Source organism: Stegostoma tigrinum, chromosome 2 (assembly GCF_030684315.1).
Source record: "Stegostoma tigrinum isolate sSteTig4 chromosome 2, sSteTig4.hap1, whole genome shotgun sequence".
Classification (NCBI taxonomy): Eukaryota; Metazoa; Chordata; class Chondrichthyes; order Orectolobiformes; family Stegostomatidae; genus Stegostoma; species Stegostoma tigrinum.
Window position 1 is genome coordinate 10,689,316 of NC_081355.1, and position 288,358 is coordinate 10,977,673.

The following is a 288,358-nucleotide window of genomic DNA, read 5'->3' on the forward strand; positions in this document are numbered from 1 at the left end:
TATGGTGAATGGGAGGGAAAATGCAGATGAAGCAAAAGATCAGCCATCAATGTACTGAATGGCAGAACAGGTTCAACTGACTGTTTGGCCCTCTACCCTATTTCTATGTGCTTCATGTTAAATTCGCTTTAGTGAACTACTCTGATGGAACAAAGCAACCCAAAGGCATTTAGTCCCTAAAGTGTACAAATATTTTTAGGCTAGAGATTAAGAAGTGTTTGGGCTAACAATGCTGTTTCCCAAAGATAGTAATTTTGCCTAACCACAATCACAATTGCTTTTCAGTCTCTTGTTTCTATAAACAAATGTAGTTGCCTTTTAACCCCAACAATTCATTCTGCAATTTCTACCACCACCTAACAGGCATCTCAATGGTGATTAATCTGCTGGTTTAATGCCTCCAACAAAAAAAAATCAGTTTGGACTAACTAATTACCATCCAACTTTTGAGAATTATTGAGCTGGTTACATGCGACAACATCAGAAAGCCCAGCAGTACCTTTCATGCAGATGACGATAATACCCAGCTCTGTCTTATTGCAATCCTTCTTGACTGCCTCTCTGACCTTGTTCCTTATCTAGACCTATTGGGGCAGAAATTCATCCCACCTCAATACTGAGAAATCCAAAGCCAGTATCTTTGGTAATCAACACAATCTTTGTTTCCAAACCAGCAACTCCATTTTTCTGCTGGGTAACTATCTGAGGTTGGAAACTGACTGTTTGCAACCTTGGTGCTACATTTGATGAGCTTCCAAGCATGTATCCATGCCGACAATAAGACAGCCGATATCAGCTTCCACCATTTCACCAGAAAATACCCCTTGCTCATCTTGTCTGCGACTGCAACCTTTTTATGAATCCCACCATGACCAATCACCGCTTTCAAGTTCTCCTTCAACAACACTCCAATTTTGGTCGCTTGCACATTTCTGATTTTAATTTCTCTGACATTAACGTCCTCACCATTCAGCTCTAAACCCTAATATTCTCTTCCCAAACCTCTCCAACCTCAAGATCTTTCCTCTTTTATAACACTCCTTAAAACCTGCCTCTTTTGGCCAAGTTTTAGGTCTAATATCTCCTTGAGTGGTGTTGAATTTTTGTTTGGTGATGCTCTTGTGAAATGCCTTGGAACATGCTGCTATTTAAAGGCACAATGTAAGTGAAGTTTTTTTTGTCGTTGCTTTATCCCTCAGGATCACACACAGGCTCTTCAGATAAAATGTCACTGATCTGAAACATTAACTCTACTCTTTCCACCTCTGCCTGATCTGCTCGGTTTTGTACTTAATTCAGATTTCCAGCATCTGCTGTGTTTTTATACAAGCTCCCTGACTGAGGAACTCCATGTTCAAATGGTTATACAACTGTGAGGCGATACAAGAGAAAAATATATAGTTAGTGGCTAAACACTTAGAAGCATTGATATACAGAGGGATCTTGGAGTCCAAGTACATAGCTCCCTGAAAGTAGCAGTACAAGTTAATAGGGAGATAAAGAAGCTTATGCCATGCTTGCCTTCATTGATCAGGACATTGAGTGCAAATGTTAGCAGGTCATGTTGCAGTTGTATAAGACTAGTTCTATCTAGGCCACATTTGGAGCACTGGGTGCAGTTCTGGTCGCCACGCTATAGGAAGGATGCGAAAGAGGTTTGCCAGGATGGTGCCTGGTTAGGGATGTAGTAGCTAAAAGGGGAGGTTGGGCAAACTTCACTTGTTTTTGCTACAACATTGAGGCTGAGGGGTGACGAGATAAGAATATATAAAATTATGAGAGACGTGAATAGGGTGGATAGTCAGAGCCTTTATCCCAGTGTGGAAATGTCAAATACAAGCTGGCACAGGTTTAAGGTGAGAGAGGAAAAGTTGAAAGGAGGTGTGTGAGGCAAGTTTTTTTTACACAGCAGGCGGTAGGTACCTGGAATGTTCTGCCTGGGAAGGGGGTAGAAGCAGATACAATAGCAACATTTAAACGGTTGTTAGACAGATGCATTAACAGGTAGGGATAGAGGGAAATGGACCACATGCAGGTAGCTGGGATTAGTTTGGAATGGCCATATGGTGAGCACAGACATAGTGGGACAAAGGCCCTGTTCCTGTGCTGGGCTGCTCTATGTTCTATATTGGCAGGAGCGTTGGTCCTAACTCCTTGAGGTATCTCATTTAGAGGCTTTTCCAGGCCTGGAAAGCTTTCATTTATTTTTGGCTGCATTACTTCCTGTTTGTAAGGAAGGCAGAGCCATCGATTGTTTACAGACCAGCTTTCCGAATGTTTCCCACAAAGTGAAGCAGAGCTCAAGAAACTGGAGTAGCACTTACATTTAGATAGAGGTGACATCTTTACCATTGGTCTTAATCAACAGGAAACGGTGTGATATATTTAGATGCCAAGGAAAGTTTCTAAATTAGTGGCCTACGCTGCATGAGGAACTCCAAGAAATTTGTTATAACAGCAGGAATGTGTGGTTTCCTGAGCTAACAAATTCTCTTTTCGTCTAAAATGAACTCACTTCTGTAATGTTTCAAATCTGTTGCACAGTAGCAAATAGCGAGCATAAAATATTTAATGCTGTAAGAAGCTACATTTTAAAAAAATCACATTACTTGGTTATAATGGCCTGTGTGAAGTGTTTGAAGTGAACAAGCACGTAAATTTAAATCTCAAAGGTGATTCTGGTTGTTTGAAATATTCTTACCTGCTCTTACATTGACCTTTAATGGAGGAAGGCCTTATACTGGACCATAATGTGATTAAAATTGACACTGAATCAAAGGAAAAAGTATTAGGTCAGGTGACTAAACCTTCAGTCAAGAAGCTTAGTCCCAAGGAGATTCTTACAGGATGGGACATGAGGCAAAAGGATGCAGGAAGGGAATTTCAGAATGTCAGTTGGAGACGTCAATGCCAACAGCAAGGTGAAGGGAGTAGGGAATATCCAACTGTTCAGCGTTTAAGGAATGCAGAGTCCTTGGAGAGTTATGGGTGTTGAAGAGCTTGTAGAAATGGGGGAGCTGCAGAAACCCTCTTGAGAAATGGAGGTGAAGATGGCAGAAGGGGAAGATAAACAGGTGCCTTGGCTTTGGGAGATACCCATTGTGTTCGACAGGACTTCAACTTCACTGATAACTAATATTCTTAAGTGGTCAATTTGTGCATTTGTGAGGCCCTCTTGATGCTGCCATCATGATTAACTCCATTCCCAGGAGTAGGGATCCCTAGTCACCTCCCTGTTTGGTGAATTGGGACAGCCTGTATGTCAAATCATTGGGAGTGATGGAAGGTTTGTGAGGATAGTCGCTGAATGTCAACACCCTGACAATGCATCCATACCCCCAGACCTCCCCAATCTCCCTAAAGCCCTCGCCCACAATCCCAACACTTACCCCAAGCCCAAACGTTACTGTGCCCGCTGCCCTTGGACTTGCACATTCCTCTCATGCCAGTGGCCTTGGTCACTGAAGTCCCCAACGTCGCAAATCCCCATGTCTGCCAGCCTCTGAGTGATTCAGGATGAGGTATTGCTGTCCCAAGAAGAGATCCTGGTAAAAAAAATCAACCAGGCAATCACTCAAGTACCCGAAAGGCTAATGATCCAGTGGGTGATAACAAAGTGTGGTGCTGGATGAACACAGCAGGCCAAGCATCATCTCAGGAGCACAATTGCTCAGCCGGCTGTGTTCATCCAGCTCCACACTTTGTTGTCTCGGATTCTGCAGCATCTGCAGTTCCTATTATCTCTGATCCAGTGGGTGATCCTGTTTGCTGAGCTGCTGGTGGGGAGTGTCCATTTTTACACTCCCACCACACTCAGAAGGAAAATAAGAAGATTCCACCCAGGGAAAGGTGAGGCCTTTGGATGGACTTGAGGTCAAGGATGAGAGTTTTAATGTTGAGGCAGTGGTAGAAAGATAACCTCGTGAGCACAGAGGCAATGGGGATACAGTATAGGTTAGACTATGGTTTGCCAAGATGGGAGGCCCAGACATGGGAGCAATAGAGAAGCTACATAAGCCTGCAGCATGTAAGTGGAGTCATGGGCGAGTCAGTGATGTTATAGGCATGCAGGTAAGCGGCCAGATAGTCATAGAATCATACAGCACGGAAGCAGACCATTCAGTCCAACTCACGCTGACCAATTTTCCCAAACTAAACTAATCCCGTTTGCCTGTGCTTGGCCCCTATCCCTCTAAACCTTTCCTATTCTTGTACCTGTCCAAATGTCCTTTAAATGTTAAAACTGTCCCTGTATCTACCACTTCCTCTGGCAGTTCATTCCACATGCGAACACCTCTCCACGTGAAAAATTTGCCCCTCAGTTCCCTTTCTCCTCTCACCTAAAAAATATGCCCTTTAGTTTTGAGCTCCCCTACCCTAGGGAAACAATCTTTGCTATTCACCTTATCTATGCCCTTCAAGGTTTTATAAACCTCTACAAGGTCAACCCTCAGCCTCCTACACTCCAGTGAAAAAAAGTCCCAGCTAATCGAGCCTCTCCTTCCAGCTCAACCCCTCCAGACCCAGTAACATCCTGGTAAATCTTTTCTGTACCCTCTTCAATCTAATAATATCCTTCCTATAGCCTTCACGATGGAGATGATACGAAATTGATGGCTTAACCCAGATTAAGTAAGACCAAGATTTGCAAACTGCATGCTTCAACCAGAGATGATAACCTGGGAGAGGGGTGAGATCGCAGTGCAAGGAATGGCCAGGGAATAGAACAATGGTTTAGGCCCTTTTAGTGTTTATTTGCAGGAAACTTTAGCTCATACAGGACCAGAAGTGCGATGCAACAGTCTGTTAACATAGAAGCAATGCTGTCTTTGAATCAGTGTGAAATGTTATAGTTTTACCTGATGTTGAGAGTGACCTAAAGTTTCAAAGAATCGTGTTGTTGCATCCGGTGAAAGAAATCTTGCAATGAATCGAGAGGCTTGTCAACATGCTCTTGTGTTAAGCACACTAATATTTAGATTGCTACATTGTTTCTTCACAATTTGGTGCAGACAGAATGGAAAGAAAAAAATAACTTTACACTAATTGATGTAACCATGGTAGTATTAATATTCTGCCTTTTGATAAATGTTACGTACCATATGAATCGACTTCAAAGTACAACTGCTGTGATACATAGTCAGAGGGAACGCTGCCAGCTCTGACAGGGTGAAGTTTGGCAGTACTGAAGCTGAGAAGCATCACATTTGTCTAAAACTGTCAAAAACAGAGCACACCTTCAGTTGCAGTCAGCTCACATTAGTCGAAGGTGGACTGGAATGCACTTGTAAAATTTTCAACTCCTGTTTCCAATGGGCATCAGTTCATGGCTGCCTGTGATTCTGCTAATGAAGACAAGACAGGCGAATAAAGTACAAAGTACAGATTAGGGGAGGCATCAGGAAGAAAAGAAATAGAATGGAACAAAGGAGGTGCCTACCTTGCTTGCATTAAATGCTGGGTGGCCTGCTTTGCTGGAAGGAGTGCTGAAACATGACTAAGATAATGAACATCATGAGCAGGGTGCATGAGTGTGCACCAACAGTAGAGGATGACACATAAACTAGCAGTCAAAAAGAAATGAGTCTGGTGTGATCTGGTATCAGCTGTTCTTTTCTGGTTATGTCTTACACCTGTCATCTTAGCACTGACATGGCACATTCAAGGCTTCATCCATAATCCCATGAGGTGTAGCCACATCGTTACAGGGATGTCTCATTCACTGTTTAGTACAGCTGCAGTTAAATTCCCTTCTCACAAAAAAAATTATTTCCTAGTGTACTACTTTCAGCAATCTTTCCAGTCTCCTGCGTATACCTTTCCCCAATTGTCAGGCTCTCTTTGCGGCCTCACCGTGACAATATGGATAGGGTCACAGCTCTACTGTGTACAAATCTCATACCGACCAGTTCATCGCACAGCATGTTTTAGCAGTTTTTCGTATTGCTCACTTTGTTCTCATGTTTAGCTGTAAACCAGACACGATGAATGTGACTTACAGGGAACGTCATCTGCTGTTGTTATGGTTGAACCCATTCCAAAGAACTTGGATAAATGATGCCCTATTAAAATTAAAAGTAGTTTGGTTAATGCAGTTGATCCAAACTCAAATGTCACAGTTACAGGAATCATTTCCAGGACTGGCTTTAATTTTAAGTGGTTTTACTAATTTCAAAGTGCCTAAACCCATGCGTTCTGAAATTCTCTTGATAAACCTTTCTGCTGTTGTTACCTCTCTGTCCACCTTTAAGATGTTCCTTAATATTCAGCTCTTTGGCCAATGTTTAGGTCATCAGTTTTGATTTAGCTTCCATACCTCAGAGACATTTTTTTAAAATTGAAAATGCCCTTATTTAATGCTTTCAGACATACTTCTCCATTAAAACTGCTATTTGGATGCAAGTTCTTGTTTGACTTGGGAGCTATTTTCAGAGATAGATGTCTTGATTTGAACTTCATGACTGAGTATATAATTCCTGTCGATCACAAGGGACATTATGACTCCATGTTGAATGGTTGAACTAAGTTCACCCTGGTCTATGAACAGAGCAAACAAGCGTATGCCTGTTCATTGGGTTATTTGAAAGGAAAGTAACATTTTGCTGACACTCTGTGCTCTGGAATAAAGCTTGCACAAATATGAATTCAATGGCCACACTCTTAACTCCACAGAATCCCTCTGCTTTTAAATTGTCTTTCCTACTAATCGTTTTAAGAGGGATCAGTTTTATTAAGAGTGCTTTTGATGATAAATTTGTTTATTTGCAGCCCAAAACAGCACACAAAGGAAGCATGAATTGGAGATAGAAGGCAAGAATAGCAAAGTTCCAGTTCTCTCCACACATCTCAGTGTCACTCATTGTCTCTTGATTCAATTAGATTTCCTTTCAGAATCACCAAGTTTTGCCATGGGTTTTCACAAAGTCATGACCCATGGATCTTTGAACATATGAGGCTGAGCATCCCATGAGGGAATGAAATCCAGGGAGAAGAACTTTGTTTCTTTTTTCTCATTCTCTGCCGCTGCTTTGCCTCATCGTCAATATGTTTGGATTCAGAGCATGATGCTGGATGCCATTTTGAACGATGGGTCAAGAACGTCTTCCAGTAATCAGCATCAAAGCGTTGTGCTTGAAGGAGAGGTTCAGAGTGATTTTGTAGCATTTTCTTTCTCCACCCTTGGAGAATTGAGAAGATTAGACCTGGTGGGGGAGACGCATTTTAGTCATCCACACACACTGTGCAGTCTGTTGTTAGTGGTTTCACAGTTGTGACCAACTCAATGTCAGTGAGATCTCCAAGGTAACAAACCAAGGAACTTCTTTCATTCATAGAAAGTGGGCTTTGCTGGATGAGTCAGCATTTATTGCCCATTCAGAATTCTATTTGAGAAGGTGCTGCTGAGCTGCCCTCTTGGGCTGCAGTAAATTTGGTACATGTTGACCCTCAGCGTCATTTTAGGGAAGGTCTTCTGGTCTTTTGATCCAGTGACAGTGAAGGAACGGTGACATATTTCCAAGTCAGGTTGGTGAATGGCTTGGAGGGAGTATGCACGTGGAGGTGTTCCCATGTAAGTGCTGTCTTTGTTCTCTAGACATTAGTGGTCATGGATTGGGAAGTTCCTATCTAAGGAGTTTTGGTTTATTGTTACAGTCATTCTTGTAAATAGTATGCACTGCGGCTGCTGAGTGTTGATGGTGGACGGATTGGATGTTTGTTAATGTGGGCTGCTTTGTTCTGGATGGTGTCAAAGTTCTTGTGTATTTTTGGAACTGCACTCATCCAGGCAATTGGGGAGTATTCCATCACACACTTTGTGCCTTAATAGATGGTGGACAAGCTTTGGGGAGTCAAGAAATGATTCATTTGCTGCAGTATTCCTAGCCTCAGATGTACTCTTGTAGCCACAATATTTATATGGCTAATCCAGTGGAGTTTCTGGTCAATGGTAACTCCCAGAATATTGATAGCAGGGGTATCAGTGATGGCAATGCCAATGAATATCAAAGGGTTGTGATTTGATTATCTCTTATTGTAGATAGTCATTGCCTGGCATTTCAGTGGCCTGAATGTTACTTGACACTTTTCTTTCCAAAGATGGATATTGCCCAGTTGTTGCTGCATTTGGACATGGACTGCTTCAGTATCTGAGGAGTTGCGAATGGTGCTGAACATTATGTGAACGTCAGCAAAACTATCCAATTCTGACCTTATGATGGAGGAAAACTCACCAATGAAGCAGCTGAAGATGGTTGGGCCTAGGACACTGCCCTGAGGAAGTCCTGCAGAGATGTCCTCGAGCTGAGATGACTGACCTCCAACAATGACAACCAATTTCCTATCTGTCACGTGGGACTCCAACCAGCAGACAGTTTTCCCATAATGCCCACTGAATCCAGTTTTGCTCAGTATCACTTGATTCCTGATTAGGAAGTGTAACTGATGACTTGAGCAGCTCTTGTGAAGAACGTGTAAGTTCATAAAGTGAACAACTCTTTGTTTAAGCAGGATCATTGAATCACAGTGCCTGCTCCACTGTTCCACTGGGGGGTAAATTCTGTGGTACTCCTGGAAAACTGGTGAATTTTAGCTTGTTAGAGTCACGTGACAACAATACTAACATAACATAATATTTGAACAAGATTGTTTTGGGTCCTTTCCAGTCAGTGAGCCATTTGCTGTTGTCCCAGCAGTGGTCACCGCCTCATACCTGGTAGCCACAGAGTCATAGACTTATACAGCACAGAAACAGAGCCTCTGGTCCAACTCATCCCCGCTGACCAGACATCGCCAGCGTTTGACCTTTCTGATTCATATACCCGTCCAGACACTTCTTAAATGTTGTAATTGTACCAGCCTCCACCGCTTCCTCTGGCAGCTCACTCCATACACACACCACCCTCTGTGTGAAAAGATCACCCCTCAGGTCCATTTTAAATCTTTCCCCTCTCACCTTAAACCTATGCCCTCGAGTTTTGGGCTCCCCCCACCCTGGGGAAAGAGACCTTTGTCTATTCACCCTATTCCCTTACAGAGTATAACAATACTCAGGGTAAAAGGAGGGATTTCTGACGGGTGTCATTCAACCCCAGTCAGGGGTGGAAAACCGACTGGTTGTCCTTGCTTTATTCCAGTCCAGTACTATACTGGTTCTGGAATTATCCCAGGTTACAGACAGCAATATTAACATGTACTGAGCATCAACAATGGGATTACCTTATCTGTCTGTTGTAGTAAGCAGGGCAGTTACTGACAACATCACCATGAGGAGCTGGATTCAGAGACTAAAATAATGCAAAGAACTGTGGATGCTGGAGGTCAGAAACAGAACGTGCCGGACAAACTCAAAGAAAAAGAGAGTGAATGTTTCGAGGATTCTGAAAATGGGTCACTGGACTCGAAATGCTAACAGATGCTGTCAGACCTGCTGAGTTTCTGCAGCAATTTCTGTTTGAGCTTGTTTTTGGAATCAGGGAGTCAGTTTTGCAACATGAGTCATTGTCATCTGCTTGGTAGTTACTGAGGATCTAAAGCTTGACAGCATTCTCCCAGTGCATTATTAACAAGAGGCCCCTGTGGAATTGCTCCATTTCTTGATGCCCATCTGTCTGCACCTTGCACCTCCACACCACAAAGTCCCAGCTGTGGCACAGAGCTGGTGGCGTTTTGCTAGAAACAGGTCAGCAGATGGAAAGAACTCCGACAGTAATTCGAGTTGAAGGGCGGTTTTCCTTATTGGATTGGCTATGCTTTTGACGGAATTTCCTTGGCATGTCTTTCAGTGCCATTGACATCCTCTGCCTGAGGTTTGATGTTCTGAATGATTGCCTAGTCAGTGAGGATCATGTAATCCTCCTGTCTCAGTCAGGCACATGTTTCTCTAAGACTCATTTCTGGGAGACCCATAAATAGTTGCTCACTGCCCTGAGGCTAACCAACAGGATGGGGGGTGATGGCTTTAGCCCTATCCTGCTGAGGACGTTGGAAACCTCTTGAACAACTCTCCTGCTTTCCAGACTTTTTGGTTGATTGAAAACAGATGGCTTCCTAGCAACCTTGAGATGGAAGCTTGCTTTGCATCCTCTCCGTTCCTGTGCTTTGCCATGCATTCAGGTTATTGCATATGACCTCATTGCACTAAAATATCATGCAGCTGGCTGTAAAACCATTCATCAGCTCAGAACTCAACAGGGTTCCTTGTGGTTTCTATCTGCAAATGTGGATAATGATATGTAGCCATGTGCACTCTCCTGATAGCTTGTCATTATTTTTATATTTCCCTGAAAGTTCAAAATAGAAGTTAATGAGAAGGTGAAGTGGTAAGTAACAAAGGATGCATTCTACTTTCAGAGGATTTACATACTTTAAAATGGCCCTGAACACCTCTGGAGCAGGTGGGACCTGAATCCAAACACTTTCTGGGACAGAGGTGGTGCCACTAACCAAGTGCCACAAGATCACAACTTTTGACAAAGTTGTAATCTAAAGAGAAATTAGCTTCAGGAATTTGACATTTGGATATTAAATTAATGTACCATTAATAAATCACCCGTATTAGAGTCAGAGAGATCTGCAGCACAGAAAAATGTCCTTTGGCCCATCATGTCTGTGTCAGTCATAAACAAATCTCTAACTATTCTAATCCCATTTTTCAGCACTTGGCCCCTAGCCTAGTATGCTTTGGAATTGCAAGTGCACATCTAAATACTTCTTAAATGTTACGAACATTTATGCCTCAATCACATTTACAGGCAGTGAGTTCCAGATGCCTACCACTCTCTGGGTGAAAAAGATTTTCCTTGCATCACCTCTAAACCTTTATCCCCTTGTCTTAATCTATGCCGCTGGTCATTGATCCCTCCATCAAGGGGAAAGGTTTCTGTCTACCTAACCTATATCCTTTGTAATCTTCAATATTTCAATCAGGTCCTCTCTCAGTCTCCTCTGCCCTAAGGAAAACAACTCCAGTCTGTTCAATCTCTCTTCATAGCACAAACTCTCCAGGTCAGGCAACATCCTGGTAAATCTCCTCCACAAAGTCCCTAGTGCTGTCACATCCCTCCTATAGTGTGGACTCAAGAACTACACACAATACTCTAGTTATGTCCTAACCAACATTTTATACAATTCCAACATACCCTCCCTGCTCTTAAATTCCATGTCTTGACATGCAAGAAATGTTATCTTTGCCTGTGACACTCACCTTCAATGAAAGAATGAAACTGGGTCCTCAGTTTTGTAAGCTGGGGCCAGCTCCCCAGTTTGCAATGTAGCTGGTCCCAAATGGAAAGGACCAGTTTCTAAAAGACAGGGTTGATGCAGAATGGATGTTCCTGATGGCCAGAGAGTCCGGAAACACCAGTCACTGTCTAAGGATAAGGGTAAACCATTTAGAACTGAGATATGGGGGAATTTCTTCACCTGGAAAGCAGTCGAGGCCAAAACATTGTATGATTTCAAGAAGGAGTTGGATACGGGGCTTGGGGCTAAAGGGATCAAAGGCTATGGGAAGAAAGTGGGAACAGCAGCGTGAGTTAGATGATTAGGCATGATCAGAATGAATTGTGAAGCAGGTTTTAAGGGCTGAATGGCCTATGCCTCCTCATATTTTTCCAAGTTTCCATGATTATCAATGAAATTTAATGCCAGGCTTTTCCTGTCAGTGACAGATACATAAAACTAGGAACCTGAGTAAGCTACTGAGCCTGTCGAGCCCACTCTATCGTTCAACACAATCATGGTTGATACTCTATCTCAATGACATACTCAGCTTGATACCTGCAGCCTTGACCCATTTATTTCTTAAATATATTCATTGACTTAATGTCCATAGCCTTCTGAGGTGGAGAACTCCACTGGTTCGTCGCCCTCAGAAGGAAGAAATTTCGCTGCATTTCAGGTCCAAAGTAGCTCACTGCATATTCTGAGGGTATGACCCTTCATTCTTGACACCCTTCCCTCTCCCCATGTCCTGGTCTGGGGAATCTTCATCTCTGTACCATGCCTGTCCAGTCCTATTAGTGTTTAAATGTTTCAGTGTGATCCCCACTCATTCTTCTGGAGCACGGTGAATCCAGGCCAAGTTGAGCCAATCTGTCCTCATATGACAAAGCTGCCATCCCAGGAATCAGTCCAGTGAACGTCCATCGCTCTCCCTCTCTGGCAAGTGTATCTTTTCTTGGGTAAGGAAACCAAAGCTCCACACAATACTCTAGGCCTAGTCTCACCGAGGCCTTGTACAGCTGCTGGAAGATGCTCTTGCTCCTGTACTCAAACCCTCTTGCAATGAAGACCAAAGGGGGAGGCAGAACTTGTAACCCAGAATCCAAGGCTAGTGTTTGAATTCCATGATGGCAGCTAGTGGAGTTTTCCTTTCCAGGAAGGGAATCTGCCGTCCTTACCTGGTCTGGCCTACACATGACTCCAGACCCATTACAATGTCATAGAACCAGAACCTGCTCTAAAGGCAATTAAAAATCGGCAATTAATGCTTCCCTATGCAGCAATGTGTTTGACTTGTGAAAGAATAAGAAAAATATATACCATTTGTCTTCCTAACTGCTTGTTGTATCTGAGTGCTTGCTTTCAACGACCAGTGTACAAGGACACACAGACCCCATTGTACATCAATCTTTCCCAATATTTCAGCATTTAAATAATACTCTACCACTCTGAATTCCTTAACAGCATGGGTAACTTCACTTTAATCCACGTTATATTGCCGTGTATTTGCCCAATCACTCAACTTGTCTAAATTGCCCTGAAGCTCTTTTATGTTTTCCTCACCATACACAATCCTCCCTAGTTTTGTGTGTGTGTCATCAGTAACTTTGGAAATATTATCACAACTTTCATAACTGGCTCCAGCATTTTCCCTACCGCTGATGTTAAGCTAAGCAGTCTGTAATTTCTGAGGTTTTTCTTTCCCTCCACCTTTAAATAGTAGGATCACATTTGGCACTCTCCAATCTTCAAGGATTGCTCCAGAATGTATGGACTTTTGTGAAGGTGACAGCCAACACATCCATTACTTTCACGACCCACATCCTTTAATACCCTGGATCTGGATTACCACAGTTTGCAAATTTATCAGCTTTCATTCCCATTAATTATTCCCAAATTTTGTTTTACTGATATTAATTTCCTTCAATTCCTTCCTCCTGATAATCCCTGCCTTCTCTAATATTTTCAGGCAATCATTTGTCGTTGTTCTGTCAAGACAGAATTAAAGCAGATGTTTAATTATTCTGCCATTTCCTTGTTCCCCATTATTAATTCTCTTATTCTGGGCCTTAAAGGGCCCACATTTATCTGAGTCGCTCATTTTCTTGTTGCATACTTAAAGAAACTCTTAAAATCTGCTGTCACGTTCCATGCAAGTTTACACTCTTAATCAACCTTTGGCCCTCCTCTGCTGAATTCTAAATTGCTCTCAGTCCTCAGCTGGCTACTTTACCTGGCAACATTATATGACTTCTCTCAATATATCATATCACCAAGCACTGGAAAAAAATGTTGAACATTAATTTGTTATTTTCTCCCACAAAAAGAGGTTACGACTTGAAACAAAAATATGTCCTGCTTTAAACAGTGTTGATGGCTTTGAATGTTTACTCGTCACTTCCAAGAATAAGGTTTGTGTAGCATGCAATAATTATCTTTAAACGCTGTCAGTTGTTGTCATTGGAAAAGCGAGAGTGACTGCCCGATTACTTCTGTGTTTCTATTTATAACATAACTGTATCCAATTTGACTTCACTTTAGGACTGGACTGGAAACATTATGGCCAGAATTTTTGTTCACAATGTAACCAGATTCTGGTCAGCACTGATAAATATTCATATTTGTCATCACATCCTATCAGCTGTAACTGCCTTCCTTTTGACTTTGGTGTTTTAGCAGAAAGCTAATTTGAACTTGAATGTGTGGTTGAAGATCCTACTGCAGCTCAATGTCATGACAGGACTTTGATCTAACAGTTTGTACTTACCTTGTACTTTATGAGTCAGCCTTATGCTTTCTTCAGATGAGTCATTGCTGTTGCATCAAATCCTCAGAGCAGTTGTCCAGCTGAGTGCAATGTTAATGATGCAAATGCTGAAAGGGAGAAAGTCACTTTGAACATATTATTCATGATGAGCCTGAAACTTTTAGGGAGGGTTGCCAGGTCGAACACCATAATTAGTAAGCGTGACACTCATCAAATCAATGCATAACAATTTATAACCGAGAGGAAGTCATTTACCCACTTGAGGCCATCTACAATTCAATGAGATCATGAGTACTTTGCAAGTTAATGCCTCATATCTCACTTTTGCCCCACATCTCTTACCATATTTTGAGGTCAACTTTACAGCCCCCTCACTCCCCCACCCACGCCAGAGGCAACATGGTGTGGTGGGGGTGGAACAGGGTACCAGGGCACCGGTACTGCACCAGTCAACTACTTTATGCCCCCTAACTTGGCTATTTTACCCGTGGTAAGTGAAGTGGCCAACTTATGCATGTGCCAGAGATAATGGGAACTGCAGATGCTGGAGAATTCCAAGATAATAAAATGTGAGGCTGGATGAACACAGCAGGCCAAGCAGCATCTCAGGAGCACAAAAGCTGACATTTCGGGCCTAGACCCTCCATCAGAGAGGGGGATGGAGAGAGGGAGCTGGAATAAATAGGGAGAGAGGGGGAGGCGGACCGAAGATGGAGAGTAAAGAAGATAGGTGGAGAGAGTATAGGTGGGGAGGTAGGGAGGGGATACGTCAGTCCAGGGAAGACGGACAGGTCAAGGAGGTGGGATGAGGTTAGTAGGTAGATGGGGGTGCGGCTTGGGGTGGGAGGAAGGAATGGGTGAGAGGAAGAACAGGTTAGGGAGGCAGAGACAGGTTGGACTGGTTTTGGGATGCAGTGGGTGGAGGGGAAGAGCTGGGCTGGTTGTGTGGTGCAGTGGGGGGAGGGGACGAACTGGGCTGGTTTAGGGATGCAATTGGGGAAGGGGAGATTTTGAAACTGGTGAAGTCCACATTGATACCATTAGGCTGCAGGGTTCCCAGGCGGAATATGAGTTGCTGTTCCTGCAACCTTTGGGTGGCATCATTGTGGCAGTGCAGGAGGCCAATGATGGACATGTCATCTAAAGAATGGGAGGGGGAGTGGAAATGGTTTGCGACTGGGAGGTGCAGTTGTTTGTTGCGAACTGAGCAGAGGTGTTCTGCAAAGCGGTCTCCAAGCCTCCGCTTGGTTTCCCCAATGTAGAGGAAGCCACACCGGGTACAGTGGATGCAGTATACCACATTGGCAGATGTGCAGGTGAACCTCTGCTTAATGTGGAATGTCATCTTGGGGCCTGGGATAGGGGTGAGGGAGGAGGTGTGGGGGCAAGTGTAGCATTTCCTGCGTTTGCGGGGGAAGCAGACGGGGTGGGGATGGAAAAATGTCTTGGGTGGTGGGGTCGGATTGTAAATGGCGGAAGTGTCGGAGGATGATGCGTTGTATCCGGAGGTTGGTAGGGTGGTGTGTGAGAACGAGGGGGATCCTCTTTGGGCGGTTGTGGCGGGGGCGGGGTGTGAGGGATGTGTTGCGGGAAATACGGGAGACGCGGTCAAGGGCGTTCCCGATCACTGTGGGGGGAAAGTTGCGGTTCTTGAAGAACTTGGACATCTGGGATGTGCGGGAGTGGAATGTCTTATCGTGGGAGCAGATGCGGCGGAGGCGGAGGAATTGGGAATAGGGGATGGAATCTTCTCTTTTGACTCCTCCCACTTCCTACAGACTAAGGGGGTGGCCATGGGCACCGGCATGGGCCCCAGCTATGCCTGCCTCTTTGCAGGTTACGTGGAACAGTCCCTCTTCCGCACCTACACAGGCCCCAAACCCCATCTCTTCCTCCGGTACATTGATGACTGTATCGGCGCCGCCTCTTGCTCCCCAGAGGAGCTCGAACAGTTCATCTACTTCACCAACACCTTCCACCCCAACCTTCAGTTCACCTGGGCCATCTCCAGCACATCCCTCACCTTCCTGGACCTCTCAGTCTCCATCTCAGGCAACCAGCTTGTAACTGATGTCCATTTCAAGCCCACCGACTCCCACAGCTACCTAGAATACACCTCCTCCCACCCACCCTCCTGCAAAAATTCCATCCCCTATTCCCAATTCCTCCGCCTCCGCCGCATCTGCTCCCACGATAAGACATTCCACTCCCGCACATCCCAGATGTCCAAGTTCTTCAAGAACCGCAACTTTCCCCCCACAGTGATCGAGAACGCCCTTGACCGCGTCTCCCATATTTCCCGCAACACATCCCTCACACCCCGCCCCTGCCACAACCGCCCAAAGAGGATCCCCCTCGTTCTCACACACCACCCTACCAACCTCCGGATACAACGCATCATCCTCCGACACTTCCGCCATCTACAATCCGACCCCACCACCCAAGACATTTTTCCATCCCCGCCCCTGTCTGCTTTCCGGAGAGACCACTCTCTCCGTGACTCCCTTATTCGCTCCACACTGCCCTCCAACCCCACCACACCCGGCACCTTCCCCTGCAACCGCAGGAAATGCTACACTTGCCCCCACACCTCCTCCCTCACCCCTATCCCAGGCCCCAAGATGACATTCCACATTAAGCAGAGGTTCACCTGCACATCTGCCAATGTGGTATACTGCATCCACTGTACCCGGTGTGGCTTCCTCTACATTGGGGAAACCAAGTGGAGGCTTGGAGACCGCTTTGCAGAACACCTCCGCTCAGTTTGCAACAAACAACTGCACCTCCCAGTCGCAAACCATTTCCACTCCCCCTCCCATTCTTTAGATGACATGTCCATCATGGGCCTCCTGCAGTGCCACAATGATGCCACCCGAAGGTTGCAGGAACAGCAACACATATTCCGCCTGGGAACCCTGCAGCCTAATGGTATCAATGTGGACTTCACCAGTTTCAAAATCTCCCCTTCCCCAACTGCATCCCTAAACCAGCCCAGTTCGTCCCCTCCCCCCACTGCACTACACAACCAGCCCAGCTCTTCCCCCCCACCCACTGCATCCCAAAACCAGTCCAACCTGTCTCTGCCTCCCTAACCGGTTCTTCCTCTCACCCATCCCTTCCTCCCACCCCAAGCCGCACTCCCATCTACCTACTAACCTCATCCCACCTCCTTGACCAGTCCGTCTTCCCTGGACTGACGTATCCCCTCCCTACCTCCCCACCTATACTCTCTCCACCTATCTTCTTTACTCTCCATCTTCGGTCCGCCTCCCCCTCTCTCCCTATTTATTCCAGTTCCCTCACCCCATCCCCCTCTCTGATGAAGGGTCTAGGCCCGAAATGTCAGCTTTTGTGCTCCTGAGATGCTGCTTGGCCTGCTGTGTTCATCCAGCCTCACATTTTATTATTATGCATGTGCCAGTTGAGATTCTCAGATGATCAATTAATGCCTTCACTAGGAGTAAACTCCCAGTGGGAGAGGCCACAGAGTAAAATCTGGTGACTGGAGCAGGAAGAGTTGATGTGAAGGGTGCCCCCTGTAGGGGTACCCAAACAGTTGCCCACCAAACTCCACCTCCCCACCTCTATACATTTTCTCCTGCCCCGTCCATCAGTAATAAAAGTCCATCAATTTCCCAATTTATCTGGCATTCACTGTCTGCAGAATTGAGTTCAAAGGCCTCTCATAATTTGAATGTAGAAATATTTGTAGTTTCACTCCTCCTTGCCCAATCTGAATTTCTGAACCATGCCACTAATTATAGACTTTCTAACATCAACAGAAACAATTATGCCCTCTGTTCCGCTTAATATCTTGAAAACTTTGATCAAAATGTCTCTTAACTCTCTCAATTCTGGAGAACACAGCCCCGAATTCTATAATTTCTCCGCATAATTTCATTCCTTGAGGCCAGATCTCAATCTGGTGAATCACCACTGTGTATCCTTTAATGCCAATCTATCCTTCCTCAGCTGTGGTCCAACCAGGGCTTTGTGCAGCTTGATCATGGCATCAGCCCCCTTGTATCCTAGTCCTCTAGAAACAAAGGCCAGCATCATGACATTCATCTTTTTGAATACATTTTGAACTTGCCAATGATATTTTAATGCTGCATTCACCCAAGCCCCCAAAGTCCTTTTGAAACCCAACCGTTTCAACATTTCCCCAGAAGATCGCAAAACATAGGAGCAGAAGTAGGCCATTCAGCCCATCAAGTCAATAGCTGTGCCATTCAATGAGATCATGGGCGATCTGATAATCCTCAACTCCATGGCAGAGATAAAGCTGTGGGGGTACTGTGGAGAAAGCAATGCAGAAATTAATCGCGACATCTACAGGCAAAGCAACAGCATCTATTGAAGAATGAGAAGCATCAGGAGCTCTCATACCAAAGGATAGCTCTTGCATGAAACAGGATCTACAGTGATAAGTACAGTTACCTGCAAATGAGTGGAAACGAGTATAGGAGATGCCTCTGAATGCCCTGAATCATCATCTCATGCTAGCTGCTTGCAAACTGGAGAAGAGTCTGAAGGGGTGCCAATGGAAATACAAACTTTGTTTCACTCTCCATGGACGCTGGCAGACTGTTGACTTCCTCCTGCACTTTCTGCTTTTAAATCAGATGTCCAGCACCCTGCTGTGTTTGTCTTTAAGCCTGATCATGCTGGTCAGCACTAGGTAGGATTGCAATGACTAGTACATCTTAGTGCCAGCCCCTTTCAAAGGCTCTTGGGTCCTCCATGGATGGGTGCTGGGGAACGAGGGGTAACCCTGCCACAACATGATTGATGCCATTCCAATGAATTCCTCAGTTGGCAGCTGAGCAGTGACACAATGCGGCTGGCATTGCGGCCTGCTTCAACCAGGGTCAGTTTGGAAGACAGCTGAGGTCCCCCAAAGATTAAGTTTCTGGACTATTCAGGCAGTGAAACCCTATCACAGGCAGTGAGCAGTGTGCTATATCCTCCTTCTCATTCACCAAGAAAGCTGGATGTTGTTGTCTGGGCAGGCTGTGGGAGTGAGAGGGATCCCCTGAGCAGGAGGATGAAGGTGGACCATGACTATCTAAAAGGAAGTTTTGGCAACAATCAATGGAGCCAGGGAGACCAGAGACAACTTTATAGCTGCAGCCTCCAGGATGATGGAGTTGGTTGAGTTTTTTTATGTTGTTAATATTTCATTTGCACAGTGTGGCTGTCAGCCTTCTTACTGTGTGTCACACTCCTAAAGGATTGAGTAGTTTTTCTATTTGATTTATCAATGCAATAAAATATTGACTTTATCTCTTAAATGTGCTACTGAGCACTCAGAGGCATGGGTATTCAATCACTGGATATAATCTGCACTTCTACAAATAGAACTCTTCCACTTGCACTCTTCCAGGGTTTGTGGTCATCTCATTGACGCAATATGAGAAGCTTCTCCAAAGTGAAAGGTGTGGACCATCTTGAACCATAGAAAGGGTAGGCTGCATTTCTACCACGTACTTTGGGAACTGTTCTCATCATCGGCAAAGTGGGTGAATCGAGAGACCAGGCACTCAAACACCGATAAAACAGGGATTGCAGTCAAGGCACTTGAGATGATTCGGGGTTCACTTTAAGGCTCGGAGGAGGTGGGGTGAGGTGCAGTGCGGTTGTGAAGTCAGGGTTTGGGATGTTTAATTGCTGAACCCCTCTCTTGGTGGGAGTGGTGATAAAATTTGTCACATCTCTCCAGGCTCCAGGGAGCAAAGTTTCAAATACATGCCTGAGGAGTGGACAGAGATGATGGGAACGGCAGATGCTGGGAACAGCAGATGCTGGAGAATCCAAGATAAAAAGGTGGGTGATGAATGCTGATGAAGGGTCTAGGCCCGAAACATCAGCTTTTGTGCTCCTAAGATGCTGCTGGGCCTGCTGTGTTCATCCAGCTCCACACTTTGTCACCCGAGGAGTGGATGCTGGGTGGGTCTCAAAGTGGCATAATGACATTGAGGTCTGTGAGATGGATGGTGGCCAAATTGCATGTTAACTTACTGTAACTGCGCAGTGATCCATCCCCACTCATAGCCCAGAGGAGTCAATGGGGACGATTAGGCCTCGTAAGGATTCAGTGAGGGCTGATCACATTCTGCAGCACCACAGGGAGATTGAGGGTTTAGGCTACAGAATGAGTGGTCTCAGGATGTGGGACAACTCGGTAATATTCACCAGGGAGTGGGCTCCCTGGTGGGCCTCTCATGTTGCTGGCACAGGGATTGTTTCAGTGCAGATTTACAGGATGACAGGATGGTGATGGAATTGCTCACTGTATCCCAGCTGCTTTAGTGCTAGCACTGGGCCAGGGCGAGGAGTATGGGTGCACTGGGCCTTATACAAAGCTGAGGCTGTCTTTCTCCACCAGCTCTGGGAATGTATCAGTGATGTGTGCACCAGATTGTACCAATCCAGCTTGAGTACCTACAAAGGTCTCTACCTCTGAGCTGGTGGAGGCCCTCTAAGGCTTGTTCCTCAGAGTCGGCGCTGGCACACAGGGTATGCCCTCTTTCTCTGTATCTGGTGTTGGCTGGCACTTGTGGAAGAGAAGGAATTACTCAGTGAGGATGGAGAGACGTTTATGCAACACAAAGTGCTTGCCCTGGTGCTCATCTGAGGAGAACACAGTGTAGAGTTATTTACTGTTTGTGTCTGCACACCACAAAGAGAAGTCTCTAGATCTCACTGACCAGATCGATGGCCCTGTCCTGCACTGGGGGTGAGGGTCTTTATGCTCATCACCTCCCCTGCACGCGCCTGGCTCTTTTCCCATGGTTGGGTGCTTCTCCTGCAATGAGGTAAAAAGAAGGATGCGATGGGTGCTGGAGTGTACCCTCCCTGGGGGTGAACCAACCCCAGTCAGTGACTGGGATACACAATGCCCTGAGGAAGGGTCAGTAGCTTGAGACGGTGATGTAGCTGTGTGCTTTTGAGTGCCCATTATTTTTGGGCTCTTAGGCCATGCCTGGTTATGAGATAGATACCTGTGCAGTGGACATCAGGATGCCCGTGTGTGTGCGCTGGCAGAGGGAGGATGGTGCCAGTTATTTCTGTAGAGCAGAGGAGATCATTAATTCTCTCGCAGCATTGCTTGCGATGCCAATCACATGGGCTAGTGGCACTCACCCAAACTGGGTCCCAGGCAGGACAGGGTCTGATGGGATGGTCTCTTGGTACCATCTTCCAGGAATAGGATCAACCTTTGCTCGGTGACAACATCATTCAGTATTAACAAGGCAGCACCAGTAAACCCGAGGAACCATTCAGATTTCTTGGTAGGCATCACTGGATCCCTGGGGGGGCAGCCACCACATGTTAATGGGATGTTCCTGGCTTTCAGCAGATGAACTGGTGTCCAGCCAGCCTTTAAATATGGCGCCAGAAACTTTGTCAGGCATGAGAATGGACAGCCTGCTCCCCATACGTGGGAGACCGACCTTGCTGGCTTAGATAATGAGATGAGAAGCACAGGATGGCATGACAGAACTCGTCTCTGGCACTGGTGGGTATAATGCCGGCAAACACATGCTTGGCATTAACATCACCAAACGGGAAATCTCACCCCAGGATCTGTAGCGATGCATGAAAATTATTTGTTTATTGTCACATACATCTAGGGAATTCCAGGCCATTCTGACGTACAAGGAGAATAAAAGAAAGTACTTAACTAGAATTCATCTTCATCAGCTGGGGTTTCAGACATGGCTCCAGGACTTCTGCAAGGTCCCTGGTCCAGACCTAGCGCAGCCAGGAGCCCCTGCTCCGAGCCCAGCGCAGCCGGGAGCCCCTGCTACGGACCCGGAGCACCCAGGAGCCCCTGCTCCAGGCCCAGCGCAGCTGGGATCCCTGATTCTGCCATTGCAGCAGCCCACACCCTGCCGCCATTCCAGGACCCCACGCATCAGGCCTACGAAACCGAGAGTCCCCGCCAACACCACTCCAGCCTCCCTGAGCCGTCGGGATGGTGAAAGAAAAGTGAAGAAAAAGTAAAAAAGGTGAAAAGGAGAGTGAAAGAAAACAATTGTGGCTGTCCTGGAGCGAATAGGCTCAGCACAACACTACCTGTTCCTCGCGTGGCGATAGACCCTGTCCTGGGGTGGAACGAGCTAATCCTTCCGCTGCTGCTAGAGGCTTCCTCCTTCACCCACCACCCTCCAACCTTTAAAGAAAATGAAAGAAATAAAAAAGAAGGAAAAAAAACCTCACAGAAGTAAAAAGAAGAGAAGAAAAATGTGAAAGAAAGCAGATGGGAGTAGATGGGCCTCTTCTGGTCTGCTGTCTTGAAAATTTATCTCTGTAGGCCGATTGTACACCAGATTTACAAATCAGTGTAAAACAACTTGTACAAGACAAAAACTAGCCCACAATTAGAGCGCTCATTGTACTTATGGATACACTCTTCTACTAAGAAGGCTAAAACCATGGAGAGCATAGAACAAACTAGGACAAGAGACTGATAAGGGATAGCCAACATGGCTTTGTGAGTGGGACCATCATGTCTCACTAATTTGACTGAATGTTTGAAGAAGTAACAAGGAGGATTGATGAGGTCAAAGCAGTGAATGTGACCTACATGGACTTCAGTAAGGCCTTCGACAAGGTTCCTCTTGATACTCTGGCTAGCAAGGTTAGATCATACAGAGTACAGGGAGAACTAACCATTTGGATACAGGACTTGCTCGAATGCAGAAGACAGAGGGTGGTGAGTGGGGGTTGTTTTTCAGACTGGAAGCTCATGACCAGTAGTGCTCCACAAGGATTGGTGCTGGGTCTACTGCCTTTCATCATTTATATAAATGACTTGGTTGTGAACATAGGAGGTACGGTTAGTAAGTTTGCAGGTGACACTAAAATTGACAGTGTAGTGGACAGCAAAGAAGGTTACCTCTGAGTACAATGGATCTTGATCAAATGGGCCGAGGAGAGGCAGATGGAGTATAATTTAGATGAATGTGAGATGCTGCATTTTGGAAATGCAAATCAGGGCAGGGTTTATACACTTAATGATAAGGTCCTAGGGAGTTCTGCTGAACAAAGAGACCTTGGAGTGCATAGTTCCTTGAAAGTGGAGTGACAGGTAGATAGGATGGTGAAGAAGGTGTTTGGTATGCTTGCCTTTATTGGTCAGTGCATTGAGTACTGGAGTTGAGAAGTCATGTTGTGAATACCCTTAATATGTCATAATAGTATCAGCCTCTACCACTTCCACTGGCAGCTCATTCCTTACATGCACCACCCTCTGCATGAAAAGCTCTTAGGTCCCTTTTAGATCTTACCCCTCTCACTTTAAACCTATGCCCTCTAGTTTTGAACATGCCTACCTAGAATAAAGACCTTGGCTATTCACTCTATCCACACCCCTCATGATTTTATAAACCCTATAAGGTCACCCCTCAGCCTCTGACCCTCCGAGGAAAATAGCTCCAGCCTATTCAGCCTCTCCCTATAGCTTAACATCCTCTTTAATCTTTTCTGAACCCTTTCAAATGTTTGCAACATCTTTCCTAGAGCAGGGAGACCAGAATCAAATGCAGTATTCCAAAAGTGGCCGAACCAATGTTGTGCAGAAGGAGGATGTAGTTTCAGAGCAGCCAAAACTCAAATGACTACACGTACAGAGTTGAGAATGTGATAGAGCCAGCAGCATTGGAAAAGATACCCAATACACTCTCAAGGGAAATTGATGATTCAACCAACTTAAGTTTCATGGAAATTCATGAGATTAAAGGTCCCTCAGAAGATGTTCCAGGGCTACCACTTGAGTTTCTTTTTAAAAGGAAGTCACCCTTGCTAACTCGGGTAGCTGCCCCAGAATATTGTCTGAGCGACCCTTCATCTCATGAGCCTGGTAGTTCCTGCTTTTAGACTGCGTCCATGTATCAGTGGATGTTAATCCACAGGTTGGTGAATCTGTGCAACTCTTTGCCTCAGACGGCTGTGGAGGATATATCATTGAGCATATTTAAGGCAAAGATAGACAGGTTGTTGATTGGTTAGGGGGATCAAGGGTTACAGAGAGATGGTGGGAGAATAGGGTTGAGTAACATATCAGCCACATTTGAATTGTGGAGCAGACCTGATGAGCTGAATGGCCTAATTCTGCTCCTATGTCTTATGATGTTTGTCTGTTTTCCACGCAGCTCACCTTCATTTTGTGCAGTCAAATATTTATTCTCTCTCTGCGGATCAATCTTTGTCGAAGTGCGTTTACACACTTTTCAAAAGGTTGGGCGTCCATATTCCCCTTCGAAGGTGCAGCAGGCATTTTCCCAGCTTCACTCATAGTACTGGATAATTGCTGCATGTTTAGCATTACCTCTGTCACTGGTATTATTAATTTTGCTTTTGAAGACAAAGAATTGAAATGTTTCTCAGCCTTGTACTATCTTACCACCTGACATTAGATTCGATTCTGCTGTAACAATTTGCTCTGCAGATGGTTTTGCTGAATAACTTCATGTCAAGATTCTTGAATAAATGGGTTGTACTGGTCATCTTTGCTGTCAGTATTGATGTCCGCTTTGTCAATTTCTGTCAACGGAATGCCTTTCAATGATGATAGGACTGGAAAACATTTCCACCAGTCCTGTATAGTCATAGATTTCCTTCCTGTTGATAGTATGTGCCTTCTTTTTGGGTCCCACCACATGTCCAGGAAGCCCAGTGAAATCTTTTACTAGTTATAGAGTCATGGAGTCACAGACCCATACAGCACAGAAACATGCCCTTCATTGCAACACATCCACGCTGATCAGATATCCTTAACTGATCTACTCCCATTTGCCAGCATTTGCTCCATACCGCTCTAAACCCGCATTCATGTGCCCTTCCAGATGCCTTTTAAATGTTTTAATTGTACAGCCTCCCCCCAACCCCAATTCCTCTGGAAGTGCATTCTACATATACACCACCCTCTATGTGAAAAAGTTGCCCCTTCAGTCCCTTTTAAATTTCTCAAAATTTCACCTTAAACTTATGCCCCTTTTGTTCTAGGCTCCCCCACACTGGGAAAAAAGGATTTTGGCTATTCAACCTAACCATGCCCCTCATGATTTTATAAAATTCTTTAAGATCATCCCTCAGCCTCAATAGTCCATGGAAAAAAAACGTGGCGGTCTATTCAGCCTCTCCCTATAACTCAAACCCTCCAACCCTGGCAACGTCCTTGTAATTATTTTCTGAATCCTTTCAATTTTAACACTATCTTTCCTGCCGCAGGGAGACCAGAGCTGAACACAGTATTCAGTATAAAAGTTGCTTAAACAATGTCCTGCACAGCCGCAATATGGCCTCCAATTCCTATACTCAATGCACTGACCAATAAAGCCAAGCGTAGCAAACACCTTCTTCACTATCCTATTTACCTGAGGCCTCCCTTTCAAGGAAATATGAACCTGCACTCCAAGGTCTCTTTGTTCAGCCACACTCCCCAGGACCTTACCATTAAGTGTATAAGTTTCTGCCCTGATGTGCCTTACCAGAATGCAACACCTCATTGTTAGAAGATTGCAATTTTCTCTTGGATTAATTGTTCGCAGGCTGGTTTCTTCTCATATGTTGCAGGACATACGTACAGGCTGAATTTGAGAACTGCTCATTGTAAATTGCATAAACCATTCCCAGCTCTGTTGTGTTCTTTGTGCTGCAAAGTTGCTAGTAGCTTAAGAGTTATACCACTTGGACCATATGGTTTCATCTCTGATGGCTCTAACTTTTGTTTCTTCAACAATGGCATTTGATTTCAGAAGATATCCATTTTCTCATGCATCAAACAGATTCTGAACACGAACATGCTCTGAGTTGGTTGAATCACTATTTCCCTTAGTAATAAGTTGCTAGAGAATGTTGCTGAGCAAAGAGACCTTGGAATGCGGGTTCATAGTTCCTTGAAGGTGGAGTTGCAGGTAGACAGGATAGTGAAGAAGGTGTTTGGTATGCTTGCCTTTATTGGTCGGTGCATTGCGTAAAGGAGTTGGGAGGTTAAGTTGCAGGTGTCCAGGCCATTGGTTAGGCCACTATTGGAATACTGCATGCAATTTTGGTGTTCCTTCTATTGGAAGGATGTTGTGAAACTAGAAAGGGTTCAGAAAAGATTTACAAGGATGTGTTGTCAAGGTTGCATGGTTTGAGCTACAGGGAGAGGCTGAACAGGCTGGAGCTATTTTCCCTTGAGCACCAGAGGCTGGGATGTTCATAAAATCATGAGGAGCATGAATAGGGCAAATAGACAAGGTCTTTACCCTGGTGTGGAGGATCCAAAACTAGAGGGCATAGGAATAAAGTGAGAGGGGGAAGATATAAAAGGGTCTTAGGGCAACTTTTCACACAACAAGTAGTACATATATGAAACGAGCTGCCAGAGGAAATGGAGGAGGCTGGCGTAATTATAACATTTAAAAGGCATCTGCTTGGTTATATGAATATGAAAGCTTTACAGGGATATGGACCCAATGCTGACAAATGGGACTAGATTTATTAAAGATATCTGGTCAGCATGGATGTGTTGAACTGAAGAGGATGTTTCCATGCTGTACATCCCTCTGACTCTATGAAGGTACTGGGCATCTTTTCCAGTACTGCTGGCTGTATCACATTATCAACTTTATATATGTAGGCATTTGACTTTTGGCCAATCTGAAGCTGTATCATAATCCTGCACATCTTCAGGATGTGAGCTATAGTTTTACAGATGCAGCTCACTTTGTCATAGTTGGGCACTGCTAATAACCGTGAGGCCTTTTTGAATCATAGCACTTATACTGACTCTTGATATCTGCTGTTTGTCTGAATCTCTCAATTGGATTAACTTATGTCTTTAGACTTTAAATCTTACAATGTGGATGAATTCTGATACTGTCCTGTGATAAGATTGACCCTCACCTCTGAGGATTTGACTCCAATTATTTCTAGTTTCTGGTTCCAGCACAATTTATATACCTTTCTCTGAAATCAGATCTTCTTTGGGAAACTGTAATAAATGACAGAGACTCATCAACAACTCTGGCTCTTCTGAGTTACAATTATAAATCTCTATGGGCAGTTTTCTGCTATTTGCACAGACCATTAATGGAAGCATCGTAGATTCTCTTGAATGCTTAACACTTCTGCTATATCTTTTCTTTCAAGAATTTTAATTGTCAAAAGTTTATAGAACATTTTCCAAAAAAATATATTTCATATTTTGGTAATTTGCAACATATTCACCTGTGGATGCCACTAAATTTAATAGTGAATTTACTTGTTCAGTTTGTGATTTAATGTTTATATTTGAAGGAAGTGTTTGAAGGGAATGTTTTCTCCAAGATGTCCAACAATTTGGTCCAGTTGTTCAATCTCTGATGTTAAATCTTGGAGGCCAGATGTTTTCTCCGGCCATAACTTCCTAAAGTGATTACTTATTCTTCCCTAAGCTCTTATATTCTGCAATATTTTAATACTGTCATAATTTTGTTCCCTTAAAGATTTTTATTTCAATTAATTATAATGCTTTATTCATTTCCTTCTCTTAAGGCTCCTAATTCTATTAAATTGTCATGCTGTACGTTTGCTGGTGGGTTCCTTGCATTCTTGTGGTTAAAGTGGAGATATCCTACCCTCTGCATGCAAGATGGAGGATTCCTGATTTCTCCTGGGTCAAATGGACGATTTCCCACCCTTTATAACCTAATCAATGATGTGCATCACTCACCCTGACTTTATAAACAAAGTCTTGTGGCTGTGTTAATAAATTCTTCATGTTTGAATTTGGGTTTAAATGATGAATTTCACCCTCTTATCCATGGCATCAAAAATCTTCTGACCATCTTCTCCTGTTAGATGCTGCCAGTTTTAGCTTTCAAAGTGTTCCTTTTCTAACATTAATTCTGATTTATGACAATCTCAGTACTGCCACCTCATTATTGTGAACTGAAGTACCTTTGTTTTAATAACTTCCTGACTTCTCAACTTTGTAAAAAAAAGTTCAACTTAAGCAATTTCTTCTTGCCCAATGGGTATTTTTAGTTCAATACATTCAATTCCTTGTCAAAGCAAATGCTCTGACAGACACTTGCTTCTTAATGGAATCTCTAAGTATTAGATAGAACTGGTCTTTAAGCTCTCCATCGTCCAAACTGCTTTCATCTGTGCTTCCTTAGCAAGTCTGAAGGAAAAATTTTATCTTCAAATGTTGTTTCTTTCTGCTGGTTTTTTCATGAATTCCTGATGACTGCTTGCGTGTTCAAGTGCTCACAATTTTTAAATTCAATCATGAGATGTGGATGTCGCTGACTCAGCCTGCATTTATTGCGCATCCTTAGATAACCTTGAGAAGGTAATGTTCAGCTGCCGACTTAAAATACTGTAATCCTTGGGACATAGGCCACCTACAGCGTTACAAGGGAGTTCCAAAATTTTGACTCAGCAACAGTGAAGGAACAGTGATGTATATCTAAGTCAGGATGTGTGTGGCTTGGATAGGAACTTGCAGATGGCAATGTTCTCCTGTACCTGTTGCCCTGCCCTTGTAGGTGGTAGACCTTGTGGGTTTGGAAAGTGCTGTCTAAGGAGCCTTGGTGAGTTGCTGCTGTTTGTCTTGTGGATGGCACACACTGCTGCTACCCAGAGGAAAGAGTGAACATTGAAGGTGGTGGATGTGATGCCAATCAAGCAAAATGCATTGTCCTGGATGGTGCCAAGTTTCTTGAACGTTGTAAGGGCAGCACCTGCCCAGGCAGGAAGGAAGTATTCCTGATTTGTGCCTTGGCAATGTTGGATGGGCTTTGGGGAGACAGGAGGCAGGTTACTCACTGAATACTACCTCACCTCGGACATGCTCTTGTAGCCATAGTATTGTTATGGTAAGTGCAGTTCTGTTGCTGGTCAAGGGTAAACCCTAAGATGGTGGAGATTTGGTGATAGGAATGACATTGAACGTTATGGGATGGTGGTTAGATTGGCTCTTGCTGGAGATGGTCATTACCTGGCACTTGTATGGCACCAATACTGTTTAACTGAATGTTGTCCAGGTGTTGGATTGCTTCAGTATCTGAGGAAGGTCACAGAAAAGTACTACTGGAATATCTTTGAATCCAAGTAATCACTTTTCAATTTGTGGAAGTATATTGGGAGTTACAGATTTCTCAAAATGTACATTATCCAATATATAGTCATTAGGGGAAGCAATGGCCTAGTGGAATTATCAGTGGACCGTTAATCCATGCATCCAGGGGGCTAGGTTCACATCCTGCCATGGCAGATGGTGGAATTTGAATTCAATTTTAAAAAAAATCTGGAATTAAGTATCCAATGATGACCATGAATTCATTATCAATCGTCAGGAAAAACCTATCTGGCTCACCACTGTCCTTTGGGGAAGGAAACAGCTATCATTTCCTGGTCTGGCCTACATGTGACTCTAGAAATGTGGTTGACTCTTAACTGCCCTCTGGGAAATACATAATGGGCAATAAGTGCTGGCCTGGCCAGTGATGCCCTAATCTTGTAAATGCATTAAAAAAAACAATGCTTTGATGTAGTTTTTGTAATGAGTAGGGATTCCTGCGATGGGAAAAGGCACATACCACTGATGAAATAATGTTTAATGTCCAAGGCCAGTAAATGGACATTGTTGGTCAGATTGCCTGAAAGGCTACTAATGTTGTCTTGTGATCAGAGTCTCTTTTATTATGTGATGTTGACCTTTAACTTGGAGTGTTAAGCAAGGCGATTCAAGCCAAGTTAAAGAACTGCTTGGCTAATGAGTCAGTAGCGACCCTGTCGAACACAGTTTCAAAATGAACTAATAAGGTACTTATTTGAACAAATGGATAACAACATGTAAAAAGCAGCAAGGGAAAGGACAGGAAAAGATCTGGGCGTACATTTTAAATTGGGGCTTCCTGTAGAGCAGGTATTAACTGGTACTGTCTCAATGAAAGACCTTTAGTTAGAAACTTCACTGGGTACAGTGGCATGTGTATACTGCTGATTCAGGATGGTGCTAACACAGGGTGACTCTGTGAGCTCTCTACAGCAGATCTTAATCTCATATTTCTTACAATTGTTCTGCACATTTAAACCTCAATTCTAAGTCTGTAAAAATTACTGACAATATTACACCCTCTTTTGCTGCCATTACCTTGTATACCTCGCTCTGTTCAATTGCCCTACGATCTTTGTATCTTTCTAAGTAATGGTCTGACCGCACAGCACGCAAAACAAAACTTTTCACTGTACTTAAGTACATGTGACAATAATAAATCAAATCAACACAACAGAAGTGAGACCACTGGTACTGCAACACAGTAATAGGACCCGTCTATAGTTTCATTGTTTGAGGTCTTGGAAATGTGACAATGGGTAGGGGGAGGTCATGGTTCTGGGGTTGGGGGGGGGGGGGCAGTCTTTAAAGGCTATTTCCTTGTTTATCTGATTGCAGAACCCCTTCCCCTTCACCCCACCCCGATGTGGCCTGAAAGAAGCAATAGTGAGATACAGTAGCACCTCCACTATTTAACCTCAGCAGTAACATTACCCAAAGGATCCTAAGCACCACCAAAAAGCAGTGGCATCTGGGGTCCAGGGACAATGCGTTGGATGCTGCAAATCTGATACAGCGACAGAAAATGCTGAAAACACCCAGCGGCACGGGCAGCCTCTGTGGGAAGAGAATGGCCACATTCTCTCTGGGTTTTAAGGGGGAAACGTTCGCTGTTTCTGCTCTTGGGAACGCCAATAACTCGAGGATTGTGAGTAATAGCACAGACCGACCGTGCGCCCTTTCCTTCTCGCCAGATTTGTGAGGCGTGGCCACGATACTCTTTGCTCTTCTGAGTCGGAGTTGTTAACCACAGAACTGGGAATGCAAAAAAAAAGTTGCTCGCATTCCTTGCAAAGGCGAGCTGGCTTCTGGTAAGCTTTACAGAGCTGGTGCACTCAGGCGCCCTTAACTAGTGCTCTGTCTCCAGGCTGCTAGTCCTTCTCTCTCACCAGGTAAATGCTCTTTTTCATCTTTCACCTCGCTAATTGGGGCAATTTATTGCATTGAAGTTAGACGTTGTAACGAGGTTGTTAATTTTAATTTTTTTAAATCAATGCAGTGTTGACGTGAGGACATTGTCACTTGCAAGCTGGATGTTCCTGCTTTTAAAGTTACATTAATCGTTCCATGTCTGTAATGCATGCGAATTCTTCCCTATCACTCCTCAAACTGGAGGCTGTGGTCATTTCTCCATTAAATTCCGTGTTGGCCAAATAACATGATAGCATTTGAAACGTGAACAGTGCAAGTGCACTATGGTTATCCCACTGGTATTTCTGTAAATGTGCAATAAAACAGGAGCTGCAAGATTTTTTTGTGTTTTTAATTGGAGACAGTTTTATTTCCTTCTTCAATAAATGTAGCTAAATGTAACTAACGATTTGGTGGGGCTAGTTCCATCAAATAGTTGGGTTTGTTAGTTTGTGTTTCTGATTTTGACATTTTCATTGTAGTGCCTTCATTTATCTTCGTAACAATTCACCAACTTCGTTTCCATTTCCAAAGCTTGCGTTAGTTTTAATCAATTTCAGTCTTACTGACCCTGGAAAAAAATGTAACGGAAAGTTTGATCTCTCTCACAGACACAACGTTTGGAAAAGAAACTTCGAAATGTTTTGTGCATTTTTTTTCTCTCCTCTCTGACAGTGTTACAATTGTTTCTGACTGATTCAGTCCCGCAGAAAAGATTTTTCTGAATGCTTTGATGTTAGAGGTCATTCAAAACACATGTCTCCATCTGAGGAGTTTAGCGTGAGCTAAAACCAACAACAGCCTCATGCTTCCAAAACAATTTCTTCATGCCTTTGTGAGATTTCAGAAATGCAAGTGTCACCAGGAATTTTCCGTCTATTTCGATTTTAACTGCAGACACTTGAAAGCAACAGGTTAATTGCAAAAGCTTTGACGCAATCCGCTGATGTAGAAGGCGCTATATGAATGCAAGATATTTATTTTCAAGTACAATAACTTCTTTACACATAAACTTAGATTTTTTTAGAACACTGGCTTTGATTTGGACACATTAACACTCTTAAATTTCAGAACCAAGTGTAAAATGATAGTCTTGAACGCATCTGCCGTTAAGTATCTCCTTTTTGTGTAACTTTTGAAAAAAAATACGTAGAGACTCTGTTTGTTTAAATATGCCCATCAGTTGCAGACTGTTAGTAATTTCCTTTAGACAAACCCCTGGTGATCTGAGAATCCTGCTTTTTCTTTAACTGTTGGCAAGCTCTCCAATGACTGATCTTGTTAACTTTCTCTATCCCTGGAGGAATGCAGTAGCAGATGAAATAGTAAATCTCACCTCGGTCACTCTGTCACACTGGATTGGTATCGTTCCAATCAGAATGTGCTATCACCTATCACAAGGAGTAGCTGTGGTAGCCATCACGAGAACACAAGGTGAAGCTATCTTAACATATGATAGTAGAGGAGGAAGTGGAGGGGTATATTGCCGTTTTGAGACAAAGGTGGGTGGAGACACGTAAGAAATATCATGACAATGGACCTACTGGGCTGAATGGCGTGTTCTGAGATTTATAGACTTGATAGGAATCTATAAAATTATGAGATGCATAGATAGGGTTGACAGTCAGAATGTTTTTCGCAGAGTTGAAATGTCTAATACTAGGGGTCATGCGTCTAAGGTGAGAGAGGGAAAGTTCAAAGGAGACGTGAGGCAGAAATATTTTACACAGAGAGTGGCAGGAGTCTGGAACGCACTGCCAGGGATGGTAGTCGAGGCAGATATGGTAGGAGCATTTAAGGGATTTGTAGATAAGTGCATGAATATGCAAAGAATTGAGATATATGGACTATTGGCAGGCAGAATGGATTAGTTTCATTTGATGTCATGTTTGGCACAACATTGTGGGCCGAAGGGCCTGTTCTTGTGCTGTGCTGTTCTGTTCTGTGTTCCAGGAGTTGTGAGAATAATGCAGGAGTGGGCTTCACATCTCTTCATCAGTGGTTTAAAAAGTCTCACTTAAATGATATCTCAAAAGGACTGTCTGAAGCATTCACATTTGCACATGATGTATCTAAAACCTCCTTTAATGATCATGAAAACATCAAAGGTTTAATAAATAAATATATCTTAATATCGTGTCAAGTTAACTATCATCAAAATTTCTTTTTGGAAAGAACCCTCAAAGTAAGCTAACTCAAGGAAGTCCATAGAAGGTATAGATCATGTTACTGTACATGGTTTGATGCCAGCCTCAGTAAATTTGAAACCTTTGTAAAGATTGCTAGTAACACTAACAACAATAATCACAAATTTTTCCAAACCTCCATGTGCCCTCCGATTTCTCCATCTAACCTTCCCTTCTTCAACAGTTTATGTTGAGATGTAGATCATTGGATGATGCTGTTCCTTACCCAGTGGACAAGCTACAGATTTGAGGTTGACATGTGACTGTCAGTGTTAGCATTTGAACATAAGATCATGCACCAGTGTCCCGCATAGATGGGCTTACCTTCATGAATGCAAACTCAGGAAACTGGTTGGTTGATTAAGAGTTGACAAGAGTTAAGCTTCAATACTCTGGAAGAGAGGCACTGTACTGATGAAAAGGAATGGCACCTGAACTCACTGACCCAACCTCTTCTTTATGGGCACTATCTGACCTGTGGAGCACTTCCAACCATTTTCTGTTTTGCTTTCAACTTGCAGTATTTGTGCTACTGCTTTACAGTGTGAGTGCATTGGCAGCCACTCAAATGAATCAAATAATGTGATGGCCTAGTGGTATTATTGCTGGACCGTTAATCCAGACACCCAGGTAATGTTCTTGATGCCCAGGTTTGAATCCTGCTGTGACAAATGGTGGAATTTGAATTCAAAAATAATGTGGAATTAAGAGTCTAATGATAGCCATGAATTGGGGAAAACCCATCTGGTTCACTCATGTCTTTTAGGGCAACAAAACTGCCATCCTTACATGGCCTGGCCTATGTGTGACTTCAGACCTACTGCAATGTGGTTGACTCTTAACTGCCCTCTGGGCAATTAGGGATGGCCCTAATGCTGGCCCACTCAGCAATGCCCTCATTCATCCCATGAATGATTAACCTAAAAAAAAGTTGTGAAAGGGTTAAACTTTACAACAGAGAAGGGTTACGTATGTATTTGCTGGCAGTCTGCATGTCTGGCTGTAAGGTTATCTGTTTTGCTTTTTCCATCCAGCTGTTGAATGCTCATTCTTTGTAAGCTTCCTTCATTACTCTGACTCAACCTGTCTCATTTTGTTCTAGCACGTTTTCTGTTTCGAAATGTCTGAACCCACCTCTGGCGGCTCAAGCAGCAGGAGACCATTAGCTTCCTATGTTGGTCGGAGAATCACCCCTTCCAATAACTCCAATGCTGAGGAGAATGAGGTACTTGATTTTGAGTACTTCGGACTCAGTCCTAGAGGACCACCCAACCTGGAAGGTACTTGACAAACAACTTTCAAAGATTTCTGATTTACCATACAGCTGTGGGTATTACCAAAATGATTAATTCTTCTAACAGTTGGCAAAAAGCGATGAACGTTTATTAAGGGTTGGACTTTTTTGTGCAAGTTACGCGCATTTCCAAAATTCCTTATAGCGATGAAAAAGCAGAGGGAACCTATTGACATTGTGAAATGTCATTATATCAGGGCAGTCATTGATTAAATGGTCACCTCTTTGATATAATTAAGATAACAACAAGTTCATGTTCAGTTACAGTTATAGTGCAAATTGAAACTGTAGGTCTCCATATTTATGATTGATGGGTTTAGCAATTTGAAGAATCTCTTCTGCATCCAGCTATGAGCTGACCTGAAATCAATTTCAAACCTCTCATTGCAGATGTCATTCTGTTCACTCGAGATTTGCTATTTCCTGCTGCTGTGGAACTTAAGTCAGCACTTCAGAAAAAAAAACAAGGTTATTTATTCAATTCTCTGAAAGGCATTATCATCTTCACTTGTCTCTAGATTAAACAAGAAAAGATCAACAGCCTGGTTAACAATGAGTAAAATAATTCTGTTCAGTCATGAGTTGAGGGAGCATGCCATTTATGTCATTACTCTTAGCCTTGACATACTGCTGCAGGCTAAGTGGGTGTCATTATATTCCAAATGCTATGCAATCCTGATATTGTTCTTCCTTATAGATGTAATCAGTGAAGGATACAAAATATTAAAGAGTCCTTTTAGACTTATTCTGGGGTCATTAAGACCTGCTGTTCAACTGGGAGTTGCTAATGTACTATGCTTCAGCTGTGAAGTTAAGAAAAGTTGCATAAACAATCTTCCAGTGGTAGCTTGGTGATCTAATTAATCAAAAGATAGCATCACAGATGTTAATTTCGAGTGTGTTTTTCTTTGGAATTCAGTGCAATTAAAGGAGACAAAAGAAAGTCTATTCACCACTGGTGTTAAGGGCACACAAGTATGTTTTCCAGCTCTGGCTTCATGCCAGCTGTGGTCTGCAGACACTGCCATAATTCCATTCATCATGATGCCAAACAAATGAGAGACTACAAGAAGGATAGAGAATATCCCACATGTGAAGTCATCAAGCAATAGTAGATGTAATCCACATGAAGTAGTGGATATGTCAATAGCTCACACCGAAGAGGCTGAAATTTCTGCTCTTACAGGGACGTCTTGGCTGAGATGGGGAATGGGAGGGTATGAAATTGGGCCCAGTTTCCACATGCTTTCCCAACACCTAGCCCTCCCACTTTTGTCCTGTTGTAATTTTGAATGCATTGGGTTGAGGTGAGTACCAAGCATGAAGTCTCTTAGATTTCACTTTCTCGAGCTGCTGGTGGGCAAGGGGTTTGGGGTGGGTTGCATATCTCCTTCATAACCTCTCAAGATGAAATCCTGCCCAGACCTGGCCACATGTCCTGTTAACACTCCTCACCTGTATGTCATTGATACCTTCCCCACTATCCTGTTGTCAGGCTCTGTCAGTTGTCATTGGGGACTGGATGCAGTCCTTGCCATGACCACTGCTGAGGCTGGAATGCTGCTGACTGTTTGATTGGCTGGTTGCTCTTGGAGGCCGGATATCCTTCCCGATTCACTCCTAACCATAAGGAATTTGGTGCAGCATAGAATTCCACCCAGGCAATAACCCATTACAGAGATAATGGGAACTGCAGATGCTGGAGAATCCAAGATAACAAAGTGTGAAGCTGGATGAACACAGCAGGCCAAGCAGCATCTCAGGAGCACAAAAGCTGACGTTTCGGGCCTAGACCTTTCATCAGAACCCTCTGATGTCTAGGCCCGAAACGTCAGCTTTTGTGCTCCTGAGATGCTGCTTGGCCTGCTGTGTTCGTCCAGCTTCACACTTTATTATCTTGAATAACCCATTTCAGTTGTGTTCTGCTCTATTGTGAATTAAATGATGGAAACCATTCTTTTTCTTTGCATATAATTCTTATCTGTTAATAATTTGATATTACAAGCAATGACAGTGAGTTAGTTTGTACAGAAATAAGGTAAATTGTACATATCAGGTTTTAAGGTAGCCAACATTGTGACACATCGTGCAGTGAACACTTTAAGTTGGAACCTGGTTTTTGTCTGTTCTCTAAAACATTCTTGACTCACATTCACAATGTAGTATGGCCGTTAGATTTCCATGAGTTTAATTTCCTGAAATGCTCAATAAAAACTGCAGGAAATGCGGGTACTGTAAATCAGGAACAAAAACAAAGTTGCTGGAAAAGATCTGGCAGCATCTGTGATGGAAAAACAGAGTTAAAAATGTTTTGGGTCTGGTGACCCTTCCTAAAATGTTTGCCTGTGACAATCTGTTGCTTCCAGATAAGACTAATAATTTGATTTAGGTTGACACTCTTATACAGCTCAGAGGGATTGCTGCACTCTCGCGGTGCTGTCTTTCAGATGAGATGTTGAATGAAAATGCTGTTTACTCTCTGTTATATGAATGCTGTTTTGAAGAAGACCAAGTGAATTATCCCTGGATTCCTGCCCATTACTCACCTTTCAGTGAACCTCACGGAACACATTTGTAGTCACTGTTGCATTGCTGTTTGTGAGCGTTTGCTGTGTATTCAGTGGCTGTTGACTGCACTTATTCTAAAACATGCAAATAGTAGAATCATAGAATCTCCACAGTGTGGAAACAAGCCATTTGGCCCATCATGTCCAATCTGATCCTCCAAAGAGCATCCCACCTGGACCCATCCCCATAGCCACACCCTCTCCCTGTACCCCCGCATTTCCCATGACTAATTCATTTGCTTGCACAGCTGTAGACACGATGGGCATTTTAGCATCACCAATCCACCTAACCTGCACATAGAGTCATAGAGATGTATGGCACGGAAACAGATCCTTCAGCCCAACTCATCCATCCTGACCAGATATTCTAAATTAATCTATTCCCATTCGCCAGCATTTGGCCCATATCTGTCTAAACCCTTCCTACTCATCCACCCATCCAGAAGGCTTCTAAATATTGTAATTGTACCAAACTCCACCACTTCCTCTGGCAGCTCATTCCATACATACACCACCCTCTGTGTGAAAAAGTTGCCCCTTAGGTCCCTTTTAAATCTTTCCCCTCTCAACTTAAACCTACGCACCACTAGTTTTATACTCCTCCACCCTAGGAAAAAGATTTTGACTAATCACCCTATCCATACCCCTCATAGAATCCTTAAACTGTGGAAGCAGGCCATTTGGCCCATCAAATCCACACCAATCCTCTGAAGAGCATCCCACCCACCTATCCTATCCTTGTAACTCTGCATTTCCAATGGGCTATTTAGCCTGGCCAATCCACCTAACCTGCACATCTTTGAACTGTGAGAGGAAACCTGCACAGACACAGGGAGAGTGTAAAAACTCCACACTAACAGTCACCCAGGGGTAGGATCAAACTCAGGTCCCTGGTATTGTGAGGCAACATTGCTAGCCACTGAGCCATCCTGCTGCTAATCGTAAGGTAATTTGACACTCTCTTGAGTCTGTCTGATGCTTCACAAGATTATAAACTGCAAAGTCACTATATAGACTGTCTTTAGAGAGAAATGACTGGTAGGAGTTAAACCTGAGAGTCACCACATCTCAGGCAAGGGGGAAGGTTGAGAAGTAGGGCCCTTCATGGTAACCTCAGGAGTGTGGGAATTGAGCTCATACTGTGGGTGTTACTTTCCATTAGCAAACCAGCTAACCCGCCAACTGAGCTAACCCCCAATTCACAAGTTTATATTGGAAATCTGCAAATTGTTCACAATGAACCTATGTGTCACTTGCAGTTTGTCTCGGAGCAGAATTAAGTTACACTAGGCAGCTACAGGGCATTGTTTGAAATGGTGGAAGATATAAATAAATATTGCATTAATACGTCTTGCTCCTGCAAGCTTGCTTTGCCCATTTAGTTGCTATAAATGTGGATTTAAGCAGCTTCCATTACAATTTCTGTCAACTAGTACGCAGTGATAAACACCCTCCTTATCAGTAAAAGTATTCTATGGACAAGTATTCAAACTGTGATCTGTCAGCATGGGCAATTTGCATTATTATATGTATGTGGAAATTGACAATAGAGTCCCATGAAAGAGGCCAATCAGCCCATACCAACCCTCCAGGAGGCATCCCATCTGACCCTATCCCTGCATTTCCCATGGCTAACCGACCTAGCATTACATCACAGCCAATCTACTCATGTTTGGACAGCAGGAGAGAACCAGAGCACCTGGAGGAAACCTTCACAGAGGCAGGGAGAATGTGCAAACTACATATAGACAATTGCCTAAGATTGGAATTGAACCTGGGTCCCTGGTGCTGTGAGGCAGAAGTGCTAACCACTGTGCCACCAGCTTAGAATGGAAATATGAAGGATAGACAAATGCCTGACTGGTTTAATTATATCTGTGGAAACTAGTCTAATTATCACTGCAACTCTGCTTCACCTGAAAATTATTTGATTTTGCCTTCTTGTGAACACACAACAGGAGGTGCATTTCCATTATACAACTGGCACAAAAGTGGGAAAAAAACTGTGGATATTGGAAATTTAAAATACTGTAAATATTCAGCAAGTCTGGCAGCACCTTGTGGAGAGAGAACAAAGTTAGCCTTCCAGGTTTGTGACCTTTCATCAGAGCTGGGTTGAGCAGGTATAACAGAGCCCCATTCTAAAGGCAGCCTTTCGGATGAAAGGTCACAGACCTGCAACATTGGCTTTTACCAATTCGATAGAGGGTTTGACATCAGTGGGAGAAGCGAGCAGCCAGAGGCATGTGAAAGATAATGGGAACTGCAGATGCTGGAGATTCCAAGATAATAAAATGTGAGGCTGGATGAACACAGCAGGCCAAGCAGCATCTCAGGAGCACAAAAGCTGACGTTTCGGGCCTAGACCCTTCATCAGAGAGGGGGATGGGGGGAGGGAACTGGAATCTTCCCCCCCACCCACTGCATCCCAAACCAGTCCAACCTGTCTCTGCCTCCCTAACCGGTTCTTCCTCTCACCCATCCCTTCCTCCCACCCCAAGCCGCACCCCCAGCTACCTACTAACCTCATCCCACCTCCTTGACATGTCCGTCTTCCCTGGACTGACCTATCCCCTCCCTACCTCCCCACCTACACTCTCTCCACCTATCTTCTTTACTCTCCATCTTCGGTCCGCCTCCCCCTCTCTCCCTATTTATTCCAGTTCCCTCCCTCCATCCCCCTCTCTGATGAAGGGTCTAGGCCCGAAACGTCAGTTTTTGTGCTCCTGAGATGCTGCTTGGCCTGCTGTGTTCATCCAGCCTCACATTTTATTATCAGAGGCATGTGAGGTTTGGTTTGCTGAGTCTTTCATTCACTTTAAAGGCTCACATCCATGCATAGAGCCTGCAGGTCCCCCCGCCCCCACCACTTCCCGCCCCCAGGAATAATGGTAGCTCCAGGGGCAGGTTAGCTACATACTGCATTCTGCACGTCGACCTCAAAAGACGATTTAAAGAATCACCAACCAAGTGATTGTAGAGAAAAAAAAACCTTCTGAGGAAAACACTAGGGCCGTGGGAGCTGCCTTCCCTGCACACAGCCCTCCCTGTGGCTTCTGAAACCCTCTCTCCCACACTACAAGCCTTCAATGGTAACCTCTGCCTGCTGAATGACTGGTAAAATAGCCCAGTCATTCCATCCACAGTTTCAATGTGAAATTACTCTCCTCAATTTTATCCCTCCCCCCCTCCAATGCTGCCTTATGGTGGTCAGTATAATCCTGTCTGTTTAATTCTGTTTGTGTCCCCAGATGCTGCCAGACCTGCTGAATATTTGTAACATTTCCTCATTTTATGTTTATATAAAAGGTAAATCAGTCAGTGGTGTCTAGAATATGACACTGTTAGGTTTGCAACAGCACGTCAATTTACACTCCTCTGCTGTGTGATGTTATCTGCAGGAGCATATCTTTCAGGGGCTGCCTTACAGCAGCTTCCTGTTGTTCGTTTAATATTCATTCCACTTTTGAGCACATTTACGCAGCGCAGCTACTTTGGGAAATGAAGATGCTTTGACCAAATAAACTGTCAACCAAGCCACCCAGCAGAAATAAATAAGTCAGAATTACTTTGCTCTGATGCTGTCGTTGCGACTGGCCAAACCCAGTTTGTGGGAGGTAAAATGTTTAATCCTAATCGGAAAACTTCTCTTAGAATTTTGGCTCGTTGTGTTCTTCAGTTGCTAAAACTGCATTAATTACCCCATGTAGAAAAAAGCTTGAGAAGTAAAATTGAAACAAATGACCACTCGGACATCAGCCTTGCTGTCCTCCTGCCCTTAGCTTAAACTTGGGAAAAATAGTGAGTGGAGCTATGGGCTATCTGACTGAAAATGATACACAAGATGTACTTTGGGATGAAAGCTAGCCACCATCTGCTTAAGGGAGATTAGGGATGGAAAATAAATGCTAACCCCTGCCAGTAAAGCCTACAAATGTAAAAAGAAATGCAAAATGGCAGTTGCACTTCGCTGTCTCTCTCTCTCCCTCCCCAACCCCTCCCAAAAAATCTTGGTGATCGTGTTATATCAACTTTAATCTGACCTGATCAGTAATTTTGATGCAGGTCATGAATTCTCTTGGAGCCACTCCTGCTCTGTGACTGAAACTTTGTCGAAACGTATAAAAGAGATTCCCACTGCACCTCTGGAAAATTTATGCCCGGCATTCCTTTCTGTAACTGTGTTTAACTCTGAGCGATCCTCCTGTTTTGTTGTAAATCTTTTCTATTTTATATTCCATCTATATCGCTCATTCTAGTCCCCTTCAGATACTGAGAACAGAGTATTTCCACCGAATCTGTCCTACCTCTTTGTAACTTAATACACTCCCATCCTACAGTCCGTCAATCTCCCCAGACTATTGCAAAGCAACTCAATAAATGTCATTCTATAAATTGCCCACTGAAATTAAATGCTCAAAATATTCTGAAAGGATGCAATCTGGCAGGAAATAAGGTGCAATTAGTGTTGAAATCCTCTCTGAATAAGTAATGAAATAGTTTCAGGTAAAAATGGAATATTTTGTCACGATGAAAGAAATGCATCAGAGCAGAAAGAATGTGCTTAAGGCCAATGCCAACATTAGCTGGAGCAGGGTGTCTGCATGCGTGGAATTTGAGTGTTTCGTTAGAATGCAAGACTGGACCGCACTAGCCAGGGAACTAAGTGGACTGTGCCAATTGAATTGTCCCATTATGAGTCCAGTCACATCCCAGTCGGTGGGCAGCAGTATTCAGCCTCCTGGTTTCAGAGTTCAGAGCTCACATTGAGTTAGAAACCAGAAGCACAACTGCAGCCTGAATACTAGGAGGAGAAACTGAACCTTCTGGAACCTGTGACTAGACTGCAGCTGTAATAAAGAGTATCAGAGATAATGGGAACTGCAGATGCTGGAGAATCCAAGACAACAAAATGTGAGGCTGGATGAACACAGCAGGCCAAGCAGCATCTCAGGAGCACAAAAGCTGACGTTTCAGGCCTAGACCCTTCATCAGTGAAGTCAGCTTTTGTGCTCCTGAGATGCTGCTTGGCCTGCTGTGTTCATCCAGCCTCACATTTTGTTGCAGCTGTAATAATGTTGCAGGGGCACCTGGCAATTCCACACAGGGGCAAACTGCTCCTGCCGGCCATCTTTATGAGCAGACTCCCCGTTAAACCAAACCCAAATTGGCATATTTTTGTAACTGTAAAATGTCCCTTGAATCATGTCACACAGCAAGGGGCCTAACAGGAGCATAAAAGCATGTCTTAATAATTGCATAAAGAAGTAGAATCAGGACTGGACCATTCAGCTGTCATGCTCATCATTTGAGAAGCTGGTTGATCGATTCTGGACTTAACTTCACTATCCTGGCTGCACCTAAACTGTTGACTCCCTCATTAGTCAACAGCCTATTGCATATATTCGAATATATTCAGCCGCGATGATCTCTGAAGAAGAGAAATTCAAAGCATGATTACCTGCTGAGAGAAGAAATTCACCCCCTCGTCTCTGTCTTCACTGGGAGACTCCTTAGCCATAAACCACTAGCTCTCAACTCCCTGATGAAAGGAAACAGTCTCTCGATGTCGGCCCTGTGAACCCTGCTTCAGAATCATATACGTTTGATTGTCAATTCAAATCAAAGGGATCAAAAACAGAACTTGCTGGAACCATCTGTGGAGAGAAAGCAGAGTTAACGTTTCAGGCTCAATGAATCTTCCTCAGATAGCGGGTGTTGTGGATGCTTCGCGGAGTATTCTGACAACTGGATAAGTGTTTGGTGACTTTTGCGGGGAAAGGTAAAGCTGAGAAGAATTCTCTCTAGATGGTAGCTCGTGGTGGTTTTGAGAGAGCAATGAAAGGTCTGCCTGACATGCCCCCACCCCCAAGGTAATCCCCTGTAATGGCTCAAAACTGAGGGGATAAAGTTTGGAAAAGAATCTGGCTTTGCCACTAAGTTGAAATGGGCTCATTGCAAACCATCTCGAAGTACACGCTGTCAGCAGTAGATTGCCGATTAGTCTTGAGTCCGTACTCTATCACTGATGAGGACCAATTTCATCAGTGAGTTGAGGCTTTGTTTCTTAGATTGGGAGAAGGTGTGTTTGCTCTCTTCAAAGAGGAGAAGGTTGAGAGATGATTAGATGGTTCAATACTGGACGTATCTGGACAGAGAGAGAGAGAGAGAGAGAGAGAGAGTGAGAGACCACTCCGTTTGGTGTAAGGATCAAGGACAAGAAGATGCCCAATTTATGATCATTGGTGAAAATACCAAAAGGGGGATGAAGTAAATCTTGTTTAAACAGCACCTGGTTAGAGTCTGGCATGTCGGGGGCGGTCGGGAAGATTCAACCATGGCTTACAGAAGGGAATTCGATAAGCAGTTGAAAGGAAGCAACTAGCTAAGCTGTGGGGAAGGGGCATGGGATTGGGGACATGTTAAATTGCTCTTTCAAAGAGTTAGCAGGGTCTCGGGGGCAGAACAGTCTCCCTCCTGTAACCATCCTATGATGCTAGAAATTGAATGCAGCAATTGCTCGTTAGCTTCTTAGATAGTTAAACTATGTGAGTGCCTCTCACTTGTCACATATGGTAAAGAGCAGAAGAAAAGATTTGACCACGGGGAACTGACATTAGCTGAAAGACTGCAATTTGGCTGAAATTCACACGAGATCTAGACGCATACTTGCAGCTGGTGGAATTGGAGTTAGAATATCATCTGTGCTTTGAATATTGTGCCAATTCCATTTTATATCTGTGGCAATGCAAACTGTCGGAATTTTCCCGTGCATGTGTGTTAATGTACGTTTAATCTCAAACCAGTAGTGGACAGGACAGTCACCATATCCTAAAGCCGTGAGCACTAGCCTGATAAAGTTATCTCTGCAGCTTTTTAAATGATTGTGAAAAAATGCAGACACGTGCATGCAAATGTGGCAGTGCACATTCAGGGAGCACAGGGATGTCTTCTCTAGAGGCTGTGCCCTTTAGTCAAATAGTGTGGATCCTTTTGTATGAGTAATGCCAGACTTCAGGAAGCAAATACAGTTCTATCGCTGCCAGCCATTCCAGATGTTCCAGCATGTTCTGTGGTTAGTCACAAAGGTGCTGTAGATTGTCACATTCTTTACAGGACAGTGAATGTATAAACCGTTTTTGTACATACACAGCTGTAAGCAATAGGTACTACCTTCGATTGATTTGATTACTGAATGCTAAACTGTTGGCCGCGCATACGATTCCGAGACTGGTCGGTGCAGGCTTTTCTGAATTAGTAAAAGCGACTAAATGTTTGTGGATGTGAGAATCAAATAAAATAAGCACTAAGGAAGCAGATGGCAAGTGACTTGGGATTCCTTTCATCTTCTGGTTCATGAAAGATGCATTTCTACACAGTTAAAACCTTCAGTGGCCTCAGCGTTCCTCTCCCTTACAGTAGTCTGTTGGATCACTTTTGTTTTAAGTCACTGTGGTACTTGCTGACAAAATGCCGCACAAATGAAAGGAAAAGGAATTCAGCTCATTTTAAAACAGGCATTACCTATTTTTACAAAGGAATGTCCTATAATAATCTAAGGGCTCTGTTCAGGCTTGAATGCTTTGCATATCTCTTCGCGCAGTGGAGATGTTTTTTCAAGAGACATGAAGAGAAATGATAAAGTAGGATTTAATAAAATGTCTAACCGTAAAGACAACAGGCTGGATTCTTCTACTGGCTTCAGGCTAAAAAGCCTGAACTGTGTGAGCAAACAGCCCCTTGATGTGATTTTTCCCCAATGAAACAATTTAATGGTCGATGTTGAATTCACCATCCAGCCAAGTGGGCTGGCATAGCTGAAGGGCCAAATGATCTCTCAGCAGCAGGATGTTAGGGCAGGAAAGTGAGGGAGGAGGGTGAGGGTGCTTTGAAACAGACATGACCTAACTCTCTCCCTTTGTCTCTCTCTCCCTGCTCCCCCTCCCCAACCTTTCTACATTTGAAGTAAAAGAGATGTCCTTGGCAGTTTGCCCCCCCACCCCATTTTTAAAGGACGCAGAGTATCTGCATAGAGTGACCTCCTCTAAACCTGAAGCACTTTCAGGCAGCTAAACCTTTCCCCCCACCGCTGACTGTCCGGAATCTGGAGACCACCTGGGAAATCCCAGTCGGCCTCCATTAACAGGCCTTTAGTAGGCTTACTGGGGCTTCCAGATGAGTAGGCCTGATCTAACCTCCTCCTCTCCTATTCCACACCCCAAGATAGTGACCTGGGGAGCGGGATAACAGATTAAATTCATTGTACCAGGCAGAGGGAATGGCCTAGTGGTAATGTCACAGGGATGGTAATCCACAACACCCTGGATAATGCTTGAGAGGGGAGGGCATGGGCTCAAGATCCCACTGTGGTGGATGATGACATTTCTGTTCACTAAATGAAAAAGCTCGCCTGAAGGGGACTGCTATTAAATGTCATAAAGCCCTTACGAATTTAGAAGGGGAAATTTGCCATCCTGACCTACATGTGACTCCAAACCCAGAGCAACTCAGTTGACTCTTAACTGTTGGCTCAGCCAGTGACACCCGTATAATAGGATTTCTAAAAATAGCTGAGGGCAACTGATGAGTAAAGACGCCACAATCTGCAAATTTGCCTTCAAGCCCCCACACCATAATGACTTTGGACTTTATTACTGTTCCTTCAGTTGCTTGGTCAAAAGCCCTGAAGCTTGCTCCCTTACAAGAGGTTGTTTACAGTGGGACAAGAAGGCTATTGAACATACCTTCCAGGTCAATTGGGAATAAACAATGACGCCCAGCCTCCCCAATGAAAGCCATGTCCTAAGAGCGAATCAAAAAAGTTGTAAAAAATATCCATTTGCTCACCCTTAAAATTACTTTTATTTGCTAATTGAGGACTGATTTTGCCCAAAATTCTTTAAATGGACCTTAATGAATCTCAAAAGACACAGTCACATAGCTGATTCTGAGTAAGCTAAAGGTTCAGCCCACTGCAGTCAGCACATGGGCTCAAGAAGGTAATATGGAGTGGTACAGTAGTTAGCATCGCTGTCTCACAGTACCAGGGACCTGGGTTTGGTCCTAGCCTTGGGTGACTGTCTGTGTGGGTTTCCTCTGGGTGTTCCATTTCCCTCCCACAATCTAAAGATGTGTGGGCTAGGTGGATTGGCCATGGGAAATTGTCAATAGTGTCTAGCATGGGATCCTGTTTGGAGGGTTAGTATGGACTGAATGGCCTGCTCCCATGTTGTAGAAATTCTAATTTTGAAAAATTTGATTCTATTAAGTCCAGCTGTGCTCCAAAAGGACTGATTTTCCACAAAGTGCTTTTAATGAATGTCAAAAGACACAGTCACATAGCTGATTACTAGTAAGCTAAAGCTTCAGTCTGCTAATATCAGCCCATGGACTCAGGCAGGCAATATGCTGAGAGGAGACACAGGAGTTTAAGACTAGCTCATATAGAGCAGTCCCCATGTGGCACCTAGCAAACAGATATAACTAACACCAAAGCCAACAGCATCTGTGGAGAGAGAAACAGAGTTAACGTTTCAGGTCTGAAATCACTTCTCTTTGGAACTCCAGAATTCCAAAGAGCAATACCAGACTCGAAATGTTAAGTCCGTTTTTTCACACTCCACAGTGCTGCCAGATCTGTTGAGTTTCACAAGCAATTTGTTTTTATTTCAAATCTCCAGCATCCACAGTATTTGCTTTTGTTATTCCTAGCTTTCTGTCTCCCTCCCTCACTTGGACTTGTCAAAGAAATTTTTTTTTTGGAATTTCGGAGATGACTTTCAATATTGACTGCTGTAGAGACAAAAAAGAAGAAGATGACGAATGTTACTGGGTTCTTTATTATTTAATTGGTATGCAATGAGCACAGAATTGTGGGCATCCAGAGTTTACTACACGAGTGCTAATCATAGAATTTCTGTTAGACAAATCCTCAGTGACAAAATTAATTATAATTAAATAATAATTTGCATGTACACCACTGTACATCACTTCCTTTTGCTTATCAGGAGCTTCTCGAATGTCATGTGACTGCCGTTTCTCCAGGCACAATGGTCTGAATATTTGTCGGCAATTTGCAAATAAACTGTACTCCATCTGGTTTGATCGCACGCATGGTTTGGAATAAACTCCTCTCTGCTTTCTGTTACTTAGCTCTTGTTCAGGGATGGGCGTATGCTGCAGTGACATCTTTTGAGATGCTCTTCCAAGCGGAATTTGCTCAATTAACCAGTGTTTTCATTTAACAAATTAATTGTCTCAATGTTGCCAGTTTCAGTCTTGACTGAGGCTGTGACTCGAATGACTAACTGCATTTTGCCGGATGATATTATACATGCGTGACTGAAAAGTACACTTATCACGGTAAATTAGGTCCGTCATAAATATTGATTAGGTAGACAGACACATCAGTTGTCTGTCTGTGGTGCTGTGTGCCCATACTTGCACAAGTAGCCAGGTGAGACAGATTTATAAGTCGAAAGGTATTAATTGCAGCTGATTTTTAAAAATCGTAGCACTGGAGTCTGTTACACCTACAGCAGCATAGCACTTGTTGAAAAAAAAGAGATATTTCAAAATGCCAAGCAGTGTAAGCAACAAGATAACAAAGTGTGGAGCTGGATGAACACAGCAGGCCAAGCAGCATCTTAGGAGCACAAAAGCTGACGTTTCGGGCCCAGAGATGAAGGGTCTAGGCCCGAAATGTCAGCTTTTGTGCTCCTAAGATGTTGCTTGGCCTGCTGTGTTCATCCAGCTCCACACTTTGTCATCTCGGATTCTCCAGCATCTGCAGTTCCCATTATCTCTGATCACAAGCTCATTTTTGTTTTGATGCACAAACAGGTTTTAGCATTACCAATCTTGGGTATGCCATGAAGTTTACACACCATTGTTGCATTTAGGTTAAAGAGGCTTTTAAATAGCCAAAGTGGTGAGCAGGTCTAAAGGTGTTGTAGATGTAGCAGGAATGAAATAGACATGAAGGAAGGGAATTGGCTGGAGAGGGAGAACATTGTTGGTTGGGTCTTCTGGTCCTGAAAGAACTGCCCCAGAAACCTGATGACCTTGGTATCTCCGCTGCAGTTGGGTTCTGGATGAAAAGACTCATGCTTGACCTTGTCACTGCCAATTGAAGCCCTTATGTGTTAATTTATGGACTACTTAGGGAGCTTTTCTTACCTGGGCTGCAATGATCTCAGCTCCAGGTAGGCCAAAGGAAAAGGGTTTGCCCAGCTGAATGATAAAACAGTGTGTAGAGTCAGTCAGTTCGTTTGGAACCTCTCAGCTTGCATTAATTTGTACATGATCAGGGGCTGGGCTGATAGATGGAGTTTCTTTTTATTTAAGAACAGAAATTGCTGGCGAAACTTGGCATGTCTGGCAGAATCTGTGGAGAGAAAACAGAGTTAACAGAGATTAGCCAACATTTGCTTCTTTAGGAAAGGAAGCTGTAATCTGAGAAACTTGGACAAGTTCCTGGTGTGAACATTGAGAGCCACACCTGAGACATAGCAGCTCTTATATGAAGAGTCAGCAGGAGTTATACACACTTCCTGATCAAGCAGAAAAGATACCCAGGGTAAACAGGGGCATTTATTCTACACCAACACTGATCAGGAAGACAAAGACCATTGCAGAAGATTCACACTGGTGTGTTATTGAGGATTTCCTCTGAATCAGAGAATCCCTACAGTGTGGAAGCAGGTCATTTGGGCCATCAAGTCCATACTAACCCTCTGGAGAGTATCATACCCAGATCCACGGCCATACTCCATCCCTGTAATCATGTATTTCCCATGGCTAATCCACCTTGCCTAGGCATCCTTGGAGTGAGAGAGGAAACCCCAGCAACCCTAGGCAGACACAGGGAGAACATGCAAACTCCACACAGGCAGTTGCCTGAAGCTGGAATCGAACTTGGGTTCCTGGCGCTGTGAGACAGCAGTGCCAGCCACTGAGCCACAGTGGCCCCCTCTGATCAAGCCATCAAATTTAGTTGTGCTTTTTTTTGAACATGGCATTTTGGGAAGGCATATCAGGGCAGGACTTATACACTTAACGGTAAGGTCCTCGGGAGTTTTGCCGCACAAAGAAACCTTGGAGTGTGGATTCATAGTTCCTCGAAAGTGGAGTTGCGAGTAGATAGGATAATGAAGAAGGTGTTGCCTTTATTGGTCAGTGCATTGAGTATAGGAGTTGGGAGGTCATGTTGCGGCAATGTAGAATATTGGTCAGACCACTTTGGGAATACTGCATGCAGTTTTGGTCTCCCTGCTATAGGAAGGATGTTGTGAAACTTGAAAGGGTTCAGAAAAGATTTATAAGGATGTTGCCAGGATCATAGGGAGAGGCTGAATAGGTTAGGGCTATTTTCACTGGAAGTTTGGAGGCTGAGGGGTGACCTTGCATAAGTTTATAAAATTGTGAGGAGCATGGTCAATTCCCCAGGTTGGGTTTAATGTGAGAGGGGAAGGATTTAAAACAGACCTAAGGGGCTAGTACAATTACAACATTTAAAAGGCATCTGGATGGGTATGTGAATAAGACGGGTTTAGAGGGATATGGGCCAAATGCTGACAGATGGGGCCAGATTTATTTCGGATATATGGTTGGTGTGGATGAGTTGGACTGAAGGATCTGTTTCTGCATTGTACATCTCTATGAATCTGTGTTCCGTTCACATCAGTGCGCTAAAATATTAGCAACCTGATCTTCTGATCATTTCCATGTTACAGTAATGGCTTTGCGTATTCTTGTATTATTGGTCAAGATCCAAAAAATCTAGGGCCTTCTAATGGCCTTGCTGCATAAGACAGGACTGAGTTGCAATTGGCTGACAGTCTGGCATTCTGGAATTTAATTGAGACAGAATGGGAGGAATTCTGCTCAGAGCTAACGGAGTAACTCTCTGACTCCAGTGGTCAAAAAGTCAAGTAAGGCTTGCACCTGAGTTTTCAATGGAAGCTGCGAGCAGTGAGATTCCACACCAGGAGCACTTCAGACAATTACAGTGTATAATTTACTTAGCTATAAGTAATATCATATCAACAGCAGCACAGTGACTTATAAGTGAGCATGGACTGCCGTGACTGCAGAGATAGAAAATTCTTAAAATGGACAGGAAAGAAATAAAAAAACAAAAAAAAATTGCTTTAATATAGTACCCCCCTCTTCCCTGTAACTGTATAAATACTAAAGTGCTTTGCAGCAGGCCATGGTAAATTGGGGATGTGATTGGTTAAGGAATAGGGCCAGAGAGCAGTGGGGAATGGATGCTCCAGGGTTCAGATGTCAGCCCTATTGGCATTCTTGTTAAATGCAAATGGCCTGAGCTTGGGCACCGGAACAGAATTTCAAAGTTTGCAAATGATACAGAACTTGACAACGTTGTGAATGTTGAGGTGAGTACTCACAGACTTTGAGGGGACATACACTAGTGAAGTCAAATGACACGTGGCAGATGTGATTTAATGAAGATGAGTGTCAAATAATACTCTTTGACAAGTAAAGGGTATGGAGAGTTTTTATCATCTCAAAAATGCGAGAGCAGCAGCAACTGGGACTGCATTTTTTGAAGTGGACGAAGATGATGAGGAGGTTTGATGACGCAGTTCAGAAAACCAATGCAAATTGACTTGAAAAGTAAGGATGCATGCCATGTTAAACCTTGAGAAGTCTCTGGCTTGGCATTGGCTGGCATTCTGTCCAATTCTGACTGTGGAACTTTCTGGAAAATATCAAGGCCTCTCGGAACATGTGAAGGAGATTCTGATAGCGGAAGTGAGGGATTTCAGTTATGTGGAGAGATTAAAGAGATCAGTTTACTGTCCTCTGGCAGACAGGGTTAAGGGCAGACTCTACAAAGTGTTAATAACTTAAAGGAGTTTTTGATAAGGCAACAAGGTAGAAATAGTGATAATGGGAACTGCAGATGCTGGAGGATCCGAGGTAACAGAGTGGGAGCTGGATGAACATGGCAGGCCAAGCAGCAACATCGGAGCAGTAAAGCTGACTTTGTTATCCCGGGAGAAACAGTGCTGGCCGGTCTATATGAAATAGAAATCATCTTTAGGAGCCTTCTTGTTGCTAAGAGTTAGGTGCGATGTTGTGTCTGTCGCTTTCTAACCAGCAGAACTTGGTGACTCAATTCTGTATTGGATCGTACTCAGAGTGGACCCAATCTTTTCCAACATGACTAGCTACGAGCTGTCTTTCTCAGGAGAGAAAGAATATTCCACACATCTTGCTGAGCGCCTTCAGAGATAATTGCCTGTTTCATCGTTCCACACGACATGCAGTTATAGGGATGACATTCCCTATCAACACCAGAAAAAAGCTGATGACCCCCATGATCAACATCCTGGGGATTACTGTTGACCAGAAAATTGCGTTCACCATATAGACACACTGGCTACAAGAGCAGGTCAGAGACTAGGAATCCTGGAGTGAGTAAGTAAGTCATCTCCTAACTCTCCAAAGTCTGCCCATCATCTGCAAGACTCAATTCGGGACTGTGATAGAATACTCCCCACTTGCCTGGATGGGTGCAGCTCCAACAACACTCAAGAAGCTCAACACCATCCAGGATAAAGCAGCCGCTTGATTGGCACTACATCCACAAGCATCCACTCCCCCCACCACCGACACTCAGTAGCAGCAGTGTGTACTATCTACAAGGTGCACTGCAGAAATTCACCAAAGATCCTTAGACAGCTCCTTCCAAACCCATGACCCCTTCCATCTAGAAGGACAAGGGAAGCTTACATATGATAACACCACCATCTGCAAAACTCCCCGAAGTCACATACTCTCCTGACTTGGAAATATATCGCCGTTCCTTCAGTGTTGCTGGGTCAAAAGCCTGGAATTCTCTCCCAAAGGGCATTGTGGGTTTTCCTACAGCATGTGGACTGCAGCAGTTCATGAAAGCAGCTCACTACCACCTTCTCAATGCCACCTGAAGACAGGCAGTAAAAGTTGGTCCAGCCAGCAATGCTCACCAGTGAATAATATGAATTGGCCTCATTTAACTCATCACAGCTAACAACACCATGGGATGCAATGAGTCTTGCTCACATTCAGACCCAGAATATGCAGCTGACAATGACGTAGAGGTGCTAGTCTTATTACACCCCAAGGCCATGGGCTTAAAATCAGGGAAGTAAAGGGAGGTGTTGGTTTCATCTCACAGACGGTTATCAGGATATTGGAACTGCTCCCATTAAGGTCATGGGAAGCAGGTCTTATAGAAAATTCAAAAAGGCAATTAAGCATAGAATCATTGGATCAAAGATATTCATGACACCATTGGGCCCATCATCCCTTTTTAAGAGCAGGTTTGCTTAACTCAACATCCTGGCCCTTTTTGTCAATAATTCCGGAAGTTCGTCATCCTCAGGTTCCTGTCCTTCTGACTTCAAAGAAAAATGGAATCAGCTCCCATGACCTTTTTAAATCGCACATTCCAAATCCTGACACTGAATGAGTAAGACGTTCTTATCTTCCCTTTAGACTGTATTTACCTCTAGATGTTGTTATTCACCAGAACACCTATTCCAGGGATACATCATATCACCCTGAAAACCTCTTTTTAGTCGCCCTTTAACCCTGAGTGTGTTCAGCCTTACACTTCAAAGTAACTCGCTTTGTTATAGATGGATACCAAAAACTACAGACATGGAAATTACACATGGATCAGGCACTACCTTACTATCATTACATCAGGCCATGTCTAATCTGCCTTCTTTGTGTGTTCATGTCCATGTGCTCTCTGTGTTTTTTCCAGAGAGTAAAGAGTTCAGTGTAGTCTGCTCTTCTAACTCTGCCCACACTGTTCTGTTTATACTCCGTGATGTGCTCCTACTAGACGTCGTTGCACAATTGCCCCAGGGTCCTTGCGTAACATTGACCACCATGCTGGGTAAGTGATTGACCAAACTGTGGCCGTGGTCGCTTGGTTGACTATTTCTAATCCAGGTTGAGTATCTCCATCACTGGACCAATTGAAATATTAGTTCAACCATATCTACCAGAAAGGGGACAGCACCAACAGGACCTCTGTGCTGGGGCCCCTGTAACCAATGTATCGATCAACATAGGTGATTAGCTCAGATTAGGCTGATCGATGTTATGGCTTTTGTGAGACCCATCACCCAAGGAGTTTATTGATTAGGGTAGACAGTCGTGAAAGTAGAAAGCTGTCAGTTCTGAGTGTTTTGATTCTGTATGTAAAGGTTGATTTTCTGGAAGCAATGGATTGACCACAGACAGTGCCCTGAATAATGTTGGGGCCCTAACCATATCTCATTCCCATGTTTTCCCTGTGTGTCTGCCTCCTGCTGGAAAGACTTACACACTTGGCTTGAAATTGAAACTCGTTGACCCCAAGTTCTGTGCAGAAATGCTCCTGTTCTGATGTCAGTGGACGCAGGGCTATCCCCCGATGTTCCAAGATTAAGCAACGAGCAACTTTCACAGTCTCTATTTGATAAATTAGATTTTCTTGCTTGTGCACTCTCTCTTGTTTTGTTGTCTTTTGCTTTCACCACAGCTTTATCATAATCAGATGATGTATCATTTATCTTAGTATGCACCCAACATTGTGTCAATAAAATGTGAATTTGAGCACAGATGTCTTTCCGCCTGTTTACGTTCTGTACTAACCTCTTTTGTCATTAGCGTGCCACTGTCATAGACCTTTAATGCAGTAGACAGATGTTAGTGTCAGCTCAAACACCAGATGTCAATTTATGCAAACATCTAGCTAGTTATTCATGTTTCTCTGTCCATTAGTGTCAAAAATAAGGAGATGGTGAAGGTTCCTTAAAATTTTCTTGTTGAGATCAAGAGACCTATTTTATGATTCCTGTATTTTCTACCTCACATTTTTGAGTTGTCCATGTTAGTCAATGTGGTATAAAAACTGGACAAAACAAGGAACAGTATTTGGGATGCATCCGTCCATCCATGTTATTGCATTGTCAAATAATATGAACCTCAGCTGACAACATACATGCTGCGTACAAATCAGTAACAGACGTAGGCCCTTCGGCCCCTTGAGCTATTCCACGATTTAATAAGATCATTGCTGATCTGTTTGTGTTTTCAATTTCCTGTTCTCATCTACCTGATGATAACATTAGATTTTTGTTAGACAAAGGAGCAGCTCAGTGCTCTGCCTCAGAGCCCCAGGGACATGGGTTCAATTCCATCTTCAGGTCACTGTCAGTGTGGAGTTTGCACATTCTCCCTGTCTGCGTGGATCCCCTTTGGGTGCATTGGTTTATTCCCACAGGCCAAGGATGTGCAGGTTAGGTGGCTTGGCCGTGGGAAATTGCCCAAGGATGTGCAAAGTAGGTGGGTTAGCCATGTGAAAAGCAGGATTATGGGATGCTTTTCAGGAGTTTGGTGTGGACTAAGTGGCTTGCTCCTGACTGTACAGATGCTAAGGAACCAATCTCCCTACATCTTTAAAAATATTTAGTGACACAGCCTCCATTTCTTTAGGCAGTGGCACACAATTACACGAGTTAAAGAGAAAATATTTCCCCCTCATTTTTATACTTAAAGGATGGTCCCTAATTTTAAAACAATTTCCTCTAGTCCTGGACTTAACTATAAGAAGCAAACATCCTTTCCATGTCCATTTTGTCAAGACTATTCATGATTCTATGCACATCAATAAAGTCTCCCCTCACTTTGTCTAAACTCTGTCACAATGCAGTGGGGTAACACACTGGAAATCAAGCTCAGCTATTCCCGGAATTGACATGTAAGTTAAGGTTTTCTTTTAAAAAATTCACAAAATCCCCAAACCACCTTGTTTGTCAATGTAGGTTGATCGAAATCACCGATCAAGTTCCTGCAGTTAATGAGAATGATTATTTATGACAGGCCATTAAACTCCAACTACAGATAAACAACTAAACTAAATAAATGTTATCTCTACAAATTAAAACTCCAGAACCCTGTGTGCTTCTCCTTATACAGAGACAGACAAACTTGAACAGAGGAAAAAGAATTGCATGGGCGGAGGGAAAACTGGAAAACAGTTTTCCTAGCCTTTGTTTTCAAGATCTGTTGAATTGGCTCCTACTGATCCAAATGTTTCACCTTCACCTGCCATTTTCCAAATGCTTCCACTGGTTTTGAAAGAGGCACAGGGTGGCTGTTTCACTTCAGGGGAGGGAAAGTCTCTGATGTATCCAATTCAAAATCATATCTTGAAGCAACCTGCTGACGGGAAGATAAGCTAGCTTTCTATTGGCTTGAAGTGACTTACTGCAATTTTTTAAAAAGCACAGAAATAGAATGGCATGTTTTTACAACTTCAGTGGGAACGAGCCCAGCCTATCCAAACTATCCTCATAAGGCAACCCACCTATTCCAGATATCAATCTGGTAAACCTCCTCTGAACTGTCTCCATTGCATTTAAATAAGGAGGCCAGGACTTCACACACTATTCAGTGTATGGTCTCACAAATACCCTGTTAGTAATACCTCGAGGTAGGGAGATTGCCTTTCATGCAGTATTTATGCCACATAGTTTAAAGTTTCACTCATTGTGTCCAAATGGAAAGTAGGTTTTGATTTTAGAAATTATTGCTAAGATGAACCATTTATTCCACTAAGCAAAGTTAGAATTCTGATTACTGCACGTTGTGAGTTCCTTTATTCATTCACGGGATGAGGATAGGCCAGGGTTATTGCCCATCCCTCATTGCCCAGAGGACAGTTTAGAGTCAACCACATTGCTGTGGGTCTGGAGTCACATGTAGGCCAGACCAGGTAAGGATGGCAGTTCCCTTCCTAAAGGGCATTCATGAACCAGATAGGTTTTTCCTCCCTGACAATCAATTCACGATCATCATTAGATTCTCAAGTCCAGATATTTATTGAATTCAAATTCCACCATCTGCTGTGGCAGGATTCACACCTGGGTCCTCAGAATGTTATCTGGGTCTATGGATTAAAGTCCAGTGATAACACCCTTCGGCCGTCACCTCCCCCAGTTACATTTTAGACAATAAATGCTGATGAAATTGTAGGGTTTACCCGAGCAGCACAACAGTCATTGGCTCTGAATTTCTTCCGGAGTTCACACAGTCTCCTGCCTTAAGGATGTTCTTGTTACAGATGGAGTGCAGCAACGGTTTACCAGTCTGATTCCTGGGATGGTGGGACTGACATGTGAAGAGAGGTTGAATTGGTTAGGGGTTTATTCACTGGAGTTTAGAAGGAAAAGAACCTATAAAGCCCTAACAGGACTAGACAGGGGAGATGCAGGAAGGATGTTCCTAATGATGGGGAGATATCACAGTATAAGGAGACAGGGTAAACCTTTTAGGACTGAGGTGAGGAGAAATTTCTTCACCTGGAGAGCAGTGAGCCTGTGGAATTCACTGCCACAGAGAGCAGTCAAGGCCAAATATTGTGTAATTTCAAGTGGGAGATGGACAGAATACTTGGGGTGAAAGCAATCGAAGCATATTGGGGAAAAGCAGGAATAAGCTTAATGATAAGCTGTGATTGTAATGAATGGCGGAACAGGGTCGAACGGTCTACTCCTGCTCTTGTTTTCTACGCTTCTACAACTTTGACGGGAGATCAGTCAAAACAGCTGTTTTTATTCTAATTGGGACTACTAAACTTATCAAATTCCACAGGGTGGGGTCCCCAAAACTAGAGGTGCATAGGTTTGAGTTGAGAGGGGAAAGATTTAAAAGGGACCTAAGGGGCAATTTTTTCACACAGAGGGTGGTGCATGTATGGAATGAACTGCCAGAGGAAGTGATGGAGGCTGGTACAATTACAACATTTAAAAGGCATCTGGATGGGTTTATGACTAGGATGGGTTCAAAGGGTATGGGCCAAATGCTGGCAAATGGGACTAAATTAATTTAGGATATCTGGTCGGTGTGGACAAGTTGGACCGAAGGGTCTGTTTCTATGCTGTATGTCTTTATGACTCTAAATGAAATCAATCCAAACACAGTTCTTTTTTCCAACTTGTTTAGTTTTATTAACCACTTGCCGTTAATGTTTCACTGCTGCATGCCTTCAATTCAGAAAGCAGATGGTCACATCAAAGTGCTGAAAACAGTTTTGCAGATTAGAAGAATTTAGAGGCAGCCATTTCTTTGAATCAATTGCACTCAGCATTAAATTTAAAAAGTAGTGTCGGGCTTGAAGTTATAACCACTTATGAGTCCTCTGATTGTGCAGCGTGACAGAACAACATTTAATCAAGGTATTTCTGTGTTATTGTGCTTGTCTTGCATTTTGTCTTTCATTTAGATCATCCTGGGATTAGTAACATCTAATTGGCAAATTCAGATGCACTTTATAATCTCAGCCAGGAATTCTCTTTTACAGCGATAAACCACGAATATTCCTCCCTCAGAATGTTTATCCATTAAAACAGATACACAGGAAAAATCAATTCTTTCCAGCATTGTATCTCTGAAAGGTGCTTGGGGTGAAATGGATTGAATGGTGTACAAATGAGTGGGTATTAAAATGGGTGGGAGCTGACATCAGAGGCAGATTATTATTGGTGGCTCACAGTGGGAAGTTGAAATACTTTGGGCAGGTGGCACAGAGCCAAGTTGTACAGAGATATGTGATACACGAAAGGTATAAAACAGGACACAATGTGGCGTAGGTTAGCAGAAGACCACATGGAGCAATAACATCACAACACGAACGGGTTTGAATTTCAGGAGGGCACTTGAGAGCAACACTAGATCGATGCAGCTGGAGGAGGAGAGTGCATGTTGTCATAGCAACTCGGCCTCCTTGACTTCTTCTGTACCTCCAGATATCTCTCTCTCTCTGTCTCATGTGGTTTATGAGTGTAGACTTCACAAGGCTGGGCGTGGAAAGTAGTAATAGCCTAAAGTGAGTGTGCGTGGGTGCATGGATTATGGGTTTTCAGGTGTAAACTGGACGAACAGGTGGATATTAGCAGGCCGTGTGCCTCTGATTCTCTGAGGTGCGCTAATCATGTACAAGGCCCCAGCCGAATCGTAGAATCCCAACAGTGCAGAAAGACGCCATTCAACTCATTGCCTCTGCACCAGCCCTCCGAATAGCAACCCACCCATCACATCAAGGAATCAGATTATTTGCTCATTAACACACAACTGTTGTGGGATCTTGCTGTGCACCTGTTGACCATGTTTCCCATTTTACAATGTTGACTGCACTTCAAAAAAAAACACTTAATGGGAACAAAGCACTTCGACATTCCAGCAAGTGTTTTATGAAGGCAAATCTTTTTCTTGCTAAGGAAGAGTAGATGGCAGAGGCAGGGTAGCTAGAGGAATTTAGGGGTTTATCTCCCTGTGGATTAAGGGCCATAAATGCAGAGAAGTTTCCAGTGATGCAATTGGGTTGGAAGAACACTGAAAGATAATATCAAATTGAGAGTGCAATTCTAAATGTGGTGAAGGGCACAGTGGGATCCCTGTGTTTCTGTACACAAATCATTAAAGATAGCAGGGCAGGTGGAAAGAGCAGTAAAAAAAAGCATACATTGTTCTCAGCTTTATTAATAGGGATATAGTGTTCTAGAGCAAGGAGGTGATATAGAACTTGTACTTGTTAAACCTGAGCTAGAGTATTGTGTACTGTTGTGGGTGTCCTATGGTAGCGTAGATACAAATGCTTAGAGAGCATGCAGAAGTGATTTACTAGGATGGTTTCAGGGATGAGAAGCTTCAGATATGAGGACAGGTTGAAGTAGTTGGGACTGTTCTCCTTGGAGAGAAGGAGGCTGAGAGGAGATCCGGCAGAGCTTTCCAAAATGAGTGGTTTGGATAGAGTGGATAGGATGAAGTTGTCTCCACTTGTAAAAGAAACAAAAACAAGAGAGCGTAAATATAAAGCAATAAGATTAGGGTGTAAGTGAAGAGAGGGTGATGTGAGAAAGTATATTGCCGCATAGCAAGCGGTCAGGGTCTGGAATGTACTGTCTGGAAGTGTGGTGAAGGTAATTTCAGTTGTGGCATTTAAGGGAACAGTTGGATTGTTTTTGATTTTGATAGTAATGTTGTGTAGGGAAATGAGGAAAAGGCAGGAGATTGGCTCTAAATAATAGAACTGGACTTGTGATAGAGTGAGTACAGGCACAGTGGGCTGAATGGCCTCCTTCTGCACCAGAAGGGAACCAGAGCCTGTCTGTCTAGGTGTAAATGCATTAGAGCAACACAACAAGTTCATGTTACTATCCTTGGAATGGAGGGTGCATGCAAAGCATAATAATGTGTCACTAAAAGAATATTTTGCTTGCAGCTGTCAAAGATTCCGAGCTTTAAAAGCAATTTTTTTTTACTGGAAGTGAGGAAGAAAGAATTGTCTGTAATGGCTAATTCATAGGATTTGGAATCATTCATGAATTCAACAACATGAAAAGCATTTTTCTAATTACTTTGCTGTGTGATTGTCCCTGTTCAACAAGACGGGGAGATAATACATCACTTACTATTCTGAGCATCCAGTGTCTGCATCAAACACACCCGGGGTCGATTATTGTGTGATTAGATACACAGTAAAGTTCCCTTCTGCTTTGACCCATCAATGTATCTCAGCTCAAACCTCAGAACAGAATCAATTCCTGGTGGCATCAGTATGAGATTTGTGCAATTCTTAAATTCACTTGAATGTTCTGCCTTGCACTAAAGTAGAAAATAATCATCAGCTGCCTCCACTTTGAAATTTTGTCATAGATGATAAATTAATTGTAAACGCTTCCAAATTTTTCAGTTCTCTTTTAGAGGTGATAATAATGGACATGCTGGAAAAATGGACAGATCAGAATATTAGGCGAATAGATATTGGATGAAGCTAAAAGTAGGGAAAGCGTTTCCCTTCGCAGTAGGTTTAAGGGGAGACAACATGCCCTAAGACACTGAAGATTAAAAGATAAGGATTTGGAATTCATCTTATTCAAATGCATTTGTAAAATGGGACACTTGATGAAGCAGTAAGGAACGAGAATGGGGAAAAAGAGAACTTATGATTTTTAGAGAGAAGTACAAAGAAACAAATGCTGTGAATTTCCTCAAGGTTTTTCTTGATCTACCAACATTATGCTATTGAAACCCTGTTGAGCAGCTAACATAGAATTTCTCCTGGAGATAGCAAGATTTTCCCAGGAAATTCCCAACAAACTGAAGCAGAACTCCATGCAAGAGCTGGACCTCTGCAGAGGCTGAGTGCCGAGCAAGTACATTGAAAATTAATTGATTAATTTCGCAGAATTCTGTAATTCGAGGCGTATTTTGTTAAGGTTGTTATTTTAATTGCTGTAGAGGAACCTGCAAGAAGGAATAAAGTGGACATAAGCTCGTATTTTGTTGTGATTTGATGAGCTAGTTACAAAATGGTTTGCTATAGTTTGGTATTAGAAAAGGAAGCAAAGCAGCAGGATTGGCTGCACACAGATATGTAACATGAGATTTGAACACACAGACGCCTGAAAGATCATGAAGCAGGGATTCTTTATTCCCCTAGTCTCAATTTATTACAAGTATGAAGGGAAATTAAGGCTGAGCAAGAAAAGCCACAACATTTACATGGAATTAAGCATGTGGTCGACATCTGAGGAAATCATTTATCTGTCTGAACCTTCTCCCCTTGAGGCCTCCTTCCCAAAGACATTTTTTTCCTCTGGAAATGGTCCATTAGACTGCTAAAGCATGGGCCTCCTGCAGTGCCACAATGATGTCACCCGAAGGTTGCAGGAACGGCAACTCATATTCCGTTTGGGAACCCTGCAGCCCAATGGTATCAGTGTGGACTTCACAAGCTTCAAAATCTCCCCTTCCCCCACCGCATCCCAAAACCAGCCCAGTTCTTCCCCTCCCCCCACTGCATCCCAAAACCAGCCCAGCTTGTCTTCTCCCCCCACTGCATCCCAAAACCAGCCCAGCCTGTCTCCACTTCCCTAACCTGTTGTTCCTCTCACCCATCCCTTCCTCCCACCTCAAGCCGCACCTCCATTTCCTACCTACCACCTCATCCCACCTCCTTGATCTGTCCGTCTTCCCTGGACTGACCTATCCCCTCCCTACCTCCTCACCTATACTCTCCTCTCTACCTATCTTGTTTTCTCTCCATCCGCCTCCCCCTCTCTTCCTATTTATTCCAGTTCCCTCTCCCCATCCCCCTCTCTGATGAAGGGTGTAGGCCCAAAACGTCAGCTTTTGTGCTCCTGAGATGCTGCTTAGCCTGCTGTGTTCATCCAGCTTCACACTTTGTTATCTTGGATTCTCCAGCATCTGCAGTTCCCACGATCACAGACTGCTAAAGCTGTTCGGTGTCCCCTCCCTGTGTCGCCACCTGGTGCTGGAGGCCCCGGCACGGCTGTTGCAGCTGCCCTCCTTCACCCTTGCTGCTTGCTGATGCCGGGATTTTGGATAGATGTAGATTACTCAATGTGTGATAGTAAAGCTTCAAACATGGCATTCAGTTTTAAAATGGGAGCCGTCGAAAACGTACAATACAGATGAGCAATAAGGTACACGAGGTATTGAAACATTATAGAGTGAAGTGTAGCTTAAAAGTTTTTGAAAGGGCAGAAATGATGGGGAGCCATCATCTTTGGAGGATGCCCTTTGTGTAACAGGTAACCCCTACCATTAGATGATAATACCCTCACTTGCCTTCTCTACAAGCCACATCTCTTCTTTGCACCACCCTCTGCGACCCCCATAAAATTCTTCCCTGTGACTCTTACCCAGAACTTCCTTATCAAAAGCTACTGTATTTACCACCCTATCAGGCAGTGCAATCCAAACACTGACTGTTTTTTGCACAAAGGAGTTTTACCTCATTGTCTCTGGCTTTTATGGACGTGAGAAGTGGTTTGGATTGTGCACTTGAAGCGGGAGGGCACAGAATGAGCAAGGATAACATCAGTAATGGGGACTGACGCGGTAAACAGTGCTTTTTGACCATTTATGGCAAGTGGCTTTCTGACAGTAGGGCGAAAGTTTGAAAATTGCCAGACTTTTAATTGTGCAAATTGATTACAGTTTCCTAGTTATCGCTGGTTGACTGTGTTGTTATGTGTGTTTTGATTCTGCATTAAACATAATGGAAATCGAAAGGTATTTGAATGGAAAGAACGCTGCACTAAGGGTGGCACGATGGCCAGCACTGTTATCTCACAGTGCCAGGGAACTGGGTTTGATTCCACCCTCACGCGACTGTCTGTGTGGTGTTTGCACGTTCTCCCCATTTCTGCATGGGTTTCCTTCGGGTGCTCTGGTTTCCTCCCACAGTCCAGTATTGTGCAGGTTAGGGTGGGTTGGCCATGCTAAATTGCCTGTAGTGTTCAGGGGTGTGCAGGCTAGTTGGGTTAGCTGTGGATTAAGTTAATGGGATACGGTAGGAGGATAGGGTCTGCATGGGATGCTCTACGGAGGGATGGTACGGACTCTATGGGCTGAATAGTCTGCTTCCACACTGTAGGGATTCTCTGCTTCTAAAATGTGGTTAAAGTTCTGTTCTGTTTCAGCTTAATGTGTGGAAATTGGGTGTAATTTGATTGTACGATTATCGTTTTGGAATTCTGAATGTTTGCTCTAAGTAATATGTTTCATCAAGTTACAGAAGCTAGGCAGCAGTACTCAACAAAAACAAGATGCAATTCTTTCAGGGCTGTTATTTCTAAGGCTAATTCATAATTGATGTGCAAAAGAACAAAGATATTTCCATTGATATATATGAGACTTCACATCTGCACAATGTCTATTGTTCAGAAAGCCATCTTAAAGTGCTTAGCTTGCACAGCTGATGTGTTCTAATTCAGCAGCCATTCTCTGACGGATTGTTAAATTGGTGCTTTGTTACAGCGACTGACCCAACGAACGATTTCCCCAGTGAGGGAGTGAGCTTTATGAAACAACTATTGCAGCTAAAATGCTTCTAGTCGGCAGCTACAATTATCTTTGAAGAACAAAAGTGCCATGTCTGCCAAACGTATGATTCAAAAGCATGGTGAATATTTCAGATATAACCCCTGGAGTAACATTTGTATAAAGCAAAATTGAGAATCGAGTTCAGCTTCAATCATATGCTATGTATATAACTGTATTACTGCTCTCATTTTGAATCTGTCAAAGCATTTGTTGCAGATGTGTTTTTATTTCCTCTCGTAAAGAGGGTCACTGTTTACCTAAGAAACAGTAAAGTGCGAAACTGACCGTGTTAAATATTTCTGCTGCTGAGCACACAAATGTTTTCAAGATTTGATGTTGACATCAAAATTGCTGTCGTACACATTAGATGACTGAAAATCCAAAATGTATGAAACCTTATGCGCTGAGTTTGTGAATTCATATTGCAAGGATGTTGCTCGGTTTTGAGCTACAGGGAGAGGCTGAATAGGCTGGGGCTATTTTCCCTGGAGCGTCAGAGGCTGAGGGGTGACCATACAGAAGTTTATAAAATCATGCGGGACATCGATAAGGTAAATAAGCAATGTCTTTTCCCCAGGGTGGGGGAGCCCAAAACAAGGGGGTATAGGTTTGAGGTGAGAGGGGAAGGTTTTTAAGGGACCTAAGGGGCAACTTTTTCAAATGGGACTAGATTTATTTAGGATATCTAGTCAGCATAGACAAGTCCCCACTCCATCCTCCACCCTGCCATCTCACCTTTTTTATTGCAAAGGGAATGGATTAAAAACTATTAATATGTCATTAACAACATTATCTTAACATAAAGAACATCACGAAATATGCTCTTATTCAGACCTACAGGCTATTTTTGTCATGTATGCAACCAATCTTAAAAGAAGTTAAAGTTGCATAAGAGCTTTAAAAACACCCAGTATATATTGAGAACATATGCAATTGACAAATTGCATTTGAAAGCATTTTCATGCAGAAACATTAAAAAGAGAATGGCAACATTCACAGTCTGAGACCAAAATAGATCGTTGAAGGTCTGCAACATATTGCAGAGCATTTGTGTGAGAAAGATTTGAGGGTGGCTTGGTGGTTTGCACTGCTGTCTCACAGCGCCAGGAACTCAGGTTTGATTCCAGCTTCGGGTGACTGTCTGTGTGGAGTTTGCTTATTCTCCCAGTGTCTGCGTGGGTTTTCTCTGGGTGCTCCGGTTTCCTCCCACAGTCCAGAAGGTTGTGAAATTGTTCCGTAGCGTCCAGGAATGATCAGGTTAGGTGGATTAGCCATGAGAAATACAGGGTTAGAGGGATTGGTTGGGATGCTGTTCAGCAAGTCTGTACAGATGTGATGAGCCAAATGGCCTCTTACTGCACTGTACGGATTCTATGATTGCTAATGCAACAGGACAGAATAAGTACTGATAAGTGGTTAATCCAAATGTGTGCATCAAGTACTGATCAACTTGTGTGTTTCCAATATTTCTACTCTTAATAATTGTACCCAACATTGCAGCTCACTTTAAAAGGGATGATTTGAACAGAGACCTATCTTGCCGTGTATGAATTAAAAACTAACTGTCTGAGAAAGAATTTACATTTTATTTTTGCTTCCATTAAAGCGTTCCTGGAGGTATGGGGCATTGATGTTCATCCAAATCCAGATGACATTAACAAGAGGCAGCATCACACAGCGCTGTATGATTGCGGTAACCTGATTGTGAGACGTGGTCAGCCTTTCCAGATCACCATTACCATTAGCCGAGCGTTCGATGTGGAAAAGGACAAGATGTGGATTGAGTTTCTGATCGGTGAGTACGTTGCAAAAAGTGACAGAGGAAACCCATGTAGCACATTCCGATTAGTGCTTGTGCGCCTGGGTTCCTTCTCGTTGCAGAAATCTTCGAAACAAGGTGAGATTATGTTGACCGCTGCTGTGAATTATCATCAGTTCTCGGCCGTTCTGTCGAGATTCGAAGTGTTGAGTGCAGGTTCAGCAACAGTTGTGCCTAGGTTGATCAGGTTTTCTGGCTGGCCCACATTGAAAAGCCTTGGGGAAGGCAGGCTCTGTGATAATTGACCTGTTGGGTAATCTTTGGCAAATGGCTTTAAGAGAGGGAGTTACAAATGTATGAACCAAGATTAGGAGTAGACCATCAGCCATTCCAGCCTGCTCCACCATTCAACATAATCTGATTTTAGCCTCAACTTTAGATTCCTGCATATCTCTGATAATCTTGCAACCCCTTGGTATTCAAGAATCAGTCTGCAGCTGTCTTAAAAATGTTGAGGGATTTTGCATCCACTGCCCATATGGAAGGAAATTCGAAAGTTGCAGATAAAACATGAAACGTTATTGAAATTAAATGTCAAGTAATAACGTGTCACGAAACTGGTGCCACCATTTCCACCAGCACATTTTTTTGTGCTGATTTTAGATGTTATAATTTTAGGGTGCAGCGGTATCTGATTTTGCCAATCCTGCAGCCTTGTGTTGGAGCCTCCGGGAACTGAATGTTCATTTGCTGGACCCTTCCATGAGCAATGCAAGGAGCAAGGTCATAAAGAAAACCAGTAGTGGCATTAAAATCAGCTTCCCTTTTTCTTATCATATCTCTATTGCATTGGAGATGTGAAAAAGGAAAACTGTGGAGGGGCAATGACAATGACATGCCATAGAATGTAGAACAGTGCAGCACATCTGTGCCAACTGTGATGCCATTCTAAACTACTCCCACCTGCCTCTACCAAAATCTCTGAGAACACGTGGCACCACAAGTCCTTTAAGGAAGGAAATCTGCCATCCTTACCTGGTCTGGCCTACTTGTGAATCTGGGGTTGCTGGCTGTGGAGGTTGTGGGCGGAACGATGAGGTCGTCGGCCGTGGGCGGGGTTCCGTCGGCGTCGGCCGTGGGCGGGGTTCCGTCGGCGTCGGCCGTGGGCAGGGTTCCGTCGGCGGTGGGAGTGTCGGGGTGGGCGGCAGCAGCGGCTGCGGTGAGGGTGACTGCAGCAGCGGTCCTGGAAGTGGTGTGGCCGGCGGAGGCGGATGTGACGTCATCGGTGGGGTCTCTGGCCGTGTCCTCATGGTCAATCGCGGCGGGTGCATGGTGGGGGAGGGGCAGGGACAGACTCGGGATTTGGGAGGCGCAGGAATCCTCTTGTGGGTGGCAGGGGCTAGTGAACACTGTACCCGATGTGGTTGACTTTTAACTGCCCTCTGAAGTGATCTAACAAGTGACTCAGTTCGAGGGCAGTTATAAATGGGCCACATGTGCAGTGCTCCCTCCCTATGTGTGCCTGTCCTGTCCCCCTCCTGGCTTCCCCAACCTCTCGTCAAACTTCCTGGTAATTAGCCTGCTTTTGCCCATCCTCCTGCCCCTTGGTCTCTCCCCATCCTCCCTGGAGTCATCCTGTTCACTGATTGTGGAGCTGCTCCCCTGACTTCACTTGGGGATAGAGGGTGTGAATGAGAGGGTGAGTGAGTGAGTGATGAGTTGAGGGTGAACCATACAGTCAGTCTCCAGTTCACTGGCTACCAGTCACCAGTAAAACACATCGGGCCACAGCTGAGGCTTGCTGATCTGTTTAGAGGCAAGCTATATCTGCTTCAATTTATTAGTGCTTCTGGTTAGAGGGCAGATCGACAGAGTTACAGTTTTCTGTTGATTTTGTCTTATTCTTTTGTTTTAGAGCTGGTCGACAGAAAAGAGGACCATGACATTATTGCCAAAGTCCTGATGAAATGTTTGTCCCTCAGTCAGCGTCACCAAAAACTTATAAACTGTCTGTGGAGTCTTGCTGTGCACAAGCTGTGACTAAGTTTGGTGTTGATGTGGTCTGGTTGAGGCACCTTGGTGTGAAAGTGCTTTGCAAATATAAGCTTTCATTTTGAAAGCAGGTTATTTCATTTATTAGTCAGAAGGACCAAAGGTCTTGAAGTTGTAGAGCTAAACATTACAGTTTGATGTTGGAATAATGTCAACCAATGTTATCTTGGATTCTCCAGCATCTGCACTTCCCATTAATCTCTGATCAGAGATCCATGTAACATCCTTACATTACTAACCAGAACGTTTGAATATTTACCTGAATGAAGATAAGGAACCAAGCCTGACAGGTAGCATGATGGCATTGCCAATTCTACTTCAGTTGCCCAAGACGATTCTACTTTCACTCACCTGGACAGACATAAAGCAAGTACATTCAGTACATAAGATTAAACAATGAATTGCAGATGCTGGAAATCAAGGAGTCGGGACACCATGTTGCAGCTGTATGGGACATTGGTGAGGCCACTTTCTGAATACCGTATGTAATTCTGTTCACCTTTCTGCATGAAAGACGTTGTTAAATTTGAGAGGGTGCAGAAAAGATTTACAGGGATGTTCTGGGACTGGAGGGTTTGACCTATAGGAAGAGGATGAATAAGCTGGCGCTTTTTCCCCGGGAGCATCGGAGGCTGAGAGATAACCTTATCGAGGTTTATAAAAACCGTGAGGGGCATGGATAGGGTGAATAGACAAGATCTTTTTCTCAGGGTCGGGGGGGGGGCCCAAAGCTAGAAGGCATAGATTAAAGGTGAGAGGGGAGAGATTTACAAAGGACCCGAAGGGTAACTTTTTCACACAGAAGGTGCTGCGTGTGTGGAAAAGGCTGCCAGAGGAAGTGGTGGAGGCTGGCATAATCTTAACATTTAAAAGGCACTTGGATGGGTATATGAATAGGAAGATTTTAGAGGATATAGGCCAAATGCTGGTGAATGGGACTAGATCAGATTGGGATGCCTGGTCAGTACGGACAAGTTGGATTGAAGGGTCTGTTTCTGTGCTGAATGGCTCTGTGACTCTAAGCAGATAAGTCATGCGAACAGCAAGTCTGAGCACAGTCTGGTTCAATCAAAACCAGAGAGGGATCAGTCAAAGGTAACCGTGTTTAACTGTAAAAAAACACAAATTCCAATAACAATAAAATGCCCAGATAATTTGGAAAGAAGTATTGGGAAAGCAGTTGAGCAAATTATAAACCATTATTCAAAATGTAACATGAGGTGATTGGGATACAGAACATATATTCTTACAACAAGGAAAGGAGAAAAAGCAAAAACTGGAGATGCTTGGAGGAGTCGGGCACTTAGATGAAAATAAGACATGATAAGAAGGCGTGTAATAATACCAGGGCCAGAGAGAGCCCCAATAGAAAATCAAGCAGAGCCTAGAAAATATGGATGGAAATCAGTATCTGTATGCAGTGCCAATTAAGTGGGCTGCTTTGGAAGGTGTCGAGTTTCTTGAGTGTTGCTGGAACTGCATTCCTGCCAGCAAATGGAACACATTCTTGCTGTGCCACACTCCTGAGCTGTGTCTTGTAGAAGGCTGTGGGGAGTTGGGAAATGAATCACTTGCACAGACGTGCCTAGTCCCTGACCTGCTCCAATAATTCTGGCATTCATGTGGCTGGTCCAGTTGCGTTTCTGGACAGTGCCCACGCTGTTAATGGTGGGGAACTTGGTGTGACAATTCCATTGAATGTTAGGGGAAGGTGATTGGAGCTTCTCTCGTTGGAGATGATCATTGCATACTGCCTGTGTGGCACCAGTGTTACTTGCCATTTGTCAGACCAAGTTCAGGATGCCACACACATGCGTAGACTGCTTCGTTATCTCAGAAGTTGTAAATTAAACTGAACACAGTGCAACCATCAGTGAACGCCCTCATGTTGGACTAAATGGTAGAAAGAAAGTCGTCAGTAACCAGCTGAAAATGGTTACGTCCAGAACTCCATTGTAAGGGGCTGCTGTAGAGATGCCCCAGAGTTAAGGAAGAAAAGTTAATGGAAGGGCAGAGGTATTTTCAGGGAGTATCGATGAAAGGGGGAAATACTAATTAAATCCTTTGGATCAATTGCTATAAAAAGATGTGATAATTGGACACGGGGAGATGTGGTAATTCAGATGTAGATAAAGATGTCTGTAGAAATGAATAAATTAATGGATTTCTGGTAGGAAAGTAATAAGGTGTCATGGCTTGTATCATATGAACATTCGTAAAGTCAGGGATGAAGTAGCAGAAACTCCAATGATAATTTGCCAAACATCTCTGGGTTTGGAAATTGTGCCAGAGAACTGAAATATTACCGCTGTAATACCTTTGTTCAGGAAAGTAGGGAGGAATAAACTGAATCATCACAGACCTGTCAGCCTAACATCAGCAGTTATAACTTTCTACAGTCCATAGTATAGCATAAATAAATATTTAAAGTTATTAAAAACAAGCAGCACAGTTTTGTAAAAATAAAACTGCCTAAAAGTGTCGCAGAGTTCTTAGATTCACAGAATGACATTTTCAGAATGAGGCCATTCAGTCCATCTGCCTGGTGCTTTGAAAGACCTTGCAATTCTTCTCATTCTCCTGCTGTTTCTTGCAGTTCTGTTACTTTCGTTTTCCTTCAAGCATTGATCTGATTTTTCTTGAAAATTACATTGCTGTGCATCCCAGATTGCAACAACTGGCTGAACTAAAATTTAAAAAAACTCCTCACTGGACTGTACTATTCTCTGTAGTTTAATGAGTGTACCCTTGAGTAGGCAGTCTCCTTTGTTATAACTACAATGGTGGCAAAGAAACCCGAACCTCAACACACACAAACAGTTGGACTTATGCAGCAAATGGACAGGGACATGAATTTCTCTGCTTGCCCACTGCAGAAAGGTTCAACCTCAACTTGGAAAACAGAGGATGTCATAAATTTATGAAAACCATACAGAGTATAAGAGCAAAGAGGTTATGGAAACCCATACAAATCATTGTTAGAGCACATCGATATGGTGAATAGTCAAAGCTTTTCTGTAGGGTAGGGAAGTCCAAAACTAGAGCGCATAGGTTTAAAGTAAGAGGGGAAAGATTTAAAAGGGACCTGAGAGGCGACCTTCTCACGCACAGGGTGGTGTGTGCATGGAATGAACTGCCAGAGGAAATGGTGGAGGCTGGTCCAATTACAACATTTAAAAGGCATCTGGATGGGTACATGAATAGGAAGGGTTTAGAGGGATATGGGTTAAATGCTGGCAAATGGAACTAGATTTATTTAGGACATCTGGTCGGCATGGACAAGTTGGACTGAAGGGTCAGTTTCTGTGCTATACATCTCCATGACTCTATAACTGCACAACTTCTAGTTTTGAGTGACCTATTGAAGGAAGATGTGAAGTCCATTGCAAATTGTACAGTAAAGATTTACTAAAACCCAAGACAGGACGAGAGCTTTGGGGATGAGGAGACACCAGGCAAACTGGGGTCATTTTTACTGGAACAGTGGGATTTAATATTAGATCTGACTGAGCTATTCCAAATGGAAGATTTTGATCAGATAAACCAGACAAAATGAATTCCATGGCCAAGCATGTGTAATTAGAAAGTAAAGGCTTCAACCTGCAAAAACTGAAGAAAAGAAATTGGTAGGTTCTCTTCATATATGCAGAAAGTTATTGGAGCGTAGAATACTTCTCTAGAAACAGTGATGAAAGCAGAACCATAATAGCTTCTAAATGGGAAGTGAATAAATATTTGAAGAAGAAAAATTTAGGTCAATAATCTTGTATCATTTCCAGAAGAGATTCAGGTAAATTCTCAGTAAGAGATGGAAGAATACATGATTCATATATTCTATGACAGACTACGCAAATTTCAAAGCTGATTAAAAAATATGGTGAAAGAAAAAATATCATGAAATCTACATATTATTTAAAAAACACTATTTGTAGTACAAACAGTTCCTGGTATTATTGTTCTCAGTGATGTTTTCCATCAACATTTACCAAACATAATAAGCTGTCAACATTTCCCTTTTGGTTTTTTTTCCATGTCGGGAGCGCAGTTCCTGTCTCTGGTCACAAGTTGTCACCCCAGAGCATGTTTCTGGGGGTTTCCTCCTAACTCTGGTCTAAAACAGTGGATTGGCTTAGTTAAAGGAAAATAAGGAGGGTTGAGATGAACCAGTGGACCTTTCACTGAGGCCTCACAAGGAGTATTGTGTGCAGTTCTGGTCGCCACACTATAGAAGGATGTCAAGGCTTTGGAGAGGGTGCAAAAGAGATTTACCGGGTTGGTAGATAACAGAGTGTGGAGCTGGATGAACACAGCAGGCCCAGCAGCATCTCGGGAGTACAAAAGCTAATGTTTCGGGCTGAGAACCTTCATCAGAATGTTGCCCAGATTGGAGTGTTTTACCCATAAGGAGAGTTTGGACAAACTTGGATTGTTTGCGCTAGAGCATTGGAAGCTGAGGGGCGACCTGATAGGAATATATAAAATTATGAGAGGCTTGGATAGGTGAGCAGTCTGTCTTTTTTTCAGGGTGAAAATGTCAAGTACCAGGGACAGAGGTTTAAAGTGAGAGGGGAGATGGTTAAAGGAAATGTGTGAGGCGAGTTGTTTTTTACACAGAGTGCCAGGAGTGACGGTAGAATTGATTGAGAGGCACTTAACCACATACATTAACAGGCAGGGAATAGAGGGGACTGAGCGATGTGCACCCAGATAGGATTAGTTTAGAATGGCAGCATGATCAGCACAGACATGGTGGGCCAAAAGGCCTGTGCCTGTGCTGTACTGGTCTATGTTCTATGTTCAAATAGGGCATCCCAACAGAAAAATGTTCATTTTATCTCATGCTTTTGCCTAATGGCACTGCCAGCAGTTTCTGGAAGGTGAGTGAGGTGGCAGTGTGACTCCAGCACTGTGGTCAGTTAGCACAGAGTTAGGCGTTGCATAGTTACCCCAACATTTCATTGCTTGCACGCAGAAGCTGAGGGAAGGGCAGCTTGCTCCCCACCATCCAACAAAGCCCAGAGTTCAGATCCCAACAGCAGACTTGCTGCGTCATTTCTGCCTCCCACTCACCTTAACACAAGGCTTTCCTTATGTGGCCTCAAGCAGTATTTAAACAAGCTTCAAGAGTGTATTACTATCTAAAAGCAGTGGTTTTTGTTCTGATTAGAACCACGCAGGATTGGTTTCAAAATGTTGCCTTGAAGCTGCATTTAAAGGAGCACTTATTCATGGAAAACTGTTGCAGCACCACAGGCTGTGGGGCTGCATGTTCGAAAGAACCATCCTGACCCGAAATGCCAGCTTTCCTGTTCCTCTGATTCTGCCAGGCCCGCTGTGTTCCTCCAGCCCCACACTGTCTTATCTCTGACTCCAGCACCTCCAGTTCCGACTATCTCTATTGCTCCATCATAGCGTTTGACTTGGAGAGTCCCTTTTCCATTGTTTTCTCCTTAAAAGCCTCAATAAGGACAAAGCTTATGGCGTTCTTTGCAGCCACATCGCTGTGGGTCTGGAGTCACTGGTAGACCAGATCAGGTAAGAGTGACAGTTTCTTTCCTTTAAGGACATTAGTGAACTAAGTAAGTTTTTCCGACAATCGGCAATGGATTCACAGCTAGCACTAGACTCTTAATTCCGGATTTTTATTGAATTCAAATTCCACCATCTGCCGTGGTGGGATTTGAACCCAGGCCCCTAGAATGTTATCCAGGTCATTGGGTGAACAGTCCAGTGATAATACCACTAGGCCATTGCCTTCCGACTAATGCCCCGTCCCTAGTTGCTCTTGAGAAGGTGGTGGTGAGCTGCCTTCTTGAACCACTGCAGTCCATTTGATGTGTGTATACCCAGTGTGGTTAAGGAGGGAATTCCAGGATTTTGACCCAGCCACAGCGAAGGAATGACAATATATTTCCAGGCCAGGATGGTGAGCATCTTGGCGGGGAACTTGCAGCTTGTGATGTTACCATGTATCTGTTGCCCTTGTCCTTCTAGATGGTAGTGGTCATTGATTTGGAAGTTGCTGTCCCAAATGCACATGGGCAGAACTTGCTGCTCACCCACAGTCTGTATTTAGAAGATGGTGGAGAGTCTTCTTCCTGAGTCACTGCAGTCCAAGGAAACCTTAGAGAGCACCATGACTTTGATGATAAATGAATGGCCATATCGCTCAAAGTCAGAATAGTGTGTGATTTGGAGGAGAACTTGGAATGACGATGTTCCTTCATACCTGATATCTTTATTGTTCTTCTTAGTTCAGATCCTGAGTTGGGGAGGATCCAGTGACAGACCCTTTATGACATTGCAGGCTTGGTATGCCATTGGTGGAAGAAGTGGATTCTTAAGCTGGTGGTTGGGATTTAGATCAAGAGGGGTGTTTTTCCTTTATCTCTTGGATGACAAACTCCTCGGGTTTCTGGGTAATTGAGGAGTAATCCATCACAATACATAGCTTCTGACCTACTCTAACAAGCTCATATTTACAGCTCAGGTTGAGTTTCTGGATACTGGTGAACTCCAGGGTGTTGATGGGGAATGTTGCAAAGAACAAGCCTGTAACACTTATAACCATCTTCATCCGGAATTGCCAAGTGGAACATCCATCTGACCTTCCTCTTGTGGTCACCCCATCACAGATACCAGCCTCCAGACAACTCAGTTCACTCCATGTGAGATCGAGAAACAGCTGAAAGCCAAGGAGAATCCCTTTCTATTAGTAGGAGCCATACCCAGCACCCAGGAAGCAGGTTGTGGGTGTTGGAAGCCAATCCCCTCAGCCCCAGGATATTGGTTGAATCCTATGTGTCGTTGTAATGATTGTAGCGAGGTTAGCCAGGTGGACCCATAGAAAGTGAGTTGCCTGATTGGGGCTGTTAACCTGGTCCCATCAGGGAGCCTTGGCTGACAGACATAAACAGGAGCGTCAGACGTCCTGTCATTCTGAGAGCTGGCTCTGAGCAAACTGGATCAGTGTCAAGGACCCTCCACGCATAAATAAAGGGTGATTTGGTGAATGGATATCAAGCTGTGTGGAGTTATTTTAGCGATGTTCAACATGAAGGAGACTGCTGACGGAAGACAGCAGGTAGCAATAGCTGGAAGTTTTCATTGCCTCCATGTACAGGCTGATACCTCGAGACTTTGTGGGATCTAACATCAATGCTAATATTTTGCAGAACCACTCACAAACTGGATGCCACTTTAGCCCCTCTCTGCTGAGTCACTCCTGCCATTGGGACAGGAAGTATTCAGAGATGTTGATGTAGGAGTTGAATCAGGGCTGATAGATACGGTTCTCTGAATAAAATTGTGTTGTGCTGCAAGTCATAAAATCATTGAGCACAGAAGATCATTTGGTTCACGGTGTTTGTGCTGGCTCGGCTGCTGTTTCCCCACAGTAACTGAGACAGCTCTGGCACCCTTGTAGCCACTACTGAGAATGACATTTAAGGATTGAATAAGTAGGACATCATGTCCAATAACCCAGGTCACACCTGCGAAAGATAAACCTCAGTGGTTTTAAAAACAAAATCAGAAATGGCTGGAAGAAGCTCAGCAAGTCTGGCAGCATCTGTGCAAAGATAACAAGAGTTAACGTTTCGGGTCCTTCACGTTCTGTGGAAGGGTCACTGGATCTGAAACGTTAACTCTGCTCCATCTCCGCCGCTGCTGCCAGACCCGCTGAGTTTCTCCAGCCATTTCTGATTTTGTTTCGGACTTCCAGCATCTGCACTTATTTATGTTTATTTTCCCCTTCAGTGTTTTAATTTGTTTTTAATAGACCTGTTTGTTCACATTGTAGCATTACTTCAGGGCAGGAGGGATTAGAATCTAGATCACCTTGGCCTGAGACGAGGAAGCTATCAGTATTACACGACAGTCCCAAATTGGTTTGCAATATGTTTCAGAAAGGGCAAGGACAGCAGATTTCCTTTCATTTATGAAATAAAGCGGTTGTACAGCATACCCCTCCAACTTTTTGAATGGAATTGGAACATTGCAGTTCAGGGAAGTTGACTCCAGGCTACATTGCTGTATTCGGAGCTCCACCCTGCTCACCAGGTCCCGTTCCTATTCTTTTTCCTTTCTGTTCTCCTGCTCTCTCCCCCCTGCAGTAATTCTAACCACCCACAACCCCCACCTGTTTAACTATGTCCCTAAGGAGGCAGGTCACACCTGGGAACCGCTTGGCGGGAGCTGAACACCGGGGCTGTGTTCTGTAGCAACTGTGGATCGAACGTGGGCCGGAGTGACAGCAAGAACGGGCCGGTAAGGGGGCGGTGGTGGTGAGAGAGGGCCGGTAAGGAGGCGGTGGTGGTGACGAGAGAGGGCCGGTGAGGGGGCGGTGGTGGTGAGAGAGGGCCGGTAAGGAGGCGGTGGTGGTGACGAGAGAGGGCTGGTGAGGGGGCGGTGGTGGTGAGAGAGAGGGCCGGTGAGGGGGCGGTGGTGGTGACGAGAGAGGGCTGGTGAGGGGGAGGTGGCGCTGAGAGGTGGTGGTGGTGACGAGAAGGGGCCGTTGTGGGTGCAGTGGTGACGAGAGGGGGCCGGCGAGGGAGCTTCTGTTGACGATGAGAAGGGTCTTCCACATTGCGACAGAGGTGGCCTCCAGGTTGCCGTAACGAATGGAGTGGTGCCAGCACCTTTTGTGGTGTTGGGTGTCAGGACTCTGAGAGCTAGAATTTGTTTTTTTCTTGCTTACCTTTTGGCTGGTTTAAATCTTTTAATGTTTGTAATCATGTAGGTGCCAGTGAACGGTGACTTCATGCACTTTTCGCTGTACTTGCGTATTCCTCTACATAGGTACCTGTGACATATAAATAAATCTAACATGTCACATTGCAACTACTCGTCCACTCATCAAGTTTACTCGTCCAGTGTCACACCCAGCTCATTACCACATCATGGGAAACAACTTTGCACATCAGACCTTCAAAAACAAAACACCAGGAGCAAATGTAGTCATTTTGAATCAACCTATGCAGACATCACATGGCACATCCGTAGGTCGGACTTGAACCTGGATCATGGCAATTGTAACAGGAAGAAATGTCCCCGAAAATTGACCTTATTTTGCATGTGATATAATATAAATTACTCGCCTCCCTGTCATCGTGAAACAATTTGCAGAGTACATCGTGCGTACAGATGAGATATATTTAAGACGCAGTGCACACTCAGAACAAGTGACCTCATGTTTTGGGTATGCAGTAAACAAATCTCATCAAGAAAATAAATTATGTAACACAAACCATCTGTGCATTGTTACTCAGCTGGATGAAGCTCCAGTTGGGAGACACAAAATCAGTCATTAGGAGCTTGAAGGCTCATTTAGTCTGTGCTCAAATGTATACCAATTATGATCTAGTTTATTGATATATACAATTTACTGGTGAAAGTAGTAGTGGTAATGCCCCTTCCTTTGGTCCAGGAGGCTGGGTTAAAGTCCTTCTTGCTCTCGCGATGTGTCATAACACCTCTGAACAGGTTGACGACAAACAAAGATAACAGGGTGTAGAGCTGGATGAACACAGCAGGCCGAGGAGCAGGAAGGCTGATGTTTCGGGCCTAGACCCTTCTTCAGTAATGGGGGAGGGGAAGGGGATTCTGAAATAAATAAGGAGAGGGGGGATGCAGATAGAAGATGGATAGAGGAGAAGACAGGTGGAGAGGAGACAGACAAGTCAAAGAGGCGGGGATGGAGCCAGTAGAGGTCAGTGTAGGTGGGGAGGTAGGGAGGAGATAGGTCAATCCGGGGAGGACAGACAGGTCAAGGGGGCGGGATGAGGTTAGTAGGTAGGAGATGGGGGTGGGAGGAGGGGACAGGTGGGAGGAAGGAAAGGTTAGGGTGGTGGAAATGAGCTGGGCTAGTTTTGGGATGCGGTAGGGGGAGGGGGAGATTTTGAAGCTTGTGAAGTCCACATTGATACCATTGGGCTGCAGGGTTCCCAAGCGGAATATGAGTTGCTGTTCCTGGAATCTTCGGGTGGCATCATTGTGGTACTGCAGGAGGCCTAGGATGGGCATGTCGTCCAAGGAATGGAAGGGGAAATTGAAATGGTTTGTGACTGGGAGGTGCAGTTGTTTAGTGCGAACCGAATGTAGGTGTTCTGCACTCCTCTCCAAGCTCCTGTTATCTTGATTTAGAAATTTATTGCTGTTCCTTCATTGCATTGCTGGGTGAGAGGTCTCAAACAGCAGCACTGTGGGATTACCTGTACCCAATGGAGTACGCTGGTTCAAGAAACAGCACATTCTCAGGGGCAATTATGAATGGGCAGGAAATGCTATCTTTGCCAGTGCCATTTGTAACATTTGTAAGAATCAATGACACCAAAGGTACACTGTCTTCACTCATTAATCAGCAGTTCTGCAACAGCAAGAGAAAAATAGAGGATCCAGAAGCAAGGACTTAGCAGAGAGGAAGTTTCTGAATGGCACCATCAGTTTCAAGATAGAGACCTGACCCTGAGTCATGACTTGGTCGAGCCATCCCAATTGCCAAACCTATTAATGCGAAAGCATTTTTAATACCTCCAGCTCTTGTCAGGCAGCTGCTGTGATCGCCACCAGTTTATTGTCACTGGTTCATAACGTAACAAAATAGTGCCTTATTCAGGAGGGTTAAAGCATTTCATTGCCTTACACCCCGATTGACGACATCACTGTGATGGAGCTGTTTAACTCTACAGATTTGTATTTTTCCCACACGTGCATCTGCCATTACCCTTCCCGTCTATCCAATATCATTGTTTGAAAGAGCAGAGAGACTTCCTGCTCTATCAACATGCTAGTGATTTGAGATTAACTTCGCCTTGATGTCAGCTTCTCTGTCAGTACCCACAAGGTTTTAACTTTGCAACAGTTCTCTATGCCAGGCTTACATGGAGACCAAGGAAGGATGGTCATTGGAAGTGAAAGCTGCGTTCTCATTTTCACACTGTGAAGGCTTCATATCTGAAGTTAAAACAGAGAATACTGGACATACTCTGGCAGCATTGATAGATAAAGAGAGAGAGAGAAAGATACAGCCTTCACGGCCTGAGACCTTATATCCGAGTTCTGAAAAAGTCGCTGACCAGAGATGTTAACTCTAGTTCTTCCTGTAACCTTGATTCTCCTGACTGACCCATGAAAACCACCAAGGTGATGATTGAGCACATTGATACATGACAGCAGTGCTTCAGCTATCAGGTGAGAGCAGAGGGCATAATCCAGAGAATACACCTGGGATCATTGCCATCCGCTGAATAGTCCTTGACTCTTTCACATATTAGACTTAGCTTGGACAAAAGGAGGTCGAAGTGGGAACACTGCCAGAGTGGTGGTACAGAGAGAAAAGACCATGAAAATGTAAGTCTTGAACTATCGATGTGGTCATTGCAAACTATAAGACAAGGCAGAAACATAAGGTGTAACTTGATTAGTCCCCTCTAAATCCATTAAATGGTTTGAAGTCAATATCAGCGAAACTGTTCTCTGTATTTACATAGACCCTGTAGTGTGGAGACAAGGCTATCTGCCTTACATGAGCGTTTATGCTCCTCATGAATCACTTGCTGTCCTCTTTCAATCTCGAAGCACATTATTCTATGGCTTTCTGCCTCATTGAAGCTAAAACAGAATGTCTTGATTGGGTGTGATTTTCTTACATTTCTACTTTATGAAGTTTTGTTGGATAAAACTGGCCAAAGTTGGGACCATCCATCATTCCAACTGGAACAATAAACTAAATTCAAAATAGGGCAACATGAAGGGAAAAAAGAAGAAAATATGCCTATATGTGTTAATTTCCCAGTCATATGGAATGGGGAGTCTGGGATAAATATTTGAAGTGTTGGAAAAATTCAGTGTGGGTTGCAGGATGGGGTGTGCACTATAAGATACTATGAGTAATGATGTGGGTACGCGTGCTAATGTCTTTGGATCTATTTAATTTTAAGCTGTTTGCTGTTATAAATATGTAGTGCTCCACATGACCACAGGGAGAATGTGCTCAAACATTTTGAAGTATTCCTGCCTTAAACATAGAAGTTTTGTGTCAGTCATAGCTCTTTTGCTCTCTGGATATTTTCCATGCTTTTTAGATAACTTTTATTCCTTAAATAAAGTTTATATCTTTATTTTCACCCATTGTATCTAACATTATACCTGTGTAAAAATAAATCATTAGTCACCATGGTCTTACAAGATCATCGGCCTGGTGCCTCATTAGAGAGAGAGAGATTTGATTTGATTTGATTTACTATTGTCACATGTAACTAAGTACAGAGAAAAGTTTTGTTTTGCGAGCAGTTCAGCAAATCATAACATACAGAGATGCAAAGATCGTAGGGTGATTCAACAGAGCGAGGAATACAAAGTTATGGCTGCAAAGAAGGTGCACAAGAAGGAAGATCATCATTAAATTTGAAATTTGAGAGGTTCATTCAGGAGGTTAATAATGGCAGGGAAGAAGCTGTTCTTGTGTTGAGAGAGAGTCACACACTACTGATAGTAGTTTAACCTGAAGGTTATCATACCTCAGGTGAGGGAAGAGGTTGAGAAGGATGGCCCTTCATGGTAACCATAGTCAGTGCAGGAATTGGGCCCATACTGTTGGCTTCACACTGCATTACAAACCAGCTGTCCAGTCAACTGAGCTAAATATGACCACGTTAAGTGCAATGATGTGAGCCAATAATTCTGAATCTAAAATTACTCCATGTTGCATTTTGTTGCAGGTCGGTATCCTGACATCACCAAAGGAACTTACATTCCAGTATTTATCAAAGAACGATTGGAGAAAGGGCAATGGGGAGCCAAAGTGGAGTCAATCTGGAACAATGCGCTTATTCTCTCGGTCATGACCCCTCCACAGTGCATAGTGGGACGGTTCAGAATGTATGTAGCTGTGATGACCCCGTATGGGATCCGCAGAACTGTGAGAGATGAAGAAACAGATATTTACATTCTCTTCAACCCTTGGTGTGAAGGTATTGCCCAGTGCACCGCATTACTATTTCATATACTGTCTCTTTGTGAATGCAAATGTAATGTTTTAAGTGGATTGTTTTATAAAGTGAACTGATTCCTTTAAGGCTCACTTTGTTTTAAAGCTGCAAGGAATCTGTTCTCATCATTCACCCTCCAATCTAGCCTAACTGCAGTATCATCCAGCAAAGGTGATAATATGGGATCTTCACAGCCTTCAGTCTGTTTTTTCCCAGGGTCCTTCTTATAGCTGGCATCAACCATTTTTAATTGTAACCAAAAGAAAAATCTAAGGAATGATGTTCCTTAAAAAGAGAATGCTTGAGAAACTCAGTAGGCCATGCAGCATCTGCGGAGAGGAACAGCGATGACTGTTTATCTGAACTCCAGCCTTTTTTTGTTTGTTCTTGTTTCAGCTTTCCAGCATCTGCAATATGTTGCTTTTATATTATTGTTTACATGAACATTCTCTGCTGCCAACGAGCCTTGGCTGCTGACAGTATGCAGCGGAAACTTGGGAAAATGCCCATGCGTGATTTGTGGATCAGTAAATTGAAATAGTTGGAAACTCGCATGTTGCCTGCACCCAGATTTCTGACATGCATTGCTGATCTTAGGGATCTACTGTGGGAGTGAATGAGCAGAAGTGACCCATAGCACGCTAGAGCCAAATACAGTGAGTGAGGATGGTACAATTTAAACCCTGGTTTAGTTACATCTGTACATCATGAAATTTTGCTGTAATGTGTGTAATATCAGCCAAAAATCTGGAACGAATTACCGTCCAATTATCACTGCTAACTATACTTTGCACTTTCCCCTATTATCCAAAACTAGATCTTCAGTACTTCAAGTTTTCAAAATTTTCCTGGTTAAATATTATTCGTCAATGCCTAACACACAAAACCTAACTTGCCTTGTAACTTCTGCCCATTTTGTTTTAAACTTCTGAATGCCACTGCTGTAACAAATCAGAGGATGCTGTTTACCTGAGTAATGAAGCAGAAAATGAAGAATATGTCTTAAATGATGTTGGCTGCATTTACCATGGGAAGTTTACAGAAGTAGTCTCCAGAGCGTGGTTTTTTGGTCAGGTATTGTTTTTTATTTATCTTATAGATCATGTACCTCCACTGTATTGAGCCATTCTTGATAGACATCTCTGATCTGCAGCATAGCCAAAGTTTACTCATACCCTAGAAATGAGGCAAGGAATAGATTGTTGATCTGTTATATTAATTGTTGAGTTTTGAGTGTTGCAGATAAGGCCAGGATTAAAATATAACATTTCTCTACCTACGTTGAGAAGTTGCTAGCTACTTTAGAGTGCACTTAGAATCGTGTAAGGGTGGGAGACAGTTTTGTCAGATCTATCTTCCTGCAGCATCCATGATGACATTTCTTTGCCAGGCAGGAGTGCTGAATCAGATGAGTTCAGGGAGAGAATTCCAGAACTTAGGGTCTTGGAAATTGGAGGCATGGCAAGCCATGCTGGAGTGGTTAAAACTGGGAATGCTCAAGCATCAGAAGGAAAGGGACCCACTGAAATCTCAGGGAGATCTTGTGGCTGGAGGAGGGGACAGAAATTGGGAAGGGTGAAGTCATGGAAGAATATGAAAACAAGGTTGAGAATTTCAAAGTTAAGGCGTTGCTGGATCTAGGGCAAAGGTAGATCAGCAACCAGTGAACAGGGAGTGAGCCAAGACCAAGCTATGGCCTACAGAGTTTTCAAAGAGTTTACATTTGTGGAGTATGCAAGGTGATCAGTGCAGCAGTGAACTAGTCCAGTGTAGAAGTGATCAAGACATGAGTGAACGGTTTGAGAGGCAGACAAACTGAACCAGGTACCGAGGTGGGCAATGTACTGATTAGATTAAATAGACAAGCAGTTGGCTGTAGCAGAGAAACAGCAAAAGTGCATAATTGAAAGATAAGCAAGCTCTGTGTGATTTATGAGCTGCTTAGATCTTTGAAATTAATTTCAACCTTTCACTTGACAGTTGTGATGCTGGACACTCTTTTATATAGGATGTTCAGTAACAAGTGCAAATGTTGTTAGCCTGGATGCCAATGGAGTGGTGCAAAATGATCCCAAAGGCACAGGTTCAGTTCCGGTACCTTGCAGAGATCCACCTCTCCACCTTGCTCTATTGCTTAATGTGCAGTGGTGTCTTCCAGCAATTAAACCAATTGTAATGCTGTAATGGAGGGAGATGCCTGTTGTTTTTCATGAAGAATGACCAAGTAATTATTTGATTTTAATCTTTATAACTATCTGTATTTATTTATAGTTCAGTATTTTATTGCACTGAACATTACAGTTTTTATTTATGTTCAGAAGCTATTAAAGAAACACCACATAATTACGATGCTGACATAAATGATTGCATCTTCACTTTATAAACTTCAGTTTGTCCCCTTAATTCCATCCAGTTTGAAAGGAATGTGTTGGACGCGTGTATTTACATACTGGATAGAGCACGGATGCCTTTACAAGCAAGAGGGTGTCCAATTAAAATCGCCCGTGTTGTATCTGCAATGGTGAGTTAATATGACTGCAGGATCACAGAAATAATACTACAGAGTAATTTCAGAGATTTAGAGAAACAAGAATTTGACGTAGAACTGATGGGCTCTGTGCCACTTGAATAATCACAATTCATGCTTCAAGATGAAAGGATGTTTCTGCATGTGGGCTGTTCTAGAATGAGGGGTCATAGTTTTTGAAGTAGCAGATTTAAAATGAAGATGAAGAGGAATTACTTCCTTCAAAGGGCGTGAATTGGTAAAATTCACTCCCTCAAAATTCGGTGAATGCCGGGACCTTGAATACATTTAAGAGGGAGGTAGACAGATTTTTAATTGGTCATGGTTTGAAGGGTTGTGGCGAATGGGCAGGAAAGTTGAGGCCAAGTTGAGATCTATCATGATCATATCAAATGGTGGAGCAGACTTGAGGAGCAGAATGGCGTACTCCGGTTCCTGGAGCTAATGTTCAAGAAAGACAAATTCTGTTTCATTTAATTTGTTTGAGAGACTGGTGCTGAAGATGCTCTTGGTTCACACTGCACCAGGCTAGTTTCCGTCTATTACCCATGCTGTGTCTATCAGGTACAGTTGTAAAAGTTCTCAACTGAAACCTTTATACATAACTCTTTGTTTTTAGCTGTAATATATAACCATGTATATCATAATATAAACCAAAAACTAAGGATATGCAACATGGTTAGTAAGATTTGCGATAATTGGGGACTGGTTGTGTTAACTGGTCCGGTCTGTGTTATGAACGCTACTTAAGTCAAATATTGACTTTCAAACGAAACCCCAAACTAAAACCAGTGCAGCCGTCTCAGGTAGCTGCAAAATATCCCACAGCGGAATTTACCCATCGCCCAATACTGTTCAAGAAATGTTGGTAGCATAGACTTGAGTTTTACTGAAGACACACACATTTGGTCAATGCTTTTCCCCTTACACTCATCAGTACAATTTGAACAATACCAGTAAAGGAAAACTGTATGAGAGAAAGGTGCTGATTGGTTGGCAGGTGGGCTGCAATTGATAGTGATTGCGACAAAGAACGTAACAACTAATGATGATTGACAGTTAACTTCCAGGGTTTGTTTAGATTTCAAATGAGACAGGTTAACTCTGATTGGTCAGGGTATTGCAATGAGAGGTGAACCAGTGACTGGCTGTCAGCTATTTTATTGAGTTGATACAAGCACCATGCATGTACATTTTTTTTTCCCTGTCTGAAACAAGTATTTATTCATTGCACATTGCAAGCCTGACTGACAATTTGAAATTGTTTGTTAGTGTAACTCACACACTCACAGTTATTTAGCAAAAGATGTCTAATTGCTAATCACAGCTAATGTTAGACTTGGTGCTACATGTTTTACAAGTGTGGGTTTGTTGGGTATGGTCAATATCTGCTTGTTTTAGTCAGTCAAAGGAATATGTTGTTTGATCCATGTGAAACAGCTTCATTTGTTGCTTAGAAACTGGTCATACCTTACCCTTCCAGGGTAGTCTGAGAGAGACTGAGCACTTTTAAAATACAAGAGTGTCTGTCCTAGAATCTTTCAGGAGTTTGCATGATTTATTGTGAGAAATTATCTGTTCAGTGTAGTCATTTCCTCCGGGAAGACTTTGATGAGCTCACTTTCAGCATTAAGCTTTCAGGCAGTAGCAGTGCGAGTATGCTCGCCTCTAACAGAGGGCTGCCATCAAGCCCAAAAGATATTCCCAATCACACAGCTTAGATTTGTGGTGTATGAATTTTAGTGCCTTTGTGATGCCAGATGTGTATGCCATATATCCCAAAGACTAATGGTTCATTTTAAACAGTGCATCACTTTGGCTGTTTGCAAACAATGACAAGATTGATTACAGGAAAGAGATAGAGTGCTTGGTGGCCTCAACTCTCCCTCAACGTCAGCAAAACTAAAGAGCCGATCATCAACTTCAGGAAGGAAAGTGGAGGGCAGCGCCCCTATCTATATCAATGGTGCTGAGGTGGAGATTGTTGATAGTGCTAAGTTCCCAGGAGTGATGATCACCAACAGCCTATCCTGGACCACCCATGCTGATATAGCGATCGCCTCTTCTTCCTCAGGAGGCTAAGTGTATTTGGCATATCATAAGGACTTCGCCAATTTTGATAGATACACCGTAGAAAGCATTCTGTCTGGATGCGTCGTGGCTTGGTCCAGCAACTGCTGTGCCCAGGACTGTAAGAAACTGCAGAGTTGTGAACACAGTCCAGTCCATCAAGCCAACTCTCCTTTCATTGACTCCATCTGCACTTCTCACTGCCTCAGAAAGGCAGCCAGCATCATCAGAGACCCGTCCCACCCCAGTTATAATCTCTTCCAACCACTTCCATCAGGCAGAAAAAACAAAAGCTTAAACACACAAACAGGTTCAAGAAAAGCTTCATCCCTGCTGTTCTTAGATTTATGAATGGACCCCTCAAATTTCAAATCTAACGTTGACCTTGCTTTCTCGTGCACCTCTTTTGCAGCCATAACTTTATATTTCTCATTCTGTTCAGCCACCCTCTGATTTTTGTTGGCATGATCAGCCTGTACTGAGCACAAAACGGAATCTTTCACTGTACCTAGGCACATGTGACAATAATAAATCAACTCAAATTAACTAGCAAGGTATTGACAGTGTCCTACTTCTGTGTCATTGACATAATGCAGCATCCAGCATTCCCTGTGATTCTCCAAATGGACAACATTTGTTGGATAATCCCGAGCATGTGAAAAATAGCAATTCTGGATTGATCGTCAACCTTGCAATATCGTGCACCAGAAGCTACACCTATAAATTAACAAAACTGTGATGGAACGAATGCACTAGAAATCAAGACAATCTGGATGCCACCATTTTATATGTGAAGGCCTCTAAGCCTGTTGGAAAATCCTACAATGCTTGAAGAAAATGTGCAAAAGCCAATGATAGAGTGCTGGGCCTACAGTACCAAACATGCCCTCCCAGTTTTGTTACAATCCTGGGGTAATGAAGGTCGTGTGTGAGAAAGCAGGTGAACAAGGCTAATTTGCAACAATGGAGAAGACAGAGAGTTGCACACTTGAGAGTGGTTTTGCCTCTTTTTATTCAAAATATCTACCTCAAAAGTGCAGTGTGTTGTCCTCAGTACCATTTCCAAAGGGAATGCGGGCTGTTAAATGATTTCATTGCTAGCAGTGCTTTTCAGTGAATCCAAACACACAACTCATTGTCAGAAACTGCTACCACACTTTAAAAGGGAAAGCCAATTGATCTTCTAGAGATAAAACAGAAAATTTAAGTACTGGGTAGGATCAGTGGAATAGAAAATATAAAAGGGGATGAAATGAAAAGTCACTGCCAGAATCATTCTCAGCATCTGACATGTTTTTGTGGAATTGCTGGGGAACCGAATGAAATCCAGCTGCTCCTTTTGTTATGCAACCACTTGCTTTAACCCTAGTGACATCCTAGACTGCGCTCCTTCACCTAGAGGTTTTTATAAAGAAACTAATATTCAATAGATTGAGAAATACCCTTTAACCTGCAAGTGCTGATAAAGTTTTTTTTTCTCATCTCATGGGAAAACTTTCATTACTGACAGAAATTTTGTCGTGCCAGACTGCAAACCTGGGGAGCAGTGATTAATAACATTGACAGTTCAGATAGAACTGTTATTGTTTTGCAACTTTCAGAATGTTGGCTTGGACCTCATCAGCTGTACTAACTCCTTAATCTCATTCTGAGAATTTTAACCCTATCCCTTAATTATGAAGAAAGTAATTTATTTTGTTGTATAGACCGTTGATTGAAGATTAATTCAGATTTAAATCATTTGTTATGTCACTCTTTTTCCTGAGCCTCACTAGTTTGAAGTTTGATTAGTAGCTTTTTGAGTTTTGCTGAAAAAGGACACATTTTCTCAAAGCTTTCAGTCTTGCACTCAAAAGGACGATTCGCAAGAATACCAATTCAAAGGGAAAACCAACATTTATAGTGCATGTGAGGAGAGTATGGAAGGGTTGACAAGTGGACTCTGTTTGTTAGAGGCATTGCCATGCAGAATATACCACATTATGATGATTGATAGTTAACTACCGGGCTTTGTTTAAATTTTAAACTAAACAGGTTGACTCGGGTCAGAGAGTTGCCATGAGAAATGGACCAGCAAGTGGCCATCACCCATTTTGTCGAGTTGAAACAGGTGTAGTGCATGTGTATGTTCTTCCTGTCTTCAAAGAATATTGCGAGGCCTTACTGAGCCCATGTACTGCAAGCTGTGTTTACCTACATTTGTCGAATCAAAAGACAGCTGGAGGATACCATCTGACAGTCAGCTGACACAATCAAAATAATGCTTGACCATGGAACTGAGATAATCCTTCCAAATCAGTGTCACAATCATACTTAGAATACAGTGTACATGACAGAAGGAATATTGCAGCTCTTAACAGCAGAGACAAAGAAAGCAGCTAGAATGATTTGAGGAGGTGAAGGGATTGGACTGTGTGGTGTGGCTACATAAATTGGGCACGTTTTCATTTTAAAAGGCAAGGTCAGGAGGTAATATGATTGCAGTTTCTGGGACTTTGAAGGGACTTTGTAATCCAGACCAAGACAAACTATCTCAGTTTGTCCAGAATGATAGAACGAGAGGACTGAAGAGGATAATAGATAAGCTGCAGAGCTGGGCTGAGAGGTGTCAAATGGAGTTTAATGCAGACAAGTGTGAGGTGATGCACTTTGGTAGGAGTAACCGGAAGGCAAAGTACAGTGCTAACAGTAAGATTCTTAGCAGTGTTGACGAGCAGAGAGATCTCAGTGTCCATGTACACAGATCCTTGAAAGTTGCCACCCAGGTTGACAGGGCTGTTAAGAAGGCATACAGTGTTTTAGCTTTTATTAATAGAGGGATCGAGTTCCGGAACCAAGAGGTTATGGTGAAGCTGTACAAAACTCTGGTGCGGCCGCACTTGGAGTATTGTGTACAGTTCTGGTCACCGCATTATAAGAAGGATGTGGAAGCTTTGGAAAGGGTGCAGAGGAGATTTACTAGGATGTTGCCTGGTATGGAGGGAAGGTCTTACGAGGAAAGACTGAGGGACTTGAGGCTGTTTTCATTAGTGAGAAGAAGGTTGAGAGGTGACTTAATTGAAACATATAAAATAATCAGAGGTTTAGATAGGGTGGATAGGGAGAGCCTTTTTCCTAGGATGGTGACGGCGAGCACGAGGGGGCATAGCTTTAAATTGAGGGGTGAAAGATATAGGACAGATGTCAGAGGTAGTTTCTTTACTCAGAGAGTAGTAAGGGAATGGAACGCTTTGCCGGTAGTAGATTCGCCAACTTTAGGTACATTTAAGTCATCATTGGACAGGCATATGGACGTACATGGAATAGTGTGGGTTAGATGGGCTTCAGATCGGTATGACAGGTCAGCACAACATCGAGGGCCGAAGGGCTTGTACTGTGCTGTAATGTTCTATGTTCTATGTTAATCCCAAAGGAATCTGCAGAAACAAGTTTTCAGTGGGAGAGTGGTCAGTTTATGGATCAGATGCCGTCAGGAATCGACGGAAGTGGTCAGTGTCATTTGTCCAAATAAGATTGATTACATTCCGAAACTGGCATTTCGCAAGTATCTGTAAAGTCACCAGAGTTTTAGCAGAGCTGCTGTGTCATTAGGAAGGCAACTTGTGCTGGTTTAACCTGAGGTCCACCGTACCTTAGACAAGCAAGGAGGTTGACTAGGTAAATCCCTCATGATAACCTCAACCGTGGCAAGAATTGAACCCACACTGTTGGTGTTAGTCTGTATCAGAGACCTGCCGTCCAGCCAACGAAGCTTAAAGCAAGCCCTCCTGAGGTATGACATGCTGTGTGTCATGTGTCTGAGAGAAAGAAGTAGGGTTGGACTAATATGGATCGTAAAGCCGTCTGTTGCAGTAGCGGGGGTCTGGGGGTGGGGGGGGGGGGCGCTTTACCTCAGTGACCTCATTAGCTCACTGAACAGAGCTATTATCGGACACTGACCTCAGGGAAGTTGCAACTCGTGAATCAATTCTTTTTTATTGCCTCTGGATTTACCAAAATTCATCATATTAATCTGTCTTCTTTCCAGTCCTGTCTTCCTTAATTCCCTGAGTTCTTGTCGAGAGCAAAGGAAGTTACCTCCCATTTGAGATAACAAGGTGTGGAGCTGGATGAACACAGCAGGCCAAGCAGCATCAGAGGAGCAGGAAGGCTGACGTTTCGACCCTTCTTCATCTGCGGATCCTACTATCTCACCTCTCATTTGACTGTTTTGTTAATAGACGCTATCTTTGATTTCTTTTTAAAGATCTTAGATTTATTTCAAAGATTTGGAACCTGAAAACCTTGCGAAAGAGATGAGGCTAGAAAGGGAAAGGAGTAAGCCACAAAATACCTTGCTGTCTCAGGCTTGAGAGAGGAAAAGCGATCATAATTTAAATCCAGCACTACTTCCCTTTGGCCATGGCGGTTTCCACAGAAATTGATTTGACTGCAATGCTCCTGTAGTTGAATAACTTGCTATCACTTACTGTTTAGAGACCCACAAGAAAAATGGTCAACCAGACGTTTGATAAGTATGCTGAAAAAGGGTTTGGAAAGGGAGGGATTCTAATATTAAAAGGGGGGAGGGGGTGCAGCAGTTGGGTTATGGCTGTGATACCGGTTGTACAAGCCTTTTGTTTTCAAACATGGATGATATTGGACTCACTGATGCTATGCTAAGGCAAAGCAACAAATTCCCTGCTACACCTGAATCATGGGAATAGCAGGGTCAGAGAATTCACAATAAAGAACATAAATTCCTTTTCCCCTCCAGAGAATTTATTTGGGACTTCAGTTTTGTTCTTTTCCCGTTCTAGTAAGGAGCATTTTTGGTTGATAGAATTTAGTAAGTGCAACTGTTAAGATGTCACCTTGTGAAACCACTGCGATAGATGATGGCAGGTATTTAAACAGTGCTACACAATGCCACTGTATCCACAATTATCAACAGAGCTTTAACAATGAGATTATAACTGAACATCAAAACCTGTAGAAATCCATTGAAGTGAGCCCATACCAGGGAGGACTTGAAATGATCATTGTGAACGTAGTTTAAATCATCCAAAATTAAAATAACCATTAATCAAACAGATCTTTATATGTTGTTCAATGTCTTTATTTTCCACCTTTGAATCTGTCACTTGGTAATGTTAAAATACTTCATTGAAAATATGATTTCATCAGTTTGATAGGCACGCTTCAAAGTGACAAGTAATAGGAGAACATAACTTTGAAACTGTTTCTGAACAATGTCTGCACACTAATTTAATTGAAATATATCCCGTGAAAAACAAAATATTCTCTTTGACCAACCAATGCTTCCCCCCATCCAGATTAATTCAAAAGATGATGGTGGTGTCCTTGTTGGATGCTGGGATGGGGAGTACACAGATGGAGTTGCCCCCACAGCCTGGAATACCAGTGTAGAAATCTTACTGCAGTATCTCGAGACAAGGCTTCCAGTTTGTTACGGACAATGCTGGGTCTTTGCTGCTGTGCTTAACACAGGTGAGAACTTTTATCTCCAACCAAATCAGATACAAACGAAGCTTGACGCCTGCATGTTATATAATCACAGCTGGGTACACATCTGTTCTAGCATCAATACACACAAACAAACATGGATGATTCAATCTGTGTGTCTGTCTGTCTGTGTCTCATCTAATGGCACACACAGGTACCTCCACAGTTGACGTACACACACACACAGACACACGCATACACACACACATACACAGACACACACACAAACACACATGCATACACACACACACGCAGACACACGCATACACATACACATATACAAATACACACACACACACAAGGGCAGACAGACACACACACATACATGCGCACACACGCAGACACACACACAAACACATACACACACACAGACATAGACACACACAAAGACGCACATACACACACCCACGTACACAGACACACACAAACACACACACTCGGACACACACACACACACTACATACACAAACACACAAACACACGTGCACGCACACACATAGGCACGCGCGCGCGCGCACACACACACACACACACACACACACACACACACACACACACACACACACTCTCTCTCTCTCTCACACACACACACACCCATAGGCAACACACTCTCTCTATCTCACACACACATTCTCTCTCTCACACACACACACACACACACACACACACACACATACAGGCATACACACACAATGACAAAGACATATACAAAAATGCAGTTGTGCTATTAGGCTTTGTAAGGGTTAATGTGTGGGACTGTGTAAAAAGCACCTCCCATGGTGATCAGCTAGGAGACACATGACTAAGATGCAGGGAGAATGATCAAACAGTGTAAAACTTCATCGTGAGTGGTGTCAGGGAGAGAGTTGCAGGATTTTGACTCACTGATGCTGAAGGATTGGTGATTTATTCCTAAATCAGGAAGGGAAACAGTCAGGAGGAGTATATCAGGGAATAGCTTCTACTTTGGCACTTCTGAGTAATGAGAACACATTTCTACTCTCCAGGTCTGTGAGACTACGTGGTCTCTGACCTGGATCACTAATAATGTTCCCTCTAATCTGTTTAAATTCCCATTTGCTGTAGAATTGTGCATATAAAGTGTGAAGAGAGCAACTGGGTTGCACATAAAAGCCCCTTTAAGATACACTCAAACACATTACTCTAAGACATCTGGTCAGTGACAGTAAGCATAAGTTAGGGTCAGCATTGGTCACAGCGACCATACTGGAGAATGGATATGCCCATGGGATTATATTTGCTGCCTGGAGAGCAGGTAGGTGACCTGCCTTATCTCTTTTTGGGGGTAGGCTCTGCTGAATAAAGTGTCACTCAGGCACCTGACTGGCAAGAAGTGGGCCAACCCTAGGACCGGTGACCTGGAGATCTTGCAGCGCCACTGGGAGGCGGTGGCTCCCACCTGCACATCATGCATCCAAGGCCAGGTATCATCACTGGACCTCAGGTGTGGGATGGTGGGCTGGGGGAGAATGTCATGGGGAGGAGTGTCATCAGCAAGGATGGGACATGGTGGCTGTCAGTAGGTGCCTCCCTTTCCAATGCTGGTTTCTGTGCTCACGCACTGAATGCCTTTGAATGAAGGACCTCCAACCCTGCCAAAAACCCACAAGCAACCTCAACAGAGTCTTCGTATTGTGCTCCCCACATGGCAATCCCACCCACCTACCACTGAGGGATATGTTTAGATGTGGGTCCCATACAGTTGATATTGATTGGGGTGAAGGAGGACGGTGCCATCTGACTGGTTTAAATGCCACCCAGTGCCAAAGTCATCGAGAGAAGGAAACTAAATTCACTCCAGAAATTGTTTCTGGGTACTTGGTACGTATTCTCAGAATAGTTAAGAAGGTCAGAAGGTGGACTAAGTTCATTTTTGATCGAGTTAAACAAATAGTATTTCTTCAAATTCTTCTATTCACCTGTTCAAAGGCGTTATGACATACCTCTGGAGCAGCTGGGACTTGAACCCTTCTCCAGAGGTAGGGACACTACCATTACATCACAAAAACCCTTCAAATTTCAGATTTATATTAGATTTGAATGTCAACAGCTGCCACAGTGAGTTTTGAAACTCGGTGCGCAGAATATTAACCTGGGGCATTACATTCTGAGCAAAACCTTAATGCCTTTACACTACCACCTCCTGTCCAAATTCCTGATCATAGATAGTATTGGTCAACCTGTTCAGAGATATTATTACATGCTTCTGGAGCAGATGGGACTTGAACCTAGACACCCCGGCTCAGATGTAGGGACACTACCATTATACCACAAGAGCAGTCTAAATTCCTGATTCTATTCTTAGTTACTAGTTGTATTGATCAGTACTGAAAGGAAAATGTGGTTTCATTCACAGATAGCCTTACATTCCTCGAGTAAAAATTGAACATATTCTGTTATTTCCATTCTGACCAGTTCTTCGCTGCCTGGGTATACCAGGAAGGGTAGTAACAAACTTCTCTTCAGCGCATGACAATGATGCTAATCTAACCACCGACATCATTCTCGATGAAAATGGGAAGAAAGATGCAAAACTGACTAAGGATTCAATCTGGTGAGAACCGTTAACCATATTATAAAATATTCTGTTAAATTCAGTAGTAACACCACATTCAGGCTAAGATTAAGTTCGGTATACAGCACATGTGTTCTTTTTCTATCAGACAAAGGTCATTTGATCTACTTTTTTGCTTACTTCATCCCAGTTCCACCACTGTCTATGCATTCCATGTTTCTAGAAAAACACACAATTTTCTCTTGCAGAATGTGGTGAAATAAAACTGGCATAAGCAGTTGGGCAATGTTGTTGAAAGGGCCACTCTTGCACTGATTCTGATGATCTTATGATTCTAATTTTATTGAGGGTCATGAATGATCTTTCTAAATGGCTTACTCCTATTTCGTATTTTAACATATTTTCCCAGTCCGCTTCATTCAGCTCTGTCTACTCAACCTTATTATTACTTCTTTTTAAGTTTAAGGCGCCAGTTTTAGCCCCAGATTTCTCACTGAATGTAAAATTGTATTATGTTATGATTGCTGTTACCGAGAGAACATTTTACTCTGTGGTCATTAATTAATCTTGTCTCATTACCACATCGAAAATGACTTGCTCCCTGTCTATTTCCAGAGTGTATTGTTGTTCCTGTATTGAATATACTCAATGACCATAACATTTGGGCTACCTTTGCCACTTTGATATGGGGAACCCACATGAAGTCTGAAATTCAGCATGATTTTTTTCGCCTCATTTATACATAATCCTACAATGTAGCTATAGGTAGAGGATAAAAAAGGCTAGTGTTTTTCTTTTAATCCTACCTCCTCCATCCAAACTGAATTAAGATAATGCCTCACTACTGAACGGAAAACTCCTTTATTAACAGAGCTACTCCATCTCCATTCCTTTCTCCTCATCTTTGAGAAATGCCTTATATATTTAGGTCCAAATCCTGATCACCTTGTAAACATGATGATTATTATATCAAACTCATTTATTTCTATCTGTGATTTTAAGTCGTCCACCCTGTTGAAAATGCTGTGAGGATTCAAATAAAAAGCTTTTAATTCTGCCTTTTTATCATTTTCCCCAACTCTGACCTTTGCTGATGCATTCTTATGTTTTATGCTCTGTTCCTTTGTGTCTCTTTGGTTAATATTATCCACATAGCTACCCTGTATTATTGCTTTGTACTTTCTTCCTTGAGTACAGCCTTCCTGCTCTGTATTTAATTTAAAGCCCTCCGTACGGCCCATTTGTATGACTCAGGCATGGGTCCCAACAAGTAAACACTGGCCAGAAGAGTTTCCTGTTTCCCCTGGACTGGTGCCAATCCCCATGTATTGAAACCCGTTTCTCTCACACGAATCTCTGAACCATGCATTCAACTCTGACGTTATTAACTGTGTGCCAATTTGCTCATGGCTCAGTTAGCAATCCAGCTTTTGTCTTTGAATTTAGCTTCTAGGCGTTCACTGTGTTTTGGCATAACTGCTTGTCTTAGTCTTAGGTATGTCGTTGGTACCCACATGGACAATGCCAACTGGATCCTTACTGTTGCTCTCTCAGTTTCTCTGAGGAGATGTCATTAGTCCTGGCGCTGGGCAGGCAATGCAGCTTTTGGGACTGATGGTCTCAGCTGCAGGCAACAATATTTAGCTCCCAAATGTGGTGTATCTTGCTACTACTTCTTTTCCATACCCCAATTAATTGGCTCGTGCATCATGTTGAAAGGTCCTTTTGCTGGTATTCCCTGGAATCCTGCTCTTGTGCCTGCAGGCTGCATTAACATTGAAGTCTTTGGCCAAGTGCAATGGTGAAGATTACTTCAGCACTCCCTTATAGATCCCTTTGCTGCCTTCCCTTACAGCCACATTCTCCTGTTCCTGACCACCAACGTAATTTGGTCTGACCTAAGAGGCGTGTCTTCCTTCTATAGCACAGTGTCCAGTTACTGTCACCCACCCAAAGTGTCTGAAATTCAGAATCCAGCTCATCAACCTGGAGGTGATGTTTCTTAAGTTGCAAATTCTCATTACAGGTATAGTTGCTGAATATTGCACAGGAGCCCACCTGCTCCCACATACTCCGGCTGCAACACACCACCTACCCTAGAGAAATGCAACAAAGTTAGATGCACATTTCAGATAATGCCATTTGCAGCACAATGTTTGAGTAATTTGAAATCAGCGATCTGATAAGTGTAGCATGCTTAGCATGAATGGTTGACTTTGATCCCATATGGTAGAAGTTGAACTGGCTGGAATATGGGCATTGGTTTGATTGGTCAGCAAGTTGGGTTGGGCCATGAAATTGGTGTGATGCTGCCCCTTCCTGGTTTGACACAGGAGGTATTCTGGCAAAGAAGGGACATCTGTTGTTGCCACCGTCAAAGCCTTTATAGTATGAAAACAGATTGATAAATTTGAATGTATCCTGTTACCCATCCCATTACCCATTGTACCATTTATTATTTAAAATGATATGTTGATTACTCAAATTTATTTCAGAATAATAGAAAGCATGGCTACACAGGGCCACTTAGATATTTAAAAAAACACTCAATCCAATGTGGTATGTGTTATGCAACAGTAGTGTCACCCAAAATGAAGACAGAATTGATTTAATTGGGATGTCTTTATATTGTTCTAAACTGTGTGCCACCTTTTGAATCTGGATAGTGGAGTTGAGAGAAAATGTTTCAGTTCTCAACTCGTTTGCATGTTGGCATCATTGGCAGACTGCCTGTACCTTTGCTCAGTAAAATTGTAACATGTGTCATTTTCAGTTTATGACTTCTGAATTTTCTGCAGAACAAAACATGTTAGTTGTGCTTTGACTATTCCTTTCCCATTCTGTTTGCAAATAATCAGGTGGCATAAAATGGCTGGAAAAGTATAAACCATCATATATAGAAAATCCTGGCATTTGGCTCTTATACATTATATTTTATGCTTGTGAAGTTTACCAATGTGTTGTTATCTTGTTGATCACTTTCACTAGGAACTACCATTGCTGGAATGAATGTTGGATGTCCAGATATGATCTACCACCAGGATATGGTGGTTGGCAAGTTGTAGATGCCACACCTCAGGAAACAAGTGAAGGTGGGTCATGACAGGATTTTGTCTGTTGAACTGTACCTTTCTGATGTTGATACCTAAATTATAAATGCACTTAACACACATGCTCAGTGAACCATGAGAAACCCGTATCCTTGAGAAATATGAAACACAAACGTAGGCCTGTGGCACATCATGATAATTTGGGCATCACTGTATTAGTTATTGCTTCTCGTGAAGCCCTCAAGGAACAACAGAGGATACTGGAAAGACAGATCTCATTTAATCAACAGTTTGTAGGAAAGCATTGAATTTTCTGGTTTCCTACAAAGTACTTCTTTTGACAATTATTTATCTCAAATTCAGTAATGGTGATGGCAGTAATTTTGTTCGTGTCAAAGTAAGAGGATGGAGTGTCCATCACCTGAAAATCTGGACAATCAAGATTTCCCAGCCTTCTTGTTATTGCTGAATCTGGAGTTTGTATCTACTAGAACATTGCTTCCCTGGCTGTTTCCTCGCACTGGACCATCAATGAACATGTGGGAGTCGAGGGAAGATAGCCTTAGCTTACACTTCCTGCTGTCTATCATGGTTGAACATGGGATTAGAGAGTCTTAAGCACTGAATAAGCCAACTCAGCCCATTGTGCTTCCACTAACAATACAGGGACCTGACAGTCAGTTGTTGATGGAGAGAACTGTGGAACCTGTAGACTCAGGCTGGGGGTGGGAAGTGGCTGAAGAGCTGACCTCCTACACATGGGCTGATTACACTGGAGCCAAAAATATGGTCAAGCTGATGGAAGCACCTCTGTTGTGGACCTGAGTATCTCCATTCCAGAACAACAAACCAATTTTACCCAGATATCTCCTGGATGCCAAGGAGTAATCTCCACATAGTAATGTACGTAATGTTCTAGGATAGAGATAGGTTACACATAAAAATACTTGCATTGGTTCTCCTCTTGTTTCTCTGAGGAAATACTTTCTACACAGCTTTCTGTATTACCCCAATATTATTGACGTTGTCTTAAATTGAATGTGGGTGTTGGGTGTCCCTCAACTCGAGGTTGATGCCATGGGTTTCGTCTGTGGGTCATCACGTGACTGGATGCACTAAATCTCGATGCATAGATGTTTGGCAGATGGGGTGGGGTGTCCTCCCTAATAGTGGGACCCAGAGTGTTTCCTTTTGTGCTGCTAGCCTGCTTCATCATGAGGGTGTGACTGAAAATATGATACAGTTTGATGGACATGCTTTCAATGTTATTGGGGGCCTAGCTGAGGATGGTGATGTGAGTTTGTAGTAAGGAGTAGTCAGAAGTAGTAATAGCTCAGATGATAGGCTCGCAGTTTTTCTTGAGATTATCCAGGAGTGCCTGAACATGTCCAGTTGCAAAATTTAAAGTTTTCTTCCTTCGGCCACAAACACGCTAATGCCCCAGGGAGGAAGTGGAGGGGTATATTTGGTCACCTTTTGGGTGGACCCCTCCGTGTTTAGAGGAGAGGGGAGGGGTATTTTGAAAATGACTTCTGACTTTCAGAGATAATGGGAACTGCAGATGCTGGAGAATTCCAAGATAATAAAATGTGAGGCTGGATGAACACAGCAGGCCAAGCAGCATCTCAAGAGCACAAAAGCTCCTGAGTTGCTGCTTGGCCTGCAGTGTTCATCCAGCCTCACATTTTATTATTCTGACTTTCAGAGACTGCTGCCCAGAGATACCTCTGTCCTGACACAGATGTCCACAGACTTTCTTAACTTGTCTGGTGCCTGCGTGTTTACCTTTATTACTGACTCCCAGGTACACAGCTCTGACCCATTTCCAATTCCCCATCATTGGTCAACTTGGCTGCTGAATCTGGTTAATTTCTGCACTCGAGTGTTCAATGTGGGACTTCAGGCTCTCTTATTGGATAGGATCTCAATGGGCTAATGGTCACATTTTGGTGATGTGTTGAGGCACGATGACCAGGACCACCTTATTCCACCTTCCCAGCTAGTGAGGAGTAGTCTTTCTCTGCCTGTTCTACTTCTAAGGGCAGTATGGACCACAGTATGATTGGCATTACCCCCAGGGCTTGTTACCTTGGGTGGTCTAACAGGAGTAAGGATGTACCCTTAGCACCCTTCAAAGGGGTCGTCACAGCACACAGCACCCCCACAGCATCAAGGTGGGCCATCGCACTTGCCTGCAATAAACACAAATGCTGATTACATAGCTTCACTCCAAATGCAATTCATTGGCATCAAGAGAAAGGAGCAGCTGGTAACAAAAATAAGACATGAAAGCGCCAGAAATCAGAAAATGCTGGCAAAATATAGCAGATTATTCAGCACCTATGAAAGGAATAAAAATTGGACCATTTCAGGTGTGCATTTTATAACAAAAGTGGAGATGGCAGGATAAACGGATTTTGGTAAGGCTGGAAAAAGAGAAGAGATTGGGGAAGAACAAGCACATTGATCCTGGAGGAGGGTGAGAGAAATGTGCTTCTAGCGTTAAAGATGATGCTTCGAATCATTTTCGATAAATATCAGTCAACCTTTACGCCAGATTCATTCTTTCGTATATCATTGTAAATGTTTATCACTGCTTTATTTTTGAATATGTTTTGCAGAGATACTTAAGAAGAATTGGCATTGCCAAAACACTCCCAGTTTATTGGACTGAATAATTGGACCACCTTTTCAGTTAGTCCTCATTTATTGTAGTTTTTCTCAGACATTCATAGGGCATGGGTGTTACTGGAAAGGCCAGAATTAATTGCTTACCCTTCATTTCCTCTAGGGAGGTGATAGTAAACCGCCTTGAATCCAATTGAGTGGGTTGTTGAACTGTTCCAGAGGACCACACTGAGGGTCAGGAGTCAATATAGACTAGACTGGAGAAAAATTGCCTGATATATTCCCCAAGAGGATAAGCTTGGACCATTTGAGGTTTTATGACAGCTCAAAGCTTCATAGTCACTGTTTGTTATGATGCTAAATAATTCCAGATCTGTTTAATTAATTGACTTTAATTTCCTCAGCTATCAGGAGTGAGATTTAAAATCATGTCTCCAGATTATTAGCTGAAGCCTGAGCTACTAGTTCAGGAACACAGGAATTATTTTGTCCCCCACCCCTGAGCTGTTAATACTCTAACATGGTGTTAAACAGAGTGTTATGTTTGAAATTCATAGAACATCACTAACACTTTCATTTGTGCGCAGAATGGCGACATTTTGTTTTTCATGTTGGTGATTGTACTCATGGATAAAGCCATCTTTTATCTCTGTCATGTGCACACATTCCAATACGTTTTGTTCACTGTGTGTTAGTCCACATAAAATATGCTACAAAACTGTGAGCCAGATATCTTGAAGTTTATTTGCAGTACTGTTTGCAAGGCTGTCATGTCACGGATTTATTGATGTTACTGTATACTTTACACACACACACATGCACACGCACACACACGCACGCACAGGGCACTGGCTCGAACACAAGAGAGTGGCTCCTGCAGTCCCATATGTCAGACATCATGTAATTCACCTAAAGGTACCAGCCTACCTATACTGAAACCTCTGCCACAGTGCAACACAGTCCAACAACTCAGATTCTTTTCCAGAAACTAAGATCTCCCTGGTTCATTACCTCCTTTACCATACTGTCCATCCCCAAGCCATTGGTGTCTTCTTGATTTTAACTTATTATTTCCACAACCCTGACATTTATATGACAGTACAATCATTGGTAGAACAAATGTGGTCGGTCTTCTTCTGATCATCTGTCTCATGTTTGCTTAGCTGAATGTCATCAATATGTGATGATCTGAATGCTAAGCTTATTGTAAATAGCAAGGTTTAGAGCAGGATATTCAAAAATAGCATATTTTATTATGAGTGAGTGCATTTAATTCTGGCTTCTAACAATTGTTTTTCCATCTGTAATTTTGCACATTGGACGGCATTATATTTCAGAGTCATTGTGGAAGCCACTCAGCTCATCACATCTCTACTAGCTTTCTATAAAGCACTCTAATTGGTTTCCCTTGCTTTAGTCTGACCCCAGAGCCCTGCAAGTTTATTTCCTTCAAATACCTATTCAATTATCTTTTGAAATCATCATCTTCTCTACTTCCATCACTCTTGTAGGGTGATGTAGAAAACCCAGATCTTTTTTAATTCTGTTCACTGCGTAAAAGAAGTATTTGCTCACATTCTAAGAAGTATTTGCTCACATTCTCCTGCACCTCTTGTCCAAAGTCTTAAACCTGTGCTCCCCACTAGGCTTTGTACCATCAGCTAATGGGAAGAGCTTTCCTTTGTTTAACTTACCTAAAGTCGCCAATAAAACGTAAACAATAGGAACAAGAGTAGGCCATTTGGCCCTTTGAGCTAGCTCTGCCTGTCAGTAGGATCATGGCTAATCCAACACTCCTCACGTCTACTTTCCTGTCCTTCCCTCATAACCCTTGATCCCCCTCACGATCAAGAATTTATCTGTCTCGACCTTAAAATATACTCAAGGACGCTGCCCCCACAGCTCTCTGCAGCAAAGAGTTCCAAACGCTCTCAACCTTCTGAGAGAAGAACTTCCTCCCTGTCTCTGTCTTAAATTAGCACTTCTTTACTCTAAGTCAATGCTCTGTGGTCCTCTGTCATGAGGAGAAAAGTCTTCTCAGCAATTACCCTGTCAAACCCCTTAAGAATCCTAAATGTTTCAGTGAGATTACCCGTCATTTCTTCTAAACTCCACCAAGTAGAGTCCCAACCTGTTTAGCCTTTGCTTGTAAGGCAGTTCATCCACACCAGGGACCATCCTGGTGAACCTCTTGAGTACCTCGATCAAGTGGCCACTCAACCTCCTTTACCCCAAGTTTAATTTATATCACAGCATGTTTTTTTTTCTAAAAACTGGTAGAACTGCGGATGCTGTAAATCAGGAGCAAAAACAGAAGCTGCTGGAAAAGCTCAGCCGGTCTGGCAGCATCTGTGAAGTGAAGAAAACAGAGTTAACGTTCGGGTCCGCTGTCCCTTTTTCTGTTTCTTCTTTTCAGTAAATTGTATGATATTTTGATAATTCATTTTCTTTTCCTTAGGCATGTTCAGGTGTGGACCAGCTTCTGTTAATGCCATAAAGCATGGACAGGTTTACTTTCCGTATGATGCTCCTTTCATTTATGCTGAGGTATGTGAAACCCTGAGGGTATGCAGCAGTCCTCAAGATTTATATAGCAATAAACAAAGCCCCAGCAGAACATTTTTGTTACTGAAGATTTCGTTCATGACATGCTGCAGAGATGTGAATTCTGCTTTTCGTTCGAGATAACATTTTTATTTAGAAAGGTTTGTTTACAGAGTGTAAGCCGTGCTCGCTAGGGCAGCATTTATTGCCCAAAGGGCAGTTATGAGCCAGCCAGATTTCTGTATGCCTGGAGGCATATGTGGGCCGGCCTGGGTAAAGATGGCAGATTTCTTTCCCAGATAACAAGGTGTAGAGCTAGACGAACACAGCAGGCCAAGCAGCATCAGAGAAGCAGGAAGGCTGACGTTTCAGGCCTAGACATTTTCTGAAGAAGGGCCTAGGCCCGAAACATCGGCCTTCCTACTCCTCTCATACTGCTTGGCCTGCTGTGTTCATCCGGCTCCACACCTTGTTATCTCAGATTCTCCAGCATCTACAGTTCCTACTGTCTCTGAAAAGATTTCCTTCCCAGATTGCTTTTTACAAAAATCAGCTGTGGTTATGTGGTAGCAATTCGGCTGGGTTTTTCATTCCAGATGTTTACTAAATTCCATTTTCACCATCAGCCACAGTGGGATTTGAACTCATGTCCCCAGAACATTCTGGATTATTAGTGTAGTGGTATTACCATGACACCACAGCTCTGCTTGCAGACTTGAATGTGTTCTCTATTTCATTCACTCTCCTCTCCTTCACACTTTCTCCCAGAACTCTGTCTCTTTCATTTTCTGACTAATAATCAAACCTTACTTTATAGATCTGTGACTATCGCTCTATCCCATTAATCCCCATCTCCTGCTAATGCTTCGTGACTGAATGCTAGCTTTTGTTTCTTGTCAACCTTTTTTGATTGTCCTCAAGCAAATTCCTGCAGATCCTGGAAATCTGAAAACGAAAGCAGAGAATGCAGGAAATACTCAGCAGCATCTATCTTAATGGTTCAGGTTGATGAATTTCCATCGCAACTGGCAAAAGTTCTAATTGTAACAGGTTTTAAGAAGTTCACCGGTGGGGATTGGAAAGCAAGGAAAAAAGGGAAACTCTCTGATAAAGTGGAAGACAGGAAAGATTAAGTAACAGAAGAGATCATGGTGCTTTGCAAAATTGGTGTTAGTAACAGGGCAAGTAAAGAAAGTGATGATAGCTCAATATTGCAAATGGGTATTTGGAATATGATCTGGACGTAGTCTGCAAATCAATGGAAACAGTGTTTGTGATGTGAAAATGCTGAACTGTGTTAAGTCTGTAAGTTTATATAATGCCGCGAACAAGCCAAGGAACTGCCAGGAATAAGCAAATGGTTCTCTTAGTTCATTGTTGGAGCCTGCTTTCTTCACACTGGAAGCGTGTGAACTTAAGTTCAAGGTCGCTGAAGCTTTCTGTTCTGCACTCATCAGAGAAAAGGCAAAATTGTGACATTTCAAATGAGCACAACAGTATGTACAACTAGAAACAAGTGTGCTGATTGGTTAGCAAGTCAACAGTGATTGGCCACGGTGTTGCCATGGAGAAAGCAAGAACGAACAATGGACTCCCCAAGTTATTAGGTAATTCAAAAATGGTGCAAGGTTCTGTTTGCAAAAATGGGTCCCTGCGTGTGAAAGAACGATGCTTTCATCAAATGTGACTGAGCCATGTTATCAGCTAGACTGATTATCTTCAATTTGTTGTTATTTTGGCTATTAGCACGCTCAGAATTGTTCAGCATATGCTGCCCATGTGCAGAATCATAGCACAATGTAGACATTTTGTTTTAGTTTTTTTCACAAGCTAAGGCAGGTTGAACACAATCTGTGTTCTGTTTGTAATAACAGGCCTGAAGAACTGTGTAGTTTGATTCAATAAGCTAATTGCTATGAAGTACAGGCTCTGAAATAACTTCATGGTGGATTTGATAACGTGTTACAAAACATTTACCTTAGTTTGTGAGTTAATTTGATTTTTTGCCTTTCAGGTAAACAGTGACATAGTCTACTGGAACAGACAGAAGGATGGCTCCCTGATTAAGGGTGATGTGAAGACAGATGAAATTGGAAAATTAATTCTCACCAAGGAGATTGGATCTGACAACAGGAAAGACATCACATATCAGTACAAATATGAAGAGGGTGAGTAAGGGTCCACGTCTTTAAGGTAGTTTAAAATCTCCTGAAAAATGCATATCTACTTTTTATTGGCAGTACATTGTAGCACCATTGACTCTGATATTTACCAGAGTTGAGAAGGCCAAAATCACCAAGGCTGGAGTAATAGAGTTCCTATTGAACATTTTAGGATATTGGTAGTAATGGTGTGCAGGGATATGGGGGTAAGGTAGAAAATTATCACTTGGTAATAGAACTGGTGCAGGAGAGATGGGCTGAGTGGCCTCCATTGACATACTTGTCATTCTGTAACATTAGCAGGACCTCGATCGTCGGAATTTATTCTGTTCCCTTTACTAGCTGGCATTGTGACAAACTGCCTACCTGGCAAGTGGGCACCCCTGGCAGGAGTCTGCAGCCTTGGATCCTTGGGGAACGCTGCCCAGAAATCAGGAGGAGTGAGGAAAGGGAGTATTGGCTTTCAGGATTAAGTGGGGAGAGAGCCCTGTGATTGGGACAGGGGTGAGTGTGAGGATTGAGATGGGGAAAGGGGAGAGGTTGGGACAAGGGTGAGGGGAGGAGATTGAGATGGGGAACTGGGAGGGATTAGGACAAGGGTGAGGGGAGGCTTGAGATGCGGAGAGATTGGGACAAGGGTGAGGGGGGATTGAGATGAGGAGAGAGTGGGACAGGCATGGGGGCGGCATTGAGATGTGGAGAGATTGGGACGGGGTGGGGGGGGCATTGAGATGGGGAGACGTTCGGACGGGGTGGGGGGCGCATTGAGATGGGGAGAGATTGGGACAAGGGTGAGGGGGGGATTAAGATGGGGAAGGGGAGAAATTGGGACAAGGGTGAGGGGGGATTGAGATGGGGAAATGGGAGGGATTAGGACAAGGGTGGGGGGTGGCATTGAGATGGGGAGAGATTGGGACAGGGGTGAGGGGCAGATTAAGATGGGGAAGGGGAGATATTGGGACAGGGGTGGAAGGGGCATTGAGATGGGGAGATATTGGGACAGGGTTGGGGGGGGGAGCGCAGATTGAGAAGGAGAGAGTTTGGGAAAGGTGAGGGAAGGATTGAGATGGGGAAAGGACAGAGATTGAGACAGGCCTGAGAGGGAGAATTGGAATGGGGAAAGGGGAGGATTGAGATGGGGAAAGAGATCGGGAGTGACGAGAGGCATCAGTGGGACTGAGTGCCCCATCAAGTAGTGGGAACTAGAGTGTTCTCTTTCCTGCTGTGCCACCACTCTGCCTCATTGTGGGATGTGACTGAAAGTGTGGCACAGTTTGATGGACATGCTGTCACTATTATTGAGGGTCTGACCAAAAACAGCAATATCATCTGGGCACGGCCAATTCTCACAAAATGGATTTGGCTATCACCTTTGGCTTGGAATGTCTTTTAACGGGAGAGGAATGCCTGGTAACCGTTGTGAAAGATTGAGATAGGCACATGCTTTCCAATTCAACCAGGGTTTGTTCTGATCCTGTAACTTCAATAGTGTTTTTATTAACTTTATCATTGTTGGCAAATGTTACACCAAAGTGATCTTTAAGTGAAAGGCTGTGGCCTCCCAGATCCTACATCTGAAAGGACTGTAACAAATGATTGAAAGTTTGAACAAGCTCCTCCTGTGTATGTGTCTTCCACATATTGGCTACACTGTATAAACTTTCAATGGAGTGTGCTGAGATGTGCTGCTAGGATCCCTGGTTGGAGCAGCAAATTCAGTAACATGGTTATCAGGACTGAAATAAGGATTTAAGGCTGTTAGGACCGACTGGAACTCTGCTGAGGATTCATCAACACCTGGCCTGCAAACGATCTCTTCAGCAATGGGGCACATTGTGTTCAAGAAAGTACTGACCTGGATCAGTTGCTGTTTCAATGGAAGACCTTGGGGGCCACACCCCAGAACCAGGAAGGGGAGGGAGAGCCTGTGCTGTTGAGGACAGAGGAGAGAACGGCCTGTGATCGGGACTGAGTCTTCCACAACTCCCACCAAAGTGCCTGAGTCAGTTCTTTGTCATCATCAAAGGGCCTTGAGAAGGCAGGGATTGCTGAGCTGAAGCAGATATGCTGCCACTGTGGAGCATTCCTCACTTCACAGAATCTTCACTAGCTTCACCTCACCGATGAGCTCATTGTATTCAGGAAATTTTCAGAGAATCTTCTTGTCTCAGAGTTCAGCCATGTCTTGTGGTTACTCAGTCTTGCCGTGAGGTTTAGATTCATCTGACAGAAACACTGTCTCTCCTGTCTCCATCACTGCCACCGTATTGGATCCTGTTCTAAAAGGGCTGTTCAAACAAGCTCAGGCCAGACTCCTGAGTTATTGTTAAACAATGTTTATTATTACACTGTGCATGTTGGTGAGACTACAGAACAATATGCTCTGAGCTGTGTAAGGTCCACCTTTTTGCTGAAAACGTGACTCCAGAGATCGCAGTAATGCCATGGTATATCTCAGGAGTTGATCTGTGTTATCCCTGTAGCTGTGGCCTTCTCCCACTTGTGCCCCCAAGCTCCTTGGAAGACCACAAAGCAACAGTGAACTTTAAACTGGGCTCCTAATTGTATCGGAGGAACGGGAGTTAATATGTTAGCAAATCCGTTCACAGCAGGACATTTGGATAGCACTGCTATACAAAGGCAGCAGATGTGTGCTAAGCGTATCAGGGTTCTTTAAGCCAACCCTGTACTCTTCCTGATTCACTTCCACCCATCAATAGGATTGAGTGGGGAGGCAAGATTGATGTTGAGGCCGTTGATGTATGAAAGAACAAAGCCATGTGTCTAATTTCAGGCTGACATTTCTCAGCAACCACATGGAGTCCCAATTACATAGCACTCACTTCGGGTGAGCACGCACTCACACTTTATGACTTCCAAACAACTGAAACCCGTGGCTATTTTCATAAGCTATCTGGAGAAGCACTCACTGGGAGTGCCTGAACCCTGCACACATCCCCTGTTTGCACTTGCTGCCATCACTGAATCTCCCTCACCATGTGTGAAAGCAGCCCATAAAGTCTGTGGTACCATTGGCCAAGCAGCAATAAAACCAGAGGGACCAAATGAGACTTCACTAAGTGACTGAAGGTCAGAGGGACAGAAATCCAATCTCATTCTCCGAGCAAGAGGTCACTCACACCATGTGTGAGGCATAGAGAACTGGGGACACGGTGTTGTTGGGTTATCACTAGCCTATTATCCCTTCAAGCCTGCCTCCCAGACGGGGAGATCTTTCAAATCTGAGAGGATTCTACAACAGAGGCAGCTTTTGTGCTCCTAAGATGCTGTTTGGCCTGCTGTGTTCATCCAGCTCCACACTTTGTTATCTCTGATAATCAATATGGTGCAGCACGGTGGCTCAGTGATTAGCACTGCAGCCTCACAGCGCCAGGGACCCGGGTACAATTCCAGCCTCGGGTAACTATCTGTGCGGAGTTTGCACATTCTCCCCGTGTCACTGTGGGTTTCCTCTGGATGCTCTGGTTTCCTCCCACAGTCCAAAGATGTGCGGGCTAGGTGGATCGGCCATGCTAAATTGCCCGTGGTGTCCAGGGGTGTGTGGGTTATAGGGGGATGGGTGTGGGTGGGATGCTTAAAGGGGCAGTGTGGACTTGCTGGGCCGAAGGGCCTGTTTCCACACTGTAGGGAATCTAATCTAAATACGTCAATCACCTTCACTGAGGGAGCAGATTGCATAGCGATGGACTGGGAGTAATGGATGTCAGGGAATTCAATCATAGATAGATTGGAAAAGCTGAGGGTGTTCATAGAGATGAGAGGATGTGAAGAGATCTGATATAGTTGTTTAAATTCCTGAGGGAGCTGGACAGAGCAGTAGGGAGTGACTGTCTGCATTGACTGAAGGATTGAGAACCAGGACTGGGAATGTCTGAGAGTGTGATAAAGGCAGATTGAGTGGTTGGCTTTCAGAAGGGAATTGGACAAGTAGCTAATGAAGAAAAGCAATGAGGAAAGGGCAGGGAATGGGACTAGCTGAGTCACTCCTGCAAACCGTGGGCACAGACCTGATGGACAAATGGCCTCCTTCTGTGCTATAATTATCCTGCAAATTTAACTCGCGGCTGACTGTAGCTAACGTTGAAGTAAAGGCTTAGTTTGTGCCGAACCGCACTGCACGAGAGTGGACTATCCTATTTTAGTTCTCCATACTGAATGGTAGAAAGTGTTAAATTATCATCAGTGTGGCAGTTACCTTTTCCAGCCCGGCTCGCAGTCAGGCTGTTCAAACAGCTCTGTTTTAGGCAGCCGTAGGTAAATGTACAGATCCCAGCCTGATGACACCATGTAGACTGTGACACTACTTAAGTTCATTCTTTTAGCATGACAGTTGCCTGGTGAGGAACTAACAGGAAATCCTGTTGCCAAGGAGCAGCAGGACCAGAAGGGAGCCAAGGAGGTGACTTATCCCCTCCTTCTCAAATTTCCTGATGAGCCAAGAAGAGCAGGAATGAGACAACAACAGCTTGCATTTATATATCACCTTTTACATAGCAATATGCCCCAGAGCACCTCATGGGAGCAGATCAGTATTCAGAGCCAAGAGAACTGTCAGTTGGTTTAAAGGCAGGTCCTAACAATGCAAGAGAGACAGAAAGGTTGAGGGAGTGAATTTGGAAGGTAGGACCTGTATGGGGAGAGCAGCTCAGCTGCCAAAGGCTGGGTGTAAAGGATGCGTGGGATTCTTGCGAAGCCAGAGTTTGGGGCACACTGTGCTCTTGGAGGGCTGTGTAGCTTGAGGAGGCTGCAGAAACACTGAGGGGTGAAACCACAAAGGATTCGGACATATTGGACGAATCTGTTGAAATCAGGGCTTTGGTGAACTGAGTCTGAGGGATGGGGTGTCTCAACCTGAAAAGTGGTGGAAAGTTTATTTGTTTAAACAGGGCCAATGCATTTTGTATCTTTTCTTCACTAAAGGAGGTTCAGAGTTAGAACAGGGCTGACTTCATCCGCACATAGTCTGCCGATTTGTAATTGCTGGGTGGGAGATGGAAACAGGAGGTGCTAGCCCAGGGCTACCACTCCATGCACTTGTCGTGCTAACCTGGTCTCATTAAGGGCTTACAGCGACCAGCTAAAGGAGGCCGAGCATTATTTTTCTATCACCCATCCAGGGTAGCCTCCTGGTAACAGGCCATTCCTGCCTGCTTCATGTGCACCACTAAGGGGACCCCTCTGTCACCCCCCAGCACTAAACTATGGTCATCAGGGATAATAGCTACTTGCAAAAAAAAGTCTCCATTTTGAATTGTCACCTCCCCCACTTATCTGGCATCACAACCTGCTGTTGCTTTCAAACTGGAAGGCCCCTGGCCCTCCGGCATTGGGATCCTCACCAGATAGCAGGAATTCCTCTGACCATTTATTGGCATCTCCGGGGAAAATTGTAGTGAATGACAGTTGCCCACACAAAGTGGGATTGCGAGTTCCAGTTGAGCTTGACTGCAGAGTGCAGAATCATGCAAGAACTGGGGAGAGGTAGAACGTGGAAATTATGGTTGATTAGCCTGTCCTGAGTCATTGGTAAGGTTTTTAGAGCCTATTATTAGGGATGAGATTGCGGAATACTTGGAAGTGCATGGTAGAATAGAGCTTGAGTCAGCATGGCTTCATCAAGGGCAGGTCATGCCTGACAAATCTGTTAGAATTCTTTGAGAAGGTAACGAGCACATGGATGTAATGAGAGCCAGTGGATGTGATCTATTTGAATTTCCAGACAGCCTTTGACAAATGCAGCACAAGAGGCTGCTAAATAAGGTAAGAACCTATTGTGTTAGGGGCAAGGTACGAGCCTGGATAGAGGATTAGCTGGCTGGCAGAAGGCAGAGATTAGGGAAAAAGGGGTCTTTCTCAGGATGGTAGCCAAGTGCAGTTCCACAGGGGTCAGTGTTGAGACCACAGTGATTCACATTATACATTAACGATCTGGACAAAGTAACTGAGGTCATTTTTGCTAAGTTTGCAGATGACACATAGGTGCTGTTGAGGGAGCAGGGAGGCTGCAGAAGGACTTGGACAAGCTGGGAGAATGGGCAGAGAAATGGCAGTTGGAGTATAATGTGGGAAAGTGTGACTTTACGCTTTGGTAGGAAGAATAGAGGTGTAGACTATTTCCTAAATGGTGAAAATCTATTGTGCGAAGGACTTGAGAGTACTAGTTAAGGATTCTCTTAAGGTTAACATGCAGGTTCAGGTGGCGATTAGGAAGACAAATGCAATGTTGGCATTCATTTTGAGAGGGCTAAGATACAAGAGCAGGGACGTACTGATCAGACTGTGTATGTAATATTGTGAGCAGTTTTGGGCCCTGTATCCAAAGAAGGATGTGCTGGCGTTGGAGGGGACCTGGAAGAAGTTTACAAGAAGGGGGATTAGGGCTTGCCATGTGAGGAGCGCTGGAGGACGCTGGGTCCATGCCTGATAGAGGATGAGGGAGATTTGATTAAAACTTACAGAATACTGAGAGGCCTGGATAGAGTGGACATGGAGAAGATGTTTTCAGTAGTAGGAGAGACTGGGACCAGAAAGCATAGTCTCACAGTAAAGGAACAATACTTTAGAACCCAGATGAGAAGGAATTTCTTCAACCAGAGGGCAGTGACTCTGTGGAACTCATTGCCAGAGAGGGTTGTGGAGGCCAAGTCATTGAATGCATTTAAGACAGAGATAGGTTCTTGACTGGTAAGGGGAACAAGGGTTATGGGGAGAAGGCATGCGAATAGGGTTGAAAAACATATCAGCCATGAGGAGTTGAATGGCCAAATTCTGCTCCAGTATTTTATGATAAGAAAATCCCTTCTGCTTTTCTGTCCTTCTCTCTCTGGTCACTTATGTTGTGGGATGCCTCATGATCAGTGTATCTTTAAGAAACATTCTCATGATATTTTCACTGTATAGTAGCATATGAGCTATGGTTGTAAAGGTCTCCAACTCCATCTCACTTTGGGCCACTTTGTAACTAAGTATCTCAATGTCAGCCCGGACACTGATGTTCCTATGAATGTAATATTTATTTATAGATGAATTTATAAGAAATGTCTGTTGGATTTTTCAATACCACATTACTGATGTCCTAGTTTGTTCTGTCACGAGCAATAACATAAATATTGCTGTATCAGGTAACCAAATCCGGCTGGAGGCAAAATGCACATTAACTTCTTCTATTTCTGTAGGTCATTTAGACCCGAAACGTTAGCTTGCTCTCTCTCCATGGGTGCTGTCTGACCTGCTGTGATCTCCAGCATTTGTTGTTTTTCAGTACAGATTCCAGGACCTGCAATAATTTGCTCCTTCCATTTCTGTGCTGCTTCAAGGTAGTAAATATTTTATGCCCTATTTGGACCTATCAAAACGTTCGCCCATTTTGTTGTCGCTGTATTCCTAGAGGAATGCTGCAGCTGATGTGCTACACAAACAGAATCTGGATTTTGTAGTACCAAGAATGGCAACATTATTAAGGATCAAATTTTGCCAACAGTTTCCACACCAGTGCAGTTAGCATCAGGAAGACGCGGCTGAATTGCCCTGCTCCTTCAAAGCATTTCTCTAAGAGTACAGAAATCTCAGCATCGAAACACAACGAACAAGGTGATGATGCTGTACTTGCTTGATGGGTATCCAAAAACTTGCCAGATAAATTTAGAGCTTGGCCACTCCAGTGCCGTTTATTTGAGATAAAATGAAAGACTTTGAGGGATGAATATTGCCAGGACTCTCAGGTTATCTCCCATTTTTTGTGATAGAGCTACAGGATCTTTTACATCGACCTGTGCAGAGAGCAATGATCTCAGTTTAATGTATCATTCAAAAGACAGTACTCCAGTCATGTAGCACCTCCTCAGTATTGCCCTGATGTGTCAGTATAGGTTTTTTTATGATATAATTGCTCCAGTGTAACAGTGTAAATTTTTAATGGCATAACAAGTCTTCATTACTGCCAAATGACCTGTATAGTATTGAACAAGAACGTTTGCATTTGTGGATTCTTACTGGCTTAGATTTTAAATAACTGGTAATAATGCTTTTTAACTTTTCATTTTTGCTTCTTAAATTCACTCTCTCTTTTGATTCCACCTGCCATTCCTCTCCCTTATTTTGTTTTCTTTACTTCATTCAATAAATAAATCAGCCATTCTATCTGACACTTCCCCCTTCACAATCTGCGTGCCTCAGTAATTTCTACTCTACCTGCTTGCTTAAAGAAATCTACAAATAATTGCTTGTCCCTCCTCCAGATTCACCCATAGTGCACATTGTGCTGAAGTGGACACCTCAAAGCGTTTTATAACCAGTGAAGTATTTTGGAATGTGGCCACTCTGTGATGCACAGAAACATAGGAAATAGGAGCAGGCCATTCGTCCCTCCGAGCCTGCACCACCATTCAGTACAGTCACGGCAGATCATGCAATTTCAATATCTTATTCCTGCCTTCTCCCCATACTCCTCGATCCCTTTAGCCATACGGGCTATGTCCAGGTCCCTCTTGAATGTATCTAATGAACTGGCCCTAACAACTTCCTGTGGGAGAGAATTCCACAGGCCCTCAACTCTCTGAGTGAAGCAGTGCTTCCTCATCACAGATGCGAATAGCTTTCCACTTATTCTTAGATTGTGACCCCCCTAGTTGTGGTCTTCCCCAACATCGGGAACACCTTTGCCTCATCTAGCCCATCCAGTCCCATCAGGATTTTATATGTTTCTATGAGATACCTCCCCCTCCCAGTTCTTCTAAATTCCAAGTTGCAATGTAAAAGCTTACGTCTAAAGCATAAGCCTTTGGAGAAGTGTAGACGCAGTGAAAAATTGTTTGTTTCTCAACTGGCTGGAAAATCCAGCTCCTTTATCCTTTGTGCTTAGAGCAAAATTATGGCAGTGTGGCAGCAGAATGACTGTGACAACTAAGGCCACGGATTTTTAAATCAATAATGAAAGATCCTGCTGATTTTCGCACACTGGTGACAAAATGAAATATGCATTAAGGTTTATTGTATGCAACATTTGTGCTGCCCAGGAAGTTAAGATCAGTGAAAATTGAATTTTACTGTGATTGGATATGAATGTTTGACAGATCGGTGTTTCCAGAGAGGTGTGGGATGAAGGCTTCGTGCAGATTTTTCCAATAGTTAACAAACTGTTGTCCTGTAGAGTTGCGAGTACAGCAGCAGCATGAAAATATTGTAAATGGGGCAAGTAGTAGATGACAGGGCTGGAGCAGAAAATCTTGAGGCTGAGACTGATGAGCATTACGTGCTCAATAAAGTCGGTTTTAAAGCACAGAATGAAAATTTACTGCTGCAGGAAAAAAGAATGTTATTTTGGTGTAATCTAACCATGGGATTTATAAGTAACTTGTCAGATTTTGGTGAAATGAGGTCTTTCTTGATGCATGTTACTGGTGCATCAGACAGTTTGTTAAAACTACAGTCAAATTTGTCACACCACTGCGAATTTCATGTGATTTCCACAAATTTAATGTGCTCTAGCAGGGGAAGTATTGCTCAGTTCGAGTTGTACAGGGTAAACACTGTAAACATGCTCCTGAGATGCTGCTTGGCCTGCTGTGTTCATCCAGCTTCACACTTTATTATCTTGGATTCTCCAGCATCTGCAGTTCCCATTATCACTGTAAACATGAACTTTGTTGATTGCATTTACGATGCTCCTTTACAGCATGTCGAGCGATCTACCCCCAATGAATCTCCGAACAGATTTTGTTGAGTAAATGTTCCTTTGTCTCTCCATTTTGTCATGGGGCAGGATTTTCCCTGTGAGCTCCCAAACCCTTGAGTCACTCAGTTGCAATAGTGCCCAGTTTGGCCAAAGAATGGTGAAGAGTGGGCTCACTATCCAGTTAAGGACAGAGTCAGGTCTTCAAAGTTAGAGGGCCTATTCTGAGAGCTTTGTAGCTTTAGAAGCAGTAGGAAGATGCTATGACTGAGGCAGAAAGCCTGCCTGGAGCACTGGCCCTCAGTTCTGGTAATGGGAGGCTCAGTTCTGGGCAGCCACATTCTCCTGGGTCATGATCGCGAAAAATCTCCATCTGCCTCCTTCAGCTGGGAAGTTACAAGTATGTTTAATTTCCCGTGGTTTCCCAAGAAATTCCCCCCTGTTGGTCGAGCATGCATCCACAAAATTAATTCAGTTGTTTTCCTCTCTTTGCGAAGTTGTCAGTTCAAGTTTGTTCAAAGAACAGGGGAATGTTGCCATCCCATTGCAATTGCCACATTTGTGAGGAGACTAGTTTTCTTAAAAAATGCTCAGCTCACAGGCATCCACATTTTACCCCGAGCATGTCATTATGGACACGTATATTTTGGGGAAAATGTTTTTCCTGTCCAATGGGTTCAATTTTACAAATGCTCTTTCCCAACATGGAGCATCACCCATCTCGAACATACATCCAGGAACCTGTGGTACGCTTCCTATACTTTAATGGACAGACAAGCACAGAAGCCCAACCAAGTGTGTACCTTAGTGTCAAAGTCATAGGCCTTTAGTTTTTCAGTATCTGAATCTTTGGGATGGCTGCGCAGCTAAAGCTCTCATTGGCCTTACATTTATTGATTCTCCAATATTTGTTTCCCCAATTAACAAAATAGCTTATTTATCTCTTAAATTGGGGAACTGACGTCAAGGGTCAACTCACTTGCCACATGACATGTTGACAAAGTCCAGCAGTAAAGACCCAGTCCACAAAGAGGTAGTGACACCACTTGTGGGAGGCTGGAATTGCAGGGGAACAGAGGCATTTCTTTGGAAACCAAAGACGATAGCTGCAGGCTTATGGCCCTTCCAGCCTGTTCCACCATTCAGTATAATCATGGCTGATCACCTGCCTCAACTCTACTTTCGCACTTTGACCCCACATCCCTCTGGAGTCCTTTAGTGTCTGAAACTGTCCAGACCTGAGCCTCGAGAAGACTTAATGACAACAGCTTCCATGGTCTTCTGGGGTGGTAAATTTCCAAAGATTTGCAATCGTCTGGATGAAGAAATTTCTGTCAGAATCATAGAATGGTTACCTCACAGTAAGAAGGCTGTTCAACCCATTGCGTCAGTGCATGTTTGAGCAGTTCACATCGTCTCACTGCCCAGCATTTTCCCTATATCCCTGCAAATCTTTGGTCTTCAACTTATCCAATCTTTTATCTGGCCTCAATTGAATCTGCCTTCACTATACTATCAGGCAGTTACAGACCTAACTAGTTGATCCCTTATTTCAAAACTGATCCAGTTTAGTCTCTCCAGCTGGGGACAGAATGGTTCCACTGTATCAAGCACCTAAGAATGACGCCCGTTCCAATGAGCCAACTTTCAATCTTCTAAACTCCAGACAATATAGGAAGCAATAGGGGTCAGAGACCCCATAGCTTGAGGACCTGGGGATTATCCCAAAGAACCTCCTGACAATGTCAAGTCGAAATAAACTTAAATGAGACACCATTTGCCTTGGGTTCTTCCTCTGTCCTTTTCTGTTGCAGATAAACCCAGTTCAATTTCATCTCTCCTTGCGTGGCTCCTAATTAGTTTTGCAGCATTGCTTGTCCAAAGAATTCTCAGCATTTCTTAAGTACCTCAATTTAAAAATTTACACTTAAGTGCAAATATTGAATTGGAAAATTAGTTACTTATAAATTGTTATTTCTGACCCATAGAACCCTACAGTCTTCCCTGTTACATAGCTAGAGACCTGGATATAATACAGAAGGCATCAACAAAGATAACTAGTTTACCATATGTGCATACACTATTGGTAATCAAGCACCCAAGTAAAAAAATTGCTCCTGACTCATGTACAAAATTTGATTCTGTACCCCGAACTGAAGGTTCTCGTCGCTCCACCTTCAGAAAAAAACAAGACAAAATGCTGAAGCAAAGGGCAGGAGAATTCTGATAAAAGCAGTTAATTTTTTATTCATCTGAGGAACCTCATTTTCTAGAAGCTGCATGGCCCTGACTTTAAGTGGAATGTAGTCTTAAAGTTTCACGTCGTCAACTTCAAATGAGGGAGATCATCTTATTTTGAAATTTGGAAGGATAAATCCCTGTGTAAAAATAAATTAAAATCAGGGAGGCAAAGCTGTTATATAACTGTGTTAAATGCCAGGTCATTGATCCACATGTTTTTAAGTTATTTTTAATAAACAAATTTCACACCTGGGCAACTTACTTAATGTGAGTCATTTCATCGTGCCTACACAGCAAAGTAGCTGGGTCAAATAGTTCTCACTTAGAGACACGTCCACATTGGCTAATGTGAATAAGTGACAGCACAGTGAACTGGTTTCTGCAGTTCTGGTCACCATGCATGAGGAAGGATATGATTGTACTGGAGGGGCTGCGGAGGAGATTGACCAGGGATATTGCCTGGGATGGAACATTTTGGCAATGAAGAGAGGCTGGATAAGCTCAGGTTGTTTCTTTTAGAGCAGAGATGACTGAGAGGGGGCCTGCTGTGTTCATCCAGCTCTACACTTTGTTATCTCTTATGACTGAGAGGGGGCCTGGTTAAGATGATTCAGGATGTGAGAGGCATGGACAGGATGGATAAAAAGTTGCTGTTCCCTTTAGTTGAAGAGTCAGTAACAAGGCGGTGCAATTTAGGGTGACAGGCAGGAGGTTTGGAGAGGATTTGAAGAAAATGTTTTTCACCCAGAGGGTGATGCGAGTCTGGAATGTGCTTTCTAGGAGTATAGTTGAGGCAGGAAACCTCACAACCTCTAAAAAGTACTTAGATGTGCACTTGAAGTGTAATAGCATTCAAGGCAATGGGTCAAATGCTGGACAGTGGGATTAGTGTGGGTTTAGAGTAGTTTTGTCAGTGCAGACTTGATGAGCTGAAGAGTGTCTTCTGTAATCTATGATTCTGTGATTCTATGAAAATACCTATTGGCTCATCCAGCCCATCTCAGACAGCTTCAGTGCCTTGAGCACTGTGGGTCAGTTCTTGGCACCGCTGCCTCACAGTGCCAGGGGCCTGGGTTCGATTCCAGCCTCGGGTGACTGCCTATCTGTGTGGAGTTTGCACATTTTCCCTGTGTCTGCGTGGGTTTCCTCTGGGTGCTCCGGTTTCCTCCCGCAGTCCAAAGATGTGCAGGTTAGGTGGATTGGCCATGCTAAATTGTCCGTAGTGTCAAGGGTAGGGTGTGGGTCTGCATGGGATGTTCTTTGGACGGTCAGTGTGGACTCGATGGGCCAAATGGCCTGCTTCCACACTGTAAGGATTCTGTGAACCATTGACCTAGAACAGTACAGCATAGGAACAGGGCCTTTGGCCCTTTTGCCAACCATGATGCCATTCTAAACTAATCCCATCTACTTGCACACGGTCCATTTCCCACCATTTCCTGCCTGTTCATGTGTTTGTCTGAATGCCTCTAAAACAATGGTGTCATCTCGACTTCTACCACTTTCCCTGGCAGGACATTACAGGCAATTACTAACCTCGCTGTAACAAAAATTACCTTGCACATCTCCTTTAAACCTTTCCCCTCTCAGCTTAAACCGATGTCCCCTATAACTTGACATTTCCTGACTATCCACTTTATCTAGGCCTCTCACAATTTTATATACTTCTATCAGGTCGCCCCTCAGCATCCAGTGCTCGAGAGAAAACAAATCTTGTCCAACTTCTCAGTCCAATCTAGGCAACATCCTGGTAAACCTCCTTTGCACCCTTATCAAAGCCTCCACATCCTTCCTATAGTGTGGTGACCGGAACTGCTCACAGTACTTCCAAATGTGGTCTACGTAGTTTTATACAGCTGCAACATGACTTGCAAACTTTTTTACTCAGTGCCCCAATCAATGAAGGCAAGCATGCCATATGCCTTCTTTTTCATCTTATCCACTTGTGCTGCCGCTTTCAGGGAGCTATGGATTATGCGCCCCAAGATCTCTCTGTATATCAATGCCCCTGAGCGTTCTGCCTTTTACTGTATACTTTGTTCTCAAGTTAGGTAAAGGCGAAGTACAACGAGATCTGGGAGTTCTTGTATATCAGTCAATGAAAGCAAGCATGCAGGTACAGCAGGCAGTGAAGGAAGCTAATGGCATCCTGGCCTTCATAACAAGAGGAATTGAGTATAGGAGCAAAGAGGTCCTTCTGCAGCTGTACAGGGCCCTGGTGAGACCGTACCTGGGGTATTGTGTGCAGTTTTGGTCTCCAAATTTGAGGAAGGACATTCTGGCTATTGAGGGAGTGCAGCGTAAGTTCACGAGGTCAATTCCCGGAATGGCGGGACTATCATATGTTGAAAGATTGGAGCGACTGGGCTTATATACACTTGAGTTTAGGAGGATGAGAGGGGATCTGACTGAGACGATAAGATAATTAAAGGATTGGGCACTCTGGAGGCAGGAAGCATGTTTCCGCTGATGGGGGAGTCCAGAACCAGAGGACACAGTTTAAAAATAAGGAGTATGCCAATTAGAACAGAGTTGAGGAAAAACTTCTTCACCCAGAGAGTGGTGGATATATGGAATGCTCTGCCCCAGAAGGCAGTGGAGGCCAAGTCTCTGGATACTTTCAAGAAAGAGATGGATAGAGCTCTTAAAGATAGTGGAATCAAGGGTTATGGGGATAAGGCAGCAACAGGATACTGATTGTGGATGATCAGCCATGATCATAATGAATGGTGGTGCTGGCTCGAAGGGCTGAATGGCCTACTCCTGCACCTATTGTCTATTGTTTATCCTCCCAGATTAAACTCCTTCTGCCATTTCTCTGCCCAACCTTCCAACTTCTCTGTATCTTGCTGTATCCAATGACAACCTTTCTCACTATCCACGAGGCTACTTGTCTGTTGTCTGCAGACTTACTAATCAGACCCCCTACATTTTCAAAGAAACAAAGAAACAAAGAAACCTACAGCACAGGAACAGGCCCTTCGGCCCTCCAAGCCTGCACTGATCAAGATCCTCTGTCTAACCTGTCATCTATTTTCTAACGGTCTGTGTCCATTTGCTCCCTGCCCATCCATGTACCTGTCCAAATATATCTTAAAAGACGCTAACATATTTGCTTCTACCACCTCCGCTGGCAACGCATTCCAGGCGTCCACCACCCTCTGTGTAAAGAACTTTCCTCCTCTCACTTTGAACTCATGACTCCTAGTAATTGAGTCCCCCACTCTGGGAAAAAGCTTTTTTTCATTCAAATAGTTTATATAAATCACAAACAACAAGAGGTCCCAGCACTGATCCTTGCAGAACACAGCTGGTCACAGACCTCCAGGCAGAAAGACACCCCTCCACAACTACCGTCTGTCTTATACGATCAAGCAAATTTTGTACCCAACTTAGCACTCACTTTGGATCCCATGGGACTTAGTCTCTCAACCAGCCTACCATGAAGGACTTTGTCAGCAGTGGTGTAAATTAGCCTCACTCATAATAAGGTATCTTCCACTCTGTTCTCACCATAGACCCACTGGTGCATGTGATGTTTTTGAAATACCCTTGTCACATGCAAGCGGTCATCATTTTTATTCTTTTGTAGAAATGTGGATGTCATTGGTTAGGCCAACATTGGTTACGCATCAGTAATTGCCTATGAGAAGATGGTGGTTAACCCATCAGCCTGAACCACTACCATCCATGTGATGTAGATAGACACCCACGTACTGTTAGGAAGGAAATTACAGGATTTAGTCTCATGATGGTGTAGAATGGTACAGTTCTGAGTCAGGGTGGTGAGTGGCTTGGAGGGAACTTGCAGATAATGATGTTCCTCCCATGCATCTGCTCTCCTGGCCGTTATAGATCGTACAGACTGTGTGTTTGGAATGTGCTGCCAGAGGAGCCTTGGTGAGTTGCTGCAATGCATTATGTAAATGCTGGCTTGGTGTTGGAGAGAGTGCATGTTGAAGGCAGTGGCGGTGGTACGAGTCAAACCGGCTGCTTTGTCCTGGATGGTGTTCAGTGTCCTATGTTTTATGGGAGCTGCGCTCATTGTGGCAAGTGAGGAGTATTCCATCCCACCCCTGACCTCACCTTGTCAATTGTGCATAGGCTTTGGGAAGTCCCATGGAAGCTGACAACTTACTTTCTTTACTGCTTCATGGGGCGTCTATGGCAAAGACAGCATCTATTATCCATCCCGAGTCTCTCCTTCAACAGAGTGGCTTGCCATTTTGGGGATGGGGTGGGGTTAAGAGTCATCCCAGGGCTGTGGGCCTGCTGTCACATTTAAGCCACGCACAGATGAAACTTTAAAGTTCAAGGTTGGGTTGGGTCTCCCTTTATTTGTTGTAAATTTGAGCCCTCATTTTGTGGACTGCAATGTTCAAGCTATCAGTCATGCCTTTTTCAGGATTGTGCTTGTTTCTTTTCCTCTGAAAATGGGTTATTCTATTTTCTGACCAGATTAACTCTCATCTTCTTGATGTGTCACCTTTGGATATCTCCTATTAAATCAATTCAGGCCAACAAGGGGCCTGTATGGAGCTCTCGTGTTGCCACGTCTACAGCCCAGGTTTCAAGCGGAAAATCTCCCAAGGAGACAGCAATACAGTGACAAGAAGGGGGAGGGGTGACGAAGGTGGTGGTGGTGACGTGAAGGATATGAAATGGTGTGGAAAGAGTCTTGAAGATGCAGGGCTGAGCTCATCAGCAATGGGCAATCCAGAAAGAAAATATGCACCTAATTTAAAGTTTGCTATTTTATGACCTGCGTTGTTTTAAATCTATAATGTCTACATCTATATTTTCTTTCCTTGACCTTTATTTAATTGCCAAATGTTTAAACATTTTATTCTTCCTAATTCTGATATCAATATGACCTTTAATTCAAAAGAATAAAATCGGTTTATCTGTACCATTCTGTCACATTAATGACAATTACGAAGCTTGGCTTTAAGTCTTGGCTAATTTGTAAGCATGCAGCAAATACAGAACAGCATAACAGGAGTGTTAGAATATTCCACACTGCTCGGGTCAGAAATAAAACACTGATTGCCATGAGTACTTTGGGCCTAGCAGTTCAATGAAGCTGCGCTGTTTTGCCATCTTCAAATGGGCACCAAAATGTACAATTTGGCAAGTCAGATTCACTGTCTGCTCAGATCACCCCAGTTCCTACTGTTCACTTATCTCCCTCTGTCTGTGCTCACACAGCCCCAGTCACTCAATCCCTCACACACAAAATACTGAAAGGCCATCATTGATGGTGCTATGGGCTGAAATTCAAACCAGCCTCGTCGACTTGTTGCTTCAGGAGGCTGCGAGGTCTCTGCAGTTCACCAGTCTGATGTAACCTGGGCCCAAGACCAATATTGTATAAGTCTAAGCCTCCTGTTGTAACAGAGGACTCTTCCTTGCGCCCAGTTTGCACCGACAGGCTGGTGCTAAGCCATTTCTCATCCATAAGTAACTACCCACCCTGTCATCACAGCTCAAACCTACAGGGCTGAATTCCTAAGTTGCAAATTACTTGATGTATGATCATGGGGATATAGGGTGGAAGGAAGGCTGAAACGCGAAATTAATGAAACTGAAAAGGTGTATGAGTGGAGAGTGAAGCCAGTTTCTCTTGTACAGAAAGTGAAAGCTACAGTAAAGTGAATGAAAAGAAGGAATACAAGTAAAAGAGAAATCAAATTAGTATTTTTAGTTCAGCTGTAATAGCTTTCAGAAAACACAATTGAATGAGTGAGATATGTGGTGTTGGAAATGCGCTAATCTTCCATAACAGAATTGTGATCTATACATGCTAACTTTCAAACAATCCAGGTTAATGAATTTTTAATTCTACATGAATAAATTTTTAATTTAAATCAAATTTAGCTGTGGGGAGAATTACTGCATACCATGACTTCCAGCAGATGCAAGTTGCATTTGCAAAGTGGCAAGGGAGTCTTGAAACTCAAAGCAAACAGGTTTTATAGAATTCCTGCAGTGTGGAAACAGGCCCTTCGGCCCAACAAGTCCACATTGAACCTCAGAGTATCCCACCCAGACCCATCCCCTTTAACCCACCTAATCCCTGAACTCTATGGGCTGTTTCCCATGGCCGATCCACCTAGCCCGCACATCTTTGGACTGTGGGAGGAAACCCACACAAACATGGGTAGAATATTCAAACTCCACACAGACAGTCACCTGAGGGTGGAATTGAACCTGGGTCCCTGGTACTACGATCCAGCAGTGCTAACCCCCGAGCCACTGTGCTGCCCCACTGAAGAGCAGGTTTTCCATTCCATTTTCAGGGCTGTCTGTCTCTCCCATCTGCCGTGAGGGGATGCCCCAAAATCTATCCTGTTGTCACCTTTCCTATGAGATATTTTGACTGTGGACAACACCTTGAAAGAGAGATCATCTTATGAATCCACCTCCCAATGAATGAACCTATGTTGAGCTCCTTTTCGGTTCCACATAAGAGTCACATTAAGCTTCAAATGTGATACCCTTTCTCTTTTCACAGATACTGAGTTTCCCCAACACTTACCAGTTTTTAATCCTGATCAACGGTGCATATAGCAGCTTGTAAAATTACCCCTTGTGTCATTGGACCTTGAACCTTTCATTTCAGTTTCTCTTTATAATTACCACTCCCTTTAGGCAGTCAAGAGGAGAGGATGGCACTGGACACAGCAATCCAACATGGTGTGAAGAAGGAACAAGCTGTAACTGGCGTGACAATGGACGTATCTATAGATATGCATGTTCCTGAGAATGTTCTCCTAGGTACCAACTTCATTGTGGATGTAGAGCTCCAAAACAACAGCAATGAAAAGCGTAGCATGACTGTCTTCCTGAGTGGTAGTGTGGTGTTCTACACTGGAGTCCCAAAGATTGAAGTAAAGAAGGAGACCATTAAAGTGACTGTGGAACCTAATCAAGGTAAGGTGTATTGTTCTGGATTTTCTGATTCTGAGTGTATTGTGGCCTGATATTGGTGGGAGGTGGCGTGGTATGGTGAGCAATATGTGCATGCTGCATTCAAATATTTATTTGGGGTGGGAGTCCCATTTTCCAATGTTCAAACATGCAGGACATCACTCCTAAAGGGCATCCATTAAGAATTATTCTCCTGTACAGTTGGGGAATTGAAATCAGTTGGAATTGATTTCCGTGTTGTGGGTGGATGCATGGAATGGAAATGATTTTGACTTTTGTGATTGTGATTTTTTTCCTCAATTTCTTTACTGTGAGTTTGGATTCTCACAAACTGTTGTGTGGGTCATTCAGACTATTTCGCCCCAGTGCTGTTCTTGGCATTGAATGGGTTTGCCAATGGGAAGCCACCTTCTGGAATAAAGAGGAACCATTGGTTGGTGATATCAGGTTAGCCTGCATAAATGAGGCATTTTTTTTCTTTAATCTCTACATTGATTATCCCAGAATTTGAAGATGGTCCTAAGGCAGGGCATTACAACCTGTTCACAAAGGTGGCTTGGATACTAGGCCTGACGAAGCCAAACAGACATTATTTTCAATGTTTAATTGTTGCTCTGAAGCATTCTGATCACGATAACTAGCACTTTCAGTAGCAGGATTTAAAATGCCCTGTCACTCCTTCACATGCATTTCACCCAATGATAACCCATTGTGAAACACAACTGACCTCTTGTCGATTCTGAGTTGGGGTAGAAGTAGGAGGACAGCAAATGTCCAAACTGCAATCTTCACATAAGGCACAGCAACAGATTTGTGGGAGTACCATCACCTGCAAGAGTCCCGCTAACACATAAACAATGCTGATTTCGAATTGGAACCGTATCACTGTTCCATCACACTGTCACTGCATCAGAAACTTGGAACTTCCTTTTCTAGAGCACCATGGGTGCACCTACACTAGATGGAGTGCAGCAACACTTCCTGCAAGGTAACCCCCTGTCAGTTAGAAGTCTGACGCTCTTGTTCAGCTATGCAGTGACATCATCTCTTGAAAAACTACAGGCTGAGTAAAAGGGCTTTCAGAAGTTCTACAAAGCTGGTGCAGTTTCTATTGATCTTTGCCCTGTCTTTGCCAACATTGTTCTGCTAACTTAGCTCTGTCTTTCGCTTCCCCTGAAGACTTATCTGTCCATCAGCCCAGGACTTGGTGCATATCCTCTTCCTGTTGATAGAGTAGTTTCCATTATGGTAGTACTCTCCAGTTGCATCTCTCTGCCACTGATAGTAGGCTATCTGTGCTTTTGGAGAGAGGTTGAAGGTGAACATCACATGCCTCCAAGAGGCGTTATTACATGACCCCCGATGAGTGCATGCATCTCATCAAGGTGAGGGTTGGAGGTGCATTGCCACTTCAGATGAAGACTTTGAAGAGAAGAGGTAGCTTGTGTGTAGTGTGCAGTGAGTTCAGAGTGTGACAAATGAGTATATGTGGTAGTTCCAACATTTGGTGAGTTTGCTCTTGCAGGAGTTGAGAAGGGCTGCAAGAGGTCAAGGGCTGAGTGGAAATTTAATGATATTTTTGTTTTAACTTCCATGGAATGTTGGCATTGCTGGCCTCACCTAATATTTGTGGCCTGTTCCAAATTTCCCTTGAGAAGTGGGTGGTGAATTGCCTCCTGGAAACAGAACAACCTATCTGCTTTAGATACACTCACTGTTAAGAAATGGGTTCGGGTCTTTTTTACCCAGTGACAGTGAAAAATGGTGATATGGTTCCAAATCAACAAGCTGTCTTCCTTAGAGGGACCTTGCATGTGTAGGTCGGCCATGCATCTGTTGATCTTATCTTTCTAGAGGTTGTCAGCTTGGAAGCTGCTGCATTGCATCTTGTATATCATACACTCTGCTGCCATTGTGCATTGTTCGTGGAGAGAGAGAATTATTAAGGTAGTGAATGGAGTGGTGGTCGATGAGTAGCTTTATTCAACTTGGTGTCAAGCCCCTTGAATGTTGACAGAGCTGCATTTGACCAGACAAGTGCCAAACATTCCATTACATTGCTAATGTATGCCTTGTGAACAGGCGTTAGAAAATAAAGAAGTGAGTTATCTCCTGTGGAATTCATAGGTCATAGAATCCCGGCGGTGTGGAAATAGACCCTTCAGCCCAACAAGTCCACACTGACCTTCAGAGTGTCCCACCCGGACCCATCACCCTATAATCCACCTAATCTACACATCTGCAAACACTGTGGGCAATTTAGTATGGCCAGTCGACTTAACCTGCACTTTGAACTGTGGGAGGAAACTGGAGCACCCAGAGGAAACTCACACAGACATTGGGAGAGTGTGCAAACTCCACACAGACAGTCGCCCGAGGGCGGAGTTGAACCTAGTTTCCTGGTGCTGCGAGACAGCAGTGCTGACCGCTGAGCCACCGTCGCCCCGACCTTTGACTTGCTGTTGTCGTCACTGTTTGTATGTGGCTTGTCCAGGTCATCTTCTGGTCAATGGTAACCCCAAGGATGTCGACAGTGGGGAATTCAGTGATGGTATTCAATTGACTGTTAAGAAGAGATAGAGAGAGTTTAACATTCATTCCCGGAACTGTGCACTTATTTCATAATCATCATAAGCTTCATACTAAGAATTAAAATCCAGAAGAGACCCACTAATGAGTGACCATACACTGCATATAATAACGTCGTAACTTCCATACAATTCACTTTACTTCATGATACAACTAGTGCTGTCTGCAAATATTAATTACCTGCCTTTTAGTGTTAAGCTAGTTTTCAGTGCACACTGCAAATCTTTCACGGTTTTTCTTCCTGTTGGAGCTGTCTCCTCTGTGAGTCAATCATCTTTAAATTCACTACATTGGAAGAGTATGTCTTGTTCCTAGATTACTGCCACCAGTTGCTATGTGGTTGGTACATGCTGTTCTTACACTCAGTTCTTCACATCTGGGATATTTGAGGAAGTTGTACTGGATGTACATTTTTGTAGCTAATGGAATGATCAATTTGACCTGAATTGATGGAAACCAACTACTTTTATCAAAACAAGACACGTTTTGATAAAACAATGCTGCATTAAAGTAAAAAGACAGGCTCTAACTTCAAAACAAAGGATAACATTCTTCTGCTCAAAGATGGTTTTCTAACCTCTTCCTGTCACTGCCCGCAGTTCATCGGGCTCAAGTGAGGATCAAGTCAAAGGACTATGTCGATCATCTTGTTGAACAATCCATCCTGCACTTTTTCACCAGTGGCCGTGTGGATGAAACAGGGCAGACCCTGGCTGTCCAGAAGGCTGTACCACTGCTGATTCCAAAGATGAACATGAGAGTAAGTTATGTGTAAAATGGGCTCAAATGTCTATTTCTGCCAAAAGAGGGAGATGCACTGTTATTGAAAAGCAGAAAAATAGCGAAGGGTTTTAATTTTGCACCTGTTAACAAGAGGGGTGTTACTCTTGGAATGAAGTTCAATTCCATTTGAAGCACCTTAGTGATGGTGGCGGGCATTCAGGATGATAGTTGAAAATGGCTCATCAATAATATCTTGCATTTGTTTGTTCAATTTCGCCAAGTTGAATTGCTTCTGTTTCAGATTCTTATATATTTGCAAAAAATGGTGAGCCCAAGATATGTAATAATTAGTTCTCTAAGAGTATCTGTATTTCATAGCAGTCTTTGTTATCATCCACAGCAATAAATGTAAATGGATAATAAAATAATCATTTAACAGAATCCTGTGATTCTGCAAGTTTGGGAAGGTTGAAATGTGTACAATGCAAACTTTTTTATCCACATCACAGTATAGAGTGCATGCTTCTGATATGCTCATAATTAATGGAGCATTGTTTTTAATACTACATATCGTCCATGATCAAACCAAATGAATTAAGATCAGGCCATATGAGATAGCTTGTATTTCAATATCATAAATTCATAAATTAACTTCAACACAGTGCATAAGGAAAAATGAAAATGCAATTACATTTTGGGTCGTAAATATGGAATAAAAGAAACAATACCTCTTCATGTGGTATAAATTATTGTTCCCTTTGAGTTTTGGTACTCTTGTGATTCTGTCCTGATCAGTGCATGCCACTCTTTTTCAACCATATTCAACTCCTGCACCACCGAGCAAATATTCACGCTTAACAAATAATCCCTGATTAGATATATGTTTCAATGACAGTGCTGTAATTTCTCCTTGAACATTTCATATTTCCTATGCTTGATATCACCTGGCTTCCCATTTGCTCTGTATTTTGCTAATCAGCAAACAAGCCAATTGCACCTACTTTCTCAGACAACAGATGCTGATAGTCACCGAGTGCATTTAAAACAGGGTTAGTTAAGTTCTTGATTGGTAAGGGGATCAAGGGTTAGAGGGAGGAAGCAGGAGATTAGGGTTGAGAAACTAATCAGCAGTGATCAAATGGGAGAGCAGACTCAGTGGGTTGAATGGCCTAATTCTGTTCCTATATCTTATGGTCTGTTTCGATTAAGTCATCTCTGACTCTTTTGAATTTTACAAGGTACAAACCTAGTCTGTCCAACCCTTCCTCGTTGAACAACTCACCTACTGCAGGTATTATTCTGGTGAATCTTCTCTGATCTGCCTCCAATTCATTTAAATCCTTAAATAAGCAGGCTGATACTATGCAGAATAGCCCCGACGTGGTTTCAGCAGTTCTGAGGGAAGGTCGCTGATCCCAAAATGGAAAAGCTGTTGCTCTATCCATAAATCCTGGCTGCTTTGCTGAGCGTTTTGCCCCAGAAAATGGCATTAAATGGCATTAAAATGTATCCACTGTGACTGTTAGAAAATTTCTGTATCGCGGAAACACAGAATCCTTATGTGTGGATACAGGCCATTCGGCCCATTGAGTCCACACCAACCCTCTGAGGACCATCCCTCCCAGACCCACCCCATCCCTGTAACCCCACATTTCCCATGGCTAACCCACCTAGTCTGCACATTGCTGCTCACTATGGGCAATTTAGCATGGCCCATCGACGTACCGTGCACATCTTTGGACTGTGAGAGGAAATCGGAGCACCCGGAGGAAACCCGCACAAATGTGGGGAGAATTTATTCTCTCAGCAATTTCACAGTTTCTGTAGGAATCCTCAGGGATTGACAAAGGATTGAGACCAAGGTTGATTGATTCTTGTCAGCACTTGCCTAACTTTTCAGTGCTCTAACCACAATGGCAACAGGTTGCTGTCTTAACTAAATGATAATGGAATGCGTAAAGATAGGGATAGTCAGTATAAAAAATTTAAATTTTAAGCTCACACAAGTGAGGTGGCTTGCAAATGTGGTATTCCAGTTTCAAGCTGAAAGTAATTGAAATATAAAATGTTCAAGGAGAAGTTACGGCACTGTTGTTGAAACATATATCTAATCAGGGATTATTTGTTAAGCATGAATATTTGCTTGGTGGTGCAGGAGTTGAATATGGCTGAAAAAGAGCAGCATGCAGTCATCAGGACAGAGTCACAAGAATACCAAAACTCGAAGGGAACAACAATTTATACCACATGAAGAGGTATTGTTTGACCATCATGTGGATTCAGGTTGATAAATGATTAATTCACAGTGGCTCCTAACAGATGTGTTTTCTTCCCCCAACTCTCTTTAGGCTGAAGGCCCAGCAATGTTTGGGCGTGAGGTAACGATAGTCATTGAATTTACAAACCCTCTCAGAAAGCCTTTGGAACATCTGGTTCTTCGCATTGATGGACTTGACTCACGGAAGCCTAAGTTAAAGCTGTTCAGGTAAGGAAAATCAATATCAACATCAGTGATAGAAGTGTCACTGAACCTTGACTTTAAATGATGCAAAGTGACTCCATAGCTTTCAAGACTTAATATTGAGTTCAAAACTTTTAGGGCCTGAACATTTCCTCCAATGCCTTTCCCCTAACCCCCAGACACCAGGCCCTGTTGCCATGTGGGCTGCAAGCAAAGTGATCCTATTCTGACCCACTTGTGGTCCCCGTTAGCAGCTATTCATTCTCCCAGGCTGACCGTAACCTGTTTTTTTTTTGACTGCCTAACTTTTTTTTCTCAGGGCTCCATCTCCGCCTATCATTTACTCCTTCCCCACCCGCACCCCCACCCACTTACCTCACCTTCAGCATTTAGACCGATCCTTTTGTGGCTACAGTCAGTTCTGGAGAAGGGTTATTGGGCCCGAAAGATTAACTCTGTTTCTTTCCTCCGATGCTGCCAGACCCGCTGAGCTTTGCCAGTAATTTCTCGTTTCGGATTCCTGTCATCCGCTGTTCTTTTTTAACCTCACTAAATATTGTTTCCGGCAGTGCGTCCCTTTATTAACATATCTTCCTACTAAAAACTCAATGTCTCTTCAGGCTGTGGAAAATTGACAGAAAATACAAGGGCCAACTTTAATATCCCTTCATTCAGCGAAAGGAGCTGATGGAGCAGGAGTAGGTTTGGATGGTGAGGGCTCATAGTGGCGTTGGAGGTGAAAGTCTACACTTTCAGTATTCTCGAGACTCTGTCGATGTTGCCTATGTCCCTCTCGGTTGAAACAACAAGCGAGAAACAAAAAACACTCCCAACTCATGCCCCAGAGCAAGAGAAATGGAGTTGATTTCGGTGGTTCGTCACGTGGTGAGCAGCTATCAGTCCACGTCCTGGAATTACCCCCTCTGAGCTTTGCTTTCTGTCCACAGACGGAGAGAGTGAATGTTTCCAAATGAAAGAACTTGAACAATTGGGAATTCTGAACTGGTCAGGCAGTGTCAGTGGGGAGAGAAACAGACTTTTCAGAACCAGAGAAAGTTTTAAGTAGCTCTGTCACATGTCTCACTTTTTCTTTCTAGTTCTGGCAAAGGTTTATTCTGAAACACCAGGCTGAGCCTTTCTCTCTCCGGGCTGAGCCTTTCTCTCTCCGGGCTGAGCCTTTCTCACTCTGGGCTGAGCCTTTTTCACTCTGGGCTGAACCTTTTTCACTCTGGGCTGAGCCTTCCTCACTGCAGTTTCAGCCTTTCTCACTCCGAGCTGAGCCTTTCTCACTCCGGGCTGAGCCTTTCTCACTCCGAGCTGAGCCTTTCTCACTCCGGGCTGAGCCTTTCTCACTCCAAGCTGAGCCTTTCTCACTCAGGGCTGAGCCTTTCTCACTCCCGACTGAGCCTTTCTCCCTTGAGGAAGAGCCTCGAACCCAGTCACTCTCATTGGCTGTGGTATTCAGGAGAGAAAGGTGCAGTGACAGGACTGTATCTACCATTGGGGACCAGGTTTCCCCTTTTTGGGAAATAAATGTCAGACGTCACGTGAAGCTCTAGCTGCTGGATGCTCCCACTGTGAACTCTGCCATCTGTAAAACCTGGGAAAGTTCCACTTCATGACTTTCCCTGAGCTCCCTCCAGGGGTTTCCCCACACCACTGGATGGGTTACAATCTCCAATGTGAAGCTAGGTCTAAGAATAACACAAAAATTTGCCTGGGTATTGGAAAGCCAGTCGACACTTTTATTTGCAGATTTTCTACCCTCGCCCATCCCCCTCCCCAATTCTCCTGGGCACACCGCACTCCTGCCCCCTGCCCCCCACCCTGGCACCTCCAAAGCTACTTCCAAGGAACCAAGCAAATCCTGTTCATCTACTCTATTTCTCTGAGTGTTTAAGGTATTTTCTGTTTTTATTTCTGGTTTCCATTGTCCATTGAATTATAGGTTCAACTTAATGATATCAGTCAGCACTCACCTAACTTTTCAGTGACGGATTGACACTGGGAACAAGTTACTCTCGACTAGCGTACTTAGGGGCAAGGATAGTCATGTATGAATAATTTAAATGACAAGCTAACGCAAAAGGAGTGGTATGAAGTAGAAAACCCTGAAAGTCAAATTATGACCCTGTGTTGTTCATCCCTAAATCTCGCCTGGGGATTATTCTTAAACCTGAATAGTTAGTTGTAGCGTAGAGCTTGAATATGACTGAAAGAAGTGAGCTTTTTCGAAATTTCCCAGCTTACATTCATGATGACAAAATCGCAAGAATACCAAACCTCAAAGGGAATAGTCATATTCACTGCATTTAAACATGTCACAGTCAGCGGGAATTTGAACTCTGGTTGGTGAATAGTTAATACACTGTTGAACAGTTAATGGCCAAATTTAAGTTTAAATTTGGTCCAAGCAAGTCAACTCCTGATTAAGGCATTGCCATTGGGATTACACTGGGCAATGGCAGACCCAAAAAGCGAGATAGGGCTCAATGTACGCACATATCCCTTCGGTTTACAGCAGACAGATGGCCATGCGTCAACATGTGCAGATTATAACAAGCATAAGTAAAACACTCAAGCTGAAACTGCTTGTTTGCATCATTCTTGGCACAATTGGATTGTTAAGCAAGTGCTGTCCCGTTGCAGAATGTTGCAGACGATCTTCTGAGTTTTGCACGAATGGGCTGGTTGAGGGGTGGTTAGTACTCTATCTGTTATGAATGGTCAAAGAAGGTTTGGCATTCTTGAGATTCTGTCCTGATGAGGCAAGCTTCAACATCAAATGTGAACAAGTTTGTAACACAAATAACATCTTCCATTTGCAGTATCCTCCCAGAAAATGCCACCTTAACAACAAGGGAATTGTTTGTGCCTCGGAAGCGGGGTCAACGCAAAGTGATAGCGAGCCTGGACTGCAGTGCATTGAGGCAGGTTGTCGGAGAGTTAGAATTAAACGTTACATAGGAAATGTAAATGGAGCAGGCAGAGAACCTTCTTCTAATCTGCCTTTAAAAGGAGTTTTCTGAAGCTGTAATCTGGAGCATGTATTAAATGAAAAGTTTAAAAGGCAATTCTGATGTTTTCATCCTCCTATTTTTGAGCTTGTTTTCGTGCTACTTTGTATCAATTTTTTTCGCTTCAACCAATATCAAATTGATTACAACACTTAAGACATTTATCCTTGTTAAATTTTACCTATCTGTGCTCTAACATTTTTCAAACTGTGCAGTGCTTATGTTATCGTTAGCTGGATACCATTAAACTAGAACAGGGATTATATCAGTAAGGTGTTATTTCTCTTCACCTGTGGCTATATGTAAGTTTAGGTCAAAAGGAAGGTACAGACCTAGTCCTGCAGCTTGTTACTTTACTGGGTACCTGAATGAAAGGGCTGTTTGTATTCACTTCCTTTCTCAACTACTTTACTGTGTCCCTTCTGGATCTGTTCTGGAATACGGAATCCACAAGTACCAGGCAAATATTTTTCACCCAAGTTGCCATTTTTCATGTGTCAGCCCATGTGGTGTTTGCCAAAAAGCTATTCACCTTGAAGGGGCATCACATTTGGATGCAATCCTCTCCACATCCTGTTCCCACCTACAGTCACTTCCCTGCAGCTGAGGGTGGTTGACTGGTTCATAACCGATATATGGGGCTGTGGGTGGTCCTATGGGCTGGGAGGCAGAGAAGGTGCAGTGTATAGTTGAGAGCTACAGAATCTTACATCCTTTAGCTGTCACCAGGCAGCGATCTGCTCCCTTTTACTTTCAAAAGTATTCAAATCATACCTATGTATAAGTGCTAGTTGCCATTACAATTTTGCTTTTCTTTGAATGCAATGCAAGGCACAATATTGAATATTTTGATATTACTTTACATAACTTTTGTAACCGGTAAGAAATAGATAAAGTTGCATGAGCTCGCAGTTTTACATTTATGTCACATAAGGGCGTTTACATAGGACCAGCATTTAAAGGTTATCAAAGATGAGAGAAGTTGGACACTGGAGTCCTCTGAAACTTGGGACAGTTTTATTCAGAATGTATCTGTGCTGCCTCTTTTCAGGAAATTGCCTCATTCTGTCCCTGTACAAAGTATCCCACATATGGTCAATCATATTCATCTCTTCCTCCCTCCAAACTTGCCCATCCCGTACCCTGGCTGCTGGGTACTACACAGATTGTGTTCACACAGGCCTGGGCTTATAACTGTCCTAGAACAAAGGCCACATTGTGAAAGACAGTACCACTTAGGGCACATGCCCAGACTTGTTGGACCTGTCTCCCTTGCAGTTGAGGACCATTGGTTACAATATTCAGGCTGACACAGTTTCATGCAACCAGAGATAGGTGTACTGCTATCTCCTAGCCCTCTAAATCCAACCCTACCACTGTTTGGCAATTCTCTGATCCAAAAGTCTGGATTATTTGGCTGTTGGCCACATATTGCTCAGAAAAGAAGATGTTTGTGATTCACCCCGGAGAAATCTGTGTGTTCTGAGCCTCCTACCTGAGTATCAGGAGCAACGCGGTTGCCCTTATACGTGTCACATAAAAATGCCAATATGCCTGTCAGCGCCAGGGACCCAGGTTTGATTCCACACTCGGATAACTAGCTGCTGTTAATGGGGTGTTTGCTATGTTTAATGTACTAAAGTGCTTGATAGGTGCACTTATGAAACAAAATTTGACACTGAGTCACATTGTCATGAGGGCAAGAAATAGAGTTAGGCTTTAAAACCACCAGAAAGAGGAGTAGGAGTGGGCCATTCAACAAGACAATGACCCAGCTCCATATAACCCTTAACTCCCCAATAATTCCAACACATGTCAACCTCCTCTTTAAATCCAGTCAGTGATCTAACGTCTACACCTCTCTTCGGGAGAGAAATTCTGACGTTCACTGCCCTCTGAGAGACGAAATTCCCCTGTATCTCAGTTGTAACGAGTATCCCCTTGTTCTGTAACTGTGGCTCCTAGTTCGAGAGTCCTCCAGTAGTGGAAACATCTTCTCAACACCTACCCTGTCGAGTCCCTTCAGAATCTGGTATGTTACAATAAGTTCACTCCTCATTCTTCTAAACTCTAATGAATAATATAGCCCCTCTCGATAAGTTAACCACTTCATCCCAAGAATTAGCTGAATTTCTTTTGCACAGTTTCCGAAGACAGTGTATCCGTTTCTTTTAAATACAGGGGCTAAAGCTGTACACAGCACTGTGTGTGCAGCACCACTGCTATTCAGTACTTTAAGGAATTTCTCAAAGGAGAAGAGAGGGGGAGATAAAGTTTCGGGGAAAGAACCTAAGCATCACTAGCAGAGCTATTAAATCCGAGCTGGAATTGTGTAACTCTACTACACCAGTATCAGATATTTGGAGGCTCCAGTTTTGATCCACTTAATGGAATCTAGATTGGAAATTAGTATATCAGTCGACGGTGTGGCCCGCATATACAAAAATTTACCACAAGGTTATTTTTAAAGAGGTCACAAATAATACATTGCAGAGGAAGCGGGTCTTACAGATTATAGTTGCTTACATATTGCGAGCAGCATAGCGTCTTAGGAATTCTCATTGAGGGATCACAGACTGCCCTGGTTTCCTGATAGGCATTTCCAGCGGTTTAGCTTTTCCTCAATGTATATACCATTATAACACCATGATGTGCCATGAATTCTATTATGAGAAGCTTTATTTGTAGGTTTATTTTGTATCACTCATTTTTTATAATGTGCACAATCATTATTCCAAGTTGATTGCTAATAAAATGAACTTTTCTGTAATTTAGTCTTCATGTCTTCTTTGTGTGATTAGGTGATGAAAGTTGAACTGATATAGTTCTAGTTTACTGCAGCCGGTTATTAGGCTACTACAGTTTCTCACAAAACGGTATGGAACAATGTAGTGCCATGTACAGGCAGATCCAGATTCCATGGTCTCTCCTTACAAGGAAGAGAGGGCAGAATTCAGACTGACCCTCGGAGCTCTGGAGAGGAATCTAGTGCAGATCACAAGTGTCCTCAACTGAATTAACAACGAGGGTGAATATTCTTCAAAACAAAAGAAAAACGATAGTATTTCGGAATATAGCACAAGTTAATCTGAAGCAGTAAGGTAATGAGACTTGCCCTTTTGGTTTTATACTGTTTTTGTCTGTTCTGTATAAAATGTAAGGAGCTGCTGATAAGTGGAGAGAAACCTCTGAATAATTTAAACAAATGCAGCTAATAACTAGATTCAGACGACTAAAATAATGCAAGAGACTGCATTAATTCAGGGAGTATTTTTCACTGTCCAAGGATGTAGGCAATGTTGGCAAGACCAGCAGATTTTATCTATCCAAAATTTCACTTGAGCAGATGGTGGTGAGCTACCTTCTTGAACTATTGGTATCTGTGTGGTGTAGATCAATCCACTAAACTCCTGAAGTAATCCAGTTTCAGATTTCAATCATTATATCATGAGGGCCTCTTCCTGTTTCCACTATCTTTTTGAAGGAACAAAAATTTGGAGTTGAGTTGATAAACAGAGAGCATAGCGATGTAATACTTTGCAAAAGAACCGCGAGCAACATTTTTATGCAACAAGCGCAGAAAATGCCAAAGAAATTCAGCAGGTCCGGCAGTATCAGTGGAGAGAAAAACAGTTTAATGTTTCAAGTCCAGGTGGCTGCTTCAGAACTGAAAGATGTTGGAAAATAGCTTTCTGTTTATATTTTCCGTAGAGGCAGAGAAGGAGCAAGAGGGCAGATAGTGTAAGGGACCTGTGCAAAACTCAGAGGGGTTGTTAATAGTGGATAGTTGTAGATAATGATGGTTGTTAGTAGTTTTTATGCAACTTATTGTTATGGCATGGAATATAGCGCCTGGAAGGGCAGTGAGAACAAATCCAGCAGTAATTACAAGTACATAGAAAGCTGAGATTTGCAGTTATGTGGAGTAAGAGCAGAGGACTGTGGCTGTCGTCCTGCTCAGAGCCCAAGGGTGCCACTGAAATGGCCAACTTAGGGCCTCTTATCACCACCGCTGACATCTGACCAATGGTGGGTAGGCCCTGTGCCCTTTGGAGGAGCCTGCCTGGTTTCACTCGGCTACCTCTCTGTGAGCTCAATGGGTGGGAGAGATGGGGAAACCCGCTAATAGGAAACATTGTGGACTGTGGAGACAATGGCCAGTGCCATGGCAATGTGGCAATGCCAACAACTCACTGCCCCTCCCCAACCCTAGTTGCAGCCTGTATAACTTAGGCCCATTGCCTCATTATGGAGGGAGCATTTGTGGCCATCTCCTCTTAGTTGGGCACGGTCCCAGCAGCAACCTCTGCTCCTGATGTTCCTGCTGGTACTGAAGTGCTGCCAATCTGCCAACTGGCCAAACGCTCTCGGAAGGGAGTGGGGTCTTGTCCCTTGAAGGGATAGGAGCCTGAACGCTGGCTTGTCAGCTGCTTGAGGGGCAGTAAACCCAGACAGACCTTTCTCAAGTGCTTGAGGTGGCAGTATCTCCTGCTTCCAGCCATTACAAAGTAACCCCCGTCACAAATTACAGCGGCTGCTTCTGAGAATCCAGGAGCAAATTCTTGGCATTCGTCACCATTCTTTTAACAGAAACCTAACCTCAGTAAAATAACGAGCTAGCAGAAGAATGAGATCTGATTAAGTTTCACCTTTGTAGGATAGTACAAACTGTCATTAGCAGACTATGATATTTCAAAGCTGCTTTAATCTACTCCTCACATGGGAAAGAAAGAAAAGCAAGCATTGGCTTTCTATTGTGAGTGAGCAATTTGGAAATGCAGCAGTGTTCCATTTCATTCAATGCTTAACATAATCTCGAATCACCTAGCTTTTCATTCCTTTCACATCGACACTCTGGATGTGTTGCTTTAAATCTGTCACTAGTTTATGTGCAGTAAAACTTCTTAATTTGCAATGAAGTTGGCTGTCAGAACTTAGTTCTCTGGAATGCTGAATATATGCCTGCTCACTGCACAGCTCTAAAGGGTTTATATTCTGTGTCATTAAAGTACTTTAAACCCTTACTGGATTAGGGTCAAACAGAGTTTCAAATGGGATTTCCTTTCAGCATAGGAAGTAGAATGAAGAATATATGAAGGTATAAAGTGCATGCAGCAAGGTTTTGTTTCCTTGCCCTTGTTGAATATTGGTTTAGGGAAATGTTTATAAAACCCAACCATAAGCTTCTTGTGTTCAAAGCTTGTAAAGTAGATTGTGACCCCTCTATTGGCAAGGGAAATTTGGAAGCATAGGTACTGCAGGGTTCTGCAAAGGACATGACATGGAGGTGCCAGTGTAGGACTGGGGTGAACAAGGTCAGAAATCACACAACACCCGGTTATAGACCAACAGGTTTGGACTATAACCTAGTGTCGTGTGATTTCTGACCCCGCAAAGGTCAAGCAGTCGATGGTGTAAATTAAGAGATTTTTGAACTCCCTGGGAACTCACCTTCAATAATGTATCAGGTGAGGAATACACATTTTGTAAGTCAAATAATGTTAAACACTCTGCAACTAACTTTCAATCAAATAACTTCATAGATTTAAACTGTTTGTATATCGGCAACAAATAGTGCATTACTTAAAGAGTAGTGAAATGAGATGTATTTCCTCAGTTTTGCAGCTGGCTGGATCCTACTGCCCACTGGTGATTTGCATTCCATTTTGGACAAAATTATATCCTTGTGAGCAATTGCGTGGGAGTTACATCATCACTCACTTGCAAAAATCATATATGTTCTAGCAATTTGTCTTACTAACTGGACGTCTGTTTAAAACAACATTCTAAACTTTATGCTAGAGATGGAAGACTGCTTTGCGGCAGCAGGCTGTGAAATAGGAATTCACACTGATATCTAGGTCAGCCTGGAGCACAGGAAGCCAGGGTATTTTTAGATAAGAGTTTCTGACCAAGTCAAAGTCTTGCCCGCATGCTCACCAAGGTCACATTTAGTTTTGTTTTTGTGCTGTATTCTGAGCAGGTACCTGCCCGCTTTGAAGATAGGACAGTCATTGAGCTTGACCTTTCTAACCTCACTCTTGTGATTCAGAATAACGTTAGCACAACTGAATGTTCATCGTTTTAATTTCATACGAAGCGCAGTACTTTCGACCAAAGTGTGCATGTCTTACAGGACCAGTCAGGCTAAACATAGACAGGATGTTCCCAATGACTGAGGAGTCCAGAATGAGGGGTCTTAGTCTAAGGATAGACTGCTGCGATGAGGTGAAATGTCTTCACCCAGAGAGTAGTGAGCCTGTGGAAATCTTTGTCACAGACAGTAACCAAGGCCAAAACACTATAAGATTTCAAGAAGACTTTGGATATAACACTTGGGGCTAAGCAGATCAAAGGATACAGTGCAAAAACAAGAAGAGGAGACTGAGTTGGATGATCAGACATAAGCGTGTTGAATGATGGAGCAGGCTTGAAGGGCCGAATGGCCTACGCCTACTCTGATTTTCTGTGTTTCTCTGTTTTTAATATTGCACTCAAGAAGATGTATGGAAGTCCTCATGAAAATGTGGAATTCTTAAGTTGCCTGGGTGCGTGTGAAATAAAAATAAATCGACAAAATGTCTTTTTTCAGCGACACATGGAAGTGGCAAAGACCATGGACTTATGCTCCTGATGCACAGTTCCCTGGCCCCAGGAATATTCCTGAGATAATAGGCGCCGAAGTAGGTCCTGTTGGAATAAATGCCAGGCATGTTGATTATGATGTCTGAATTTCAGGAAAGTAATTCCAATGGAAATGCCCGGACTGCGAGTGGGAATTCCCACATTTATTCTACTTTTTTGATCGTGTTTGAGCTGCCAACCCATGCAGTTCCTGCCCTTTCAACTCCATTCAGGGCCTTACTGCTCACCTTTCACTACTAAAAACCAGTATTCTGGAAACATGCAGCAGGTCAGACAGCATCCGTGGTGGGAAACAGAGTTAATTTATCAATGGCCTTTCCTCAGAACTAGAGCAAGAACTTTCTGTGGGGCAACAAACTGGGGTACGGGTGGGGAGGTTGGCAACTGGATGTGATGGTAGAATGACAGGAACGTAGGGCAATATGTTATCTGTGTGCCAGATGGGTGGTCAGGTTAGGTACAGAGTTGTCAGGTCAGGGGCTTAGCCAGGTCAAGTCACTAGTAGTTGGGAGGGTCAGTAGTGGAATCTACCTATGCTGCATTTTGGGAGGGAGTCAGGTCTGGTGTTAGGTCATGTTGAGGAGTTACAGGGAGTCAAGGAGATGCCACTTCACTGTGATCTAGGGGTTAGATGTAACCTGTGAAATCCTATTGTGGATCTCTATTTTTTAAAATTTCCTCACGGGATATAGGCATCACTGGCTGGGATCAGCATATACTGCCCACCCCTAATTGCCCAGAGGGTAGTTATAGATTCATAGAGTTGCACAGCACAGAAACAGGCCCTTCAATCCAACTCATCATGCTGAACATGTCCCCAAACTATTCTAGTACCACTTGCCTATGTTTGGCCTATATCCCACTAAACCTTTCCTAATGAACCCGTCCAAATGTCTTTTAAATATTGTAACTGTACACACATCTACTATTTTCTCTGGCAGTTCATTCCATACACGCACTGCCTCTGAGTGAAAAAGCTGCCCCTCAGGTCCCTTTTAAATCTTTCTCCTCTCTCCTTAAAAAAAATGCCCGCTAGTTCTGAACTCCCCCACCCTGGGGAAAAAGACCTCTGCTATTCTCCTTCTCAGTGCCCCGCATGATTCTATAAACTTCGATAAAAGTCACACTGAAATTAATGATAGCACCACTAAATCCAGCCCCAAAATCAGGCTCGGTGAGACACGATAGAACAAGGGGATCGGGTGGGTGGGTAACTGGCTGGTCGTGCAGGGATGCCAACAGTGTGGGTTCATTTCCTGTGCCAGGTGAGGTTACTGTGAAGGGCTCCCCTCCTCAACTTCTGCCCTTGCCTGAGGTTAAACACCGCCCAGTCGTCTCACTAATGACAAGAGAGCAGCCCTATAGTCTGGTCGGACTCTCGTGACTTCATCTATTACTTACACCAATCACATTCAACCACCTGGCTGTGGTTTTGGAGTCACATGTAGGCCTGACCAGGTAAGGATGGCAAAGTGTGAAGCTGGATGAACACAGCAGGCTAAGCAGCATCTCAAAGGCTGACATTTCGGGCCTAGACCCTTCATCAGAGGTAAGGATGGCAATCTCTTTCCCTAAAGGGTATTAGTGAACCAGATGGGTTTTTATGACAATCCAAAGTAGTTACATTAAGCTAACCTTTTGTTCCAAATTTTTTTTATTGAATTAAAACTTCATCATCTGCCATAGATAATAAAGTGTGAAGCTGGATGAACGCAGCAGGCCAAGCAGCAGCTCAGGAGCACAAAAGCTGACGTTTTGGGCCTAGACCCGTATCAGAGAGGGGGATGGTCAGAGGGTTCTGGAATAAATAGGGAGAGAGGGGGAGGCGGACCGAAGATGGAGAGAAAAGAAGATAGGTGGAGAGAGTGTAGGTGGGGAGGTAGGGAGGGGATAGGTCAGTCCAGGGAAGACGGACAGGTCAAGGAGGTGGGATGAGGTTCGTAGGTAGGAGACGGAGGTGCGGCTTGGGGTGGGAGGAAGGGACGGGTGAGAGGAAGAACAGGTTAGGGAGGCAGAGACAGGCTGGACTGGTTTTGGGATGCAGTGGGTGGAGGGGAAGAGCTGGGCTGGTTGTGTGGTGCAGTGGGGGGAGGGGACGAACTGGGCTGGTTTTGGGATGCGGTGGGGGAAGGGGTGATTTTGAAGCTGGTGAAGTCCACATTGATACCATTGGGCTGCAGGTTTCCCAAGCGGAATATGAGTTGCTGTTCTTGCAACCTTCGGGTGGCATAATTGTGGCACTGCAGGAGGCCCATGATGGACATGTCATCTAAAGAATGGGAGGGGGATTGGAGATGGTTTGCGACTGGGAGGTGCAGTTGTTTCTTGCGAACCGAGTGGAGGTGTTCTGTAAAGCGGTCCCCAAGCCTCCGCTTGGTTTCCCCAATGTAGAGGAAGCCACACCGGGTAGAATGGATGCAGTATACCACATTGGCAGATGTGCAGGTGAACCTCTGCTTAATATGGAAAGTCATCTTGGGGCCTGGGATAGGGGTGAGGGAGGAGGTGTGGAGGCAAGTGTAGCATTTCCTGCGGTTGCAGGGGAAGGTGCCGGGTGTGGTGGGGTTGGAGGGCAGTGTGGAGAGAACAAGGGAGTCACGGAGAGAGTAGTCTCTCCGGAAAGCAGACAAGGGTAGGGATGGAAAAATGTCTTGGGTGGTGGGGTCGGATTGTAGATGGCGGAAGTGTCGGAGGATGATACGTTGTATCTGGAGGTTGGTGGGGTGATGTGTGAGAACGAGAGGGATCCTCTGGGGGCGGTTGTGGCGGGGGCGGGGTGCGAGGGATGTGTTGTGGGAAATGCGGGAGACGCGGTCAAGGGCATTCTTGACCACTGTGGAGGGAAAGTTGTGGTCCTTGAAGAACTTGGACATCTGGGATGTGCGGGGAAGATGTGGCGAAGGCGGAGGAATTGGGAATAGGGGATGGAATTTTTGCAGGTGGGTAGGTGCGAGGAGGTGTATTCTAGGTAGCTGTGGGAGTTGGTGGGCTTGAAATGGACATCAGTTACAATCTGGTTGCCTGAGATGGAGACTGAGAGGTCCAGGAAGGTGAGGGATGTGCTGGAGATGGCCCAGGTGAACTGAAGGTTGGGGTGGAAGGTGTTGGTGAAGTGGATGAACTGTTCGAGCTCCTCTGGGGAGAAAGAGGCGGCGCCGATACAGTCATCAATGTAACGGAGGAAGAGGTGGGGTTTGGGGCCTGTGTAGGTGCGGAAGAGGGACTGTTCCACGTAACCTACAAAGAGGCAGGCATAGCTGGTGCCCATGCGGGTGCCCATGGCCACCCCCTTTGTCTGTAGGAAGTGGGAGGAATCGAAAGAGAAGTTGTTGAGGGTGAGGACGAGTTCAGCTAGGCGGATGAGAGTGTCGGTGGAGGGGGACTGGTCGGGCCTGTGGGACAGGAAGAAGCGGAGGGCCTTGAGACCATCTGCATGCGGAATACAGGTGTACAGGGACATGTGTGGTTCAAAAGCATATCCTCAGTGCATCAGCCTGGGGTTTAGGATTACTAGTCCAGTGGGATCACCATGACAACACAGGTCTGCCAAACTCATGTTTGCCATTGTGGATAGCACCAATCACAGTGCACCTTCAGCAGACACAGCCAAGACAGAGAAGCCTGTCAATCCACCAACCACCCCCCCTCCCTTACGCTGCCGGACTGGAAAACAAACAGCACGGCGTGTCTGAGTGCGGCAGCCCAGACCTCCACAAGGTATGTCCATCTGTGTTACGGCAAGAGATCAGGAACAGCTAACAAGATGCTGCACCCCAGTCAAAAACAAGTAGGTGCATCCCTCGAACACTTTTACTTGTAAAAGTTTACCCTTAACTTCTTTGCCCAAGAGATGTTGGTCTAAGAAGTTGAACTCTTACATGGATGTATAGAGGGTAATAATTAATAAGCACACATTGATAAACATCATGAGGGACCAACCTTTAGGGCCATCTAAAAGAGGCCCTTAAGTTTACGAAAGGGTTTGATATGTCAACGGTATTTCTACTAGACCAGAAATAGACAACAGAAACATTAGACATTCACCAGTATTTCTAGCAGAAAATTGTAGCAGAGACATCTTTACCTAAGGAGAGGTTACAAAGTGGTGTGTACTATGGCAATCAGTAGTTTAGGCAAACAGCAGGGTGCATTGAATGGGAAGATAGATATGTGCATGAAGGAGAAAGGCGTGGAAAGATACGTTGGAGGAATTAGGTAAAGTGGGTGAGAGAATGTGGCGCATAAACACCAGCATAGACCAGTTGGACTGAACGGCTTGTTTCTGTTCTTGAACTTCAATGTAAACACAAGGAATCACCTTTCTGACTTAATTTGAATGGTGCACAGAATAATCTAACTATGGAGTGAGGAATGTTTTGAAGAACATTGAATCATACAGCATGGAAACAGACCCTTTAGCCCAACTCGTCCATGCTGAATTGGTTTCTCAAACTAAACTAGTCCCATTTGCCTGCATTTGGCCCATATCCTTCTAAACCTTTCCTATTCATGTACCTATCTAAATGTCTTTTAAATGTTGTGACTGTGCCATGGCAAATAGCTTCATAAAAGCCAGTTTACTGATCAGAGCCTATATCAACTAGTGATCTCTGATGCATACATGCATGAGCAGACACCTGGTGCATGAGGATGGCCCCATAAAAATGACTAAAAGGAAGAAAATTCATTTAAGAATTATAGAACCATGGGATCAGGTAGCTGAATGGCTGTTTGATGCTACAGTAATGCCAACAGTGTGGGCTGATCTCCTGTACCAGGTGTGGTTACCATGAAGGACTCTCCTACTCAGCTTCTACCCTTGCCTGAGGTTAAAACGCTACCCAGTTGTCTCTCCAAAGGGAAGACAGCAGGCCTGTGGTCTGGTAGGTGCCGAATACATCAAATAACACTGTCGGAAACATGCAAAGGTGAAGTCAAGGCATCAGAGAAAGAGAGAGAGAGCACAAACCTCCCAACAACGCACCTACCTAACCCTGCAAGTATCATCTGCCCCACAAGTGGTTGACTCTGCAGTGGACCCATCAGCCACCTCCAATCCCATCGATCTGGAGAAGAAGCAAATTGTCCTAGTTTCCGAAAGACTCCCCAAGAAAAAGAAATGGCTAATTTAGAAAAAGATAATGGGAACTACACCTCCCAGTCGCAAACCATTTCCACTGCCCCTCCCATTCTCTAGATGACATGTCCATCCTGGGCCTCCTGCAGTGCCACAATGATGCCACCCGAAGGTTGCAGGAACAGCAACTCATATTCCGCCTGGGAACCCTGCAGCCCAATGGTATCAATGTGGACTTCACCAGTTTCAAAATCTCCCCTTCCCCTACTGCATCCCTAAACCAGCCCAGTTCATCCCCTCCCCCCACTGCACCACACAACCAGCCCAGCTCTTCCCCCCCATCCACTGCATCCCAAAACCAGTCCAACCTGTCTCTGCCTCCCTAACCGGTTCTTCCTCTCACCCATCCCTTCCTCCCACCCCAAGCCGCACCCCCATCTACCTACTAACCTTATCCCACCTCCTTGACCTGTCCGTCTTCCCTGGACTGACCTATCCCCTCCCTACCTCCCCACCTATACTCTCTCCACCTATCTTCTTTACTCTCCATCTTCGGTCCGCCTCCCCCTCTCTCCCTATTTATTCCAGTTCCCTCACCCCATCCCCCTCTCTGATGAAGGGTCCAGGCCCGAAACGTCAGCTTTTGCGCTCCTGAGATGCTGCTTGGCCTGATGTGTTCATCCAGCCTCACATTTTATTATCTATTAATTTAGAAAGAGGATTGTCAGGCCTGTTGGGGTCAGAACATCCAACAGTGCTTTTCTAATGTAAAAATTACAAGTCAAGTACATGACTGAGACTTATTACATTTCTATGGGAATGTGATTTTCATTTAATATTTCACCTTTAGTAACTCAGAAGGGTTAAGCAAAGAATGGCTGTACAGTGCCCGGTCAATTACCACTCAGTCTACCAGAATGGCCCATTTATGGATGTTTTTTAAAAGTCCAAATGGAAGATTTAGAGCAGCACTTTTTGTGGCTCAGCAATACCACTCTTGCCTATGTGCCAGAGGTTTGTGGGTTCAAGCCCCAATCTACAGAGTGATGCACAAAGTCTAGATTGACATTTCAGTTCTGTATTGCAGGTGGCACAGTACTGTAGGAGGTGTTGCATGCAGGAAGTGTTGTATTGTAGGAGGTGCCATGTTGTAGGAGATGCTTTGTTTTGGATGAGCCATTAAACTGAAACCTGGGCTGCCAACTTAGACAAGCAAATACTAATATATAGGAAACCAACCAGCAATAATACTATACAACATTTCTCACTGTATGTTGTAACAAGCTACACGTAACTATAAATAAATCAAATAAAAACAGACTTGTCTGATCATTTCTCTCACTGCTGTCTGTGGGACCTTGAATCCACAAATTGTTTTTCATGTTTGCCGACAACAGCGGCTGCACTCCTAAATTACTCAGTTATCCGCAAAATACATTGGAACATCATGAAGAGTTGGACGGCCCCAAACGATTGCAAGTTCTTCATTTCTAATTTTGTTTCAGCTTTTATTTGCTCTTGTCATTCAGTTGATTAGGATTCTTTGACCTTGCAGTGTCATCTTTCGGTGCATCCCACAGTGCTTGGGCAATCAAAGTCTAGAAATTCCGCAGCGAGTAACTCACCTCCTGGCTCTCCAAAACCTGTCCACCATCCAAAAGACACTAGCCAGGTGTGTGATAGAATACGAAATAAAAACCAGAAGAACTGCGGATGCTGTAAATCAGGAACAAAAACAAAGTTGCTGGAAAAGCTCAGGAGGCCTGGCAGCAACTGTAGGGAGAAAGCAGTGTTAACATTTCAGGTCCAGTGACCCTTCTGCAGAAGAACAGTTCTGATGAAGAGTCACGGGACCCTAAACATTAACTCTGATTTCTCCCCATGGATGTTGCCAAACCTGCTGAGGTTTTTCAGGAATTTCTCTTTTTGTTCTACATTTACTGCCCTAAGTTTTAACAGGTAGTTTTGTCACCCAAACAATTTTGCAAAGACCTTTAAAAAATATTGGAAGCTTTTATATTTTTTTCAGTCCATTCTCATCCCTTTGGATTCAATATCATCCTTTAAGGACAAAGTACACCTTTCCTTCTCATTCCCTTTGAAGGTTCCAAATGCCAGGCTCAATAATAGCTGATATGCAGTCATAAAGTCCTAAAGGAGGAAAGACTTTGGACTGAGCCTTGCCAGAAATCAGTGAAGGGTCAATTTTGGCAGATTTCATGGAGGATTTCTCTGCATGAGGTCAACTTGGGTTTTCTTGCACTATCAACCCAGACTTGCCTTGGTACCTGTGCATCACCCTCCATATCACTGTGGTGATCGTACTCCCCTACACGCTGGCAGGTGGGTATACTTACCACTGTCTGTATATTCCAGGATGTCTGGTGCTGCTGCCATCTTTAAAAGGCCATTCTGCCAAGTGCTGTGCTGCACAGTTTGATTTCCTTGCCCTGAACATGCTGGATAAAGAATTTGATGCTCTGCTTTTCAGGGACACGGACCTTCTCTGCTCTACCAAGTCAAATGCTGTCATGAGATAGCAAGAACTACAGATGCTGGAGTCAGAGACAATACAGTGTGGAGCTGGAGGAACACAGCAGGCCAGGCAGCATCAGAGGAGCAGGAAAGCTGACGTTTTGTGTCAGGACCCTTCTTCAGGAATGTGCCACCATCATCTCTCCAATGCTTCACACTCGCTCTAACTCAACTACTGCCAAGGCTCACTATTGTACACAGTATCTTCTCCCACTCACCCTACCCCACCCAAACCCTGCACACTATGAACCCTCTCTGCCCTCTGCGCTCCCTACTCACTCATTCACTCACTCACTCAGAACACTTCGCCTTTAGAGGGTGATGACTGATGGTGCGTTTGACCTGAGGACCACCACACCTCAGGCAAGAGACAAGATTGAAAAGGAACACCTTCATGGTAACCTCAGCCAGTGTGAGGACTGAACCCACACTTTCAGCAGAACTGTGCATAAGGCGTCCAGCTAACTGAACCCAGCCTACAGGCCCCATGTAAAGCAACACAGGGGAGCAAATACACTTGGACATGAGACACTGAACTTTTGCGATGAAAGGATGGTGTGTGGGAGAGTGGTCCAGCTGGGAAAACCAGTAAACTGTGTTCGCGTTGGTGGTGAGGATCATTGTGAGTCTGCCTTCTAATTTCACCTAATAGAGCTCCAGTGCTGTACTGCATTCATTTGTCCTCATGTGCAATACACTTTAAGTGATATTACAGTGAGCAGGAATCTGTGCTTTGTCTCACAGCCAGTATGCAATGTGCCTTTAAGAGATATACTATCATACAGTGATGAGACCATTTCTTAAAGATATACTGCATCCTAACAGTGAGATACATCACAACAGTCCATCATGTAGTTAGTTATTCATAACCACCTCTTACGCAAACAAGGACACTGACAACAATTTAACTCACATATGATTCAGGATGCTTAGGGGTAAAGTGGACATTGTCTGGTCTGCCTTTGAAAATTACCTGCAGTGATATTCCTCCACTTAATCTTGACAACCTCTTTAATTTAACTTGTTATGTCTTTAACTGCAGTGGGCATCCAGCATGCTTCAATGGCACTACAACTGATAACAGAGAAAAGGAGAAAATGCTGCTAATACACAGCAGGCCTGGCATCAACTGAGATAGTGTTAACGCTTCAGTTTGTGACCTCTCGACAGTTCTGGTGAAATACCAGTGTTGTTTGCTTCTCTCTCTAGAGAGGCTGACTGTCCTGTTGACTGTTAGCAGCACTGTCTCTTTTTATTTCAAATTTCCAGCATCTGCAGACTCTTGATCCAGTCACAGTGATCGGAGAGTGTTCTCCAGTTAACCAGTTAAGAAGGCCACTTTAAGAACATTTTGAGTTCCTAAAAGCAATAATTGGGCCCAGGCGAATACAATTTGTGCTGTTTTTGGTAACAACTTCTGTGGTTTTACATAGGAGCATTTAATGGGGACAAAAGCCTAGATTCTTCTTGTGCGCTGATGATGTTATTATGTATGGCTTTGACATTGGACTCTCTGACCCCTGTGTTTAGGTCATAGGTGAATGCAGTACAAAGATGGATATGAACTAGGAGCAGAAGTAGGCCATTCAGCCCTCCTGGCTTGTTTTAGCATTCAATAAGATCATGTCTGAACTGTGTGAGATTTGAACCCCCTCCCATTCCCTGATAACCTGTGATTCCCCTGCCTTGAAAATGCTCAATTACACAACTTCTGCTGCCTTCTCCCTGTCCAGTCTTTCAACCTTTTCTTTCCACGTATCAATCTCATAACTCTTCTCTAAACTGCCTCCAATGCATTTGTACCCTTCCTTAAATAAGAACAATAGAGTCAAAATGTAAGATGAAGGAGGACGGCTATTATTGATCAAAATGGTGCTGTTTTTTAGGCAAGTCTGGTTTGCCTTGTCCTGAGATTTCCTCAGCTTTGAGTGTGCATTAAACGATTGTAATGGGAGGTTATACACAATATGCAATTTTCTTAAAAACTTAATAGGCAGTCACTGCTATTTGGAAAACTATGGGCCAATTTTTTACATCAGGTGTAAGCCAGTTCCAACTTGGTTTCTGCACTCCCACCTATTTTAGGTCATTTGCATAATTAATCACATTTCCAGGTGTGAACTCAGGTGGCTCTCAGAATAACTCTGCTGGTGGGTGTGGAAGATTGTGCGAAGTCATATTTAAAGATATTGGCATAATCAAAACAGCACGTTACACACTGGACATACATTGCAAAAGTGGATTCTTCTGGCAGTCTGCGCTGATGGGGTTTGAATTGTAGGTGTGACTGGATGGCTAATGGCAAATTGTCCCACCTCTGGGGCAGGGTTGGGGGTGGGTTGGCAGTCTTCATGAGGATCAATGAGGGGCCACCGAAACTCTTTTTCAAGGGTCGATCCTCCACCCTGAGGCCTGTACTTTCTCGCCCGGGATTTGGTGAGACCCTGTTCCAATTATATTAGGCACTGATGAGACCACACCTGGAGTAATGTGTGCAGTTTTGGTCTCCTTATTTGAGGAAGATGTGGTGACACTGGGGTCAGTTCAGAGGAGGTTCACCAGGTTGATTCCAAGGATGAAAGGGCTGTTGCACATGGAGCAGTTAAATAACTCAGGCTTGTACTCACTGGAGTTCAGAAGAATGAAGGTGGGGGTGGGGGGGGGGCGGCGTGATCTGATTGAGGTATATACAATGCAAAAGTGGATCAATAAGGTGGACATCGAACAATGCTCCCCCTTGTGGGAGAGTTTCAAATAAGAGGGCACAGTTACAGAGTGAGAGGAGGTAGGTTCAAAATAGAAATAAAGGAGAAACGACTTCTTTCAGAGGGTCATGAATCTGTGGAACTTGCTGCCCAGGGGGCAGTGGAGACAGAATCATTCAACAGATTCAAGAAAGAAATAGATATGTTTCTAATGCAAAGTGGGATATGGGCTATGGGGAACAGGCTGGAGAGTGGAGCCAAGACCAGGATAAGATCAGCCATGATCATGTTGAATGTTGGAGGGTGGTCTCAAAGGGCAGAAACACCTGCTTTCGCTCCTAATTTCTATGTTCCTATGTAAACAGCACTGTGAGGTTCCCCATGTCTCCTACCTCTCCTGTAGCACCTGCTAGAACATATAGAACATCACCGCACAGTACAGGCCCTTCAGCCCTCGACGTTGCGCCGACTTGTGAAACCAATCTGAAGCCCATCTAACCGACACTATTCCATTATCATCCATATGCTTATCCAATGACCACTTTGGAGAGTTTTGCCAAGGATATCTTGGAAAGTCACTGCATCCTGAACATGAAGCATACTGTAAGCCACTGTACCATGATAACAAAAGGTTGGATGTATCGCATCACTCATGAGTTGACAATCAGAGTGATTAAATATGGGTACCCGCATGGGCCCCAGCTATGCCTGCCTCTTTGTAGGTTATGTGGAACAGTCCCTCTTCCGCACCTACACAGGCCCCAAACCCCACCTCTTCCTCCGGTACATTGATGACTGTATCGGTGCCACCTCTTGCTCCCCAGAGGAGCTCGAACAGTTCATCCACTTCACCAACACCTTCCACCCCAACCTTCAGTTCACCTGGGCCATCTCCAGCACATCCCTCACCTTCCTGGACCTCTCAGTCTCCATCTCAGGCAACCAGCTTGTAACTGATGTCCATTTCAAGCCCACCAACTCCCACAGCTACCTAGAATACACCTCCTCCCACCCACCCTCCTGCAAAAATTCCATCCCCTATTCCCAATTCCTCCACCTCCACCGCATCTGCTCCCACGATAAGACATTCCACTCCCGCACATCCCAGATGTCCAAGTTCTTCAAGGACCGCAACTTTCCCCCCACAGTGATCGAGAACGCCCTTGACCGCGTCTCCCGCATTTCCCGCAACACATCCCTCACACCCCGCCCCCGCCACAACCGCCCAAAGAGGATCCCCCTCGTTCTCACACACCACCCCACCAACCTCCGGATACAACACATCATCCTCCGACACTTCCACCATCTACAATCCGACCCCACCACCCAAGACATTTTTCCATCCCCACCCCTGTCTGCTTTCCGGAGAGACCACTATCTCCGTGACTCCCTTGTTCGCTCCACACTGCCCTCCAACCCCACCACGCCCGGCACATTCCCCTGCAACCGCAGGAAATGCTACACTTGACCCCACACCTCCTCCCTCACCCCTATCCCAGGCCCCAAGATGACATTCCACATTAAGCAGAGGTTCACCTGCACATCTGCCAATGTGGTATACTGCATCCACTGTACCCGGTGTGGCTTCCTCTACATTGGGGAAACCAAGCGGAGGCTTGGAGACCGCTTTGCAGAACACCTCCGCTCAGTTTGCAACAAACAACTGCACCTCCCAGTCGCAAACCATTTCCACTCCCCCTCCCATTCTTTAGATGACATGTCCATCATGGGCCTCCTGCAGTGCCACAATGATGCCACCCGAAGGTTACAGGAACAGCAACTCATATTCCGCCTGGGAACCCTGCAGCCTAATGGTATCAATGTGGACTTCACCAGTTTCAAAATCTCCCCTTCCCCTACTGCATCCCTAAACCAGCACAGTTCATTCCCTCCCCCCACTGCACCACAAAACCAGCCCAGCTCTTCCCCTCCACCCACTGCATCCCAAAACCAGTCCAACCTGTCTCTGCCTCCCTAACCTGTTCTTCCTCTCACCCATCCCTTCCTCCCAACCCAAGCCGCACCCCCATCCACCTACTAACCTCATCCCACCTCCTTGAGCTGTCCGTCTTCCCTGGACTGACCTATCCCCTCCCTACCTCCCCACCTATACTCTCTCCACCTATCTTCTTTACTCTCCATCTTCGGTCCGCCTCCCCCTCTCTCCCTATTTATTCCAGAACCCTCACCCCATCCCCCTCTCTGATGAAGGGTCTAGGCCCGAAACGTCAGCTTTTGTGCTCCTGAGATGCTGCTTGGCCTGCTGTGTTCATCCAGCCTCACATTTTATTATCTTGGATTCTCCAGCATCTGCAGTTCCTATTATCTCTGATTAAATAGTCAAACTGTCACCCCTCTTAATCAGAACTGGATACAACGGGTCAAGTTGAGTTCATGCTGTGATGATTTTGGAAAAGACCCAACAGTAATGTCACTGAAAAAAAGTGGAACGTCTCTGCTCTGTAAATGTGCTCCTTGCCTAACACTTGTATGGTGCGTGCTCTATGCCACTTGCCCATCTGTGTTTGGATAGGATCCTGCTCTTACTCTTTATCAACATTCCATGCTTCATTACTGTAGTAAATAAATGAAGATGGCTAAGTCCAAAAAAATTCTTGCAGAAGTGACTGAGCTTCTACAACTACATCGATCTCCCTCCATCTACTGGACAGTGTTCCCTGGCAGTTCTAATTGGATCCCCGTTGTTTCATTTTGCAATATCTTCCACAGAGACAAAATGGATGTAAAGTCAAGGAGAATCAAATTATGAACAGTGCTAAAGTGTGGTCAGAGAGCTGTATTTTAATGGTCTTGGAGTTACTTTGGTGAGGACACTTTTAGAATACTACATTTAATTCTGCTCTCCCTGCGAAAGGAAAGATGTTATTAAACTTGAAAGGGTGCAGAAAGATTTACGAGAACGTTGCTTCTTTGAGTTATAGGGAGAGGCTGAATTGGCTGCGGCCATTTCTTCCCTGGACCACCAGAAGCCGAGGTGTGACCTTATGCAGGTTTATAAAATCATGAGGAGCATGCTCGCAGTGGAGCCGCCCTCTTGGCATTTCCGTGGGTCCTGCTCTTGAACTTCCTGCTTTCAATGTCCACCTGCTCTGAGAAGGCACAATGGGAGGTCACTTTGTACAAGACAGCTCCATCTATGTGCACTATGAACACATGAATTAAGAACAGGAGTGGGCCATCCGGCCCTTTGAACATGTTCTGCCATTTAATAAGATCATGGCTGATTTGATTCCTCCACGTCCCTGCCTACCTTTCCTTATCAAAAATCAATCAATTCTGCCTTAAAATTATTAAAAGTCTCTACTTCCACTACTTTTTGAGGAAGAGAATTCCAAAGACACACAGCTCTCTGTGTGAAAAATTCTCTCTTAATATCTGTTCTAAATGAATGAATTCTTATTTTCAGCAGCAATGCTTAGTGCTAGATTCTCCCACAAGAGGAAACATCCTTTCCACATCTCCCAATTCTAAGCCCCCTGAAGATCTTACAGGGACTCCTCAATTTGCAAGCCCCTGTGCTTAGGAATGCTATCCCATACAGAAAATTAATTATAAAGATTCAAATATATGAACAATTCTTATGAAAGACTATTTTACGTTGCCCTGCATTGAGCTCTGACTTGCGTACAAATTGACTTGCGAGTTAGCTTAAGAACAGAACTCATTCACAACCAGGGATTACGTGTACATGTTTTAATTGAGTCACACCTTTTCTTAAACACGAATGGACAGAAGCTGAGAGTGTCCAAAGTTTCCTCATAAGACAAACCACCCATTCTTGATATTAGTCCAATAAACTTTCTCTGATCCGCTTTCAAAGTAATTACATTCTTCCTTAAGTAAATGGACCAGTGCTTTACACAATACTCCGTGTGTGCTCCCCCCAGTGTCATGTATAAATGAAGCTTATTCTTCCTATTTTTATATTTAACTAACTTCGGTGAATCACGTGCACACACTCAGGACCTGCAAGTGTTCAAGCATATGGACGTACATGGAATAGTGTAGGTTAGATAGACTTGAGATCGGTATGACAGGTTGGCACAACATCGAGGGCCGAAGGGCCTGTACTGTGCTGTAATGTTCTATGTATGTTCTAGGTAAGTCAATAGGGTCCCAACACCTGGAGGAAAATTCAGCCATCAGAAAGCTTCTGAACAGGATTTTGACGTTCGGAGAGCTCTTAGTCTGAAGAGATTGAGAATTGGCAGGCCAAAGCATAGGGCTTTTCCATTTTGAGGGGTGTCGGCCAGAATGGAAATAAGTCTGACGACAAAATCCAGCAGCTAGCCCTCTGTTGAGATGGTGCTGATATCTTTTGGGAAGACGGGGCCCCAGCTGTTCAACAAAGTGAGATATATTGCAGATAGTGGAATATATGAGACTTTTTCCCACCCTGGGATGGGTCTGGAATGAGGAGGTGGTGGAAGCAGACACAATAACAGCATTCAAGAAGCACCTGGATGAATACACGAATAGGAAGGGTGTAGAGGGATATGGATCCTGTAAGTTTAAGACAGTTTTAGTATGGAAGGGCAAAATGAGTTGGCACAGGCTTGGAGGGCCAAAGGGCCTGTTCCTGTGCTGTTTTGCTCTTTGTTCTTTATACAAGGAGTAGGTTCTGGCATGAACGTCTCAGGCAGCTTATTTTGGTTGTTATCTCCTAAAGTCTCTTTCCATCAGCCTCATCACTTCAGAAGAGGCAATCTCTTGGCGGAGTAAGAACTGAAAGAAATCCTTAACGACTAGCACCAAAGCTCATTAAAAACAAGCTTTTGGCAAGCAGAAAAATGCTCTGAAAAATATTACTGGAAAATCAGCAGTTAAGTGAAACATCCTCTTTGCTTTGGTTCCTCTGGCCAAAAGTTCACAGAACGATAGGAATTCTGCATTCAGCATGCCCGCAGATTGGAAAATAGAACAATCCACTGGCCCACAGCCTTGTAAAATATTTGAAGGAAATCCCTACCTATTTCGGAAAAGAGTTCGGGATGCCAGTAAAACCCCTTCCACCTCCATGCCTCCCCACAATAAAAGTTGGGTGGACCCTAGAAATGACATGAAGTCACCCCTCCCTTACTCCCACTTCCTTACTCGCCAGCACTGCTTCTAGTGGGATTTCTGGTAAACCGATCTCTGCTCCAAAGTCAGGCGTGTGCAGACCACCAGCTGCGCCTGTAAAAATTGCCAACCATTGTTCTGCTTACATTTAAAAACCTAATTTCAGCTGTGTCATCTCTCACACTGTCATTTTTCCCATGAATTTCTCTACAAACTGCAAGGATAATTACGTGCAAATGTCTATTCACTACTAAAGTGTCTCCCTATTGGGTGAACTTTTTATTTATTCGTTCATTCACAGGATGAGGGGATTGCTGGCTAGGCAGCATTTATTGTCCAAGGGCAGTTAAAAATCAACCATGTTGCTGTGGGCCTGGAGTCACATGTAGGCCAGCCCGGGTAAGGATGGCAGTTTCCTTTCCTAAAGGACATTAGCAAACTAGATGGATTTTTTCTGACAATTGGCAATGGTTTCATGGTCATCGTTAGACACTTAATTCCAGATTTTTTTTATTGAATTCAAATTCAACCATCTACCATGACTGGATTTGAACCTGGGTCCACCAGAATATTATCTGGGTCTCTGGGTTAACAGTCCACGTTAATACCATTACGGTATTGCCTTCCCCAAGATTGAGTACAGGAAAACATGAGGGGACATACCAGAAAAAATCCTTTGATAACAAAGTGTGAAGCTGGATGAACACAGCAGGCCAAACAGCATCTCAGGAGCACAAAAGCTGATGTTTCGGGCCTAGACCCTTCATCAGAAAGGGGGATGGGGTGAGGGTTCTGGAATAAATAGGGAGAGAGGGGGAGGCAGACCGAAGATGGAGAGAAAAGAAGATAGGTGGAGAGGAGAGTATAGATGGGGAGGTAGGGAGGGGATAGGTCAGTCCAGTGAGGACGGACAGGTCAAGGAGGCGGGATGAGGTTAGTAGGTGGGAAATTGAGGTGCGACTTGAGGTGGGAGGAGGGGATAGGTGAGAAGAAGAACAGGTTAAGGAGGCGGGGACGAGCTGGGCTGGTTTTGGGATGCAGTGGGGGGGAGGAGACGAGCTGGGCTTGTTTTGGGACCCAGTGGGGGAAGGGGAGATTTTGAAGCTTGTGAAGTCCACATTGATACCATTGGGCTGCAGGGTTCCCAAGCGGAATATAAGTTGCTGTTCCTGCAACCTTCGGGTGGCATCATTGTGGCACTGCGGGAGGCCCAGGATGGACATGTCATCTAAGGAATGGGAGGGGGAATTAAAAGGTTCGTGACTGGGAGGTGCAATTGTTTATTGCGAGCAGAAGTGTTCTGCAAAGCGATTTCCCCAATGTAGGGGAAGCCACAATGGGTACAGTGGATACAGTATACTACATTGGCAGATGTGCAGGTGAACATCTGCTTGATATGGAAAGTCATCTGCAATTCCCATTATCTCATTTCATTGGGATTCACCATCAACTTGGTTTGTCAACTCTCCTCATATGGTCTGGGATTCCCAGGAATTGAGGATAATCCTCGGGCCACTGCTCCAATAACCTGGAGGTAAGATCATCAGGATGCTTAAAAAAAAATGAGTGTACTTTCATTTTCTTACAATGAATGAATGAAGAGTTTTTTTAATTTCGCAATTGGCTTTGGAAAGGTGGGGCTTGCATTGGATCCTGAGGAGGGACAGTCGGAGCACGGATAAAAAACCAACACATAAGTAGTTGTTTTCACAAGCTGTTGATGTCTTAAAACCTTTTACAGTCAATGAAGTGCTTTTGGAATGCCTTCGCTGTTATGATTTTGAAAGATAGCAGCCAGTATGCAGACAGAAAGTTTCCACAAACCAGTAAGGGGCCATGATCAGAAAACAGGGATAACTCCCTGCCCTTCTTGGGAATTCTGCCATGGGATGTTTTACATTCAGCCGAGTAAACAGATGGGGTCTTCCACACCTCTGACAGCACAGCACTCCCTCAGCACTGGACCCGTCAGCATTGGCTCAGTCCCTGGAACGGGACTCAAACTCAGCACCAAAAAAAAAACCCATATCGGCGAGATTGTGACTAACAGAGCCCATGATCCGTGAGGTCATGAAAAGATAAAACCTCGAGGGATAGATTCGGCCAGATTTAGAAGGACTGCCGCCAATGTGTTTCCCAGTAATCAGTTCACCTCAGCAATGAGAAACTGTATAGACACTGAAGGATTGGACATAGATTCTCAGCAATAAATGTGTTTTGTCACAAGGCCACTTCGCAGTGTGGCAGGGTTCGATATTGCAGGAACGTAACTCAGAGAACTGAATTGTTTTGTCCTCTACTGGACAGATTTAGAGGACACTGTAGCTATCAGAGGCACTAGTAAGGTCCAGAATGGATGTATTGACTATAAGCAACATTTTTCAAAGCGTAATTGTCAGTATTACAAATCAAGTAAGAGCTAGGCACTGGATAGAAACACATGTGAGACTACTGTCTCGATATATCGTTTTCAGGTAATGGTTAGGTGTTATAAACTGACAGTATCCAGATTGAAAACTTTATAAGGGGATATTCTTCCCCAATCTAATCATCCAACTTACATCAAAAAAGCTGAAACAGGATTTTAACTGTTTGTTCCTCCAATGCATCTTTCCTAAAAGATCAGCCCTGATTTTAAATGGGAAGGACTTGCAGTTTACAGGGGGTAGGTTTGGAGCTCTGAGGAGCAGTCCCGCCCCTTCTGAACCTGCAAAGAGACAAAATGTAATGGCAATTTCCTTTCTAAGGCTGACCCTGGTCCAAATCCAGTCATGCACTGGGTTGGCCTGGTTTCGCCTGGTTTGGCTCAGTGACAGATTCTGTTGCTTTCCTCCCGGGGTTTTGAGCACAAATTGCAAGTGGATCTCCAAGATACCATTGTAGTCCGATCAGTACATCTTATAAGGGACATCATTGGCATTTATATCCAGCGCCTAGTTCTAGGGCAGGGTTAAAATCAACCCCGTTTCCTATCTTTGCATTTTCAACTGAAAGCAATTTTACCCCAATCAATGTTTTGCCAGCTCTGTCTCTTTTATTCTGAACAAAGATGACCACAGTCAGTTGTTTAGGAAATTAATTCTCCGAGCATTTTAAGATGATGTAGGGAGTGTGAGATGAGAAATGGACAGGCGACAAATCAGGAATTGGGCGATCCCAGAGGAGTGAACACTTATTCAGCAGACCGCTCCCTTGACTGATGAGCCTTGCCCTCTAGCAATTATTCTGCATTGGGTGAATAGCGTGACTGGTTTTTTGAGCATGCAGGCAAAACCTGAATGCCTCTAATGTACAGTTGATATTAAATGAATCCTAATTTCTGAACCTTATGGGAGCTGCTAAGTACCTGCATCCTAAGTTAATGATTGTATCTGACCTTCTGAAATGCCACAGTTTTTCTTAATAGTTTTGAAAGTCAACAATTATCACACTTAAAGTCATTGTAAATCTGAAAGATTCTGAAGTCTGATGTTTTTTAGTTCGGTGTAGCTGTGAGCATTTAGTTGGTAGAAAAGCAAAAAACTGAAATCTTCTCAGTGATCTGCTTAAAGGACACATCTCTATGCTAAAGATTATGCAGATGTGATAAGGAAAAGCTAATATTTTTAATTTATTCTTTTTGGAGAAGTTCCATGCCAGCCTGTCCCTAACTGCCTTTGAGAAGGTGATGGTGAGCTGCCTTCTTGAACAGGTGCAGTACGTATGATTTCGGTAGACCCACAATGCTGTTGGGGAGGGAGTTACAGGATTATGGCACAGTGCCAGTGAATGATCTGTGATTTGGTTCCGAGTCAGAAAAGAGTCTGTGACCTTCATACAAGGCTTGGTGGATTACTGCAGTGCATTCCATTGATGATACAGACTGGTGCCACTGTGTATCATTGGTGAAGGGAGTAACGTGGATGCAGTACCAATCAAGCAAGATGCTTTGTTTTGAATAGTGTCGAGATTATTGAGTGTTGTTGGAGATGTACTCATTCATGCAAGTGGACACTATTCCAGCACACTCCTGTAAAGTACGTTATAGTTGGCAGAAAGGCTTTGGCAAGTCAAGAAACAAGTTGCTTGCCCCCAGGTTCCTAACTTCTGACTTTCTCTTACAGCCGCAGTATTTATATGCTGGTCCTGTTCAGTTTCTGGTCAATAATTCCCTGCAAGATGTTGATACCAGGGTATTCAGGGACGGCAATATTGTTGCACATCAAGGGGAGATTATTGGACTCTGTCCTGTTAGAGATGGCCTGGTATTTCTGCAATATGAATATTACTTGCCACTCATCAGGCAAAGCCTGGATATTGTCCAGGTCTTGCTGCGTAGGGATTTGGATTGCTTCAGTATTTGATGAGATGCAAATGCTGCTGAGCATTGTGCAATCTTCAGTGAGCATTCCCACTTCTGACCATGTGATGGAGGGAAGATCTTTGAAGAAACAACTGAGGGTCGTTGGGCCTGAATACCCTGACAGAGATTTCTTGGGGCTGTGATGATTGAGTTCTAAAAACCACAATTATCTGCTTTTGTTTTGTGTCTGATGATAACAATAGAGCATTTTTGCCCTGACTTCCATTGGTATATTTTGTCTGGGTTCTTTGTTACCACGCAGGACAAGTGCTTCCTTGATGTCCAAGGAAATCACTCTCACAATTTTACAACATTTGTTAAACAGGTTAAGGAGCACACATTAGAGCCAGAAAAGTCTGTGAACTGTGCTGCAAGAGCATAACTGAAAGACTTGGCAATCGAGTTCAGTGGAACATCAGTAAGCTTCAGGATAGCTGTCCAACACAGAAAAAAGTTCAATGACCTGACAAGGAAAGCCATGGTAAGTAAGGCAGTAACGTAGTGGTATTGTCATGGGACTAGTAACCCATTGACTCAGGCTACTGCTCCAGGGACCTGGGTTCGAATCCCACCATAGCAGATGGTGAAATTTGAATCAGTAAGAAATTTGGAATTAAAAGCTAGACTAATGGTGACTATGCAACGAATATAATTTAAAACCACCTGGTTTACTTAGGGAAGAAAATCTGTTCTCTAAATGGCACAGCCAGCGATGACCACATTCAAGGAATGATTTTATTTTAAAAATTCAGTGAAGGTAAAGCATGGGGAGCTTAGCTGACACTCCAGTGCGGTATTGAAGGAGTGCTACTCTGCCAGATGAACCGTCTTTCAGATAGGATGTTAAATGAGGGCCTTATCTGTTCTCATAAGTAGTTGTAAATGTTGATGTAAATTACGAAGGATCCTTCAACCAATGAGTCATCTAGTCATTGTCATAGCATTGCTTTTGGGAGCTAGGCAGATATTGGGTATCATGATTCCTTTATTAACACAGTAAGTACAATTTGAAAATGCTTCCTTGGTTGCAAAGTGCTATGAGACACAGGGATATCATGAAAGGAGCTACATCATTTCAAGCCTTTCTATCTGTGGCCTCCTCACCAATTAATGTGTGGAATCACAGACGTTAGTGTACACCGCATTCCATGACCGTATCCCTCCAAGCTCCTCTTCCTTACTCTCCACTTGCTAGTTTCTTTGATTTTCTTCCGACTCCCTACATTTCAATGTTCTCATGCACTTTCCGTCTATGTTAAGAGCTGAAAGAGTGTATAACAGGCAAAGAAGACTATGACGAGCTAAAACAATAATAATGTTGCCATGGATAGGTTGAACCACAGAATTATTACAGTGCTGAAGAAAGTCATTTGGCCCATTGTGGCTGCACAATGAATAAGCAAATCATCGAGCGCCAATTTCCTGCTTTCTCCCACAACCTTGCACATTTTCCCTTGCAAGCTTCCAGTCTTATTCCTTTATGAATGCTTCAATTGAGCTCACTTCTCCTATACCCTCAGGCAATGTGTTCTGCTTACAACGTGATAAATGATTCCCTTTTTGTCACTGCTGCTTCTTTTGCTAATCATGTGAGATTTATGTCCCCATGTTCTCAACTCCTTAATGAGTGGGAGCTTTCTCCCTATCTACTCTGTCCAGACCAACACGATTTTCAACACCTCTATCAAATTTACTATTAGCCTTCTTTCACCAAAAACACAGTCTCAGCCTGTCCAATCTATCCTCGTAACTGAAGCTCCTCATCCATGGAGCCATTTTTTTGCAAACATTTGCGGCATTGTGTCCAATCCCTTCACAATCCTCCTAAAGTGTGGAGGCTAGAACCGAATGCAAAATGCTAGCCGAAGGCAAGCTAATGTTTTGTACAAGTTTCTGTAGTTTAATTTGCTTTTGCGTTACACATCTTGCAGAAACTATCTCAGTACCTAGGCTCTGTGCTACACATAGCTGCGCCTCTCTGCAGTGGGTCACTTTGAAGTGTCTTCACTGTCAGGACGGCTGATTTCTAGGATGAACCCACTGGAGTTTTCATCTCGGTGTCTGGATCCTCAATGACATGTGTCTGCATGCATATGTGCATTAATTAATGAGAGCCAGCATAGATTCAGGTGTGGAGCTAGAACTGAATGCAACGCTCTAGCTGAAGTCAAACTAATGTTTTGTACAGGTTCAGCATAACCTTGCTCTTGTCCCCTATGTTCCAATTAATGAAAACTAGGGCACTATTTGCTTTATTGACCTCTCTCTCAACTTGTCATGCCACCATAAATGATGTATGCATATATATATACCTGATCCTGAACGCCTTTGCCCTTCATTTCATCTTGTCTCTTCATGACCTTTCGAACAAAATGAATTGCTTCACATTTCTCCAACTTGAACTTTATCTGCCACCTATCTGCCCTGTTCCACTGATTTGTCTATGTCTTTTTAAAAGTTAACAATGTCCACCCAACAATTCACACTATTTTCATATACTATATTGTTAGCAACCTTTGAGATTGTGTTCTGCGCACTGGGGCCTATGCAATAGCCACATATGGGGGGAAACAGGGGTCCCGGCGTGATCCTCAAACAAAACTTCATCCAGTCCAGGAAACATCCATTAACTCCTACTGCCTTCTCTCTGTCACTCAGCCAATTCTTATCCAAGTTTGCTAATGACCCTTTATTCCATGAGCTATAACTTAGCTGTTGTGCGGTTTTGCATCAAATATCATTTGGACATCCATGTACAATAAATCTAAACCTTATCCTCATCAACTCTCCCTGTTAACACTTCAAAAGGCTCCATCAAATAGTAGGAAATCCCTTCAGAAATCTATGCTGGATTTCTTTAATTAACGCACAGTATGTATGCAGACCCATGTCACTGAGGACCCAGATGCCAAGATGAAATCTCCAGTGGGTCTATCCCAGGAATCAGAGGCCCTGACAGTGAAGGGACTTCAAAGTGACCCGAGCTAGAGAGGAGCAGATGTCTGTAGCACAGAGCCCAGGTACTGAGGTAGTATCTGCAAGATGTGCAAGACTAAAGCAAATTATAGTACATAAACTCACAAAGGCTGAGTACAGAGGGGGTTCTTAGTTTGTGTTTCATCAAGTTGTTCCAAAGTCATTATATTTCTTTCAATTTCACGAATTTGATATAATGTGGGGGTGCTGCTGGTGATCATGACAGGTGCACTCTAATCGTATCGTATTTATAGTGTTTGTGCTGGGACTGACAGTCGATGCTAAGAATAAATATTTGATGGATTGCTCAAGACTAATTTGGTTTCATAGCTGTCCACCTGCTGTTATGTCACCGCTGCCTCTCTTCCTTCTGCTGTACATCGATCTCAAAGTTTGTCTATCCTCTGCCTCTCCTTCGTCCTCGGGCATGTCTATTTACAGAGCATTGTGGTAGTAGACAGCAAGCTATGACTCTTGTGAAAACTGTGCTGGAAGCATATTGCAAAGAACAGCCTGAACTTTAAGCTTTCCTCATCTACCTATCCGCATGATGACATCTCTCTATACTTCTACTTCTTTTGTGGATCAGTGTAGTGTGGTTGTCAGCTAGCACACTATTGGATAGTTCTTGTCACAAACATCGGAACAGGAGTAGGCCATTCAGCCCCTCGAGCCTGATCTAACATTCTATAAGATCATAGCTAAAGTGTGGCCTAAATCAGTATGCCTGCCATTGGCCTAAATCCCTTAAGGGCTTTGCTCAACAAAAATGTGTCTATCTCAGGTTTAAAATGAGAAAGAAGTCATTTTAGGTCCAATTCCTTCATCCTGTGGGAAGAGGAAGAGAGAAAAAAAGAAAATATTACAACTTCTCCGAATAAAAAAGCCAAGAGAACTTCATGCAAAATTGGGCCTAACATGAATGAAACATGTGAATGGATTGAAATTGTAATCATGTGCAAATGTCTGTCTGTGGCTGCAGTAGTCATGTGACCTCCACCCTATAAACTGGCATCTCAAGCTTCGCCTCAATAAAGCCCTTATGTTGAACACAATGCTGTCAAAATATGGCGATAAAGGAGGTATTGAGGTGAGTGCCCAGACCTGAAATGAAAAATTTCACAGTGAAAACCTTGCTTAACAGAAAATGACTGTAGCTTCTCCTTCACCAGCTCCTGTTCAAATTACTGGCGATAGACAGAACTGGGAGTAGTGGCAGAATTATGCAATAGCTATGGATTTGTTGAGCAAACCAGAACAAGTCGCTACACTTTAATCACTTCTGAGAAGAGATTGTTTCAAATTATATTCCACCCTGAATTTCTCTGAAGAGCAGAAAATAAATACATGGCACACATTGTAAAAGCTTTATAGGCACACTGTGATCTCCAAGTGGATGTTATGTACTTATTCAATACTAGGGAACAAAGTGAAAAAGTGTCCAATGATTGATATGCAATATCATTAACTCGGCTCACAGAAACCTGTGAATTTGCACAATTAAAGGATGTGCTAATTGAGAGAGATTTGTATTCGGAATGAAGGATCCCAAAATGGAAGCACACCGGCAGAGTGAGGATGAACTTTTACATGGGGGAACAATTGACCTGTGCAGATGGGCTGAGGTTGTGAAACAGCAGAGACCATATTTTATTTTTATTGTAAACACTGTCCAATGTCGCCCACATCACAAGAGTGAATCAAACAATATATGGCAGAACAGGCCAGGTTTTGCATTATTCTTACAGGTAATCCAGGCAAACAGGGCAGAACAATCACTAGGGCAGGATAAAATACTACAGAAGGCTTTGTGCAAGAGAGAAGGCATGTCCAGTGTGGGGAAAGAAATTGCACACAAGAATATGACTATAAAGGAGCACAATGAGCAGATACAGAAAGCCACTGGTGGGATAGCAGCTAAAGATTCTGACAAATCACTGTACACCAGTTACAGAAGATTGGTTCAGTTAAGTCAATAGGTGAGACATGTGTTGTGACTGTTGAAATAAGCACTGTTGCAGAATGAAAACATCAGCTCAACATAAAATGTCAGAATGACGCAAGTGCATCACACAACACCAAGACCTTCACAGACCTGTGCACAGTGGCTCAATCCAAACATGAAGCCCTGAAAACAAGATTAAGAATATAGGAAGGCGCTACACTTGAGCTGAGAGGACAGATTATTCTAAGAGCCCATTGCAATGACATGAAAGATGGTCCAAAGTTCCAGATCATAGGTAACAAGCAAATGCCATTCATCTCAGCCAGTGAAAGTCTAAATCTTGGACTGGTGACTCTCAATGTACTAAATGAAATTTTTACTGCGATTGTGGAACGCATTCTAGGTGAATACACAGTGTTGGAATGTCTTCCAGGAGAAGAGCATTTTGGAGTAGATGAGAATGCAAAATCAATTCAATATTTGGTGGGAAGAGTTCTAGTTGCCCTAAAGGTCAGCCTGAAAGAGAAGGTAGAAGATGTGGAGAAAATGGAGAGAGCAAAGTGTCGACTCCTACAGAATAAATTAGAAGCATGGAGGAAGTGGAAAAACTTACAAAACTAATCATATTTATTGACCCAAAGAATCTAAATAAAGCGCTGAAGATATCTCACTGCCCAATGTCAACAATTGAAGAAACTTTGCCACAAGTTGCAAAGGGAAAAATCTGTTCCATCCTAGCCATGAAGGATGGTCACTGGCAAGTGACTCTGAATAAAAGCAACATTCAGGAAGCCTTTTGAGACACACAGATGGTTGTGCACTCTGTTTAACATTCCCACTGCTCCAGAAGAATATCAGCACAGGCGACATGAGATAGTAAGGGGAGGGGAAGCTAGAGTGGATGGTCTGCTAGGTTATGGATGCAGGAGACATAATGGAAGAAGCCATTGATGACCATGATCAAATTGTAGTGCAACCATCCGTAAGAGATCCCCAGGCAAACCTGAAGTTGAACAAGAAAGAATTATGGCTGAAGACACATACATAGGCTATGTACTGACAGCAAAAATTCTTTGACTGGATCCCAAAATGCTCAACACTACAGCAGTGATGCAATACCCAATAAATGAAAATGCAGTGCAATGATTTGTTGCGTTTGCCAACTACTTGGGAAAATCCTTGCCCGATTTGTTATCAGAGTGTGAACCATTACACCAACTCATGGCCAAGGATGTACAGTGATGTCAGGGCAGAGGACAAGAAATAGCATGCATTAAAATCAAGCAATGCCAGGGCTGAAATACTAGGGCATTGATGATGAAGTCATCCCGCAGTGCGGTGCCATTGACACAGGACTTGGAGTAACCCTAATGCAGCATGGACAACCAGTTAGATTCACATCCTGAGCATTAATATAAATGGGACAATGCTATCCTCAAATTCAGAAAGAGTGCTTAGAAATTGTCTTTGCTTGTGAACATTTTCATTGATACCTACTTGGAAGAGGCCGAGTGCCAAGTGAGTCAGACCACAAGCCATTTTTTTCAAGACAGTACTATCTTATCTGAAGCGAATGCTAGGTATGTAACTCTGGTTGCAAAGGTATTATCTGGATGTGACAAACAAGCAAAGAAAGTAGATTATAGACATTAAAATACAACAAAGAACTGCGGATGCTGAAGATCTGAAACAAAAATAGAAATTGTTGGAAACTCAGCAGGTGAGTTGCTACCTGTTTCTCCAGCAAGTTCTGTTTTTGGTTAGGTTATCAAAAAGTTGTCAACAGCAGCTGCCCTGGTGAAGAGAGTGGAGGATTCTATGATAGATGTGAAATCTCCCACATTCAAAATAAAACAGCAGCTCATAATTCTCTGGAAGTCACCAACCCAGCAGAGACATGAAAAAAACAGACAAGTGACTTGTTCAAATCAAAGAAACCATCCAACGAAAGCAAGTCTCCAACCATTACAAGAAGTAGTGATGAAAAGATGGCCAGAGAGCATCGAGAGCATCTTGGGTACATAGAGATGAATTGACAACCCAACGGTGCCTCGTGTACAAAGGTAATGGATTTATTATTACCCTGCAGAAGTTGACAGGAGAGATGCTAAAGCACATCTAGACAAGCCACCAGGGAATTGAGTAAAGTCTGAGGAAGACAAGAGATGTGCTTTACTGGCCAAACATAAGCAGTAAAGCCAGGGATCACACCAGCCAGTGCAGTGTTTGTAATGAGGACCAAGCTAAGAAAGTTAGAGAGTCACTGATGGCACACACCATCTGAGCCAGAGTGGAAGTAATCTCCCATAGGAGCTGATTATTTTGTCAAGGTAGACAACCATTCTGACTACTGGGCGTTGGACCAGTTGACTTTAATGAGGACTGCTGAGATTACCCCAAAGCACAATTCAGCTGTTGAGGCATTCCTAACATTGTCCTCAGCGAGAGAAACCCTTGGTTATTAAGTGAAGAATTCGGTGTGTGAAATCCAACACCATCCATCATCTCCTCGCTATCCCCAGGCAAGTGGAAAGGCTGAGGCAGTGGTAAAAATCGCCAAAGAGTCATGAGAATTTGAGAAATTGCCACACAGATGTATACAAGGCAATCCCCGACTGGAGAAACACACCTACTGAGGGTAGAGAAGTCAGTCTAATGCAAATGCTGACGTTATGTCGAGCACAAACTAATCTTCCAATAAAGTAAAAGCAACTGAAACCATAAGCAGGCGCAGATGTGAGTGAAAAAAATCAAGATTAGAAAGCCAAATTTCATTTGGACTGTGAAAGCATTGCCAGAGTAGAGCACTGGAGAGTTGGCCAGGGTAAAAATATTCAATGATTTCAACAAAAGCCAGCTCAAGTAGCAATGTAGAACCTGTCTGAAGCTGTTGTCACTTCCATCATAAGAGGTGGAACAACCAGATAAACCATCACAGCCGTCACTCAACTTCAGAAACTGAGCCTCAATCGCAGGCAAGCACAAGGGAGAGGTGAACATATCACCTTCAACGGTCAGACTCAGAGATCCAAGGCAACAGAAACATAGTAACAACAGCTGTCACAACAACAGCAAATCACACAGGAATTGCACTCTGTTGGAATGAGATCAATCAAATGAACAGCCAACAAAAACTCACATGCGTACCTGTAGGAGGCCTGCACAATTTAAGGACTATGTGTACAATGCATAAGGAGGAGCTGATGAAAATAACAAATGACTGAGGCAGGAGAATGGTATTGGATATAGGTGATAACTTGGATAACTAAAAATGTTCATGATAATGATGCATTTTTTTTCTTCTGTTGTAGCAAAAAGGAAATGTTTGCGTTGAAATACAGTCACTTTCAAATGTCTGTTTCAAAGCGCCATGGAACATGTGACTCCCACCATGAGGCACACATCATGTTAGCTTATATCTTCAACTTCACTTCAGCAAGTGAAGTTCTCATATTCGACTCACTGCGGTGTTGTGCAGTTGAAACAGTATTGTTGTGGCACACACCTAGTGGATATTCAAGAAATTAAATGTATAACAAATGAAGAATTGGTAGGAGTTGGCTCAGTGATCGTGGAATGCTACATGTGCAATCATACACAGCTACAGCACAGAGGAGACTTTCATTTCTGTAAAAATTACTACTTTACACCTTGTTTGTTTGGTTCCAATGTCAAAAGAAATGAATTAAGGTACCCTGGTACCCAAAGGCATTTTTAATCTGCTGACAGCAGCAATGTGTTGCAAATCCATTAACTTGGCAGTAGTTTCCTGGAATAGTTCAGTAATAAAGAACATGTAAGCCAGTTGTACCTTTTTTCTTTACATAAACACCATTCTTATCCTTGATGAGATTCTCAAATGGTCCTGGAGGATGTTGCCTCAGTTTGTCAAAGGTGCTCAGAAGTGACAGGAACCCCTTAATGGTTCCAGAGGTAAATTCCAGAGGTGAGGTGAGGGTTACATCAAGGCTGCATTTGACCGAGTGTGGCATCAAAGAGCCCTGGCAAAATTGGAATCAATGAGTATTAGGGGCAAGCTTTCTGGTGGTTGAAGTCATACCTGGCACAGAGGAAGACGTTTGTGGTTGTGGGAGGTCAGACATCTCAGCTCCAGGACATCTCTGGAGGAGTTCTTCAGGGTGGTGTCCTCGGCCCAACCATCTTTAGTTGCTTTACCAATGACTTTCCCTCCATCATTTGGTCAGAAGTGGGGATGTTCACCGAAGATTGCACAAGGTTGAGCACAATTTGTGACTCCTCAGATACTGAAGCAGTCCATGTTCACATGCAACAAGGTCTGGAGAATACCCAGGCTTGGGCTGACAAGTGGCAAGTAACATTTGTGTCACAATGAATTGTTATGCGAATAGACAAAAACTGAGTACAGAATTGTAATTGAGACCTAACAACAGTTATATACAAACGCAAAGATGTATTCTTTGTCTTGTAATCTATTGTGCTTTAAGTGCACCTTACTAACTAACTATTTCTTCACAGCATTGATGGTGAACTTTTAAACTTATACACTACAACATCCTGTTCTCCTTTTCCATAAAGAGTCTTTTTATGTCGAGGAGGTGATGGCCTACTGTTATTATGACTGGGCCATTAATCCAGAGATACAGACAATACGTTGGAGAGCCAGGACCTGGTCCATCTGGAAGGACAACGACAACAGATACATGGGAACACCATCACCTTCAACTTCCCCTCCATGCTACTCATCATGCTCTCTTGCCGTTCCTTCAGTGTCACTAGGTCAGAATCCTGGAATTACATCCCTAATGACATTGTGGGTCAACCCACAGCAGGAGGACTGCAGCAGTCCAAGAAGGCAACTCACCACCACCTTCTCAAGGGGCAACTAGGGATGGGCAATAAATGCTGGACCAGCCAGCAATGCCCACATCTCACAAATTAATTAGAAAAAGGATATAACCATAAAAACATGTTGTTGAAGGCATGCCTAAGTCTGTAAGCCTGGTGGTAGGATTTCTTCATCAGGGCTAATCTCTGGGGCGGATTTGGTCTTCTGGTTTCCATGGCATCCTCCCAATCATATTCCTCCCCCAGCTCCAACATGTAGCATGCAAACACACTGTTATAATCCCATTTTGAAATCTTTGAGCACTTGTCCTAAATTTTCTGACTGGAACTGGAACTCTTTCAGAATGCTGAAAAATGAAGCTTGCGACTCTAAAAGTACATCCCCAAAATATTTTCAAGATATTTTTTATATGCTGATGGGATGTGAGCACACTGGAAAAACCATCTATTGCCCATTCCTAGTTGTCATTGAGAATGTGATGGTGATTAGCCTTTTGGAACTAATGCAATCCATAAGGTGTAGATATTCCCATAGTACTCTTAAGGAGGCATTCAGGGATCTTAATGTAGCAAAATTAAATGAATAATGATATGGTGTGATAATGGTAACGTCATTAAAATAATAATCCAAGGGTTAATAACCTAGGGCGACTATGCAAATCCCAACACAGCAACATTTTATATTATTTCATGGGATGTGAGCATTACTGGTTGGACCAATGTTTATTACCCACCCCCAGCTACTCTTGAGAATGTGGTGGTGAGCAACTGTTGGAGTTTAAATTCAACTAGTAATAAATCTGAAAACATAAATTCAGTCGCAGTGATAGTGACTGTGAAATTATCACTAATTGGTGGCAAAACAATCACTTGTGTTTACTCAGGCTCACTAATGTACTTAAGGGAAGGATATCTGCCACCTTATCTGGTCCAGTCCACATATGACTTCAGACCCACAGCAATGCAGTTGACCCTTAGTTATCGAGTCACTAAGTTTAAGGTAATTAGTGATGAGAAACAAATTACTGACTTTGCCAGCATTGCCTAGATCCCATGAATGAATGAATAAAGAAATGGAAAGTCAGGATGGTGAGCATCTTGGACAGGGACTTGCAGGTGATTGGGTTTCTTTGTGCCTGCTGGTTTTTTAAGCTGGCAGAGATTGCGGGTTAGCAAGGTGCTCTGGAAGGAAACTTGGTGATGTCCAGCAGTGCATTTTGGAGATGATATGCACTGATGCTATTGAGCATCAGTGGTGAGGGTGAAGGTGTTTAAGTTCTTGGTTGGTGTGTCAATCAAGTCAGCTGTATTATCCTGGATGGTGTCAAACTTCTTGAGTGTTGTTAGAGCTGCACTCATCCAGGCAAGTGGAGAATACTCCACCATAACACATGACCTCTAACAATGACAACCACCTTCCTTTGTGCTAGGTATAACTCCAAACTGCAGAGAACTTTCTCCTCAATTCCTATTGACTCCAATTTTGTTGAGGTTCCTTGGTGCAATACTTGAGTCAGCTACTTTGATGTCAATGGCAGTCAGCCTCATCTTTATTTTATTTTCTTGTGTTCAAGTGATGGGTGACACTACCCGATTTGAAGCATACGCTTTGAAAATGACAGTCACTTCCCCTGCTGTTTGCAGAATTGGGCATGAGGACTACCATAGGAATGAATATCATTTGAACACACAGTGTGCAGTCTGTCCTGATGAAGAGTCACTAAACGTGAAACATTGAGTGTGCTTTCCTTCTGTCAGATCTGCTGTGTTTCTCCATCAATTTCTGTTTTTGGTGCACAAAAAAATCAGATTTGCTCCCAAGAGGCTTACCCCTGCTTTCACCCTCCCTTCTGATCAGAATTCCCAAGGTTGTAGGTTCAAATTGACACATAAATAAGATCTGTTAAGAACACATAAAAGCATGCCTCATGATGCTCCGATTCGTTGTATTACATTGGTCAAGTTTCAATAAGGAATATTATCAAAAAAATAAGAGAGAAATGATACAAAATACTTTCTTCCAGTCTGGCTTTCACATCCAGTCATATGACAGGCATCCCCATAGGGCAACCCACCCAAACAATAGAATATAAAGCACATTTGCTGAAAGTCTTTGTGAGCACACTCCATATTAATCAGGGTCAATTCAGAAAGATGTCAAGTGATTACTACGGGGCTAGGATCTAAACGAAATGCAGATTCTCTGTGGATCCTGCTCACCTAAATTCTGCAAGGGAGGGCCACACTCTTTCACAGTATCTTGACCTAACTGCATGAGGGAAATTCAGGGACAGCCAGTAAGGACCAAATTATAGAATATGTTGATAGTTTATCTTTTATACTTCTTACAAAGGGAGAATTAACCCTGTCATGTTAAAAAGTGGAATAGAGATAGTAGGAACTGCTGATGCTGGAGAATCCGAGATAACATGGAGTAAGGCTGGATGAACACAGCAGGCCAAGCAGCATCAGAGGAGCAGGAAAACTTGATGTTTTGGGTCGGGACCCTTCCTCAGAAAATGTTCAAAAGTGGGTTGATTTGAAGTGTGCAGTGATTGGAACGAGGACCACGTGAATCTCATTGACTATGAGATGCTTGATTGGGGTTGTTAACCTGAACTAATCAGGGAGCTCTGGCTGACAGACATAAACGGGAGATTCAGAGATTCTCCTGATTATGAGTTGGCTTGACAATACCCATGTACTGTGCACATGTAAATAAAGGGTGATGTGTTGATTTGTTACCAGCCTCTGTGTAGTTATTTCAAAGTGTTAACTGTTATACAGTAAACTGTTCTTTCTCACCTTTTTACTAATTAAGTTAGAATTGGCTCAGTTAGCCTTACAAGTCCCGCCTCCCTGCCCACACACTATTATAGCACGAGCAGTGCAATATTTGGGTCAGTTAATTTGTAAGCAAGAACAATTTTTTAAAAATTGTGTTTATTTTAAATGGTAATTTTGTCACCCATCCACTTACTCTTTTCTGGAGTAGGATTGGGTACAGGAAAGGAAGAAGGCTATCTGCCCATTGGAATTCTACATGTTAGCCACACTTTTCCACACACTTAAAGCACATCTGGCAGGGGCACCGTAAAATCCATCCCAAATTTTCAATATTGACTACCAGTGGACAGGTCCGACCCTTCTCTATACATACTGCCCCAATTCCCTCCTGCAAGTTGGGCAAAGTGATCTGCTATTCTGACTGTTCTAACAGTTTCCTAACACACCAGACGGAGATGGTAACCAGGCAAAAATATGTTGCCGATGTAGAGTATCGCAAGACATGGGCAATAGTTGGAAAAGCATTTAAAGTCTGCAGCCTGATTTTCTGACCTTTGCTGATAGCAGGGTTCCAAACTTATGCAGGGTTTTCGCGAGATTATCCTTTTAATCAATGGCTAGGCACAGAAATGTCAAATAGGTGAATAGCCATAGATTTTCTTCAGCAAAAAGAGAGAAGAATGAAACACTGCAACAAGCTGGAGGAGGCTATGACCCAGCAGTACTATCGCTAGACTCTTAATTCAGAGACCTTGTTAATGTTCTAGCGTCCCAGGTTCCAATCCCGCCGTAGCAGATGGTAGATTTTGAATTCAATGAAAACAAAAATATGGAATTATGAGTCTAATGATGGCCATGAAATCATTGCCGGTTGTCGGGTAAACTTTAAAGAAGGAAATCTGCCATCCTTACCTGGTCTGGCCCAGACGTGACTCCAAATTCTCAGCAATGTGTGTGACTCTTATTTGTCGTCTGGGCAATTAGGGATGGACAACAAATGCTGGCCTAGCCAGTGACACCCTCATCCTGTGAATGATTTTTTTTAAGAACCTGCTAGATTAACGAGCATGACGATCAAGCAATTATATTCTTGACATTATGTTTAGCAGAAACAGGACTGTGAGCAGCAAAATGGTTTAGACGTCCAGGACGTGGATAGGAATGTTCAGCTTAGACATTGTTACTTACCAAGGAGAAGCAATGGCCACATGGCACAATTTTACAGAGGAGTGGCAAACATGATATGGCGAAGGAGACCGACATAGCACCAAAACAAACTGTAGCTGACATAATAGCCACAGAGGTAATTCACTGAAGGTGATCTAGTGTGGTTGGCTTCTGTACAAGCACGTTCAAACATGACAAACATGAAAAGGTACTCAACATGAAAGTTCAAGATTTCCGCTGAGCAAAGTGGCCACATGGAGAGAACTAATAGCCTACGGCATGTGATATTCCTTCTTACAGATCACCTTGCCTCATGGCGAATCAAGCATTGACAAATTACAAAAGTGTTGAACACCTCTCCCCTGAGAGGGCTCTCTGATGAACAGGGAGATGGCTTTGAATGTTTAACTGCTTGGAATCATCTGTTGTGTTACTTTATTGACGAGTTGGTATGGAACCTTCAAATTAACAGCACCTCCTAAACCTACAAACAACGGTAGAATCTAGAAGAATGGGGAAACAGGGGCATGGCAACACCTGCTACAAGTTACCCTCCTGTGGGGATCAGAACCAGGACCGGGTGGATCTCATTTACTACGTGACCCTTGACTGAGGTTGTTAACCTGGGCCAATCAGGGAGCCCTGGCTGACAGATATGAACAAGGGGTTCAGCAGGTCTCTGCGTTCCAGAGACTGACTGGTCAGAGCCCATGTACTGTGTACATGTAAATAAAAGTTGACTTGGTGACAGGATAACAGCCTCTTGGAGTTATTTTATCTCCAAACCACACTCCAGCCTGACTTGGAACCAGTAATTGGTTATCATTTCAGAAGTCTCTCCCAGCAGCATGGCAGGTGTACCTACATCACATTGGCTGAAACAATTCAAGAAAGCAGCTCAACACCATTTTCTCATTGGCAATTAGTGAATTCTAGACTTAACAGTGACACACACACCCCCGAGTTAATTTTTAAAAGTACTTGTTTGCTATTAGAATGTTCACTGCATTTCTATTTACCAGGTTGCTGCCTTTCTTTAAAAGAGAAGCAGGAATTTCATCAATCATTGCATTTGTTACTAATGTTTAACCCCAAGGGTGTTTGGTCCTTTATTCATGCTATTATACTGTCTGATTTAATTATTGTTCTTCAGCTCATTACTGTGTTGTCAAAACACATCTTTTTGTGTCAATATTGATCATTTTGCCCTTGAAGATAAGACCCAATACAGATATTAATTACTGTGTGATATATGCTACATGATATTCAAAAATATCACGGTTGTATGAGTTAATCCCAAAATGATTGCAAAAGATGGACTGTCACAGCTGTAATTAAATCTCTGCATAAATTGTTTGGCTCGAGGTGTGAAATTTGGAGATTTTGGCAATCCAATATGTCATCTGTGTATGCACATGCATTGAGTCACAGAGCCAAAAATTGGTAGGAACATAGGATACTCACTCTGTACCACTGGTGAAGCAAGTTGCACAGGGGACTGAACTCTGCAACATATTGTAGCTGGCAGGAAACTGGAAAATACAAAGCAGAGGTACTAACAGGAAAGTACTGCCAGTCCCAGCTGATGAATAACTACAATCTTATAATTGCAAAAGCATTAAAAAGAATCTCTCTTCAGTTGCCAAGTGTGGAATAAATTTAAATGATTTGGCTGCTTCTCAACAGCAATCCCGAGAAGAGAAAACGCCACTTAAGAGTAGGTTTTCTACGTATTATCTTCCCATTCATTTTAATAGGATTGAGTTCCTAATGGGGAGAAGTAATTCATCTTTTTGTCAGTTTTATTCCTCACTCACAAACAGTGATTAAAAGAAAGCAAGGATTAACCTACAGAGCAATATGCTGAATAGAGGTGATTCTGATGGCAAAGCGTGCAGAGTGGAAAGGGAATCTGAGCCTCCACTGAACCAATCTCCCTGCTCCCATCCCACTTTCAGTGCCATCAATCCCATCAGATCTTTCATATTCCAATGCCTGACATTGCAGCCAGCTTCATCTGCATTTGAATGTGCGATTTGCCTGATCCCTCCCTGCCAGTCTCTTCTTGATCACCTCAAGCATTAATACCTTTCCTTCTCTGACATCAGGTTACATTGTGACTCCAGGGTTACGGATTCTGCACTGTCACTGGGTCAGAAACCTGGAATTCCCTTCCCAGCAGCATTATGGTCTACGTACACCACATGGACTGCAGCAGTTCAAGAAGACAGCTCACCACCATCTTGTCAAGGGCAACTAGGGATGGGCTGTAAATATCGGTCCAGCCAATGTGTAAGAGGCCAAGAACAAATTCAGCTCCAATTCAGACATCTTTGAGCTTCCTCTTTTGTCCTCTCCATTGATAACTCTGATGATAGGAGAAACGGATTCCTTTTCCTCCAAGACTGAGGCAATGAGCTCTGCTGCTCCAGTTCTTTCTTCCACCACAGTCTCCCCATCCTCTGATCCACAAACCTTATCTACATTCACAGGAGAAGCTGCATCTAGATACTTCCCAGAACGTACAACTCCTAGTGAATTTGAGGACTGCGTCCGATTTGTGGCATTTCCATTCTGAGCATCTTGGTTGACGATGCACAATTTTGCTTTTCCAAAACTGGACAGCTGGAAAGCAGAGGCAGGGGCAAATATTAAGGGCCCTAGTCTGGATTCCAGGCATCTGGCCCAACCCAAGAGCCTAGGCCTAGCCCTGACCCAAAAACAGTGGCACCAGCACCCCACCCCCCCAACACCACCCCCCTGCTGTAACCCCTATCCTGGGGCTCTGCATAAAGGTGAATATTCCACAGGATTCTGCCACTTGTCCACTGGTCTGAGAGCCAAAGAAATCTTCATGGAATTTCAGCCGCTAAGCTGTCTCTAGTCTAGCATCAAAGCATATTTTTTATTTCTCATTCACAGGACGTGGACATCACCCCAGGTCAGCATTAATGACCATCGCTAATTGCCCTTGCAAAGGTCATATTGAGCCACCTCCTTGACCTGTTGCAGTTCATGTGGTGTAGTAACACCCAGAGTGCTGCTGGGAAGGGAATTATAAAGCCTTAGAGATTTACAGCATGGAAACAGGCCGTTCAGCCCAAATTGTTCATGCTGCCCAGGTTTCACACTTAAACTAGTTTGATTTGCCTGCAAGGAGTCCTAGGATTTTTGCTCAGTACCAGAGAAGGAATGAGAAGAGAGTTTCAAATCAGGGTGGTGTGTGCTTTGGATGGGAACCTACCTTGTCCCCCTGTCCTTCCAGATGGTAGAGGCCATGGGTTTGGAATCTGCTTTCTAAGGCATGCGGACAAAATCAACAACCATTCAGCTTCTATGAGAACGTTTATAGATATTTTTAACCAATCTGTTCAGAGATGTTATGAACTACTACTGTGCCCTAAGAGCTCTCAAAAATTGAGTTCCAATTCCATTCCCCTTATTTTCCATGGAGACTACAAAGAGATAGAGAGAATGGGCATGGAAATATCATTAGCTTAACAAACCACCATTTAAGAGCTAACAATTGAAAGTAGACTGGATGGTTTTCATGAGTCTTATAGCTTCTATGACTCAACATTGTTGAAGTCCTGTCCTTACTCCACACTTACTGCCGTTTTAGTCAGCCCTAGACTTGACCTCCAAAGCTCATCTTGCCAGCCCATGTGTTCCCATCTTCAATCCTGCAGCCTTTCTGCCCATCTCCTACTCTGTGCATAGTTCTGCTGAATCCCATTGCTTCTTGTCCCATCAGAGCCCTAATTTCAAAACCCCAATTCTTATTTACTACTCACCCCAATGTCTTGCACCATCCTGAACCATTTCCTCCAGCTATTTGTCACAGCAGGGGCTTCGAGTTCTAACTCAACTCTTCTGCTCCATCTTTCACCTCTCTCAACTCCACCATCGAAAAACTTCCTTAAAGCTAACAGTTCATTCAGTGATCATGAAAGCCGGAGTTCATGAGTCCAGATTGCCATCCTGATCCTCTTTTGAAGACCCAGAGTGCATTGCTCAATAAGAGTAAGTTTGTTTTGGTCCTGGTAGATATTCTTAGCTTTGAAACAGATCATCCAATGATCAGTAACCTCCATGGAAACAGTTTAATTTTAGAATGTTATAAAACAGTAGGAATTTTTAAATCTTATTTCTTAGCATAACAACAATGCAATAAACATCTGCAAAATCTTCCTGGTGGGCACATATAATAAGGACAATGAGTGTGTCACAGATCCAATCTGGTTTCATCTTCACAATATTTCTCTCAAACATTTTCTTTTCCTGCTGCCCTAAGATTCCATCTCTCTCCTTTCCTTGAATCCGGATAATATTTCTGATCAACTGGCGAGCAAGTTTGAAGCCTGTTTGTTCAGGAACTAATCCGGACTGATTCACCTTCACATGTTTTTCACGGCAGATGGCCCAGCTGACATCTGGAACTCGCCACATGAGGGATTTGTGGGGACGAATTTGCATCATATCGTTCTGTAACGTAGTGCGTTAATGCTGCAACATGCTGCCGTATCAGCACAATGACATGTGTATTCACAATAATTCCTTTGCAATTGCCTCTAAGAGAACAGTCTGAGCAGAGCAAGTAACCTAAATCAGGCTTAAGTGTTCACTTTCTGTTGAATTTTGGGCTGCAAGCTGTCCTTAAAAATCAACTTGTATTTCCATTTCACAGCCTTATTATTGTTTGCTGTATATTTCACCCTTATGCATGCTACATTACTGAGCCTTTTATGTCCTGCCTGCTCACTATGCCTTTATTTGAATACATATGCATTTGCTATCTCGATTAGTCCTGATTTGCCCCTCCTTTGTTTCTGCCATTTATCACCCAGGGCTGGAAGTGGTACTGGAGGAAAAATTGTGCTCAAGTATTTTAGCATTTGTCTGAAGTTAATCTTTCCACTTATGGAGAATCCATTTCTTTAAAGCCAGTGCTAAAGCTTGACAGAGGATTGACAGATCAACTAATTATGCGACCAATGCATTAACAGTGTGTAACTGCATGACTCGCATTTTTATTCATTAAACTGAGCACTTTAACAACCAGAACACCAAGAATAATCCTTACTCACCCTTACACTGTTAAAAATAATGGGAAGGAATGTGTGATTATTGTCATTGGCTTATTGTCATCTCTAGAATTTAAAAAGAAAGTGGGAATTACATTCTACCTGGCAATTAAAGAATTTTTTGCATGGGCACAGCATGCCTCCCTGTATTACAACCTGAGTGTGGAAATGCAGTTTTAACTCCCTTTTCTGCGTTAGCAGTTTCCTGCCGACTTCTAAAATTTGACACTTCCTCTGATTCACTTTGAATTATCTCTATTTGAATTGGCACATTAGATGACTTGCCAACAGTAGGTGGTGCTGGAAGTCCATTCTTGGAACTAAACTCTGTGAGTCTCCTTCTGTCAGATCTGAATTAATGTATGTAATCCAACAGATGGGCATTGTAGGCATTTTCACTCCAGTGGAACTTCCATATTAGATTGAAATGGAAGGAAGTGTCCCCACTGAATGCAGGAAAGTGACTGGAAGCTGGAAATCCTCACACTTTGGTTTTCCGTGCACGGTTCAATACTCCAGGCACAAGAATAAATACATGTAGTAAGCAGTGTCAACTGCATTTAATCTTTCTTGAGCCATTATGATTTATGCTAGGAAGTAGATGCCGTGGTTAATCAAGCAACATCTTCTACGTAATTTTGCCCTGAGAAGATTCTGGCAAATAATGAAGAGGTTGAGACTTGGAACTAAGACAGCAGAGGTTCAAAGGGAATAATACAACAGGCTTTTTACTGTAACATTATTGTTGAACTGAAATATTGCATATTAAAATGTTTTATCATATTTTACAGAACCGCAAGGATTTCTATCTTTTACATGTTTATCCTGTTCACTCTAGCTCATCCAAAATTCTGTTAGAAATGTCCTAACTCACTTGGGTCCATCAACTCTGTGCTCACTGACCTAGATTGGAATCTGGTCAAGTGATACAACGATTTTGAATGATCCACATTTCAAATACCACTTTGCCCACCCACAGCTTCATCCTGCCCTAACTCTTGTCATGCCTCATGCGGGTAAACAGCACAGTGGCTTAGTGGTTAGCTCTGCCCCCTCACAGCACCAGGGGCCCAGGTTTGTTTCCACCCTTTGGTGACCGTCTGTGTGGAGTTTGCACATTCTCCCCGTGTCTGCGTGGGTTTCCGCTGTGTGCTCCAGTTTCCTCCCACAGTCCAAAGATGTGCAGGTTAGGGTGGATTGGCCGTGGGAAATTTCCCATAGAGTCCAGAGATGTGGAGGCAAGGTGGGTTAGCCATGAGAAATAGGGGAGCGTGTTCTGGAGATAGGGCTGGTACTGGGTGGGATACTGTTCAGTGTGGACTCAATGGGATGAGTGGCCTCCTTCCACACTGTAGGGATTCTATGAACATTCTGGAAATCAAATTCCATTATTTGCAGTCATCAAAAACATAGGAATATGAATAAACCACAGAACTGTCAGATTTCACTTGAAAGAATATGCAAATCTGTTTTTTGTTCCACTAGGAAGAAAATAATGATTTAATCTAGTCACAATGTTCTTAGCCAATGGCAAGCAAGAAAGTTTGTAGCCCAATAGCTTAATGTTAGCCCACCCATGTGCCTGTGAATGTATTATTTCTACATATTAGTTAACTGTAGTAAATATCTGTCGGATTCTTCAATACCACACTCATTTTCTTATGTTAGAAGGGATAACATAAACATTGCTGCATCAAGGAAAATACCCTGCCAAAAGCAAGAATCATATTATGGTTGGAAGTGGTAACCATCTACAAAAATTTCCAATATCTTGGTGGTATTCATCTGGAAAACTAATTAAGGAGTTACTAGGCACAACTCTGGACAGTAGACAACTTGTACAATCAGCATAATCATTCTCTGTGAGCACAGCTGTACATATCTGTAGGTAGTGCACTGACCAGCAATGAACAGAACCTTTTTAAAATTAGAATATAAATTCTTTCAAAGGCTGTTATCTTAAAAACATAAAGCTGAAGTTACAAATAAAACCAAAATTAAAGGCTACAGACATGTACTGAAACACACTGAGGACCCTATCTCTCTGTTTAAAATACACCAAACAGGCTTAAGATTCAATTTTCTTTAAAATGGTCATTTTAAATGAAGCTGAAAGCATGGGTCCAAAATACATCTAGAGGAGAATACAGATTACAAACACTCACAAATGTGATTTCTTACATTAAGAAGGCTTACATGTGTCCAGACTTCGGCCAGTTTTATCGACTTCTTTTCACGAATCTGTGCAAAATTTTTAAGATGTTCAGAGCAGTACTCCATTGTCATGCAGGTTGTGAGAAACAGAGAAGCCAAGGAGCAAAGGGGCAAAAGGTGGTTAGCAAGACCTGACATGGTATTTTGCAAGCTATTATCTAAGAGAAAATTGGTCTGGCGGCAGGCTGTGAATTAAGGAAGATTTTGCACAAAGGAGGGGATGTTGTAATGCAAAGCAAGTCTACAACTGTGACAAGACAGACTGAAACATGTTACCAGAGAAGATGCTGACAACGAGATATCTTTGAAGGAACCTCATTATCATGCCTTCCACCTATAACACATTATTGTGATGTGGAATTGTGGGTTACTGCTGGGTCTCAGTGAGTGTAGATAAAACCAATTTATTTATCTACTGAACCAATTACAAACTGTTTATTGCATAGTGACTGCACAGAAATTGAGCACGCATCTTCCTTCAGTTGTAATAAGCAACTCTCCACCATTCTTCTACATTAGCTTGTGACTCAGTGTCAGTGAAACCACAAGTGATTGCTGGTATAAATGGAATAAGACAATGCTTCATTAAAAAGGGTCAATAACAGTATAGCACTGCATCATGAACTGTGATTGTCTAAGACAAATGTTAATAGAAAGCACTTCCATGCCTACATTTGGGTCATTTGAAGCCTTCACCAAATTGATGCATATAAATATTTGATATAAAAGACAAAGATAAATTTTAAAATAAATAATGGATTTCAAAAGATCTCGCCTTTTTCATTTGTTCATGGAATATGAGTGTCATTGGTAAGAGCTGCATTTGTTGTCCATCCGTAATTGCCCTTGAGTAAGCAGTGGTGAGATTTGAACAGATTGAGGCGCAGGGACACCCACAGTGCTTTTAGAGAAGGAGTTCCAGAATTTTGACCAAGTGACAATAAAACTATGGTGATATAGTTCCAGATTTGGAAAACATGTGACTTGGAAGGAAACTTGCAGCTGGTGTTTTCTCCTCACCACTGTTGTCCTTGTCCTTCGAGGTAGTAGAGGTTGTAGGTTTGGAAGATATTGCATGTTGTTGCAGGGTATCTTGTGGACTCAGCCAATACTGTCACTGTGCATTCATATTGGGGTCAGGGAATGGTTAATGTGCTTCGTTGGGTGCCTCCTGATAGCTATGTCCTGGATACTACTGAGCTTTATGAAGGCTGTGGGAGCTGCACATGTCCAAACAAGTGGGACGTTTTCCATCACACTCCTGACTTGTACTTTATAAAAGATGGACATGCTTTGGAATGTCAAGAAATGAATTACTCATTGCAGAGTTCCTAATCTCTGGCACTTCACCCTTTCTATCTGTCTTTGCTGGGGTACAATTCGGAGAGCTCTGATCTAAGTACTAATTATAAGTAACATTAATTACTAAGTATTATGGGGACCATTGTCAAGCATCAGCCCATCCTTAGCTGATATCTTCATACTGACACATCCAGACTGGTTCACTGGATTGCATCATGAAGTCCTTCCTAAATACAAAGGCCACTGCCCTTTAAAGTAATTATTTTCATTGTGGAGCACTTTGAGACAGTTCTGGAAGTCATGGTTAGGAATAATAAAGACATGTCTGTTTTTCCTTCTTAAATTGCTAAACATGGAACATCCTTGGTTTAATTTGCACAAATTAGATGAGTGTTTAATTAACAACGTGTTTTTGACAATAATTATACAAATTGCAAAGACCAATATAATCACTTAGAAATTTGTAGTTATTAAAATTTGTTTCTCATCTTAGCTTTTAATTTGATTCCCATATTCGGATCATATTGTTGGAGCTCCAGTCTGCTGTGTTGTGTCTAACAGTCAGAATGTCAGTGTAGCTTTAAGAGACATGATATCATCCTTGTATCATAATATATAACTTGAGGGTGTAAAAGTCTCAGGCTCCATCTGACTTGAGGTTACTTGAAGCATGACACACTGATGAAAGCATGCTACTCTTTGTCACCAAATAGCCTAATACTAGCCCAGACACTGATGCACAGAAAGTACAAATTTCAGTGCCATCACATTTCTTGAGATCGAAACTGCACACCTTGTTGTGGAACAGGTCAGAAATGATCAAACTGAATCAGTTAAAGGTAAAGATGCTCTCATAGTTGATCTGTCACACTTTGACCACAGCCAATCTGAACAAAGATGAGTAAGTATAAGAGATGCAAAAGACCAATAAAGAGCATGAAAGAAGTACTTCAGAAGATCCATTCATTTTGGCTACTGAGAGCAAAACTTGGTATTTCGTGACAAATAATTCATCATGGATGAATCAGAATATGCAGTGACTTGTGAGTACATGCAAGACATGCTGAATGTATTAACCGAGCAACAGAGGGAGCATCGACATCTACACAAAATTTCATCAATCATTAGGACAAAAGTAGCAATAGTGCAGGGTGAAGTTTGCACTTTGGGATGGATTACTCCTCCAAATTTCCTGTCATTCAATGACTTAGAAACACAACAAGCCTGACTGTCACTGTCGTAGGATAGAATTAGTAATCACATGGAAAATTGTGGGTAAACAAGATGTGCCAGAATTGATTTCTTACAGAAAAATTGTGTTTAGCTAACTGGGATTTTTTTTGAAGTGTTTACAAAAAGGATTGATATATAACAAAAGAAAGGGCTACTCTAAAGACTGAGCAAGATTTTAGATTTAGATTTGATTTAGATCTTTATTGTCACATATACTCAAGTACAGAAGCACAAGAGTACAGTGAAAAGCATACAATGTCAACACACCTAGTGCCATCTCAGGGGCAAAGGTACCGAGGTGCAAAAAACTTAGGCACAAAGTAGTAAGAGAAACAGAGTTAAAAATTTAAGCATTGCCGTCAACAAATAAGTAGAAAAATAAAGAAATAAGAATAAAGAAAAATGGAAGAAAGCCCATCTTAATGTGAACTAGAAAACCAAAGGAATTACGTTACAAGTTCAGCAGTTTTTAATAGGTCCCCTGCTTACCTCACTGTCCAGGAGAACTCAGCTACCTGAAATCGACGTCACAACAAATACTGGGGACCTTACTCACTGCCCCCCCCGCCGTTCCCGAAGCCATCGCTGCTGCTGCAGCTGCCAGAGCATACCTGGGTAGAACCCTCTCACAAGGCGAGATACTCCCAGCCCGAACCAAGCGACTGCCACGAGACACTATCATGTGTGCCTTACTGAGTCTGCGCTGAGGCCAGGAGTGAAGAAAAGAGACACCAGGCGAGAAAAAGCGAAAGAAAGAAAGAGAAAAAAAGCTAACAGAGCAGTCGAGCTCCAGATGAAGTGTCCCACTCTGCCGCCATCTTGATCTTTGGTAGGAGCAGATAGAACTAGGTTTTAATGCACATATGTCACTCAAACTTAGCAGTTCAGGAACAAAGGTTATACTGAACTTTATATAAGACCTCAGGCCCCAGCTGGAGTACTGCGAACAGTTCTTAGCATTACACTTTAGGAAGGATGTGAACACATTGGAGAGAGTACAGAAGAGAGTTATGAGAAAGTCCCAGAGATGAGAAACTTCAGTTATGAGGAACGATTGAAAAATTTGAGACTTTTCCTTAGCGAGGAGAAGGCTAAGAGGAGATTTGATAGAAGCTTTCAAATTCATGAGGCAACTGGTCAGAGTAAATCGGCAGAAACTGTTCTACCACACATAAATGGATCGATAATGAGAGGGCACAGATATAAGATCATTTGCAAAATAATCTGGAAACCACAAACGGAAGTGGCTGGAGAAATTCAGCAGGTCAGCATATGTGGGAAGAAAATAAATTAATGTTTGGGTCACACTTCATCAGAGCAGGTGATCTGAGAAAAACCTTTTTCTTGCAGCATGTAGGTAGGGTATAGAGTCGTAGAGTTATACAGCACAGAATTAGATTCTTTGGTTTAACCATTCCAGCATAATTCCAAACTAAACTAGCCCCATTTGCCAGTGCTTGGCCCACATCCCTTCAAACCTTTCCTATTCATGTGCTTATCCAAATGTCTTTTAAACATTGTAACTGTACCCACATCCATCACTTCCTCAGGAAGTTCATTCCACACACGAACCACCCTCTGTGTACAACAGTTTCCCCTCATGTCTTTTTCAAACCTTTCTCCTCTCACTTTAAAATATACTGCCTACTCTTGAAATTGCTCACCCCCAGGGAAAGGACGCCTGCCACTCATCTTATCAATGCCCCTTATGATTTTATAAACCTCTATAAGGCCATCCCTCAACGTCCTATGCTCGAATGAAAAAGCATCCCAGGCTATCCAGCCTTCTAACTCACATGGCTGGAGTTTTGATTGAATGTATCAGGGAATTGAAGAGGGATCTTCTGAGACGTGTCCTAAAAGTGGCCATAGGCCTTTCTCATTTTCACCTGATCATTTGCATTTGTGGTTGCACTTATCTGAGTGAGAGACTCTCTGATAATCCTTTCTGGTTTTGCTTCAAATATACCTGTTGTTCTTCAATCCTTGTATTGACTTGAAATCTCTTTCTTTCGTTTCCTGGTGCCTTGTAATAAATATCAATTGTACCCAGCACCAGTGCTTAATGCATTGTTCAAAGGAGGGGAACAAATACAAAATGAAACCTTAAATTATGTCATTGTTTGAACGTACTATGATGTGACAATGCAGTTTTGCACACATGGTTATTCACACATGAACGACCTGACCTCAAACATCACGTCACAATGAAATCAGATTCTTCATCATGGGGAAGAAAAAGGCAAAAGGAAGATTTACATTTATATAACTCTTCTCACAACAATCAAAGTGTGTTTCGGCCAATGAAATACTTTTGAAGCATAATTACTGTAGAAAACACAATAGGCAATTTGTATACAGCATACTGTCACAAACAGGAATGTAATAATAACCTCTGAGCATGATTTTTTTAATATTGATTGAAGGATAAATACAAATTGTGACTTCTGTCGTATCATAAGTGAAGTAATTATAAGTTTTCTTATCTGTACAATGTATGTGTAACTGATGATTAGTTTTGTTCAGCTCAGTATATAGCTGGTTGAAAAACGATGCTTAATTATCAGCAGCAACAACAGACCAGGCTCCTCCAGACACCAGCAATGGTTTATTTGAGAAACATTAGCATTCAATCTAATTTGTGAGAGACTGCCTTACTATAATTAAGCAAATGTGTAATGACTCACTGAAAAAGTGTTAATAGCTTACTATATAAAAATAGTGAGGGTGATTCACTGGTAAAACTATCATTTTAGTCCTGATTAAGTCGGCTTTAATTTCAAAACAACAGTACAATAATTACATAACATTTTACATTTTTAGTACCTTGCAGAATGCTTTATTAGGCTAATGAGATTAGAAATACAATGAGATGTCTCTGCTATGGCATCCCACAGGCTGTTATGAAGCCAGTTATTCTGGGTAGTGAGTCGAACATTGATTGAGAGTAAGTCTTGCCTGAGCATTCTCCTATCACCTATCCACCCACAAATACATTCGCTTCCAAGGGGAATTCACGGTGCGAAGGGAGAATTGCCATCACGACAAATTCCACAATTCTGAGTAACCTCATTATTCTTGTTGTAATGGACTTCACGAATTGCGCTGCTGACTGTACTAGCTCCAACTTGCACATACACCCCACCCCTGCCTTCATCCCTCATACACTTATACCCTTACTCCCACTAAGCCTGCACACCTCTCAGACCTTGCCTTGCCAATCCTGAAAGCAGGTGACAAGGATAAATTGTTTTACCACCTGCAAGAAAGGTTAGCCTTTACACATCATCATAAGGCATGCATCTGGAGCTGTTCGCAGTCTGCTATGAGGATTCTGTAAAGAGAGATTGATTTTCCAGCTGACTTCTCATCTCGATGGGCTGCGGAACGGTTTTGGCACTGCAGATGCTGGGAGCAATCAGGGCTGCGGTCACTCTGGCGAGTGGTACATTTTCAGCTGTATACTGAGTGTTTTCATCTCATTTCAAGCTCCTGTTTCTACCCAGCATGGCTACATATTTTAGCAATGAGTCCAGTTCAGCAAGTGAATGACATACATTAGCTGATAACTCGATATGTGTTTATTAAGAGAGTGGCAATGAAATATCTTGCAATTCCTTTTATATTGTCAATACACTTACCTTTATTGAGTAGACACATTTAGCTATAGAAATTTTCGTGTCACTTTTTCAGTGTAATACCTGACATTATTATTCCTCAAATTATATTGAACTTTTCAATGATCTCATACAGTTTCCTGAGTTTCTATTGCACACTAGAAAGCAGCAAGTGGAGTGCAATTATAACACAGATATTGTTCTTAGAATGATGCTCAGCTGCTAGTCACAACTACACTTTGCAGTAACTACAGTAGCAATGGAAGACTGCACAGATAGGCTACGTTCATGTGTTTTACCTGCTAATGATTAATTCAGACCAAAATATCACTCCCTTGGAAAGCATTGAAAAATACATTTGAACTGTCTCCACGAATAAGAATCACCTGTTCTTACTGCAACTTCAGATCTGTACTGGGGTTAAAATCATTCTGCTTTGATGCAAACCCTACTTTGGTTGATGTAGGGCCAGATCACCTCTTCAGTTAAAGAATCCTTTGATATGGATTCAGGTCCCTCAGTGTTTCATAATGACATGTATTGCAAGGGCAGTCTAACTTAATTCATAACAACAACAATGCTTTTGAATAGCTCATTCTGGAAAATCTTCTGTGTTCTTAAGATAATGCAACACAAAACATTTCAAGAGGTTTGAATTACAGTCGACTGCAATATTTTTACAGTGCTTTTTTGGCTTCATTGAAACCTTACAGTGCAGTAGAGGCCATTTGGCTGATCAAGTCTGCACCAAGCCTCTGAAGAGCATTCCAAACAGGCCCAGTCCACCCGTAACTCTACAAGCTGATCCACTTAGCTGGCATTTCCCTGGACACTGTGGGGCAATTTGGTCTGGCCTATCCATCTAAACTGCACTGTGGAAAGACGTCAGAGCATCCAGGGGGAACCAGAAGCTGGAATTGAACCTGGGCCAGTGCTAACCACTTGCCACCATGTCACCTACTATCTGGCAGTGGTGAGAGCCCAGCGTGCGGATCTCAAGCGAACTCAGGGTGTGGGCAGTGGGCGAGTCCTGCATGGAGCAGTGTGAGACCTGGCTTACTTCTCCAGAGCAAGCATAGGACCTGGAATCGACAGCTGCTACATCTGCAGGGGTGACCTCAATGAGGTAGGCCCAGCAGCAAAAGGATGGCACGGTGGCTCAGTGGTTAGCACTGCTGCCTCACAGCGCCAGGGACCCGAGTTCAATACTACCCTCGGGCAACTGTGCGGAGTTTGCACATTCTCCCTGTGACTGTGTGGGTTTTCTCCGGGTGCTCCGGTTTCCGGCCACAGTCCAAAGATGGGCAGGTTAGGTGGATTGGCCATGGGAAATTGCCCATAGTGTTCAATGAGATGTAGATTGGGGGATGGGTCTGGGTGGGATGTTCTGAGAGTCGGTGTGGACTTGTTGGGCCAAAAGGCCTGTTTCGTCACTGTAGGGATTCTATGGCACCTGAGGATCAGTGACTTCGTTGTTGGTTGGGTCTGATGCTGGCAGTGGTGAAGCAGTGGCAGAGGGGCATCATGGCAACATCAATGTGGTTGGCCCAGCGGTGAGAGATGTGACTCTGACATTGGTAGTTCTGGAGCAGTTGGTGGCAAGATGATGGCAGAGGAGAATTGTCCCAGAAGCAAAGATGGCGCTTGAGGGTCGGCAACTTTGATGTTGGTTGGGCCCAATGTAGACAGCAGCAAAGGGAAGGGACTATAGGCATCATTGATGGCAATGAGCTGGCTCAAGTTTAATGGACTCTCTTCAAGCTATATCTTTCTTTTACCTTGTTCTCAAGTTATTCAAAATGGTGCCATTTCATGGTGACAACTGAAAGCTTTTCACTGTATTTCATTGTATTCTTACTGTAAAATACACATGACAATGAACACAAAATCAAAATCAAACTTGGAGACAGTCTCACACCTAACACTTATGGTGTACCTAGTGCCAAATACTGTCATTTCTGTGATTCTCCAGAGCTATCTTCCCACACCAAATAGTGCAAAATACACTCTTCTGTCAAATCTGATTGTTGAATATTTTAATAAATAAAATATTTGTTTGACAGAAACAAAATGTATTTCACCATTAGCCAAGACTGGCTGCTAGCGTGATTGAATTTTCAAACAAATGCAGTTCCAATCTATTGCAGGCAAGAGCACAGTTTGACAGGAAAAAAGACTTTGCATTTATATAGCATCTTCCACAGTCAAGTAAAGCATCTTTTGAAGTCTAGTCACTATTGTAATGTAGGGGAAAGCAACAGCCAATTTTCACACAAGACACAACACTGAGGTTAATAAACATGTCATCTTTTTAAATGATACTGGCCAAGGGATAAGTATTAATCAGGCTTTAGAGAAAAAGCCCCTGCTCGCGTACTAACAATATGTTCTTCAATTTTACTTGAAGTGTCTATGAAAGGTTAACTCAAAGATAATCATTTCGAAAGAAAGAGTAAGGGCTGCTTTGTGAGAATACCACAAGTTTTGTGTGAACTTCAAGAATCAGCCAGTTTATGTTAAGAGAATCATCCATGCCAGAAATATACCTGTCAGACCTGGCAATCTGATGTGAGTGGAAAACATAGGAAGAAACTAGAATCCATTCTGAAGACAACATTAGGGCTCATAAATAGTAATATCACATACAACACAGAATTAGCTAGCTTCAAATTGGACAGGATGATGGTTAGAAGCAAATTGATGTGCAAACGATTGTTTGATGATGTGAACAGCTCAAACCACATGGAGTATTATTTACTTTCATTCAGCATGACACGCATAATTACCTGACTTGAAAACAAATAACTGGCAACAATAAAAAAAATTTCAAAGTTTTGGGAATGCCTGTTGTCTATATCAGCTGTAAATCTCTAGCAATAAATCTTACAGTTCTTGATGCTCAGAATAATGGATAAAATTAGTAAGTGTTTCACTTCTATGTATTCAAGCTCCTATCCATCCTCTATATTTTGGAACTTATTAATGCAAAGAAGTGAGGCTCAATAATGGTGAAGCCTCTGGGTTTTAAGCTCTACTTTAAATGCGAGTTCTCTATTTATCTAAAATGCATACAGAAATATATCTAATCTCAATCTTGCTCTTGCGGATTTTGTAATATTTTAGAAGGCTCAAAAATAAGAGTTGACTTTGAGTTTGAATGTAATGTTGATTCTTACCTGTGAGAGTCAGCTGAAGATTATTTTAGATAGATACCATTATGCGACTAGAATGTCTGCTCATAAATTCCTTCGGTAAATATTTGCGCTAGTTTTAATGAAGTATATCATTTCACAAAGCGTCATTGGCATATGGAACAAGCAAGCAATGGACAGAGTGGGCTGAATGGTCTGTTTCTTGCTGTATGAGTCAACATGAATTTGGTGCTGTGCCTTAAAAGGAAAGAAGGAAATACATTGGTTAAATGCGTAATAAATAGGCTTATGTATTCCACTTGATGTGTGCTTCATTGCCTGAGGAATTGGAGGGAAATTATCCAAAGTTTTTCTAAGTTGGAAACTTCATTTCTTCCTAGAATTGGTCAGGCATGAGTAAATAATTATGACTTTTTAATAATATGCGTATGAATAGTCTCATTTCTTTTTCCTGCTGTTTTTCTATGTGTTTCTATGTATTACTTTCAGACTTATCCATCTGTTTGTCTGTCAGTCTTCCTGGAAAATGTAAAACTTTTTCAAAAAGGCTATTTTGTCGTAACCTGGTTTTCCTCAAAAATGAACGTGTACAGCATTTACACTTGATACATTAATGCTTGTTGTATTGAAAATGCTTGAAGAAATCTGAAACACTCGCTTGGTGCAGAATGCAATTAGAGTTCTGAAGTTGAAGAAGATAACCTTTTGGGAACCATAATGATAGAAAAAGACCTACAACAATGCCAATCCAGATTCAGGCATTAGTCTAGTCCCGATTAAACCTCTTGTTGTTTGTGTCTTCCAACCCGAATTGACAAAGGAGACCATTTACTTCTACATCGCCCATCTCCTGCCTCAAAGTCAGCCCATTAATTTGAAACCTTCACCTGTATATCTGGCAGCTATGAAATAGACACTTCTAATACTGTCCAAGCTAGTCCGCTTCCTCCAGTCTTCGTTAACTTCAACTCATTCAAACCCTCGCTGCAAATAATCTGTCCATTACCAGATTCTACTCACTCATCACCACCAATCAGATAACTTGTCTTATTTCTGGGACCTCACTGCATGCATGCTGTCTGCAAAATCAAACGGTTGCCTCCAAAAGTAATTTACCCACTACAAAGCTCTTTGAATTTTTTTAATGATTTGGAAGATATTCTGTAAATGCAAGTGTTCCCCTTCTTGATCACTTCAGGTGTAGAGAGTATGAAACCTATGATCTGTGCAAGGGCTCAGCAACTATTTTAATTGGCAATCACCCAAACTAATTTCATGTTGAACGTTTTTCAGATGTTCTGGCACATGCAGTACTTCCTCAAAATGGGTGTGAACATCTCCAAGCTCTGCTCTGCAATTCTTGAAATAAAGTAGCCAAGCCATTTATTTAAACAAATATTTTCAGTCTATCTCTTTGGAGATGTGTATGTGAGTGTATAGGAAAAATATGATCTCTAATTTATGATAAGACGGGGAAGATTCAGGAGAAGTAGTTAACCAGCAATGCTGGGCACGTGATGGCACTACCACATTATGTTATTCCATTCTCCCCTCCATTTGCTGGGCAAATTGATCACTTTGACTCATGCTGGGCCGTCTGAGGGCCAGTTAATTTCAAGGGTTTGAAGGTTTTGGGATGGAGGGGTGGATGATGCTTCCATTCACAAGGAGAGACATCAGTAGGGCTGATATGGAGGGGAAGTGTCAGCGAACATGACAGGCAGGAGAGACAGGCCTTAGTGAGAGAATGAGAAGTTCAAAGGCTTCTCTGAGAACTCAGGGCGGACACTGTTGCTTGTTGTTACTTCTGCTCCACTTCTGATTTTGCTAATTTTGGATGCAGACTTAGCCCTAAGAATTCAATGATAATGGGAACTGCAGATGCTGGAGAATCCAAGACAATAAAATGTGAGGCTGGATGAACACTGCAGGCCCAGCAGCATCTCAGGAGCACAAAAGCTGAAGTTTCGGGCCTAGACCTAGACTCTGATGAAGGGTCTAGGCCCGAAACGTCAGCTTTTGTGCTCCTGAGATGCTGCTGGGCCTGCTGTGTTCATCCAGCCTCACATTTTATTACCTAGGAATTCAATGTCTATTTGCCGCATGCAAATAGGATTTAAAGCTCCTAATTCCTCCTTTTAATGAATAATTTCATAAAGTTGAAACTCCTGCCCCTTAAGATGCAGCTTTATGAAGCCTCTTTTCCATCAGGTACCTACTGCAGAAAATCATCCAGTCTCATTAGCAAAAGTCAAGTGGGTCATTATCAGTTGCAAAGCTGTTTCAGCCTGCACCTGACACCTGGCTTCCCCTGTGTTAGTAGTAGTGTAAAGGCTGGCTAATACTAAGTGATGAAGGACTAACTACATAGGTCTTTGGTAGAAAAGGCTCATACTTAAGTAACAAGCAGTGATTTATTATGTAGTAGTAAAAAACAGGTTACACTAACATTTCACTGGTTATCAATATTACACAGATAGAAGACTTAAGTATCTCCAAGGAGGTGCCTGGCTAACCAAGGTTACATGACTGCTAACCTTGTTATGACTAACAGACTTACAACCACAGAGAACTGGCTACATCTGGGCTCCTTCCAGAGATTGTCATTTATATATCAATGAGCAGAGCTAGTCCAAAGCATCTGAGTTAACCTTTTTAAGCCAAATGCCTTGTACAACACTTCTCCCAGCCCTGAAGGAGTGCTGAGAAAGGCAATTGCCTTGTAACGTCAGCACTGCCTGGTTTGCAATTCCCTGGGAGATCAGTGCAATAGCAGTTGGAAATTTTACATGGTGCTCCAAATTACACGACAGAATCAAGTTAAATGGGTTAACAAAGTGTCCTGCCTCACCATGGTAGTACACGCAGTCACCATGAAACCCAACACTGTAAAGATGACCAAGGGCAAACTCCCTCTGGATTACAGATTACAATCACATTCCCCAGTTATACATTTCCAATCTCCTGCCCCACAAATGTTCACCTGTCTATCACAAATGGGGGTAATTAATAGTGAGGTAGTGACATTTAAAAAATTGACACCTGTACATGAATGAATCTCTAAGGTAGGCCTTAAGAAAACACCTAACCCACGAGCAGAATGGACTGCTTGTTTCAAAGAGAGTCTTCGAATAATGTATTGTTAAGCAATGTAATGTGTAAAGTTTTAATTGAGTTAAAGAAACTGTTCATCTCAGGAAACATACATTGATATTATGTGTTGGAGTACCTCAGGTTAGCATAACATATCTTTTCATAATGTTTTACACTGAAGTTGCGCATTAGGAGCCCATATTAAAAATGGCCAATAAAATCATTTTGAACCATGTCTGGAGTCTTTAACAGCATGTGGTAATAATATGTACCTTCCCTGTAACTAATGCAAATGCCATTTTCTGCTCTTCTCGGTGTTAATTTAAGTGAATCAAACTATCCAATCTAAAATTAAATGCAATAATACAAATGAAACAGCTTTGCAACTGATAATGACCCACTTGACTTTTGCTAATGAGACTGGATGATTTTCTGCAGTAGGTACCTGATGGAAAAGAGGCTTCATAAAGCTGCATCTTAAGGGGCAGGAGTTTCAACTTTATGAAATTATTCATTAAAAGGAGGAATTAGGAGCTTTAAAGCCTATTTGCATGCAGCAAATAGACATTGAATTCCTACGGCTAAGTCTGCATCCAAAATTAGCAAAATCAGAAGTGAGGCAAAAGTAACAAAAAAAACAAGGACTGGCAAGAGTGAAATCACAGAAAGGTTTCTATCACAAGTCCAGAGATGGCATAACAACATTTACATACTTCAAAAACAAACCAGCTGTATTTTACGTGCAATGAATGAGCAAAGAAAACAGACCCATTGTGCTCTCGAGATCTTGAATTTTTAAACGTTGTGTCATGTCACGTATGCAATGGTTCATTGGATAACACTGTGGTGTTTGAGTCAGATGTTTGTGGGTTTAAGCCTCTTTCCAGAGACCTGAGCACAAAGACACACACTGACATACAGAGTAACCCTGAGCGAGTGCTTCACTGGCACAAGTGGTGTCTTTTGTTTGTCTGAGATCTCATCTTCCCTTTCAGGGGGCCATGAAAAATCCAATGGGGCTATTCTGAGGAACTGTAGGGGATCCCAAGTATCCTAGTCATTATTTATCTATCAATCAACAGAGTATATAGTCACTATCATATTTCTGATTGTGGAATATTACCGTACACAAATTAGTCTTTTATTCATTCATAGGATATAGGCTAGTCATTCCCAGTTGCCCAGAGAGTAGTTAAGAATTGTCCCACATTGCTGAGGGTCTGGATTCACATGTAAACCAGACTAGACAAGGACAGCAGTTTCCTTCCCTAAAGGATGTTAATGCATCAGATGGCTTTTCCCAATGGCCAATAGTCATCACTAAGATTTTATTGAATTCAAAGTCCATCATCTGCCATGGCAGGATTCAAACCCTGATCCCAGAGCACTACCCCGGTCTCTGGATTAACAGACTCATGATAATACCGGTAGCTCGTGCCTCCTGCTGATGTGTTTGCTACATGACAACAGTGAGTACAGCTTTATAAAGGATGTCCTGAGGTCATGGAGAGCATCATGTAAATGCATGTTTTTACTTTTCCATATGATTAGCCACTTGGAACCTTAGCCACGTTTGATTTAGATTTATGGTGATGTAATTGCTTGAATTGCATTGGATAAATATAAAACCATGTATAACTTTAGCCTGCGCAATTCAATAAATTGTAAAGAAGAATACTGTTATATGATTCACACGCTAATGCTTAAGTTAGAGACTGGTTCAGGTGATGTGGAGTTCAGTTACATATTTGTGCAATGTTCCCAAAAATGTTGGTTGGAAAATACAAGTGACATCAGTCCCAACTGATGAGCTGTTAATTATACTGGATGTCAAATTTGCCATAGGCTATGCTCTTTAGGATAATACTGGAAAGAAATGAGGTATTTTGGCCATTAATGTCTCTTAATAAAGAGTTGGCTTGGCTGTAATTGGATTCCTGTGATATCCAGCCTCAAAAACAACAGCAATGCCTAATTGCTTCCGTTAGCCTTTCTGCTACTGGCCCCATTGATTCTCGCCTTCTTTCTCATTTTCTTAAAATAACATTTTATTTCATTATCTTTAAATTATACCAATTTACACACAGTTGCTGGGAAGAGTAACAGTCAAGATGTTACTGTACATAGGACTCACAGACAAGTTGAATCAGTGTCTCACACCTCTCTAGAGATATTAGCAGCAGAATGGAATAATACTTGGCAGGGATTGAGCTTTTGCATTGGATAGAGGTTATATACTATAGGAAGAGGCAGATTTCTGGGTGCTTGTTTTGGATATTGCTTAACTTACATCGTGGGGACATTTCCCAGTTGCTGTCATCAGGACACACACAGATTTATGCTTTCATTGCCTGAAGTCCCTCAAAATTTAGGATTGAGTGAGTCATTTAAACAGTTGACTGACTGAGTACAAGCCAAAATCTTCTTCAGTTCTCTGCCCAAAGACAGGTCTGACACCATAATGCCATGACCTCCAGCACAGGTAGGGCAATGAGGCAGGTTCAAAATCTGTCTCGGCCAGATTGGAGATCAAACCCCATGTTTTTGGCATCAATTTAGTCCACATCTACCATCCAGCCAACTTGACTCCAAGTAGTGTAAACTGTCGTGGAAGCATACACAATTGTGTGCATGTTGGAGTCCTGGAACCCTGTATAGTAGGAAGATGAATGGTATAATCTCCAATTTTGTCCCTCATGTGACATGGCCAGGAGTCTGTCTTGTGCTTACTGTCTGCCAAGCTGAAGCTCAACCTGCTTGGCCATCTAGGAAATGGGCTTCCCTTGGCCATCGAGTGTTGAAGTGGGAATTGAGCCAGGAGTTTCTGTCTGTCTCATCTACTGCTTGCATATCCTCTCTCAAATCCCCAGAAAATATCAGTCAGGCGTTATTCAGTTTGATCCTGGGAAGAAACAAACATTATGGAGTATGATTTACAACCTAGGCAAAAAATCCAAAGGGTCTTACAATCAAGTAAGTACTCATGAGGTCATTGTTGTAACATAGGAAACATATCAGCCAATTTGTACACAGTGAATTCTCACAAACAGCAGTGAGATGGTGAGCAAACAGCCTCTTTTAGTGTTGATTATTGGGTTATAACTATTAGCCATGGAGGCTAACTCCCCTCTTCTTCTTTGGAATGGGATCTTTTATAGCCACCTGGTAGATCAGACAGCATTTTACATAATGTTTCATCCAAAAAAATTGTATTTCTAAAAGAGTAGCATTTCTTTGTACTCAGATTGGACTTAAACCACAACATGTTGACTTAAAGATGAGAATGCATGAGCTGAGCCATAGGTAGAGAGATAATACAATGTGTGATTTCATATTATTTGTAAAAGTTCACAACTTCTTCCTGAATTGCATCATGCTGAATGATAGCAAATTCCTATAAGCAACCTCTCAGAATTGTTAATTTAACGTATTTTTTTCTTAATCAACCTGTTCAGCATTGTTATTACACACACCTCTGGAGCACATGAGACTTGAAGCAAGGCCTCCTAGTCTAGCAGTAGCAACACTACCACTGTACCGCAAGAGGGCCTCTTCAATCGTGTGCATTTTATAGAACTTAAATAGCCTTTACAAGGGAATCATCAACGTCTGTACAAAAAATCATATTGGCTTATTTGTGCTACATTACACTTCTAATAATCAGGTCCTTTATATAGTGTGGCTATGCAGCTGTGTCGAATTAAATGAAAGAAAACATAAGTTTGTAGTAATTATCCCAAATGTAGGGTGAATCCCAAAGCAACCAACCCACTATAACAGATGGTTCCATTAGCACTGACAATGTAACTTCTCCCAGGGGAGAAATTCCTCATTGTTACGTTTATCCTACACAAAACCCTAACATGAAGGAATCTGCAGAGTTTGCAATAACAAAACAATCATCCCTGCTTCCTAATACATCTTCTTTGCATAAGCTAGCATGATAAACAGTCCCAAGGTTAGTTACGCTTAGATTATTACAGACAAACTGACATATATTGAAGGCGAGGCCCTGCAAAGTTGTGTAATTTTGTTCTGTGGTTCAACTTTGCAATATATGTTCAGGCTAGGTTTGTGAAAGCAACCATCCAAGGTGCAGCATAAAACTGAACAGTGCAGAACCACCAAGAGACCGTGACTTCTGTATGTGCACTACAATGAGTGTGGTATTCATCAACAATTTTTATTTATATGCCATTGTTAGCACGCCAAAACATTCCGAAGTACTTCATAGAAGTGTTATCAAAAAAAATGTAATACTGATCCCCATAAAGATAAGGTCACCATAGTCCTAACAGAGCATAGGGCTACACTCTCATTACAGAGAGACAGCTAATGGTGGTTTAACCTGAAAGACATCACACCTCAGGCGAGGGGAGAAATTGAAAAGGAGAGTCCTTCATTGCAAGCTCAGCTATTACTCTATGCATTACAAACCAGCCATCCAGCCAATATAGCTACATAGGAGATCCTGAGATTGGGAAGAAAGGTACATTCAAAATGTATCATAGTGTCAGAGAAATGAAGTGGTTTCAATGGTGAGTTTTCAAGCTCGGGTGCTAGGCGAAAAAAGGTGCAGTGGCCAATGACGCACTGATGAAAATCAGAGGCCAGATTTAGAGAATCACAAAGATTTTGGAGGATAGTAATGCTTGAAGAAAATTTGAAATGTTGAGAACTAAGGTTAGCAAGTTTGGGAGTGACGGGTGAACCAGATTTGTTGCAAGTTAGATTACAAGCAGCAGAATTTTGAATGAGATCACATTCATAGACGACGAAGGTAGGAGGCCGGTCAGCATATTTGAATAGTTGTGCCATAAGATAAACCAGTTTCCAATTGCTACTTATCTATATGGAGAAGTTTAAAAAGCAAGAGAAGGCAATCCTAGAGTGCTACTCCTCCTCAACCTTCCTGCTGCCATCAGTACAGTTCACAAGCTCATTCTTGAATGCCTCTTTGTCAGTTAGCCTTTGTGCCCCTGCTCTGCCACCTGTAATACTGTCAACATTGAGTAAGTCTCAAACAGATTTTCCCGCTCTTAGGTTTATCATTGGTTCCATTTGTGAACCTGTTCCACTTGTCTTCACTTTTTACAGTTTCACCCTTCAAAATGTAAACCAGGATGATGGATTCACTTCCATGCTGCTGGCACCCTGCTCTCTCTTATCACTTCCTCCATCAATCCTGCAACTCTTTTCACTGCATCCCTCCGTTCATCTGACATTAAGCTAAAACATCCTTCCAGCTTAATGTCAGCAAAACTGATCAATCACTTCAGATTCTGTGAACAATGATTTGCCTCCAAATTCTACCTTGCTTTTCAGCTGTAACCTCAGATTCAATCCAGAGAAGCTAGGTATTTTTTCCAACATGAAGATCAGCTGCAATTGACACATCGCAATCCATGTTGTTAAATCTAGATTTATGAACATCCCCATTTCTACCACCAGGCCCCAACGGTGAACCTCATATCCTCAATCGCGCTACTGTCCATATTCTTAGTATTCTGTTTCTCACCAGACTTCACTGTGACTAGAGAATCCACTGAATATTTTTATCTTGACCTTTAAATTGTTGAGCAGCATTGCTCCACCCTACGTCTTTGCATATACTCCAGTGCTGCAATGTTGGTGTAGTTCTCACTGTCTGTTCTCTCTGCTCCTTCATTAGCTACTCCTACAACCAGCTTGATCACATTCCCTGGAATTCTTCTTCCTGCCTTGATCCCTGAATTCTTGCTTAATAGTATCTTCTCTGTGATGTGTGATAATGGTGTTTCTCCCTCCAGATCACATTCTCTCCATGCTTCCCACTTCATGTTTGTCCATTATTTCACTAACACAGTGCCAGGAAGACATGGCCATGTGGAAATATCACTAACCTAGTAACCTAGAGGCTAAGATTAGTGCTCCAGGGATGTGGGTTCCAATCCCACTGAGGTGGCTGGTGGAGTTTAGTATTAAGTAATGATTGAAAGCTAATCATCATTCATGGTAACCATTAATTGGTGTAAAGGCCTCTAGAGACCACCCCCAATGCCCAGGTTGCTTGCATGTGGTTGTGGTTAAGTCCCAACTGTTGTCTGAAATAGCTGAGTTAAGCCATCGTTGCCAAATGCTAGCAATGTGCATCATCAAAGATGATAAAAAATGTCTCTGTGGAAGGAACAGAAAAATGTAACTGTATGCAGCTGTACCCTGAGAGCATTTAGAATGAGCTGAATTAGGAAGATTCTAACCTTGATATTCAACTGTATTGCTGAGTTCCCAATATTAACATTCTACATTTACCACTGACCAGCATCAAATTCTACGGCTATAAGGGAAAGGTCCAAAATAGATAAACACTGTGGTACGTAATTCACTTTCTGACTTCCTCAAAGTCAGTTGACCCTCAAGATTACTCTCCTCTTCCCTGGATGAGTGCAGAGCTCAATCTAAGGAGGAGAAAATCTTCAATATCACACCAGTTTCCAGGACAAGTATTCCAGCAATTTATGGCCCCTTAAGTAATACATCTGGCCTGCGTACCCCTCTGAACTGGTACGCCAGTTGATGCTAACACACAAGTGTGCATGTGCACGTGCACACACACACACACACACACACACACACACACACACAAATACACACACACGCACACACAAACAAACACGCGCACACACACATACGTGCGCGCACACACACACAAACACACACACGCGCGCGCACACACACACACAAACACAAACACGCACGCACACACACACAAACACAAACACGCGCGCACACACACAAACACAAACACGCGCGCACACACACACAAACACAAACACGCGCACACACACGCACACAAACACGCGCGCGCGCACACACACACACACACACACACACACACACACACACACACACACACACACACACACACACACACACACACACACACAAGCTCAATACGGTCCAAAGCTTCAGCAGAGGACCCTAAGACGGGCATTATGCAACCTAGGAGTGCAATTTGAGGAGATTGCGTTAGCTACAGCCAAGCCAGGAACAGGGCACTCAGTCTTTCACCACCATATTGAAAAAATTACTGCCACATTTTCATCAACTGATGATCCTCAAAATCTACCACAACTGGGGATAAACAATAAGGCATATTCACAAGACAAACAAGCCATTTTGCACCAAATCAGTACAGCAATTACAGTCTTGTGACTTCTAAGGAACAATTTCTGATTCATAAATATGCTTTTGTATGACTGCTTCGAAGAATGATAGAAACAAATGTTATTCTACTGAACCAAAACTCTGCAGCACCCCTTGGCTTAGACTGAAACAAAACTGTTTACAAGCCCCACCTCCCATTTAATGCTGAAATTCAAGCCCTATATCCTCTCCATCACAAGGATTATCTACTTCCAACTCTATAATATCACTTTGATCTTTCCCTGCTCCAGAGGACTTGCAGCTGAAACTCTCACACACCTGTTTGTTAGCTCAAGGCCCTAATTTCCCAATACTCTTCTGACCGGCCTTCACATTCTGCCCACTTCAACTCATTTGATACCTTTGTGTTTATAACTTAAGCCATACCAAGACTTACTTTCCCATGACTACTGTCTTAATAAATAAACTTCCCAGTTCCTTGGTACTTTGAATATAAATTTCTCATTCTCATGTGCTATGCCTTACCACTTTCCAGTCTGTGTAATCTCCTTGGTAACTTGCTCTGTCCTACACCATCCCCAAAATAGTTTTGCTCAATATGTGGACTTTATTGTCTAAGCCACAAACTCCCTGAACATCTCCATTTCTACCTCTCTGGCCTTTAGATCCTCGTTAAAACACATTTCATTGACTGATGTTCAATTCCTTCTAATCTCCCCTTCATTGTCTCTGGAGCTATTTTTGTCTGATTACCTTGAGTGCCTTGAGACATCTTTCAATTTTAAAGACACTCACAAATGAAATTGTTGTGGCTGAAATTGCATTGAAATGACAGTTTCTTTTAGAGTTGAGAATCTTTCCATTGACTTCAATAATTGATGCTAAATGTGATCCATAAATTGGTCTATAGAGTGCAATAGAAAGATTAGACTTCTTCCTTGTTTAAATTGTGAGAAGACATTTCTATGCTGTAATAAGGGTGCAAGAATATTAAATGAATTATGGCACAGATTTCACAGGAAGACTCAGAATAAGTTTGCATAAAGACATATTTTGAACATAATGGAGAGATGGTTGGTGTGAGGTGTTAAAACTTTGTTTTATAGTGAGAATAGGTATTCTGTTAAGCACAAGTATAAAAAGAAACAACATTAGCTTGCCCAATAATTCAGGCTTGCTACTGATAGGCAAAACAGGATAGATACTGGATGGAATTTCATTCAGTAATAACAGAGTAATAAAGAACTCTTACTGTACATATCACCACAACAGCACCACATGCTATTTCCTAGTGTGGGCGACTTTGGGGTGGGCTTGAAATATTGTTCCCTCCCATAGGCACAAAGACTTTAATAGCACACAGGGAGGTCTTTTGGACCATAATGCTTGCATCAGCCAGCAATGATCTGCCTCCACTAATCCCATTGTGATAGCCAAAACTGCACACAGTGCTCCAGCTGCAGCCTAACCAGGGTTTTACATAGTTCCAGCATAACTCTTGTATTCTATGCCTTGGCTAACAAAATAAAGTATCCTGTATGTCTTTTTAACCTCCTTATCTACCTGCCCTACTAATTCCAGTGATTTGTGGACATACACACCAATGTCTGTTTCATTTTCGGCACTTTCCAGGGTCCTGCTTTTCACAGTGAAATCCCTTGCCTTGTTAAAACTCCCCAAATGCATTGTCTCACACTTCTCTGGAATCAATTCCATTTGTCCAATTGAACATCCTTAGTTAGCTTGCTGAAGCTGAGAAGGAGGGTGCTGAAGTTCAACTGCAATGGATATAATGCTGCAGCGACTCAGAGGGGTAGACATAATGAGGAGGCAGAGACACATCAGCAACACAATTATATTGAGGAGTGCCTCTGACAAGTAGCCCCAAATTTGCATAAATATCAATAGGTGTCCTTTAAGCACTCAAAAGGATGGGCAGAGGCCATGCTTGAAGACAGGGCAGTAAACCAGAGTAGGGATATTGAAGGTAAATAGTCTAGACAGTGTGAAGAGTTTCATAACCTTAATAGGGTAACCAAGCTAAGCAAAATCCATGCTGTAGAGATTGGGTTTAATGAATATACAGATGGGCCTTGGAGGTATGTCATGGTGTAATTGATATATCAATAATCATGTGAATAGGTACTCTGCTAGGAGGTTGGAACAGCCCTAAACAGAGACATGAGCTGTCAAGTCATTATAAATGTAGTTAACATGCACTGTTTTAAGAAACACCTTGAGGTCAGGCTTGAGCTTATCATGAAGCCATACTAAAACACATCTCTATGGTACGCTTCCCTGTGCCACTCATAAAATTAATGTCACTATTGCATTTCACAAGAAATGATTCACAATCAGACCCACTTCTGTCCATCATGTCAAAACACCATTTTTTTTATTCTCTGAGATGAAAGGTCATTGAGCAATGATGTAGGGGCAAGGTACATCTGAACATATTATCACCAGGGAATGGGTTGGAGACTGGGTAAAATTCATCACTGCACCCACCAGAGTCCTGTCGCACTCTTCATTCTCCTTGAAAAGAAAAGATTGCAACAATCAAAGGCAATCAAAAGTGAGAAATGCAACACCGAAACATACAAAGTAGGTGTAGGTGTAGGCCATTCAGTTTTTCAAGCCAGCTTCACCATTCATGACAGATCATCCAGGTTAGTATCCTGTAACAACATGGATTTTTTGAGGCTACTAACCACATTCAAGTCAGAAGCTCACGGCTTAAAAGACAAAAGAACATTGATCAAAGCTTTAAGGAACGTCAGGGCTGATCTACAGCACAGTCAATAGCCATTATAAGCCAATGATAGAATTATAGAATCCCTACAGTGTGAAAACAAGCCATTCGGCCTATTGAGTCCACACCAAACCTCTGACGAGCATCCCACCCAGACCCAGACCCCTACCCTGTCCCTGTAATCCTGCATTTCCCACGGCTGATGCATCTAACCCAGACATCTTTGGACTGTGTAAACTGCCACTGCACCTGAAACATTAATTCTGTTTTTTTCTCCACAGATGCTGCCAGATCTGCTGAGTCTCTCCATCAATTTCTGTCTTGTTTCAGAAGCTGAAACCAGTTTGTTGATATCTCAGGGAAAATGTCAGAGGAGTTGGAGTAGCCTCACTGAGTAGAAATAATACTTCAGTGGTGAGGAAAGATACACTAAAGGGAAAGCATTGAATGGAGACCATATGAGTAAAACTGAGGAACAATAAAGAATTTAAAACTGTAATAGGTGTTGTGTACAGATGCTCTGGTAGCAAGTCTGAAGGGCTAGCTTGCATAAATGCAGAAATTACCAAAGTTATAGGAAGGATATTATAAGCCAGAGAGGATTGAGAAGAGATTTACCAGGATGTTGCCTAGTATGGAAGGTTTGAGTTATAAAGAAAGGCTGAAATAGGCTGGATACTTTCCCTGGAGCATACGAGGTTGGGAGATGACCTTATAGAGGTTTATAAAGCTATGAGGGGTGTGGATAGGGTATAACCTTGTTTTTTGTTATTGTGTTTGTTTTAACTATAGGTTAGGAGTCTTTTCCCTAGAATGGGGGATTTCAAGACTAGGGGGCATATATTTAAGGTGAGAGGAGAGAGATTTAAAAAAAAACATGAGGAGCAACTTTTTTACACAGTGTGTAGTTCATGTGTAGAATGAACTTACAGAGGAAGTGGTGGATGCAGATACAGTCACAATGTTTAAAAGACATTTGGATAAATACATGAATAGAAAAGATTTGGAGTGATATGGACCTAGTGCAAGCAAATGAGACTGGTTTAGTTTGGGATTATGTTTGGCTTGGACTGGTTGGACCAAAGGGTCTGTTTCCAAACTGTATGACTCTATGACTCTAAGTGTTTAGCAAAGCCAAAGTAGTATTAATGGAGGATTTTAATTTTAAATAGCACAGAAGAAGTAGATAAGCATGAGAAAGGTAATGAATTTCCGGATAGTGTCCGAGATAGTTTCCTACAGCAGTATGTCCTGGCTGCAGAAAAAGGACAAGCAATAATAGGCTTAGTAATGATTAATGAGCCAGATTTAACCTAATTGTCTATGAACATTCATCAAATAGTGATCATAACATGATGGAATTCAATATAGCATTTGAAAATGAAAAGCATGAATCAGCTGCTAGAATTTTTGATTTTTTTCAAGATGATTTAAAGAGATGAGACAAAGATTGTCCACAGTCAATTAGAGAAATCTGCTAGTGGGTAAAAAACTGAAGAATAATGGTGAATGTTTAAAAAAAAACACAATAAAAAAAAGGTTATACCCTGAGAAGGAAATGTTGCACTTCACAGAAAAGAAATAGCCATGGACAATTATGTTGTTAGTAGACAGACATAAAACATCAAATAAGGGCTTACAAAAATGCGAACAAAAAGCACATATCTTACTGAATGGGAAAGATGCAAGGGTCAGCAAAGGACCACAAGCAGCTTATAAGATCTACTAAAAGGGATTATGAAAAGAAACCTGTTAGGGACATCAAGATCAATAAGAAAAACTTCTTTAGTTACTGAAAGGGAAAACGAGTGGTCAGGAGTAACATTGGCCCACTAAAGACTGAAACAGTGGATATTTTCAATGACTATGAGGAAATGGCAGATATGTTGAATAATTACTTTGTCTCAGTATTTATGGTAGAAAGGGAGGGTAGCTTGTAAGAAATCCCGAGGAAACTGATCGTGGATTGGGAGCAGGGGCTGAATAAAATTAACACCAGTGAAATGTCAGTAAAGAGAAAATTAACGGAATTAAAGAATGACAAATCCCCAGGACCAGACAGTTTCGATCTAAGGGAGTTAAAGGAAGTAGGAGAGCACTTAGTACAGAACCTACAATAATCTTTCAGAGTTCCACAGATACAGGAGTCACACCTCTGGGTCAGAAAATTGCGCTTTTTATGAAGCGGAGAAGAGGAACACCAGGGAAGTATAGACCAGTTAGCTAAACATCTTTGGTGAGAATTTGTTGGAGTCTTTAAGGATGGGGTAACTAAGCTATGCAGGGAGAGCCAGCATGGATTCATGACAGGTGGGTCATACCTACAAAACTCATTGAAACTTTTGAAGAGACGACTAAGGTACTGGGTAGGGGAATGACTATGAGTACTGTTTATATGGTTTTCCAGAGGGCATTTGACAACCTGGCATAAGAGACTGTTAACAAAGGCAGAAGCTCATAGGATTGAGGACAAATTACTGATAGGTCTGGGGAATCGTTCGGGTGGCAGGTGACAGAAAGTAGCGATAATGGGTAGGTATGCAAATTGGCAGCTGGTTACCAGTGGAGTCTCACAAGGATCAGTGTTCGGGCCTCAAATATTTGCATATTTATTAATAACTTGGATAACAGCAAATTTGCTAGTGGAACAAACTTAGTAGCTTTGAAGACAATACAGATGAGAGCATAAAGTTACCAGGGGATTTTGATAGACTGAGAGAAAGGCCACAATTGTGACGGATTCTTTATTCATTAATAGGATGAGGGACATGGCTGGCTTGGCAGCATTTATTGCCCATCCCAAATTGGCCAGTGGACAAGCAAGGGTCACCACACTGCTGTAGGTCTACAATCAAATGTAGGCCAAACTGGGTAAGGGTGGAATTTCCTTGCCCTAAAGGACATCAGTGAACCAGACGGGTTTTTCCAACAATCAATTCACAGCCAGCATTAGATTCTTAATTCCAGATATTTATTGAATTCAAATTCCACCATCTGCTGTGGTAGCATTTGAACACAGGTCCCCATAATGCTAACTGGGTCTCCTGGATTAGCCTTCCAGTGATAATACCACTAGGCCATCATCGCTCCCAGTTCAATGTAAGTAAGTGTGACGTTATCCATTTTGCACCAAGAAAAGCTAAATGAAGGTACTTTCTAGATGGCCTGAAGTTAAGTACAGTGGGTGTCCAAAGAGACTTGAGACTTCAGGTGCATAGATCTTTAAAAGGTCACAAACAGGTGCAAACAAAAATCAAGAATGCTGGTCTTTATATCTAGAAGACAGGAATATAAGGATGCAAAATTTATGCTGCAGACTGTGAGCAAATCTGGGCACCACACCTTAGGAAAGATCTATTGGCCTTGGAGGGAGTACAATGTGAGTTTACAAGAATGACACCTGGATTTCCAAGGTTACATTATGAGGTGAGATTGCACATATTAGACCTGTTTTCTCTCGTGTTTAGAAAGTTAAAAGGCATTCTGATTGAGGCCTTCAAGATGTTAACAGGAAACAACAGAGTAAACTAAGGTAAACTGTTTCCACTAGTTGAGGATTCTAAGACTAGGGGCATAGTCTGAGAATTAGGGCCAGATCATTCATGAGGGATATTAGGAAGCACATCTATGTGGACTCAAAGCGTGGTAGATGATGCAGAAAGGTGAAGAAAGCATATGGCACAGTTGCCTTCATTGATTGTGCATGGTGTATTGGAGTTGGGAAGTCATTTTATGGCTGTACAGGACATTGGCCAGGCTGCTTTTTAGAATATTGCATTCAGTTCTGGTCTCTGCACTATAGGAAAGGCGTTGTTAAACCTGAAAGAGTTCACAAAAGATTTACAAGGATGTTGCTGGGATTGGAGGTTTTGAACTCTTAAGGGCAGGATGAATAGGCTGGGACTTTTTTTCTCTGGAGCATCAGAGGCTGAGGTGTGACCTTATAGAAGTTTATAAAATCATGAATGGCATAGATAAGGTGAATAGCAAAGGTCTTTTCCCTGAGGTGGAGGAGTTTAAAAGTAGGGAGCACATTTTTAAGGTGAGCGGCAAAAGATATAAAAAGGACATAATCGACAACTTTTTTGACACAGAGAGTGGTTAGTGTGTGGATGGCTATTGGCAGAAATGACTATTACGAGGCAGCATAATTTTGAGGTGGTTGGAGGAAGGTGTAGGGGAGATGTCAGAGGTAGTTTCTTTACACAGAGAGTGGTGGGCGCGTGGAATGTGCTGCCGGCAGTGGTAGTGGAGATGCTTCAGAGACTTTTAAACAACTCTTGAATAGGCACATTGGAGGATAGTAAAATGTAGGGTATACAGGGTAGTTTGGTCTTAGTGGGATAATAGGTCGGCACAACATCATGGGCCGAAGGGCCTGTGCTGTGCTGCACTGTTCTATGTTCTATGTTTTATAAGTGCATGAATAGGAAATGTTTCGAAGGGTATAGACCAAATGCAGGCAGGTGGTACTACTTTAGTTTGGGAACATGGTCAGCATGGACTAGTTGGACCAAGGGGTCTGTTTCTGTGCTGTATGACTCTATGATTCAATGACTGTCTGGTCACTGAAATATCTGAGCTGATGAGCCAACGAGCTGTCCACAACATCTGCACACCTCTATAAAGGCGAAAAACTCACCATTTATCTGCAGGAATCGATTGAAGAGTAAGGCAAAGCCAACTAGAAGGTAATGAAGTGCTGGACAGAAGTCTAAATTCTGGGAAGATATTTAGTGACAGTGAATTATCTGGAGCATTTGAAAGGTGAAAGCAGTTCAGAACAAATCTGTTATAATTATGGGAAGTAGTCAGTCATCAAAGTCTGACTCTCCTCTCACTCATCAGAGTCTTTTCATCTTCCACTGTTACCTATGTTCCTTTCTTCATTCTCTTTCATCTTTATTCCTTCTTTCCTTTTCCCTCCATATTGTTTCTCGTTGCCCTCCCTGCTCTTTAAATCTCTTATCCTTACTCTCCCTCAGCACGTTCCCCTCCCTTCTCCCCTCCAGTGCCCCTTATATAGTGCCTTCAACATAACAAAACCTCTCATGGCACTTCACAGCAGCATGATTAAAACATTATGTCACTGAGCCACTTAACGAGATAAAGGCAGGTGACCAAAGGTCAAAGCATTACGTTTTAAGGAATGCCTTAAAGAAAGGAAGACTTGCATCTTAATGGCAACTCTCATGACAATGGAGCATCCCAAAATGACTTTGCAACCAGTTAAGTAGTTCTCATACAGTAATTGTTGTTATAATGTTGGGAAAGCAGCAGCTAAGTTGTGTACAGCAAGCTCCTGCAAGCAGCAATGTGATATTAACCAGAGAATATGTTTTAGAAAAGCTGATTGAGGACAAAAATTGTCCAGGACACTGTGGAGAGCTTATCTGCTCTTCTTCAAGATCGTACCTTCAGATGTTTTGCATTCATCCAAAGGAGTAGACAATGCCTCAATTTAACATTTCATTGAATGGGCAGTAGGTCCAACAGCATTGCATGCAATCAGCTTGTCAGTTCCGATTATTTGTATCTCGAGAAGGATTTGAACCAGAGATAATGGGAACTGCAGATGCTGGAGAATCCGAGATAACAAAGTGTGGAGCTGGATGAACACAGCAGGCCAAGCAGCATCTTGGGAGTCTAGGATTTGAACCGTAAGCCTTCAACTTAGAGACGAGGCTGTTACCAACTGATCCAAGCCTGATACCAAGAGCGAAGAGGTGGAAAGAGTGATACGTGTAGAGTTTTAAGGAGGGAATTTTAGTGGTGGGTTGCAGTAGTAGTTATCCTACGTCTGGGCCAGAAGGTCTAGGTTCAAGTCCCACTTGCTCCAGGGGTATGTAATAATGCCTCTGAAAAGGTTAGTTAGGAAACATCTACAGCTTGAGGCAAAGTAGCTCAAGATGTGGCTGTCAAAAGAAGACAACTAAAGTCAAAAATAACCAAGAGGCCAGTGTTGAAGGAACATGAAGGCTGATCAAGATTACATAAATCAGGAGGGGTGAAGCCAGAGCTGGGTTTGAAAGCAAGGTGAAAATTTTGGACTAGTGGCATTGTACAGTTGGAAGCGAAGACAAGTTAGTAATAAGTGATTAAGATTTAATGTGAGATAGGACACAAGCAGTTGTCTTTATGTCCTTGAGTTTATAAAGACTCGACCACAACAGAACTTGCAACGTTGAACAGGTATCCTCAAAATGAGTGACAGCCGAGGTTGATGGCAAACATGAAAGAGGGTTGAAAATGGGAAGCTGGCTATGAGTGCATTGGGATAATTATCCGTGGAGGGAATAAGGCGTGGATAAGGGTTTCAGTAGCAGACTGACTGGGAGAGGCCTGGATAATGTTACAGATAGATATGTGATCAGAAACGGTCAAAAAAGATATCCAGGATGCAAATGGCTTTGTTCAGTCCCAGACAAATACCAGGGAGGGGACTAGAAGTCTCTTTGACCTATTCCGTCACCCCCTCTTCCATCTAAATCGTCCTGCTTTTTTAATCTGTCCTCTTCTTATTCCTTTTCCTTCTTCTCTGAATATTACAGGAATATATGAGCAAGATGGGGCTTATAATTTATAATAATTGAAAAGATGTGAAGATATTGGATCATTTTATAAAGGCTCTCTGACTAGATAGTGATGTTACATTTCAATATTCCTTCTTAGTCTTATTACTTTGAAGGATTAGAATCTTACTGCAGTATTGACTTTTCAATTTTTTAACAATGATCGGTAGTTGGTTATTCTGAATTAATCACTTTAGTTGAGATTTAGAAACAGAACAAGTCAGTGGGGCAAGTGGAATCTCAAGCTCACTGAACAGACTTATTGTTTTTAATGTACTAGATGACATTTCCCTAGAGAACTCTGAGGGACATGGTGGCATGGTAGCTCAGTGGTTAGCATTGCTGCCTCACAGTGCCAGGGGCCCAGGTTTAATTCCAGCCTCGGGCAACTGTCTGTGTGGAAGTTGCACACATTCTCCCCATGTCTGTGTGGGTTTCCTCCCACAGTCCAAAGATTTGCAGGGTAGGCAGATTGGCCATGCTAAATTCCCCATAGTGCCCAGAGGTGTTTAGGTTAGGTGGATTAGACAAGAGAAATGCAGGGATGGGGGAATGGATTTGGGTGGGATGTTTTTTAGAGGGGCGGTGTGGACTTGTTGGGCTGATTAGCCTGCTTCCACACTGTAGGGTTTCCATGATTTCGAAAAGAGGAAGTGTCAGGGTCTGTCTTGGAGGCCCAACAGAGACAGAGTGGAAATGGGTCATTTAGAAAGGTCAGGATAGGAATAGAAATTAAGGGTTCAAATTCCCTTTCGCTCCAGGATCAGGGCACAGTTGCCTTTTCTCTTGAATAAGGAGGATGAGATACTGGGTCCGAGAGAGATGGAATATCAGAGAGAGAGTGCAAATGAATAAAACAGTAAAAGGAGCAAGCTGAACAAGCAAGGCTTGTATTTACATAATTCACAATTAGAATTAGGTTTTATTGACATGAACTCGAGTAAAGGGTTACGAGAGTACAGTGAAAAGTGTACAAAGTCAACATTCTCTAGCACCATCTTAGGTAAAAAGCTACTTAGCTACAAAATCTAAGGTATAAAGCAGAAAATAAAGAAATAAAGTTAAAAGTTTAGCATTATAGTCCTTCTTAAGTGTTTAGCCATCGGCCTGGATTCAGACTGTTCTGCCCCATCGCTGAGACCATCACCACCATGAGTCCCCTCGCTGCGCTAGCCCCACAGAAGCATGGCAAAATTCTTAGGCACCATCTTGCCTGATGACGATGCCACCAGTAGACCATGCTGGGTTGATCTCGGCAATGCAGCCACCACTGAGGCTACCAGGTGCTCCCCACACAAGTTAAGTAGGGTTAAAGTAAAAAAGAAAAGTAAAAGCAGACAGAGCAGATGCATCTGTGATGGGCATCAACTCAGGTGTACACTGGGCTTCAGCTTCCCAAAATGCTTTACAGCCATTAAACACTTCCACAGTGTAGTCACTGCTGTGTTGCAAAAGCAGAGGGTCAATTAACAAGCTCCTAGAAATAGTCATGTGATAATAAACATATGCTGTAAATCAGGAACAAAAACAAAGTTGCTGGAAAATCTCAGCAGGTCTGGCATCATCTGTGAAGGAGAAAACAGAGTTAATGTTTCGGGTCCACCTCCCTATTTTCTGCAAATAAACTGACGTTTTCCCAGCCACCATTAGTTCTGAGGAAGGGTCACTGGACCCGAAACGTTAACTCTGTTTTGTCCTTCACAGATGCTGCCAGACCTGCTGAGCTTTTCCAGCAACTTCTGTTTTTGTATCTGTTTTAGTAATGTTGATTAATGATTCATATTCACCAAGACACTAAGGATAAGACGCTTATTCTTCTTTAAAAGAATATTATTGGATCTACCTCAGAAGCCAGACAGGACTTCTGTTTCACATCTCAGGCAGAAAAAAGGATACCTTCAGCAAAGTGTAACACTTCTTCCATACTGCATTAGAGATCAACCCTAACTTTTGCAATTAAGTCTGAAGTGGACCATTAGAACTGAACTTTGTGACTCAGAAGCAGAAGTGTTTGAGCCACAGCTGACTAGATACAAGACCCTGTTGAAAAATAAACCAATTTAGTGTTTTGAATCTAATGTGGCCTGAAGAAGAGTCATATTCCACTTGAAACCTTAACATTTTTCTGAAGAATGGTTGAAACGGCAGTCTTCCTGCTCCTCTGATGCTGCTTGGCCTGCTGTGTCCATCCAGCTCTGCACCTTGTTGTCTCCGAAACTTTAACAGTTTCTTTCTCCAAACTTGGTGCCAGATCTGCTGAGCATTTACTGATCTTTGAGATTTTGCTTCAGATTTCCAGCTTCCTTTTGCTATCTACGAGTCACTTGAGTGCGAGAATGATAGAGAGTAAATGAGTGCGGGAGAATGAGTGACTATTACAGCAAAGAGGGAATTGATGAATTAGAGGATGTGTGAATGAGCATAGGTGTGTAAAAGATCAAGTGAGGAAATAAGGGACAAGTGAAGTTGTATTAGTGAAAGGAATGACTGTAATTGAGGGCTGGACATTGAGCACAAATGAATATGTGACAAAAGCTACATGTGCTGTGGGGTCAGAGGGGGTTGGCAGATAGCAGCCAGCAGCATATTCCAACCTCTTCACCCGTCTTCTCACCTCCAACACTTTCCCTCCCACATTCAAGGCTGAGGTGGGAGAATGAAGAGAAAAAATTCAGTTCCCATTAACTCCCAGCCATAGCCCAGACATTGTACAAGGCTTCAGTGCAGCTCTGGCAAGGAATGTTACTTTATAAGTTGTGATAAGTCTCATACTTTGAAATTACATTTAAGGCCTTTCTGAAGGCTCACTGTGGTCTTCATTTTGGTGAACATATTGAAAGATATAAGATCTTGACGGGACTTAATAGGGTGGGACGGTGAGAGAGGCTTGAACTGTGGGACATGATTTAAACTGAAAAAAGGAGATCCCCCATTGGGATTTTTTTTCTTCTCAGAGATTTGTGAATCTTCAGAACTGTCTTCTGGATCTATGAATATCTTGAAGGCAAAGGAAGATAAATTATTGACTAGCAAGGGAGTCAACTAGTTATCAGGGATAGGAGTCAAGGGTCATCAGGGACAGGGGGAGTGTGGAGTTGAGACCACTGTCAGATCAGTCATGACCTTTTTAAATGGGGAACAGGTTTGAGATTTATCCCAGCTTGCTCCTAATTTGCATGTCTTCCATGAAGCGTCATCTAGACTCTCTCTCCGTGGATGCTGTCTGACCCGCTGAGACCCCCAGCGTTTGTTCTCTTCATTACATATCTCCATGTTAGTTACAGGCGGCAAATAATCTTATCTTAAAATGACCAATGGCAAATTTGACATTTCGTGATTATACCGGTACACCTTTGACATCAGATTAATTCGATTGAATCAATACCAACTGTTCACCTAATCGCGGCCTGAACGGGCCGTTTGTTACTTATCGTTTAGTAATTATATTTAAGTGCAGTAAATAATATTCCGATTACACTTGAATTATTCCTTTTTTTATATATCTCTAGAAACCTACAAACCACTTGTATTCGTGTTAGTGTTTCTGCAGTGAAATTAAATATATTTAATGACTTTATTATCATTTCTATTCCTGTTTTCTGTATTGGCTTCTTAAATGCTGACAGTGAGGTTTGATAGAAATGTTTCTACAAATACATTTCCATTTAGAAAACTAACATTGAGTGGGGTGCAAAGAATGAACCGTCTCCAGACTTCCCAAAGTGGCAGAAAATATCTCCAACGATTTTAATGGAACCGAGATAGAATGACATTCTGCTCCCAATGATTATTTTTCTCTTTGTAATTCTCAGTGTATTTTGTTAATGGCCAGCTGAAGCGTTTCGAACGGAGACCTGGGATCGGAATGTTAGTCGAATTCGATTCCCTCGATGGATTTTGATTTGTGTGTGTAAACCCTAACAACAAAACGCGCCCAACCCTCTGTAAGCAGGAGTTTGAGTGTGTCGGTCCACGCCCGCAGTGTCGCTGCATTACTCAGACCTTTCAGAGACAAGGTGAGACCCTCGTCTGGAATAGTGGATCGGACTGCTTCAGAAATCAAGATAAATGTCATAACCCCGTGGTGAATCGAAATGTCGCCCACCAGCAACCCCCGACCCCACCCCAACACACACGCACAGGCAGGAAACCCAGCTCCGATTGGCACAGAGTGGACTGCATTGTGGAAATCCTGGAATCAATAAAGCGAAATGTCAGTTTCTCCTTGTTAACTAGATGGGATCCTACCGTTTGCTTAAATCGAAATTCAAGCAGGCAACGACACGTGCACACACACACACACACACACACACGCACGCACACACACACACACACGCACACACACACACACACCACACACACACCACAGACACACATGCACACACCACATACACACACTACAGACACACTCCACACATACACACACACTACAGACACACACACACCACATATACACACACATCAAACATGCACACTTACACACATCATTCATACACACACATCGCACAGACGCTCACAAACACACACAGAATTCACGACTTGGGGAATTTGGTTACACAACTAAACTGGTGAATGCTACAATTCTGTCTTTCTACATGGATAAACCAGAAGCCTGCATTATTTATGGTGTGAATGAATGGTAACACTGGCCATACCAACCACACCCCCTGCCCCGTCCCCAGGGGAGAATGGGGGAAGTTGATGGATGGTGAGTGAGAAGTGGCGGGTGGGGCAGTGGGGCAGGTTAAAGGGACAGGCTCTCACCTGAAGAGGTGCATTAACCTGGCAGGAGGCGTGTCCCGCACAAGTGGTGGCGCCGCGGGAGAAGGGCCGGGCTCTTTAACAGGGTGAAAGAGGTCGGCTTGCGGATCATTATGCTGCCCATCACTTACTGTCAGGACAGAGAGATTCCCGCTGACGTCAGCGGGAGACATCCACTTTCAGCAGCCACAGGGTGACGTCATTCATTTCCCTGGTAGTCCCTGGGGGGGTGGGGGGGGGGGGTGGGGGCATCAATTATTTAAAGGGATTTTAAAAAATATGGAGCCAGAGAGGCAGGGAATAAACAGCTCTCAATCTTCAGCTTCCCCTTGCTCCCCAAAGCAGATTCATTGACGACCTCGGAGGCAGCTGTCATCCTATCCCGCGCACGTTGCATCCCACAATTGTGATGCTACCCGGAGTCGAACAGCTGGACAGGTAGGATCGTGCCGACATGTTGGGGTTGAGCAAGGGCTTGATCTCTGTCTTCCAACAGAGCGACCCACACACGTTTCTTCCACTCCCCAACACCCCCTCCCCACCCCGCCCCCTCAAACCCCGCCCGATATTCCCCTTTAACCGGGGGATCAAACATATTTCGGAATCTCGGTGAGCGCTTCAGTGATGATCAGTTTTATTCGCTGAGTGCCGGTTAATTTTGGAGGCAACCTGATTTACGAGAGACGTGTTGGGCCCCCAGAGAGCAGAGCTTACCCGACAGTGTCATTGATGAAGAAAAAGTACAGGATAAACTTGCTGAAGTAGACCATTCTTCAATGAAATGGGCTCACTTTTCACTTGTTCACAACCGGAGATGTAAGACTGAGATAGATGGGTTCCTGGTGGTCAGGGGAATCAAGGTTTATGGGTTGGGAGCTGGAGAGCGGGATTGCAAACCTATCAGCCATGAATGAATGGCGGAGCCGACTAGATAGGCCGAATGGTCTAATTTCTGCTCTTATGGGGAGGGCAAGGGGAGAGGGGCCGAGGACCAAAAGTTGCTTCAGAGAAACGCAGTCCATTAATAAAAAAAAGCAGGAATATTGGGGTCTGTCTTTAATATTTAAAAAATAAGGTTTGGAAATGTCATCGCTGGGACAGATCAAAAGAACCCCACAGGATGTGTAAACGTTTAAAACTCGTTTACCCAAAAACTGATTTAGGAAGGGGGTCTGACAGTCGACTTCACTATTCCACACCCCTAGATTGTTAATGTTCTGTTTTGTGACAAGAAAACCGCCATTCGCAGCCCTACACATTCAAGTTTCGCTCTCTCTTGCGACCTCATTTTTCATTTCCCCAGTTGCCTCCACTCTAATCAATAGTCAAGTAGTGTGTGTGTGGGGGGGGGGGGGGGACGTCAGGGAAGGGGGGTAAAACTCACCTCTCCTTTCTTCCCCCCCACCCCCCCTCCCCCAGAAGGTGGGAGTTTAAACCAATGTCACAACATGTGGGTGCGGGATATTTTATGTCCCCTACATTAACGCAGAGATCTGAATAATCCCCAGCCCTCTGATGGCTATAAATATGGTGTGTGCCTTTTTCTCTCTCTCTCTCTCTTCCCCCAGCCCAGTCGGATTCAGTAAGTGTAACCCATACGTCAGGAGTGTACGTGGTACTGCGAAGCTCAGCCGAGACTACCCCCCCTTCCCACCCACCACCTCCAGCCACCCGCCCCCCCAACCCTACCCTTCACTCAGACGCCAGTGAACTAATCCACCTCGGCTGTACTGTGCTGTTATACTTGGAGGAACTAACTTGCTGGCAATGTCTGGAGTCCGGCCTTCCCCCACATTTTCGCAGCTAACCATCTGAAAAGCCTGCAGTCTCCAATGGTTCTACTCAGTATAGGATGGGACTTACGTTGAGTGGAGCGTACCTTGCACTTATTCTCGCTGTTCAGCTCGGTGAGTCAAACTATTAACACTCGGTTAATTCGTTTTGTGTGTGTGTGTGTGTGTGTGTGTGTGTGTGTATGTGTGTGTGTGTGTGTGTGTGAGCGTGTTCCAGTTGGTGTCTGACCCTCACTCTTGCAGAAAGTGACCACCTCCAGTCTCATCTCTCAGTATACACCAAAATCCTGGTTCAGGGAGATGTGGGGTGGGCGGGGGGGTCAACGTGAGAAATCTAGACGCATCGTCCAACTCAGTCTGAATACCATCTCCCCAGTCATTTGAACAAAAAGCTGGTTCCTGACACAGGGGAACTCAGCCCTCATCCATTGCCCGTTTATTTTGTATATTCTTTTCTGTCTGCGATAACGCCACGGTACTTACTTCCCTTCCGATAACGGAGAGGGGGAGAAAAGAGAGAAGACGTGGATTGAAATGTAATAAACCCGTCCTGCAGTTCCTCTCTCTCTCTCTCCCTTCTGGTGTTCCAGCACAGGCGGGGTTGTAGGAATGTCACTTTCTTGGAGACAATGAAAGAGTTAAAGCTGGTCTTTATTAACCCTCGGATGCATGAAGGCGAGAAACTTGTCTTCTCGGGATCCAAACCCAAATGCCCCCCATCGCCCGACCATATGACATTCAGTCGCGGTTTAACTTGCACACAAAAGCCCTCGGCTCTGCAAAATGCCAGAACCGAGCAGAGAATGCACGGCTCCCATTATTAGACTTGGAAGCGCATTTGTAGGATGTTTATTATCGGTTTATTCAGAGCTGCCTGTGCATAATGTTACGACCAAGATAAAATCCAGTCACTGTCTTAACATATCCTGCAAATTGTAGCGATTCAGAGGGAGAAAAAATATCTTTCGTCTTCATTAATATCTGACATAGTGCCACTTATATGTTCCCCAGGCTTTAAGAAAGGCAAATGAATCATTTCTTTGCTATTTTCATTAAGATTTTAAATAGCTAGAAATTATAGTCTGCGAAAGCGTCAAAAAGAAAATCATTTTTGAAGCTGAACGGAGAGAAGAAAAGGAGGCGTCGACTTTTTCGCAATGATCCAGGAACTGTTCCCTGGGCACAGTTCAGAATGAAATCCCGGGTTTAAGGAATGAATTGGACATGGAGAGGAGACTATCCCGGGAAGAGGAGCAGTGTAGGAAAGCCTCTCTCTTTTTAATCTGTTAAGACGGTGAACATGAAATGTCACATTCGTTTGCAAACGAAAAATAGAGCTAAGATTGAGTGTTTAAACTGAGAACAAGCATCATGAGTCGTTACCCCTCAGAATGTAGGCAATCTCCTCCTTTGGAAAGATTAAGTAACCCGGCAAAATTAAAATGAACATGAAGCATTGCCTCTCTGTCTGCACTGTCACTGAGATCTAACTGCACATTTTGCATTTTTTTAAAAAGGTGCATGATAATCATATCAAGTGCTTTAATCTATTTTAATAAGCATTTTATTAATAGGTTATCCATTAACATTCAATGGCAGAAAGCGCATTTTAATGCCTTGCCAAGAGATATAGTAAGCCTCGAAAATGTAACCGGAATCCGGCAGCACTGCGGTCAATTTTAATGGGGCGGTTTCTTTCCCGTTATCTCGTACATTTATACACGGACCGTCCGCTCCCAAAACAAAAAATGTTAGGGAACGCAATTTAAACCGTTGGATCAAAACATTCATCTGTAAAATCGAACTGAACAACAACAGTTAAAAAAAGCCACGTTCAACGGGCCGCTGTGCCCTTTATTAAGGCTTGTTTTCAAAAGTCATGGATGTGGGTACTTCCAGAAAAACATTGCACACCCGTATATCAAAGACACCTTTCAGTGTGAAAGCAGCGACTGTCGCGAAGGCCCTTCCCCATATTTCAGTTCTTTAAGACGGTTACAGTTAAAGTACCACCCGCTGATTCACAGTGCCATATGGTGCTGGTTTTATTCTTGTTAGCGAGACTCATTTGGTCAGAACCCATGGACGGATCAATTAGGCCAGCAATGCTAATTCTCCACCAGTTAAAGGCAGGATTGATAGCGTTAATTAACATGTACACCGTTCCGCTAGCAAGCTCCGGTCACTCACCATGCACTGGATTGAATTTTAAGATAAAATTAATTGAGTGTGAGGCGACCAACCAGGCGAAAAAGGGGGCATATGGAAAGTGGACAGCCGTGGTTGTTCAAAACCAAAATGCAGAGGATTCCAAGAAGCGACGGGACGGAATGCGAAGCTTCGGAGTTAAATACCGGCCCCTGGGACAAGTTGTGAAAATCCAGCCACCCCCACGGCCTAAGAGAAAAGAGTTACAATTGCGATCCGGTGACACCTTGTCAGCTCGTGTCTGTAGCTTTGTCTGCGTCCGCTGCCGATTACTGTCTTCCCTTCAAACTCCGCACAACCCCAACACAGCGAAACTGACACTGGCAGGTGAAGGAAAGCTGCTGGGGAGATGGTTTACACACTTTCCAACCCCAAACATAAAAGACAGGAGAAAGGATTTTCGCCTGAAAGCAACATTCAGAAAGGTCACGCAGATGGAAAGGGGACGGGGCGTTGGTGGGGGGTCTCACTCATGCCAATAGAGACCTTGGAAGAGTATCCAAGGTAGGTTAAAAATAAAGCTGAAACAGACAGACTGTTATTTTAACCTAGAACGAAAAAGGCATCTCCCGGTCAATATCTAAGGACGGAGAGAAACATATCAGGATTCTGTTAAAAGGAGCAACAGTTCTGTAAAAATAATGTATATTTAGATAATAAACTATACTATATATGTTGGTGTGTGATGTATAGCTCATCACATGAAAAATTAGCTTGAAAAGGCAACAATTTATTGACAGCAACTGTCATCGTTGTGTTTTTTTCTGATAAAGTGGTATAATGAGTAACAATATTTCATGACCACTGTTTTGATTCTCCCTACAGCTTATCTGTTCCATACTGTGCGAGCAGCCGGCAAGTGCGATGCAGTGTTTAAAGGGTTCTCGGATTGCTTGCTGAAGCTGGGAGACAACGTCGCGAACTACCAGCAAGATATGGACGACAAGCAGAATGTTGAAACCATCTGCTCGTAAGTATGACAGCAACATCCACACGTACACACCCACACTCACCAACCACCTCCACTCCCACCCACCCCCCCCACATCTTCCTCCCCAACCCCCCCCCCCCCCACTCCCCCCACGTGGAACACGCAAGGTAGGAATATCACCCTCATTCGCCACTCTCCCACATGGTCTCTTACACTCAGTGACTCAGCCTCAGCACCGCGCCCCAAACCCTCCACACACGCATCATCACGTCCGTTCCGACACCACCTCTAACATGTTGCTGTTGTGCGTTTTTCTCCATCTGTACGCACAAAGGGTACACATTCGAACAAAGGCCTCAGTACTGCATACCAACTGGTGCCTGCGATGCATCATAAGGTAGCAATGTTTTTTTTCCCAGGGAGCCCGGCTATAATCTTAGATATGCACATATTTCCCACATACAACCACGCCTGTATTCCATATCGGATAATCCGTGCCGACGAGCCATTGGTTTTTTAAAAAGAAAATAATGTGCTCTTCTCTCGATGAGAAGACGAGCATACGATATTTAACCCTGTGAATAACCCAGTGATCGCCCTTTTTTAAATAAGAGAACATTATAAATATCCCTTGTATGGTTACGCTGATGATCTGTGTTCGTGTATGCCCCCAGGAAGTGCATAGATCGGTTGCAAATACATGCAAAGGCACAGAACGATACAGTATGAGTGCCAAACAGGCAGCGGTATTTAAAAAGTGTGCCATATACCACTAAAATATATAGAGATGAATGAAGAACGAATAAAGCCTATTGGAAAATTCTAGCCCTGACTACCTGACACTTTTATAAAATGATAATATCGTTCTCATTGATATATACATAGTTTGGATAGATTGTGGCTTTGAACGCGGCTTGAATGGATAGCAAATTAATTTCTACTAAGACTTTTTTGGGTAGTAAATAATTTTGCCCCATTTTAAATGGCCTTTGGTATCATAGAATATGGTAACGTTGCCAATTGTGTTGATAGGGGGTCAACGAATAGACGCATTAAAAAGCAGTAGAAATATATAAGCTGAGATGCTAGAATATATTAGTGAGAGAAAAATGCTTCCGTCGAAAAAGGCTCATAAGAGAACTGTTAATATCTATTGTAAAGTGCAGCAGAGGAATGTTGTTGCATGTGCAGTGTGGTAACCTGTAAATAAAACAGCCCTGTATAATGTTCACCGTTTAAATTAGGATTTTTAAATCCCACTTGCTTTCTATTCTGTAAGGAAAGAGCGAGATCGGAAAGCAAAGGGAGATCAGAAATGATTTCGTTGTCCTCTGGGACATGTAATCATAGCAGAAATACTGCAGGAAAGATTGGCCTGGCATCTCAATATCCCATTATTTATTGCCTGTGTATAAGACACGGCAGATGCTGACATTTTTCAGTATTCATTGAAAAACTCTGTCACTGCAACAACCCAAATGCTGTAGTGGCGTATGCAATATCTGGTTCTAGTATTTTAAATATGTACACAGAAACAAAATCGTTATAAAATATGCAGTCGGATCGATTAATCAGCCTAGTATGCAATATTAATAGACTTGCTATGTATGTGGCTGTGTAGATATCTCTGCGTGTATGTGTGTGAATGTATGTTGTATGTGTGAGCAGATTTGTGTTTATGCATTCGTGTATGCGTGTCTACGGACATGTCTGTTTATGTTGGTGTATTTATTTGCGATGAATGCCTCATTATTTGTAGGTAGATTTGTTTGCGCGAGCGTCTTAGGTACGTGTCTGTATGCATACGTGTGTGTATTAATAGGTATATCTGTACATTGTGTGTGCATTTATATTAATGTATGTTTGTATTTGTACACATAGAGGTGCACATTCGTGTGCATACACGGACATGCATGCGTGTATATGCATTCACGAATGTGTGTATTTGGACGCATTTATGTGTATTTATGTATTCATAAGTGCACTTATATCCTTAAACGTGTATATATGTGTTTATATATATATGTATGTATGAATGTGTCTGTGTATATGTATGCATGTGTTTGTTGTGTTTGCATGCAAGTATGCGTGTGTGCGACAATTTTCTACAATTTTACGAGAAAACACGTAGGCACTCTCAGTCCGTTAGAGATAGGGGCCACCTCCGGGCACAGCGCAGTGCTCTCACGGTGCCTGGATCTGTTCAGAGGGGAGAAAAAAGGATGAGGAAATGTGTCGATTGTAATAGCCCTGCCCAACGTGAATGACAAATGGAATCCGTGCCACTTTAATGACGATTAAAATGCGCCTTGATCATCAAGCGAGTTGCAGAAGGGTGGGTGGGGGTAGTGTGAGGCGAAAGAGAAATGTAAGAGCAAATGATTGGAGTAGAGGGAGACATTGCACAGGGAGACGGACAGCGGTGCGGGAGATTGATTTATCGGAATATTCGCTGTATTATTTTGATGTTTGGATTCACTCTTCCCCCCCCCCCACAAACTCTAGATACTGGAACGACTTCCACGCATGCGCCACGACTGCCATCGCGGATTGTCAAGATGGAGCAACTGATGTTTGGGAAAAACTCAAAAAAGATTCCAAAAACCTGGATTTCGAAGGCAGTTTGTTTGACCTGTGCGAAAGGAATAACTCTGCAATAAGCCCCCAGTGTTTCACCTTCGCCGTTTTAACATTGTCCGTCTTACTGACCTGGATCCTACTCTAGAGACATCACACACAACAAAAAACAAACAGCATTTTTGCAAACACACGCCGCCCACCCGCCCATGTAGCGTGTGTGGAAATGTTGCAAAAAAAATCATTTCAGAATGACAGGACCTTGTGATTCATCAGTGACCCAGAAGGTATTTGCCAGGAGTGGAAACTGTCTCATGTCTCTTTTCTTTTAGATTGTTCTTATTTCGTTTCTTTTCCATTTAAACACACAAGCGGTTTTGTTTTTGTGTCATTTGCCAAAATGTTACCGAGGAGCGTCAACCTTCTTTGAAAACAGCAAAACAAAAACTGCACCGAGAACCTAACTCAACAAGAGGATATCTCCAACCAGATGCAGACCAGAACCCCAGAGTTCGGTTCAAAACTCAGGAACGGCCTTTGGGCCAAAGGTTAAAGTTGTTGTCGGCCCTTCTGAGGATCAGAGAGAGAGAGAGAGAGCAAAAGGCTGGCCACTCTATTGTGTGAATCTTGGTGAATGAACACCTTCGCTGTATTTCTTACTGCCACCATCTCGTGCGTATTGAAGTCTTGTGCTTTTTATCATTTTAGAACTGTCAGGGGGAGTGACAAAAAATACTACAGTGACCGCCCCTTTCCAAAATTAATATAAACCGCGAAAAATTTAGATCGCCGTGTCCTCCCCTCCCCAACCACTCTCTCTCCGGAGAATCGCAAAAATTGTTTCCTAATCGTAAAAGAAATCCTCATTCTCACAAGCTTCTTTTCCTTATTTTTAGAATTTTAAATATATATATATCTACAAAATATATATGCTCACTTATTTTTGGATGTCGCGTAGCAGAGTAGATTACTAAGGGTCTTAAATGTATCTCAAAGGAAACAGTATGAGAACCAATCGTTATTTTAGAAATAATAAAAAATTACTTTCAAAAGCAAACCGGCAAAAAACTATAGCTTCAAATCCAGAAATAAATATATATATGTATGAGTTTTTTGTGGTTGATATGACAGTGTCGCTTGATGTTTTGAGCGAAAATCAGAAACATAAAAGGATATAAGATGTTAAAACTTGGTAGGATATGGTTATAAAGCTCCTGTTGTACGATTTGTATTAAAATAATGAATTTTTAAAAATATCTAAGGCCCAGATTGTGGTTGTCATGCTTGTAGCATTAGGGCAGATCATTCCCTAATTAATAATGTAAGATTCTCTAACAGTAACCTGGCTACAATCGATTGGAATCGCTCTCAGGTCTCTCATTTGTAGTCTCCCGGTGCTCTCGGTTTAAAGAAAATATAACGGAGAGTGGGGCGGGGGGTGGGGGCGCGGGAGTGCGGAATGAGTGGGGAGAGGAAAACGCCAGAGCATCGGATAGAGGAGCCAGTTTTGGGTCTGATACACAGCAAGAAAGGTCAATAGATGATTCATTAGACACATGCTCCCCACAAATGGAGCCAATGGTTCGAGCACTTTCTGATGAATTTACTCAGCGCTCTCGTAGGCGTTTTTGAACGGCTCCCAAATTGGATGCTGGCGCTGCCCTGTAATGGGATATTTCTCCCGAGCAAAGACGTCGAAAATTTAATGTGCCGGCCAGGACAAATTTCCACCATAAATCGCCAACAGTCGGGTGGTGGGGAGGTTGGTGATGGGGAAGGAACCAGATATTTTGTCTACATGGAGCGAATTAACCTCGGCAACAGCTCCCCTGCTCGTCGAGCTGAGTTCAGGGAGAGCTGTCCAGTGTTGGTGTAAACTTAATTGGCAAATGCATGTGATTTAGTGATTTAGTGTTGGCTGTGGCCAGGGTCGGGGGGGCGGGGTGTACTGGGGGTTAAGCTTTCTGATTTCCTCACTCTGGGGCGGGTGTGGTGGCCTCAATTAATTCCCACAGCCGCCCCCGATGGATTTGGGGGGCGGGTGGGGGGTAAAATTATCTTGCTCCAAATCAAAGAAGTGGAACAGTACCATTTCCGCCCCCACCCCTCCTTTTTAACATGGACCGCATCCTATCACAGCCACTCGGTTTAGTTTAAACGAATGCTTCAGTCAACATGTTTTATTTATGTCGAACTGGGGTTAACATTCGGCTTTTTAAAAATAAAAAGTCAAAACACAGGCGATGGTGAATGAAAACAGTGCTAAAAAGGAAAAATAAAACAAAGGTCCAGGTTTCCAGTTTTGTTTTTAGTTTGGAGATAGTATATTTTAGAAATGCAGCAAAAACATCGAGATGTTTAATTTGACCGGGCCCAGAAGGCGGAAGTATTAGGAATTGGATGCATGTTAAAAAAAGGTTGAAATGAGGTGATCTGTAAGGGCGTGAGTTTGTTTTTGTACGTTATGATGGTTGTCTCTAGGAGTAAGGATGAGGGCAGGGAAGCGAGCGGCTGGTCGAGGTGTGTTATCTTTATGCAGACCCGTTTGGAATAATCCAGCTACGTTTAACATGAGGTACACACAAGAATTTAAATGCTGGCACAGATGCCAACTCGCTTTTAGACCGTGGTCCACTTTAACTCGAGTGGAACCAATCTTGTATTTTAGCTTTAACCACGACAGTAAACGAATGTAATGGAGCTCAGCTGATTTTTAAAACATAACTTTGAACGTAGAGTTCTCATTCTGTTGAATAGCGCTGTTAGAAGTTCTAATCTGAAGTGACTAAAACATATGGTAAATATTGGATAAAACTCGTTAAAAAGGTAGTAAAACCCCCGAAATTATTTTAAAAAGGTGCGCAAAGGCGTGTTGCTGCCTGAAATAAATGACAGGCTAGGGTCAAGGTTTTAGCGCGGATTTCTGAGCTGGAACTCCTCAGGTTGGAGTTTGTCTTCTTGGCTTTGCGTCCTCCGGCGCCTTAGTTCTCGTACCGAGTTTCGTTTTTCTGTCTCCTTCAACGACTCCCCACAACCGATGCCGCAGGAAGAGTTACCCGAGAGGGAAGAAGCGGGAGATTGCGGTGGGCGTTTTGAGGCTTCTTCAGTCATCCAGTCAGTTGGTGACTGTGTGAGACGGGTCGCTCCCCATGCAAGCAGCTCATTCCCAGAGCGCTGGCTACTCTCCCAGACAGGGGCACCACTCCCAGAGAGAAAGCAGAGGTAGAAAAATAAACCACCGTTTATAATCACCGCGGAGGGCAGCGTCCACACCTCTGGGCCAGGATAAATCCAGTTCATGTCCCATAACATTGTCCCAGCAGTTATTGTTTTTTGTTAAATTAAAAGTTACAACCCCACGAGAGAGGGGTCTTGTGCTAGTGTCCCGACTTCTCAGCGACAGGATCTGGGTTCAAATCCCACTTACCCCAGATATGTGTTAATTCATTCCCGCCCCCTCACGCCGTAAATCCCCACAATGTTGAGCTATCCGATTGCTTCCAAAGTTCATTTTATTACAGACGGAAGAATGATTATTGTGTTGTCTTAATATTTAAGTGTCACTTTGGACACGTCGAACGATGAATGGGAAAGGAAAATCAGCCGCTGCAAATTTTACATCCTGGAAAAAGGCTGGAGATTTCGGGGTAGTCTGACTTTCAGTTTGAGCATGTTTTAAAAAGGTGATTGTTGAAGGAGTTTTTTTTATTTTTGCTTACTGCGCGGAATGAGGAAGGTTTATCTGTGGAGGAGAGTGGTATAATAATCAATGTTTCATGGTTAGTTCTGCAGGCAGTAAAACAGCGTTACCAAGGCGACAGCCAAAGCATGGAGTTTAAAGACCAGCTTCAGGTGGGAGAGTTAAGCGATGGGCCAGAGAGACATAAAGCAATACATTGATAGGGACGGTGGCAGAGATAAAACGTCGCCGCTAAAGAGATTTTCCCTTAACGCTTAAACACAACAGAGAGAAAAGTAAATTGCGGTTTTTCGTTTTGCACGCCTGAAGAATAGCAGACATTTTTTCCAAGTGCCTTTTTTTTGTTTAAAACCGCGGCCAAAACTCCCGGGAGCTGCTGTTTGTAGAGCGAGTGGCCGCTGTAGGATTAGTCGTGTATCTGTTGCCGCCTCAGGGTCACTGAGCCTGGGGCCGCTGCCTGAGATCACAGCGAGCCGCGTATGCAAACAACGTTCTGTCAGCTCCTGGCTCGATTTTTTTTCTCTCTCCCTTAACCCAGAGTCAGCTGGTATTCAATTAACTTCTCCTCCAGTCCCGTGGCAGCAGGGCCAGGATCTCTGAATGAGCTGAAAGGTATATCAGAGTCGGCGCATTGACGACTCCGAAGAAAGTTAGGTCTGCATCAGAGTTACATTTCACTGTTGGTCACTAGACACAGCACTTAGATGTAGCTGTATCCCTGAACTTACACATTCCACACATTACAATTGACGTATTAATATTGGACGAAATTTAACAAAATGTTGATCATGAAATTTAATTTACAGTATTACAAGCACTTTTTATATTAAAACGTCCCTTTTGCGTTTTTGCCTTTCAGAAATAAGCCAAGAAAAACAACACTATCTTAGTAAAGTCTGTAAATTACCTAATAATAATTTTATTCAAGCTGTCTCTAAGCGTCACGAGAGAGTACCACCACATTCCCTCACATGCTGGCACTTCTAGTGATTTTAACCAAACGCCTTACATGTCGTTAAAAAACTGTTTTGTTTTTGTTATAACGTGGCTAGTATCTGGACTCCCGTTCTGAGGAAGGGTCACTGGACCCTGATTTCCGCTGCCAGGCCTGCTGAACTTTTCCAGCAATTTCTGTTTTTGTATCTGGACTCCCCAGTTTAGCGCATGAATGGATGAATGCACTCAAACACCTTCGGGCGCCTGTGAAATCTCCTCAGTCTTTAACCCCCCTGGAGTAGCTTTCAGAGTTCGGCCAAAACGCTAGCCCAGCGAAAGCAGTATGTTCACTGGAATACACTCACAGTTCAGGCCAATCGATGGTTTGTAACGGCGGATGTAGCTACTGGCGAGGGTTAAATTCTAAAGAGGAAAAATAAACTATATAATAGCAGCACATCACAATGCATCCGATCAGCCGTCTTAGCCCCGATTCCAGGAGATTTTTGCTTGTGGAAATAGGTATTTGCGAATTCCATTGACGGGTCCAACAAAACTGCATTCGAAAAAATAGTTACCTCAATTTAAAAAAAGGCCATTCGCAAAATTTGTCGTTTTGCCGCAGTCATTAACATATAGGGTGACTTTTTCTCACTAGCCACTTTGGCTCTCCCTCTGTTTTGGGATATTACACAGCATCGCTGTCGTTATTTTTTCATTTAAGCTCTTGTACTCACAACGCGAAGTGAATTAAATGTGTTAAAATGATTCCGGTTAATGCTTACACCCCATCGAAGTGGGGCGGATGCCTTTATGCTTGTTTTTCTGTAAAACCCCTGTCTCCCTGAATCAGTCCCGAACGAACCTGTGCAAACGTGTTGTGATTGTAACTGCCTGATGTGTTGTGAAGAGCCGCGATTTTGTTTATTTATTTTAAGATGTTTTTTTTGTCTTTACTTTTGTTCGACGTTGTAATAAAAATGTTGCAGCGTTGCCTCGGCCTCTCTTAAGGAAATGAATGTGAGATGAGCAGAAGAAAGGGGAAGGTCAGAGGGCGACGGCAGATGTGTGTTTCAGCATTTGGAAAACTTGTGTGCTCATCGATGCTGACCTGGTCTGCCGAGAGTGTCCCACAGAAGGAGGATTGTGAGGAACTGGCATGCCAGCGGGTTTCCCTCCGCTTGTCCTATTGCAATAACATAAATAAAGAGGCAACTGGAGTGACACTGTTTTCTTCCACGTTCTTGCAAATCGCCCAGCTCCACTCTTCTGCTCACCGTGAAGCTAATTTCTACATGCATGGAATTTCTGTTTCGTTCGAAGATTCCAGCCAGTGCTGTACCGGCGGGCTTGTCTTATACATCCAGACCTGGGCGGTACGTTACCGACTGTTAAACTGGACAATTACGTTTCTGTACCCCTTTGTTCTGTGGGAATAATGTGGAAAGGCGATGGGGGAAAATCGAATCTCTTAGGATTTAACATTTCTGTTGTAAAGCCGGTTTATTTTTGGATTTGACTACATCATTGACTTTCGTCCACTTATTACAAACGATGCTTTTTATTTTCTTTTAATTTTTAAAATATATATTCGTTGTGTCATTTTGTTTGTAATTTGAGAAATTCATATATAGTATTTTCGAAAAGCAAAGATCTGTCTCTTCTTTTTGTCGAGTTTCTATTTCGTATGTCCTGCAGGGATAAAGTAGTCCTGTGCACAAAAATAAACTTCCTTTCCTCACGTATAGCCATTTCGACCGAAGGCTGGAATGAATCAGCGAATGTCTCTGCAACAGAGGATAACATGACCATTCCACAACTCTCAAACATCAGTGAGTGCCAATTAGAGGGGCACATTCTGCTTCCACGAAATTCACACTTATGTTTGATTTAATTCCAGGAGCTCTTTTTTGTTACTTTTCTTCCTCCCTGCTGTCCTCGCCCCCCCCCCCCCCCCCCCACAAACCTGTGTGGTTTTGATTCATGTGCAGTAAATGTTGCCATGGACCAGGTCAAATTACAATTACAACATTTAAAAGGGCACCTGGACAGGCACATGATTAGGAAGGGTTTAGAGGGACAGGGGCCAAATGGGACTAAATTAACTTAGGACATCTGGCCGGCAACGGACATCTGGGACCTCGGGGTCTGCTTCCGTGCTGTACATCTCTAAATGTCACGGAGCAGCGTCAGTGTTTGTGTTTGAGCAGACGCAGAGCATTTTATAAACAAATTAATAAAAAAAAACAAAAGAAACATAAATATTTATGCTGACCAATTTTCATCCCACACCTCCATTTCTTTCTATGTTCCAATTTCTAGGTGAGGGGGCGCGGTTCTGATCTGACACTGAGAGGTGGGAAGTTAACACTGATGGTGCGATGGCTTTCCTTGTGCGATAATGTAGAGGTGCTGGTCTTGGACGGGGGTGGAGAAGGTCAGAAGTCGCACGACTCCAGGCTATAGTCCAACAATCTGATGAAGGGTCTAGGCCCGAAACGTCAGCTTTTGTGCTCCTGAGATGCTGCTTGGCCTGCTGTGTTCATCCAGCCCCACACTTCATTATCTATAGTCCAACAAGTTTATTTGAAAAAAACAAGCATTTGGGGTATCATCCATTCTTCAGGTGTTGGTGAGAGAGGCAGTACTAGACACAACATTTATAAGTAAAAGATGAAATGTTCACACCGTTGATGAGGATGTACTAAACAAGCCTAAGATGCTGTTAAATCTTCAATCAGTTAGAAAGTTTTAATTAATTAATATGTATGCGTAAATCCCCGAATTCCTTTCTCGTGGGAAACGGGGCTCTCTCCTCAGACACTTCGTAACCTACAATTCACTGGAATTTTCTTCGGAACTGCAATTTTGGACGCCCCCCGCCACCCCACCATCTCACACACACACACACACACACACAGAGTCATACGCACCCCACACCCCGCACCACCGAAATAGGGCAACTACAGGAAATTGTCTTTTGCCAAAGTGAGCTTCGGTTCAGACGCCTTTCAACTGAAATGTCACAGAGACCTGCTCTCAGATCGAAATTAACAGAAATACTGTTAGATGAACACATTAACTTCTCTCCAGCTTTAAGTTTCCCAAATCGCGAGTTGGAGGCAAAGCTCTCGTACGAATCTTTGAAGATTAAGGGGTTATTACAGTTTGGAAAAGCTGATAATTATTATAAATTGTGTTGTCGAAAGGCGCAACATTGTGGATCCGGACAAAAATAATTCTCCATCATGTTTATCCAAACACACAGGCAGCAATTTGAGGAGGTAATAGCAGGATGGGCCTAGACACCCCAAGGAAAACTAGACAAGAATTATTGACTCGAATAAATAAAACCACTACTCTCACAAACGCGTGAATTTGTTCAGAAATAATGGCCGGTAACGCAAGGGGAGAACAGTATTGAGCAGCTGCCGATGAGAATGGATGTTATAATTTTAATTAAAATCTCTCCCAAACCAATGCACCTAAAACGCAGTGTAATTATAAACATTCAGTTGAGAACGTTCGAAAAACTGTGTGCAAAAGGAGCACCACTCCTGAGAGATTTTATTCCACTTTTATACGTGGTCCCATTCTCCCGGCGCTGTGAATGCTAAAAACTTACAGGCCTCACGGGTCCGTCCTGGGATTCAAGCAGGAAATGTCGTGAGCTGAATTAGGTTTTATTCTGGAATTTCAGTTCTAACTCGCTACACTTAACGAGGACAAATGCTTTTTTCTTGCTTTCCGTGCCGTTTATCCGATACAACTTGGTATGTTTTTCCATCAGAAGTATAATTCTGAAAGCCCAGCTCATTCACTTGGCATTTGAACATTACCACAAACAAAAGCTACTCATGTGGCAGCATTATATTGGCACATTGTACAGCATTAATGATGAATGTTCTTGCACTATATATCTGTTGTACCACACGCTATAGCCTGCCATTTTCACATGGTATAAAATATTCCAGTCATCATTAAATACCCGTTTGGATTATCTTTTGTTTTGCTCCACTTGTCACAACAGCATTTTTTTTACCGGCTAGATCAGGCAGATGTTCCTACTGGAATTTTCCGATCAGGACACCAATTCTTTATACTCCCAGGTTAAATATAACGCGGGACATTTATGTGTAAAGCTCCCTCTCTCCTGTCTAACAATCCCCAACTCACACTCACCTTTCCTACACTGCTGTACAGCTCCTGAATGAGACTGGTTCATAAGCCTGTCGGAAACGAGGTGACATTCCTTACGGGTCAGCAGATCAAAAGAAAACTTTATTCCATCTAACCAGTCTGGATTATAACCGGAATTCAAAAACAGAAGTGACAATGATCTAATTAGCTGCACACCTAAATCCCAATCGATGTCCTTCAAAATTATTTTCAGCGCAAATGAAAGTGGCACAGTGGTGCGAGTGAATGCATGTTCCGAATTTCTCATGTGGTTTGTTTCATTTCAATGGTCAATCACTTCCGCTCTCATGAAGACAAGACACTTCACTGGGCCTGTCATGTTAGTTGCTCTTCTAGCGACCAATGGCAGTGTTCACTAGAGGGAAGTGTGAAGGCGGAAGATTACATAAAACAGGAAGACTGTCCAGAAGTAAAACGAAATTTTTCCTACGCCCCATGTCCACCGCAACCTCCGCCCCTTGGAAATTTCCCTTCCTCTCGTCTATTCTGGATACCGTTTGCCAGATTATTCACTCTCTCCCTCCTTTAACACGGAATTTCTACCAACCCGGAAATTCTGCAGAAAAAAAACAAATGGCCAGCTATTCCTCAGAGGAAAAGTTTCTCATCTTTTCACTTCCCCTTGATGACTTGCTTCAAGATGGTGAATATCCTGCAGCAGATCATTGGCTCCATTTTAATTGGCAGCCGGGCTGGAATTCTGAGACTCTCCTTAGGTTTGATCAGTGGGAAACCAAATGTGCCAGCCTGCTAGTCATGGGAGTGCAGAAAAGCTGCCACACCCACTCTGAGCTGGCAAACAGTGGGCATCTGTCGGTGTCAATGCCTGTGGAGCAGGGCGCTGGCAGGTTGGTAGCAATTCAGTCTCTGTAAACCACTGGGGTTAGATTGCACATTAACTGGTGTAACAATGTAAACATTCAAAGTAACAAAATGTGGAGCTGGATGAACACAGCAGGCCAAGCAGCATCTCAGATGATGAAGGGTCTAGGCCCGAAACGTCAGCTTTTGTGCTCCTGAGATGCTGCTTGGCCTGCTGTGTTCATCCAGCTCCACACTTTGTTGTCTTGGATTCTACAGCATCTGCAGTTCCCATTATCACTAAACATTCAAAGTCATATGTACACAACAAGGCCCTAATTAATATATTACTAACAGCCCCCTTCAGTTAGATGCTGTAGCCACCTGTCTCAGGATGGTGCCCACATTGATAATGGTGGGCTGGCTGGTGTATTAAGTGGTACAAAGTCATTTTCAGATGTCCAATGCTACACTTAGACCACGTCGGGAGAATACTGATCAGACTTATATCTCTAAATTCACATGCTATCACTCTGTACGCCTCCTCCACACTCACAAGCTATTCTGCACATGCACACATGCCCAGTTTCAAAATTGCAACTCCTCTGAGCTCATCCAGTATTTTTTGAGGTGATTAATAGTTCTTTTTTTTGCTCCTACTCTCAAAAAAGCACATTTAAAGTTGAAAAAGTTTGTGAAGTTTCTTGAGATTGTAAAACTATATAGAGAAGAATCAGAGACAATGGGAACTGCAGATGCTGGAGAATTCCAAGATAATAAAATGTGAGGCTGGATGAACACAGCAGGCCAAGCAGCATCTCAGGAGCACAAAAGCTGATGTTTCGGGCCTAGACCCTTCATCAGAGAGGGGGATGGGGTGAAGGTTCTGGAATAAATAGGGAGAGAGGGGGAGGCGGACCGAAGATGGAGAGAAAAGAAAATAGGTGGAGAGAGTATAGGTGGGGATGTAGGGAGGGGTTAGGTCAGTCCAGGGAAGACGGACAGGTCAAGGAGGTGGGATGAGGTTAGTAGGTGGATGGGGGTGCGGCTTGGGGTGGGACGAAGGGATGGGTGAGAGGAAGAACAGGTTAGGGAGGCAGAGACAGGTTGGGCTGGTTTTGGGATGCAGTGGGTAGAGGGGAAGAGCTGGGCTGGTTGTGTGGTGCAGTGGGGGGAGGGGACGAACTGGGCTGGTTTAGGGATGCGGTGGGGGAAGGGGAGATTTTGAAACTGGTGAAGTCCACATTGATACCATTAGGCTGCAGGGTTCCCAGGCGGAATATGAGTTGCTGCTCCTGCAACCTTTGGGTGGCATCATTGTGGCACTGCAGGAGGCCCATGATGGACATGTCATCTAAAGAATGGGAGGGGGAGTGGAAATGGTTTGCGACTGGGAGGTGCAGTTGTTTGTTGCGAACTGAGCGGAGGTGTTCTGCAAAGCGGTCCCCAAGCCTCCGCTTGGTTTCCCCAATGTAGAGGAAGCCACACCGGGTACAGTGGATGCAGTATACCACATTGGCAGATGTGCAGGTGAACCTCTGCTTAATGTGGAATGTCATCTTGGGGCCTGGGATAGGGGTGAGGGAGGAGGTGTGGGGGCAAGTGTAGCATTTCCTGCGGTTGCAGGGGAAGGTGCCGGGTGTGGTGGGGTTGGAGGGCAGTGTGGAGCGAACAAGGGAGTCACGGAGAGAGTGGTCTCTCCGGAAAGCAGACAGGAGTGGGAATGGAAAAATGTCTTGGGTGGTGGGGTCGGATTGTAGATGGCGGAAGTGTCGGAGGATGATGCGTTGTATCCGGATGTTGGTGGGGTGGTGTGTGAGAACGAGAGGGATCCTCTTTGGGCGGTTGTGGCGGGGGCGGGGTGTGAGGGATGTGTTGCGGGAAATATGGGAGACGCGGTCGAGGGCGTTCTCGATCACTGTGGGGGCAAAGTTGCGGCCCTTGAAGAACTTTGACACCCCAGGGACCAGCTCAGACCAATATTCTAGTTAGGTATCTGCCTGTTAAGGCAGCCAGCCTTGCTGAAGAAGTGCAAGTCCCTTTCACTCTGAGAGGAAGCACACCAGGCAAGAATTGGTCTTTCATGCTTTGCTTATGTCATTGCCTTTCACAATCTCGTTTTCCTCATACTCACCAACCTGTACTCCCTTTCCTTTTCACTTTCTTTACTGAAATTATCAGGGAAGGGAGGTTGCTCAGTCCCTTGAGACTGATCTGCTATTTAATACAATAACGGCTGATCTGATTGTAACTTCAAATCCATAATCCTGCTCACCCGCATTAATTTTTCGCCCCCTTGCTCACCAAATGATGATCCATCTCTACCTTAAAGAATCTGCTACTGCTGTGTTTTTTTTTCAGGAAGACCATTGCAAATAATCCAGTCATAGAGATCTACTGCATGGAACCAGATCCTTCAATCCAACTCATCCATGCTGACCAGATATCCTATGTAAATTTAGTCCAATTTGCCAACATTTGACCAATATTCCTCTAAATGCTTCTTATTTGTCTACACATCCAGATGCATTTTAAATGTTGTTATTGTACCAGCCTCCATCACTTCCTCTGGCAGTTCATTCTGTACAGGCACCATCCTCTGCATGAAAAAGTTACCCTTTAGGTCCCTTTTATATCTTTCCCCTCTCACTTTAAACCTATGCTCCTCTAGTTTTAGACTCCTGACCCTGGGGAAAAGACATTGCCTATTTACCCTATCCCTGCCCCTCATGATTTTATAAACTTCTGTAAGGTCACCTCTCGGCCTCCAACCCTCCAAGGAAAGTAGCCCCAGCCTATTCAGCCTTTCCCTTTAGCTCAAATCCTCCAATGCCAGGGACATCCTTGTAAATCTTTTCTGAATGCTTTCTAGTTTCACAACATCCTTCCTATAGGAGAGAGTTTGGAGTCACATGCAATATTCTAAAAGTGGCTGAATCAATGTCCTGTACAGCTGTGACATGACATGACCTCCCAATTCCTATTCTCAATGCACTGACCAATAAAGGCAAGCATACTAAACACCTTTTCACCACTCTGTCTACATGCGACTCCACCTTTAAGGAGATATGATCTTGCACTTCAAGGTCTCTTTGTTCAGCGACACTCCCCAGGACCTTACCATTAAGTGTATAAGTCCTGCCCTGATTTGCCTTTCCAAAATGCCGCACCTCACATTTATCTAAATTAAACTCCATCTGCCTCTCCTTGGCTATTTGGCCCATCTGATCAAGATCCTGTTGTACTCTGAGGTAACCATCTTTGCTGTCCACTAGACTTGCATTTTCAGCATCATTTGTAAATTTACTAACGAAACTTCCTCTGTCCATATCTAAATCATTTATATAAATGACAAAAAGCAGTGGACCCAGCACCGATCCTTGCGATGCACCGCTGGTCACAAGCCTCTCATCTGAAAAACAACCCTCTACCAGCACCCTCATCTCTGTGAAAAAAGAAAATTCTAATCATCTGTTTCTCTGTCCTTATTTTTAAACAGAGCTCCCTAATTCACTTTCTCCCACAGACGAATCCTCCCCACATCTACTCTGTCAAGATCACTCCGGTGTTTAAATGTTTCAACCAAATCAATTCATAGTCTTTTAAACCCCAGTGGATATAAGCCTAGCTTGTTCCAACATTTCTTCATACGTTATCTCCTTTATTATTCCTGATATTAGTCCAGTAAATCGCCACTAAACTGCTTCCAAGGCATTTACATCATTCCTTAAATAGGGAAACCAATACTTCATGCAATACTCCAGATGTGGACTCAACACTGCCCTCTACAGTGCAGCATGACCTGACTATTTTTGTCTTCCACATTGAATAAATTCTGACATTTTGTAAACGTTCATATTTACTCACTGTATCTGCATACGAGCCTTTTGTGATTCATGCCCTAAGACACCCAGATTCCTTCACTTTTCAGAGCTCTACAGTCCCTCACCATTTAACTTATACACTTCTTATTTGTTTATTTGTTCATTTATTTGGCTTCACAATCTTCTTCCACCCCTGAAAATCAATAGGTTTTAAGGAATCTCTTGAAGGAGATAGGGGATTAGAGAGATTCAGAGAGGGAATTCTGGAGCATGGGATCATGGCAGTGGAAGGCACATCCGCTAATTGGTAGAGCCATTAAAGTTGGCTATGCCAGAATTGGAAGTGTTTGGAGATGTGGGGATCTGGAGGAGATTACGGAGGCAATGAAGGGTGAGGCCATGATGAGCTTTTGAGGAAGAAATGAATGAAGATTTTTGACTTATTCATGTGAGAAATTGTTCTTTTATTTCTGCAACAACCATTAGTGTGAAATGTTGGGATATTTTAGTAAAATAGCCTTATACAATATTCACTCTGTGGGACAAGGAGATGTCAACACCCTGTACCTGATAAGGGAATCCCCTCACACACTCCATAATGTCAATCACCTCAGAAAGGCAAGATTGGTTCTTATTAAAGTCATGATGGCAACAGTCTAGAAATTTCTGCTCATACTCCTTTCACCATACAGTTATTTCTAAGATGTTGAAATTTCAGCTTAGAATGTTTGTGAAATCTCTGCAGTTTGTAAAACTGTGATCACATTCCCAGGGAGCAGCTCAATTCAGTATTGCAGTTAGGTGTCTCTGCCTGACAAGACAGCGAGCCTTGCTGGAGAAGTGCAAGTCAGAGTCATATCCTGTCACTCCGACAGGAAGCGTGTTAAATTCCAATTTCTCTAAGAAAGTGTCAGAAGCAAATTCTTCTCCCTATCTAGGGATAGATAGCCATTTTGTGAGGTTCATCAGTTCCAGAGCTTGACTATAATGAGATATTCACCTGATTTTGGCAGACATGGGACCTATTGGGTCCACGAAGGAAATGCCAACTCAATCCTCAGGATAGTCTGAGAATATCCCTAGAGATGACCTTGGAATGGCTTTCCAGTGCAATGGAAGTGGGGAGAAGGAATCTCAAGTGCAATATATGGGGCAAGACAGAAGGGATGGATACCCAGTAAGAGCCAGGTTCAAAATACTGGCTGCGTGCAACCCAAGTGATGCCTGGGATCATCCTCCAGTTCAGTTAACCCCACTCTTATAAATTTCCTTCCCTCCGCAACTCCCACTTCCCCTTCAATAGATGCTCTTTCTGTAAACTGCTGTAAAATTTTGGATGTAACCTTAGTTACTTATGTACAAGACACTTTTATCCCTTGATCCAAAATTCACAAACTAGATACAACATGGCCTAAACCTAATCATTTGACTAATCATTTTGGGCAAAATTTGTTTGTGTTTGACCCCACCTTGGGAATTCCTATCTCTTCAAAAGTAGATGAATGAACATTTGTGGAAACAAATTGACACTTTGATTTAATGGCAAACATGTACAGGTAATCCACAGTGAAGTTGAAACATAAGCATTTTGCTAAAGCACAGCCCCCAGGATTGAACACTTTGAATTATCACCACTGCAGTAACAGGGATGAAATTTTAGCCTGAGATCCTCAATGCAGCAGCAATAGTGCCTGATGATCCCATTGCTTAACGATCATTCTGAGATGCAAAGAAAGCCCCTCTCTTCTCCACTACCATAATCTTCCTTAAGCCTCATTCCTCATCCGCTCTTACAACCAACTTACAAAGGACTTAGGACATCGATGGCATTTAGCTGCTTTGAGACTTGTCAACCAGGCTACAACTGACCCTGGTCTTGAACCTGAGTCTTTCAGTGGGTTTTCTCTCCTCTACTTTCATCTGCCTTGAAGCTTATCTAATTAATGAGGTGCACCTCTTATCCCCTGACCCTGCTTCCAGCCAATTGCTGACTATCCAATTTGCCTTCCTAAAATCTATGGTATGTGATATTCTAAGTGGTTCCCTCTCTTCAAATGCTCAACACCCTCTTCCAGAACTGTCATCATCACTCATTGTCAAAAATTGTTCTGATGGCTCCCCCCCAACCCCTCCCCCAAATTTTTCCATCATTCTGTTTCTTCCAAAGTCATAGTCATAGAGTCATGGAGATATACTGCACGGAAGCGGACCCTTCGATCCAACTCGTCCATGCTGACCAGATAGCCTAAATTAATCTAGTCCCATTTGCCAGCTTTTGCCTAATATCCCTCCAAAGCCTTCCTCTTTGTATATTCATCCAAATGTCTTTTAAATGTTGTAACTGTACCAGCCTCCACCACTTCCTCTGGCAGCTCATTCCACACACACACACCACCCTCTGCGTGAGAAATTGCCTCTTAGGGTCTTTTTAAATCTTTCCCCTCTCATCTTAAACCCATGCCCTCTAGTTTTGGACTCCCTTACGCTGGAAAAAAGAGCTTGGCTATTTACCCTATCCATGCCCCTCATGATTTTATAAACCTTTATAAGATCACTCCTCAGCCTCTGAAGCTCCAGGACAATAGTTCCAGTTAGTCATATAGTCACAGAGTTTTGCAGCAGGGAAGGACGTTTTTTGACTTGTTGTGTCCAAACTGGTCACCAAGCACCTATCTACTCTAGTCGGATTTTCCACCACTTGGCCTATATCCCTGTAAGCTATGGCGCATCAAGTGATTGTCTAAACATTTTGGAAATGTTGGTGATCTTTCCAACCTCCACCACCCCTTTCAGGCAGTGAGTTCCAAATATCCACCATCCTCTGGGTGAAAGCATTTCCTCTTCAATCCCTGTAAACCTGCTGCCTGTCACCTAATATCAGTGACCCTTTAGTTGTTAATCCCTCTACTGAGGGGAAAGGCTCTTGAACGTGTTGTTACCGCCAAATGCTGGATTGCAGCTCTGTGTTTGGATTTGTTCAGTAGCTTTATGACCCTGCCACGGTGCTAAAATCACACTAATCAAAGTCACATGTTACATGTGCTTCCAAATATTATCAAGACCAGCCAGCGCAATGAAAGAATGTCACACTCCAGTCAACTTTGTGAATTAATTCATTGTTGTGTAGTCGTCGTGATTCAATACATAATGCTCCAATCTCACATCTGCTGATTCTGTGTCATAAATATCTCCACATTGTCCCTCATTTCCCTATTACTAAATATGACCCCAGTTAAAGAAGTAGCTACCTGGCAGCAGAGCCTTCCCATGATGTGCCCTTTGCTTTTGTATGTAAGAGCCATTGATGTTTGAGATAAATGGGTAAGTTTTCAGATCATTGTCTCTGGTTTCAAAGCAGAACATATGCAGGTATTCAAAAAAAATGCCAATTGATTGGATTTATTTTAATATGTTGACCTATCTAATGCTACATATTTATTCATGTACAATATACCCAAAGTGTCAACAGCGAGGGTGCTGTACTTATGAAATACTAATGTACATATGAAATGCACATGAGCAGATATATTCTGTGTCCTAAAAGGAGAAATGGTACATTTTAAAGAAAAAAATTAAAATGGCATTTCCATGAGCCCTTTTGCTGGTGTTATCTTCATTGTTAATTTCTGTCACTTTAATTGTTGCCTGGTTAATATTGGGATTTTTCAGGGTTTAAGTTTCCATTTGACTACTGATAGTGACTTGCAGGAATAATTCGTAGCTGGCTCTATGCTACCTGCTGGCATTAAAGATATTTGATTTCATTAATGGGCCTTCTGGGAGGTAGGGTTGGAAGAGGAGGTTGGGGAGGAGCAGTAAAGGAGACAGGACCGAGCAGGAACAGCTAAGAGAACAGGCTAGAGGAGGAGGAGGAAGACAATGCACAGTTTGCCACAACAACTGCAGATGATCAGAGAGCATGTTAAATTTACCAAGAAGAAATGTGTGATGTTTCTCTAAAAAAGCAATCCCATCTGCTGTCATAACACTGCACATCCAAATGAGACATGGACATCATTGACAGCAATTATCATTGTTATTGTAAATTTCAACTTTTACCCAACAAGGTTTTTCAAGGTGACATCAGCGAAATTTTCCATGTCACACTACACTGCTAAGTCAGAGATGATCAATATTTTCTACTCAAGGTGGAAAAGTATCAAAAGGAAAGATTGGAATTCATATAGTGTTTTTCATGACCACCAGAGCCCTCACTGCATTTTATAATCAGTGTTGTACCTTGAAGTATAGTTACTGCTGTAATGAGGAAATATGACTGTCAATTTGCACACAACAAGTTCCCATAAACAGAAATGATGATCAGCAGAAAACCTGTTTTTGTTATGCTGATCAAGATGTAAATATTGGACAGAACGCTGAGAACAATACCCCTTCTCTTCATGGAAACAGTGCAGTAGGGTCCTTTACATCCAAGGAGACAAATGGGACCTTGGTTTAATATCTCTATCAAGAGGCAACAGCTCTGACAATGCAGTAATCCTCCGGTACATTGACCTTTCCTTCCTAATGAGTCATGGAAATCAGAAGAGAGAAACTCTTCAATCATTGTAAGTTTTCCTTGTGCTGAATGGGGTGACACACTGCCCTCAGTTTGCCTTTGACAAAAAACACAAGAAATAGGAACAAGAGTAGACCATTCAGCCCATCAACTCCGTTCTGTAATTCAATTTGATGATGACTTAATTCTGCTTTTCCACTCGTAACCCAAATCCCTTGATTTCCTGAGAAACCAAAAATCTGTCACAATCTTAAAATATATTCATTGGTCAAGCATCAATGCCCCCTGTGATAGAGAATTTCAAATGTTCACAAACCTTTTAATGAAGAAATTTCTCCACTTCTCAGCCCTCCATGTTCAGTCCCTTACCCTGGAATGGAAGACCTTTGCTCTAGATTGCTCAGCCAAAAAAAACCTTAATGGTTGCTATCAAGTCACTTCATAACTTAGAATGTTTTAATGAAATCATCTCTCATTCTTCTAAACTCAAAGTATATGGACCCAATTTATTCAACATCACAACACTACTCCCCATCTCCAGACGTACACCTTTCTCAGCACAAAAGAATAACAGATCCTCACGATTTGGTTGATTTGAAATTACAGGCAATGCATAATACAGGCCTGTCTCCAGGTTTTGTTAGCAGTCATTATGCCTTCATTCTGTTGCAGTCCTCTGTCTGTTCCCTGTCCCAACCACAGCATCTGGTCACTGATGACTATTCTGTTGTTCTCATTTGGTTGTGGCTGGGAGTGGGGCCAATATAAATGATGAAAGGATTCGAATTCAACCTTTTTCTCAGTTTGGCAAACATGGCAAGACAAGCCTTCTCATGAAGCTCCCCAAGAGAATCACCTCCCTTTAGTCACGAGTTCTTAAATCTCTTATCCTCACCATGTAAACTATCTTATTTACATACTCGCATTAACACATCAACAGCTACTTGGCAACAAGGATATCTTCCATAGACATGGCTTGTGACTCCTCTAAGGAACCCTGGCATAGACCCAGACAAGCCTCCAGTGATCATCATACCACCACCTGGAATTCTATTTAACTGACATCCTCAAAGAAAGCTTCCACTGTCTGGATAGTTCTGGAGGAGCTCTGCAATATGTCACTGACAACATCCCAAAATCTGTTGCAGTTGGCCACACACTACAGGACTTTACATCACGAAAGGATCAGCCTTTAATCACACCCTGATACCAAAGATGTGGAAGAGGGGAAACAGCTGGAGAAAGAACAGATGCAGTCTCCACCAATGGCCCTTAGCTACGACAAATGTCAGAGAGAGGTTTTCACCCAAAACCCTTCCTCAATTCGCCACCCAGTAGCATTGTGATTAAAAACTACCACCATCTCGTTCTCAGGGCTCTTGCCCTAACTCACCTGTAATTATTGACACCAGCACCAAATCGAGAAAAAAATACTAAAATTGTAATTGTATAACAGTGAGCTTATAGAATTAAGAATCACTTATCTATAAATTCTGAATGCTTGATATACGTTTGCTTACAAATGCTAACACTCCAACCAATTGGATTCCCAGTGGCTGATGCTTGAAAGCTGTTGAGCATCTATTGTAGAGGCTTCCAAATGACTCAAACATCTTTGTCTGCAAACTACATCATCTTAATGTTGGTAATAAAATGTGAGGCTGGATGAACACAGCAGGCCAAGCAGCATCTCAGGAGCACAAAAGCTGACGTTTCGGGCCTAGACCCTTCATCAGAGATCTGATGAAGGGTGTAGGCCCGAAATGTCAGCTTTTGTGCTCCTGAGATGCTGCTTGGCCTGCTGTGTTCGTCCAGCCTCACATTTTATTATCTTGGAATTCTCCAGCATCTGCAGTTCCCATTATCTCTCATCTTAATGTTGGCTTTTTCTGTGTGTGTGTGTGTGTGTGTGTGGTGTGTGTGACTGTGTGTGTGTGTCTGTGTGTGTGTGTGTGTGTGTGTGTGTGTGTGTGTGTGTGTGTGTGTGTGTGTGTGTGTGTGTGTGGTGGGTTGGTATGACTAACGGGAAGAGTGGGTTGGGGAAGCACATCATCAATCATGTTCAGAAAGGATAGTTAGCATTGCATGATGATGCCAAAGCCACACTTATAGTCTTCCCACCTCCTCCACATGATAACTAAAGGAGACGCAGCGTAACTCTTGGAAATTTCTATCACAATTGGATACCAAATCAATTAATAGACATGTAAGTTAATATGGCAAGTGCCAGATATGTATCCAGAGGCTCCATCATGGTGGGGCCCAATGTCAAGTTCATAGAAATGAATACTCACTCCGTGGCTGCCAAAATGCTTTATAAATTCTGAGCCATGTCTTGATATGTGAAGCTGGATTTATACTGGTCCTTAGACATTAGATACAATATCACTGACAGTTTTTCCATTCTCTGTTTCCTCATGCATGATCTTTCTGCTTCAACACTATTCAAATTCAACCTTTGATTCCTTTCACCCTGCAAATGTTGACTCTTCCAGAATCTCATCATGTTGTCAACGACATGAAGGCCCTTCCTCAGCCTTGGCTCCAAAGCATGTATGGTACCAGTCTCATGAGCTGCAAAAGTCAAAGTGAATGATGATGCACCTTTGAATATCATTCATTCCTCTTTCTTTCTGTCACAGGCATCAGCCTGCAGCTTCTCCTGCGGCTGAGATCAATGAGGGGAATAAGGCTCAACAAGGTGAGGTGGAGCCTGTCATACAGAGCGCATTGGATGTCAGATCAAAATGAAAGAGAGGGCGAAGAGGGTATGATCAGGAATATCAACTAGCCACAAAAAGACATGACCCACTATCACTCGTATCCTTACATACAGATGAGGAAGGACACCACTTTGATGGGGACAACACATTCATCCTAGGACAAACCAAACAGAGGCACGCACGAGAATTCCTAGAAGCATGGCATTCCAACCAGAACCCCATCAACAAACACATTGATTTGGAGCCCATCTACCACCCTCTGAGAAAAAGAGCAGGAAATGACACCACCAACCCAAGGAAACCTAAACAGATAAATAGAAAGCAGGACATAACCCCAGCGCTTCACCAGAGGCTCACTGATGATGTTACCTAGAATGGTGACGAAACATCTGAAAACGAACCTTCCAGCTCAGCGAGCAAACTCACATCCAGGTAATAAGGTGTAGAGCTGGATGAACACAGCAGGCCAAGCAGCATCAGAGGAGCAGGAAAGCTGATGTTTCAGGCCTAGACCCTTCTTCAGAAAAAGGGTCCAGACCCGTAACGTCAGCTTTCCTGCTCCTCTGATGCTGCCTGGCCTGCTGTGTTCATTCAGCTGTACACCTTGTTATCTCAGATTCTCCAGCATCAGCAGTTCCTACTATCTCCAGCTATGAATCAACCTGTGACCTTCAGGTCAAGGTGTCTCCCCTGTTCTCTGCCAAAGCTGATGAGTCCTAAGTTCTCCTGCAGGAAATATGGCTTATTAATCATGATTTTAAGCATACCTTGAGAAAGTGTACATCAGAATTGAGCAGTTTGCATGTTATGTGGAAGATGTAAGGGACAAGGCATTGACACTGTACAGAGGACTGCGACGAGGAAAAGCAGATTATGAGTAGGTGCTGAATCAAGGTCAAATAAATAAAGTGAGATATAGTGACTGGAGGTGACTGAATGAAGGCAAATCACGGCGTGAATTTCAAGAAGGGAAGATAAAAATAATTGGAGTGCAAGGAGTGGGTAATATGGTGCAGCTTCTTACCCTGGCAATCCCACTGAGTCATTAAAATTTGTAATTTGATCATGGGGCTAAGCTCATCACATTTACCTATTCAACCATATCATCCCATTGTCCTGCAAGGAGTTCTCTGGGGAAAGGCGTTTTTCTACCCAACAATGGAAGGGGGGAGCATCAAGACCTCGCAATCCAAGGCTGTATCAGAGAATCTAATGCTTCAATCTGCACCTCTCGCAGTCAATTTTCCCTCAAATAGATGAGAAAGTAAAGTTGCCTATAACCCCACAGAACTGCTCTCTTATGAGAGAGAGGGAGAAATAACTGGCCGTGAGTTTAACCTGAAGGTCACCACACCTCAAGCAAGGGGAAAGGTTAAGAAATTGAACTTGTGATGTTAGCATCATTCTGTGTCATGAACCAGCCATCCAGTCAACAGAGCTAACCAACCCCTCTAATGTTCTGTTGTTGTGTGCTGACTTTTCATTGCCCCGGATGGGAATTTGCAGATTGCTGCACCACCATATGAGCCACACAAATTTGAAGGAGCATTGCGTGCAGTTATTTTGATGCTTAAAAACCCTTCCCTGGTTCCTCCACTTTGATTGGACCTCCTCTTTAAGATATGCAGGCTGTTTTTTTATAGGTATATTGATGCTCAATTACCTCCTCCAGTACATAACCAATGGGCACTGTAAGTAGCTCTGACTACATGTTCTACCAGATGAGAACGTCCCTTCAGCACAAATTTATAGAGAGCCTCAACTGTTAATTCTATGCCAATTTAATCTGTGTTTTAGATCTGGTATATCTGATACCGACAGCAAATTCCAATTGGCAGCACAAAATTCAGCAGGAAAATTCTGTACTCCAAGGAGTTAATAGTTCAGTAAACATCCATCAGGTTTTTCAGTAGTTTGTTTGTCAGATCTTCTATTTCAAGTACCACTATAATTTTATTTCCCATTGCATGAGTAAAATCTTCAGCTTCTAATATCAGTCACTGCATTTCAATATTCACTGCAGCTCCAGTCTTGGGATCTATAATATAAAGTGCTGTCAAGTCTAATGTTGAAATATTATCACAGTTTATAAAAAAAAGCTTACCATTCTTATCACAGATATAATGGGAACTGCAGATGCTGGAGAATCCAAGATAATAAAGTGTGAAGCTGGATGAACACAGCAGGCCAAGCAGCATCTCAGGAGCACAAAAGCTGACGTTTCGGGCCTAGACCCTTCATCAGAGAGGGGGATGGGGTGAGGGTTCTGGAATAAATAGGGAGAGAGGGGGAGGCGGACCGAAGATGGAGAGAAAAGAAGATAGGTGGAGAGGAGAATATAGGTGGGGAGGTAGGGAGGGGATAGGTCAGTCCAGGGAAGACAGACAGGTCAAGGAGGTGGGTAGGTAGGAAATGGAGGTGCGGCTTGAGGTGGGAGGAAGAACAGGTTAGGGAGGCAGAGACAGGCTGGGCTGGTTTTGGGATGCAGTGGGGGGAGGGGATGAGCTGGGCTGGTTTTGGGATGCGGTGGGGGAAGGGGAGATTTTGAAGCTGGTGAAGTCCACATTGTTACCATTGGGCTGCAGGGTTCCCAAGCGGAATATGAGTTGCTGTTCCTGCAATCTTTTGGTGGCATCATTGTGGCACTGCAGGAGGCCCATGATGGACATGTCATCTAAAGAATGGGAGGGGGAGTTGAATGGTTCGCGACTGGGAGGCCCAGTTGTTTATTGCGAACCGAGCGGAGGTGTTCTGCAAAGTGGTCCCCAAGCCTCCGCTTGTTTTCCCCAATGTAGAGGAAACCACACCGTGTACAATGGATACAGTATACCACATTGGCAGATGTGCAGGTGAACCTCTGCTTAATATGGAAAGTCATCTTGGGGCCTGGGATGGGGGTGAGGGAGGAAGTGTGTGGGCAAGTGTAGCACTTCCTGCGGTTGCAGGGAAAGGTGCCGGGTGTGGTGGGTTTGGAGGGGAGTGTGGAGCGAACAAGGAAGTGATGGAGAGAGTGGTCTCTCCGGAAAGCAGACAAGGGTGGGGATGGAAAAATGTCTTGGGTGGTGGGGTCGGATTGTAGATGGCGGAAGTGTCGGAGGATGTTGCGTTGTATCCGGAGGTTGATGGGGTGGTGTGTGAGAACGAGGGGGATCCTCTTTGGGCGGTTGTGGTGGGGGCGGGGTGTGAGGGATGTGTTGCGGGAAATGTGGGAGACGCGGTCAAGGGCGTTCTCGACCACTGTGGGGGGAAAGTTGCGGTCCTTGAAGAACTTGGACATCTGGGATGTGCGGGAGTGGAATGCCTCATCCTGGGAGCAGATGCAGCGAAGGCGGAGGAATTGGGAATAGGGGATGGAATTTTTGCAGGAGGGTGGGTGGGAGGAGGTGTATTCTAGGTAGCTGTGGGAGTCGGTGGGCTTGAAATGGACATCAGTTACAAGCTGGTTGCCTGAGATGGAGACTGAGAGGTCCAGGAAGGTGAGGGATGTGTTGGAGATGCCCCTGGTGAACTTGAGGTTGGGGTGGAAGGTGTTGGTGAAGTGGATGAACTGTTCAAGCTCCTCTGGGGAGCAAGAGGCGGCGCTGATACAGTCATCAATGTAATGGAGGAAGAGGTGGGGTTTGTGTAGGTGTGGAAGAGGTACTGTTCCACGTAACTTACAAAGAGGCAGGCAGAGCTGGGGCCCATGCGGGTGCCCATGGCCACCCCATTTGTCTGCATGAAGTGGGAGGGAATCGAAAGAGATTGGTTGCAACCAGTTTTTGTAGTGGTATTTTGATGGACTACCTTATTTCTTTGTTATGAAATATTAAAATAAAATTAACCGTCCATTAGGTGCAGCTTTCCTGTTTTGTTAGAAGTGAGACCTGGATTGAATAGAAGCTATTTTGTGTATATTCTAAATCTCTAACTCAAGGGAATGGGAATAGACAAACATTTACTGCTGACTGCTTCACTACAAACATTTTGTCATTCAGATTACAGAATGAATAATTTTTTTTTGTAATTCCCAAAGCTGGCTTGTGAGTAAATTACGGTATGCAAGAAGTAAAATAAGCAACAGTCAAACTGCTTCCGGGGAAAAGGAGACAGTTGCCATCTGATTTGATAATCCCTACATTTAACCCTGGAGCTCTTCTCACATAATGGCTGCGTGTCCCAGCCTGTCATCAAGAAGTTCCACTTTTGAGTGTCACTCCTAACTTGATTAACCAGCCCAGTTCATCCCCTCCCCCCACTGCATCCCAAAACCAGCCCAGCTCTTCCCCTCCCCTCACTGCAACACACAACCAGCCCAGCTCATCCCCTCCACCCACTGCATCTCAAAACCAGCCCAGCTCTTCCCCACCCCCACTGCATCCCAAAACCAGCCCAGCTCGTCCCCGCCTCCCTAACCCGTTCTTCCTCTCACCCATCCCTTCCTCCCACCCCAAGCCGCACCTCCATTTCCTACCTACCACGTCATCCCACCTCCTTGATCTGTCCATCTTCCCTGGACTGACCTATCCCCTCCCTACCTCCTCACCTATACTCTCCTCTCCACCTATCTTCTTTTCTCCCCATCTTAGGTCCGCCTCCCCCTCTCCCCCTATTTATTCCAGAACCCTCACCCCATCCCCCTCTCTGATGAAGACTCTAGGCCCGAAACATCAGCTTTTGTGCTCCTGAGATGCTGCTTGGCCAGCTGTGTTCATCCAGCATCACATTTTATTATCTTTGATTATCAAGGAAGGTGCATTCATAATGCAACCGAACAGACCAATCTGCAAATCCTTCCAACACTTACCAATAGCAGGCAATGAGAGTGGGAGAGACCCCATGTCAACTGGGTGACAATAAGAAATTTGAAACACCTTATTTCACTATTCATAGGTCTGGACTACAACATGCATATGGAATGGTGTATGGTAAAAATCTATCAGCTTTTGAGAACATTCTAGAAAACATTCAATTCAGCTGCTAGCCAATCCACTGATCTACTCACCTTGTACCTACGTAGCCTCAAAAATTTGCATCAAACATTAATCCAATCATTTCTTAAAAAGATGCTCTCATGTTACTCACTCTCCTGTTAACACATGCTACACTGCATCAAAACAATTGCTCCTGTATTCAATGTCCCTATTTTCACAAAAGAAATAACTGCACAGAGGTCAGTATTCTGTCTCCAACTCACCCTTTATTTACATGTGGGTAGCCTAATCAGAGTCAATTCCTCATGTCAGGAGACTCTGAGTCCCCTGTTTATATCTGGCAGCCAGGGCTCCCTGATTGGCCCCTGTTAACACCCTCAATCAAGGATCTCATAGTAAATAAGATTCATTTGGTTCCAATCACTCCAGGCATTTTACAGCTTTGTCATCTGGACTCTCAAGGGATTATGTTTCTGATTTGCTCGATCTCTCTGCTTAGCCAATCTCCTCAGCATCTTTGCATATAATATATTTTCTGTACCTCATTTTATTTTCTTACAAAATACATCAGTTCATTCTTCTGTGCAGTAATACATCTTCTATCCAAATGTCTATTCCAATAACCTGTCTCTGAACTCTGATGCCTTTTACAGTCTCCCTTGTTCTATGCCAGATCCTCAGTGTTTTTGTTTTTTTGCACATTTGCATATTGCAGTGCCCCATAACCAAGTCCAAATCAATCAACAGAAATGGATTCAGTATTCAACCTTGGGGTGCATTGATTTCATAATTCCAATCACCAACCAGTTACTACAGATCCTCATGTCCTGCCAATGAACATCTAGGCTGGTTGAATTCCTTTTGTACCATGGGTTGAACTTTTGTCACAAGTTCCCTTTGAGACACTTCGTCCAACACCTTTTGAAAATTCTTCAATACAGTATCTACTTCATTCCTTCTGGATGTGAGTTTGCTCGCTGAGCTGGAAGGTTCGTTTGCAGACATTTTGTCACCATTCTAGGTAACATCATCAGTGAGCCTCCGATGAAGCGCTGGTATTATGTCCCACTTTCTATTTATCTGTTTAGGTTTCCTTCATTCCTTTTCTCTAGCCAATTTGTACCACTCTTAATAAACACATTGTCAAACATAATTTGCCTTTAAGACCCCATGGCTCGCTGTCATTGAATAACCCATGCGGTTCTAAATATGTATGATGATTTTTTCTTTAAGTTATGGTAAATGTTGTTCTCAATTCTTCAAAGAGAATCCCTCAAAATAGACTGATGGCGCATTGTTAAGTGCAGGAAACATTACTAAAACATATTATGCTCAACCAGACTGGAATTCTGATTAGTTGCTCTCCGCTTAGCAAGAACTCAAAGTTTTTAAAAAAATATTTAACAGGACTTGGGCATCACCAGCAAATCCAGCATTTGTTGCTCATTCTTAATTATCTTTGAATGGGTGGACCATTGCAGAATGCTCTTGTGGTACTGTCCCTACCTCTGAGACAGGAGACCCAGGTTCAAGACCAACTTACTCCAGAGGTGTGCAATAGCATCTCTGAGCTAGTTGGTTAGGAAACTATCAAGACCATTGTAGAGGGCAATTAAGAATCACACATATTGTTGTGGGTCTGGAGTTACAGGCAGACCAAACAGGTTAAGGATAGCAGATTGCCTTCTAAGGACATTACTAATCGGATTGTTTTATATAACAATCAAGAATGTTTCTGAGACTGCAAGAATATCTCCATTACTGAGATTAGTTTTCAATTCAGATTTCTTCATTAATTAATTGAACTTAACTTCCACCAGCTAGCATGGTGGTATTTGAATATGCCTCTCAAAAGCAATGATATGGACCTCTATGTTATTAGTTTAGTGATATCAGAGCTCAACTATGTACCTTTGTATCTAAGGTGGTGTTGGAGAATGGTAACTTTGCACACTTTTCACTGTACTCCTGTATTCCTGTACTTCAGCGCACGTGTCAATAAAACCTAATTCACTAAATTCACCAAAGTGACTCTATATATGATTAATCTGGGCTTTAGCTGCTTTCATAATTAAATAAATAACAAGTCTGCTGACATACAATTCATGTATTGGCAAAGTCAATAATGGAACTACTAAAACAGAAAGTCTGCCTCTCCCTCACCTTTGACGGTTTGTGTTGTTCTTGAAGTAAATTAGTTATTTGGTAAACATGGGCTGATTTACTGGTGATGATTAATAGATGGGAAAATACCACAGGTTCGTTTCTTCTGGTTCTGTGCAGAGCAGTTGCTGTACCAAGCCATTGTGCACCCAGATAGAATGCTTTCTATGATCCATCTGTAGAGGTTGGTGAGGGCCCTTGTAGACATGCTGAACTTGCTAAACCTTCTGAGTGAGGAGAGACATTGTTGTGCCTTCTTGACAATTGCATCTATGTGGGGTGTCAGGACAGATTGTCAGTTATTGTCACTCCTAGGAACTTGACACTCTCCACCCTCTCTGCCTCAGCTTTATTGATGTAGATAAGGGCATATCCTTCTCCTTTCTTCCTGAAGTCAATGATCAATTCTTCTGAGTTGCTGACATTGACAGACAGAGAGGTTGTTATCACTGCACCATGACACCAAGCCCGCTATCTCCTTCCTGCACTCTGACTTAGCCTTGTCTGGTATTCGCCCACAGCAGTGGTGTCATCAGTGAACTCGCATTTGTATGAAATTTGGTACACAGTCGTGAGTGTACAGGGAGCACAGCAGGGGGCTGAATATACATCCTTGTGTGGTGCCAGTGTTGAGGGTTATTGCGGAGGAGGTGTTGTTGTCTATCTTCACTGGTTGCAGTCCGTGGGTCAAAAAGCTGTGCCCCCAGTTGCAGAGGGCAGAGCCGAGACCTATGTTTCGGAGTTTTGAGATTAGTTGGTTGGGATTATAATATTGAACACAGACTGTAGTTAATGAATGGGAGCCTGACGTAGGTATCCTTATTGTGTAGGAGTTCCAGAGATGAGGGTAGGGCTATGAAAATGGCATCTGCTGTGGATCTGCTTTGCCAGTAGGCAAATTTCTGGGGATAGAGGCAAACTGGAAGGCTGGAGCTGATGTTGACCTCTCAAAGCACTTTATGATTATGGAGGTCAGATCCACTGGGTAGTAGTCATTGAGACATATTGCATGTGTTTTCTTTGGTACTAGGATGATGATGGCCTTCTTGAAGCAGGTGGGAACTTCAGATTGTAGCAAGGGGAGTTTAAAGATGTCAGCAAATAATCCCGCCAGCTGGTCCGCACGGGATTGGAGTGCACGGCTGGGGACTCCACCTGGGCCCATCCATTTCTTCAGGTTTACGCTCAAGAAGGTTGATCTGACGTCTGCAATGGTGACAGAGGGAGCAGGTGTGTCCAGGGCTGCCAGGCCAGCTGACACTGCGCCGCTGGCATTCTGCTCAAACCAAGCATCGAAAGCATTGAGCGCATTGGGGGAGACATGTTTTTGTCCCCTATTTAGTTCTGCTTCAGTTGTATTCTGTTATGTAGTGTCGGCTTTGTCATGGACAGCAGGTGTCCGTGTAGTTAGTTTGGGCCTCTAACTTGGGGCAGCACTGCCTCTTGGCATTTCAAATGGCCTTGTGGAGGCTGTACCTGGATTTCCTATATAGGTCTGACTTGTCCGACTTGAATGCCGCATGCCTGGTGTTCAATAGTCAGTGGGTTTCCTGGTTCATCCAAGGTTTCTGGCTGGGGAACATATGGATTGACTTCTTTGGCATGCAGTTCCCTACACACTTGCTAACGATGTCTGTGAAGGTGATGGCATGCTCGTCTGGGTTGTCCACTGGATTCTTGAATATGGTCCCGTCCACTGATTCCAAGCAGTCCTGGAAAAGCTTTTCCACTGCCTCGGACCAGTGCTGTGCTACTTTCTGCGATGGGTCCTCATGTTTCAATTTCTGCTGGTAAGCTGGGCATAGGAACACAGTATTGTAATCTGATATTCCAAAGTGCAGACAGGCCATGAAGCAGTAGGCATCTTTGATAGTTGACTCGCAATGGTCAAGGATGTTTGGTCCTCTGGCTTGGTCTTACCCAATAAAGTGAAAGAGAGGGTTAATGAGGGTCGTACTCATGATGCATAAAAGTACTTGCAAAGGTGTTTGACAAAGTATCAATGTATAACCATTTATTAGCAAAATTGAAGTCAATCAGTTTAAAGGGCAGTACATTCATTGAGAGGTGGTGGTAAATTGGACCTTGTAGGGGTTTGGGTGTTTTGAATGTCATGTGGAGGTATTGGCTGATCATAGGTGTCTAACTGTGTAGGGGTAAACTTTGAAGGGTGGGGGTAGTACCGACTTTCCTTTTCATCTGGAAAACGAGGCATTTATCTTTCTCACCTCATTTTGCCTGGTGGGACCCCATGGCCTGGAAATCCTAATTTTCATAAAAATTGACTAATGTGGAGATATCCAATCTCCTTAAAAGATTCTAGTGATTGATTTACCTCCAGAAAAGGCATCGGTTGGTCTTGGAAGTGAGTAGATTAGAGGCTGTTTTGCAAATTTCTAATTTTCTGCATTTATGTGCATCTACCTGCTTCACCAAAAGAAATTTCTCATCAAGTTTTTTTAACAAGGTCCATCTACATCACTCAAGCTCAATATCTTGTATCCTTCAACTTACATTTCTGTATTATCTTCCAAGCACTAAATTATCCCAAAGTGCTTCACGGAGGTCAGAAAACTAGAAGTGGAAACAAATGGAAAAAAAACTGAGACCATCACCGAAAGGAGGAAAGACAAGGCACTGAAGATCCCTTGAAGGAGGAAGAGAATTAATACATTCAAAAGCTTAGAGTCAGTGCCCCAGCTACTGGGCTTTAATGATGTATGTATCTACAGCCAAGATGGGCGGCACGGTGGCTCAGTGGTTAGCACTGCAGCCTCACAGCGCCAGGGACCCAGGTTCGATTCTACCCTCGGGCGACTGTCCGTGTGGAGTTTGCACATTCTCCCAGTGTCTGCGTGGGTTTCCTTCGGGTGCTCCGGTTTCCTACCACAGCCTGAAGATGTGCAGGTTAGGTGGATTGGCCATGCTAAATTGCCCATAGAGTTCAGGGGTGTGTGGGTTATAGGGGGGGTGGGTCGGGGTGGGATGCTTCAAGGGGCGGTGTGGACTTGTTGGGCCGAAGGGCCTGTTTCCACACTGTAGGGAATCTAATCTAATCTAAAGAGTGACCTCCAATTGGTAGAAGTGATCAAATACATACAACTGTTAATTGCAAAATACCTAAACTCAGATTTGCCGGCTGGACATTTTAATGAGCAAAGGAAGATTGCTTTGACATATTTAGTATAGTTTTCTCTTTGCCTTCCACCATCATTACATCCTTCTCACACACTCAGAATGAGAGCCTTCTAAGGGAGAAGAAACACTATATTATCCTATTTTGTAACTATCCAATTAAAATAAGGCTGTAATTCAATTAAATATTTTGTTTTAAAATATATTCAGAGAATTTTTTCTGTTACAGAATTGCAGTGCAGTTACTTTGTTTGAAAAATTTATTTTTAATCTACTTGTATGTAACTGGTTCCAATAGTTGCAATGCCCAAATATTATTTATGTAACTACCTGTAATCTGATAAATATTGATATTCAGAGGAGCCATAGCACTTGAGAAGGTGGCGATGAGCTGTCTTCTTGAACTGCTGCAGTCCATGAGCTGCCGATACACCCACAGTCCTGTTAAGGAGGGAGTTCCAGGTTTTTGAGCTAACGACAGTGAAATGATGGAGATATCATTCCAAGCCAGGGTGGTCCATATCTGAATCAAAGTTCTGAGCGCATGTGTGGGAGCTACTCGACTGGCCACCTCTGTTTTCTGTTCAGGAAGTATGGGCACTGCAGAGGTAGATAGGGAACTGCAGGTGCCCTTAGGAGAGGAGAAGGATAGTCAAACTGTGGGGGATTAAAGTTGGCAAGGAACCTCTCCAGACGTGAGATATGAGTGCAGTTTTTCAAGACTGTGGCCTCAATCAGTGGGTCATGGAGTCTCCAGTTATAATGGCTAGCTCTGTCTGGCTCAGTGAGTCTATCTCTATTGGGACAGAGGAGTGCACATACAGTGAGGGTTGGCTCCAATTGATAGCAACATGAAAGCCAGGTGGCAAAATCACCCCTAAGTGATTTCCTAACCATCTTAATTGGCTGCCCACCACCATGCCAATACAATTGTTGCCAGATTGGCATGGTGACTAGCACTGCTGCGTCACAGTGCTAGTTCCAGCCTTGGGTGACTATGTGAAGTTTGTATGTTCTCCCCATGTCTGCCTGGGCTTCCTGTGGGTGACGTGGTCCCATGCAGCTCTCCCTATGTATGTGAACTCTTCCTCTCACTGCATCCCACCCCAGTAAAAGCCAGTCCACAGAATCATAAAGTAAAATAGCAGAGGTGACAGTTTCTCAGCACATCGAGTCTGTGCTGGAGATTTTGAAGAGAAATCGGTTTGCCTCAAGCCCCTGTCCTCTTCCCATATCTTTTCAGTTTTGTTCTTCTTCAAGAGCTAAGCAAAATATTTTTTGAAGGCTTCTATTGATTCTGTATCCACCAACCACTCATATTTAACATTCTGATCCTAACCATTCATTGTGTTAAAATAAGATTTTCATGTTGTATCCTTGTCAATCAACTTGCATTTAAGTCCTCTAACTATCAACTCTTCAGCCATTTAAAAAGCTTCTTTTTATTGATTTCATCTGAACTCTCCATAATTTTAAACATCTTTGTTAAATCTCCTCTTTACTCTAAGGAGAAATAATATTCAAATAATTTGGTTCATAACTCTAAAGGAAAATACATTGCAAAATAATTTTGTTTGAAAGACTTGATGTTAAGTCCGAGGCTTAACTACAAAATGAATGATAAGATAAAATTCTCTAAACAAGCAATCTTTAATCACAGAAAAGAAAAAAAAAATCTTACATTACTGGTCTTAGAGATACAGATAAGCCTCCTGATCTGAACCAATTCTATGTTGCATGATCCTCTTGCATGTGTAGTTACTGGAAAACTCTTTATTTAAACTCTCAGGTTCTGTGTGTATGTGAGGAATAGCCATCATATAATGTATCATAAAAAGAGTTAAACCCAAGTTTCACTAAAGTCACTGTCAACCTCAGAGAAAATTGTCCACAAAGATTTAATAATTCTCTGTGACAGGGGTTTCCCCTTCCCTGAGTTTAATTTGAACCTTATTGGCAGCAGGTCTAGGGGACCTCCAGGCAGCAAGCAATACCAATACCGTCAAACAGGCCAAGCAGCCAATCAGACTGAAGGATTCTTCCAGACAGCCAACAAAAAATCCTCGACCTGTCCGTCTTCCCTGGACTGACCTATCCCCTCCCTACCTCCCTCCTATACTCTCCTCTCCACCTATCTTCTTTTCTCTCCATCTTCGGTCTGCCTCCCCCTCTCTCCCTATTTATTCCAGAACCCTCACCCCATCCCCCTCTCTGATGAAGGGTCTAGGCCCGAAACGTCAGCTTTTGTGCTCCTGAGATGCTGCTTGGCCTGCTGTGTTCATCCAGCCTCACACTTTATTATCTTGGAATTCTCCAGCATCTGCAGTTCCTATTATCTCTGATACTATTTTAACCTCACTGCGAAGCCTCTTCCAGGGATCCCTAACCTGAAGAAGTTACCCTTCTCCCTCCGGACCAACCTCAGGGAATCTCTCTCCCATTGCAACTCTCTTGTAATCTCTTCGGCCTTGAAACTGCCCGACCATGTCCTGAAGCAAACCAGGTACCACAGCCACATCACCTTCCTCAGCACCTGCCTAAGGAACCAGATCATCCCCAAGGGACTGCAGTCCACATTTCAGCCTTCCCAATTTGGCCCCAACCGTGCTTCCCCTCCACCCACTGCATCCCAAAACCAGTCCAACCTGTCTCTGCCTCCCTAACCTGTTCTTCCTCTCACCCATCCCTTCCTCCCACCCCAAGCCGCACCCCCATCTACCTACTAACCTCATCCCACCTCCTTGACCTGTCCGTCTTCCCTGGACTGACCTGTCCCCTCCCTACCTCCCCACCTATACTCTCTCCACCTATCTTCTTTTCTCTCCATCGTCGGTCCGCCTCCCCCTCTCTCCCTATTTATTCCAGAACCCTCACCCCATCCCCTTCTCTGATGAAGGGTCTAGGCCCGAAATGTCAGCTTTTGTGCTCCTGAGATGCTGCTTGGCCTGCTGTGTTCATCCAGCCTCACATTTTATTATCTTGGATTCTCCAGCATCTGCAGTTCCTATTATCTCCAAAAAATAAACTGCCTGGGTTAACCTTTGAAAGGTGAAATAGTTCTCAGGACATACATCCGGAAGCAAATTGGAAGGTAAAACAGAACGAAACATTTCTTTTTAACTATCATCATTTTTTAAAATCTGTTGATTCTAAAAAAAATGGAAACTTTGATAAATATGAAATTTGTTTTCCAGGGCCATTGAGACTATTCAAAAAAAAATTTAATGTAGTATTTCATTAAAATGCTAGTTCAACCAGATGTTTTTACTTTTCAAAGGGTTTTTACCATGAAACTAATAGTAAGTTCACATCGACACAATGATTTCTAACGATTGAAGATTTCAACAGTATACTCTAAGGAGACAGCAATTTCTGGATTTCTGCACTTCGCTGTACGTTGTCTGGGTGTTTAAAGTTATTGTTAGTTGTAGAGGTGTAATGACAGTGAAAAATGACATTACTATCATAAAATTAAGTCCAATTTCTCATTTTTTTAACTTAGTTCTAATTCCACATTCTATCAGGTTAGTTCTATTTTCCATTATTAGCGCAATGTTTCAATACTTCCCTATTTTATTTGTATCGCACTCTACACTTCATCAGATCAGACCATGAATATAAATCAAAAGGCAGAAGATGTTTCTGCTAACTCTGAAGTTTATGCAACTGCCAGAAGGATCACAGTAAACCTTTCTGTTTATGGAGGGAAATGGTAAAAATAGCAAAGCGATCCATGTATTGCGACTTCTGAGGCATGCAATCTCAGAAGCAAGCTGGTGTTATTTTCTTAAAATTACAACAGGTCTTCTACTCCCATGGAAAACTATGATTAGGGCTGATTGGAACCAGGCAGGGCTGTTCTTCTAGCAGGGTTCTGATATGTGTACATATGCCCCTGGGAAAAAAAAGGTCATTTCAGGATAAGAGTGTTAGGTTGAGTATTTTGCTTTCAGTATTAAAACTGGAATTATTAACATGTCAGCCAGTAATGGAAGAGACACTTTTACACTAAAAAGATGGATCTCAGGCTTACCTATAAACATACCATGAATCTTTTCCTTAAAACTGATGATAATGGCATTACTGGACGGAATGCCTTTAGCGGGTTAAACCTCCAGAGTCCGATAAAGGGAGACTAAAACATTAGGCGATGATGTGATCATGTTTTTCCTATGTCAAACAGCTTTAATGTGTGAATGAATAAATAAAATGTCTATTTAGACTGGATGAAATCATTAAAACAAGGAAATAACTGAATATCGTTTCAGTTTGATTATATTCAAAACCACTGGTGTACGAGGACGGCATGTTGAATGTTGTTTTTATTACTTGGAGCACAGGATTCTATGAGAATTTTACCAATGATTTTTATGATTGGATCCCATGATCCTGTCAGATTATATTAAGGGAGCTGGCTTATGCCAATTGGATATGCGGAATTCTTTTTGATCACACGGGCTTAGAAAGCCTTATTTTGGGTCACATGTTACCACAATTTTATTTTTTTTCTGTGAAAATCCAACAATAATGATAAAGATCAGAGTGCTAACCTTTCTGCTTCTGAGACTATACTTCCGCATTATTAACACGCCCAGGTCCGCTCTCTCCAACACAAGTCTGATTCCTGTAGGAAAATTATGAAACTTGTTTCTGAGGCTCAGCAACAATTCTATCAAGACACAGAAGTATCAAAATAAAATAGTATTTATTACTGGTATTTACCATGGAGAGTAACAACGAATTTTCTTGTTCTTTGTCCTTCTGTTGTTCAAGTTGATAAATTGTCAGCAAAGTTAGTAAACTGTGGGTAAAGTTAATGGAGCTCTGCTGAAGATAGAGAAGAGCTGAAAGTTGGTGAGTTGAAGCTGATTCCACTAGAGATCTCATGATGGTGTCTGAGGTTGGCAAGGTTATTTCAAAGTAGGTAGTCTGCCACTAAGGTGCTACTGAACCTGAAAGGCAGTGATTAGGCCAATAGTGTTAATGATTACATTCGCTCTTGCTTCATTTGTGTATTACTAGTGAGTTTGATGGAGGGCACCCACTCAGGCTGGGTACTAATAATATAGTGAATCAATGAGCGCAAGCCGCTGAGGCCTAGTAGTGATTTCCACTGAAGTCACGTGTGTTATTCTGTGATCCTGTAGCAGGTAAAGGACTTTATTATTGTTGGCAGATGCTTTGAAGCTTCACATTCTCCAACTGAGAAGCCCTGATATAAATTACATTTCATTAATCCAGGCCTTCACATGGAATACCATTTTCTCTAAAGTGGCTCAGCCTAAAGTGGAGTTTGAGCTGAAATGGAAAAGCAGACCTTTAGCTCCTCCCATTAACCTCGTTGTATTGAGGCTGAGACCCAGCACAACAATCTCGTCTGTAAACTGACTGGGAAGGATTTTCGATTCAGGCAGACATCGGACAGGCAAATTGATAGACCAACGTCTCCCACGAGGGGCCTCATGAATTTTTGTGACTGGGCTTCATTATAGGAAAGTCAGTGAGCAGCCAGTACTAAATGAACACTGACAGCCTGTTTGCTGTTTGGAACATAGAAAAGAAAGTCTGACAGCATTGATGTCCCTCCTGGTCCATATAATCAGCTAAAGTCTTATCTTGTAATGTTTTAAGAGCAGACCTTTTAAGACTGCTCATTAGGCCACTTTGTGTTCAGATTCAAGGCTTTCCAGCTATGCCAAGTCTATGTCCAGTCTGTACCCGTCTCACTAGGTAAAGATTTTAACTTGTTGAGAGCCCATTCACACAGAATGTTAAAATTTGACCTGTAAATCTGATCTTTCTGGGAGGAAGCGAGAGATCTTCCCCCTTCCTTAACCACGTGGGCAACTGCCCTTCCCAATGACACAGGGTCTTCTTAGAACCCTGATTTAAATCAATTCATAAAACCCCTGCTTGTTCCAGACAAGGCCACTGACTGCCTCTTTTAAGGTTACTTAAAATAATGTAGAGGGCAAGAAGACAACAGAAAGTTAATGTATTTTCATCTTCCTGCGCCCTGTTTTACTATGGGAATAGAATATGAACAAAATGAAATCTGATTTTTCTTTCTCAGGCCATCAGGAAGCTCTTGTTGCTCCAGACTTCTCTTGCTCCAAAGGCTTTTAAGGAGAGCGCTTAATGTTGACATTGATATTTGACATCATGTTCTCTCTTACTTTTTCCAGTTTCAGATAATGTCTTGTGATTTGCACTTTGCCCCTTTCGTGGGGTTTCTCCATTTAAAAAAAAATTACCTCAACCTTTCCATGAAAAATAGGAACAGGAGCTGGCCATTCACTTCATGGAACCCCCTCCACCATTCAGTAAGATCATAGCTGATCTTCTACCTCAGTTATAACTTCACAAACCATTCCTCTCTCCTGTGATTCCCATTAAATCCTAAAAATTCTGACTTGACTGTACTCACTGAGCATCCACAACTCTGGAGTTAAAAAAAAACAGAAAGATTGATAACCCTTCGAACAGACATTTCTCCACATCTCAGTCTTATATGACTGACCCCCTCATTCTAAAACTGCGACCAGTAGTTCTGGAGATCCAACTAGGGGAAACCACCCTCCCAACATTTAACCTTTAAGAAATGCCAAAACAAAAAGATACTGAAGATGGTAGAAATCGGAAGCAGAAGACAAGAGTGGAGAAACACAGCAGGTCTGGCAGCAGCTGTAGAGAGAGAAACACAGGCGACAAATTTAATCTGATATGACTCTTCTTCCGAACTCAGCCAATCCATTTCTGTTACTTCTGATGAAAAGTCATGCTGGGCTCAAAATAAGAATTCTGCTCCTACCTCCTCAAATGCTGTGTGACCAGTTGAATGTCTCCAGCTGTTTCTGTCTTTAATTCTATTTGTTTCAATGCAATCACCCTTCCTTCTTCCAAAATGGAGCAAATACAGACCTAGTCGACTCAATCTGATTGGACAATCCCTGTTAAGTTCCAGATCTCAGCAATACTGCTGAGATGTAGCAAGATGAGGGTGGCAAGGCAAAATGGAAAGGGTCTTGTAATTACCATTCAGCAATACGAGCCTTCTCATTGTTAATGAGGAATAGCATTTGCAAATGCTTACAAACTGGAAATCACCCCTTTGGACACAGGAGATCTTGTGGGGAGGGGGAGACAAGTATTTTCATAACTTTTAAACTGGGAAAAAGAAGCACAAGACCCTTACATGTAAAACATTTCAGGATAACTTCTGAGTTAACCTTACAAGAAGTCAGATAGTGCTGTTGTGATGCAGTGGTAGTGTTCCCACCTCTGGGTATGAATATTGGATTCAAGTCTCACCTGCACCAGAGGTGCCATAACATATCTGAAGAGGTTGGTTAAGAATATCTACAAAGTGGAAACATTTAACATTTTTTACAGGAGCTCATGGCTTGCTCTATTCATCATAGACATTTTAAAACGTAAGTTTAAACAAAAAGCTTGATACAGAGACAGTGTAAACCAGCACATGTGAAAAATATTTAAACAGTCCTCAGGCTACATGTATTAAATTAATAACTGAAGGTTGAAGTCTCAATTAAAAGCTTCAGATTTTGACCTCTCATAAATTTCAACGCAGCTTAATGGTAATTGCCAAAAGTCTGATAAATTTCCCAAATGTCATTGTGGCAGTCAACTCAACTGTCGGCATTTTTTTCTTTACTGTAGCTGCATTATTCCTTGGAAATACCCACTCAAGACACGCTTTAGTAGATCAGAAAATCTTATAACTTGATTCCGAATGTCAATTACTGAAGGTACTGCCCAAACAGAAATTACCATACACACAAATCACACGTGAAATTCTGGGTATTTGTTACGGTTCAAGTTTATATTAGTATTAGCACAAAAATACAACCTCCCATGAACTGCCACAATCAGATAGCATGATAGAACATAATTAGTTCTCATGCTTATTTGTGTTAAATATTGACGTCTGTATTTAACTGTTGTAACCCTGGTGCAATTTTATTAGTACAGCTAAAAATGTGTTTAATCAAAAAATTAAAGCTGGTACGACAAGGGAAAGCAGCATAATCTGAAATGAAGACTGAAATTGCTGGAAAAAACTAACAGGTCTGTGGAGAGAGAAACAGAGTTAATGTTTTGAGCACAATATGCCCCTTCTTTGGCATGTTAGCACTTAGCTCTCCATGTGTGAGTGCCCCAATTTAAAATCATTGAACTGGATGCAATATTATAAGTATCCAGAAATAACAAAGTGTGGAGCTAGAGAAGGGTCCTGACCCAAAATGTCAGCTTTCCTGTTCCTCTGATGTTGCCTGGCCTGCTGTGCTCCTCCAGCACCAAACTGTGTTATCTCAAACTCCAGCATCTGCAGTTTTTGCTATCTCAGTATCCAGAAATATTGGTTAGTTTTGTTGGTGGACACTGGTCAGTTACATTTTATGAAACACATTATGACAGGGTTGGTTCAGTGGTTAGCATTCCTGCCTCACAGTTTCAGGGGCTTGGGTTTGATTCAATCCTTGGGTGACTGTCTGTGTGGAGTGTATACATTCTCCCTGGGTCTGTGTGGATTTCCTCTGACTGCTCTGATTTCATCCCACTGTCCAAAGGTGTGCAGGTTGGGTGGGTTGGCCATTGGAAGTAGAGGGTTACAGGGTAGGGTGGGGGGTGTGGGTGGGACACTGTTTGGAGGGTCAGTATGTACTTGATGGGCCACAAGGCTTGCTTCTATACTGTAGGGATTCTATCATTTAAAACATGTCTACTGGTGCCTGCATTCTTAAGAAGAACAGACAATGCTGCAGAAACAATGAGTGGAACCCTATAGAGGCCTCAGTAACATGGCTGTGGTAAGATTTGTGGTAGATTCAGAAGAGATCTGAGGGCCATCTGAACATTAGGAGCACCGTGCTCTATTTCTTAGCTACTTTAATCAACTTGTTCAGATGTACTTCAAACACCTCTAGGGCCGCTGGGTTTTGAACCTGAAGCTTCATGACATAGATATGGGGACATTGCCACTGTACCACAAGAATTCTGCAATCTGTTTTTTATGATTTTCACAAGTTGGGTGATACGTTTCTCATTAGTCATTGCCAAAGTGCCAATTAGGGGTGATTATAGGTTGTTAAATGTCTTGTTAATGGCATGACTTGCTTCATTAATAATCAGCTTTCTCTCTTACCAAACTCGCCAAACAAGCTAACGATTGAGAAAACCTGACATAGAAACCAAAACAGGTTCCTGGCAAATCCAACTCACTGCTTTCTTCAAATGACCTCTATGCTTTCTACAAACAAAGTGCAGCTCAGGGCATGATACCAGGTGCCAACCCCATGTCCACAAACATTGGCATTTGCCAACCTCTCATGGCCATTATGGCATCACTCTAGAACAACGGCAGCACGGTGGAAGCACAGACTTGCTTTGCAGGGCATATGGGCAACTAGCATCGAAAGACTGCAGAAGGAATGCAGTGTTCTCAGGGACAGGCACCCAGTTCACAGAACAGATCAGGCTGCATGTCAGGGCTGCTTGCTTGCTCTCTCAGTGCTCGCTGCGCCCCTGTCCTTGCTCACAGCGCCCCTGGCCTTGCTCACTGCGCCTCTGGCCTTGCTCACAGTGTCCCTGTCCTTGCTCACAGCGCCCCTGTCCTTGCTCACAGCGCCCCTGTCCTTGCTCACAGCGCCCCTGTCCTTGCTCACAGCACCCCTGTCCTTGCTCACAGCGCTCCTGTCCTTGCTCACAGCGCCCCTGTCCTTGCTCACAGCGCCCCTGGCCTTACTCACTGCGCCCCTGTCCTTGCTCACAGCGCCCCTGGCCTTGCTCACAGCGCTCCTGTCCTTGCTCACAGCACTCCTGTCCTTGCTCACAGCACTCCTGTCCTTGCTTACAACACCCCTGGCCTTACTCACAGCACCCCTGGCCTTACTCACACTGCCCCTGGCCATGTCTTGCATTGCCATTTTGTGCAGTCACACAGCCAGTCGGCAGTCCTGAACCAAGGAAGCAGACATCTTGCTGTAGGGCACAATGCTGCAGCAATCTCACACCCACAGCGAGTGCCAGCAGCATACATAGCTAATCTACTGCATGTGCAACCATGCCTTCAACTCCTGGGGAGCAGCCTTGTTGGCCTATTAAGTTAAGGGCAGCCTCTGATATCCAGTGGTTTTAGCCAGGGTTGGGTTTCTGGTCAGTGTGTTCTTGGCGAGTGGGTCCGTTCCTCTGCGTTCCAGGGAGTGGGTTGTGATCAGTCCTGTCACTCCACAGCAGCCTGTCCAGGAGAACGGTACAGCCACCAGTCATTACAGTGCAATGTCATCTCCACTGCCCTCCCCTCCCCTATCCCAATCCCAATCCCAATCTCTGGGCCACCAAAGTACTTTAAGAACATGTTAAACTTCTGCCCCCTTTACATCTTAGTTTACTCCCTGTTTCCACAGCTGGGCTGGAGGCACCTCCTTGGCAGTCATATCTCTTGGCCCTCTAGGGTGCTTGTTTCTGGATGGGTCAGACATTCTGAGGGTCTTCTTGCCACAGCACTCCTTCCATGGGCCAGAGTGGGGGAAGGCAGGATGGAGGGGGAGGTGGAGATATAAAGCCCAGCCACCTCTGGAGTACCCTGAGAGGAGACTATTCAGTGTCCTGTGTGTCGTTCCTGTCTGATGCTCTTGTGGATGAAGATGGGGTCTCCAAATACTGACACCACATTGTCCTCTCCTGCCTGGGGCTGAGCAGGGACTGGGTTTCTGGCAGCCCTCCGCGTGCCGGAGTCTTGGGGAGTTTCTTCCTTGACAGGTGTCCAATGTCATGAACTGCACACCACTTCTAACCATTGGCTTCTCTTGTGTCTTCAGTCAATGAATATCTGCTGAATGGTACTGGCACCAGAGCCAGGATTGGATATGAGAGATGCCATAGTGATGGGCTAAGTAGCTAATGAGGTGCACTTGGCAAGATATGGCAAAAAATACACCTGCTAAGACTCATAGTAGGAAGCCCTCCAAATATTGGTCACAAGTTGGACTTAATCAAGAAAGAATAAGATTCTGCTCAGGGTTATTTTTTTGAATCCAATAAAACTCTTCTTTGGAACTGACCTCAGTTTGAAGTGCCTCCTTTAGCAAAATGCAACTTGTGCATCCAGTCCCAGGGGTCACTTAATTTGTGGGTTGTGCTACCTTTGAGCGAAATGATTTCCAACCTCCCTTAAAGATTGTGAAATTCGATTTGCATTAACTTGGAGTTAAGACCACAAAGTCATCAGGTGAAATAAATGACTGTGTGGAGCTGACTAAAATCAGAAGAGATTGTGATTCTTGTAACTAATTACAAGAGTGGGTAATGAATTCACCGACACCTCATTATTTTCGGGTGGGTTCCTTTTGAAAAGTGTGGAATTTGTATTAATTTTCAATTTTTTCCATTGCTCAATGGACTTCTCACAGCCACTGACTGTCTTGGTTTTGCGTACAAGGCCACTTACACCCCTGAAACTCATTGAAACCATCCACCACCTTGATTCAACATCACCAGAAGAGGATAGGCACTTAGGAAGTCTAAAGTCATGACAGCAGTTTCACCTACTGCTTATCCATAAGCACCTCACAAAGACTTCATCAGAATATACCAGTAGAAAAAATATGGGAGATAGATGAGTAAAAAATCTGGATGGGAAAGGATAACCTAAGATTAAAAATGGAGTGCAAGTGTGCAACAGCAAAAGTGTTGATGGGGGTAGGGGCCAATCGATATTATATTGTTCTGACACTGCTTTTGAATGGAGGTTCCTTGTCAAGGAATCTGCTAGATTGGGGCCCTTTTAAATTTTCAAGTTCAAAACTTGATCTGAGGATGTGGTTTGTGGTAAAGCAATAAAGTGGTTGCTGTTATTGAGTTTAACTCCGGTAATAGACTATTCTCCTGCTGCATTTGCCTCTTGGCAGGAGTCAATAATTGTTTTGCTGGAAGGGACCCAGATGAAAGCCAACCTTAAATTTGTACAAGCAGTGAAAGACCCCTGGAAGTGAATGAAAATCTAAATGGGAAGCACTCAGAGAAGGCTGTCCAAAGGAAATTGTCCACAATGATTACTGGTAATTAAATAACTCTACAACCCGTTGAGAAATAGGAAGAAGGAGAAATTAGAAGCTAAGGAAAGATAAAAAGTTGGGAGAAAGTTGTTTTACATTGTAGCTGATGGAAAGACCATTAATAGAAAGCAGTTGCTCATTCAAACAAACAGTGATGTGTAAAATAATGAAGATTCTCTTCCACGTAAATTGTGGCCCGGATACTATTCAGTGAACAATGCCATGATATCCTTATAAATTCCTAAATTATATTACTTGAAAAAATCCTGTAATTATCTCTTAAACTATTGTTATTACCTCTTCCCCTTTCTCCCTCAAACTGGCTTTAATTGCCAGCTGAGAGAAATTTCAACCAGTCTACTGCCAGGACATCAGCAATATTGTTCTCAAACCTCATCAGTTGCCTGACCTTCTTCCTTCTCCTTAGACTAAGCATGTGTTTATGTGAATACCTCTTCTGTTCAAATTCACACCCCTCCAATTTGCATCAATACATGTCTCATCCACTGGTCTCCAAACATTCACCACCTCTTATTCATTTTTGAAACTGGATAGATCCATGTGAAGGTGCATTAAAATCAGTATCAGTTCAGCAATTGCTTTTGGTGTTAAAATGATTCACTCTTCAGAAATGTGCTGATTTGCCCAACCTTTACTCCCAAATTAGAAAATTGTGATTTAAGAAGCCTCTCAGATGGTGGAGCACAAAATTTAGCACATCATTCTGATACTGAGGAAGAGTTGTATACAGTGCAAGCTGCAGCTCAGATGAGAATAAGGGTCGCACACTTGAATCATAGTAAAGCTATGCAGAAGGAGTCCACTCAGCAATCTTAGATAATGAAGTGTGGGGCTGGATGAACACAGCAGGCCAAGCAGCATCTTAGGAGCACTCAGCAATCGTGTTGCATGATGAAGAGCTCCCCACCTTCATCACACATTCCTGTACAGGGTCAACATTCCTCAGGACATTGTGTTTCATCCATATACAATTCAAATCCGGTCAGGGTTTCTGCTCCAATAATTCCATTACAGCATTTGAAGGATTCAAGCCATTAGGGCAGTGTTTTCTTGTATCAGGCTGAAGACCACATCAGGACAGCCTGCAACTATGGTCCAATCACTTCCCTTAGAAGGGTCTCTCTCTGCTCTGAGGTGTCTTTCAGGTTGGCTCCTCTGAAATTTGCATTTACTTCGGGCATAGCTCCATGTTGAGGCATCTTAGCAGATTTCCAAAGTGCCCCATCCAGAAGTGACCACCTCTCCCGTACCAGTCTTCTGAAGTTCCAAAACTGCCGGCACTCAGATTTGGCCAGCAGCATTAAGAACCCACTTGTTGTCCTTCATAAGACAGCAAGCGCAGTTTGCGGACATCTCCAGGGAGGTATCTCAGCCGGTTTCTATGTTTTCATGTATGAGCTTGTGATCCTCATTTGGTCCCAACATTAGGTTCCCAATGATGTGGGACTATTCTGCCCCTTGTAGCTTCAAAAAGAAACTAAATGTTTACAACCATGATTGCTTTAACAGTGATAAGGTGGCAATACAACAATTCCATCATGAGTGGTTGCCATAACACATTTGTACCCTTCCTAATGAGCTCTATTCCTTGATATGCTGCCTTTTTGCTGCAATTGGAAAAGCAAAGTTTTCCTGGATACAGACTTGGTTTTGACCAACAGTAAGGGTTACAAATGCTCTAGTACAAAGATGGCAACTTCAGGACACAGGCCATGCTGGATTTGGATCTTGCCGGTTTCTGGGCCAAGCAGCTAGAGTTGGTCAGCTTAGGCTGGGTCAAGTCAAAGGTTACTCCAACCACCCAGAATGCAGAAGTATAAATATACTTATAACAATTAAAATGTATGCATGGCAGTCATCAACATCATACAGTCTTTAATCTCAATGTGTTGGCAAGGCTATGCCACTTAGCTGTAAAAGTTTAGTAATACTTAAAATACTTTCATCTTTGAATGATTGACTCAATTAATGTTTTAAGTGCATTAGCAGTAAGTATTTGCCGGTAAGTTAAACACTGTACACATTCCACTTGACAGTAATACATCAGCAACAAAGACCTTTAATGGTTGTTGGTAAGAAGTGTAATCATCAAATGCAATTTTGTTACCTACAGGTCATAGTGATTTTTGCAGATATTATCTTGTTTAAATTTTTCCGCTGTCTCTTGTTGGGTTTCTTTATGGAGAGCATCCCCATGAATTGGAGAGGAACCAGAGGTTTTGCTCTTAATAAATAAAGTAAAACAACGACAGAAAATGACAGGCATGCTCAGAAGGTTAGGCAGCCTCTGTGGAGAGTGAAAGTGTGTCTTGGCCAAATTGAGCAAGCTGTGTTGGGAGGCTGAAGCAGGAGGCATGCATACCGCACTTTCAAATGTGTCAGGCCTTTCCCGCTACGTGCCATTTCCCTGGAGCAGGAAACATGGTAGATTGCAACACGACACACCTTTAAAGTGACATTGGGCCACTGTTCAAACGGCTGCTCAAAATGCAATTTTTCCCTGGTTCCCTGGATACATGAGCAAGGTGAGTTTCTGAAGTGTGTTGGAACAATACCAAAACAACTCAGTTCATGGACCTTGGGGGGAACCTCAAGTGGAGTCAAAGATAATAAAATGTGAGGCTGGATGAACACAGCAGGCCCAGCAGCATCTCAGGAGCACAAAACCTGACGTTTCGGGCCTAGACCCTTCATCAAAGGGCCGGAAGGCCTGAAACGTCAGCTTTTGTGCTCCTGAGATGCTGCTGGGCCTGCTGTGTTCATCCAGCCTCACATTTTATTATCTTGGATTCTCCAGCATCTGCAGTTCCCATTATCACTCAAGTGGAGTCAGTTTTTTTTTGGTAGGTAGGTTTAAAAGTTCTTACCAACTTCAAATGTAACAGTGAATGATAATGTTATAGTACATTTTCAATGCAGTGATTGATAACAGGGCTCTGGCCTTGAATGCTACATAATATTGAATTGACCAGCAGTGAATAAACATTGATATGTATTGGTGTGTTTTATCCAGTGGATAAACAACATTGAAGATCTCATATGAGCGGCTCAGTTGGGAATTGTGGTTTTATTTACCACACCTCTTTCTCTCCACTATTTGGTTTGAAGCCCTTTCTCTTGCTCTAACATACGCCAGTGACCAGTGGCCAGAGCAGGGACACTAGTGACCAGACTGGGAGCAACAGTGGCCAGATCATGGATGCGGGTGACCTCTGGACTGCTGCAGATAAGGTGTAGCAGCCTGGTGCAGGAGTGGGAGTAGCAGTCGAACCTGGTCCATGGAGCAGCCATGTGGAAAACCACGCGTAAGCCACTTGTGTTGGTCTGCTGCAGAGAGCCTTTGGAGAGAGGCTGATGTTTGACTTTTTAACTTTGCTTCTTGTCTTTTTTCTGACCTATGGCCATTCTATATATAGCTGTAATGAAACCTTTTTTCTTCACTTTTCCGTTCTATAACTAAGGATTGTACCTGGGTACTCTGTACGTAAGATGGCACTGTAAGTGGTGACTTGTAAACTTTTCATTTACTCATTTGAGTATATGTGACAAAAAAACTCATTCATTCATTCAAAAATACCAGCCCCACCATAACCTCTGGACTGCTGCAGATAAGGTGTAGCAGCCTGGTGCAGGAGTGGGAGTAGCAGTCGAACCTGGTCCATGGAGCAGCCATGTGGAAAACCACGCGTAAGCCACTTGTGTTGGTCTGCTGCAGAGAGCCTTTGGAGAGAGGCTGATGTTTGACTTTTTAACTTTGCTTCTTGTCTTTTTTCTGACCTATGGCCATTCTATATATAGCTGTAATGAAACCTTTTTTCTTCACTTTTCCGTTCTGTAACTAAGGATTGTACCTGGGTTCTCTGTACGTAAGATGGCACTGTAAGTGGTGACTTGTAAACTTTTCATTTACTCATTTGAGTATATGTGACAAAAAAACTCATTCATTCATTCAAAAATACCAGCCCCACCATAGTTCAGATGAACCCCATCCAAATGATACATAAACAATTTAGTTGTTGTTTTTGTCAATGATACAGCCCTCACTTGTCCCAATGCTGATGCCATTGCCCAAGTTCAAAGTGAGAATTTTATTTTCTTTCAGATATCCAGCATTCACAGTCTTTTGATATGGTACTGTGAACCAGTCATTCATATTGACTTAGTCAGCTGCTATATATATGAAAGTGTGAGAGGATCATTCTCCTGAGCCGCTAAGAAACATACAATCCTATTCCAGTGTTTCTTTGTCTACGCAATTGTCTATGCAATGGGGTGAATACTCATAAATATCTTGTTATGTTTTTGGGCCATCATTCTTCATATTTTGGTTATTAAATCTTCATACTTTTAGTCTAGGACAGAACCAATTTTCCATTTACCATCTGCATGTTTTCAATAGCCCAAATATCAACACTTAATAAAGAGAGCTCTTTGCAATTATTTCAGGGGCTGGTTCGATTGTAAGATTTTTTTTATCTTCAATAATGGATGAAGAGCTCTCCATTAGAGATAACGGGAACTGCAGATGCTGGAGAATCCAAGACAACAAAGTGTGGAGCTGGATGAACACAGCAGGCCAAGCAGCATCTTAGGAGCAGGAAAGCTGATGAAGGGTCTAGGCCCGAAACGTCAGCCTTTGTGCTCCTGAGATGCTGCTTGGCCTGCTGTGTTCATCCAGCTCCACACTTTGTTATCTTGAGCTCTCCATTAGAGTTTGTTTTGGCCTTTAATAGCCAACAAGCTTTTACCATAATAATAGAACGGGTTTTAGCTGAAGTATCACATTGTATATTTTCAGAGCAGTTGATCAACTTGGCTAACAGTTTGATTAATATAAAAAATGTTCATAATTCTTAATAAAACCATATTGATTACTTCATTGAATGGCCAAAATCCAGCAAGCAGCTTGGAGGCGGCGGACTGGTCCATTTTCAAGAATTCAGTGGCCAACCTAAATGAGTATGCCGCTACTGTCACACACTTCATCAGCAAGTGTGTAAGAGGACTGCATGCCAAAGTAGGTAATCCAAGTGTTGCCAATCAGAAACTATGGATGAACTATGGATGCTCCACGCTCAACATGATCAGGTCTGAGGTGTTCAAGTGTGGTGACCCTGACCTATATAGGAAATCTAACGACAATCTTCTCGAGCTCATCAGGTATGCCAAGAGACAATACCAGACCGAACAAGAGTCCCAGAATAATCACACAGATACAAGTCGACTGTGGCAAGGCTTACACAATATAATGGGCTACAAAGTAAAGTCATGCAGAATCACTGACAGCAATGCAACCCTCCTCAATGCATTCTATGCGCAATTCGAACTGAAGGTCAGTGAAATGATGTCACTGCCCCGACAGTCACCACCACAGATGTCAGATTGACTTTCTTCAGGGTGAACACATGGAAAGCGACTGGCCTGGATGGAGCCTCCTGCATGGCACTCAGATCCTGTACAGACCAGCTAGTGGGAGTATTTAATGATGTTTCTTGATCTCTCCTTACTCCAATCTGAGGCTTCCACCTCTTCAAGGAGATCACTGTCATCCCAGTGCCAAAGAAAAATCAGGCAACTTGTCTTAATGATTGCTGCCCAGTGGCTCTGACTTCCATTGCTATGAAGTGCTACAAGACATTAGTAATGACACACTTCGTCTCCACCTTCCCAGACTGCCTTGACCCACTCCAATTCACATCCTGTCATGATACTTCCATGATAGACACCATCGTCTTGGCCCTGCACTCAACCCCGGATCATTTGGATAACAAGGACAGCTACATCAGACACCTAATTATTGAATTTAGCTCTGCCTTCAACACCGTAATTGTAACCAAACTCATTTCCAAACGCTGAGGCATAAGACTCTGCAACTGGATCCTTGACTTCCTGACGCACAAACTGCAAATGGTAAGGATAGATGACAACATCCCTTCCCCAATAATCCTCAACACTGCTGCCCCCCCCCCCCCCGCAAGGCTGTGCACTCACCCCCATGCTGTACCCATTATTCACTTACAGCTGTGTGTTCGTACTCAGCTCTAACTCCATTTATAAATTTACTGATGACAATAATCGGTGGGTTGGACCTCAAACTATGACGTGACAGAGTACAGGGAGGAGATAGGAAGCTCAGTGGCATGGTGTAAAGACAACACTGTCAGCAAAAGGAAGGAGCAGGTCATCAACTCCAGGATATGGAGTGGAGGACACTCCCCTGTTTGTATCATTGGTGCTGAGATGGAGGTGGCCAAGAGCTTCAAGTTCCTAGGAATAAATATCACCAACAATCTATCCTGGTCCATCCACATTGATGCTACAGCCAAGAAAAGACACCAATGCCTCTGTTTCCTCATAGGGTCAAGAAAATTTGACATGAATGACTCTGACTAATTTTTACAGATGCACCATTGAAAAGCATCCTATCCAGAAGCATCACATGTTGGTAAAGCAATTGCTCTACCCAAGAACACAAGAAATCACAGAAATTTGTGAATGCAGCCCAGTCCATCATGAAAATCAGCCTTCCTTCCATTGATTCCGTCTATACGTCCCACTGCCTCAGGAAAGCAGCCAACATAATCAAAGACCCCTCCCACCCCAGTTATACTGTCTTCACCCTCTTCCACCAGGCAGAAGATACAAAAGTTTGAAAGTATGTACCAAAAGATTCAAAAACAGATTCTTCACCTCCATAATCAGACGTACAAATGAGCTTCTCATACATTACGATTGATCTTTTCTGCACCTTCTCTGTCATTGTAACACTATATTCTGCATACTGTTCTATTACCCTGACGTACTTATGTAAGGTATGGTTAGTATGTAAAACAATGCTTTTCACTGTAACTCGGTACATGTGACAATAATAAATCAAATCAAATCAAATCAAATGATCTAAATTGCTCTGACTTGACATTGCTATGGACTTCTACTGCAGTCTTTCAAGCTCACTTTCCACAGAAATGCACAGCGCTGTGTCCATCAGGGAACTTCATCAGATCAGTCAGAAAGAGAGGGTATGTCTCCCTTGTCACAGCGCAACAAATTGCAAGATTAAATGTTCAGTTTGCATGTTAGTGAATGGATGCAATGTTGAGTGGGTAAGTGGGTGAGGTAGGTGAGTCAGTGACATATTGGGTAGTGTGGTTGATGTTTTCGGGTCATCAGCAAGATGTCAGCTCAGCTGGGAAGGGTAGTCAGAGGGTAGTCAGGTCATGCCAGGGTGGGCAATGGCTAGGGGTGGTCAAGGGTGGGGGCTGTTGATGATCATGAGGGCAATCAGGTCAGTTCAGGGGGAGGGGCTGATGGTTAGGGTGGTTGTGGAGCGATTGGTCAGCTGGAACATTGTTGGGTTGGAGGTAGTTGGATGGGCTGAAGGGTATCCAGGTCAGGAGGGAGATTGGTGGTTAGGTGCGTATCTAGGTCAGGAAGCAGTCAGATTATGTTTGGGTCTGGGGAGAAGTCAGGTTGGTGCAGATTATGGGGTAAGTAGCATTGGCGTGGGTGAATGTGAGGAATAATTCTGTAGCCTTGGTATTAAACTGCCCAATGTTTCCTGAGTAAGTACCAAGCTAAATGTAGTGGCACCATCCGACTCAGAATCATCAAGGTTTGGGAGAAAGGTGCCAGGGCAATAGCCCACTGGAAGCTGAAACTTCCCAGGTAACAGCAGTCAGGATATCCACATCATCTTAATACTTTTTTACTTCGTATGCCATCTCCAATGATCTTGATACTGGATGATTGCACCTAATGACTCTTCTCCACTTCTTCACGCTCTGTTATCTATCTTGTCTTCATTGGCTCCAACCAAATTGAAATATTTGACAAGTGAAAACTATAAGCTCTTCTGAAATAATAACCACACCTTTGTAAATTTCAATAATTAATCAACATAAAACAACATGTTTGAACAAAACAAAACATCAGGGCCATTGTTAATTCTGTGTAAGGGGGTGTGTTTTGAAGGACTTGAATTGAATGACTCAGCTTAGTTTTCAGGTAGACTGTCTGACGTTATTCTCCGTTCACAGCATTCCATCAGTATAAAACCTGCAGTGGTTCAAGGAATTCCCTTGCCCTCATCCCAGGGAAAATATGGAAGGGCAATGAACGCAGCTTTATCAGTGTAGCTCATATCCTGGGACCAAATAAGGAAGTTAACACTCACCTAAAACTCAGTTAAACTGGACTCACCAGTTAGTAAAATGTTCCACATAGTTTACCTTGGGTCTCAGACCAGCACACAGTACAGGCATTCAAAAAACATGGATTTATTTTGGCCACGTTTAATTGTTATTTCTCCGCCTTTAGAACAGGGACGGAAATAGACAAAACTTGAGTGATGCCTCAGTCACATTTTGTCATTTACAGTTTTAAAATCATACATTAAGAGGTATGTATTTAATAACAAAAGCTTGCAAAGAATAGAACTAAACTTGCAACAGATTCCACACTGACAAATTTCCAGCAACATTTGTACCTATTTCTTCTCATTCCATTTCAAGTAACCCTTCAATAATTTCTTGTGTCTTCCTGCTATAATGATCTTCCTGCAGGACATTTTGTGAACACATCTATTTATTACGTAGAAAGAAGTGGCTACAAATTAGTTTCTTTATTCCTGCTGCTTCCATAAGAAATCAGCCATTCCCTCTGTGCTGCATACAAGCAGCTCAAAACGAGGATGATCACGTCAAAAATTTTACTGTCAAGTGACAGGGTTAGACTTTAGCAGGTCACTTCAATGACGGGCATGCTTGCTACTAAGCAGTTTTTGATCAGAGATTTCTTTTCCAGTGTTCCTTGAGAGCGCTTGCCATTGAACTGTCTTGGTCCATCTGTTGGCGTGTAGAGCTGTGCCAACAATAGTGGCCAATCATTTTTGTGTTAAATAATTCGCTTGAAAGCCTACCTTAGTGCACAAGATGCCACATGCATAGTTACTTTGAAGGTTATCACTTGTATTCAATGCATTTAAACTGAGCAGTAATATTCTATAATTCTATAATTGAAGCTCATATTCTGGGTTCAGATTGCCTCTGTAGAGATGCTCTTGTGACTCAAACGATCTCAGTGAATAGCTGAGCCAAGGCAACTCATTTCAACTTCAGTTGCCCTGAGTTAGTTAATGCTGGATGGCAGAGGAAACACAATTGGCTTTGTCAACCTGCATTATAGAAAGGAAATTTTCATTCAGTCTTACAACTTGACCACATCAATATGGATAGACAAGGAGAATAGATCTGTTTTCAGTTGTGATATTCCAGCCACCTAAATGCGCTTCCAAAGTTCACCATCAAGATTTAATGTGAACAAAGTTTGTTTGAGGGTGATGTCATTGAGGAGTCAATCACTTCTGAGAAGACAGAAAGGAAAAACACAATGACCAGGGAATACCTGCTAAGAAAATGTGGAGCGATTAGAATCGCAATTTGCTCATCTTGTACATTAATTGCCTCTACGCACCCTCTGTCGGACGAGAGGCTTTGATTACTTGGATGAAAACTTTATCAGTGACATGACCTCCATTAACAACATCCTGGGTGGGGTTACTATGGGCCAGAAACATCACTGAGCTTGTCATAGAATTCTATGGCTACAAGAGCAGGTCGTAGGCTAGGAATCTTGTGGTGAGTTAATTGCTTGACTCCTCAAAGTCTGCCCTTTATCTCCAAGGCTTAAATCAGTTGTGTGATGGGATACTCCCTACTTGCCTGGGTGAGTGCATCTCCAACAACACTCAAGTAGCTTGATGCCACCCAGGACAAAGCAACCCACTTGGTGGGCGCAGCATGTACCACATATGTCTGAGTTCAGAAGAATGTGTATCGATCTCGTTGAAGCATGTAAGATTTTTAAGGGGTGTTGTCAAGGCAGATACAGGGAGGCTTCCCATTTTGGGAAAGTCTAAAAGCAGAGACCATAATCGCAGAGTTTGGGATCATGCATCTAAGTTAGAGATGAGAACGGTATTTTTCTCTCAGAGTCTAGTGAGTCTGTGTAATTGTTTACTGCAGAGGTCAAGTCTGGGTCATTAAGTATATTCAGGGCTGATTTTTAATCAGTATGGGAATCAAAGGTTATGGGGACAAGGCAGGAAAGTGAAGTTTAGGATTCTCAGATCAGCCAAGATCTTATTGAATGACAGAACAGACTTGATGGGCTGAATGGCCTACCTCTGACATTTTACATTTTTCCACAAATATTCACCACTGACATACACAGTGGCAGCAATGTATATCATACACAATGTGGTCTTCAGAAATTCACTGAGACAGCACCTTCCAAACCCATATTTCTTCTAAGCTGCATGGTTATGCACATGAGCAGACAGTCTGAGGATCTGCACCCAGCAACTGGTGTACCAAGGATAATGGAAACTGCAGATGCTGGAGAATCCAAGATAACAAAATCTGAAGCTGGATGAACACAGCAGGCCAAGCAGCATCTCAGGAGCACAAAAGCTGACGTTTCGGGCCTAGACCCTTCATCAGAAAAGGGGATGGGGAGAGGGTTCTGGAATAAATAGGGAGAGAGGGGGAGACGGACCGAAGATGGAGAGAAAAGAAGATAGGTGGAGAGGAGAGTATAGGTGGGGAGGTAGGGAGGGGATAGGTCAGTCCAGGGAAGACGGACAGGTCAAGGAGGCGGGATGAGGTTAGTAGGTAGGAAATGGAGGTGCGGCTTGGGGTGGGAGGAAGGGATAACAGGTTAGGGAGGTGGGGACAAGCTGGGCTGGTTTTGGGATGCAGTGGGGTAGGGGAGATTTTGAAGCTGGTGAAGTCCACATTGGTACTATTGGGCTGCAGTGTTCCCAAGCAAAATATGAGTTGCTGTTCCTGCAATCTTCGGGTGGCATCGTTGTGGCACTGCAGGAGGCCCATGATGGACATGTCATCTGAGGAATGGGAGGGGGAATTAAAATGGTTCGTGACTGGGAGGTGCAGTTGTTTATTGCGAACTGAGTGAAGGTGTTCTGCAAAGTGGTCCCCAAGCCTCCGCTTGGTTTCCCCAATGTAGAGGAAGCCACACCGGGTACAGTGGATAGAGTATATCACATTGGCAGATGTGCAGGTGAACATCCGCTTAATATGGAAAGTCATCTTGGGACCTGGGATAGGGGCGAGGGAGGAGGTGTGGGGGCAAGTGTAGCACTTCCTGTGGTTGCAGGGGAAGGTGCCGGGTGTGGTGGGATTGGAGGGGAGTGTGGAGTGGACAAGCGAGTCACGGAGAGAGTGATCTCTCCGGAAGACAGACAAGGGTGGGGATGGAAAAATGTCTTGGGTGGTGGGGTCGGATTGTAGATGGCGGAAGTGCCAGCTTGTCCCCTCCCCCCACTGCATCCCAAAACCAGCCCAGCTTGTCCCCACCTCCCTAACCTGTTATCCCTTCCTCCCACCTCTAGCCGCACCTCCATTTCCTACCTACTAACCTCATCCCGCCTCCTTGACCTGTCCGTCTCCCCTGGACTGACCTAAACCCTCCATACCTCCCCACCTATACTCTCCTCTCCACCTATCTTCTTTTCTCTCCATCTTCGGTCCGCCTCCCCCTCTCTCCCTATTTATTCCAGTTCCCTCTCCCCATTCCCCTCTCTGATGAAGGGTCTAGGCCCGAAACATCAGCTTTTGTGCTCCTGAGATGCTGCTTGGCCTGCTGTGTTCATCCAGCTTCACATTTTGTTAACTGGTGTACCAACGCTGTTTAATAAAATGTGAGGCTGGATGAACACAGCAGGCCCAGCAGCATCTCAGGAGCACAAAAGCTGACATTTCGGGCCTAGACCCTTCATCAGAGAGCTGTTTATTGCATTGACTTCCAGTTTCAGAATTCACTGTTGCGTACAAAAGAAAGGAAAATTCGAAAGATTCTGAAGAAGGGTCACCGGACCCAAAACGTTAACTCTTTCTTCTCCTCCACAGATGCTGCCAGACCTGCTGAGCTTTTCCAGCAACTTCTGTTTTGTTCCAAATTAGCAAGATTGCTGTTCATGATCGCTACCACCTAGAAGGACGAAGACAGTGTGTATATGGGAACACCGCCTTCAACACACACACCATCCTGACTTGGAAATATACATTTCTTCACTGTCGCCGGGTCAAACGCTCCTTCGTGCACTATAGGGGTCCCTATACTAAATGGACTCTCACAACTCACCACCACCTTCAGAAAGGCCATAAATGCTGACCCAACCAGTGATACTCACATCCCATTAATGAATAAAATAAAGGTGCTTTATTATTGCAACACAATACAATGAGTTGCAGCTGATCAGTGCTAAAATGCTCCTCAACTTTTTTGTCAGTTTTGTCCATCCTCTGACTCAACTCACAAAGATCTTGAAGGAGAAATTGAACTCGCTGTGCAAACAGTTGCAAAGATTTTGGAGAGACAGCCTGGGCTGTTGTTGCTCTGATTTCTTTGGCATTGGGCTCCTTTAAAAGCTGCCGTTGAGCTGCAGGATTCAAAAAGGCACCCACCTGTATCTGGGAAGAGGAACAGCACATGGTTTTGAGACAACACAGTGTGGGGGCTAGAGGAACGCAGCAGGCCAGGCAGCATCAAAGGAGCAGGAAAGCTGATGTTGCGGTTCAGGACCCTTCTTCAGAATTGGGATAGGGAAAAAGGGAGCTGGGAAATAAATAGACGGAAGAGGTGTGAGGCTGGGGAAGGTAGGTGGGATGGTGATAGCTGAGTGCAGGTTGGCAGTGGATTGGTCAGTGGAATGGGTGGGGCAGAGAGAGGGGAGAGAAGATAGTCTAGTTGTGCCATGTCAAGGAAGTGGGGATGAGAGGGAGGGTTGGATATGGGATGACATCAGGGGTGTGGAGATTTTAAAACTGGTGAATTCCATGTTTAGGTCATTGGGCTGTAGGCTCCTGGGGTGATTATAAGGTGTGGCTTCTCCAGTTTGTGTGTGGTGTCATTGTGATAGTGGAGGAGGCCCAAGATGGACATTTTGAGGGTCTGTTAGTACAATCCTAGAGTGAGCTTCAAAGGCAGTGGTATCAGAAAATTTTCAAGATGGATCTAAGAGCAGTCCTCCTCCTTCTGGCCAACACAAAACAAAGCCAAAAATTACTTCGTTTAATTTTTGAGTGGCTTCAAGTGTGGTCCCTTTAAAGATTATTGTTTGGAATGTGAAAAGCCTGTTACAACTAGTGGAACATATTTGCCTGAGGAAATTATAGCCTCATGGTATAAATACTAGAGTTTTTTTTAAACTAAGAGAGTGAGGTAATGTTCTGTGGACCTGGGTTCAAACTCTGACATGGCAAGATGGTGTATTTGTATTTAATGATTTTTTAAAAAAAATTGGAATAAAGGGACTTACGACGATTACGGAATCCATTATTGATTGTGGGGAACCTCTCTGGTTCACTACATCTTTTAGGAAGCTTCTTTAACCACCCTTACCTGGTTTGGCCTACATGTGACTCCACACCAAAGTAATAGTATACCCTTGACTTTTGAGAAGATTTGTAGCTCAGGTTGAGGTTCTGGATGTGAGTTTGCTCGCTGAGCTACCATCCCCTGAGAAAAAGAACAGGAAATGACATCACCAATGCAGGAAATGACATCACCAACCCAAGGAAACCTAACCAGATAAATAGAAAGCGGGACATAACACCAGCACTTCGTCGGAGGCTCACTGATGATGTTACCTAGAATGGTAATGAAACGTCTGAAAATGAACCTTCCAGCTCAGCGAGCAAACTCATATCCAGAACCCTTGACTTCAATTACAGGAGGGCAATAATGGTACACACCTCCCTTGAACGAACAAAAAATGGAATGCATTTGGCACTTCAGCATCAAAGTGATCATAAGAATCAAGTTCTGACCTGTTCTCACGCAGGCTCAGTGCAGGAGGCCAAGTAGAGATCAGGTCTGGGTTGTGTGGCTGATTCCCCATAGGTGGCCTGATGGTTCAGTGGTTAGCACTATTGCCTCAGAGTGCTAGGGACCCAGGTTTACTTTCAGCCTTGGGCCACCGTCTATTTGGAGTTTGCTCATTCTCCCTGTGTCTGCGTGGTTTTTCTCCCACTGTTTAAAGATGTGTAGGCTAGGTGGATTAGTTATGGGAAATGTACCATTATACAGATTGGGTGGGATGCTCTTTGGAGGGTTGGTGATTGGTTGAATGGTCTGCTTCCACCCTATAGGGATACTGTGCTCCCTATGCCAATGGTATTGAAACAAACTGTGGTAGCCTGATCGCCATCAGGGCTGAAATCAGATAATGTGATCTCTATTAGCAATTATATATGGGACCCTTTTAGTGTGCCTACTTCAGGCTGAGCCATTGGGAAGCCAATAGCCAGTTTACTGAGCAAAGAGCATGCAGGCCAAGAACCTGCAAGGCTTTTGTCGTGAGGAAAGCATTCAATTGCAACAAGTCCATTTTGTCAAGGTACGAACTCCTAGTACCACACTTCCCTCCTTCTTTGGGAGTCTCTTGTAATTGAAGTTGAGTCAGAGAGGTCTGAGGCAGTTGACAAGTGCAAGCACAATTTGCAGATGTGTGGCAGGTGATGATTGAAGAGTTGCCTAAATGTGTTGTTTCGAAATTTCAGCTGTCTCTCCGATGTCTTAACTTTGTCTTATAATGTTCCTTGATGAGGTCTTTTAATGTGTTCATTGCCTTCTGGAATGGGCCTTTCCCATTTTAGTCAGTCACAAGCCAGGGTCTTCCATGAGTCAGCTGGGATGCTTAACCCCTTCATTGATGTTTTAAGAACAATCCTAAAGCGTATCCAGGAGGTCTGCTGCAAGTTGGTCTCCATTGATTAGCACCTTAATGCTGGACAAGTTGAATGGACATGGAGTGCAAATTAACACTCTAAGCATTGTCAAACATGACAAAGAAAAGGTCACACAGCATGCAATATAAAGTACTTGTTGACTAAGGATAGCACACTGGTCTTGCAGTGTACATTCTGATGGAACATACCAAAATTTCATACTTAATTAACTCAAAGTTACAAGAACATTCACAGGCCCCTCCACTAGCAGAAAAGATGTTAACTCCAACATCTTGGATTTGGATAGCTCTGAAATAACTGCACAGAGGCCAGTATCCCATCACCAAATCACCCTTTGTCTACATATGCACAGCACATGAGCTATGACCAGCTAGATCAGAACCAGTCCCAGGAGAGGAAGCTCTCTGAATTGCCTGTTTATATCTGTCAGCCAGGACTCCCTGATTGTCCCAGGGTACCAACCCCGATTAAGGATCTCATTCGTTATGAGATCTACCTGGTCCTCATTCCAATCACTACAAATGAAATAGTGTAGGTTAGATGGGCTTGAGATCGGTATGACAAGTCGGCACAACATCGAGGGCCGAAGGGCCTGTACTGTGCTGTAATGTTCTATGTTCTATGTTCTAAACACCTTTGACAATACACTTCACAGGAACATGATCACACAAAAGTGACACTGTGTAATAGAGTATATTAGAATAGGTGACCAGACATTTGATCAGAGGTAGAATTTAAAGCTAGCAGCTCTTCAGTCCCAGCAGTGTCACTGGGAATGGTGGCCAATGTTGGTACTGCAGGCCGATCACTGGAACCTGGAGTGAATGGACAATAGGCCAGGTGAGTTCTTCATCTGCTAGTAGCCCTCACCTCCAGCGCATTTTTCCATTTGGCATAGGTTGTCCAAATAGGATATACTTCCTAATAAGGCTTTAAGCCTGTGTGCCAGGGTTTAGCTGGACAGTTGCCCACATGGCATTTTTCTCACCCAGTGCTCGTTGAGTACTGGCAGCAATGGGTTGAGGCTGCTCAGTCTGCACGACCCCACCATCTTCCCTTGCACTGCCTCCCCAGGCTGCCACATGGGCAAGAATTAAAGCCCACCTAATTATTTAATGTCCTTTTCAAGCCGTGATTGTATCTGTGTCTAACACACTCGGAAGCAATCAATTACAAATCCTAACCATTGCTGTTAGTAGAGGATTTTCCTCATGTTGCTTCTGTTATGATCAAACAACATCAAAGACCCAAACTTCCAAAACAAGCCCAGTGAAGATCTAATGGACAAGATTTCACTTTCTGAATCTTTTACTGAAATAATCAAACCCTAATTCAAAACAATAAACATCATGACAAAGGAAGAATGGGAGATAATTTCAATAGTAATTGATTTTCCCAGCTTCAGCATGAGACAGTGTAACATCATCATACTTACTTATCTCCCTTTCTACATTCATCCCTTTCTGAAGTAGGCCAAAGTGTATTCCCCATGCCCTGATTTTCAGATTGCAATCTTTGAAGTAAACTCACAACAAAAAACATTTAACAATGAAATCAAAGATAGAGGTTATAAGCAAAATGGCTAAAAATGTAGGGATTGCTTTGTTAGTCTATCCACACACTATACAATGCAGGGAAGGTTCTGGAAATGTGATCATGTGGTTAGCCTTGGCCATTGATTAAAGAAACAGAATTTAAACATGAAAATATTGAAGACACTGCATTTTTTTGTGGGGAAGTCTCTTCAAGTCCACTGGCTATATTATAAACATGAATTAAACAGCAAACTACAATTCATCATAAGCTATAAATTACTCACTAAATGGCAAATCAACAAAGACAGATTTCATCGAGTTATACAGCAGTCTACCTAGCATGCATGTTATGAACCTATCATCTTGAACAGTGACCTTCTTTTGAAGAATTCTATCTCCCGTTCTTCTAGAATTTAGCCTGTTCTCCAGCTGACAGCAAACGCCAACATCGGTTTCATAGGCTTAATCTCTACCAAGCTGGTACTCCTCTGCAGAACTTCCTTAACTCGGCTTATAACGGCATTAGGTGCACTCACGTTACCTTCAAGTAGCAGAAGCATCTGAAGCAATTGTGTACTTGCCTATTTCAAGTTCATGGATCCAAACTTGTTCCTCTTCTGCAATTGCTGTCTGATTTTGGAAAGCTCTGTCGTCCGGGCTCAACCAGTTTCAGTCTCCTGGAGAAGTTTTGGCTTCCAAATTCAGTTTCAGGCCTTGAATCCCTTGAAAGAAGAAGGCTTAATTTCCACTATCATTTAGAGTCTGTCTCAAAGCAAACAAGGTTTGAGACCACAGTTACATCACTTCCCTATTTTGTTTCCTTGTTGTCTTAAATCCATGCCCTCTAATCACCAGACCTTCTACCACTGAAAATAATTTCTCCATATTTACTTCATTAGAAACGTTCTAGATTTTGAACCATGGTCCACTTATCCTTCTCTGCTCTAAGAAGAATGACGCCAGATTCTCTCACCTCTCCACACGATTGAAGTCCTTTGTCTATCCAGAAGGGTTTAATACCTGTCTCCATAATACATCCTTTCACCTTGGGCCATCATCACTTTCGTCAGTAAGTCACTCCTTCCAGTCCACTTTATCGCAGACTTACCTATTTTGTTCATTGGCTGTCCGGCTCCTGCACTTGATTGGAAACTGTTCAACTCTCAATAACTTACATTTCCAAATGAAATGTCACTGAGATAATTCAGTAACTCTTTCCCTGGATAAAAACTGAAAGGACTGCGGATGCTGCAAATCAGAAACAAGAACAGAAGTTGCTGGAAAAGCTCAGCAGGTCCAGCAGTATCTGTGAAGAGAAATCAGTGTTAATGTTTCGGTTCCAGTGATCCTTCCTCAGAGTTCCTGATTCCTCAGAAGTCATTAACTCTGACTGGCATTTCCAGTAACTTTTCCTTTCGTTTCACTCTTTCCCTGGGTATGGTATGACCTGTTGAAGGTTTCCAGAGTTTTCTGCTTTTATGTGGGCAATTTCAATGCTGTGCTTATTGCTTGGAGGAGGATTAATGTCCTTTATCACTGCTTTAATAGTTAAACAGTCAGCAAGCCTCTCAAGATGTACAAATGAGTGCTTTTATAGTTGCATCTGTTATCATTGAAATAATGTAAAAGTGGCAAGATCAACATCACAATTTCTTAGAGTGGAACACATCCCAATGGAATGCCAATCAAAGTTTGACAGCAACTCGCCTGCAAAGATGGAGTTTTCTTTTCCACAGCAACCTCTCAAAGTCAATCACTGTGAGGCAGAAAATGGCTCAGGAAGAGAGGCAGTCAGTCAGCTCTATCATCCAGATATCATAGCGTTAAGAGCAATAGTCTGACATTTCTTAAATGACTACCAATTTGCCTATTGAAGCTATTAGCAGTCTGTTGAAGTAAACCATTGCTTCCCTTTTCCCAAGAGTAAATTTAAATTCTCTTCTACAGTTCTCCTTCTTGGAATGTCTCAGGTTCCTCTGGAATTGTGTTTAAGCAATATTCAGTGGACTTTTTTGTTTTGATATAGAACTGGTTTTGAATTCTCTGTCAATTGAAGAAAAATGACATGCTAAATTCATTATGGTGCGGCTCCGTGATAATTTTATTCTGATAAGTCATTCCTGTGAAACATCTTTGGACAATTTACCTCTTTAGGGGTGCTTTCCAAATGTAAATTGTTGTTCCATTACCACACATCCTTGTATAATGAGAAGTCCGTGATAGTTATCAAATAGTTCATCAGCATAATTCTAACAGATCACTGCATGAAATGTTGCATTTTAAACAAAACGAGTTGCTCACTAATTTATGAAATTTTTCATGTAATCATTAAGTTAGTACATGCTGACTGCACTAATGCAGAGCACATGTTGTTGACATTTCCTTGAAAATGGATAGAGCGTATTCAGTTATACAATGATTTCTGGGTAGTGGCATCCTCTGTCAAGCCGCAGATTTGTGGAAGAGATCATATTAAGGTTGAGGAAAGAAGGATTGTATTTGGAACAGATAGCTTGAATTTCGTATCTCTGTAAATTCCCTCATTACAAATCAGGCTCTTCTCTGAGCCACAAGAATTGGAAATGCACAGATATAAAATATGAATGTAAAGCACTTTTCTACTGGGTTATGAGCAGTGTTGCCTGGGAGAAGAGTCTTCCATCCTGAGAACCTCCTGGACACTCCTACACTTCCACCATCATCAAATCAAGGCGAGACATTTAATTCCACCAAAGCCTCATCTTGCATTACATCCAGTAGATTGTGTTTCTTGGTGCTTGATATTTATATCTGTCAGTGTATTAAATTTCACTCTACGTTTCTGTAACAAAAGGCAGTTTTATTGGACAAATCATTCAGCTGATCCATGCCCATCAGTGGGTCTGGCTCAGTAGCACCACTATCGACTGAGCTGGGTCACTGCTAAAGGACACAGATGCGAGATTGGGTCTGCCCCAATTGGTCAGGGTACCAACAAGATGTAAAAACCTACTTGACGTCATCCCCACCTGTCATATATGCATCCATCCATCCATAACAATATCAATAAGAGTGATGACCACACATTCCTTTTGCAAACAAAGTCCTGTCTTCACATTGAGAGTACTCTCCATCATGTTGTGTGGTGTTATCACTGTGTTAAATAGAACAGACTTTGAACAGATCTAGCAACTCAAAATTAGGCAGCCATGAGGCACTTTGGGCCATCAACAGAATTGTTTTTAATGACAATCTGTAACTTCATGGACTGCTTTATCTCCCACTCTACCATTATCTTCGACCTGGTGGATCCATCCCAGCTCAAAGCAACACCAGGTGAGATGTTAACCTGATGAAATTACAACACAGGAATACTTACATACCAAACAGCAGAAGCAGCATATGGCAATCCCACAAACCATTGATCTAAGCTTCTGAACCCTGACACATCCATTCATGAATGGTGGTGTATAATGAATCTAACAAGGAGTGAGGCTCTCTAACTTTCCCATCCTTAACAATGGAGGAACCCAGCACAGGCAAAAAGGCAAAGTTGAAATAATAGCATCCATCTTCAGACTGAAGTACTGGTTTGGCTTTCTGGGTTCCTTGTCCAATGACAATACCATGAAGACCCTGACTCCCTACAAAAGAGCACTTCAAGAAAGCGACTCGCCACCCCTTCTCTACAGCAATTAAGGATGGGCAATAAGTGCTGGACTAGGTAGTAATATTCACATCCCCTGGATGAATTTAATAAAAGTCACCACGTCCAACTAAAGAATCTATGCACTGCCCTTAGCCTAGCTATTGTTTCCAATCTATGTCAAACTTATTCCCACTGTGTGAAGCTGCAGTCACTAAGGAAGCAGTATTGAGGTAACACGAGTAGAACAAATCTTTGTGTGAACTTTTGATTTCTCCTCTGCAAGGAGTTCATGCAGTTCTCTCCCTGTTCACTTCGATTGAAAAGATCCAAGGGTATCATCAGTAATGCTGGAACTAGTATCCACATCGAGTTTACCAGACGCATTTCAATTCAACTGCGAGCATGTCAATACACTTAGCTTTTACCATCAGTCAAAGAAAACCCAGTTGTCAGTAATTTTCAAGACTTTCAACACTACCCAATAACATGTCATCTCTCATAATGAAAAAATTGGATGGTATTGAAAGTTATGGATAATTTATCTCTTATGTCTTTGATTAGGGACTGAAGATTAATTTTGGATGTCATGGCTTCTCCCCAGTTAACAATACAACTTGAAGAATTGATTTTGTTTTCCTATTTATGCCTAAATTCAGCAATTTTAATATCGATCTGATTGGGAACAGGACAAAATTGACTTTTTAACAATATTTGCAACGGTTTGTGCAAATGGACAATTACTAGCACGCTTCCAAAGTCAGACAAACACTGGTCATGGCACCAGCCATTAGTAAAATATTGGGCTGCACTCGTGGGACATAAATTATCCTTAAAATTTACTCACATCAAAGTTGTAGTTAAAGGTGTTTATCCAGGGATGTGCAAAGACAAGAAAATTAATACATTTTGAAAGGCCCATATGTGCTTTTGTGGTTCTTATCTTTATTCACTTGTGAGATGTGGGCATCGCAGGCTGGCCAGCATTTATTGCCCTTGAGACGTTGTTGGTAAGCTTGCTTTGTGAACATCTGCTATAGGTAGGCCAACAAAACCCTAATAGAGGGAATTCCAGGATTTTGGCCCAACAACATTGTAGGAACGCCGATATATTTTCAAATCCGGATGGTGACTGACTTGGAGGTGGGTGTTGTTCCCATATATCTACTGCCCTTGTTCATAGAATCCCTACAGTGTGGAAGCAGGCCCTTTGGCCCAACAAGTCCACACCAACCCTCAGAGCATCCCACCCAGACCCAGGCCCCTGTAACTCACCTAATCCACACATCCCTGAAACTATGGGCAATTTACATGGCTAATCCAACTAGTCTGCACATCTTGGGACTGTGGGAGGAAACTGGAACACCTGGAGGAAACCCAAGCAGACATGGGGATAACGTGCAATCTCCACACTGGCAGTCACCCAAGGGTGGAATCGAACTCAGGACCCTGGCGCTGTGAGGCAGCAGTGCTAACCACTGAGCCACCGCGCTTCTTCTAAATGGAAGTGGTAATGGGTACTGTCTAAGGAATTTTGGTGAATTGCTGCAGTGCATCTTGTAGGTAGTACAAACTGCTGCTACTGAGTGTTAGTGATGAAGGGAGTGGATGCTTGTAGATGTGGGGCTTCACCCTTGGATGGGGCCAAGCTTCCCGAGTGTCGTCGGAACTGCATCCATCAAGGCGAGTAGGGAAAATTCCATCACACTCCTGCAGTCAAACAAATGATAGCCCAAAGAGCGTAAGAATAGCACAGGATCTGGGGAGACCAAACAAGGTGGAAAGATGCAAAGCAAAAACCTTTGGAACTTGCAATTACAGCTTGGAAGAAATGAATTATTAATTGTGCTGCCCAATCATTGCAGACAACGGCTATAATTTTAGAATTGTGGTCTGATCTTAAATAAGAGGAAAGCGCTGAAGACCTACATTTATTGGGAAGAAAGAAACCATAAAATAATTTGCATTCATACAGTATCTTATAAATGTCTCAGAACAGTTCACAAATGATGAATTATATTGAAATGCAGCCAATGTTGCAAACATCCTTTCTTGAGAAGCAGAGGCACGAAATTGAGCTTCATCATGCTGAAGCCTGAGGTCAAAAAATTGCATGTGCATCACTTTCAGGCACTTTGATACGGACCATGTGACATCCCATTCTGGGAAGTGTGCCAGTGCGGAGGGTTGACTTCTGTGCACCAGACGTTTTCAATGTGGCCAGATTGTGATGACAAAGATTCGTTACACTGATTTGATACACTTTTTTTTTAGAATTGGATCATGTTGGTTCGCAAACCTCTTAAGCAAGAGGTTTCAAAAGCCCTAAGAGTAAGGTTCATCATTTTCTTTTCAGGTAGAGAGGAGCAGGAAGTGAACGCCTGTTGCTTTTTCAAGGACGGTGGGATTCCCAAAGCTGCAGGAGCCAATACAGCACACATATTTGGGCATGTCAATACCAACTGGAAGAGCTACAGGAACTGCAACAGCTACTACTCTACTAATGTGCAGTTCATCTATGACCATGTGGATGTTGGTGAGCACCCTCCTTCCTGGTAATGATGTCCTCAACCTGATGCCATCCTGCTGTATTTGGGCCACCAGAAAGCTGCCCAATCACAACGGTACGGTGTATCCACAACATGGCTGCCCTATCACTGGCACCTGACCATGTAAAGACATAGGACACACAGTGAGAGCCACGTTGCCATGAGAAATACCCTATACCAGTGAAAAAACAATGGCTCTGTAAAGCCTGGACTACAGGAGGGATTACTACACAGCATGTCTCCAATTCTGTTCTTACTTCCTTGATCTTCCACAACATTCTTTCTAATCAAAGATACAAAAAAAAATCCCAAAGGACTGTGGATGCCGGAAATCAGAAAACAGAAACATAAAAAAAATTGCTGTGAAAACTCAGTAGGACTGGCAGCAACTGTGGAGAGAAAGCAGAGTTAACATTTCAGGTTCAATGGCCCTTCTTCAGAACTGATTGCAGCTGGCAATAGGGTGGTGTCTATGTTAGAGAAGGTGTGGGGTTTGTGGTGAGGAGTAAACATTAGCCAGAGATGGAGCCAACGGAGAGAGAAAAGCAGCTGGACAGACAAAAGAGTAGGTTGAAGTCAGCCTGGGAGAATGAATAGGTGCTAATGGGGAACTGTTAGTGCCTGATAGTGGACTATGCATGGTTGTAGCCCATTCGATGGCAAGGCCTGGTGTATTTGGGTTTGGGATAAGGACATGGGAGAAGGTACTCAGACCCTAAAATTATTGAACTATTGAAGATGGGTCACTGGATCTGAAACATTAACTCTGTTTTCTCTCCACAGATACTGCCAGACCTGCTGAGTTTCACCAGCTATTTCTGTTTTGTTTTACCAGGGTAAGGCCATTGACACCAGACATCAAGAAGACAAGTCAGCTGGAAGAAAAGGAGGGCACGTTGAGACCCCTTCACTCTAGATGGATCATCCATGAGTGCCTCCTCTTCCTCTGTTTCCTTTTGGATGTTATCCCTTCACCAAAATAGCTCCATGATTCTCTACCTTCCCACCCATCAGAGGTGAAGCATCACATCATTTCCTTGGGCTAAATGCTGTGAAAACAGCCAGCAAATAGAAACACATAATATCTTTATCCAACAACACCTCCAATTTTTCTAACAGGAACAAACTATTCACCTTTGTGTACTCACTTCATTCACATTTTGTGGGTGCCTCCAAATGTTGTGTAATACTACTCCAGCAGCAATAGCATAGGTGCTAGAAGACTTTTACTGTGGAGGAAGGCAGGTTGGGCTTGGTGAGATTGAGGCACTGCAGGTAGATTTGCTGCACACTCCTGAAGAGACCAGGGCCTGGCTTTGGGCTGCACTACCTCAAAATTGGAGTCAGCATTCTGTGATGTTGGAGAGTTTGGCTTGTTTCCTCCTGAGCTGCAACCGCTACTAACACTGCACAGTAGCTGAGTCTGCTTGTGCAATCGTAGAGCTAGCTATCACTTCCATTATCAGAACGTTGAGTTTCCAAACCAGGTCCTGTGCCAGTTCAGAGCCAAGCTTCACCTAACACAGACAGAAGGCTCTCTAGCTGGCTTGACAATGCACCAAGCATCTCATTATGCATGTTGATGTCAATCACCAATTGAAATCCTTATCAAAGTCCCAGGTGGTGGAAAATGTTGGTTAGTGCACTCTCCAGTGAGATGGTACAAGAACTAACCTTTGCCCTGTGCGGCTATAGCATGCTTGGTAACACAATACGTGGAAGTTCTGTCTCTGTACCACCTTGTAAAGTTCTTGCAATATCTCCTAGTATCTGAGCTGCTGGGTGCAAGAGTCAAACAGAACGCTGGGGGCTTAGGTGGTGGTCAGAGGTGTGGCATTATACAGGGCATTCCTTCTGAGCCTGCAGAGGCCTGGTAAGTACCAGTTCTTGTATGTCCCAAAAGCAGAACTTTGGAAGCAAGAGGTGGGTGAGACCCTGATGGCACTGGAAGGTGAGTGAGGGTAAGTTGGATCTGAGTGTTAGGTCTGGATCCTAACTGATGCAGTATGTCAGAGTATGGGGGTGTGTAGGAAGACGCCCTTTGAAGATGCATTCACTGGCCCTTTCCTACTTGTGGAGGGATTTGTACCTTTGTTATAGCACTGCTGCCAGCTCCTTGGGGCTAGATGCTGGGTGTTGAACTCCTTGACCATCTGCCCCCATTCCCTTTGGAGGTTGCTCCTTAAGGGCCCCACTGCACTCTTCCTCCCCTAACCTTTCCCCAATCCACCACCAAAACTTTCCCTCTCTCCTCCCATCAACCTCCATAATTAATGTCTCCAGAAAGGCAATTGTGAACCTAGAAGCCTTCTCTCTTTCCTGATGATTCATTTGCTTACCATCTATTTGCTGTCACTTGCACTTTGGGTATGCAATAGCTGTTTCCTGTTAATCATTATGCCTCCTGTTTAAGAGGGACAGGCTGCCTTTCAGAGCAGTAAGGTAGCTAGAGCAAATGTTGGCCATACATACTGCTTGGGCTGTTCAGAGTTCAGACAGTCAGCAGCAAAGGGCACAATCGATTGAAGCTACATTAATTTTAATGAGGAGTCATCGCAGAGTTTGTGTCCTTGAAATTAGGCAGAAGCAGATCATGAATTGTGATCCTCCGTTGCCAAGAAAATAGAAGGAAAACAACTTTTCATGCAGGAAGCTGCATGCAATTTGCAGAATCACCAGCTGCAAACAAAAGCAAAAACGTCAATCGTCATCTGTCTCCATCATGGATTTGTACTGAAGGCAAAATTGCCTTTCATTATTCTCTCTACTGACTGCAAGCAACACCTAGTTCAGGTACAGATTACAAGATAGAATGTCTCCTCCTGATCTGAGCATGGAAATTATTGCCCAGTCCCATTTCAATTTCTCAACAAAATGTGTTGTTCTCGGTGCAGACTATTTCAGCCACCTTTTGTATAACAAAGAATACTTGACAATGATGAAAATTTCTGTTATGAAGATGTTTTAATCCAAACTTAGTCGGGCCATGAATATGTAATCAAGCAAAGTGACATAAGTATAGTTAGCATCAATGTATTTTTAATGCATCAACAATGAACGAATACCCCACCTCTAAACAGTCACATGTTGATAATATTTATGGTACATTGCTATACAACCTTTTATTTTATTATGTCACAAGAGAGCAGCTATTTTCTATCTGCTTCATACTGGCTTAGATATTTCATTGTAGGGATGTGTTTAAAATGTCTAATGTCCTTTAGGGAAGGAAACTGCCATCCTTACCTGATCTGCCTACATGCGACTCCAGACCCACAGCAATTTGGACTCAGATGTTTCTGGGAAAGGAGGGTTTGAACTAATAATAAGAGGCTGGATAGGCTGGGACATTTTTCACTGGAACATAGGAGGTTGAGGGTCAACCTTGTGGAGGTTTATAAAATAATGAAGGGTATAGGTAAGGTGAATGGCATGTGGCTTTAACCTGGGATAGGGGATTTCAAGTGTAGGGGACATATTTTTAAGGTGAGAGGAGAAAGATTTAGAGAAGACATGAGGGGCTTTTTTTTTTACAAGGACAGTAGTTCATCTGTGGAATGAATTTCCAGGGGAAGTGATGGATGTGGGTACAGTTACAACGTTTAAAAGACATTCAGATAAATACTTGAATAAGAAATGTTTGGAGGGACACTGGCCAAGTGCAGGCAGGGTGGACTAGTTTAGTTTGGGATAATGGACAACATGAACTAGTAGGACCGAAAGGTCTGTTTCCCATGATGTATGACTTTATGACTCTTTGACTGCATGTGGTTGACTCTTAACTTGCCTCTGGGCAGTTAGAGATGGATAATAAATGCTGGACCAGCCGTCAGCACCCACATGTTGTAAATGACTTTTTAAAAAATAAATGAGGCCAATAGACTGTCACGAGACA

The 288,358-nt window shown here is 43.2% G+C and overlaps 2 protein-coding genes across 2 annotated transcripts; both read left to right on the top strand.

Moving 5' to 3' along the window:
• Positions 1-30,710: 30,710 nt before the first annotated feature.
• On the top strand, positions 30,711-133,182 carry LOC125464756 (coagulation factor XIII A chain-like). Its single transcript, XM_048557537.2, has 15 exons — positions 30,711-30,982; positions 34,290-34,467; positions 64,581-64,769; positions 79,505-79,756; positions 80,730-80,848; positions 82,188-82,295; positions 89,687-89,861; positions 92,313-92,451; positions 95,401-95,504; positions 100,549-100,637; positions 102,649-102,802; positions 121,380-121,661; positions 124,847-125,007; positions 127,319-127,455; positions 130,260-133,182. The coding sequence occupies exons 2-15, from the start codon at positions 34,308-34,310 to the stop codon at positions 130,396-130,398; spliced, it is 2,208 nt and encodes a 735-aa protein (XP_048413494.2). The 5' UTR covers positions 30,711-30,982; positions 34,290-34,307; the 3' UTR covers positions 130,399-133,182.
• Positions 133,183-213,130: 79,948 nt separating this feature from the next.
• nrn1a (neuritin 1a) lies at positions 213,131-225,222 on the top strand. The gene is made up of 4 exons (XM_048522471.2): positions 213,131-213,369; positions 216,289-216,433; positions 218,900-219,643; positions 222,530-225,222. The coding sequence occupies exons 1-3, from the start codon at positions 213,315-213,317 to the stop codon at positions 219,117-219,119; spliced, it is 420 nt and encodes a 139-aa protein (XP_048378428.1). The 5' UTR covers positions 213,131-213,314; the 3' UTR covers positions 219,120-219,643; positions 222,530-225,222.
• Positions 225,223-288,358: the final 63,136 nt, after the last annotated feature.

What these genes read in the sequence shown, in the direction of transcription:
- LOC125464756 (XM_048557537.2), top strand. Translation starts at nt 34,308, where the DNA reads ATGTCTGAACCCACCTCTGGCGGCTCAAGCAGCAGGAGACCATTAGCT. An exon ending in TGCTGCTGTGCTTAACACAG is followed by an intron (nt 89,862 to 92,312) that starts GTGAGAACTTTT and finishes CATTCTGACCAG; the next exon opens with TTCTTCGCTGCCTGGGTATA. An exon ending in GACTGTGGAACCTAATCAAG is followed by an intron (nt 121,662 to 124,846) that starts GTAAGGTGTATT and finishes CACTGCCCGCAG; the next exon opens with TTCATCGGGCTCAAGTGAGG.
- nrn1a (XM_048522471.2), top strand. Translation starts at nt 213,315, where the DNA reads ATGGGACTTACGTTGAGTGGAGCGTACCTTGCACTTATTCTCGCTGTT. An exon ending in TATTCTCGCTGTTCAGCTCG is followed by an intron (nt 213,370 to 216,288) that starts GTGAGTCAAACT and finishes TTCTCCCTACAG; the next exon opens with CTTATCTGTTCCATACTGTG. An exon ending in AATGTTGAAACCATCTGCTC is followed by an intron (nt 216,434 to 218,899) that starts GTAAGTATGACA and finishes CACAAACTCTAG; the next exon opens with ATACTGGAACGACTTCCACG.